The sequence below is a fragment of the Paramormyrops kingsleyae genome, chromosome 1 (genome assembly GCF_048594095.1).
Source record: "Paramormyrops kingsleyae isolate MSU_618 chromosome 1, PKINGS_0.4, whole genome shotgun sequence".
NCBI classification, from domain to species: Eukaryota; Metazoa; Chordata; class Actinopteri; order Osteoglossiformes; family Mormyridae; genus Paramormyrops; species Paramormyrops kingsleyae.
The window spans coordinates 9904210-10186443 of NC_132797.1; the positions used below are offsets into that span (position 1 = coordinate 9904210).

Consider the following 282234-nt stretch of genomic DNA (forward strand, 5'->3'; position numbering starts at 1 on the left):
CCAACTGTGGATGCACTTTGATAGCACATCCATGAAAATTACAGCCAGGAGACAAGACGCATCCTTGCGCCGCGGCCTGCAGCCACTCTCGACGACTTTAATCAGGATGCAGGCGTAACTCTTACCATCTTCACTCACATGACACTGAAATAAAGGAGATCATTGAGCACTGGCTAGCTGTGCTCTCGTTACCATGTATGACCAGCTTTGTGCTTGACCAAGTGCATATTGTGTTTCTTATGAACAATCCATGACTGGCTCAGAAGTCTCCCAGGTTTACATCATTAATCATTATGAAGAATTATGATAGTGACACAGTACACCCATTCATCCCTCCCTCTATCCCTCCATCCACTCAATCATCTTTCCATCCTTCCATCATCCACCTGCACCTGCAGTCTGTTCAGTATGATTTTTTTCCCTCTGTCTCGAGCTGCTCTCTTCCATACCTCTACTCTCCATCCACTAAACCAACAAAAACCAAGAGGCCAGACAAACATAGCCAATTCTCCTCCTCCTCTCCCCCAGCCCCCTCCTCATCCTCCACCCCATCCTCCTCCTCATCCTCCACCCCAGCCTCCTCCTCATCCTCCACCCCAGCCTCCTCCTCAGCCTCCTCCTCATCTTCCATCCCAGCCTCCTCCTCCTCTCCCCCAGCCCCCTCCTCATCCTCCACCCCAGCCTCCTCCTCATCCTCCACCCCAGCCTCCTCCTCATCTTCCATCCCAGCCTCCTCCTCCTCCTCTCCCCCAGCCCCCTCCTCATCCTCCACCCCAGCCTCCTCCTCATCTTCCATCCCAGCCCCCTCCTCGTCCTCCTCCCCAGCCCCCTCCTCGTCCTCCTCCCCACCCCACCTCTTGCTGAGAGGCAGAAAAACAGTGGTCAATGTTCGCTGGGCCAGCTGCATCCCACTGCACCAGGCCGCGACAAACTCGGGCTGGCCAGCCCCCACCACTACCCCCCGTCCCCCACGACGATCCTGTGCAGCCGTCTGCTTCGTCTCTCCTCTCCAGTGCAATGATCTCACGCCGGAAATGTGGCTCTCTTCCCCAGGAAGAAGGCCCTTTGTTCCAGAAACACAGAGCCCCTTTGCTGCCTGCCCTGAGTTTTCCTAACCCCTGGTCTTGGAGCCTCGGAGCAAAAGAAAGGCAAAGAGGAGAGCAGGGTGCGGGGGGGGGGGGGGTGCCTGAGTACACAGCTTGGACAAGGTCCCAGAAATGCCTCTGTCACCTTCCTGATGCAGGCACAGAGAGGCCCCTACGAGGTGCTCCTTGCCTCTCGCATATGGCATTTCATAACGGTGCAAATCCCACTGGCAGAGGCAGACAAAAAAACAGGCCGCTGGAGTCGTCGTGTCTGGCTTGGCCCATGAAGGAACAAGCGGCGATTCTGACCGGACGGGTCCGGCAGGGCGCGGAGTGAGAGGCCTCATCTGTCATGTCCTGCCCGCCTGGGACCCTCCCAACAAGATGGGGGCTGTTCCGAGCCCCCGCCGTCGACAATGTGCGGGCTGTTCCTTCTGCTGTTTTAAGGGCACTTTCACTAGGCTCTGTCTGAGGTAATAGAAAATATCGGCAGGTAAACAAGCCCCGAGTTATTGGAGCTGTCGGCTGTGTTTGCCTGAGGTTTGCAAGCAAATTCTGGCTATTCGATGGCCCCCCTGTCAACGTCAGTCCTTCGCCGTGCGCAACCCCACACCCCTCGGGACACAGTGGCCACATTCAGCCGTGATACAGCGATAAAGCTTGGGGTCAGCATGCCTCTGGAGGTTTCATGGTTGCCAGGTCTTGCGGGTCCCACGGAGGGCACAGCCTGGCAGTGTTTCCAGCTGAAATCTGGCACCGAAGGATATTTATGACACACTGCCAGTGAAACATCTGGGAGCGTGTCTCCCCCTCCACTGCCCACTCTGACCCCTAACCTATGACATGACCCCATCTGCCTCCCACAGCCTTATGGGGTGTGACCTTTAACCTCCAGTGATACGTTAGTAAGATTTGGTTAAGTAAGATTTCACACTCTTCCATTTTAATTAACATGCCTCCCCTGTTGATTCTGGTTTTATTTTTAGAACCCGAGACCCCGGGACAGCCGCCTTGTGGCGCTTTGGAGGTACCCCCAGCCAATGGGAACCCGACTGCTGGAGAAACAACATCCATGTGTGGCTCACTAGTGCAGATGTGCTGCTGATCCTCGCTGATTTCCATGCTTCTTCCAAATATAGCCCACAGGGAGACAGGAATGGAGAAAACAAGAATAACGATGGATTTAAAATGAATCCATTTAATAACCGTGGCAAAGCTTACTTAAAAATCTCGGGATGCTATTGGATCAGTAAGTAAACAAACCTTCTTGGTATCTCCTTATTCAGAGAGAGTGTATTCCGGGAAATGTGAAACTTAGACAGACCTTATTTAGATGTAAAGGATGCAGTACATGTCCAGTTACAACATTACGGCCTTCATATCCCTTTCTGGCAGCAGACACATAAGCGGCCTTCAGCAGGAGGGCAGAGGGAGCAGAAGCCACACCCCAAAGTGACCGTGTAATTGTACATTTGTGCTGTTTTGCTTTTACAACAGGAGGAGGAGGGATATCTCCCCCCCCACCCCCCCATGTAGATGCTATCGATGAAGGCATCTGCACAAACACAGTTAACTTCTTCGGAATCAAAGTACTGGTGTGAGCGCCTAGACCACGGCAGCCCGGGTAGCATCTTCTTGGGGGGGTGCCAGCCTGACCCCGCCTCACCCAGCCGGCCCTGGCGCAGCGCAGCACAGTGTAACACGACTCCGGCGGAGAAACCTGAGCCTCGGAGGCCGGCCCGGCCCTGGCGCACCGCACCCGGAACTGGGGACGCTCCGGATAGGATGGGAGGGAGAGAGCCTCTACTTTAAAGCATCTCTGGGTGGCTGTTACATGTGGTGGTCTGGCTGCGTGAAATGCTGCATTAACCCGCCACGGCGTTAACCACCCCCCCCCACACACACAGTTTTAACGCCCCCCCCCCCCCCCAACCCCTCATGAATTGTGATCAGGCTGCTGCTGAATTTGTCCAGAACAACAGTGTGCAGAGTAAACAGAGCAGTTTTCATAATGAAAGTATTGAGTTTGTGAACAGGGAGCCTGTGTGGCTTTAGAAGAGCCGCTCTGTTCATCACACAAGGAACTCATTGACCTGAATAAGGAGCCACACCCTCCCCTTCACAGCCCCCCGGGAGCCCTCTGCTGGCCAGGAGTAGAACTGTCCTTTTCAAAGCCCCCATGCCTCTCTGTCTCTCTCACCAGGACAGAGGTAAAGAGGTGACAGAGGGCCACAGTGGCACAATAAGACCGACATTCTCTTTCGTCAAAGTAACAAGTGCCATTTCAGAAATGGAGAAGAATTGCAAATACATGGACAATTTCATCTGGAAGGATCTGGAGTGTGTCGCAGGTGTGCAGACCCCCAGCTGTGTGACACACATCTGCCTGATGTCTTCTCACACGCCATGCGGGACCACGTAACCCAATGTAGCACTGTTTCCTCACAGATGCATGTTTAGGGACAAACATACCAAACAGTGTCATTATGCAGACCCCTCTGGGCCCCCGCTGTTCACCCCCCATTCCCCCTTCTTTTGCACTAGGTTCCTGTAGGCAATGACGAATATGGGTGGGAATCCCACCATCAAATTCTAGATTTGTAAAGCTAGATACTCATTTTTTAATTTTAGAAACGCAAGCAGCTGTGGGTTTTCAGACCCCCCCCCAAGGCGCACGGCGCACCTGGGCTCCGTTACAGGGTGTTGCTTTACTGGCTACCTGCCTCAGAATCCAAAATGAATGTGCCAGAAAACAGGGCCAGTCATGGGTTGGTCAGTGACACTCCGGATGGGACGCCGTGTCCTCTGTGTGCAGGCCTTGTTTGATGCAGTGTGTGTGGTCCGGGTAGCGGGGGGAAGGGGGCGTGTTGTTCTCACACCAGAGGACTCACCAGACGGCCATACCGGGTTTTTCCAGACATCTGACTTCTAGAACATGTGAAAGTCCTCGTATTTATCCACTTTCGGGAAAACTGACACAATAGCATGTTACTGTAGGAGCTTTTGGTCCCTGCAGCTGATGGGATTGGCCCTCAGCAGGCACACCCCCCTTACACACACACACACACACACACCCTTTGCTTAAAAACAAGGCAGAGTGGGAACACCAGCCAGCATCACCATGGCAACCGCACGATGCTCCCACGGCCCGCTGCCGGAATTCCGAGCAAATCCGGGAAATGGCACTCTGAAAAAAATTCACCATGAAAAAGCCCTTACTGAGATGTCACACACATTTTAATGCATACAAAAGGACACGGTGACCAGCCCTAAGGATTACCAGCCGTGTCTTATAATGCACCTGGTTTATGACATGTCTCATGCATAGCAGTGGCTGGACAAGCCTCAGGAGGAATCAGAGATGCTCGTCACAAAGCCCTCTGAGGTCGTCTGTTAGGACTAACCTGCCCATACTAATGTGGCTAATGCTCCATTAAGCAGATTAGCCCTGAACATCTGGATGGCCACGTGCCTTTGCACTCCAGTTAGCGTTAAAGCTAGCGTTCTTCTCACCCTCCTCTGAGTCGGCCCGTCACTATGGTGCTCAGCCGGATCAAACCGAATCTCTAGTTTCAGCTGGAGCAGCTTTCCACAGGTCTGTGGCGGGCAAGTAACAAAACCCCTGGTGACAGGAGAGGGGGGGGGGGGGGGGGTTGACAGGCAACCAGGGGAAATGAGGGCAATCAGAAGGCGTGACGCTAAGCGGGTAATAAAAGCAGAGAATGATGGGGGGAGGGGATGCCTGTCACTGCTGGCAGAATCTCTCACAGAGACAGCCGCAGCATGCCGAAAAGGGGGGAGGTGGGGCTAACAGGCTGACAGACAGCAGGACTAGCCAATAGACACTGGATGCCAGCAAACTGACAATCAGGGGGGCATGGCTGACAGTCTGGAACACGGGAGGGTGCTTGTACATGTACGTGTATCTCTGTGTTTAGGCGAGTCCAAGAACGAGCAGGAGGATGGACAGATGCAACAAAAGGCAGGTAGGAGTACTATACAGTCTGGTTGGTTTCTGCTCACGTCATCTGGTATACAGACTCCCTGATGTGTCAGGGTGAAATACAGACTGTAGATGGCAGACGATACTATAAAGTGGCCTATGAGAAAAGCAGGATCAAGGTGCAGACACAGACTGTCACCAACACACTGCCTAACAGAATCGTTACCATGACGCCACAAGATCCCTGGAAATGGCTGGAGGAGTCCTGGATGCTTACACATAAGTGTGTGTGTGTGTGTGTGTGCGTGTGTGTGTGTGTGTATGCGTGCTGGCAAGAAGTGCTCTGGGCTGGCCTCATCTGCAGCATGAGCGCCCCCTGCCTGCTCCCTGGAGGAGCTCTCGTTGGCCTCCGTTCTCTCCTTTGCCCGCCCAGATCTGCATACGCACTCCAATGTTTTGAGGAGGTCTGCTTTATTTGAGGAGCTGGGCATTCTGGTAAGTCACATGGCAGCCTGCTGGCTTCCAGGTTGAAATCTCTCCCCCCCCAAAAGGACCTTAAAGGACCCCCACCACCACCACCATCATGACCACTGACCAAATAGGGGTCTGGTGCAGTGAGGTGTCCCCGGACAGCAGAGATGGGATTTATCAGTCTGCTTCTGAAAAATATACATTCCTGCATCTGGAACATGACGCCGACTTGCATGGATTCAGCAGCAATAAGCAGATGCACTATGTAATGTGGAAAAAATCCCTTAGAAGCATGAGAGGGAGGATCTTCTGTCTGTGCAAAGGGGCAGTTAGAGGGGCAGTTAACAGAGTGGAGGGGATGATAACCCTGGAAGAGGGCAGTTAAATAACTGACTAAAAGCTCACTTGACTTTGTTACACTCACATTAGAGGGCATGTAGATAAAAAAAAAATCCAGCCGTCGGCAAAAATCTAGAGATATGTTAGTTGGTCTGGGAGGCACATTGTAGGGATGTAAGAGTAGAGAGCATGGGGGAGGGGGGGGGGGTTGTAGAAAAACAACATCACCAGCAGAGTGGACTGATGGACTGTGGCTAAATTTGCCCTCAGTGTAATATGGGGTGAATTATGTGAATTATGCTTTGTTATGTCATGCTTTTTTGTTATCTTAATTTAGGTTTCTGGGTTGTTCCTTCCTCTTGTCTGTCCTTATCTGTTTTGTCTTCAAGATAAGGAAGGTGCTCTGGTGCAGGCAGAGGACCCTCTGAGAGTCCTGAGCAGCAGTCGCCGTACCCATTGTGCTAATTAGATACACACTCATAAATGACGAATACTTACTGTAATACCCGTCAGATTTATTACCCCCAGCACCGCTCATTACTGGCTTTTGATGGTCGCTTGTGAGTTCTCAGGCTGCTTGTGGCTCATTTGGACACTCTGTGCCATCCCCACTGGCTTGCAAAGGATGATGGGGACACAGCCCTAGCCCTGGATTTCACATCAGACAACCTGCTCAGCATCTGCGGACGACCCAGCAGACACAGTCGTGTGAGGGTCATTCTGGTGACTAACATAAGCCTAGCCAGCTCAGATTTACATGCACGAGCCCTCACTCACACATCCACATGCATATCAATGGCCAAACATGAAACTTTGTGTTCATAGCTTCTAGTTTGGGACCCACTTTCTTCCATGGCACATGTAGGTATCGCTAATCCCCAGGTTCAGACTGTTAGGCCTCCCCGGTCTCTAAGGCCGAATGGCACACATGGGTATCGCTAATCCCCAGGTTCAGACTGTTAGGCCTCCCCGGTCTCTAAGGCCGAATGGCACGCATTGGTATCGCTAATCCCCAGGGTCAGACTGTTAGGCCTCCCCGGTCTCTAAGGCCGAATGGCACGCATTGGTATCGCTAATCCCCAGGTTCAGACTGTTAGACCTCCCCGGTCTCTAAGGCCGAATGGCACGCATTGGTATCGCTAATACCCAGGTTCAGACTGTTAGGCCTCCCTGGCTCTCAGTGTCTGCTGTATCATGACTGAAACACTTTCACAGCTGGCCTCAGTTAAATACAATGATGGCACTGCCCAGTACAGTGTAGGATTATGTGCCACAAAACAGGTAGAGCCAACAAGTTAATCGGGAACTAGCAGAACTAAGTTATGAAGTTTTACTCAGGTTTGTTTTAAGAGAAGTGTCTGTTTGCTGTCCCTGGCCTTGTACTTGTAATTTTTCAGTCTTAAGAAATCTGTAGGTCAATTCCATGGAGTATCATTGGAAAATTGGGCAGGATAGCAGAAACGTGGAGGAGCGGAGAAACAACTTAGGATTCCACTGACCCACCCAGTGGGGGTGCTAAGTGCATGTAAACTGCTGCATTATTCATGCTATTGACTGAGCAGGAACAGCATGTGCACTGCTAGGAGGGGTGGGGGGGTACCATGAGTGATTGACAGTAGAGCCAATGAACCAGCTATCAGATTTCTACTAAACATTTGCCCCTGCCATGCAAACACCACAGGCATAAACACAGCACATGTACATATATGTATAGATCTAAGTCAGTTGTCTTTTTTTTTGGGGGGGGAGGGGGGTTCTGTTTCAATCTTCTAACACTCAATGACCGCTTGGAGCCAACCAACTGTTACTCCATTTGCATAGTATCTCGTGAAAGTTCGTACCTATAGCAGGACAAACACGAAACAGACTTTACTATCAACTCAAATTGCAGAAAACTCTGAAACTAGATTCACCTTCGTTGACCCAAACTCAAACGCAAAAGAAACACCCACCAAAAAAACTGCCAAGTCCAAGTGGTTCCAAGCTGGGATCTGAATCTGCTGCAGCAGATTTTTTTTACGCAGATGCAGAGCAAACAAACTCGTGGACCTCTGGATTCTGGCATTGATCCACCTGCCAAAGCAGGCCTCACCTTAGAGGAACCATTCTCCTTGGGTGACCTTGGGCCTCACCAGCCACAGGAGACGGGCATCATAAGCTCCCTGGGGGTGGGGGGGGGGGTACACATCATGTCTGCCCCCCCAGCCTCAGCCTGCAGCCTGTCACATCAATCATTCGCTGTCCCAGCACCATCGATCCGGATATCGATTCCAGCATTTATATAAACAGCCCATCTTGGCCCAGACAGGCGGGCATAGGCCTCATTTATCTGTCCAAAATGAAACAGGAAATGGCACAGGGTAACAGATAGCATGCTGCCGCAGAATTGCTGAAAATGGGCAAAAGCGGCATATTGGAAGCTAGTTCGGGCAAAGTGTGTGTGTATGTGGGGTGATTTATTGACCCACAGCCCAGTTAGCTGAGCAGAGCGATCAACAACGAGCTTGGCTCATTCAAACATGTGAAGTGGTCCCGTAGCAAGCTGGTTATCAGCGGCTGCTAGCTGTGTGGCTTTTGGTTACCCCAGTGATCATCTGCACTGGCCCCTGGGTATTCCATGGCAATGATTCCATCCCAGTCACCTTCTAGAAGGCCGTCTTTCATGTAGGAATGTTTCACTGCATCCTGTTCAATCTGGGTATAAGGCTGGCATGGCAAACATGCATAATTACATATTTATATGATTCTATTGAAGATATGGGCACCCTAAGTCATACTGAATGGTTCCAGTACCCCAAGCCACATCTTGGTACTTGGTACTCCAATACTGGTAGTGTGGCAAAGGAGATCCATCACATCTTCATGACCAGATGTTAGAGGCTCCTACAGAACTGCAGGGTCTACAGAAGTGCCCAGTTTGTGAATTCTGACCACAGACTTGTTGTTGGTATTCTGAAGATTCTGCTTAGGTCCAGTAGGCTACCACCTACTAGGAGAATGAGGCTGGAAATGACCAGACTCCAAGATCAGCCTGTTTCTAATGAGTTTGCATGCAATTCGTGTGAGGAAATTGCAGGCTTGGGTGTGACTGGCGATTCTAATGTAATGTAGGAGACCTTCCGTGACAAGATCCTGAAGTTTGCTGTGGAGGGTTGTGTTGCTTTTGCTGGTGTTCCCAGAAGGAGGTGTTTCTTCTCGTAGGGCACGCTGGATATTATCGAGACGAGTCACAGTGCATGGCTTGATGGCAACTTTGGTTTATACCAGGAGCTGAGAAAGATGGCTGCAAGGGCTCTGAGGGCAAATAAGGAGGCATTTGTCAATGAAATCTGAGAGCAAGTGACACACAAATTATATTTTACTGACACGTATCCTGCTTACAGAGGAATCAAAGCATTTTGCATACCCAAATCTGTTCCTCAGAGAGTCGTGATCAGGGTCTTGGAACAGGATGACACTGTACTTGTGACTTGCTGGGTCAGATACTTTGAACAGCTGTTTAAGGCTGATCCTCCATCTAGGAAGTTGGTCATTTTTGGGTCTACAGCTCTTGAGGCTGATCCATTATGTGTGAACCATCCAATCTCACTGAGATTGCACAGGTGGTGAGTCAACTGGGGGTAGGGAAGGGCACAGGGATCTGTGGTATCCGGGGTGAATATCTCCAAGCAGGTGGTAAGGCTGTCTTACTGGCACTGCAATCAATATTTTCCTCCAATTGGGAGATAGGCATCATCCCAACTGACTGGAAAATAGGACTTGTCCCGATCTGGAAGGGGAAGGGTCATCACCTGGATTGCAGCAACTACAGGGGGATAACACTGCTCTCAGTGCCGGGTAATGTCAAGGCTAGGGTCATCCTCAACTAGATTTGTGATCACTTGCTCATCTACTAGTGACTGGAGCAATTTTATACCTAAGAAGTCTACCACTGACTGCATTTTGGCACTGAGGGCTGTCATTGAGCGCAAATGAAAATATCGACAGATTTTTTTTCATCCTTCGTCAGTTTTTGTAAAGTGTTCACCTTAGTTGATCGAGCTGCACTGTGGAACATCCTGAGACTTTGTGATATCCCCCCGAACTTGCTGGACATCATGGCCGGCCTATACAGTACTGTGAGTGCTGTACAGAGTGGAGGCAGAACCTCTGTGTTTTTCCCAGTTGATTCTGGGGATCATCAGGGGTGTGTTTTTGCTCCTACTCTGTTCAATGCTTACATGGACAGGATGTTGGGCAGGATTGAGTGGTCCAGCGGCTGTGGGGCATCTGTTGGATGTGTGGAGCTCCTGATATCTTTGCAAGAGGACAAAGGTCCAAGACTTTAGAGTCCTGGTGCTCCCTGTTTTGCTGTATGGCTATGAAATATCCAGTGACCTGAGATAAAGACTGGACTCCGCTGGTACTGTGTCTCTCCGGAGGATCCCTGACGACTTTGTGTTGAACAAGCAGTTGCTCAGGGAGTCCCGAATGAGGCACATTACCTGCATTGTGAGGGAGCATCAGTTACAGAACTACGGCCATGTGACGTGATTCCCTGAGTGGGATCTGGCTCATAGAATCCTTATAGCTGAAGACCCAAGTGACTGGAGCAGGCCAAGGGGATGTCCACGTAGCACCTAGATAGATGGCCATTTCTGGAGGGTGGGACTGGACTACATGTAGGCCTGGGGGGTAGCCAACCGGGATCCCAAGGTGTTTCATTATGTGGTGGGTGCCACAATGCCCTATACCAATGCATGCTCCCCAACCTGACCTGACATGTATGGGCAAACCCAGCCTTCAGCCACTGGCAGCTACAGAGCTGTAGTGGGTGTGGGGGATTATTTGTGTGTATTGAGGTTCGACTGAAAACTCTGAACCACAGTGATGAGTAAACGAAATGTGAAAAAGATATTCAGGCTGTTTTGATTGTGACTTTGCTGATCAGAGAAAAAGCAGTGTCTGTCTGGTACTCCGGCTTGGTGGGGGGGGGGGGTGATTAAAATCACCACATTCGCTTTTTATTCGCCTAGAGGACCCTGTTCCCCACGAATGTTTCAATTAGCAGTGGAGCCCAAACACAAAGGGTGAAAGAATGAATTGGAGAGGGTGATGGAGAACAACTGGATACAATCACAGGTAGGGAGTGGGGGGGGGGGGCAGTGCTGTTTCACACCAGCACATGAGTCTGTTTGGGGGATGTAAAATACTGCAAGGTTAGGGGCTACCTGGGGGGATATTTTGTCTGCCAAACACAATGTCCCTGAGACTCATGACACAGGATTCCAAAATCTCAGTATCTCTCTCTCTCTCTCTCTCTCTCTTTTACCGTCTTTCTCTTTTTACCTGTCCTTCTCTCCATTTCTCTGTCTGTCTGTCTGTCTGTCTATTGGTCTCTCTCTCTCACACCCCCTCTCTCTGTTGTTCTTCTGTCCATTCTCCCTCTATCTGTCTCTCTCTCTGTCTCCCTCTCTCATATACACACTCACCATAAAAAAAGGATGTATTTTCCTTCATCCTGGGCTGTGAGATGTGGCCTAAAACGGATACTTTATCACCATGCCGAGCTAACTCATTAAAGTCTGCAGAGGGAGTTGCCTGTGACAGCTGAAATCCCGTCTTCTCCTTCTCCTGGAGTGACGGGAGGTGTCCTTACGTACTCTACATGGCATCCTGGCTACACGGCGCACTGTGGGCCAAGACAGGGATACAAAACTGAAGAGGACCAAAGCATTGAGTGAGGTAACTGAACTCGGGAATGGTCCTCCTAATGAAGCTGGCACTCGGGTTTGCAGTAAATAATGATTAATTAGCATGAACAAGTTGGGAAGTATCTGAAGATGTAAATGTGACAAATTACCTCATTATGCTTCCTGTTTTAGAGGCGGGGCTTCTGTGACCCCCAACATGGTGCCCTGGTCGTTGGTGTAAAATGGACACCATTGAAATCCTCTGGAATGGGCAGGAGCAGTGGGGGGCAGAAATCTGTGTCATTAGATTCCTGGGGTTGAGCCAGAGGTCTCCCCTACTGCCCCTCAGTCACCGTGTGACAGGTGACAGGTCACCGCTACTGTAGAGATGAGGTGGCAAGGAAGCAGCACCGGGGTGACAGGTGACTTCCTGCACCTGTCTGCCGGGGCATAATTAAGCCCCTATGATGGTGGTACGAGCCCCCCCTCCCTCTCCAGGGACACATGATGGAGTGCCCCCCTTGTGATTCTTACCCCACACAACAGTAATTGCCCCGGCTCTCTTCCCCCACTCCTCAGCTGTCGAGGGGGGGCGGGGGGGGGAATTACTGCCTGCCATCTGTTCTGACCCCAACCCCCAGCGTCCCAGGAGAGTTGTCTTGGTAACAGGGATAGTGAGGATTGGCACATGACCATCCTGCTGTGGAGAGGATTCACCCCCCCCCCCAGGAAAGTCACATGGGCTCTCTGGTGATGGGGGATGGGATCACCCACATGCTCACAAACGCCCCCATAAGTGGAGTTTGATGTTTGCACACAACCTATTATTTTGTCTACCTATAGGGTACCAACAAACCACTGATAAAAACGTGCAAAGTCCCAGCCAAGAACATATGCAATGCTGGTCTTGCCAATTAATTGCAGTTGCAAATTCTGCCCATGATCACCCTGCAGGGACATGCCCACTGCCTCTGAGGGGGGGGCCCAGAGCAGCCATGAGGACACAAAATAACACGTCCATGTTGACAGAGACACCAGGCGATGCACTTCTGCAGCACAGGGAGTCACCGGCTCTCAGATGTCATCACATCACACAACGTCACCTCTGTCGCCATGGTGTCAGTCACAAATCAAGGCCGCTGCATCAGGGCCATGCACCTCCCTGGGTGAGGGCGCCCCCCCAAAGCCCACAGGCCAGCCTGGACATAGGGTTACGTGAGTGTTCGCTTTGACACACTCATAAATCTGTTCATAAAAACAGCAAAGACATAAGTGGCTTTTCCATAATCAGATTTTATGCAAAGGTCAAACAGTTTACTGTTATTCCCTGTTTTACTGACTTGATGAGCTTGCAAGGCTCATGCCCCTCAAACCAGAACCTTCTATAGCCATTTTGTCCATGTCCACATGTTCATCAATAAATAACCGCAGGGATTGATAACGTGGTGCTTTAACGGTGGCGTGCATATTCTTCTGTCCCTGACACATCACTGTGACCTGGCGATTGGTCTGCCGGCCCTGCCGCAAGGCATGCTGGGTAGCTGGTGCCATTGAGGCCCTGGCGCAGGCTTGCGTCTGATACCCTGCCAGGTGACGGGCGGCCGGAACGCTGCCACGTGCCACAGAGAGTGCCACCTGGGGGAGCGGCGCCTTACCCAGGCCCTGCCGGCCAGCTGCACTCGCAGTGCCAAGAGTCGTGTGCCAGCGCAGGGCGGCTGTGTAAATAAAGCAGCCGCCGGTCCCAATCCTGCCTCGCCCCCTCATCTGCAGTACTCCGCCATTCATCCTGCCGGACGTGCCTCTGGGGCCGCGGTCCTGCCACTGCTCACCCTGACCTGTCCGGCTGACCCTGAGGCCAAACGACCCCCAGACAGATGGTGAGGCTCAGCAGCAGGGTGTGTGGGGGGTGGGGTTGTTTGTTATTGTGCACTCGCGTGGTTAACGTGACAACAAGCACTGCTGGGGCGGGGGGGGGGTCATTGTTGGTGGCTGGGGCCATGTGCGGTCCCAAGGCGGCTGTAAAACTCCCCCCCAGGGAGTTCGGCGTTTGTGGAGGGAATGCCTTTTCCGAGTGATTTCCTCACAGCACGCCGACCACAATCGGCACAGAGCAGATGATGGATGGATGTTCGCCCCAGTAGAGGAGGATAGGGGTACAATCAATGTGACCGAAGAGACGTCCAGAGTGATCTTCAAGGTTTCCAGCCGTGAGGGTTGACATTTTGTTTTGAAAAATTCAGGAAGAGACTAACCATCCCTAGGCCACACGTGTGGGTTCTAGTTTGCAGTGGGTCGGTACAGACCACCTGCCCAGTCACGGATGCACCTGCATGGCTCCACGGCGCGGACAAGTCGCCGGTGTGACAGGAGAGCTTGATCAGCATAAGCCATCTCTCCCCACCTTCCCCGTGACGTCAGCATCCAAGCATGCCCCCCACCCCCTATCACCCCATCTGTTTGCTCAGCACCAGTCGGCCTTTTTCCCAGCCCAGAATAGCAATGCCCTGGAATTCTCCAGTCCGCTATGGCGGCACAGGGAATCCCGCCGGCCCCTCTCCCATCGGGGAAGACACCCTATCAGTCGTGCTGCATAGTGCTAGCACGTGAATCGGCATGTGAATCATGCAGAGAGTGTGTCACTGCAGAGCTGCGGGTAATTAACTGTCTGCTGCTATGGCCCTCTGTGGCTGCGTGTCACTCTCACAGTGTCACAGTGCTCGTTGTATTTTTAGCTCCTGGATTGAAATAGTGGCTGGATGGGGCTCACTATTGATCTCATAGATTTTTCCTGAAATATCATGTGCAGGAATGAGATGCTCTTTTGATGAATTGTGTTCCAGTGATCCATTGCTTTAATGCATAAAGCTTCACCGCCCCAAGCAGCAAAAATGAGAATTTCAGCAGGTTCTCTGTTCTCGCATATACACGCCTCCCAGAATGACATGGGTGGTCCTTGCCGGCTTCTCCACCGGCCAACACTGACACCTGCTGGTCATAATACGTTATGACAGCTAGACTCTATGCTACGTGGGCACAAGGTCACTGGTCCAGAAATATCAAGCGGGATTCTGAAAGCAGTAAAAATGTGACTTGCATGAGGTTTGAAAATGGTTTATAGCACACTGATACGGTGCGACAATGAGCAAGGTTTTTGAAAATATTAACTGGGAGTGGGTCTGTGGATTCACAATAGGAGCTCTGGCAATAATTGCAGCCCAGCTCGTGCTTAATTACTGTACCTATCTGACTGAGCGATTTATTAATGCTGCGGCTATAATTTTTAGAGCTGAGTGTTAAGGTTCTTTAGGAATGCTTGCATGGGTAAACTGACAGACACATGTTTCCACGGCACAAGTAAATGTAATACAAGTAATAGTGTGACTGTAGCATAATAGAGTTTTGATTTCAGACTTATCATATACAGTCTCAACACCATTTTCCAAAACACTTAACACATGCACCATATCAGTAAACTATGTGAAATAACTGCCTATACTTTTGTGTTGATTTGATACATAATGCATTCAATCACCACTTCTCCCAAAATTCATAAATGCCTCTCTCAGACAATGTTCAACACCAGCAAAATTCTGTATAACTACAGCAAATATTTCAGACATTTACACACTCTGTCTGAGCTTTCAGGTAAAAATGAACAAATTTTAGATCACTGTAGATAGAAATATGGTACATTTTCACAGAAAAGTACCTAAACTTACACTTGAAATAAAATAGTTGATTCTGATTTCAGCAAAAGGTTATTCAGTTTTTTAGTTTGCAGCTTTGTTACCATCTGTACAATTGAAATGTGCATGTATATAGGTCAAATATTCATGTTGTTGTTTTTACCATGTAGAGTAGGTTTTTTTCAGTATTATAGCTGTATGCCGATATATGTTTTCTTTTATTATGTTAAATATATTTTTATAATATTCAGATGTGCTCACAGTGTCCCCCCAAATATATATTGATATAATGGCCTCGGTGCTCCCCAGTGTTGACTCCACAGCCTTGACTGAAGTACAAATCATGAACAAATATAGTCACTACTTGAGATAAAATATGCATCACGATTCATTAATGATGAATTAAAATGAGATCAGGACTTTACTTGCGTTATTCACAACTTGGACCTTCAGTAGTTCCTTAATAGTTCCTTCAGTAGTTCAGAAAGGTTTACAGAATTAACAGATATAGTACCAAATATAGTAACTGCTTGAGATAAAATGTCACGATTCATTAATAATGAATTAACACGAGATCAGTATGTAATTAAGACTTAGTTTGTAGTTAATTAATACATAAATAATAGTATAATACTATATTATATGTGGCCTGTCAAGTAAAATGTTACCAAAAAAATATCAATGCTTAACGGGGCACTTTAAATGGGGGCCAGCAGGGGGCAACATTTCTCCACAGCATGTTGCAGGACCCTTGAGTTGCCAGCAGGTGGCGCTGTGCCTCTATTACCAGCAAATTTGTTGGGCATGTACAGCCTCATGCGTGGTCACGTCACTAAATCCACAAATCTGTAGACAGCTTGTCTGAAGATCTCTTGAGGAAACTTTAGGGCACTATGAACAGAACAGTCATAATGAAAATTTTCTTTATTCAGGTAACATTTAAGTTAAAGGTTTTCATTAATTTCATTCCAGTTCCGCAGACTGTGATCATAATCAGACAATTTGGGACGACTTCAGACGAAAATTGAATAGCTGTTTTTTTTCCCAAATGGTGAGTCGCTGAACATTATAGACCACAACTCTTAATTACATGGCAATTTTAACAGTCATGTCAGTATAATCGTCCCCCCCCCACATTCCTTGTTCATTAACCCCGGGTGTCGGGGCGACATCTCATCGCACGTCAGCGATCGCGTCGTCACATTAGTGACGTCTTTCTGTGAGTGCGTGCACCCCCGTCATCGAGTGCACCACGGCCGGCACCGTGACGTAGCACCCCCCCCCCCCCCAGGATCTTCAGCTCCTTCCTGTTTTGGCCGACGGTGTTCCACTGGCACTTCAGCTATTTATTAAGCCGAAAGAGAAAGCAGTTTCAATAATCCACCAATCAGCATGCAGGGTTATGGCAGCAAAGCTTGACTAGCAGGTGGGGGCAGGTGGATGCTAGTTTGATCTGCAGGCCAAATTTAATAAGCTGTTGCATTTTTCCCGAGCTGAGGTGAGGCGCGGCCCCTGTTGGTTGTTGGGGCCCCAGGCTATAGCCTGTGGTTACCTATGCATTAATCCCTTCTTGAATGGGACAAAGGACGACCGGACCCAGACACGCTGCTGGCGTCACGTTGATGTCACTGTCCTTGCGCTGACGTAGCATGACACAGTAGAGTCTGGCAGCACAGACATAGACATGCAAACACATGCAAAGCAGCCCCATTAGAGGAACAACGTGACAGGCTTCTGTGTGTTTAAGGAAATCAACACCGGCATGCAAAGTGAGGGCCTGCATCAGCTTTCAGGAACTGCACTGTCTTCCTCTCCCCATAACTCAAAACATCTCACACAGGGGTTAGATTTAAAAATACTTTTTATTTATTAATTTTTTTTTCAGGCCATGCCACACACCCCCGCCCCCGCCACACGCATGCACAATGCTTCCCACCATCCAGTAAAGTCATTAAGGGCCTCTGTTAATTCGCTCAGAGAAGTGGGTGATGCAGGTGTAACTGTGATTCTGCGGAACTGCTGTCTCTCGCTGGGTGTTTCTAAGGCTAAAGCGGAATCGGGCCTCAGTAGTAAAGTTTAAATACCAAGAACATAAGCAAGCTTAACTAACATTAAACCAAGGCAATGTATAAAATGTTGATGATACAGATAAAATATCACATAGTAACTTGAAATGGCTGCTTTTTCATCATGTGCAATCTTACATTCCAGTTCTTACTGTTTATTAGCGGAATGCTTATGTTCTTCCTGGGAATTGATCTGCCCATGATTAAAGGTGGAAGGGTGGTGCATCCCCAGCTCCAAGGTCACAATTTATCAGCACAAGGGTCATGCCATTCTGTTGTGGGTGTGACTGTCCCCCCGTGGCCTTGAGGAATCTGTCAAGCTCTCTCTCGCCTCCTACTGGCAGGTGGAGGATAGCGATGTCTCGTGACTCCTTCACCTGCCCATCTGCATCAGCCCTTTTCTTAGACAGACTCAAACTGGCAAGCAGCTTCTCCAAGACCCCGACTGGGTGGGGGATGTTAGGGTCAGCTCCATCTTCACTGCTGGAAAGGAGCTTCACCTTCGAAAAGAGTGCTGAGGGTGGAGAAGGTTGTATCAGTGGCGAGTGACCAGAGTCAGCATGGGGATGCAGTGGCCACCAGCTGACTTACCCGCTCCTTTCTGGAACGCCGGATCTGAGCCGGACGTCTCCCCCATGCGACACCTCTGAAACACTGAACCAGACAGAATGAGCAACATCCACAATGCGCCACCTGACACAGTCCCAGTCTGGTCCCACATGAGCGCCACAGGTACCTGTTAGCATGACGTTAGCTGCGAGGCATGCCAACACAGCTGCTGTAAAACATACGAGAGCAAGGACCAGTGTCTGCTCCACCTTCCAGTGGTTAGCCCTCATGCGGACCGACCCAGCACCTACTGTGGGAACAAGAGGTGAAAATGGGTGAGAAGATACTGCCGTGTGCAGACACAGGGCTGAGGCTAAATCATGCCACCGTGTGCGGACATAGACCTGAGACTAAATCATGCCGCCGTGTGCGGACATAGACCTGAGACTAAATCATGCCACTGTGTGCAGACACAGGGCTGAGGCTAAATCATGCCGCCGCATGCGGACACAGACCTGAGGCTAAATCATGCCGCCGTGTGTGGACACAGACCTGAGGCTAAATCATGCCGCCATGTGTGGACACAGACCTGAGGCTAAATCATGCCACCATGTGTGGACACAGACCTGAGGTTAAATCAGACCCCAGGTGGTCAAAAAGCTGAGCACAAATCACGCACCTCACGTATTACTTTAAAATAGCAAAACATCACCCCCATGCCACAATCAGCATTCACACATCTACTACGCCATTTTGGTGACTCTCTGCTGGGCTAGTCTGGGTGTTTTCACTATGTGTTTAGCAACATAATACCTTCGTTTCAACTGCTATCTGATGTTACTGTAAGTAGCACAAATATGTTCCATCCTGCATCCTGTAAACACCCACTTTGTGAGACAGAAATGCCATGGTTGTTGTTGACCTTACACAACACATACCTGGCAGATACCAAAAACGAAATGCTAATTTTGCCTCTTGTCTTTCATGATAATAATCTCGGAGTTGTTATACTGGTACGCTCTCATGTTTTGCCAGAGCTCCTGGTATTGTAAACACACAGCTTTATGTTTAAATAAGGTTCTATTGAGGAAACCACATGTGGAAGGAAAATGGGGATTCCCTCCATTGTTGAATCCTGTTATCGTGATTTTGCCCCGAGCATGATGTAGGTACAGGTAGTTGGACTCGTATGAGCACATCTGCAGTGGCTGGGGCTGGGAATGACAGGACCAGTGGAGCAGCACTCACCACACTGGATGTGGCACCGTAGGACAGGCACTGAGAAATGGGTGTCAACTCTTCTCACCTGCCAAAAGAGAAATATATACTATATAAATATATACCTCTGTGTCCACGAGTTCCCCCAAATCCCTGCACAGGTCTCTGGTGCTTTTGGACTTACCTGGATACAGACGGAGCCATTGCAGATGTCCGTGTTTAAAGTGAGGTTGACAACTGCTCGCTCTGGCTCCCCCTTATGGGAAAACAGAAGAGATACAGGCTTCATCTACAATCAGAAATTATCAAATGTCTTTGGTTGGTGAGCATGGAGGCCTTTTCCTAGAAATCACTTGTTTTCCTCCATCATGAGTCTCTGTAATTCATTTTATCACCCCATATGGGTTTGATTGGACAAAAGGCTCCATCTAGCTTAACAAAGGCAGTTACCACAGCAACAGACGCTAGCATGCTGCACGGGAAGAGGGGGCCCGTCCCACAGAGGCTGAGGGAAAGCTGAGTCCTCATCTGAGAAGTTAGGATGGCCTGGTGCCAACCCGCTGCAGATGTCACCTCCAAGTTCCAGGCTGAAAGGAACCAGAGCCGTTTATTTAGAGTGAATGTGTCACCTGAACCATGACAGGTCATCTGGTGTAACCCTCTGATTCATATTTTCCATTTTGTGGCTGCAAGACCAAATTGCGATATTGTGACATTTTGTGATACCTGTTCAGTTCCTCTAATTAAACGGCCATATCTGTAGGTCTATTTGAATAATACCTGTTATCTTTCCATCAGCAAAGGGACATTTAGTCCAAGATCCTTCTCTGGTGGTGAACTGCAGGACAACATGAGTGCTTATTATTTGGAGTTGGACTGAGTCTCCTTCTCAGAATCTCGTTAAAATGCTTTTTAATAAAGAGTGCATCATTTGTAACGGGTCAGACGGCACCCCAGGCAGGTCATTCTTCTTACCTTCATGCAGAGCTGTGGATTTGGGTCCACTCGGGTGTAGGTTACCTGGGGGAAAACAGAACCAAAAGCATGTTACTGAGAAATTACTGACAGGATTCAACACACTCTTGAAAGGCCTGCAGGAGGAAGAGATGAATTCACCACCTTGTTTCTGTTCACAACCTGCGTGGAGTTGACTAAATCCACGCAGGGGTGCCCGTCCAGTGTGTGGCACAAGGTCACCACTGCCTCCACAGCGCACAAGGACTCCCATGACAAAATCTCCCCCTCAGGGTCAAAGGTCACACCAGACCAGAGCTCCTCCGTACCTGTGATGGAATTCATGATGGAATTTTGTGTCACAGTGATCTACGACGGCATGTCAAACAAACGGAATGAACCGGGAATCCCAGCTGAGCCCGGCTGATGGATCACAGGTTAAAAATGTCTTTCCTTGAATCTCAGAGCTATAAGAGCTGCCTGAACTTCACCATGGAATTAAGAAATGGACTTACGGTTTCTGAACGGGCAGACTTGGACTCTGGGGGCATCTGTGACACGTGACCATCCCTGTGGAAGCAGACCATGAGAAAAGAGGAGGCTTGCCCGGTCATGAGACTGTTAGGGCTGACGCTGGGCTGACGTGCAGATAGAACGAGAACTGGTCTCACCTCGATACATAGACAGGGTAAAGGTCTGCTGTACCGGAATGTGGCGTTTTTAATAGGGTTCTCCTTTTTCAGCTGCAAAAGTCAAACAGACCAGATGAAGAATTTTAAAAACCTTGACCAGTGTAATACTGCAGTGCAGTATATATCTAAACGCCAGTGTTTCCCAACCTGGCCCTCAGGGACCCACAGACACTCCACATTTTTGCTCCCTCCGAGACACTCCACATTTTTGCTCCCTCTCAGTTCCCTGTGGTTCCCTCCAGAACTGGATTGGGAAACACTGCTATACCCACATCATATTTTCTACAATCTGAAGTGTTCATGTCCCCTTGTAAACTAATTGTTCTGTATTATATCTGTGCTTATGTTTGCCAGCTGAGATAAGCAGTAGAAACTCCATACTATAGAAAAATCCATGCTACACTCTGGGAAATCTATTCTATGAAGAGATGGTTGATTGCTAGTAGGTATTATTCTTCAGAGAAATGTTATCTGATAACACATCAAACTCTTAGAGTTTTTTCCCATCAAGGAGATGTTTTTCTTTCCATTATTCAAGTGATTTTGGAAAATGGCGAGTGAAAACCATGTTTCCTGTGCAAACATGTTTTACTCAAGCAGACTAATCCCCAATAATCTCAGACAACACCTTGCTGAGCACAGTATTGTGACAGTAAAGGTCACTGTACACCTGACACGAACAAATGACAAAGAGCACTTCTGAAGTTCCACACTGAAGTTTTGTGCGGAAACGCTTCTTTTTACACGGCAAACTCGGCAGAATGGTGACCAGCTCACCAGCACGTGGGGGCCGGCTCCTCTGCAGGCGAAACCCTGGTGACACAGCCGGAGGTTGTAGTCTTCATTCTCCAGCATCCCCGTGACCATCACGGACAGCTCCTTCCTGTCCGTGTCCACCATGTACGTGATTTTTCCAGCTGTGGAGACAAGGTGCATTAAGCCCATAGCAGACAAACTCCCCACATTCTATCACAAAGCCTCCTGCTGGCTGAGATGTATAACTACCCCCATAAAGCTTTCATTTACGTCAAGAGTTTAATTCACAGAATGACATGTGCTTCTGCTGCTTGCTGTTCCTCCATAAGGGAACATCTTCTTATGCAGGACTGAATGAACAGCTTTCACTAAAGACTTACTGATGCATTCTGGGACGTTGTTCCTCAGGTCCACATCATTACAATCTGCAATAAAACACACAGCAGATTTTTGTGACATAACGGATAACGCTGCACACAGAAGAATCATAAGAGGACTGGTTACTGCAATGCATCACACAGCACTGACAGAAATCAAGGGCAGACACCTGCCAACATTTCATGAGTGGGACAGATAACCAAGTAATAAGCTTTTTCTTCAAACACTTTTCAATGCTCAAAAACCAGTCTAGTGGAGAGATGGCTTTGACTGATTCTTTCGAGTGCGTTCATACACAGACAGCGATCACAGACTGTGTTCACACACAGACAGTGATCACAGACTGCGATCACAGACTGCGATCACACACAGACAGCGATCACAGACTGCGTTCACACAGTCACTGGGAGTCCCATGGATACCACAGGAGCAGCTCCGCTGTGTTTCTACCAGGAAACCACAGACCCGTGTTTCTTGCCTTGAACATGGTATCTTCTGGACCAGGTCAGGTCACAGTAGTTGGGCACCGTTTTCAGAGTAACCTCGACCTGCTGGCCCGGCAGCACCCTGTAGCAGCCACTCTGAATCTGCACCTGTGGTGTAAAGGTGAGTGGGAGCTAAGATCACAATCTTCCATGGAATTTTCCAGAAAGGGGTTCTGAAAGGGTAATCTCCTGCTCAAAAATGTGTGCAAATGAATACGGGTATAAACGTGCTTGCTGACTGATGATGCACTGCCGTGAAAAAGGTGCCCAGGTGTGCCGGCGTGTGGGCGTATCATGTGTGCTGGGGAGATAGCATGGGCGGCCCCAGTACCTGCTGTCCGGCCAGCTTCTTCCTGTCTGACTTGGGGAATATCAGCTCCGTGCAGGACTCCAGCATCCCCGCAGATGTGACGCAGAAAGACATGCCTTGAACACGGTCTGGAAAAAAAACAACTATTTCAAAGATGCGCCCTACTGGCAGGAAGGGGAAGCGTCTGGCACAGGTGACTGGGAGTGGGAAGTGAGCAATGGCGGAGCTAACGGGCAGACTCATACGGGCTAAACGCCACCGGGGTTTCCCCGCTCTGCCCCCTCCTATCTATAGCCTGGGGGGCCAAGAAACAAGGAAGCAGACACATTTAGCAGCAAAATGGGCTCTAACAATGCGTGTCCTGTCCGAAGGCACTGAGATCTGCCATGGCAGGCCTGAGGCAAGTTGTTTCACAGAGAGACATTGTTCCTCCCCATCCCGATAGCGCACCTGTCTGATGTTTCAACTTCTTTTTACAATAAAAATTGTTAAATATAAAAATGGAGTGCTTATGCAAATCCTGAATTTGTAAATGTATTCATGCTGATTTTAAGATCAGGTTTCAGAACAAAATACCATGCTTGAGCAAAATTATTATAATGTGTAGAGTATGTAACAGCCATGGACACAAGGCTGCGAGAGTTACAGACAGAGCTCCGAACCAAACACCCCTAAACCAAACCTTGAAGGCTAAGCCCCCCCTCCCCCGAGGCACTGGCACATGCTATCATACCGCTGATCTGCATGGCACTATGGACTTTGAGGTGCAGGGAACATCGCTGCTTCTGTTCACATTTCATCACTGTTGAGATGTTGGCCTCGCGGAAAATGGAACCTTGAAGAGACTCTGGTGTTTGTCTGCAGGGATCAAAGAATGCTGGAAGAGGAATGGGAACAGTGGAGTCTCGTTATAGCTTTGGGATGGGGTGAGGTGTCAATCCCTACAGCATGATGTGACACCTGTTACTACAGCATGATGCAGTACTGTGTACATAATCCATACAGCATGATGTGACACCTACTATGCAGTGTGATGCAGTTTTGTGTAAATAATTCCTACAACATGATGTGACACCTATTAGAATAGTGTAATGCAGTACTGTGTACATAATCCCTACAACATGTTGTGACACCCATTAGTACAGCATAGTACGTAACCTATACCTGCACCCTACTGCGTGATTCCTGGGAATGCACTAATACTACTGGCACAATGTAGCCTTGTTATCTAAAGCAATAAATCTGCTTGAAATGATTCAAGAGCACATGAATGAAAAGCTCAGCAGTTACACACAGACTGTCTGCTGTTTATCCCACAGCAAGTGCCGCATGGCAATGCTGCTCTGCTGACTGTTGACAGTCAGCAAAACCTTGATTGCCCCCATTTTCTTTGTTATTTTTCCCCAAAGTATCAGTGTAAAGTCTGGATATTTTTTTCTCCCAAAACCAAAGGAGGAAAGAGGAATTCAACACAAAGAGAAAACATGCACCTGTGTTCTTTGAAAAGTCTACTCTAGAAAAAAGGCTGCGTAGTAAATATGCAGCATAGGAAGACAAAAATAACATTATGCAAAGTCACATAAACTGGTTTTGTGATTGGGCAATTAAAGTTAATGTGGTGTAGGGGGTCAAGTATCTATGTATTCTTTGGTTGGTCTCCATGAGCATGTCCAGAATCTATCAGGTGAAACCCTCTTTTTACAGTGACCAGAGCGCGTTCCCTGTGAGTAATACTTACAGTAAGGCTTCTCTTTGCAGGGGAGTCCCTGTGAGTGAGAAATCGGAAAGGCAAACTTGTTAGAGCTAATCAGCCAAACTGCAATAAAGAACTTTGTTAAAAGGCGAATGACCTCTGAAACTACCAGCTAGAGGGAACAGCAACCCCAATCATAGTGTTTTCCTGGCTTTTAGTAAATTTATACTTCCTTTAAACTGAGCTTATTTTGCTTGTTGCATGTTTACTTGCACCTACTTTCATGCATTTTGGCAGGAGCAATCCGACAGTTAAATGTCTCTGCTGGTATTTCTTCTCTATCTCCATCCAATTTCTATACCCACTTGTCCTGTGCAGGGTCATGATGGGGTCCAGACCCTACACACAACACTCACACACACACATTCACCTCTAGTGACTCCAATTCACCTTAGTTTGTTTTGTACTGTAGGGGGAAACCTGAGTACCTGGAGGAAACTCTATACAGGGAGTAGTGTTCATTTTGGCAAGAATTTTTAATTTAGTTTTAGTCTTAGTTACTTATTGAAAATCGTAGTTGGATTAAAGTCACAGTCTTTTGTTTTTGTTTTGTTTTATTTAAGATTTAGTCAGTGGAACTTTAATTTTATTTAATTTAATGTTAGTCAATTTTTAGTCAGAATTTTCTCAAACAGATTCATGATACTGAAATTGATTATGCTGAGAGAATGTTACTGACTTTCCCATACTTCTTAATTAATGCCTAAAGTTAATTAGAAAAAGTGCAATACAGTCATATTTCCTTCACATGGCATATTAATTTTCTGCAAACTTGAACAACACATACTTACACTTTTCCCTGTGTCATTTTTGTTATTAGGGCATTAAAACACGCCTCAGTTTTAACTGTATGCCCAATTTATACTGTAATAATGTTTGTTACTAAAGCATAAAAACACCTATCAAACATCCATTTAACTGTGTGCAAACACAGTCTTCAGAATAACCCTCCTTCAAAAACAGAAAGTACATAATACAGTAAAATTGCTGAAATGACAAAAAAAAAGATTAATGAAATTTCTGAGATCCATGGCAATATTTCCTCAGTTCCTGTTTTTATTGTCATGTCTATATTTTTATTATTTATTTATAATTGTCTTTCATGTCTTTTGTCCCTTTATTTTACATAGTTTCGGTTAGGGTGGCAGTAGAGGTGGGTTGCACATTACATCCATCCATTATCTATTTATTTATTTCTTTATTTATATTATCCACATGCTTGACTCAGCATTGCACATCTCCTGTAAAAAATAAAATAAAAATCCTTGTATCTTCACCTGCACCAAAAGAAATTCCTTGCACTTCTCTGTACTTGCGAATAAAAGGATTCTGATTCTGATATTGTCTTTATTGTGTAAAGCACTTTGTTGTTGCATTGTGTTTGTAGGAAAAGTACAATATTAAAGTCTGATTGATTGATTGATTGATTGTGTGTTATTTTGGACTAAGCATTAATCTTATGTGTCTTTCCTTCTGTTTACTGGATACAGTTTACTTAATCTCGGTTTAGTTTCAGGAAGACACTTCTCTTCAAGGTGACCCTTGCACACACTTATCTGTGTGTGTATCCCTACACACTAAGATCATATTCCTAAATAAATTGAACTTTCTTCACCGTTTTAAATTCCTCCCTCAGGTTTTGCCTAACCCCGTGTCTTGCGCTCTCATTGGCTGTGGCTCATCGCAGCACTTTTCACACCTACAGGATTTGCAGTCATCGACAGGTTCAGGTGTTTAGCCTGCGAGATATCTGACGGGTGTCTGTGACGCATTGGAGAGTCGGGTCGCGTCTTCGATCAGTTCACACATATTGATCGAGTGCCGATGTATCAACACCGATAACAAACCGATTTGCCTCCGATCTGGGGATTTTGCCAGCAATTTCCAAACACTGTCAAATCAGGGCTAAAACCGTGTATTGCAGTGTGAACTTAGCATTAATTATTCTGGAAGCTGGCATTTGTGCAGACATGCAGCAAGTGGGAAAAACAAATCATCCAATGAGAAAGATGCATGAAGACAGTGGAGGTTGCAGAGTGAGAGCTGGGCTTATGTCACTTCTTATGAGACGTTCTTCCTCTCACCCACAGACCACAATGCATCTGTCATTTTTCTGATCTTTGCTTTGTATGATGGCGATAAGATCAGATCGTCTCTACACCAGCATCTACTGGGCGTCAATCATAAACACACATGCTACATCGCCATCTTTACAGGTGAGGTTCATCGCTTCTTGTTTTCTGACAGAAATTTCAGTTTCTAGTGAACTACAGTGCTCTGAAATAAACATGTTCAAAATTAAATATTAATAACAATAATAACACATTCATAACAAAGAGTAATGATTAAGCTTTTATCTGAGAAGAGACGTCCGTGACGAGAGAGCATGACAGGAATGATGATGTAGCAGAGAGGTGCGGTGTGGGGAACGGTACCTGGCCGCAGTGCGGTTCACAGAGCTGGATCCTCTCCATCAGGTCGGACTCGCTCAGATTCCCACAGAGTCCCAGGATGAAGAAGCTGACCAATTTCATGATCACCGTTCTCTGCAGTCTGAGTTAGTGGAAACTGGGACTGGTGTCTGTAACCCACGGAGTCCAAGCAGAGGCGCGGTTCTCATTTTAAATACGAGGTTCCCGCCCTCTGGTGGCGGGCGGGTCCTGACTCTGGTTTCTGTGAAAGAGACCTGTGTGTCACTCAATGCCGTGTCAGAGAAGGAAGTAAATGAGCAAAACCAGGGAAACCATTTGGGGGACATGGTTCCAATGCCCACCAGTAACTGATTAATGTTGGGGGGGGGGGGGGGGGGTCTCTCCAATCAGTGACATACAGTGATTGTCCAGCTGTCAGCTTTATGGAAACTTCTCCATTCACCTCACACGCTTACATCTTCCTGGGCTTTCTGACCATGGGGACAATGTGATGCTTTTCAATAGAAGAATGACCTTACCGTGCTGCCAACGGTTGAAAAGGTGAGTGAAGAATCATCTTCCACCCCTTTGCTGGGAAACATAATTGCAAATTTACATCTCAACCAAAAATCACAATTTTAGGCCATTTTCAGCATCAGAGATAAGATTAAAAATGATTTTCCAATCTGATGAAATCTGACCCAACACTGATGGTGTGGGACGCGTAACTGACCTCAGGGGGACACGCATGTCTGGCTTGTCTTCCTGTTCCTGTTCCTGTATAATTTTGTGTTTTGCTTTTACCGAAGATCAAAGTGGATCCATGAGGACGGTGGGTCATCAGCCACATGGAGGTCCTGCAGGAATCTTCAGCTCAGTCATGGGTCATTCCTGACCAAACTGTATGGTGTCTGTCCTTTGTGACTTTTGTGTCATTTAAACCAGCACCTGACACTGTAAATCTGGCCCCTTTTGTTACATTATCAGAAGAACATCTTCCTCTTTTCCATTAGATTTAAAAGACACCAATGGTCGGTAATTATTATTCTTAAACAAGTATGGAAGTATTTAAAAGTCTTTTGATGTGTCAAATAAAAAGTATTTTATGAAAAACATGTTTGACCCTTTTATTTTAGGCACCCAGTAAGTTGATATTGAGCCTGGAGTCTATCCCAGGATGAACAGGGAAACGACGCAGGTATCACCCTAGACCGGGTATGTACTATTCAGAGAAATCAGACCCTCTAAACCACATTTTCAGGATGAATGAGGAAACCAGTGTCCCACACAAAATCCACTCACGCAGAGCTGCGCAGTCTGGCCAGTGAGTCTCTTGCTGGCCTATTCACTTCTCTGATGCTCTTCACCATAATCAAACAGCACCTCCGGGAAAATATGAATGACATGAAATATGTAAATACCGCGGCTTGCAAAATCGCACAGGCTGACGTAGAACTTAAGAACCCTTCATTCATCTTCTGCCTTCGGAGTGAGATTGGGAATGAGGAAAAGCATGTGAATGTACTCTTTCATTCCACACAAAAAATCTGACTGACAGCCCAGGACGGGGCTTGTTCTGCTCTGACTATGACCGACTAATATACTTACAGGGCAACAAGGTCTCTGACACCTCATACTGCACAAACAGGTGGAATAAAGTAATTTAGACAATTCCCGATCAGTTGTTAGACTGCCACTCCCTGCCATTCTTCCCAATCCCACTCCAAGAAGAAAAATCCCAGTCCACTGCAACCCAGCATTAGCAACCTGAAGCTTATTTTAGCTGCTGTGTACCACACCTTGTACCATGTCAAAGATCGCCCTCTAATGTCCCTCTACGGTAGTACATGAAACACATCTAGAATTACTGCAGGCTGTCAGTTCACTCTGTTTAACTGAATTCCATGCAGTAAAATCCCGTTATAACGGACTTCAAGGTACTTGGCAAAGCAGTCCGTTATATCTAAAGTTTGTTATATCTAGGGTTGCTGTACGGCCAGAACAGAACTACAGGACACCATTTACTCATGCCACACCCCAGCAGACACACTTGTGGTATAGATTGTTATATTGTACATGTAGTAATCCAACTTTACCTGAGCAGATGTGTGACTATTAATAATCCCGACTACGTATCTGCGCTGGATATCACCGGCACGCCACACGCCTTGTAGGCGGAGCCTGTATGTCCGTTATAGCCGAACAAAACTACAGCTAAAAGCGGCCTTGGGGACCAAATTGTTTGTCCGTTATAAGTGAAATTCTATTATATGTGAGTCTGCTGTATCCAATGCTTTTTATGCATGTTCGAAAAGGCGCACAGCCGGGACCAGCGGATCTCGTCTCCTATAGACGATATTCCGTTATAAGCGAGTTCACTATAACGGGATTTTACTGTACATAAAGTCAGCATGATGCACTGCAAACATGTTTTTGAGAGGGGATCATATCCACCCCTGTCCACATGAAATTCTTCTGTTTCTAACAGACAGTTTTATCCAAAATGATATACAATTCATAGCAGAGTCAGACCGTCCCTGGAGCAATTAAAGGACCCTGCTCAGGGGCTCAACTTAGGTGCTTTCACACCGAAGTTTCGGGGTGATACCTGGCAGATAAAATTTAACGTAGATAAATGTAAGGTAATCCATGCAGGGAACAGAAATATAAATTACAGATATTTTATGGGTTCCACTGAAATCAAGGTAGCTGATTATGAGAAAGACCTTGGTGTGTATGTTGATGCTTTCATGCCCCACTCTCGCCAATGTGGGGAAGCAATTAAAAAGGCCAATAGGATGTTGGGTTACATCTCTAGGAGTGTGGAGTTTAAGTCAAGGGAGGTGATGCTACGATTATATAATTCTTTGGTAAGACCCCACCTAGAATATTGTGTGCAGGTTTGGTCTCCATACCTTAAAAAGGACATTGCTGCCTTGGAAAGGGTTCAATGTAGGGCTATGAGAATGATTCTTGGTCTTAGAGGAATGTCTTATGAGGAGAGGTTAGCTGAGCTGAATCTGTTCAGCCTCGAGCAAAGGAGACTAAGGGGGGACATGATCCAGGTGTACAAGATTCTAACAGGTCTGGATGCTATTCAGCCAAATGGCTACTTCAATATTAGTTTAAATATTAGAACTCATGGCCATAGGTGGAAATCAGCGTAAGAATATCTTAAAATAAATTTGAGAAAGCATTTCTTTACACAGCATGCAGTTAAAGTATGGAATAGTCTTCTTGTGAATGCAGTGCAAGCTAAAACCTTGGGTTCCTTTAAATCAGAGCTAGATAAAATTTTATCTAGCCCCCCCCCCCCCACAAACTGCTGTAACCCCCCTATCTCGGGAAGAGGCTGAAGGTGCTTCTTAGCTCTCCAAACCAGGGGTTCCTGCACAGTCCCAAACTATTCATAGGTCTGGCCACTCTGTCCAAAATTATCCTCCCGCCTGAAGGAGCCAGTAACATCCACCTCACTACAGTATTAATACTGTACAGCTGAATTACAGACACGGGCAGAGCATACCACCAGTTTTCTGGTCTGACTGTCCCTGGAAACTAGTGAGAGAAAAGGATTACAAATATCACGTCACAGTGGCACCTAGTGACCAAACGGTGCTAATGCAGCCACTACGTGATATTTACGTCGTATTTTCCAGCGGGATTTTCTTTATGCCCAAGGTTGTGGAGTTGGGGGCGTTACAACAATCATGGCAGAGGCAGTAGGTAGCTGCACTGCGAAAGGCAGGTTATTCTGAAAGCTAGTGATGGCAAAACGAAGCTTTTCAAAGCACTGAAGCTTCCTTTTCAAGTGTGTCGAAAAATGGTTCAGTACTCGAAGCCTTCCGAATTGCTGACCTTTAGTAACACCAAGTGGTCAAATAAGGAAATAACACTTAATTTTGAGTGAGTGCAGTGAATCTGAATATTTATAAATTGGCAAAATTTCTAATGGTCTGTAGTGCGTCATGAACATTAATGACCTGGTGAAATTGAATGTGACTTCTTGTGGACTGGGAAACCATTGACTTAACTGGGAAGGGGTGCTTGTGTAACGGAAGAGGGCCATTAGTCTACAGATTTTTATTCAGGAACAGTATTTGTTCAACAGTGTGGGGGCTAAGTTGGTTACGTTTTTTATTCACCATTTCTCCTGCTTTGGAGAATACCCGCTCACATGGAACGGAGGACGCTGGAGTGCATAAAAACTGTACTGCAAGTTCGTATAAGTGTGGATACACAGCCTGGTGCATATCCCAGAACCTCAAAGGGTCTTTAGTATGTGGTATATTGGGGTCACTGAGGTTTGCGCCTCATTTTCACGTTTCTGAAGTAGTCACGTGGTTGAGCGCAGAACGAAGCTTCGGATCACCATGGTCACGTGTTTAGGGTAGAACGGAAGAAGCATCAAAGTTCTGCTTCAGAACGCACTGTATCGTTTTTTTTGACACACGCCTCGGAGCTTTGGTGTCAAGCTTAACATCACTACTGAAAGCAGTACATTTTATGTAGCATATCATTGCAAAACTCGCAATTGTTCTGAACGTTGATGAGATTATTAAATGGTGTATGAGGGAAAAAACGATAGGTTTTTGTCTCAATATTTGATATGTAGCTCGTCAGCTACCTGCTGTTTCAGCAAGGGATTATAAAAAGTTCATTTTGCTTCGTTTTGGCGTCGGAAGAACGAAAAATACGGCACAAAAACAAAAAAAAGTAACTTTCTTATAACAGAACAGGCCGGTGGCTTGCGGCTTAATATAAGTAAATACATATGCAGTGATTTTCTGTCGTTAAGTCCAGTAAATTCGGTGGTTTAAGCCGGGGCGACGTTTTGTCTGAGATCAGCTTCTTAATCGCTTTTTATACGAAGTGCGATTTCTGTAATAACCGTGAAGCAGCAAACGTCGGTAACAGGTGGGTATAAAAATTAGCACGGGCTATACACACAGATATATATATATATATATATAGATATAGATAGATGTATATGGATAGTGAGTGTGTGTATACATGCACTCTAAGGTTCTTAGCAGTACCGAATACTGAGACTAAAACGATAAGAAAGGGATCTAATTAATCAAAATTAAAACGAAAATAAAAGCGCGAGACACGAAATCTAAACTGAAAAACACAAAAACTAACAAATAAGATGAAATGAGTAGAAACGAAAAATCGCGGTTTCTCCAACTCCTATTTTTGAGTTTGAAAGCCGGCGTTCACCCTACCCTTACCAGTCCTCCCTCCTCTAAATAATTAACATTCAAAGTAGCCAATACGATGATAAAAATTAACAAAAAGACGAATTTAAACCACGCTTCAGAGAAGATCAGACCGAAGGTGTGCGGGACGAGAAGGAGAAAGCGCAGCCTGACCGCTGTGGGAACGAGTCTCAGGTCAAGTCCTAAGCTACAAATCCTAACCGAGTCTGAATATACTATTGTTTTTTCTTGGAAGTCAATGACCAGTTTCCACTTATGCAACATGGAACCATTTTTTGGGTGTATTTGCATGTTTGGGGGTCCCCAGTTGGCTGCAAATTACAAATTAACATTAAACTAAATTATGAAGCTCAGTAAAAACAGACTAAAATAAATAATGGCCGAAATAAATAAAAATAAACTAAAAAGGAAACATTTGTGGGAAAAGTTTAAAAAATGTAAAATAAAACAATAAAAAGAAAAACTTTATGTACACACCCAAATCTCCACATTGTATTACAGCACTGCAGAAGTTACACATGCGTAGGTTAAGGTTAATATTTAACCCCCTGAGCCCACACATATCTTTGTGGACTTCAGACATGGGCTGATCCTTCCTCACTCCTGCTCTGTGGACACTCAGCTTACCGCGGTAAATATCCCCACAGAGACTCTATAATGGCTAAATCATTTATATTCCAGAGCTTTCCTCATGCATGCCCCCTTGACGCAGGTGACAGGGACCATGTCCAGACGGCAGCCATCCCCCTTGCTGTCTGTGCAGCCCTGCAGGGGTCTCTGGGATGAGAAGCTCTGCATCACTGTGCAGAAATTACCTCCAGGACAGGAGGTGACCCTGCACAGCCTGCTCCACTCCGAGGATGGGGACTTCTGGGAGGCTTTTGGCCACTATGTCAGCGATGCCACTGGAGCAGTCCGAGGTTTTATATTTAATACTTTCATTAAAGATTAACTATGTCCATATGAATTGCAGTGATTCAGATCTACTTCTCTTTACGTGCATGAATAAACGTGATTTTTTTTTTTTGTGTTTTGCTCAAATGTTATTGTAAGTAGAACTGTTTACTCTGGTCCCCCTCAGTTGCCGAGGATGCCAGCGTGGGAGGATCGTACACGGGTGTGGAGCCTATGGGGTTATTGTGGGGTCTGAGCCCAGCAGCAGGGAGCAGACCTGGTCTCAGGTGAGCACCTGCGCATGTGACAAGGAGCAGGAAGAACATAATGTCTGCTGAGTCATTTATGCCCTGAGACGAACCCTCGTGCTTCCAGGTTCAGGAAGAAGGACGTCTGCTCCCCAAGTACGATCCACATTTCCGTGTACGAAGGTCATGTTGTCCAGGGTTTCAAAGAGAGGAAAGCCCTGGCCCTGGTCGATGCCGAACGCTGGTACCTGGCTCCTGGCGTCCAAAGGATCGAGGTCAATGAGCATGGACTCACTGGGACCCTGTTTTTACCAGCTGGTAAATGTAATTCAGGAGATACTTTTGTAGGGTTTCAACATCAGTGGTTCATGCCAAGAGGGGTCACTCTGATTGGTCTCTCTCAGGTTTCGGACCCTTCCCTGCCATCCTGGACCTGTGGGGAGGGGGAGGTGGTTTGGTGGAATACCGCTCGGCCCTTTTGGCGGCTCATGGATATGCCGCGCTGGCACTGCAGTACCTATCACAGAAGGAAATGCCAAGCGTGGGCAATGAATACTTTGAGGTACACTTTTACTTTAAAAACCAGTCTTTGTCTAGTAACATCACAGAGGAAACGCCAAGCACCAAAATAAGGAGGCTGTTAATAATGACTATGCACCTCCTACTCCATGGGGTTGCCGAGTACCAATCAAGCAGAACTATTCTGTTGGGGTGTAGTAAGTTTACTGATACGATTGTCCAGTAGAGCTCTCAGTGCAAAAAGCGGTGGGTCACATCTGACCGTCTGCAGGAGATTCATGCTTCCTGTGATTGTAAACCCATGAGTAGCAGCCTTTTTACCCAGGGCTGAGGTTACTGCCTTCACCTTGCTAGAAGGTCCATTAAAACCTGGTTAAATGTGCAGCAGGACCAAAGAGATGAGAGGAACTGAACTGAACTAACGCTGTCCTTCTTGCATTGCGGCACCATAGGCTGCGTTCACCTTTCTGCAGAACCACCCCCGGGTGTGTGGGGACAGGGTGGCGCTGTTTGGGCTTTCCTTTGGCACCTCCGTGTCCCTGGGGCTGACTGCCTACTCCACAGTCATCCAGGTCAGGGACACTCTGCCGCAGATACGCTGTCACACGCGTGACACCAGCAGGGCTTGCTTGTGAGACCTGTGCTTGCTGTGACTGTCTCCCAGCCCAGGTGCCTGGTCTGTGTCAGCGGCAGCCATGTCCAGCCCGTCGGGGGGTCCCTGGCTGACATCTTTATACAGTTTGGAAAGTGAGTTTTGTTGTGGGAGAGGTACACAGGCAACTACCGTATTTTCTGCGCTATAAGGCGCACTAAAAAGCCTTTGATTTTCTTAAAAAATACCAGTGCGCCTTATAATCCAGTGCGCTTTAAACGTGGATTAATTTCTGTTGTGCATACTGAACTCGAAGCGATTTGAATGTTTTAGTATTGAAAAGTGAGTGTATTGTGTAGTGCTTCACGTGTTATAAATTAACAATTTCAAGAGTTATTATGAATACGCTGACTTTTGATTTAGCGGTATAGGACCGTATTATAAGTATTCAATTGTGAGTTATTGTTAATAGGCTGACTTTTGATTTAGCGGTATAAGACTCTTGTTTTTTTACGTGTTAAAGAGTAGTGAAGACGCTCATAAACATTTGAACAATGTTGACAGTCATTGTGAACACGTGATGTAAAATAAATTTTCGTTGACTGGCTTATCTGACTGTTTTGTTTTGCTTAAAGCGCCTTAAAGTCCGGTGCGCCTTGTATGTGGAAAAAGTTTGAAAATAGACCACTGATTGACGGTGCGCCTTATAATGCAGTGCGCGTTATAGTGCAGAAAATATATGTGAAAATATGTGAACTATTCCCCAGCTCTTGGGGAGGTGGTGAGCTGTAATCACAAAATGAGCTGCATGGCATTTTGGAATCAGTCCAACTTTCAATCTTCATTTATACCTCAAAAATCCCTATAGACACCTCAGGGGGGCACCCTCTAAAAACAGGAGCCTTATCTATCTCATGCATTCTGATTTTATTTAATTCCTCTGAGAAGAAATGCCCACAAGACCCGGTACGACGACCAGCAGCGAGTGATTTGGCGTGACCTCCTCCTGCCCATTCCAACAGACCCCAGCCAGAAAGTCGACGTGAGTCTGAGCTCCTCTCCAGTGACCTACTATCTGCCCATCCTGTGTTCAGCAGCTTAATGCTAATGATTTCTGTCATGTGTTCAGCTGTTGAACACTAAGGCATCCTGGCATGTGTTCAGTTCCTTAACATTAAGGCACTGTCACGTGTTCACTCACTTAACACTAAGCTGTCCTGGCACGTGTTCAGTCAGTTACTGAATGTATGTGTTGCACCAGGCACGTCATGTAACTGCAGGTCACACACAGTGTTGAGGGATGTAAGCAGTCGGTGCAGTAGACAGTGAGGAACTGGATTTCCACATCAGAAGGCCACTGGCTAAAATCCCAAAAGAGGAATTGTTGTTTTACCTTGAGAAAGGTACAGGTGTCGCTGGCCATCCTGTCCTTCCTTTTGTCAGTCTGTAGTGTTTCCCCTGCTCCCTGTCTGCCACATGGCTCAACGAGTTGAGCATGCGGATGCCTGTAAACCCCTCAGTCACGTGTTCAAATTCTAGTTTTGTTTTTTTGTAGATTTTGTTCCCTAGTGTTTCATTTGCATCAGTTTTCTAGCTCCTGTGATTTGTATTCGGTTTTGGTTTCCTGCTTTGTGCCTTGGTTGTGTTTTACCGGTCTTTGTTATTCCCCAGTGTTAGATTCTGTTTTTCTTGTTCATTGTCAGTTTTTAGCTTCCCTGTTTAGTTTCTGAGGTCCTTGAGTTAATTATTAGTTTCACCTGTTGCCTGTTGTTGTACCTGCCCTTGTTTGTTTACCTGATTGCTCATTGCCCTGCACCCTCCTGGATTGGTTAATTGTCTCACTCCTGCTCCGTCGTTACCCGGTTCAGTTTTGTATGTAAGTTCCTGCCTGAGTGCAGTTCCCCAGTGGGTCATTGTATTTCAAGCTGTGTTATTAGTTGCCCGCTTCATTCCTTTTGTAGTTAGTCTTTGTTATCACCCCTTTTTTTTTGACCCCTTGTGGTCTGTTTTTCTAAGTGTTTCTAGTGTTTTCTGTTTTGTTAATGTCCTGTGAGCTGCAAATGGGTTGTCCACTTTCCTTCCTGCCTGCACCATGCCCCACCCTCATGAGAAAATCTGCAAGTTCATGACATCATGACTGCGTTTTGGAGTAATTACCTAAATTATTACTGTCAGGTCGGGCGGATTCGGTGTCCTGTGCTGCTCATCGTGGGAGAAGATGATCAGAACTGGCCAGCATCCGAATCCGCAGAGGATGTGAGTGTCCATGCCCCTCCCGCCACTAACCGCGCTCACAGAGCATGATGCTGACCTCTGACCGCTTCCTGCTCAGATGGAGAGAATGATGGAGGAGGCCGGGAAGAGCCATCTGTTCACCAAGCTCTCCTACCCGGGGGCGGGGCACCTAATCGAGCCACCCTATGGCCCCCACGTACGAGCGAGCAACTTCATCACTCTGGGAACCAAAGGTGCGGGAATTGACCCCTCGCCAGCCGCTGGGTGGGGGACAGAGTACGGTGTTGGGCATTTCAATGAATGGCAGGATCATAGGGAACAGATGAGGATGAAGATACTTTAGGTCCCTATATTCCTACAGCTGTAGTGTGTTTTTAAAGCTGGCTTTTCTGTCTCAGTAGGATTCCCTCAGTCACAAATAAGTAGTATGTATAGAAAATGGATGGTTGTATGTTTTCAATGTTGGTGGCTTACATGACAGCTGACTGTTCTGTACTGTAATGGTCTCTATGTGGTAATAAACCTCATTTCTACGATTAAAATGCATCTATCTGTAAAAAAAAAATGCAGCCAGGCAGAATGAGAGCATGTGCAGTACCATGGGGGGGGGGGCTATCTGTGGTGCTGTGCTGTGCTTTGACTTGACATCCCCTCCTGGTGTTGCAGCTGTGGCGCTGTGGGGTGGGCAGGCACAGCCCCACTCTCACGCCCAGGAAGACTCCTGGCAGAAGACCCTGGCCTTCCTGGAGAGGCACCTGTATGGCGTAGGGGTGACAGCGGGTCTCTGAGGGCCGCAAGGTGTGGAGGGAGCCGACGGAGAAGATGCAGCAGGAGATGGCAACGATTCTCATCACGATTCAGCCACTGCTTCAGTATCTTCAGTTCAGCCTTGGCTGCACTATGGACTCATTGCTAAGTAGTAACTGAATGTAAAGGTTCCCATGATGATTATAAAGACAGCAGTCGTATTTCATTATTCAGATACCCCACAGTCACTGATTGTCAATCAGAACAATGTAAGAGAGCAATAATTCAAATTCCATTAAAGTCTGAATTATCTACTGACTTTACTTTTAAGTGTGGCTTATAAAATGTATGCCACAGATGGCAGTAGGCAGGTGAATTTTGAGCTGTCATCAGAGATTTCAAGTTCTCACAATAAACCTGTATCTAACAGCTAATGCAGCTTGTCTGTTTTAGAAGGTTGGTGCACATTCTGGCTGATTGTGGGCCTAGGAGCTTATCCAGAGCCTGCTGAAGGTGTCAGGGTCAGCACCCATCTGTCCCAGCCTGTCATGTCTCCTCTCTGTTTGGCCAGCAGATGTCACTGGCCATCCTGTTCTCCTCATTGCCCAAGTCATTAGTGTGTTTCCCCTGCTCCCCAGCCTGCCGCATGGCTCAATTAGCTGAGTGTGTGGTTACCTGAGTGTGTTGAAATCCCGCCTCCTCTGTTTTTGTATTTTGTAGACTTTGTTCCCTAGTGTTTCTTTTGTATCAGTTTTTCTAGTTCCTGTGTTTTGTGACATATTCTATTTTGGTTTTTTGCTTTGTACCTTGGTTTTGTTTTACCTGCATTTGTGATTTTCCCAGTGTTAGATTCTGTTTCCTTGTTTCTCTGTCAATTTCTTAGTCTCCCCTTTGATCTCATAGTTCTTTGATTTAATTATTAGTTTCTCCTGTTGCCTGTTTTCTTGCACCAGTCTTTGTGTGGTCTATCTGATTGGTTAGTTGTTTCATCTCTCACTCCTCCTGCGTCATTACCCTGTTTGGATTGTGTATTTATCTTCTTGCTTTAGTGCAGTGGTTCCCAAACTGGGGGGCGCAGAGGTATTGCGGAGGGGCGCACCAATGGGATAGCCTCAGGGGCATGTGCCACCATAAAAAAATCTCTTCACAGACTGGATGATTAAACAAGTAAAGCAGCACAACATTACAGTAACTAACAATAAATGAACAACTAACTTACGTGTAACCCAACTTTCTGGCTGGGTAGAACCCATCCATCCATCCATCCATTTACTTCCGCTTATCCGAGGTCGGGTCGCGGGGGCAGCAGTCTCAGCAGGGAAACCCAGACTTCCCTCTCCCCGGCCACTTCCTCCAGCTCCTCTGGGGGGATCCCGAGGCGTTCCCAGGCCAGCCGAGAGACATAGTCCCTCCAGCGTGTCCTGGGTCTTCCCCGGGGCCTCCTCTCAGTGGGACATGCCCGGAACACCTCACCAGGGAGGCGTCCAGGAGGCATCCTAAGCAGATGCCCGAGCCACCTCATCTGGCTCCTCTCAATGCGGAGGAGCAGCGGCTCTACTCTGAGTCTCTCCCGAATGACCGAGCTCCTCACCCTGTCTCTAAGGGAGAGCCCAGCCACCCTGCGGAGAAAACTCATTTCGGCCGCTTGCACTCGTGATCTCGTTCTTTCGGTCACTACCCACAGCTCATGACCATAGGTGAGGGTAGTAACGTAGATTGACCGGTAAATCGAGAGCTTTGCCTTTTGGCTCAGCTCCTTCTTCACCACGACAGACCGATGCAGCGCCCGCAACACTGCTGACGCCGCACCGATCCGCCTGTCGATCTCCCGCTCCATCCTTCCCTCACTCGTGAACAAGACCCCGAGATACTTAAACTCCTCCACTTGGGGAAGGACCTCCTCCCCGACCTGGAGAGAGCACTCCACCCTTTTCCGGCTGAGGACCATGGTCTCGGATTTGGAGGTGCTGATTTTCATTCCAGCCGCTTCACACTCGGCTGCGAACTGTTCCAGTGAGAGCCGAAGGTCACGGTCTGATGAGGCCAACAGAACCACATCATCTGCAAAAAGCACAGACCTAATCCTGAGGTCACCAAACCGGACACCCTCAACACCCTGGCTGCGCCTAGAAATTCTGTCCATAAAGGTTATGAACAGAATCGGTGATAAAGGGCAGCCCTGGCGGAGTCCAACCCTCACCGGGAACGAGTCCGACTTACTGCCGGCAATGCGGACCAAGCTCTGACACCGGTCGTACAGGGACCGAACAGCCCTTATAAGGCAGTCCGGCACCCCGTACTCCCGGAGCACTCCCCACAGGACTCCCCGAGGGACGCGGTCGAATGCCTTCTCCAAGTCCACAAAGCACATGTAGACTGATTGGGCAAACTCCCACGCACCCTCCAGGACCCTGCCGAGAGTATAGAGCTGGTCCACTGTTCCACGGCCAGGACGAAAACCACACTGCTCCTCCTGAATCCGAGGTTGGACTATCCGACGGACCCTCCTCTCTAGCACCCCAGAATAGACCTTACCAGGGAGGCTGAGGAGTGTGATCCCCCTATAGTTGGAGCACACCCTCCGGTCTCCCTTCTTAAAGATGGGGACCACCACCCCGGTCTGCCAATCCAGAGGCACCGCCCCCGATGTCCACGCGATGCCGCAGATGCGTGTCAACCAAGACAGCCCCGCAACATCCAGAGCCTTGAGGAACTCCGGGCGGATCTCATCCATCCCCGGGGCCTGGCCACCAAGGAGCTTTTTAACCACCTCAGCAACCTCTGCCCCAGAGATAGGTAAGTCCACCTCCAAGTCCCCAGAGTCTGCTTCCTGATTGGAAGGCGTGTCGGTGGGATTGAGGAGGTCTTCGAAGTATTCCTTCCACCGACCCACAACGTCCCGAGCTGAGGTCAGCAGCACACCATCCTCACCATAAACAGTGTTGATGCTGCACCGCTTTCCTGCCCTGAGACGCCGGATGGTGGACCAGAATCTCCTCGAAACCGTCTGGAAGTCATTCTCCATGGCCTCGCCAAACTCCTCCCATACCCGAGTTTTTGCCTCAGCGACCGCCGAAGCCGCGTTCCGCTTAGCCTGCCGGTACTCGTCAGCTGCTTCCGGAGTCCCACAGGCCAAAAAGGCCCGATAGGACTCCTTCTTCAGCTTGACGGCATCCCTCACCACCGGTGTCCACCAGCGGGTTCGGGGATTGCCGCCGCGACAAGCACCCGACCACCTTACGGCGACAGCTCCGGTCAGCCGCCTCCACAATGGAGGCGCGGAACATGGCCCATTCGGACTCTATGTCCCCCGCCTCCCCCAGAACATGGGAGAAGTTCTGCCGGAGGTAGGAGTTGAAACTCCCTCTGACAGGGGATTCCGCCAGACGTTCCCAACAGACCCTCACTATACGCTTGGGCCTGCCAGGCCTGGCCGGCTTCCTCCCCCACCAGTGGAGCCAACCCACCACCAGGTAGTGATCAGTTGACAGCTCTGCCCCTCTCTTCACCCGAGTGTCCAAGACATGCGGCCGCAAGTCCGATGACACGACTACAAAGTCGATCATCGAACTGCAGCCTAGGGTGTCCTGGTGCCAAGTGCACATATGAACACCCTTATGCCTGAACATGGTGTTCATTATGGACAATCCGTGACGAGCACAGAAGTCCAACAACAGAACACCACTCGGGTTCAAATCGGGGGGGCCGTTCCTCCCAATCACGCCACTCCAGGTCTCACTGTCATTGCCCACGTGGGCATTGAAGTCCCTCAGCAGAACAAGAGAGTCCCCGGGGGGAGCGCTCTCCAACACCCCTTCCAAGGACTCCAAAAAGGGTGGGTATTCTGAGCTGCCGTTTGGCGCATAAGCGCAAACAACAGTCAGGACCCGTCCCCCCACTCGAAGGCGAAGGGAGGCTACCCTCTCGTGCATCTGCTCTGGCAGATAAAAGTAAGCCTCCAACGGAGGCGGCTTCTCTCTGTGGAAGCCGGCCAGGCGGACAGCAGCGAAGTCGTCCCAGGGGAGCGGTGAGCCCTCGTGCTCCCTAGCTAACTCCCAGGCGGGGAGCAGAGAGCAGGCTCCCAGGAAGAGAGTCGGGGTCTCTTCCTGTAGTGTTTCAGCCCTCTTCTTTCCCCGCTTCTTCTTACCGCGGGCGGTGGAAGGCGGAGCCGTCGCGAACACGTCGCCCAGGCTCCGGGCAACGCGTTCGTCTCTCCGCTGCGTGAGACGCTCACGCAGGCGGCGTAGGCATTTGCGTACCCGCTCGAGCGGGTACTGCTGTCCGGGCGGGCGCTCCTCAGTGAGGAGGTCCGCACCCCGGGTGGCCAGTTCCAGGGCGATGGGACCCTCCATTACCTCTGGCTGGGAGCGCCAGTACACGGCTTCCTGCAGCAGCCTCTGGTGCTCGGTCTGCCGCGCTGTGCTTTCGTGGAGATCCGTCATTCTGTCACGTCTGCCGGCCAGGCAAGCCGGAAAGCAGGCGAATGGAGCCGTAAATACGGACAGATGGGGTTTATTCACGAGTAAACTAGCGGACAAGGAACAAAACATAACAATACAATGACGGATCTGGGGGATAGTGGGAGACGCGGACTAATATACACAGGACAGGTTGGAATTAACTAGACATACATAAATCCATCGACACAATAGGTCCATAGGTCCATAAATATTGGGACATCGACACAATGCTAACATTTTTGGCTCTATACTGTACACCACCACAATGGATATCAAATGAAACGAACAAGATGTGCTTTAACTGCAGACTGTCAGCTTTTATTTGAGGCTATTTACATCAAATTACATCGCCTGATTTGGATGTAAATACCCTCAAATAAAAGCTGACAGTCTGCAGTTAAAGCACATCTTGTTCGTTGTGGTGGTGTATAGAGCCAAAAATGGCGGGGAGGGGAGAGGGAAAAGGGAGGATAAGGGTGCAGAGGATAAAGAAATGGAATGACACAACGGGCTACAATTAAGGTAGGATGTATTTTGAAAATATGGGGGTTAGGGGACATGAACTATAGAGCCAAAAATGTTAGCATTGTGTCGATGTCCCAATATTTATGGACCTGACTGTAGGTGGGAACAATCAGGAGTCGGCATGAGGTAATGAGGGGGCGTGGCACACACGAGGATCGTTCGGAGCTGAACGTGACAGTTTCTGAGGTTTGAACGAATTACTTGTATTTTCATTATTTTAAATGGGAAAAATTGATACAGGTTGCAAACTTGTATGAAGATGTTTGTGAGCGAATGAAGTTTGTGAGCTGAGGTATGACTGTAATTGTGTTTTGTTTTCTCTTTTCACCCCCTCTGAGTTGCACGTTGTAAATTGCTTTTTCTTTGACATGGATGCGCGTGGCAGACTGACAATAGGTAATAAGGTAAGCTCCGTATTTCTGCTACCAGAAAAAAAATAACATTACAGACATCGTCAATTGTCACTATATTTTACCCATTTTAACCGTTTATGGTCACAGAATTGGATATATAAACAGGAAGAAAAAAGAATAGGTTTTCTTTAAAACTATGAAATTCTAAATTAGATGTACCTTTTCACAAAAAGCCTGGACAATTCATGTCCTGAGAAAGAATATAAATTTTCCGAGAGAGTTGCTAGAATAACAGAACAATATTGGGAAAATGTCAGTTAAAGTTAATATTTACCCCTATAAGTCGATGCATATCTTTGTGGACTTCAGACACTGGCTGGTCCTTCCTCACTCCTGCTCTGTGGACACTCAGCTTACCGCGGTAAATATCCCTACAGAGACTCTATAATGGCTAAATCATTTATATTCCAGAGCTTTCCTCATGCATGCCCTCTTGACGCAGGTGACAGGGACCATGTCCAGACGGCAGCCATCCCCCTTGCTGTCTGTGCAGCCCTGCAGGGGTCTCTGGGATGAGAAGCTCTGCATCACTGTGCAGAAATTACCTCCAGGACAGGAGGTGACCCTGCACAGCCTGCTCCACTCCGAGGATGGGGACTTCTGGGAGGCTTTTGGCCATTATGTCAGCGATGCCACTGGAGCAGTCCGAGGTTTTATATTTAATACTTTCATTAAAGATTAACTATGTCCATATGAATTGCTGTCATTCAGATCTGCTTCTCTTTATGTGCATGAATAAACGTGATTTTTTTTTTTTTGTGTTTTGCTCAAATGTTATTGTAAGTAGAACTGTTTACTCTGGTCCCCCTCAGTTGCCGAGGATGCCAGCGTGGGAGGATCGTACACGGGTGTGGAGCCTATGGGGTTATTGTGGGGTCTGAGCCCAGCAGCAGGGAGCAGACCTGGTCTCAGGTGAGCACCTGCGCATGTGACAAGGAGCAGGAAGAACATAATGTCTGCTGAGTCATTTATGCCTTGAGACGAACCCTCGTGCTTCCAGGCTCAGGAAGAAGGACGTCTGCACCCCGAGTGTGATCCACATTTCCGCATACGAAGGTCATGTCGTCCAGGGTTTCAAAGAGAGGAAAGCCCTGGCCCTGGTCGATGCCGAACGCTGGTACCTGGCTCCTGGCGTCCAAAGGATCGAGGTCAATGAGCATGGAATCACTGGGACCCTGTTTTTACCAGCTGGTAAATGTAATTCAGGAGATACTTTTGTAGGGTTTCAACATGCAAGCCAAACATCAGTGATTCATGCCAAGAGGGGTCACTCTGATTGGTCTCTCTCAGGTTTCGGACCCTTCCCTGCCATCCTGGACCTGTGGGGAGGGGGAGGTGGTTTGGTGGAATACCGCTCGGCCCTTTTGGCGGCTCATGGATATGCCGCGCTGGCACTGCAGTACCTATCACAGAAGGAAATGCCAAGCGTGGGCAATGAATACTTTGAGGTACACTTTTACTTTAAAAACCAGTCTTTGTCTATTAACATCACAGAAGAAACTCCAAATATCTAAATAGGGAAGCTGTCAGTAATGACTATGCACTTCCTCTTCCATATGGTTGCCGAGTATCAATCAGTGTAAGTTGAAGTACAAGTTTATTGATACTGTTCTAGGGTCGGGACGTAGGCAGCGATGAGAACGGGGGGTGCGGGGCGGGGAGGGGAGAGGGAAAAGGGAGGATAAGGGTGCAGAGGATAAAGAAATGGAATGACACAACGGGCTACAATTAAGGTAGGATGTATTTTGAAAATATGGGGGTAGGGGACGTGAACAAAGGCCAAAACAATAAACAAAACCCAGTGAACTACCTACACGCGTATCAATGAACACTTGCCTAATCCAAAAGAAAAATAAAACAAAAAGACAGTTACTAACCCAACCCTTTCTAACCACAAAACCTAGAAACCGCAGAAAACAATAGATTAGATAGAATAGTCGATAACCAAACAGTTGTCAAAACACGGGTAAACAAACACAAAAGCCGAATAAGCAAAACAAAAAAGGTATGAGATGGGGTAGTGAGGTGTCTTATATAGTCCATGACTGGAGAGGAGGGAAACAGGAACGTGGCAACGACAACCAGTTCATCCAGTTTTGGCACTGCTTTCATGGTGAGAAGGGGGAAACATGGAACTGGATCGGAAGACTTGTGGAACGGGGTCTGAAATGGAAAATTAATACACGCACATACACACGCGGACGTAACAATACAATTTCCCAGTAGAGCTCTCGGTGCAAAAAGCGGTGGGTCCCATCTGACCGTCTGCAGGAGATTCATGCTTCCTGTGATTGTAAACCCATGAGTAGCAGCCTTTTTGCCCAGGGCTGAGGTTACTGCCTTCACCTTGCTAGAAGGTCCATTAAAACCTGGTTAAATGTGCAGCAGGACCAAAGAGATCAGAGGAACTGAACTGTCTTACACCTCCAGCAGACTATGCCTGGACATACTGATCAAAAGACGGCTGCTGGGTCACGTTCTGCCCCTAACGCTGTCCTTCTTGCATTGCGGCACCATAGGCTGCGTTCACCTTTCTGCAGAACCATCCCCGGGTCTGTGGGAACAGGGTGGCGCTGTTTGGGCTTTCCTTTGGCACCTCCGTGTCCCTGGGGCTGGCTGCCTACTCCACAGTCATCCAGGTCAGGGACACTCTGCTGCAGATACGCTGTCACACGCGTGACACCAGCAGGGCTTGCTTGTGAGACCTGTGCTTGCTGTGACTGTCTCCCAGCCCAGGTGCCTGGTCTGTGTCAGTGGCAGCCATGTCCAGCCCGTCAGGGGGTCCCTGGCTGACACCTTTATACAGATTGGAAAGTGAGTCTTGCTGTGGGAGAGGTACACAGGCAACTATGTGAACTATTCCCCAGCCCTTGGGGAGGTGGTGAGCTGTAATCACAAAATGAGCTGCATGGCATTTTGGAATCAGTCCAACTTTCAATCTTCATTTATACCTCAAAAATCCTTGTAGACACCTCAGGGGGGGCACCCTCTAAAAACAGGAGCCTTATCTATCTCATGCATTCTGATTTTACTTAATTCCTCTGAGAAGAAATGCCCACAAGACCCGGTACGACGACCAGCAGCGAGTGATTTGGCGTGACCTCCTCCTGCCCATTCCAACAGACCCCAGTCAGAAAGTCGACGTGAGTCTGAGCTCCTCTCCAGTGACCTACTATCTGCCCATACTGTGTTCAGCAGCTTAATGCTAATGATTTCTGTCATGTGTTCAGCTGTATAACACTAAGGCATCCTGGCATGTGTTCAGTCCCTTAACATTAAGGCATCCTGTCACGTGTTCACTCACTTAACACTAAGCTGTCCTGCCTCATGTTCAGTCACTTAACACTAAGCTATCGTGGCACGTGTTCAGTCAGTTACTGAACGGATGTACCACACCTGGCACATCATGTAACTGCAGATTACACACAGTGTTGAGGGATGTAAGCATTCGGTGCAGTAGACAGTGAGGATCTGGATTTCCACATCAGAAGGCCACTGGCTAAAATCCCGAAAGAGAAAGGTACAGGTGTTAATCTGTGACATTGATGTGTTGTTTCAGATTTTAAAAGAAAGCCATTGGTTAAGCAAATAAATATAGTAGCCCAGTTGTTTGAAAGCTCGTCTTTTTGTGTTTTGGTGTCGTAAACATCGTAAAAATACACTGGCCATTTATGACTGCCTTTTGGAGTAATTACCTAAAATATTACTGTCAGGTCGGGCGGATTCGATGTCCTGTGCTGTTCATCGTGGGAGAAGATGATCAGAACTGGCCAGCATCCGAATCCGCAGAGGATGTGAGTGTCCACACCTCTCCTGGCAGTACAGCACTCACAGAGCATCATGCTGACCTCTGACCTCTTCCTGCTCAGATGGAGAGAATGATGGAGGAGGCCGGGAAGAGCCATCTGTTCACCAAGCTCTCCTACCCGGGGGCGGGGCACCTAATCGAGCCACCCTATGGCCCCCACGTACGAGCGGGTACCTTCATCTCTTTGGGAAGCAAAGGTGCGGGAATAGACCCCTCGCCAGCATTTCAATAAAGGGCAGGATCATGGGAAACTGATGAGGGAAAAGATACTTTAGGTCCCTGTATTCCTACAGCTGTAGTGTGTTTTTAAAGCTGGTGTTTCAGTCTCAGTTGGATTCCCTCAGTCACAAATAAGTAGTGGGTTTAAAATGGATTGATGGATGGATGGATGAATGGATGTGTGCCATGGCGGGGGGGGGGGGGGGGGGGGGCTGTCTGTGGTGCTGTGCTGTCCAGGGCTGGGATGGGATGACTTGACGTCCCCTCCTGGTGTTGCAGCTATGCTGCTTTGGGGTGGGCAGGCTCAGCCCCACTCTCACGCCCAGGAAGACTCCTGGCAGAAGACCTTGGCCTTCCTGGAGAGGCACCTGTATGGCGTAGGGGTGACGGCGGGTCTCTGAGGGCCGCAAGGTGTGGAGGGAGCCGACGGAGAAGATGCAGCCGGAGATGGCAACGATTCTCATCACGATTCAGCCACTGCTTCAGTATCTTCAGTTCAGCCTTGGCTGCACTATGGACTCATTGCTAAGTAGTAACTGAATGTAAAGGTTCCCATGATGATTATAAAGACAGCAGTCGTATTTCATTATTCAGATACCCCACAGTCACTGATTGTCAATCAGAACAATGTAAGAGAGCAATAATTCAAATTCCATTAAAGTCTGAATTATCTACTGACTTTATTTTTAAGTGTGGCTTATAAAATGTATGCCACAGATGGCAGTAGGCAGGTGAATTTTGAGCTGTGTAGGATCACACATGCACATATCACAGGGCCTGAATTCCAGGTGGCCTGAGACAAGGCCGAGCCTGGTACGAGAGGCACCAAAGGGGGGTTACACACACAAACACACACACACAGATAACCAGGGAGGCCAGCACTCCAACTTTTATTGCCCAAAGATTTAGGGACCTACAGACAAGCAGAGTGGACCTAATGGACAGGGGTCCCTCGACTTGGCACACAACCCCCTCCCCATACATTCTGCCTCACATATCACTCACCCAACAGACCAACACCCTAAAGGAAGTTTCATTTAAGTTTGGCTTTTGTATACCCTGTATATTGATTTACTCACGACTACTAGTCTCAATATACAGATAGGTTATGTTTGTATGTGTCCTTAGACAATCTTAGTGTTTTGTGTGCCACCCTTATAACCATGTTCACGGAGTATCACCTATTTTACCCCTTTGCACTTGAACACATATAAATTTAAATAAATAGATAGGTATAGCTACCATTGTATATATGTTCTCATGGTATACCAGAAGAATCTGGAAAATTAGGCCCCGTTTACACTGTCTGTTAAATGCGACCTAATTCCGATTTTTTGCTCATATGTGACACAGATCGGATCTGTTCTGTGACAGTGTAAATGGGAAAAAAACGCATGCATTCGGATATTTCGAGATCGGTTTCAGGCCTCATTCATATGTGGAAATAAATCAGATATAAATCAGATATGGGCCAATGCGACTGTAATGTAAACAGGCAAATCGGATTTTCTGAGGCATTGCGTTCTGTACGTCATTAAACTGCGTACGTGAAGCGTACGTGAAAAGTACGTGGGAAGTACGTGTGGAAGCGTAACATTCAAGAAACACACGAAACATGGGGGAGGAAAGTGTAGGGCAATGGTCGGCGCCTGAAATAGCTTACCTTCTCACCCTGTGGGGAGAAGAATCCGTTCAGGATAAAATTAAAGGTTCCTACAGAAACAAATCTGTTTTCGAGGATATTTCGGCTGCAATGATGGCCCTTTTCCTCCTCCTTCGCCTCAAAATCGTGATGTTGTTCGGCGAACTTCGCATACATCGCAAAGCTATCATAAAACAAATTTCGCGTTCGTCCGTCTTGGCTACGGTGTCGTGCAAAACCCCCCGTTGAGCATGCGTGAAATTATAACAAGTGTAAACACACGAATCGGATATGGGTCACAATTAAAAAGACCGTGTAAACAGACGGTCCAAAAAATCGGATATAGGCAACAAATCGGAATTAGGCATCAAGACCTGCAGTGTAAACGGGGCCTTAGTGTAACCAATGTGTCCTAACTTTTAGAGAGTCTTCTGTGTTAAACCCCCCCCCCCCCTTCTCTTCCAACATTCCTTTGTGGTCCTTATCTGATCTTGGTGGACCGTCACCAAGTTTCTTTGTTCTAACATGCTATGTTAAAAGAACTGAATTAAGGTGTATCTTATCCATTCTGGAGAAGATGAATTGCCATAAGCCACACCAAACAAAATATGTTGTTTCCAGATGTGCAACTTATATTGATATTACCACAAACTAACGGCCACGCCTATCTATGGATAAGATGTGCTGTTTGGAATATGAATATTTGATGTATGTTTTCTAAGTGTAACATCTGTTGAGGTGCAACCCAAAACACCTGTATTCCATACTGATGTGAATCAGTCAAATAGATAAAATAATTAATTGTTTAATCAATTAATGCAGATGGTAGGAGGTATGTACCTGTGAAGCTGGTATGGCATGTTTGGTGTCAAACTGATTGTTAATCACCCCTGATTCCAAATCTGGTCAGTGATTACCATAAAAGTGGATGTATCAAAAGTTATAACAGCTTAATGAAAATCATCAGTAAAGGGAGAATCAGTCGGGCCATAAATCCCAAAAGGACTGATACAGACCCCCTTCCGAAAGCCCGCCAAATGGATGGCGAGCCATTGGGTCAGGAGTCGAATTCCTGGTCATCCCTATTCATGAACTTTAGACCATAAAAACCTGGACCTCAGAACAAAGGTGGGCAGAGAACAACCATCAGCCCGAGGAAAGACCATCAGCCCGGGAGAAGAGAAGCCCACAAGAAGTCCTCCGGTGAAGGCCCAGCTGAACAGAGAACAGCACCCAAGACAAAGCTTCACCAGGAGAGAGAATCCAAAGGGGCTCACTCCACTGCTTCAAACGCCACGCCTTCCTGAGTGCCATCAGCTCAGCAGCTCTGCCATCAACTGCCAAGACCCCCCCCCCCCCCACTCTTCAACCAAGTAAACCAACTTCCTTTCATTCTAACAACTTAAGCTGTTCTGTTAACCTGCTATAAGACTTTAGGGTCGTGTTTCCACAAACTGTGCTTGCTTTGCAGAACAGTATTTCCCATTTAAGGTTACTCATTTAAATCCGGTCATTGCATTTTCATAATTACATCGTTTGTTTTATTCCGTTATTTCGTGTTTGTTGTTTGTATTAGGTGTAATGTCTGTCTTATGTTAGTTGTAGTGTTAGTTAGGAATAAATGCATGTCTTTTACACAACTTCAGCCTCCGTCATTGAGTACTCACACTAAGTTCCTGCCTCTGTGCGATCTTGCTACACGCTCTGAACCTCAAACTGGCCTGAAACATCGCGAGACTCTCTCATCGGCCGTGAGGGGAGCTTCGCTACCAATCGTTTACATTACCTGGTGATGCAGCTCGCTGGACGAGCCTTCTAACCCAGGTTACTAAGTGATACTGGTAATTAGTGAATCCCATTTAAGTCTCACATTAACAGACTCACAGGGATACCGCAATTGAGTTTGGAGGAGCCGACCATTCGGCATAACGATTGGTTAATAATCAGCATTAAATAACAATTAATTAAACTTTAATTAATTTCAAACATATTGGTGGAGATATTAAAATTACCTGAGCTAATAATTCCTACAGCTGTCATCAGAGATTTCAAGTTCTCGAATAAACCTGTATCTAACAGCTAATGCAGCTTGTCTGTTTTAGAAGGTTGGTGAACATTCTGGCTGATTGTGGGCCTAGGAGCTTATCCAGAGCCTGCTGAAGGTGTTAGGGTCAGCACCCATCTGTCCCAGCCTGTCATGTCTCCTCTCTGTTTGGCCAGCAGATGTCACTGGCCATCCTGTTCTCCTCATTGCCCAAGTCTTTAGTGTGTTTCCCCTGCTCCCCAGACTGCTGCATGGCTCAATGAGCTGAGTGTGTGGTTACCTATAAACTCCTCAATTGCGTGTTCAAACCCCACCTCCTCTGTTTTTGTATTTTGTAGACTTTGTTCCCTAGTGCTCCTTTTGTATCAGATTTCTAGTTCCTGTGTTTTGTGACTTATATTCTCTTTTGGTTTTTTGCTTTGTGCCTTGGTTTTGTTTTACCTGCCTTTGTGATTTTCCCAGTGTTAGATTCTGTTTTCTTATTTCTCTGTCAGTTTCTTAGTTTCCCTGATCATCTCATAGTTCCTTGATTAAATTTTGTTTCACCTGTTGCCTGTTTTCTTGCACCAGGCTTTGTGTGGTCTACCTGATTGGTTAGTTGTTTCATGTCTCACTCCTCCTGCGTCGTTACCCGGTTCTGTTTGTGTAATTATGTTCCCGCTTTCATTCACCTCCTTCGTGGGTCATTGTTTGTTTCAGAATGCTAGAAGTTACCCAGTGTTGCTTAATAATTATATTTTGTTCCCTGCCTGCTCCTTGGGTTGCCTTGTTCCTGGACCTTGTTCATTTGACATTTCTTCTTGTTAATCTTCGCTTTCCTTGTTTTTAGTTTTGACCCCTTATGATCTGTTTGTTCTGTAGTGTTCCCAGTGTTTTCTAATTCTGTTAATAAACCCCTTATGTTCCTGTGGAGCCACCAGTGGATCATCCACTTCTTTCCTGCCTGCACCATGCCTCACCCTCGTGAAAGAAACTCTCGAGTTTGTGACAGAAAGTCACCATTGCGTGTGAAACAGCAGTGACCCTGTGCAGCTTTACTACCGTGCTATACTGACAATACTGTCATGTGTCACTCATCCCCATGTCCTCCCTGTATAACCAATGGTTTCCATTTGCACCTGAACTTCTCCAGGTGATGCTGTCGTTCTCCGCTGGCTTGACACAAAACAGAGTGGCAGAGAATGGGGAGCGGGGTATTCCACCAAAGACATCTTTTTCCATTAGCTAGATTTCTTAATAATAAAATAATAATTGATTCTTTATTGATCCCTGTGGGGAAATTGTCTTTATGCCTTCCTCAGCTTGCTCTACTTTGTAGAGTAAGCTGTCCGTGAAAGGCAGCCACCTGTAGCAGTGCCCAGGGAGCTGGGGGTTAAGGGCCTTGCTCAAGGACTTGCAGACATGCTGAGGCTGGGTTTGATCTGGTGACCTTCTGAGTACAAGCACACAGGCTTAGCCTCCCCCTCCATTTCTTAAGTTAAATCTAAGGATTGTCCAAAAGGAATGTCGCTTACCTCTCATTCTTTTGGACATTTTTCACGTTTGGTTTAAGTTCTCCAGCTATCTGGGAAATTCTGCTTTGTGCAACGCCCTCAGACCACTTTGGTCTTTGGTTGTGCCTTATCCATTCAGAAAAGTTTTCTCTTTTTGCCCCCTCTGAGTTGCACATTGTAAATCACATTTTCTTTGACATGGACATGGATGGACGTGGCATACTAACAGCTTGTGCAGTTACTAGGTAATAAGGTAAGCTTCGTATTTCTGCTACCAAAAAAAAATAACATTACAGACATCGTCAATCGTCACTATATTTTACTAATTTTAACCGTTTATGGTCATAGAATTGGATATATAAACATATCCACGAAGAAAAAAGAATAGGTTTTATTTGAAAGTATGAAATTTTAAATTACATGTACATTTTCATAAAAAACCTGGACAATTCATGTCCCGAGAAAGAATATTAATTTTCCGGGACAGTTGCTCAAAGAACAGAACAATCTCTGGAAAACGTCAGTTAAAGTTAATATTTACCCCCCTAAGTCCATGCATATCTTTGTGGACTTGTGCTGCTCCTTCTTCACTCCTGCTCTGTGGACACTCAGCTTACCGCGGTAAATATCCCCACAGAGACTCTATAATGGCTAAATCATGTCTATTCCGGAGCTTTCCTCATGCATGCCGTCTTGACGCAGGTGACAGGGACCATGTCCAGACGGCAGCCATCCCCCTTGCTGTCTGTGCAGCCCTGCAGGGGTCTCTGGGATGAGAAGCTCTGCATCACTGTGCAGAAATTACCTCCAGGACAGGAGGTGACCCTGCACAGCCTGCTCCACTCCGAGGACGGGGACTTCTGGGAGGCTTTTGGCCACTATGTCAGCGATGCCACTGGAGCAGTCCGAGGTTTTATATTTAATACTTTCTTTAAAGATTAACTATGTCCATATGAATTGCTGTCATTCAGATCTGCTTCTCTTTACGTGCATGAATAAACGTGATTTTTTTTTTTTAGTGTTTTGCTCAAATGTTATTGTAAGTAGAGCTGTTTACTCTGGTTCCCCTCAGTTGCCGAGGATGCCAGCGTGGGAGGATCGTACACGGGTGTGGAGCCTATGGGGTTATTGTGGGGTCTGAGCCCAGCAGCAGGGAGCAGACCTGGTCTCAGGTGAGCACTTGTGCATGTGACAAGGAGCAGGAAGAACATAATGTCTGCTGAGTCATTTATGCCTTGAGACGAACCCTCGTGCTTCCAGGCTCAGGAAGAAGGACGTCTGCACCCCGAGTGTGATCCACATTTCCGCATACGAAGGTCATGTCGTCCAAGGTTTCAAAGAGAGGAAAGCCCTGGCCCTGGTCGATGCCGAACGCTGGTACCTGGCTCCTGGCGTCCAAAGGATCGAGGTCAATGAGCATGGACTCACTGGGACCCTGTTTTTACCAGCTGGTAAATGTAATTCAGGAGATACTTTTGTAGGGTTTCAACATGCAAGCCAAACATCAGTGGTTCATGCCAAGAGGGGTCACTCTGATTGGTCTCTCTCAGGTTTCGGACCCTTCCCTGCCATCCTGGACCTGTGGGGAGGGGGAGGTGGTTTGGTGGAATACCGCTCGGCCCTTTTGGCGGCTCATGGATATGCCGCGCTGGCACTGCAGTACCTATCACAGAAGGAAATGCCAAGCGTGGGCAATGAATACTTTGAGGTACACTTTTACTTTAAAAACCAGTCTTTGTCTATTAACATCACAGAAGAAACTCCAAATATCTAAATAGGGAAGCTGTCAGTAATGACTATGCACTTCCTCTTCCATATGGTTACCGAGTATCAATCAGTGTAAGTTGAAGTACAAGTTTATTGATACTGTTCTAGGGTCGGGACGTAGGCAGCGATGAGAACGGGGGGTGCGGGGCGGGGAGGGGAGAGGGAAAAGGGAGGATAAGGGTGCAGAGGATAAAGAAATGGAATGACACAATGGGCTACAATTAAGGTAGGATGTATTTTGAAAATATGGGGGTAGGGGACATGAACTTCTGGAGTGATAAAGGCCAAAACAATAAACAAAACCCAGTGAAGTACCTACACGCGTATCAATGAACACTTGCCTAATCCAAAAGAAAAATAAAACAAAAAGACAGTTACTAACCCAACCCTTTCTAACCACAAAACCTAGAAACCGCAGAAAACAATAGATTAGATAGAATAGTCGATAACCGAACAGTTGTCAAAACACGGGTAAACAAACACAAAAGCCGAATAACCAAAACAAAAAAGGTATGAGATGGGGTAGTGAGGTGACTTATATAGTCCATGACTGGAGAGGAGGGAAACGGGAACGTGGCAACGACAACCAGTTCATCCAGTTTTGGCACTGCTTTCATGGTGAGAAGGGGGAAACATGGAACTGGATCGGAAGACTTGTGGAACGGGGTCTGAAATGGAAAATTAATACACGCACATACACACGCGGACGTAACAATACAATTTCCCAGTAGAGCTCTCGGTGCAAAAAGCGGTGGGTCCCATCTGACCGTCTGCAGGAGATTCATGCTTCCTGTGATTGTAAACCCATGAGTAGCAGCCTTTTTGCCCAGGGCTGAGGTTACTGCCTTCACCTTGCTAGAAGGTCCATTAAAACCTGGTTAAATGTGCAGCAGGACCAAAGAGATGAGAGGAACTGAACTGTCTTACACCTCCAGCAGACTATGCTTGGACATACTGATCAAAAGACGGCTGCTGGGTCACGTTCTGCCCCTAACGCTGTCCTTCTTGCATTGCGGCACCATAGGCTGCGTTCACCTTTCTGCAGAACCATCCCCGGGTCTGTGGGAACAGGGTGGCGCTGTTTGGGCTTTCCTTTGGCACCTCCGTGTCCCTGGGGCTGACTGCCTACTCCACAGTCATCCAGGTCAGGGACACTCTGCCGCACATATGCTGTCACACGTGTGACACCAGCAGGGCTTGCTTGTGAGGCCTGTGCTTGCTGTGACTGTCTCCCAGCCCAGGTGCCTGGTCTGTGTCAGTGGCAGCCATGTCCAGCCCGTCAGGGGGTCCCTGGCTGACACCTTTATACAGATTGGAAAGTGAGTCTTGCTGTGGGAGAGGTACACAGGCAACTATGTGAACTATTCCCCAGCCCTTGGGGAGGTGGTGAGCTGTAATCACAAAATGAGCTGCATGGCATTTTGGAATCAGTCCAACTTTCAATCTTCATTTATACCTCAAAAATCCCTATAGACACCTCAGGGGGGGCACCCTCTAAAAACAGGAGCCTTATCTATCTCATGCATTCTGATTTTACTTAATTCCTCTGAGAAGAAATGCCCACAAGACCCGGTATGACGACCAGCAGCGAGTGATTTGGCGTGACCTCCTCCTGCCCATTCCAACAGACCCCAGTCAGAAAGTCGACGTGAGTCTGAGCTCCTCTCCAGTGACCTACTATCTGCCCATACTGTGTTCAGCAGCTTAATGCTAATGATTTCTGTCATGTGTTCAGCTGTATAACACTAAGGCATCCTGGCATGTGTTCAGTCCCTTAACATTAAGGCATCCTGTCACATATTCAGTCACTTAACACTAAGCTGTCCTGCCTCATGTTCAGTCACTTAACACTAAGCTATCCTGGCACGTGTTCAGTCAGTTACTGAACGGATGTACCACACCTGGCATACCATGTAACTGCAGATCACACAGTGTTGAGGGATGTAAGCATTCGGTGCAGCAGACAGTGAGTAACTGGATTTCCACATCAGAAGGCCACTGGCTAAAATCCCGAAAGAGAATGGTACAGGAGTTAATCTGTGACATTGATGTGTATTTTTTCAGATTTTAAAATAAAGTTTTCGGTTAAGTAAATAAATATAGTAGCCCAGTTGTTTGAAAGCTCATCTTTTTGTGTTTTGGTGTCGTAAACGTCGTAAAAATACACTGGCCATTTATGACTGCCTTTTGGAGTAATTACCTAAAATATTACCGTCAGGTCGGGCGGATTCGATGTCCTGTGCTGTTCATCGTGGGAGAAGATGATCAGAACTGGCCAGCATCCGAATCCGCAGAGGATGTGAGTGTCCACACCTCTCCTGGCCCTACAGCGCTCACAGAGCATCATGCTGACCTCTGACCTCTTCCTGCTCAGATGGAGAGAATGATGGAGGAGGCCGGGAAGAGCCATCTGTTCACCAAGCTCTCCTACCTGGGGGCGGGGCACCTAATCGAGCCACCCTATGGCCCCCATGTACGAGCGAGCAACTTCATCTCTTTGGGAAGCAAAGGTGCGGGAATAGACCCCTTGCTAGCATTTCAATAAAGGGCAGGATCATGGGAAACTGATGAGGGCAAAGATACTTTAGGTCCCTGTATTCCTACAGCTGTAGTGTGTTTTTAAAGCTGGTGTTTCAGTCTCAGTTGGATTCCCTCAGTCACAAATAAGTAGTGGGTTTAAAATGGATTGATGGATGGATGGATGAATGGATGTGTGCCATGGCGGGGGGGGGGCTGTCTGTGGTGCTGTGCTGTCCAGGGCTGGAATGGGATGACTTGACGTCCCCTCCTGGTGTTGCAGCTATGCTGCTTTGGGGTGGGCAGGCTCAGCCCCACTCTCACGCCCAGGAAGACTCCTGGCAGAAGACCCTGGCCTTCCTGGAGAGGCACCTGTATGGCGTAGGGGTGACGGCGGGTCTCTGAGGGCCGCAAGGTGTGGAGGGAGTCGACGGAGAAGATGCAGCAGGGGATGGCAACATTTCTCATCACGATTCAGCCACTGCTTCAGTATCTTCAGTTCAGCCTTGGCTGCACTATGGACTCATTGCTAAGTAAAAACTGAGTGTAATAAATGTTCCTATGATGATTATAAAGACAGCAGTCGTATTTCATTATTCAGATACCCCACAGTCACTGATTGTCAATCAGAACAATGTAAGAGAGCAATAATTCAAATTCCGTTAAAGTCTCAATTATCTACTGACTTTATTTTTAAGTGTGGCTTATAAAATGTATGCCACAGATGGCAGTAGGCAGGTGAATTTTGAGCTGTCATCAGAGATTTCAAGTTCTCGCAATAAACCTGTATCTAACAGCTAATGCAGCTTGTCTGTTTTAGAAGGTTGGTGAACATTCTGGCTGATTGTGGGCCTAGGAGCTTATCCAGAGCCTGCTGAAGGTGTTAGGGTCAGCACCCATCTGTCCCAGCCTGTCATGTGTCCTCCCCGTTTGGCCAGCAGATGTCACTGGCCATCCTGTTCTCCTCATTGCCCAAGTCATTAGTGTGTTTCCCCTGTTCCCCAGCCTGCTGCATGGCTCAATGTGTGTGGTTACCTATAAACTCCTCAATTGCATGTTCAAACCCCACCTCCTCTGATTTTATATTTTGTAGACTTTGTTCCCTAGTGTTCCTTTTGTATCAGTTTTTTTAGTTGCTGTGTTTTGTAACTTATATTCTCATTTGGCTTTTTGCTTTGTGCCTTGGTTTTGTTTTACCTGCCTTCGTTATTTTCCCAGTGTTAGATTCTGTTTCTTCGGTTTTCTGTCAGTTTCTTAGTTTCCCTGTTGATCACATAGTTCCTTGATTTAAGTATTAGTTTCACCTGTTGCCTGTTTTCTTGCACCAGTCCTTGTGTGGTCCACCTGATTGCTCGTTGTCCTGCACCCTCCCTGATTGGTTAATTTGTTTCATGTCTCACTCCTCCTGCGTTGTTACCCAGTTCAGTTTGTTATTCATCATCCTACTTTAGTTCACTTCCTTAGTGAGTCATTGTTTGTTTCAGAATGCTAGATTGATTAATAATTGATTAATTAAGAATGTTGATTAATAATTATATTTTGTTCCCTGCCTACTCCTTGGGTTGCCTTGTTCCTGGACCTTGTTCCCTTGACATTTCTTGTAGTCTTTGTTTTCCCTATTTGTAGTTTTGACCCCTTATGGTCTGTTTGTTCTGTAGTGTTCCCAGTGTTTTCTAATTCTGTTAATAAACCCCTTATGTTCCTGTGGAGCCACCAGTGGATCATCCACTTCTTTCCTGCCTGCACCATGCCTCACCCTCGTGAAAGAAACTCTCGAGTTTGTGACAGAAAGTCACCATTGCGTGTGAAACAGCAGTGACCCTGTGCAGCTTTACTACCGTGCTATACTGACAATACTGTCATGTGTCACTCATCCCCATGTCCTCCCTGTATAACCAACGGTTTCCATTTGCACCTGAACTTCTCCAGGTGATGCTGTCGTTCTCCGCTCTCCTGGCCACATGGAGCGGCTGTGCCATCCCCCGTGAGAGATGTTCATAAATCACACAGGGGAGAAACCCAATCCCCCAGCCCAGCACACGCCCCGGGGAGAACATTTCTCTGCTTTTCTTAAAAAAGCCCAGGTGTGTCTTTACATGCCAAAGCGCTTGGTGTCATTAAAGCTCAAACCGCAGCACTGCAAAGTCCACGTTTCATTTGTGAGGTTTCTCTGCTCTGCTCCTCCATGCTCCACGCTTCTGGAACATTGCAAGGTATTTTTCAGCTGGTTACACTTGAGAAATATGAGACCTGTGATTTTACTGATAATATCTATTTATTTAGCTTCCTTGACTAGCAATTTGCAAAGTGATTGCACTTTTGTTGTTTATGTGGGGTCATTTGGAGATAAATACACCTGTTGCTCAACACTGAAATTTTCCTTGAGATACAGTTTATCTATCCAATCTATGTATCCGTCTGATGAATGAGGTGAGATGTTGCCTGCTCGTGGTTTGCAGAATTCCCAAAACGTGTGAAGACCAGCCTTCCCAAGCTGCTGTCTAATATCTAACGGATCATCCTCCTTTGAGGTCTTGGTTACTGGCTCTAATTCACATAAGTAATATTTCATTTTTAGAATTAGCATTTGATCATTGCATTGTGTCTGATTTCAGGCCAAAATCTCTCCAACAGGAGCTAATAATTTTTTTGTTTAACTTGCTTTCTAAAAGGGTGTATTCATGCAGTTTCACCAAACGTAAGCGGAGAGTGATATTTAGTACTGCACTTTGTCTGGTTACAACCGCTACCACTGGATATCTGAGTGAACGGAAGCTGCATGTGGAAACAGGTTTGAGCCACACTGTACCATGTTGCTCTTCCTTCTATGAATGGCTGGTTAAGGCATCTTGACAGGATCGCATAGCATTAAGCTACGGAATACATGGCAGAATGCCTTAGTGTTAAGCGAGTAAACATGTCACAGGAATCATTAGTACTGAGCAGCTGAAACCATGACAGGACGCATTTGCATTAAGCGACTGGTCATGTGACAGGATCCCTTACTGTTATGCAGCTGAACACATGAGGGGATGCCTTAGAGTTAAGCAGTTGAACATGTGTCAGGATAGCTTAGTGTTAAGTGACTGAACATGTAACAGGATCCTGGGACTGATGAACGAGGGACGCAGATCTGAATCCCTCAGCAATATATTCGGATGCCGATTAAGAGTAGCAGCCTGACATCATTTTGAAAGAACTAGATGGCAGTGGTACATTATTCATCCCTGTAGGGAAATTGTCTTTTCGCCTGTCCCATCTCGTACTCTATGAGATTCACAGACAGGTGAGAGCAAGTTTTGGGGTCACAGTGCAGGGTGAGCCAGCGTCCAGCACCCTGGAGCAATTGGGGGTTAAGGGTCTTGCTGGAGGGCCCAAACCAGGATTCGAGTCCGAACCCGCTGAGCCGCACACAGAGAAACACTGACGGTTTAGCGAAAGCAGAGCGATGACCTTCTCTCACGCAGCAGACTCTGTGAATTGCCCTGGCTAGGGTTGCTAAAGGGTGGCGATTATTTGTCCTGGTACAGACGCAATTGCACTCACTCTGGACTCATTTGTTTGTTTAGATTTTGCGTTTTCTTATTACAAAACTCTGGTGCTACTTGATTTTCCAGCGCTGATTTTCCTTCATATTTAACTGAAATTTTGGCTGGACGCAAAACACGAGTGGCAGAGAACGGGGAGGGGGGTATTCCACCAAAGCAGTCTTTTTACATTAGCTAGATTTCTTAAGCCAAATATAAGGATTGTCGAAAACTAATGTCATTTAATTAGCTCTCTTTCTATTGGACAGTTTTAACGTTTGGCTTAAGTTATCCAGCTATCTGGGAAATTCTGCTTTGTGCAATGCCCCCAGACCTCTTTGGTTGTGCCTTATCCGTTGAGGAAAAGTTTCTCTTTTCGCCCCCTCTGATGCGCGCGGCAGACTGCATGGCAGCTCGTGCAGTTGCTAGGTAATAAGGTAAGCTTCGTACCAATCAAATAAAAGTACCGAAATCGCCAACCGTCACTATATTTTACCCGTTATAACCGTTTACGGGCACAGGATTGTATATATAAACATAACAAGGAAGCAAAAAGAATAGCGGTAAATGGAAACCAAGTGAGGTTTTATTTGAAACTGCGAAATTCTAAATTAGATGTATATTTTCACAAAAAAACGGAACAATTCTTATCCTGGGAAAAATATTAATATTCCGAGACAGTTGCTCGAAAAAAAGAAAAATCCAGAGAAAACCAGGACAGGTTTCAGGCCTAGCCCTGGCAATAAGAGACGAAGGGGCAGATCTCTCACCCCCCGCCCTCCCGAAACGCTGCCCCCCCGCCCCGAATCGTCTGCGGCCTTGCTGATCGTTGCACCCTCCTCTCTCCCCGCAGTTATGCCTGCGCTGACGCTCCTGCTCCGCACTCTCCTCCATCTCCTGGGTAAGCCGTCCTCGCTGTGATAGGCAGGGTGAGGGGTGGGGATGGAGACCTCTTTCTCTTTCACTCTGACGCATGCCTGCTTATTGTGTAAATGGAGGGCACCACGGGTGCAGCTCAGGCTTTGCTTTTGGTTAAGCACATGCATTTTCATCCTGAATTTACTGTTCATGCTCCTCTGCTTGGAGCGGTCCTTCTGGATGAGCCAGTCACTTTGCCATTTTATATGCAGACAGTTTGCAGATGGGGGTAGCATGTGGCTCAGTGGGCTAAGCCTGTGTGCTTGTAATCAGATGGTTACTAGTTCAAGCCCAGCCTTAGCATGTCTGCAGGTCCTTGAGCAAGGCTCTTAACCCCCGGTCAGCCTGTCAGCATCAGAAAGAGGTTCTCTCTGTAGCTAAAACCTTAAAAGTCTATGCCCTATGGTTCCATTATTAATATGATTATTTTACATTACAACTATATTAAGCTGTGGTTTATGTTTAATATTGCTTACATCAATATGGCTTAAGAATAGACTAAAGCCCTGTATGATTACCAGTCTTTGGGTCAGCCGTTGTTACTGGTCATGTGATGTGTCACATGGTCAGATGATGTCACTCTCCTGCTGCCTACCCCCTAGTACTGGTGGCGTCGCTCCATGCCCAGGATGACTGCTCTGCCAGTCCCTGTCACCCCCAGCTTGGCGACCTCATGGTGGGCAGGAGCGGGCAGCTCTCAGCCTCGTCCACATGCGGCTTGAAGGGACCCCAGAACTACTGCATTATTGGTCACCTGGAGGTGAGGCTCCCTGCTCAGTGTGATGAAGATATGACCGATGGAGAAACATAATCTTCCTGTTACCAACCTAAGATTCCAAAGTATAACAGCCACCCAGCCACAAGGACCCCTAATGTACTGAGAAATTGCTTCATTTCCAAAAGCTGGTAGGAGAGCTGTCTGGGAATTCCATACATTACAGTGAGAATGCTGATCCCAGAGCCAACCGGAGCTGTCAGATACCCCAGAGTGATCCCACGCAGCACATGGGCACGTCAAGGAGGAAGCAGCGTGTTTGGACACGAGGCCCAGGCCCATTTGCTGAGCCCTGGGGGCCAGCGACACGCTCCCACTTGCGGGGCTCGTTACTGCACCGTCCCTTTACCTCACAGCGCGATGCGATGCACCACTGGCTGATTCGCATGACTTCGTTTCTGTGGAATAAAAGCCGTTGTTTGCACAGCTGATTACAGCAAACCTCAAAAGGATTTCTGTTGTTATACATTTTTATGGCAATCTTCCCATCATTGTTACTTTTCCCTCCCTCACAGGATGAGCACAGGGTTTTCTATCACTTTCCATCAGTACTGGTGATCTTTCATGGTATCACTTAGCAATGAGACTGCCCTTATAAAGTGTTTATGAATGCTTTATAATCAGGTTATTGATTGGATTGACACATTTTGTAAATTATTAATAGACAATTATGAACAAGTTATGACAGCTCTTTTTTATTAATGAGTTATTACCATTTATAAGTGGCAAAGGGAACCTTATAGTAATGCAGGAGGAACAGTGTGCAGGAGGAACAGTGTGTAGCGTGGCCTCGGTGCCTATAATTGAAAGGTTGCTAGTTTAAATCTCATCTTCAGCAGAGCAGCCACATCTCCAGCAAGCCCCTTAACCCCCGAAATGGTCCAGGGCTGCCGGATGGACAGCTGACCCTGCACTCAGACCCCAGCTTTGCACTGACCTCTATATATGCGTGTGTCTTTAAAAACGAACAGCATGATGGGATATGTGACTGTGAATATTGCAGTATACTTGTACAAATTATAAATGAAGTTTAATTCCTTTTGAAATGTATTCTGCATTACGTTCAATATTTGCATTCGTTAAGTGTTTTTCTATCCTTTGACATCCCATATTCAGGATGAACAGAAATGCTTCATCTGCGACTCTAGGCATCTGTACAATCACTTTAACAACCGGAAGAGTCACCGCATTGAGAACGTGATCACGACCTTTGAACCCCAGCGCAAGACAAGGTGGTGGCAGTCAGAGAATGGTAATGGTTGTCCTCAGGGAGCAGTTTCTCTGTTTGGGGGACGGTGTCCATTTCCTCCTGATATCCGGACGCTGGTTCTGTGGCTTTGCAGGTGTGGATCACGTCAGCATACAGCTAGATTTGGAGACTCTTTTCCAGTTCAGCCACCTGGTCCTCACTTTTAAGGTAGGCCAGCAGGTTTGCTTCTGGGAGGGTCAAACACACTGCCCCATGTGATGTGACATCAATTGTTGTTTCCACTGACAGAGCTTCCGACCCGCTGCCATGCTGGTAGAAAGGTCAAAGGACAACGGGAAGACGTGGAAAGTGTTCCGTTACTTTGCGCAGGACTGCGCATCCTCATTCCCCGGCATCCCGACAGAGGCAGCAATGACTGTCAGTGATGTCATCTGTGAGAGCCGGTACTCAGGGGCAGAGCCCTCCACTGGAGGAGAGGTATGTCATGCGTGGTTTTAGTGAGGAAAGTGCGATGCTTACATTGACTGGAAATGACGTCTCAGCTATGCATGTCTTATAGGTGGTGTTGAAAGCTCTGGACCCGAACTTCCAGATAAGCAACCCACACGCACCCCACATACAGGGTTTGTATAATTTATCTAACAGTGTTTTTATAAGTGTTCTTATAGATAGATGCCCTGGGACATCTCCACCTGTTTAACTTTGTGGTTAATCACTATCATTGATGTCTCATTGATATCTCATCGCTGTCTCTCTTTAAACTGATTTTTAAACACATTCTAGATAATCTTGAAAATTAATAATCATTACTTTTGCAAAACTTGCTAGGTTAAAAATCTTTTAGTGAGACTCCCTGCACTATAATATCCGTACCAAACTGAAGGTAAGAAAAAGCCTGATCTTAATCTAGCTGACTAGCAATGTATGAATTGGACGTGCATAACATGCGGTATTAATATCGCAAGTTGTATAGTCCTACTACAGTCTTTTTTTTTACCTGTTTTTTTGCCAGTAGAAAACCAATACCTTTAAGTACCAGACTTTTGGTACCTTCTTGAAGTACCAAAAGTCCGGTACCTGGTATGGTGGAAAAGCACCCTGTAGTTCCTGTAGTTGAGCGGTGAATTGGGCAGCTTTCCAGTGCTGTATATTTCGTGTGTGCAGTACGTTCTCTGCTTTGCGCCAAGCTTCTTCTGTTACTTTCTGCTCAAAGCCCACGGGGGGATAACTGTGGAGCATGAACAGAGCGCCATTTTGAGTCCGAGCCATTTTGAGTCCGATTCAGCGTATACATGCAGGAGTAAATCAACTCCCAATCACATTATCTGAGTGTCTTAGTCCAGCTTTGAGAAATCGATTTAATATGATTTCAGTTGGACTAACATGTTTATATGTACAGTGGTACCTCAGCTCTCAAACTCATTTAAACTCGAATTTCTTAAAAGTCGAACCAACCAGTTAAAAAAAAAATTACCAAGAACTCGATCTGAATCTCAGAAGTCAAACCGTGAACGCCGACCTAAGATAACTTGTATGCGCAGGGAAATGAGTCACGCAGCACGTCTCTCAGTGGAAACAAAGGGTAACGCTTCAGTCTCAACCTCGCATTCACTGTGAGAGCATCGTGCATGTTTACACTAGCTGAATACATATATTTAGACAGTAAAAATACAGTGGTACCTCAGAACTCGAACTTAATCTGTTCAGAACTCCGGATCAAATCCCAAAAAGTTCGAGTTGTGATTGAATTTTCCTCATAAGAAATAATGGAAAACCAATTAATTGGTTCCCGGCCACAAAAAATTACACCTAAATATGTTTTTTTTTTAAGCATTTAAACACAAAATGAACCGGATAAAACAAGAAGAGCATATACTGTACTAAACACATCTAAGCACATTTATCAAAACAGTAATTTGTAAAGTAAGAAAATAAATGTATCCAAACAATATGTAAAGTTAAAAAAAACAATGTGTCCTGCCCTGATCGTCCGCTCCTTACGTGAGCCACGCCCCCTCGTTACCCCGTGTGGAATCCCCGTGTGATCAGCTGTTTCTGGTTGTTGTCATTAGTCCTCTGTATTTAGTCTGCATTTCAGTTTGTTACCCCAGTCCAGTCATTGTATTGTCCGTCTGCATTTTGCCTGCCTTACCTGTAATTAAACCCCGTATTCCTCGATATCCTGACATACTGTATGCGCCTTTGTCTCCGTTCCGACCCCGATCGGCACAATAATATTATTATAATTAAATGTATAAATGGTTCATTTTTAATATTAAAATAATTAATAAGAATTCGATCCGGAGTTCTGAATGGATTAAGTTCGAGTTCTGAGGTACCACTGTACTTTAAAAGTCCAGTTTTAGTCAGACTAACACATTAATTTGTTTTTCTTTGTCAGTATGTTTACATGCACACTGTCTCTTCAGTGACTCATCTCATCACTCAGTCATTTTCATCACTGTCTCATCTGTGACTCATCACTGTCTAATCAGTCGTTTCACATCCATCGCTGATTCATCATTGTCTCATCAGTGTTTCCTAACTGTCTCATCAGTGATTCATCACTGTTTCATCGATGACTCATCACTCTTACAGTCTCATCGCTGTCTCAGACAGTCTCATCACTGTCCAATCAGTGTCTCTTCACTGTCTCGTCGCTGACTCATCACTGTCTCATCAGTGTTTCCTAACTGTCTCATCAGTGATTCATCACTGTCTCTTCGATGACTCATCACTCTTACAGTCTCATCGCTGTCTCAGACAGTCTCATCACTGTCCAATCAGTCTCTTCACTCTCGTCGCTGACTCATCACTGTCTCATCAGTGTTTCCTAACTGTCTCATCAGTGATTCATCACTGTCTCTTCGATGACTCATCACTCTTACAGTCTCATCACTGTCCAATCAGTGTCTCTTCACTGTCCAATCAGTGTCTCTTCACTGTCCAATCAGTGTCTCTTCACTGTCTTGTCGCTGACTCATCACTGTCTCATCAGTGTTTTATCACTGTCTCATCAATGAATCATCACTCTCAGTTAGTCTCATCATTGTCTCAGTCTGTCACATCACTGTCTCAGTGTATTTATACTGTCTCACGGGTGACAAATCACTGTCTCAGTCAGTCTCATGTGCCTCTTCCAGCCATCTCCCACCTGTACGAAAAGCACATCATCCGTCGTGCGAACAACATAGTGAAGGACACTTTCCATCCCTCATATGCACTGTTCTCGCTCCTTCTGTCTGATAGACGGTTCCACAGCATCAAAACTGTAACTGCCAGAGACTGCAAAAGCTTCTTTCCTCAAGCAGTCAGAGCTCTCAACTCACTGCCACCAAAGGAATGTTAAACCCACAACACATATATATATACACTCACCTAAAGGATTATTAGGAACACCTGTTCAATTTCTCATTAATGCAATTATCTAATCAACCAATCACATGGCAGTTGCTTCAATGCATTTAGAGGTGTGGTCCTGGTCAAGACAATCTCCTGAACTCCAAACTGAATGTCAGAATGGGAAAGAAAGGTGATTTAAGCAATTTTGAGCGTGGCATGGTTGTTGGTGCCAGACGGGCCGGTCTGAGTATTTCACAATCTTCTCAGTTACTGGGATTTTCACGCACAACCATTTCTAGGGTTTACAAAGAATGGTGTGCAAAGGGAAAAACATCCAGTATGTGGCAGTCCTGTGGGCGAAAATGCCTTGTTGATGCTAGAGGTCAGAGGAGAATGGGCCGACTGATTCAAGCTGATAGAAAAGCAACTTTGACTGAAATAACCACTCATTACAACCGAGGTATGCAGCAAAGCATTTGTGAAGCCACAACACGCACAACCTTGAGGCGGATGGGCTACAACAGCAGAAGACCCCACCGGGTACCACTCATCTCCACTACAAATAGGAAAAAGAGGCTACAATTTGCACGAGCTCACCAAAATTGGACAGTTGAAGACTGTAAAAATGTTGCCTGGTCTGATGAGTCTCGATTTCTGTTGAGACATTCAAATGGTAGAGTCAGAATTTGGCGTAAACAGAATGAGAACATGGATCCATCATGCCTTGTTACCACTCTGCAGGCTGGTGGTGGTGGTGTAATGGTGTGGGGGATGTTTTCTTGGCACACTTTAGGCCCCTTAGTGCCAATTGGGCATCGTTTAAATGCCATGGCCTACCTGAGCATTGTTTCTGACCATGTCCATCCCTTTATGACCACCATGTACCCATCCACTGATGGCTACTTCCAGCAGGATAATGCACCATGTCACAAAGCTCGAATCATTTCAAATTGGTTTCTTGAACATGACAATGAGTTCACTGTACTAAAATGGCCCCCACAGTCACCAGATCTCAACCCAATAGAGCATCTTTGGGATGTGGTGGAACGGGAGCTTCGTGCCCTGCATGTGCATCCCGCAATTCTCCATCAACTGCAAGATGCTATCCTATCAATACGGGCCAATATTTCTAAATAATGCTTTCAGCACCTTGTTGAATCAATGCCACGTAGAATTAAGGCAGTTCTGAAGGCGAAAGGGGGTCAAACACCGTATTAGTATGGTGTTCCTAATAATCCTTTAGGTGAGTGTATATTTTATATCTTTATAATGCACCATGGAGAACCTGTGTGGAACAACATTTCAATACACTGTATACTCTGTATATTGTTGTATTGACAATAAACCAATCTTGAATCTTGGTGTCCCCTCACCCATCGCTCCTCCTCAGAGCTCATCACCATGACAAATCTCCGGGTGAACTTTACACGCCTCCTGACGCTTGGTGACACGCTGCTGAGCCGACACAGGAGAAACCCCCAGGACAAATACTACTACGCGTTGTATGAGATGGTGGTGCGGGGCAGCTGCTTCTGCAACGGACACGCCAGGGAGTGCATGCCAGTGGACGGCAGCCGCGGGGACGTCTTCCAAGAGGCTGGAATGGTGGGAAACAGCATTCTGCTGATACCTGGGTAGGGTTAGGGTTAGGGTTAGGGTTAGGGTTAGTAAGTGAATAGTGAGGGATAGATGCCAGCTGTGAAACATCAGCAATGTTTGCATTTGTATGAATATAGAAGATAATGGGGGCGTGGTGATGGACATGCAGTGATAAGGACAGCTCACCGCTGGCTGTCAACGCTGCTAAGGCAGTCTCACATCTGTAATGCCTCTTTCAGGTCCATGGACGCTGTGTCTGCCAGCACAACACAGAAGGAGAGAACTGCGAGCGCTGCTTGGACTTTTATAATGACGCCCCCTGGAGGCCATCTGACCCCCATGGCTGCAGAAGTAAGAATTTCCTACCGTGCACTGCAGGCAAACGAAACAAAAGTGGTCATCTCTGTGGTGTCGGTGTTGTGGGATGCTCATACAGATCCCAGCTGCAGCCAGTTTTGTGTAATAGTGGGAGTTAAGAAATACAGTATAAAAACTGATGCCTTCCTGTACTGGCAGAGTGTAACTGCAGTGGACATTCGGAGAGGTGTCACTTTGACGCGTGGCAGTACCTGGCCAGCAGGGGGCTCAGCGGCGGAGTCTGTGACGACTGTCAGAATAATCGAGCTGGAGTCCACTGCGAGCTGTGCAGGCCCTTCTATTACCGGGACCCTCGGCTATCCCATGACCACCCCGACGCATGCATCCGTGAGTCATGCTTGCAGTCACAGTGCCCAGCCTTTGGGGCACAACATGTGACCTCCATCTTCTGCCCCCAGCCTGTGACTGTGAACCTGCCGGGTCACTAGATAGGGGGCTTTGTGACCCCCACACTGGACGATGCGTCTGCAAGGCAAACGTGGAGGGGGAGAGATGTGACAGGTGTAAACACGGCTTCTACGGGCTAAGCCGGGACGACCCGGAAGGCTGCCAGAGTAAGGCCTCTGTGTCTTTTATACAAAGTCGCTGCTTCACACTGAGTTCTCCCCACTAACGCATATCTGGTGGCTCCCCTCAGTCTGCGCGTGTGACCGCTTGGGCAGCGTGCTGACCCCTGACCCCTGCGACCCTGTGACGGGTCATTGCCAGTGCCGTCCCTTCGCCACGGGGCCCCTGTGCGACCGCTGCGTGGTAAAAGCCATTTCCATGACAACCACAAGGATATGGTCACATGTAGCGCCGCTCCCGTGTGACACGTGTGTGTATTCAGCCAGGTTACTGGGGTCTGGGAAATACCGTGTATGCCTGCTCTCCGTGCGACTGTGATGTCGGCGGGGCGCTGCTTGCCACGTAAGTTTCTGGAAGCTTCTCTCTGCAGCGTCGCATAACTAGAAAAGGCTAAAATTCACATCTATTTATTCCATAACTATATAAGGCAAAGGGCTCTTTCCATAATGACTAAATATCCCAGCATGCCTCGGTTGTTAATTTGGCGTTTTTGTGTCCCCGGTCCCCAGGTGCAGCCCCGTGAACGGGCAGTGTCAGTGTCGTCCCAACATGGTGGGCCGCAGATGCAAGGACCCCGCGCCCGGCCACTTCCTGCCTCCTCTGGACGTGTACCTGTACGAGGCGGAGGGCGCCGCCCCCCAGCAGCCGAGCGCATTAAGCGAGGTAGTTTACTCTGTGTGCTCCTGATACACCGTCCACTTCAGCTTTCCTACCCCGTGTGGTTCCCCTGAGCTCTCTCACCCCGCTGCCTGTCCTGGTCCCCTGTCACAGTCCACCAGCCTGCCTACATGTGAGAAGTACTTCACAGACCAAGGCTACGACTTCACCTTCAGCAATGGGAGGTTCATCCTAAGGGAGAAGACCAGGCAGAAGAGACAGGAGCAAGTACTGGCAATCTGTCTCTCTGATATATTCCAGCAACGGCGTGGAGTTTTAAATCCCTGCATTTCCGGTAACCCCCTGTAACCCCAACACCGTGCTTCCAGAACTCCATCCCCATGGAGCCAGGCTTGGAGCACCAAATCACACCTCATGAACGCATGGTGGACCAGCCCAGCACCTGGACTGGTCAGGGGTTTGTCCACGTGCAGGATAGCACTGAGCTCAGGTTCACTGTGGACAACCTGCCTGCGGCTCTCCACTACTACCTGGTGATCCGCTACGAGCCTGAGGTAAATGCTGCAAGCCAGAGGAACACGAGTGTTTGCCAGCCACTCGTGATGCATGTAAGCTGTGTTTTGTAGTCCACAGAAGACTGGAAGGCAGGCTTGAAGATCACCGCCGCAAAATTACCAAGCACTGGGAACTGTGCCCACCACCACATGGAGGCGACACTGAGTCTACCTGGCTCTCAGAGGTGTGAGACCACGTATGAACACTCCTCAGGAACATTGTTGTGATGTAATGGCCTGATAGAGGTGGACGTGTGCTTCACTGATGCTCTCAGTCACATCAGTGTGTGTCTTCCAGGGTGGCCCTCTTAGAGCCGGCGCTCTGCCTGGGTGATGGAGGGGTGTATCACGTGGACATCACCTTCCAGAAGCAGACCAAGCAGGCCGATCGTTCCAGCTCACACATCCTCGTTGACTCTGTGAGATTGTAGTATCATCACTAATATTACATTGTTACTTTTTACTATGTTCTACTTTCTATCACTTATATACAAGATTAAGACTTTGTGAACCATTTTCTGTATTTTCTGGCACCACTAGAAGAAAAAAGGGCTCAAATTGTGCCCCAAAGTAAACCAAGAGCACCATCTAGTGGAATCAGAAAATACAGAAAATGGTGCGTTCAAGCTTCATTTGGCCATCTCTAGTTCAGTTCTTTGCTGAAGCATTTATCAAACAGACCAGTTTAAGGAGCTTACAAGAACTGGACACCTATTGTGACTTTGTAATTATTTCTAACTATTGTTTACGACAGATGGGCTTGATTCCAAAAATCGAATCCCTGCGGGATACCTGCTCCCAAAGCAAGTGGGACAAATTCCAGAGGTACCAGTGTGTGGAGATCTCCTCTGTGGTGGGACCCCGGGTCCTTCCAGAGGTCTGTAAGGAGCTGATTGGCAGCCTATCAGCCCGGATCCACAATGGTGCTGTGGGTAAGCAAGAATGTTACCTACGGGGCTGTGTACATAGTACGGGTGTCATATACAGGGTTGTGTACATAATATGGATGTCACAGACAGGGTTTTGTACATAGTAGGGATGTCACAGACAGGGCGGTGTACATAGTAGGGATGTCACAGACGGGGCTGTGTACATAGTAGGGATGTCACAGACGGGGCTGTGTACATAGTAGGGATGTCACAGACGGGGCTGTGTACATAGTAGGGATGTCACAGACGGGGCTGTGTACATAGTAGGGATGTCACAGACGGGGCTGTGTACATAGTATGGATGTCACATACGGGGCTGTGTACATAGTAGGGATGTCACATACGGGGCTGTGTACATAGTAGGGATGTCACAGACGGGGCTGTGTACATAGTAGGGATGTCACAGAGGGGGCTGTGTACATAGTAGGGATGTCACAGACGGGGCTGTGTACATAGTAGGGATGTCACAGACGGGGCTGTGTACATAGTAGGGATGTCACAGACGGGGCTGTGTACATAGTAGGGATGTCACAGACGGGGCTGTGTACATAGTAGGGATGTCACAGACGGGGCTGTGTACATAGTATGGATGTCACATACGGGGCTGTGTACATAGTAGGGATGTCACAGACAGGGTTTTGTACATAGTACGGATGTCACAGACGGGGCTGTGTACATAGTAGGGATGTCACAGACGGGGCTGTATACATAGTACGGATGTCACAGACGGGGCTGTGTACATAGTAGGGATGTCACAGACGGGGCTGTGTACATAGTAGGGATGTCACAGACGGGGCTGTGTACATAGTAGGGATGTCACAGACGGGGCTGTGTACATAGTAGGGATGTCACAGACAGGGCTGTGTACATAGTATGGATGTCACATACGGGGCTGTGTACATAGTAGGGATGTCACAGACAGGGTTTTGTACATAGTACGGATGTCACAGACGGGGCTGTGTACATAGTAGGGATGTCACAGACGGGGCTGTATACATAGTAGGGATGTCACAGACGGGGCTGTGTACATAGTAGGGATGTCACAGACAGGGCTATGTACATAGTAGGGATGTCACAGACGGGGCTGTATACATAGTAGGGATGTCACAGACGGGGCTGTGTACATAGTAGGTATGTCACAGACAGGGCTGTGTACATAGTAGGGATGTCACAGACGGGGCTGTGTACATAGTAGGGATGTCACAGACGGGGCTGTGTACATAGTAGGGATGTCACAGACGGGGCTGTGTACATAATACGGATGTCACATACGGGGCTGTGTACATAGTAGGGATGTCACAGACAGGGCTGTGTACATAGTAGGGATGTCTCAGACAGGGCTGTGTATATAGTATGAATGTCACGTATGGGGTTGAGTAGATAGTTCAGGTGTCACTAACATGGCTGTGTATATAGTATGAATGTCATACTGTATCCCTACTCTTTTGTTTATGTGCAGCCTGCAGCTGTGACCCACTGGGCTCTTTCAGCCGGGCCTGCAGTAAGTTTGGTGGCCAATGTTCCTGCAAGCCCAACGTCACCGGCCGCTGCTGCAATTCCTGCACCCCCCTCACGTTTGGGCTTGGCCCAGGTGGCTGCTCACGTAAGGCCCTCTCACATTAACCTTATAATGATGGCGGCCATCTTAAAACAGCATTTATTTTGCTACATTTCCCAGAGATCATCGCTCCCTTATCGCAGCTCAGCCCCCCCCCTCTCCCGTCTCACAGCGTGTGATTGTGACCCACACGGGTCCCTCCAGGAGGCATGTGACCCGCTGAGTGGGCAGTGCCCGTGCCACCAGGAGGTGTCAGGCCGAAGCTGCCAGCACTGCCGGCCTGGATATTTCGGCTTCCCGCACTGTCAGCCATGTCAGTGTCACGGCTTAGCAGACAGCTGCGACCCAGTGACAGGGACCTGCCTGGACTGCAGGGATCATGCCGCTGGACCCAGCTGTGACAGGCATGCAGAAGCGCCCCCTTCTGGAGATTCATCTGATAATGCATTGTTGTGGCCGCTTGATGGTGACCCCAGGATGTTATGTGTGTCTCAGGTGTGAGCAGGGTTACCACGGCAACCCAGCCTCTGGCGAGCCATGCCAGCCGTGCTTGTGTCCCGACACGGTAGCCAGCGGACGTTTCTTCGCCCGGTCATGCAACAGGGACCCCAATGCGCTGCATGCTGAGTGTGACTGTCACCCCGGCCACTCAGGTCAGCCCCAGCCTGCTGCGTTAACGAGGGCCGCTTACAGTCCTGCCCGGACACGTTCCTGACCCTACCCTCTCCCTCCCCAGGTCCCCGCTGCAACACCTGCTCCCCTGGTTACTATGGCAACCTCACAACTCCGGGGGCATGCTGCATGGCGTGTAACTGTAACGGAAACATCGACCCAAGAGACGCCAGTTCCTGCGACGCGGTGACGGGCGAGTGCCTGCGCTGCCTGCACAACACGCATGGGTCCCGCTGTGAGCGCTGTCAGCCTGGTTACTATGGCAATGCGCTAGCCCAAGACTGCAAAGGTACAGGGTCATGTGACCGTTCATCCCCAGGGGGGACATAGCGTCAGAGACAGCGTGGCACAGGCCTGCGTCTCCTCGCTTTGCTGTGACACCCTCTTAGTCTGCCCCCCCGCTCCTCGCACATCTTCTCCGCAGCATGCTCCTGTGAGCCCCATGGCACCAAGCTCAGCCTGTGTCCCGCCCGGGGCCCCTGTCTCTGCAACCCAACATCGGGGGAGTGTCCATGCCGGCTAGGTGTGGTGGGCCCCCGCTGTGACAGATGTGCCGATGGGTTCTGGGACCTGGGGGGTGAGACAGGGTGCCAGCCGTGCAACTGCGACCCCGAAAACTCTATCAGCAATCAGTGTGACAAGGTAGGTCACAGGTCAGCCAAGTGATGAGTTGGGCTTCTTGTCTCTGATCCACGTGTCCCTCCCATGTGCCCTAGGTCACTGGTCAGTGCCGTTGTCACCCTGAGTTTGGAGGGAGGGGCTGTAACGAGTGTGCAGATAATTTCTTCGGGAATCCGGAGCTGCAGTGTATCCGTAAGTGTGGCCCCGGAAGGTGCTTCTTGGTCACCATGGTGACGATGCAGTCTGTTCTGTTCATCCTCCCCCCCCCCCTGCTGCCCGGTCTTCAGCTTGCCACTGCAACCTGGATGGCACCGAGCACCCGGCGTGCAACCGTTACACCGGAGAGTGCATTTGCCAGCCTGGTGTGACCGGGACCTTCTGCGATGAGTGTGCTGTAGGGCACAAGGCCTCCTTCCCGGCCTGCCCAGCCTGCCATCCCTGCTGGTCCCTGAGGGCCCAGACCGTGAAGGACCTGCGGCTAGAGGCTGAGAGGCTGGCCGAGTTTGTGCACAAACATGGTACCCCGGGGCTGCCAGATTATAGCATCAAAATAGGGAAACTCCAGGATGAACTGGACAAGCTTACAAACTGGACCAGAGACGTCGAGACCATTGACATCGAGAAGACAGAGATGCTGTGCCAACAAATCTCGTAGGGTCAAAAATCTGGAGAAATGATGTTGCTAAAATGTTTAACCTTTAACTATTAAACAAAGACCAACTTTACAAAGGAAGATCTGTCCTCTCTTAGCTCACAGTAGGTATTACAAGGTAGCAGCTCTTACTCACCACTTGACGTATCTTTTCAGGATGTTGAAGGATACCATCAAACCTAAGGCAATAATAATTGACAAGACTCCCCTTTTGAATGCTGAGATTGATGATATCAGAAACGACCTCAACAGACAGTTGGAGATTTTGTCAAAAAAATTAAAGCCAGTAAAACTTCCAAGTCGCAAAGCCGTGGAAGGTAAGACCAACCAGGAGGCCTTGAAACAGAAAGTGAGAGGGTTATATGTGGACAGGGCTGGAGTAGTGCTACCAAAAACCCCCTACAGTCTCATGACCTGCTGAGGCTGATTTTGGGCTTGTCACATTGGTCTCGCTCTGCTGACCCATCAGAGGCTTTGCGGGAGATCAAGAAGCACTATGAGTCAGTCAGTGACACAGAACAGCAATGTGAAGATGCCAAGGCCATGCTGGAGATGTCCAGGAGAAGACGCCAGAAGGTCAAGGAGATGCTGACCAGCTGCTCAGAGAAAAACCTGGACTCACTGGAGAGGAGGGTCAGGAATCTCAACGTGGCCGATTTCAACGAGGCTGTAAGTATGAGTTCTACTGGTTTTCATGATGCGCGTGATGCGTCTATGTGATGTAAATTTAAAACAAAAATAAAAGACTCCTAAAATCATCCAGATGGTCAGTGTCGTCTCCATCTGCCATATTGTCAGTGCAGATAAGAGGAGAAATGATAACACATAGTTCTATGCTCATGAACCATAAATATTTATTTGATATTTAAAATTTCAGTCTTTCGTCCCTAAGCCTTTGATCTGGAGATCCGCTGCCTTCTCTGTCCCCCTCAGATCTGCGGGGAGCCGGGTGATGCCAAGTGCTCCGAGGCTCCATGTGGGGGGGCCTTGTGCAGGGACGCCTTGGGGGCCCGGAGGTGTGGGGGCCTTGGCTGTAGAGGTATCCTGCCACTCAGCCTGAATGCCACGGCTCTGGGAGAGCAGGCGAAAAAGCTCTTGGCCGACATGCCGGGCAAACTGACGGACTCGGAGACTAAGGTGCGTCACGTGGCCGGAGCGCCACCTGGAGGATGATTGTGAATAAATGACTTCCTCCTCTGTCCCCAGATTAGTGACACCAAACAAAAATCCCGCAATATCAAAGCGAAGGCAGAGGAAATGAAGAAAAAAATCACTGAGAAAAAGGAGAAGCTTGAAAAAAATAAAAATGAGACCATGGACCTGATCCAACAGGTCAAGAGATACCTCCAAGGTAAACATTGCTAATGCTAATCACCATGCTAACGTGATTTGGGTTAAATCATGTTAGATAACGTGATTTGGGTTAAATCGTGCTAAATCATGCTGTGAATTGGGTTAAGTTATGCTAAATGATGCAACATACTAGCATGCAAAACCCTACCACTCTACTCATGATGTCTGTCTATGTTTGTTATTCTGTGGTGGTTCTGCTGACAGATGAACTGGTGAGCCCAGAAGACATCGAGAAAGTGGCCGGTGCAGTCCTGGCCATCCAGCTTCCGCTGTCTCTTGAAGAGATCCAAGACATGATCGACACGATCCACTCCATTGTGGCCAACAGCCCTACGGTCAGAGAAGATTTGGACCACCTGACGAACCAAAACCAAACTGTCAAGGAGCTGCTCGAGGCGGCCGAGGACGTCCAGTAAGTGTCAAGCCCACACTGAACGGTTTGCTAACGGGCATCAGGACACAGTGCTTCCTGTCCTCCTGACAAAGGCTCTGTGTCATACCAGTGAATGGTCCCAGTAACATACAAACTGGTAACATCATAAGCTGTTTTGGATAAAAGCATAAACTAATATTCACTGCATAAGTGTATTTCTGAGAAATGGTAAATTAATGTGGACATGTTTTGCAGTGTCGTATTGGGACCAGAAAATGTACTGAGATGTAAAAATGTAACCCTGTTTTTCTAAGTAACAAAACAAGACAGATCAATGTCCGTCCCATTAAACAAGCATTAAAGGAAACAGGAGGGATACAGGACAAGGCTAAAGCGCTCTTGGATTCAGCAAGCAAGGACACCAACACTGCAGATGAGCAAACTTGGGAGGTGATGCTCCTATTTCACTTGTTATTGAGGTATTCCCGTGTTGTACTTCTCAACGTTTCACTCATTGCTGGGTTTTCCTGTTTTTTTGCCAAAAGATCGGGAGAAAGCTGGATAATATGGTGAGAAATTTACCCGACACAAAAATCAGCGACACACTGCAGCAAATTGAGGCTCTGAGGAACAAGATGGAGATGAACCGGCTACAAGCTCAGGAGGCTAAATCTGCGGCAGACGCCTCCCTGGACAACAGCATGGAAGCAAAGATGGTAATGCTGCAACCAAGCAGCCCGGGGATGCCATGATCTGGAGCGCATTGGCTTTTAGTCTTTTTGGCTGTTACACAAACCACCTGACATATAGCTGTGTGTCAGAGTTGTGCTTACCCCTTTAAGCCTGCCATGCTCTGACCAGCTAGTTGTTTCATTTTGTATGACAACACTTCAATGTTGTTTAACAGCTTCTTGAAGAAGTCAAGAGCTCATTCGAGAAGTTAAAGAAGAATGAGAACAAAAAGAACACTGATGACGAAGTGACGGAGAGGCTGAAAAACATAACGATGGAAGCGGAAAACCTCAGGGATGAAATTAAAGACAAAACAAGTCGGGTGGAAGGTATTTCATTTGTGTGGGGTTTTCATACACTCTTCCTGCAACACCGCTTATCAAGTACAGGGTCATGGTGGTCCCTGTAGATTATACTGGGAAGCACAAGGCAAAAGGTTAAGGACAACCTGGACAAAATGGGAGCCATTCCAAAGCAAACAGAGGCACATTTTAGGAGTTATCTATGCTCTTGGATTAAAAGATGAAATCAGAGGAATATTTGGAGAACATACAAGTTCCACACACCATGAAATCCACATCCCTGGAGATGTGAAACTAATTGTTTATTTGGCAAACCCGTCAGGCAGGTGGTGTATCACAAGCATACAGCTGTTAAGGAGCCAACACAGGTACAAGTGCTGCTAGGCTGAGCTTCCAGTGAGTGACCAGTAACAAGCACAAGAAGGCTGAGGGAACAACAATTAAACAAACAATCTACAGGGTTGCCAATTTTGCTCAGCTGGCTGGAGTGAGATTTTCACATGCACGCATGTTTACATGCATGTAAGAGTTTTATTACCTTGGAAATAGTCAGTAGGTTTTGCAAACTGCCCAAAACCTAGCTAAGTTTAAGTTTATAATGGAATAATATTGATTGGCGTAAGATTTCTTGCGTGAGTGTGAGCCTGAAAGCGTGTCACACCAGATATGAGATATGGCAACCTTGAACGTAGCATCTGAAAAGCTATACAAATAAGTAAGACAGTCTAGTAGGAAGTCTAAATGTGAAATATAAAAACATGTATGACGTACAACAAACAACTACTAATAAATTCAGTTGCATTATTGACCTGAAAGTTTTAAGACTGAATCCTGGTTTTATTTGTCTTAGCAACTATGCAACCTGCCGGAGGCAAAGCGTAGCTGGCCGTGGCCATTCATCCTGAGGCGGCCAGCGGTAATATTACTCTTGCTGTTTTCTCGAGCATCTGCTATTTTTATTGTTTCCTTCCTACAGAGCTGGAAAAGAGGATCCTAGATCTCGAAGAAAGAAAAGACAGGAAGGTGGAAGAAGTTGCGGAGCTAATGAATGAAGTGGCCGGCATTTGGGCGGAAATCGCCAGAAAAGCAGCAGAATACAGCAGCTGCACCTAGGGGTTGCAGTGTCGAATCCCAAAGCATTCCACATTTTAATAGTAATAAAATGCTTTCGATTTCGAGTAATTAAATTGCATTGCGAATTATTAAATTTCGATTTTGCTTTGTGTGTCTGTCGTTTCTGCGTATAAAAAAAACAATTTTTGTTGTTGATGACAGTATAAATATAAGCCACCACGTGGGGGCGTTAGACAAACATGAACTGGGGGAACTGTCACCAAAGTTTTTCATATTTTTCATGATGTTGGTATATTGAGATTAATTATAAAAACTGTCATAGAAACGGTAATTGGGCGTCTATTATTTAGGTTATTATTCAATGATTTTGTTTACCAAAGCATGTAGCGCTGATAAAATACAATTCCGCGTTATACTTTCTACTAAAAAAACAGAACCACGTATTTGAGGTGATAAAACCAGATCTATTGTGCAACACGTAAAAGTCACCGAATACAAAAACACAGTTATAGATTTCACCTACAGTTTTGCTTTGATTGTGAAACGCTCTTGGGGTCCCATCTGGGGCAGAGGCGGGCTGGGATGCGCTGGGACGGGGGCTTGGCCGAGGGACTCGGCGGAAATCGGCGCCCTCCCACCAGTTCGGGACGGGGAGCGGGACGGACGCTGAGGACGGCGCTCTGAGCGTTTGCTGAACATGCTGTTCCATATTGCGGCTGCGTTATGTAAGTATGAAAAATAACGTAGTACTGAAGATTATTCAGGCAGAGGCTAACTTGTGTACAGTATATGTGTAGTTATTTTGGAAGAAGCAGGGGACCGTTCAGAAAAGTGATGTTGAATGACTGATGTTTGTGTAAGTCGTTCGTTTTTAAATATCACTAACGTAAATGAAATTCAACAGAACAAAAGCAATTCCTGTCTGGGAGTTCAGTCATTCCTCAATCATCAGATCTTTTATACTGTACACATACACTGTAACTTAGCCTCCCCGGTTTCCTCGATACTAAGGGTCGAAATGCTGTTTTCTAGTTTCTTTCAGCTGGTTTCACGTCTGAAACGAAATTAAATGCATGTCATTAAATAACACAGAAACACTTAACAGATTTAACACTTAACATGAAAGTAACACTGTTGTAATGAAATATCAAATGTAAATTGCCCTTAGTCTTATTTTCAAACTTGCACCGTTATATAACTGATTAAAATTCACTAGGTCAGCAGACTGTTCACATGAATTAAATTAGGCCTAAAACATATACTGTCTCCTTCTACTATGTCAAGTGTCGGTCTCTTATTATTAAACTATTTATTGTATTAGTAGCATGACCATAACCAGGGTAGTTAGCCTAATGGCTATGGAAAAGGTCATGGGCTAAGTTAAAAGTTTTTTAAAAAAATACTCGGGGCTATTATTTAGGTTATTATTTAATGATTTTGCTTACCAAAGCATGTAGCACTGATAAAATACAATTCTGCTACAGCCCCGAGTGTTCGGACCTAACGATGCCCATTGACCCTAACCCATCTATAATCCGTGTAGGTTTTGCTGCGGTCACCCGCGCCCAGGTGCCCGACATGAGAGACCTATGCACGGAGAGCAGCTGCTACCCGGCGACGGGCGACCTGCTCATCGGCCGATCCCAGCGGCTCTCGGCAACCTCCACCTGCGGACTACAGGGTCCGGAGCACTTCTGCATCGTCAGCCACTTGCAGGTGAATGGGATGGCAAGTTCTTCGACAGGCTGGAAAATCCTTTGGTGCAAGTTCCCCTTTTAATGAGTTGATATCACATTAAATCTCTCCTAAAGATTTATCGTGCCGTCATTGCCAGTTTATCGTGTGAGTTGAATTTGTCAGGGAAAACGAATTAACATTGACTGTTAAATGAGACGTGCTCCTTCACGCGCATCACCACCCAAACGGCACGGGAAGGGACCACGGACAGTGTGAACCGTGACCCCCAACACCTGCTTATTTATTTTTCATATTTCGTGTGGAACAGTCTTTACAGGCCCATTATATTAAAAGTCACCATTATCCATTATCCTTCAATGCCATGCATTCTCTCCTTTAAAAAAAAAAAAAGTTGTGCAATCTAACTGCAAGCTTAGAGAATCATGTGAGGTCTGCATCTGGGGTACAGATTATGTTGGCTGGTCCTTAGCTGGTTCTGAACTGGCAAATGTGGACTTACAGATTTGCTTACATTAAGATAAAGAAGTACCGTTCATTAAACATAATTATTTGAGCAGTTGTGAACATCATGCCTTGAGATTTTCCTCGTGAGTTTAAAGGAGGCCAGACGGTTTTCTTTTGTTATGTCTTTTGAAGCCCTTGAATGTCATCTTTGTGTTCTCATTGGCTTTTGCATTCTTCAACCCCCCCAACCCACCCCGCCGCCTCCTTAGGATGAGAAAAAGTGCTTTGTGTGTGACTCCAGGGAAATGTACGACGAAGCCACACAACGCACAGAAAGCCACCGAATCGAGAATGTGGTGACAGCATTTGCCCCCAATCGCCTGAAGACTTGGTGGCAGGCTGAGAATGGTGAGCTCTAAAGTGGGATATAGCCTTTCCCATTTGACCATCTTAGTCAAGAGTGATTCTAACATCATAATTAATGGGTTGATCAGCCTATCGATGTTGGGAAGAATAGATTTGGTGGCTGATTAAATAAACATAAGAGCTCCTTTTGAGCTGATCTTGGCAGCCCTTAGAGGGTGGCCTTGCTTTTTTCCTGTTATTATAAATTACATACATAAATATGCCTCTCTGTTTTGTAATACTATGAAATGAGTTAAGATAAACAGAGGAAATCAGACCCCTGCAAACTGGAGCTGAAGGAGACATGGATACAATCGTTCTGTGGGAAAAGAATGAAACCGTTGTCTCATCAGACCAGGGGCTGCCAGCACCACAGATGGGCCTGGGAATCTGGAGGCCGCAGGCCGATTGACGGCATTTTGGGAATTACAGCCCACTCATGTAACAGCCATGCAAGCCTGATTTCTCCCTGACATGTGGCTTACGTGTAGCTCAGCCAGCCTCATCCTACACAAGCAAGGGAGGTTCTGGCTTCCTGGAAAGCTCAGTTCCCCAGCTGTCCAGCGGTCATTCAGATTGCACCAGACCCCACTTAGGGTGACTAAAATAAATCGATCCTACATGACAGGTCCCGCTAAGTGCTCTAAAGAAGGATTAGTAGAGAAGTGCCTTCTTCTGAAGCAGACACGAGGTGGTTACTATGGACTCATTAAGTGGTGCAGCTGTGTGTGGAATTAATGCTTAAGACTTTTTTTGGCTCGTTCCACAGGAAGTTAGCACTGATGCTGTGACTGTCCTGCAGATCCGGTTTGTGTTTAGCTTGGCAGCGTTAACTGCACTCACACAGATGTTTCTGTTTGCGCTACGCTTCCTCATCCCCTTAGGGTTGGAGAACGTTACCATCCAACTGGACCTAGAGGCTGAGTTCCACTTCACCCACCTCATCATGACCTTCAAGGTGATCCTGAATCCAAAAACATATCTAGTCACAATTTACTGAACAGAATCTCCTGCTTTGTGATGGTGGGAGAGACGAGCTTTTGATATCTGCAGTGGACGGGAGGGTAATGCTCTGTCCATCAACGTCAGCTATATGCCACTGGTCACTTCCTTGGTTCCTATTGGCTCACATTTTAAAGGCATGTTTCTCCCATGGCTTTTAAATGGCTCATAGCTTTATATGTTTTATAATGTTTAACACTATACTCATGTTGGTCATTATCACAATAGGCTATTGCAACATTGACTGTATGAGTGCGTTTTTTTGCAGACTTTCCGACCTGCTGCCATGGTAATAGAGAGGTCTATGGACTTTGGGAGAAAATGGCAAGTGTACCGCTATTTTGCCTACGACTGCGAGTTGTCCTTTCCCGGTATTTCTCGCGGCCCCATGAAGAAGGTGGATGACGTCATCTGTGACTCTCGTTACTCGGACATCGAGCCCTCAACAGAGGGGGAGGTATTTGCTGCAGTTTGACGGTCTGAGTACCTCAGGCTGATTCTTAGTTCCCTAGTTGTAACAGACATACTGTTTCTCCAAACCTGTCTCTGACTCTCATCTTTTTTAAAGGTTATCTTTCGTGTCTTGGATCCTGCATTTGAAATCGAAGATCCGTATAGCGTTAGGATCCAAAGTAAGTCACCCGGGGCCACTAATTTGCATGTGGGTTCGTTCCCTGGCGCCACCCCAGCGGCACTGCAAAGGATTATGAGCTCCATTTTGTTTGAGTCCATGCTTCCACCCACTGGTAGCTCACATGGAATTTAACACAGGAAATGGCCCCCATAAGACCTCTGCGCCACAGAGGTCCTTCTATACAGTAAGTGGCTGTTCACAGGCCTTTTATGTCAGTAAACAGGCCGCAGGGGAAAGATGTGAACATGCACTGGAGGCCTGGGAATGCAGGACCTCTCACTGCCCAAAGAGAGACTCTTTGGGTTGAGCTGAAAGTTGATGTGGCGAATACTGATAACACATTTTTACACATCTGCAAACAACTCATTAAGTCGTCACTTAAACGTGGCATTGATTTTCCTGTCCCCCCACACCCCCACCTCCTGAAATTTGCACCCAGGCTTGCTGAAGATCACAAACCTACGGATAAATTTTGTCAAGCTACACACGCTGGGGGACAACCTTCTGGACTCACGGATGGAGATAAGGGAGAAGTACTACTATGCCTTATACGACATGGTGGTCCGCGGGAACTGCTTCTGTTACGGACACGCCTCGCAGTGCGCTCCCATCACTGAGTCTGAGGTGGACATGGAGGGTATGGTGAGTGAACCACATGTGTGTGCATTCACTCCCACATAAAACCAGGGTTAACTCACGCCACTCAGTTCAAGAATCTGCACCTTCATGTTTATGTTGCCAGTCAAACACAAACCATCTAAATCTGGGATAAGACCTGTTAGCCTAACACTTATCCTATAAACCATTTTTATTTGTATTCATTACCCATCAGTCTATAATGCCAGCCATAAACTTGGTAACAGAGTCATATACAGTAGGACGTACTGTGAATGCTGTCCAACAGTAGATGCCTGGTTGAGCTGTCCACATGGTATGCTTTAAAATAGCATCATTCTATCACAAAACAATGAATGGAATCTCATGTGAAGCAGCCGCAATGGTATCGTGAGTAAAGAGCTACAGGCAAACTGCCGAACCCAAAGTATTTACAGCTGTTATGGTGAACCTGGAATCTCTTTGTGAGTTTTTAAGTGTGGCCTCTGTTCCCTCAAACCAGTTAAGCAGTTAAGTCCCCGATTCAGTCAATTCCCTCTCAGCCCCAAGCTTCATGTAGCCCTATGTGTGTGCATTCAGGTTCACGGACAATGCGTGTGCAAGCACAACACCATAGGTCTGAACTGCGAGAAGTGCCAGGATTTCTACCAGGATCTGCCCTGGCGGCCTGCAGAGGGACACAGCGCCAATGCATGCAAAAGTAGGTCTGCCTCTGGTCATGGTTGTGTACTGTGTTGACAGTGCATGCAGGAGAGGCACAGGGCATAAGAGAACAAGGCTGACGGTGCATTGTTATATTTCATGATTTGGACAGTTTCTGTGTAATTCACCTTGCAGAAGAAGCTGGCCCAAAAGGCTACACCGGGAAGCTGTTTGACTTCAGCTGGCGCTGGGCTGGTCCACTCTTTAAGTCATTAACTGCAGTTACTGTATCTTTGTCGCGTGTCATACCTGCCTAGAGTGTGACCAGTTCTGCTTCCTGGCTGACGGGTTCGCGAGAGTTCAGCCAACTGCCTGACCCGTCCCCTCTCTCCTACAGGATGCAATTGCAACCAGCACTCGGAGACATGCCACTTTGACATGGAGGTGTACATGTCCACGGGCAATGTGAGTGGCGGTGTGTGTGACCACTGCCACCACAACACCATGGGCCGTAATTGCGAGCAGTGCAAGCCGCTCTACTTCCTGAACCCCGAGAGAGACATCCGTGACCCGCTTGTCTGTGAACGTACGTCTCCCTCACAGTAGAGCTCCCTAACTTACTCCAGTCACCTTGAGGTTCAGACTAGACACGAATAAGGAGCTTCGTGGCCACATTCAGGGCTGAGAACCGCACCCACATTGTATTCCTTTGTGTCTATTCATCTGTCCTTCTGTACTTGTGTGTCTGTCTTCAGGCTGCAACTGCGACCCCATCGGCTCCCTGAATGGTGGCATCTGCGACAGCATGACAGATGTCTTGGCTGGCCTGATCTCGGGACAGTGTCGCTGCAAGCTAAACGTGGAGGGAGAGCGCTGTGACCAGTGCAGGCAGGGCCACTATGGGCTGAGCGAGCACCAACTTGGCTGCCTACGTGAGTGCCTATCCTCCACGCTCTCGTTCCGGCATTCTTAAGTGGCAGCCATTCCTCTCTGTTTCCTCTAACTTGAGCAAGAGACCAATCGATGCATAAATGGCTAAATGGGGGTTTCTTTCCACTTTCTTTCCCAGCATGCACCTGCAATCTACCTGGCACTATTCCAGGAGGGAGCCCCTGCGACACGGACACAGGGAACTGTTTCTGCAAGCGGCTGGTGACCGGCCGAAACTGCGACCAGTGTCTGGTTAGTGACCATAAGCTGGCCCGATTATGTTTAAGGACATCTGGCTCAAAACTAACACTTTAGCTAAGCTCAGGCTATAAAGGGATGTGCTCTTAATGTGGTCTTACCCGACAGCCGCAACACTGGGGACTCAGCAATGACATGGATGGCTGCAGGCCATGTGACTGTGATGAAGGAGGAGCCATTAACAACAGGTATGTTTGCCTTTGGCGCTTGGAGCCATCTGTCTTGTTGCAACATTCAAAGCCACAGAGGTGTTATGGCTGCCTAAGAAACACACACAATATAAGGGCAGAAGGATTTCAGCAGAAGTGGCAGGCTGTCAGTAATAGCTTGCTTCTGGCTGATACATTTCACATTGTAGGGGTTTCCTCTAGCAGTTTCTCTAATGTGGAGATCCTGTTGTGTAACTCCAACAGACAAGTGACTGTGGAATGAATATATTGTGGTATTAATGAAGGTTTTGAGGATTGTTCAGGAACTTTTGGTGAGATGCTGTAAGAATCCTCCATCTTGGGGCAGTGTTGGCCTAATGGTTAGGGAAGTGCAGCAAGGTACTGACTCCCCCCCCAGCACTGCTCCCTGGGTGTTGAATTAGCGGGCCCCTGCTATATCATGATGTCACATATGGGTTAAATGCAGAAGACACATTTTGTTGTTGTGCACTGTGTGTTGTGGTGTGTCAACACTCATCACTGATCACCAAATTCTAATTCCTCTCCAGCTGCTCTGCTGAAACAGGACAGTGTCCATGTCGGAAACACACCATTGGCCGCCAATGCAATCAGCCAGAATCTGGGTTCTACTCCATTGCCTTGGACCACTACATCTATGAAGCAGAGGAGGCCAAGCTGAAACCTGTGAGTTCCACCTAATGTTCTCATACCCTTACTTTTTAATCGACTATCCAGTCTTAGGTGCCCACTTGTGTGAATTGCGTGTGCTGTCAGGATATGACCGTGGTCCAGAGACTCCACCCCCAGGACAGGGACCCTACCTGGACTGGAACTGGACTTGTGAAAGTCTCAGAGGGGGGGGTCCTGGAATTCAGCATCGACAACATTCCCAGCTCCATGAAATACGACATCCTGGTCCGTTATGAGCCTCAGGTGAGAAATGGCACAGGGATGACCCTGCATTTCTTAATTATATGTTATGATGTTCCTTATGATCTGCATTCATTATGACTTTTCCTTTTGCCTTAGTTGCCCGACCAATGGGAGGAGGCACTTGTAACAGTGACTAGACCTGGCGTGATCACGGCAGACAGCCCCTGTGCTGACAGCCGGCTGGATGATGACAGCCAGATGATGTCCCTTCCATCTGGATCCAGGTAGAGTCTCAGGTTTTTCCACATGAGCACCACCATATGGTGGGATGGTGAGGGGTCTTGTTTGACATTTCTGTATTTACATTACAGATATGCTGTGTTTCAAAGACCTGTGTGTTTCGAGAAAGGGCTGAACTATACCCTCCGACTAAATTTGCCCATCTATTCACCCCTAACGGAAATCCAAGACCCCTATATTCTCATTGACTCTGTGAGTGTTTATCCCCAAACACCCTAGAGCTTACCTGCTGTGTTTTAAAGTTTTATACTGCTATACCAGCCATGTATGACACTTCTGTGGTCACATGACTGGTCCACTCTGTTTTGTGGTATTAATATTGAGCCATTTTCTTCTGGAGTGCCTTGGGTAGACTTGAGTCCTGTCTTCCACAGATCGTGCTCATGCCCCACTTGGAGAGCATGGAGATCTTTTCCAGGAATGAGGAATGGGAAACATTCAAGCGTTACCGCTGCCTGGAGAACAGCCAGAGTGTGGTGAAGACACCCATGACAGACATCTGCAAGAGTTTCATCTTCAGCATTTCAGAGCTGCTGCACCAGGGCTCCTTAGGTATGGGCATGCATGGCTTAGTGTGTCCACCTTGTCATGCACACTTTCAAGTTTCAGATTAGGCATAATTTGATTGATGGTAACTCCTCAATGAATGCTTGCCATATTGGTCATTTCATCAAGAGACTAGCATCTTCCTCATATTCCCCCTTCAGTGAGACTTAGGGCCTAACTGGCATAATGAACAAACATTGGAGTAGCAAAATGGTTCAAATGAATAAACCGGTCAGGAATAGGGCATAAATACAGTCGAACCTCGGTACAACGTACCCCGTTTATAACGTTTACACCAATACAACGTTCAAATTTCAATGTCCCGAATTCGCGTAATGCATTATTCCATTTGCCGGTATCGCTTAGAACGTACACCTTTACAGCGTAAACTTCGATATAATGTATGATTTTCAGAGGAAAATAGGCAAACTGACCTTCGTTACAACGTACAGCCTCATCTTCCGACCGCGCGCACAATTCAGAATCGGCTGTTGCCGGTCATCTACATCGCTTAGCAACGCCTAACTGTATGAACCTATCCTCACGAAGCATTCCACGCCGGCCGGACTCCTTGCATGCAGCCCCCGTTTTTCATGGTTTTGCATGCAGGTGTCATGGTATTGAAATTTATTTCAGCCAACTGAATCATACAGGTGCATAATTTCGGTTTGACATTAGGTTCCAGTAAGGTGATTTGAACGATAAGCCGGCAGTGGATTTTGCGTTATGTCGGCTGTCTATGAGTAACTGATATTAACCTAGTTTGAAGAATATAGTTCCTATTCAGAATAGGAACTATCTTCTTCAAACTACACAAGCTGTATGTCATAGTGTCAACTTGAGGGGTGTTTTATAAAGTTTTTTTATATACATTTTGTGTTCTATCATTCATTTTAAGGGACTTGGTTACAATGTACTATGGTTATAACGTACAAATTCTTAATGTCCCCCGAGGTACGTTGTAACGAAGTTTGACTGTACTAATGTTTCAATGTATGTTCTGAAGTATGTCTGTAAATGCCTTCTTCAACCCATTTCATTCCCCCTTTTCCCCCCAGCCTGTCAATGTGACCTCCAGGGATCCCTCAGCAGCTTCTGTGACCCCCACGGGGGACACTGTCTGTGTCACCCCAATGTGGTAGGCAAGAACTGTGACCAGTGCGCCCCCGGCACTTTCCAGTTTGGGCCCAATGGCTGCAGACGTGAGTCCCTTTTTTTTTACACTTGGTCTGAGCATGATGGACAATTCAACCCTGGCTGAAATTTATTTGCTCAAAAATCTGCAATCAGGGGCTAATCAGTCCTCCATATACTGATTCATCCTAATGTAACTATCTGACATAACAACAAATGGTTTTTACAGTCTGGCATCCTGCCTTAATACCACAATGCAGGGAGGAAGGAGGGAGGCTAAGTTCAGTTCCAGGACAAACTGTGGGGTTTCCAGCTGTACCACATCCAGTTCTGTTCAAAGCTGTATTCCTTAAGAGCCGAGAGCGGGCCGACATTTCAGATCAGATAACCTGTTTATCTGTTGTTTCTATAGTCATACAATGACTGAAACCAGCATTTAAGAAAGCATTGTGAGTGTGTGTGTGATACCCTGCAGACTGCGTATCTGCAGCATGTTTCTTCCTCTCCGCCTCCAGCATGCGACTGCCACTCCCTGGGCGCTGTGAATCCCTTCTGTGACAAGGTGACGGGGCAGTGCCACTGCATCCATGGTGCCGACGGCCACCGGTGTGACCACTGCCTCCCAGGCCACTGGGGTTTCCCCAGCTGTCGGCCCTGCACCTGCAATGGCCATGCAGAGTACTGCGATCCCAACACGGGGGAGTGTCTGGGCTGCCGGGACCACACAGCTGGGCACAGCTGCGAGAGGTCAGGGAGCCCCAGTCAGGCTATGAAAGGGAGGCTGGAGAGGAATTAGTCCAATTCTACACACCGTAACGATAACCGCAGAGGAATCCTGTGAGCTTGAATGAAACCAGTCCTTTGTGACCTACCAGATTGGAAAGAATCCAGTGGCCCAAAGTCCAGACTCGAACAGTGTGGTGACACCACATTTATCCACAGGTGTCTCAGCGGTTACCATGGTGACGCAGTGCTGGGTTCTGGTGATCACTGCCGGCCCTGCATGTGTCCCGATGGGCCGGGCAGCAGACGGCAGTTTGCCACGGGCTGTTATCACCACTCCTACCAGGTGTTCTGTTCCTGCAGTCCTGGATACAGAGGTAAAAATACTCACAGTTTGGTAACACTGTGTGAGTTTCAGCACGACATTTGACTTGAACATCTGTCTCACCTGTAGGGTCCAGGTGTGAGGACTGTGCTCCAGGTTACTATGGAAACCCCCATGAAGCGGGCGGGCATTGCTCACCATGCCAGTGCAGCAATAACATTGACATGTTGGACCCGGGGTCCTGTGATGCAAGTTTGGGTGTCTGCCTGAAGTGCTTGTACCACACGGAGGGTGAAGCTTGCCACCGCTGCAAAAAGGGTTACTATGGCGATGCACTCTCACAGAGCTGCAGGAGTGAGTGGACAGTTTGGGCCCAGTTAATGAGTTGAAAATTCCTGAAAGTATACACAGTGTTTATTACTGATTTTTTGTTACTAATAGGCTTCTCTGAATGTGCGCCTGTTCTATCCCCAGAATGTGCATGTAACTACCTGGGAACGGAGAATGGAACCTGTCTCTCAGAAGGAGAGTGTCACTGTGATCCAATCGCTGGGCAGTGCCCCTGCCTTCCCAATGTGGTGGGGCAGAATTGTGACCAGTGTGCCCCAGATACCTGGAATCTGTCCAGCGGTGCTGGCTGCCAGCCCTGTGACTGTGACCCTGAGAACTCTTTCAGGACGTCCTGCAGCAATGTGAGCTGTGGCTGCCCGGTTTGATCCCTGTCCCTACTGCACTTTAGGTCTTAGTCCTTACTCTACCTTAGGTCTCAGTCCTGATGTTTGAACTTGTTTCAAGTAAATAGACAATAACCCTAAGCTAAAACCCAAGCTATAATGTTAACCCTAGCCACTATCCTTGCATCTAAGCCCCCATGTTACTCTCAAAGACTTACTGGCCTTAGTACAGCCAGACCCCATTGACACAATGTGATGTCTCCAGGTTACAGGCCAGTGCTACTGCAAACCCGGGTTTGGGGGCAAAACCTGTCGTGAGTGCAGGGAGCTCTTCTGGGGTGAGCCCAATGTGAAATGTCAGGGTAAGTGAACCACCGGTTCAACGTTTTGTCATTTTAGTGAATTCTCTGGCCCACATTGCTTGTCCTAAGTGATCAACAACTGTCACCACGATGTCTGTGCCCCTGTGTCTGCTCCAAGTCGGTAACTTTTCCAGGAATGCACTTGGCTGCTGTCAGATATTCTCCACAGCACCTCCTATCTCAGAGGAGCCTGACAACAGGGCAAGGGTCACCAGCATGATAGAATATGGAGGTCCTTAAACAGAAGGTCACGAGTATTTTCGGTGCTGTACATGAATGGTGGAGGATTGAAAAAAAGCGTTTAATGTTGACAGCAGTAATAAACAGTGTTTTAAATGTGCACTGTCACTATTTTGTATAGACAGGGTTGTACGAATGTGGATTTTTACAGTAAATTACAGTAGTTACATAAATGTAATACAACAAATGTGCTTCTTTTCTGCTTAGAAGTTCTGTAATGTGGGAATAGTGGGGCACTGGTCATGGAGAAGCCGCCTCCCCCAATCCCATGTCAATGTGAATGGAAACCAGATGTGCTTAAATGTGGTGCATGTCAAAGCCTTGCAGTGAGATGAAGTGTAACAGTGCCGCCTGCCTTCACTGAGAGTGTACAGGCAGCCATCTGTGTCTTAACCAGTTATGGAAGAAATTGCTTCACCCAATTCCTGCTGGTTGTACCAGCACAAGGTCACTCTACCAAGGATAATTCTGCCAGTGGTTAGTTACAGAAATGAGCCCTGAATTGTCTGCCAGTCCTCAGTCACAGCAGACCTGCTCACTTTCAGCTGTATGTTTGCACTGCAAAATTGCAAAACTGGAAAGCTGTGCATGAGAAACTAGATCATTAGGCGAGTTTGTCATGTTCCCTTTCTCATGCACAGTGGCCGTTCCTGTGTTTAAATTGCAGTGCCAGGATGAGTAGTGAGTCTTTAGCGTTTCTGCATTTACATTCCATTTAGTCCCAAGATGAGTACATGGTGGAAGGGGTTCTTCTGTAAGTCAGGATGCATGGCGGTGATTCATCCGCTTTAACCCCCAGTCTGTTTACTGTGTGTTTCCCATTACTAGTGCTCTAGTGATTGAGATTCTCTGATTGCCACTTGCTATGATGGACTGGCATCCTGTCCATGGATGGCTTAACTAGATTTACATTTTGTAAACTGGATCATCATGAAAAATGATGGTATCAGAGCTGAAGTTTTGCATTTTATCTGTAGGGTCCAGCTGAAACGGAAGCGTGTTCTGAAAGAGCAGTGTCCTCCCGGGCCTGTTCTGTTTACAAGTTCTTGGTCATGTTCTCTTGCCCAGGCAAATAAGTTCTACACGCTTGAGGAGTGGAGAGTTCTCAGAAATGAGAACCATATGGGAAACCCCACCCACGTAACCATGGTGGCACGTGTACAATAACACAGCACAGATGTGCCGACAGGCATGGGAATCAGCTGCTGGTCCATTTCACGAAAAGGCTTCTGCACTGCATGGCTTAGTGTCCATACATCCTGTCACAGTGCTGCCCGTAATCACTCTACTCTTTCATGACATCATCCCAGCCCCACAGCTGTTCTGCCTCCCTCTGCCGTTTGGGGAGCCTGAGAGTGGGTGTGCAAACATCTGCGTCGCTTCCATAGAGTGTTCCCAACCTGCCTCTGATTCCTCACTTTTTCTAAATGTGGTGTTGTGTAAGGAACTGGAGCTTCACAATTATGATTTCTCTTTTTATAATATTATTTGCAGTATAAGATAAGAGTATGACATATTTAGTAATTAATGCCGTGTGCGTGCTTATGTGTGTTGACAGAAGACACTATGTTATCTCCGAAAGCCTTGGTGACAGAAGGTTCAGGTCAAAGGAGACAAAATTCTCTTTACCCCTAAAGGGAGATAAGATATAAATTTATAAAGATATAAAGGGAGATAGATATAAATAACGCTTCAGATTAATTTCTTCTCGCTTCTCCAGAATTTGCGCTAAAGTTTGTTGTTGCGGTCTTTCTCTGTTAGCATTAGCAGACTCCGTGTACATGTACTCTGCACTATGGTACGTCTTTAGATGTTTGATCAAACTGCTTGTGTTAAATGACGTGCTGTCCCCTCCTCTTGACACTTTAGCAGAACAGACCTTAGTCTGACAAAATGTCGCAGTTCTGAGTTTTAGCGTAATGTAGCAATTAAGTGGTATCGGCTCTTGGTATCGGACAATTTTTACGAGTATGAGTATATGAGCGCAGTATCGGCCCGATACCTGATGCTGATATCAGTATATTCCTAGTTACTGCTTAAATAATGCATTGATTTACAGAAGTGAACCCTGTCTGAAGCAGACTGTAACTCCACATCTGCAAGTAAAATGCATCTATCAAGTGAGAGGACTGCATTTTTATTCCAAATACAATGCACTTATAACCCAAACCCTATATCCAAGTCTCTGAGTTTGATGAACATGTGCTTGTGTGTAGGTCAACAGCTTTTTAACCAGTGCTTCAGCCTTTTTAAAGGATGTGTGTTCTTTTGCAGCTTGTGACTGTGACCCTAGGGGCATCTCCATGGAGCAGTGCCACAAGACCACAGGTCATTGCGTGTGTGTGGAGGGCGTGGCTGGTCCCCGGTGTGACACCTGTGCGCGAGGCTACACGGGCGAATTCCCTGACTGCGTCCGCTGCCACGAGTGCTTTGCTGTGTGGGACCAGGTCGTCAGTGATCTCACCAACAGGACACAGCAACTTTTGAAGAAGGTGGACACTCTCAAGGTCAGCGGCGTTATCGGGCCCTATCAGGACACCATCGACAACATGGAGCAGAGTGTTGGTGCCATCAGGGCCATCCTGGCCCAGAATCCAGCCACCCAGCCTCTCACAGAAATCCAGAAGCTTCTAGAGGAATCAAGGTTTGGTACCTACTGTATGAATTTGAGGGCAGCAATCAGTTTGTTACAGGCAGGAATCAGACAATGAGAAGGAAGTTGTTCATATACAGTAAGAACTTCACACAGTTCGGCACAGGGTTTTGATTAGGTCAGAGACGCAAGCTTGTAAATCTGAGTAACTAAAAGAATTCCTGCAGCATGCCTGATTTCTAATAGTAGTTTAAATCACATTTTGAACAATTACTCCTTGTCCCTCACTGTAAATCAATTACTCTTCATGCATAGGTTCTAACATGTAACAGAATGACTGCATTTTTTTCTAATATCCCTCTCTCAGAAACTTGCTAGCAAAAATGGACACCAAGCTGAACATTACAGAGGAGGCCCTCAGTCATGTCTGGTTAGATGCCAACAGCACTAGCATAAAGTTGGACTCACTCAGTGAGGAAGCTCTGATGCTACAGAAGACAGTCAAAGACCTGCAGGAGCAGGTGGATTTTGTGAAGAATTCAGATGTACAGGGTGGGTACCAAGGTGGATTGGGCAATGTCTGGCTTAATGCACTTTATAATATTGCAGTTTAAAAGGTTTCTGCTGGAAAATGTTTCTGGTCATTTAAAATTGCTGCTCTTCAATGTATTTTAAGGAGCAATGGACAGCATCACCAAGTACTACCAGCAGTCCATAGATTCAGAGGCACTCGTGAATGCCTCCACTACGGATGCCGACAGCATAGTGCAGCAGTCTACCTTGCTCCGGAAGATGGTGGAGGAGAAGATTAATGAAATCAAGGAAGACTTTGACCAAAACGAGGAGAATCACACAAGGACACTGGATGAGCTTGCTAATCAGCTAGAAACTCTTGACCTGAAAGATCTCAATGAAAAGGTGATGGTTTAGGAATTCCAAACGTCTTAATGGCTATATACAGTTTTGGGATTGGCATGATTTTTCTCTCTGTTGGTTCCAGCACGTAAGCAAAAAGAGAGTTTATTCTGAATAAGTGGCTGACTGAAAGTACACACACAGAACAAAAGATGAAGAGGTTGAGTTCCTTGATTAGTCCATATCTATATGCTTTCCTCTAGACATGCGGACGACCAGCAGGCTCCAAGAGCTGTGCTGAATCTCCCTGTGGGGGGCTGACCTGCCTCAACGATGATGGCACCAAGAAGTGTGGGGGTGATGGATGTGACGGCCTAGTCTCCATCGCCCACAATGCCTGGCAGAAAGCAAAAGACTTTGACAAGGAGATCCTCAGTGCTCTCAAGGAGGTGGACAAACTCTCCAGGATGGTAGGCTTCCATTGTCTTTACTATCAGCACAAAATGAAAAGGTTGATTAACATTTTATAAAACATAGTGTTTCTAAAGAAGAAATTGTGACTACCCTGTACATGTTGCCTGAGAAGTATTGCCGATCCACTTAACCACCGACGGGTGCTTAACTACACCCCCCCCCCCCAATACCACCACCAGGTTTCAGAGGCAAAGGTGAAGGCAGACAAAGCCAAAGCAAATGCTCAGGAGGTTCTTCTTAAAAGCAATGCAACCAAGCAGCGTGTGGACCAAAGCAATGAGGAACTGCTTAAATTGATCAAACAGATCAGGGACTTTCTCACCCGTAAGTGTCCATTCAGTTTGAATATCTCAGATGTTTAAAAATTACCTCAATATTTCATCTAGTGTTATGGTGGAGAACCCACTTCCTTTGGCAGGTAGATTATCTACATAATTTAGAGTTTCCATTAGGAACTCTAATAACTGTGTTATGCCTTAACAATTACTAAGTGAGTAAAAAGTAAGCGAGTGAATCATTGGAATTTCTTCGAGTGATGTTCTTTGGTCTCCCTATGACCACAGAAGATGGTGCAGACCCAGAGAGCATTGAAATCGTGGCTAACCAAGTGCTAGAGATGCAAATGCCCACGACACCAGCTCAGCTGCAGAATCTGACGGATGAGATCCGGGAACGTGTGAGCAACCTAACAGAGGTGGATGACGTTCTGAGCCAGAGTGCGGCAGACATTCAGAGAGCTGAAGCATTGCTGGCCCAAGCCCACAAGGCCAGGTGAGAGCAGGATAGTGAAACTAGGGGGTAGGGAGGAAGCAGGGCAGTCCCTGAAAACGGGGGGGGTGTAAGTACAGAAATATTCCTCACATTTACTCTCAGAACTCCTGATATAAACCGCTGACCCTCTGTTGTAGTGAGGAAGCTAATAATGTGAAGGACACAGCCATGATGGTAAAGGAGGCCTTGGAGAAGGCGGAACGTGCCCAGACTGCTGCCTCCAAAGCCATTAAACAGGCTAACAACAACATTAAGGGCACCCAGGACCTGCTGACAACAGTGAGTATCCCAGAATGCAACAGTAAGCCTAAACAGCAGCTAATCCCCAGAATTCTGTTCACGTGGCTGTCAGTGCTGGAAAGAAGAATTCAAAAGCTCCAGTGGGGGACACCTGTGCACTAGTGCTGGGCGGTATGACCAAAAATTTGTATCGCATTATTTTTTACGATTCTGGTGGTTTCATGAAATATCACAGTAATTTTTTCCCAGGTTCAACCTTACTGCAGCAGCAAGCGTTTACATCAATAAAATGTGTTTATGAATGTTTTTAAAAATGCATATTTTTATTAAATAGGCTATTATAAAAATAATTTACATTTAGCTTTATAGTATAACTGACATGTTTTATTATGTTAATAATGTATATTTAACTAGATAGCTATGTGTTTTATTGATGTTAACCGTATATTACAGTAGCTCCATGGAGACACATTTAATTGATTATTGCCATATATTTAGCTTGGTAACAACATGTTTGCTTAACTGGTATGATTTTTATAATTAGTACCGTGATAAATCGATTTTGTTTTGCCGATATGCATTGAAACGCATACCTAATTATATTACACGTAATCCAAATTTTCAGGCACATACTGGAGCAGTAGCTGTAAATACTATAATGCTGAAGTTACATTTATAATAGTTTTAACTGTTTCTGAGAAGGGTATGCAAAGTTAACAGGGGTCACTACTCAATACACTCTTTACAACAATACATAGTGCTTCTGTACAATACTATATCATTTGCTGTCTATTTAAACATTACAGCTGTTCTTTCAACAATGCTACAGTATGGTGGTCTATGAAAAATTCACACCACATGGCAAATGCCCAGCCAGGACTACTGTGCACTGGTGTAGAGTCTGTGTGCAGACAATTATTGGGAATTAGTTAGTAGCCTAACTGAAGTAGTTTGCCTTAAAGGGATTTTGTACCAAAAAGAACTTGATGTCCCTTCTACGCCATCTCAGGTGGAGTCTGAAACGGCAAACTCAGAGTTTAAACTGAACAACGCCACCCAGAGGCTGCTGCAACTGGAGAAAAACCTGGATATGATAAAGATGAAGGCCCAAACAAATACCCTGAGCGCTGAGCAAACGGAGAGCTTGGCGAAGAAGATCGGTCAAGAGGCCGAACAAGTCAGAATAGTGCGTACCAGAGATAAAACCGACTCCTGCTTTGCACTTCCTCTGCTTTTCAAAACCTAATGTTAATCTCTTGGCATACTGTTGCAACAGTTTCTATCTGATAGTTTTTTTTTTAAGCAAAGCAATTTAACCAACTTGTAAATTGACAGGAGCTGGACAAAGAGTTGCAGGAAAAGTACATCTCAGTGGAGAATCTGATAGGCCAGAAAGCCAATGGTGTGGCTGGTGCCAGGAGGAGGGCAGAGCAGCTGCAGCAGCAGGCAAAGGAGATGCTGTCCCAGGCCAGCAGCAGACTGCAGCTACTGGAAGGTGGGAGAGTCAATGTACATAATTAGTATATACACTTGAATATTTTCACAAGATCTCTGAGTAGGAATCCTTAGGGGATTCACACTAACTTCGATGAAAATTCGTTTTTAAACTCTTTTTCCAGATTTAGAAAAATCATATGAAGAGAATCAGAAGGTATTAGAGGACAAGGCAGGTGAGCTGGCAAAGTTGGAGAAAACCATTCAAGATCTGCTACAGGAAATCAGCAGCAAAGTCACGATGTACAGCACCTGTGTGTTTTAACTGTGCGACAGAGCCCAGCAAAGCTCCTGATTTCATAGACTCACCATGAAACTGAACACCCGGAGAGCCTAAGCAATGTGTTGATTCATAAAAACTTTTATAATGAGAACCAAATCACCTTTAACAATTCCTACACTATATCATGTTAAAACAAAGAACTGAATGCAATCACTTATTCAGTTTTTGACCATGTAGTTGAATTTTTTTTAAAAGAACAATTAAAATATTTACACCATGTGTTTAAAATGTTCATTCAAAATGTAGGACCAAAAGTGTGATATAAAAGCTGAAGCACTTTCTGTCCTAATGTTTATTTCCCATGAGATCTTGTGAAACCGACAGTTTCACAATATGTGTCTCACACAACTAAAACAGGACTTTATCTTCAGAATGTTACATTAAACCTCCAACTATCATGTTCTGCTCACAAAATTCCCCTTTACTCGCAGATATTCATACACACTTGGTTGCTAACGTAACACCTCCAGCAGGTCATCCTTTACATTCCTTAATGAAGTGCAGGGCTCTCAAACAGATAATGATTGGCTCACAACATGGGTACAAGATGAACATAGAGTCTCTCTGAAGCAGAAAAACAGCATACTTCACATAGTCAAACACCTTTATAAAACAATGAGAAAACAATGTTTTCAGTCCTGAAGATGTTTTACCTTACATTTGGAATTTGCAGTGTGCCTGTGGCATTTTCTAGTTTCCTAACACGGCATGTTGTTGAATGTGTCCAGTAGTTGTTTATTTATTCCTTTGCAAAAAAATATTAGTAAATAAACTTTATTTATATAACATTTTAAAAACAGCTTCTGCTGACCAAAGTGCTTCATATATGCAAAGGAATAATAATAAAGGAATATATACAAAAACAGGTCCCTAAGCCAATACACCTGAACCCCTCTTTGAAACAAATGATTAATACAATTGTCAAATGAATTTAAAATGTCTTCATCATCATCATTTAAACTGAGAATTGTTCATTTGCCCTCAAAACAGCTGTGATATCAGCAGTGTGTTGTGTTCATCGAAAAAGCAGCATAACTTTTTACAAACAGGGCAGCCCAGCCGACTTTGACAAATGCCTCAAATAATGTCTGAAAAGGAAGGGGTAGATGATGCCTTATGGATACATTGCTGGGTGGGCAGATGGACCAATGTGAAAGTGCAGTGAAATTCAACCTCTGATGGAGAACCCCTTCTATGATTTCAACATCTTAGCCATTGGAGGGTGCAGTTGCAGTTAATCCAATCAGATGTGCAGAATTGTCTGGACTTCACTGTGAAATGCTACAGTTTCACTCTGCTGAAGAGAGCTCAGAACCATCGTAGAGGCTGCCAAAGCCAGAGGACACAGCTGTAGCCTCTTGGGGCCATACCCACCACTTCGACAATCCCACATTCTTGACCTTGTGTGCTGTATCCCTAGTGGTGTAGTTTGTAGCACAAGACATCAACATACAGCACGTAATAATGTAATGTGTAGTCTTGATAGTATTCATATACTATGTGTCCCCTGATTAAATGGTACCCCATTCAGTGTGTCCCTTGTCCTTTGCCCTCTGCTTCCATACGCTCATGGCACAGTAAAGGCATGAGTAGCTGTACCAACACAGCTAATCAGTGTAGTAAAATAATGGTACATTTGCTCTAACTGCCTGCAATTCAGCTGGTTATTTAGTAGGACACAGCACATATATTGAGCGGCAACTAGTCCTTGTTTGAATAAATGCTTACACACCCTAAAGAGATAACACCTCTACACAGAATTAGATATAAATAGCCTTCCATTAAATGTAGTGTGCCAGAAACCAGAATTCTTCAACATTTTAAGTATTTACCTATACAGTAAAGAGACAGCCGTGCATTTTGACAGCCGAAATTACTCTGCAAGGACTTACATCGTCCGTGAAGGATTCGTTCATCTCCACGCACTTATGCCTTCCTTGAATTTATTGAATTATGTTGCTTGTTTACAGTTGTACAGCACTTCATAATCCCCGTTCCAAATGATACACCCCCGGTTTCATTACCCACCCCCTTTCATTAAAGTTTTTTAATAGCGGCTGTCGTCGGTAACGGGCAACCCTTATGCACGAGACAGAGAGAGAAAACCCGCTAAAAATCCCCCTTCAACAGCCTCCGTAGGTGACCCCCCATAAACCACAGCATTTGGGTCGTATAATCGCCACACTAAACGTTTACTATCCTGTAAGGAGACCCCACGGACAGAAAGAGGGGACGATTTACAGCTAAACTTAATAACGCAGTATGTAATTAAATAAAATGATGCGCTACCGTCCGTGTCAGCGAAAGAGGACTCAATAAAAGCGAAGATTCAGGTTTTGTTTTCGATACGTTAGAATTAGATGGACTCCGTTTTGGGTGTTATTTTTGACAATATGAATGTGAGAGCATAGACATTTGTAAAATCGCACAAACTGGTAATGATTTTATATTTTACAGCGCCCACGCTGTTTTCTGAGTTTTGTCTGAAGGAATATATGCTTCTTTTCAAACGTTAACAGAATAGCAGTAAATACCAGGCCGTCGCTTAGCCTGATGTTATACCACTGGGGGACGTGGTGTCCCCGGCGTTAAGATTAACGCGCTTTATATATAATGTAGATTTGAAATACGTTTCGATTTATTTGTCCTGTAGCCGATAAACATTCCGTTTCTACGGAACGATTTATTCATCGTTTTCTTCTGTAATTTATTTTGGGTGCCACTTTACAATAAAGCTACCAATATAAAGGGTTTATGAATGGTTTATAATCTGGTTATTAATTAGGTTGTAACACTTTGTAAATTATTAATAGATAATTTTAAACAAGTTATAACACAGTTTTCTTTTTATTAATGAGTTACTACCTTTTACAAGTGGCAAAAGGGAGCCTTATTGTAAAATGGTACCTTAATTATCTGCTCGTGGGTTTGCATTTACGTCATCGTAAGATGATCGGATATGGAGATGAACAAGAAAAGTCACTAGATGGCACTGTTCTCCGGTTTTATGCCCATTGATCATTGCCGGTTGGGGTGGCACTCTAATTTGGCTATAATATTCTAATAATGTGATTAGAGAATTGGTCTATAATGACTGACAAAATTATACTATTGTTATTTACAGCTGAGCAAGGTCGTAATTATAATATATATTGGGGGCACGTTTCCCCCCAATATTCAGATGTACTCACAATCCCCCCAAATATATATCAAGATTACGGCCTCGGTCGCCTCCAAGGTCACGTGACGTCTGCTATACACCGCAGGCGCCGCATCCTCTGCGCACCTGAGGAGTGTTTTAACGCTAAAATACTTACGTTTAGATTTACGTTTAGATACTGCGGTTTCTCATAACGGCTGTTCACTGAATAGGTGCCGAGTAAGTTGATTCCTTAAAGTCTAAGCAAATTAGGCTTTTATCAAACAATGGGCTAGGATTTCCACCATGCTTTACTGTCTAACTTATTCTACTTTATTACTTTGTTTTATCAATGAGATAATATGGGTAATTTTTCACAGAATTTAAAACAGATGTTATTGATTCACAGCGTAAGATGATCATGCTGATTTTTGCCCTCGTTGTTTTTTTCTTTAGAGTACTGGCACCTCGTAGTATCTGCTGGTAGCGATAGTGAATAACAAGAGGAGCACCAAGAGCTCTTTTTCCACACTTCAAGCACTGTTTCAACAGAAGTCAAAAGTTACAGTACAGACATGGTTGCGAATTCTTTCATCCTGGCAGTAGGATCTGTGTCATAAAAGATAACTTAATGAATGTAGAGCCTTATCTAGGAGGATATGTTGTCACACTGATACCTTGGCCAACATCAGAAATTTCACCCATAAAAGATGATGTAAGTGCAATGAAATTGGGAACTGTTCACATCATGGACACAACTGCAGATTTGGTCCCAATACAAGGCACTTAGACGGCGACTATGAAATAATTTAAAAAGAAACAAAAATTATTACTTTTCAGAGTATGTTATAGATATAGGAATTGAAATATACATATATAACGGTACGATCACGTGTGTGTATGCTACATATATATAATACCGATTTGTCACATTATAATTATTATTATTATCACTGATGTTGTTATAATTCTTGTTGTTTGATGAGTGTTATTTTCTTATGGTTGTTTGTATTCTGTATTCCCCTATACTTATTTTTTTTCCATCCCACCTACATTATCAGTGTTATTATTTCTGTATGCCTTCCCCCCTCTCCCCATGGTGATTGATGTCTGTTATTGTTACGCTTGTTGTTTCTGTATCCCCCCCCCCCTGTTTTTCTTTTTTTTTTCCTTTTTCCACGGGACGGGTGAGTTCGGAGCGGCCACACTCTTGGCTCTTGAATGTAAAATAAAGTTGTCCTCCGAAGAGGGGGGGTGGTGGTGGGCAATAAAAAAAAAAAAGAAAAGAAAAGAAACAAAGCGGCTCCATAATCAGCACTTCTACTACATCTCTGGTTTTAGCCCTTGATGTGAATTTGTTCAAAATCATGTCTTCCAGACAAAATCAAGCTACATCCACTTCGAACTGGATGCTTTTAAATGAACCGTCAGCTTTAACTTTGACATTTGATTGATTTTTTTTGGCATTTTATTTTGTTTATTTATTGTTTTTGTCTGGACATTTTGCAAATCATTACTTCTGAAAAGTGGAGGTAGAGTTTGAAAAAAAGCAAATATGAACGTCACAAAATAACTGGGACTCAGGCACTGCCATCCCAAATGATTATGCATGTCACCTGCCGCCTTCTAAGGATGTCTGCTTCTCCTTCTATCCTATAAATTTCATCTAGTGATATTTCTGCACAATGCTTTCTGGTACATGTGTGGCTTCTAGTTTTTTTAGCATGGGAAGTCAGGAGAGAGATTAGCCACATAGCAATAGCAAGGATCAGGGTGGAGGTATTTGTACAAATTAAAGCATTTCCTAAGTCCTTTCCTCTCTTAAATACAGCATGACACAAAGCAGTCCATGTTTCCTAACTCTAGCTGGCTCCTAAATCAGGAATCGCTTGGCTTCAAACCTTCTCTCCAGTGCACAGGCGCACACTAACTCACTTTCTCGCACAGACTACAGCACACAGTGTCATAGGTGTCGTAGCAGCTATGTTTAGATCTCAATGAATGGCATTAATTTGTGTCAGGGTCAGTGATCGTCCATCCCTGCCCTTCGTGTTGCTTCCCCGTTTGGCCAGCAGCTGTCGCTGGCCATCCTGTCTTGTCATTCCTTCTCTGATCATGATTGTGTGTTTTTCTTGCTCCTAAGACTGCAGGTTAGCTTACCCAGATGAGTGTGTGGCTCAGATTGTTAACCTTATAGTCATGGTTCAACGCTGGCCACATACCAGCCTTGTTTGTTACTTATTTGTTGGTTTTTCTGTTTTCCCAGTGTGTATTACTTCCTGTTTGTTTGTGTCATCAGTTTGCCCTTCTAGGGTTTTGTTGTGGTTTTTGTTTTGTACCTTTCTGTTCCACATTAATTAGCTTTGCATTGTAGTACTAGTATCTGGTTTAGGTCTCCTAGTTTTGATGTCTGATAAGCTTTCTAGTTCTGTTAATGAGCCTCACCTGTTGCATGTTGTCCTGTCCTTTCTTTGATTGGTTATTTGGGTATTGTTCTCACCTGTCCTGTGTTGTCTTGTTACCCTTGTGTGTATTTAAGTACCTGTTCCTGTGCTGTTTTCCAGTCAGTCATTGTATGTTGATCAGTGAAGGTTATGCTGTGTTGCTTTGTCTAGTTGCACTGTCCTGCGCTCTTCTTGTATTATTTTGTGGTGTCTTTAAGTTAGTTCTTGGTTTCCCCATTTGACCCCTTGCAGTCCCTTTTATTTTGTGCTTTCTGTAGTGCAGGGGTTTGAAGGAAGGGGTAAAAAATTAAAGATAATGTGCAACCCCCCCCCCCCACACACACACACACAAGTAACATGGTACACCAAGTATAGTAGGATACTATTTTATTTTATTTTTTTAGAAGGGCACCCATCAGAGATATTTTTCTCCATCACCAAAGTACTCCTAACTTGAAATGGCACTCTAGAGGGAACTTCACAAGTTTTTCTCCACTAGATGGTTCTATTCATTATGACCCTTTTTAAGACACATTTTCTCAGGCACAACATTATGCTGTCTCACATGAAGGCATCCTAGGCAACACTCTATTTTTTTTTTCCATGTGAAGGGCAGCCAATAGCACTTCAACGATGTTTTTTCAACCATGGTGTCACCTGGAGGGGGGATTGGGAGGGGTCATCCCCTGAGTCCAGCAGTGATTTTTGATGTGAGTATGGGTCAGACACAGTACTTGGGTGGATGTTGTATTATGGCCTGCCAGGTGTCTGCAGCCATTAGATTTTCTGTGTCACTACAGAGACCCAATTTAACGTAACTGAGTAACTCAAATAGATTCGCTGGTTCACTCTTTTTTTTCCTGCTGATAAGGAACAGAGGGACAAACGTTCTGGAAAGATTCTTATAGCTTGCTAACTTTTAATGAATGATATAGATTTGCACAATATACAGAGAAATACACTGTTTCATATCTTAAGGTGTTGTACCCATACCCACGTGCTGCAGAGCCTGGCTTATCCCTGCACACAAACATGAGTGACTCCTCCCCCTCACTGGGTCTGCTGGGCCCAGCAGCAGGTGCAGCTCGCTCCAGCTCCTGAAACATCAGGTCTCTCCCACGCCTCCCCCACCCTCCACCACTTAAAAGGCGAACCCCCAGCTCCCCCATCCCGTATGCTCCCACAGAAACTCAGCCCAAGTGGGAGAACACACAGGTGAAACAGGAGGAATCAGCCTTGAGTTTCTCCGCCGTCGTGCCTCGCTTTACAGAAGCAGGGGCAGAATTTCTTCGCATTGACGCAGGTAAGATTCTAGATGCCCTGATCTTTACATCCTTTTCAGGTGTGATGGACACTGCTTCAGATAGACGGCATACAGTTATGTCTGTTTACTCTCCAGCATCTTTTTTAACGTGCTGGAAATATAAAGCTATGAAATAAAAAAAGAAGTCCTACATTTAAAGACGGGCAGGCTGGTTTCTTAAGGACACTTTTAGAGAATGCCACGCGACATCATTTGCACATAACACCTTTGGTTGTACCGTCCTTCCCCAAATCACACCTTTGTAATACAAAGTTAGTTGGGGAATGACCCTGGGCTGCTTCAAACACAAATCCAGCCATTTATTGTGGGCTGTGGTGCTGCAAGTTTTTTTGATAACGTAGAATTTAGCAGGATAAAAGCAATAGAAACAGAGGGATCCTAAGAATGAGATATATGTCAGCTGAACTCCATGATGTTTCACCTGTTGGAGAAAGGGTGGCGTGTTCCTCCAGGTAACAATTAAACCTTTTTTATTTGAGATAGCCCACAGGGTCCTAAAAGCTGGTTTCGGGTTCCCCATCACTCTCCCTTTCATGGCCTTCCTGGAATATATTCAGGCCTTGGAAAACTAACTCCTGTAAACAAGGGGAGAGCTACGTAGACTGCACAGTGCATTCTGAGCCGGTGACCTTCTCTCAGGACCAGGAGCTTGGTTTCTGTTGCACTTTGTCTGTCTCCGGCTGAGCCTCTCACAGCAGAACACAAAGTGCTCTTCAAGCCCCCCAGTACAGAGCTCCCCAGGAATGACACAACAGCCTCCCCACAGCTGCCTCGCCGTACCTTTTATCGGAAATGTAACCTTTCCTTTTCATATCGGGAACAGCATGCTCCACTCCTGGACTGGCAGTGAACATGGGCTGGTGCACGAGGGCCCAAAGTGGGGGTGTGTAGCACCTTACGCTCCTCTCGGGGGGGGGGAGCTGTTAACGCTATCTATGGCACTAGGGAGATTTCACAGATCTCTGTGGCACCCTCTGTATCAGTACCCAACAGACATCCTCTTTAGTGCTTGAATTTCACATTATGTGTTTCACTTTAATTTCCTCTAATCAGTCTCCATTAAGAATGAACCCATACTTGCCCAGATGACCTCTTGACCCCTCATCCTGCTTAGTGCAAGCTCCTATTGGCTCTTCCTTTTCTCAGTAACGTCCTGGCCCCTGTTCTTGTCATTACCGTTTGCACGCCATGCCTTCCGTTCTCGCGTCCTATCGGGAGTTCCCCACCTCTCACGAGAAATTCCACATGCTTTCCGACATGGAAACGCGTGTCTCCTACTCCGCACTTCCGCCCCCCCTACACCCCCCTAGTCCTTTTCAGCCGACCCCTCCCCAACCCTTTTCCCAGAGCGCACACATCAGCTGCTCCTTACTTAACCTGCATATGTGTCTCCTGTCTCATATTCAGCATGAACCCTTCGGCCAACCGTTACCTGGTGTCCCGGCCCATCTATTCCAACCAGGAGTTTGAGCAGGACAACGAGCGTAACGTACAGGAGAGTGCTACCTGGTGGGAGCGGCTTGGTAGGTCCTGCGGGTGAGTCCACCGGTTGCCCATAGCATCCCCAGAAAGGGAGCATGTTACTTCATGTGTTTCTTTGCTGTCGGGAGTGATTCTCTGACTGCAGCATATGTGTTTTACAGTGAGGTATGTTGGGTTTTACCCACAGATGCACAGATAAGACAGCTCTGAGACTGCTTAAGCGAATCTTCCCAGTCGTGGATTGGATCTCCAGATACCCAGTCAGGGAGTGGCTGCTCAGTGATGTCATCTCTGGAGTCAGCACAGGGCTGGTGTGTAGCTTGCAGGGTGAGTATTACCGGCTGCTAACAGATGAATAGTTAGGTACTGTGTGGGGGGTCATTTTTTTCCAGCATTACTGTGTTGTAAACATGTGTCTGATATACAGTACAGGTATCAGCACTATATGTTTTATACATGTGTAAAATATGGATATGATTTGATTTAGAGTCACACTTGAATGTTACAGTATGGTGGTCTGAGTGTAAGCCGAAGGTTGTTTTTAATGACTAATGATGTAGGGGGGCGCTGCTCTGTGGCTATTTATACTGCATCAATAGTGATGTGACCCCCCCAAATGCTGACCCTGCCTGTGTCCCTCAGGCTTGGCCTATGCTCTGCTGGTGTCTGTGGTCCCTATCTACGGGCTCTACTCCGCCTTCTTCCCCATCCTCACCTACTTCCTGCTAGGAACTTCCAAGCACATCTCAGTTGGTGAGCCCCCTCCGCCTTCTCCCACCCCAAAATACTGCAACAGTCAACAGCCATCAGCCAAACCTTTATGCTTTACCTCAGTAATGTTACTTCTTGCTGGATGCTATCAGTACACCCAGGTGCCTCTGTGATTACTGATGGCAGAGTGATTTTGTGTTTGTTCTAATAATTGTTGATGTTACATTTTTGAATTACTACATGTGTTGTGACAATCAGAGCCTTTGATTCATAACAACAAGGTCAGTGAACCTCATATATACCTATAAGATTACAGTTCACCCACATTCAACCTGTCCACCCCACCCTCAGGACCATTTCCAGTAACCTGCCTAATGGTGGGCTCCATGGTATTGACTCTTGCCCCTGATGACGACTTCCTGCTTCCTCTGAATGACACCAATATGAACCGGACGACTGTAGACGTGGAGGCCAGGGAAGCACAAAGAATTTTGGTAGCCAGTTCCATGACAGTACTGATTGGTTTGTTTCAGGTAAAACCATTTCCACACTGAAAAGCAAACTGTAAACACAAACTAAGTCTGTCATTTTTCATTAATCATTTAATTGTTTAAATAATGGTAAGCTTTAAGGCAGGGGTGTCAAACTGCAGTCCTGGGGGGCCGGAGCCCTGTGTAGCTTAGTTCTTTCCCTGTTCCACCACACAAGATTCAGGGTCAAAATAATTTTCAAATGCACTGAAACTTTACGTCAAAGAATCATTATGAAAAAACAATAAATCAAAGAGATTTTGGCTACTTCTGTGATCTATGTTTCATGCATTTGATGGGAAAATGAGACACCTCCGTGGAAACAAAGCTGGCTTAGTTCTCTGAAGGGACTGTCTCTGCAACATGGTCCATGTTGGTCTTTCCAGGTGGTAATGGGGCTTCTGCAGGTGGGCTTCCTGGTGCGATACCTGTCAGACCCTCTTGTTGGGGGATTCACCACAGCTGCTGCCCTCCATGTGCTCGTCTCCCAGATGAAGACCATCCTTTCTGTGCAAACCGGTAACCACAATGGAGTCTTCTCCATTGCATATGTGAGTCCTCTGACCAGCCAGGGGGATGTTTCTTGATGTTCCTCATGCATGTGGAATTGTTGCATTTTTTGCCCATATTACCACAATAATTAAAAATAGGAATAACTTTTGTCTACGTATATATCATCATCAGACTTCTGAAGCTGAATAAAACAGGATTCTGGACCCCTCCTTTTCTATTTGTTTCTCACCATCACTGGTCTAGATACTGACTGATGTATTTAGAAACATCAGGCAAACCAACGTGGCTGACCTTGTGGCAGGCCTGTTGACCATCGTCATAGTGATGGTGGTGAAGGAAGTCAACACCAAATTCCAGCACAAGATCCCGGTATCCATTCCTATTGAAGTCATTGTGGTGAGTATCTCATGGTGCAATACAGCTGTTGTAGTGCTGGTTGACTGGTGACATTACAAGACAGAGATCCTACTATTGTCCTCATCGCCACCTCTTACTCTTAGTCTTACTGGCATATGAGTTTGTAGAAATCGTAAAAATGAACTTCTGCTATATTATGGCCCCTTTGTAATATTTTTCCTCTTCCATGACATGCTCCACCTGGCCCCACCCCTTCTGGCGGCCCTGTAAGACCGTGATTGCCACTGGGATCTCCTATGGAGTAAACCTGGACTCACGTTATGGCGCCAGCATTGTGCGCAGCATCCCCACGGGGTAGGAGGACTTCCTGTTACCCTTCCTGTCACCCTTCCAGTTACATTCTTCCTGTTACTGCTCTCTGTCCATGATGGAATAGAAGCTTGTGGTCTTTCTGAACATTTTCAGTCAAACCAGATTTATTCAACAATTCCTGCTTTTATACAACTAACTGACATGCCTTAAGTACTGTAGTACAGAAACACCCCCTTCCGTCATTTGATTTGGTCAGCGACTTAAACAGCCCAGTACAGCAAGTGAAAGGTGAGGTCAACCAGTATTGCGTGTGTTTCTCTGAGATGTGGTTGATGTGTGCCTCTATCACCTACATTGTCAGGTTCACTGCTCCTCGTCCCCCTGATCAGAGGCTCTTCTGGCAGATGCTGGAATCAAGTTTCTCCACGGCTGTGGTGAGCTACGCTCTGGCCGTGTCGGTGGCCAAAGTCTATGCTGCCAAACATGACTACATCATCGATGGCAACCAGGTGGGCAAGGCCCCAGACTTCTTCTAATCATTACAGCAGGGTTTGATCATTACAGCAGGGTTTAACTGTAAGATATTTGACATATAGGGTTTGGTCATTTTAGTATGGCTTGACTGTGAGACATGATCTTTATAGCTTGTTCAATCTTCTCCTTCTCTCAGGAGCTGATAGCATTTGGCATCAGCAATATCTTCAGCGGCTGCTTCTCCAGTTTTGTGGCCAGTACGGCCCTGTCTCGCACTGCAGTGCAGGAGAGCACTGGGGGAAAGAGCCAGGTATGCCTTGACCACAAATCCACATACAATTACTCGAGCAATTAATGATTTTGGGTAGGTTGGAAGCCATCCTATAATTCATTAACTCATTATGTTCTTGCAGGTTGCCAGTGTAAGCATGAAGATTAAAATGACGGTCATGGGTCATTATGGTACTCACTGCCCATGTTGCAGTTTGTTGGCATGATTACCATGTAACTGATTAACTTTGCTACAGGTTGCTGGCATGATCTCGGCTGTCGTGGTTATGATAGTGATTTTGGCACTCGGTCACCTCTTGGAACCTCTGCAGAAGGTGGGCTGAGCTTCTGGAGACATGTAAAATGAGATTCCACCTGCATCCTCACGCTGATCCCAGACCCTGCTTGTTCCTTAGTCGGTTCTGGCTGCCATCGTCATCGCTAACCTCAAAGGAATGTTCAAGCAGGTTCTGGACGTTCCGGTTCTGTGGCGGCAGAACAGAGCCGACTGTGTGAGTCCCTGGCAAATTGGAGCAGGACCCAGCATAACACAGTTGATTCCTGTAAACAGTACCAGTTCATATCTAGCTCTGCCATATATCCAACTGTATGAGTTATATGCAGTAAAAGCAAACCTGCACTATGATAACAAAGATTAAAAAGAGAAAATGTCATCACACCCAGTCATTTACAGGCTTTTTTAAAGGTTTATTATCAGAATCATGTTTCATTGTTTTGGTGTTCAGGTCTAACTAGCGTCAACCTTGATCCTTAATGATATCCTTTACCATGATGTTGTTGCTCCAGCTGATCTGGATTGCTACCTGCCTGGCCTCTGTTGCTTTGGGGCTCGATGTTGGTCTGCTGACTGGCCTGGTCTTTGAGATGGGCACCGTTGTCGTCAGGACTCAGTTGTAAGTCATAAATGATTTGTGTTACATTTATCGGGTGCTATAGGAAGTTGATCTATATGCATTATATTTATAAACATAGGTTTTTACATATATACGGTATGTATATTCAGGAGTAGTTTTTATATATTAGTTTTTGTTAAGTAAATATTGTTCTTTCATTGGTGATGAAGTTTATCATACTAGTTACAGTCAATGACACACTGGTTGAGGCAAGAACAGGACCCGTGAGTGTTTGCTGCACGGTTTGAAGTAAACATGCTTAGAAATGGAAACAAATTCTGCAAATTGGTTTTAGGCGGGGCCCTGTGTCATTATGTTCGGATTGTGCCCATATCAAATAGCTGATAAGTGGTTGTAAATCTCCAACAGTGAAACAAACAAAAATTCTCCATAGTCTAAATCTTCGACACTTTTTGTACAAGTGCACACTTTGAAACCACACACTTTTTTGTACACCATTTGTACATGAGTGCACACTTTTCAACCCCTACACAAGGGAGCAACACATGGCAGATGGGTGAGGGAGGGCCTCACACTATGTTAACAGCCTGAAGTGTTTTATGTCCTTTCAGCTTATTTGCACAGACTGTGATGATGATGGCAGTGGAAACGCAGTACAGAAAAAGACAATCAGATATTCCTGTCATTTCCAAACATAACCATAAAACTTTCCCTTCTGTCATCGAAGCCCCACGTGTTCAACTCTTGGGAGTGTTCGTGGTACCGACATCTACAGAAACATGAAGGACTACAAGAGTGTGAGTCCCGCTGCCATGCTGGTCTGTGAGGTCCACTCTTAACCCTACGATGGCCCGTGTCCTCCTGGGGCTCTCTTTTTCTGAGCAAGCGAAATTCCAGCGCCCGTAGAGTACGTTCCCGTGGGTCGGATCATGTAGAGGCGCTGAGCAGGAATCCCAGACTGATGAGGAATGCCTCTTACTCCTAGGTTGTGGAGGTGGCTGGAGTGAAGATCTTTAAGTGCAATGCGCCCATCTACTTTGCCAACATCGACTACTTTAAAGAGCAGCTCAGAACAGCGGTAGGTGTCTACTGAGTAGCTAGTGGGGAGGTTAGCAGGTTCTAGAAGTTATGCTACCTTCAACGTAGTAAAAATGGCCTTAAAGAAACTTTAAGCTATGTGATAGCTTCTTAAAGGGCCCATTGACTAAGTGGGATCTGTATAAAACATTCACGAGACCAAGGTGTGGATTTATCGTTCTACATAGGTTGGCTTTGACGCTGTCCGTGTGTTCAAGAAGAGGAACAAGGCGCTGTACAAGATCCAAAAACTGATTAAGAAGGGCCAGCTGAAGCCCACTGAGGTGGGATTAAACCAGAGTCCTCATTATTCACTTTATCTCCTCTTAATGATCAACTTGTCTGCTTGGATCTTAGTGCAGTGGAAAATTTTCACATGAGGCTTTATCGATTCTTCTCTTATCAAGTGTTATGGACAGTTTTCCGTTGTCATACAGTATAAAATTTTCCATTCTTATCAAGGACTAATAATAGCTATTTCCAGCCCATCTTGTCTGCCTAACCCTCCTGTCTCCTTCCTCACGTGGCCCTGAGGAGCTACTTGTTACCCCTCAGTAGTCTTTGTAGTTAAATACCTATTTGTCTTGTCAGCCCCAGTCCGGTTATTGACATTGCTCCTCCTGCCTGTGTCGATCCCCATATTCGGCTTACAGCTCTGACCCCTCACAGTCTCGTTCATTTCCCTGCTCTTGCTCAGTTCAATAAACCCATTTTATGTTTGTCAAAACGCCTGCCTTTGGCTCATTCGTCTCACATCTTGTGACAATAGTTTCCATGAGCATAATCACGTGATGTGCTATGTGCTCTGCCTGTACATCAACTTGGACAAAATTAAATAAAATTAAATTTAAGTACATTAAATTAAAAAATTTTTTTTACATAAACATATGTCCTGTACCAGAGGTGTTCTTCATTTTGACTTCTTTCTTGCTGGCTTCTTCCACCTCCATCCCAGAATGGGGTCATATCTGTGAACACACTAGGCCAGGACAACCAGGGCTTTGAGGGTGAGCCAGTGACAGCACCCCAACACGGAGAAGTGGAAGAGGGTTTCCGTGTGGACTGGGCCTCGGAGCTACCAGTGCCAGTGACGGTGCCTAGGGTCCACATCCACAGCCTGGTGCTCGACTTCTCTGCCGTCTCCTTTCTGGATGTGGTGGCTGTCAAGGCCCTCAGAATGGTGCGTCCACATCCTGACCAATCATGTTCATCACAGCACTTTCACAGCAGTCCAAGGTCCAGGAGGAGGCACTGTTTTGAGTCTCTTCAAAAACTGAACACCTTCATACACTGAGCTTTTGGATAAAATCTGCAAACGGCACAACAAACATCCACCTCTGCTATGCTGTACACACATGGCTTCTCTTTGCTTTTGCAAGTTTTTTCAAAGTTTTAGTTTACCAGTTAGAATGAACTATTTTTCACTTTTGGTCATTTAAAGGTCAGGTCATTTACAGGAGGGATAACCTGTGGTGCAATTCTGTGGTTTCTTATTGCTCCGTAATGCATGAGAATGTAATTGATGTGTTATCTATGCGCATTGCGACATCATAAAAGTTTTATTTGCTCATATCAGTCCGGCTCTAAGGTGCTGTATCTCTCCTCTGCCACACAGGTAATTAAAGAGTTCATTAGGATCAAAGTCAATGTCTTCATTGCAGGCTGTGACGGTACGGTGACGCACCCCTTCCTCACCACAGACACATACACAGCCCAGCCCTTACACTCATGAACGGTGAAGATTAACTTAGTGATGCTGCTTGGCAGGTGGTCATTTTTATGTCTTGAACATGTGTGAGACACAGACAAATACATTAGATTTGGTAACACACAAGTCTTTGCCCCAGATCAGTTGACTTCCAAAGCAGTAACAGAGGCATAGTTTTTAATGTGGTAAATATCTGGACGTCTTGTTGAATTGGAAAAACGCTTGTTTTGTAGATGAAATGGTCCGGAATTTGGACTCGCTGGCCTTCTTTGATGAGGTGGTGACAAGAGACCTCCTCTTCCTGTCCATTCATGATGCAGTCCTCTTCATCAGACTACGAAGGCTAAGTCATGGTCTGCAGAATCCCATTCTGGAGAAGGTAAGTAGCATGTCTGGTGTTCTGATAGTGCTGGGTGTATGGCAGGAAGCTTTCATGCAAGATTCTGGGTGTGTCCCCACCCAAACACTGTCCATTGTCCAATGAGAGCAGCAAATGTTTACCCTACATTTCAGAACTATAAAGAAATTGACTATTTCACCAAAGCAGAGGACCTGACTGAGACCTATGATGCCCAGAACAGAGTAAGTCTTCCTTTGCATTCTTTCCATTCACTTCTTTCACTTTCATCTTTTTTTCTTGTTTTTTTTTTCTTGAGAATTAGCACCGAGATGTATGCAGCCTGTCAGTCAAGAAAAATCTGAGTGTCCAAAAAAGTATACGATGCAGAAATAAGATTGTGCCAGTATGTCTGACCAGTAGTGAGCTTACAGTCTTTGTCTGCATAACGTATATTCTCATCATGTGGTCAGGCTCTCTTAAGAAATCCAGTCCTCTCCATTGTTTTCTACTTATACAACCCAGTTCTTACATTTCTAGGTTCCCAGCTTGCCTCCACCTGTGTTTTATAACCAAAAAATTGACACTGAATCCCAAGTGCCTCCTGTGACTCCAGGTTCTCCAGCCCAGTAAGATACCTGTTAGCTTTTCTCTCTTGTTCCTAGGTAATCTACGGGCTGTCCTAGTGAGGACTAGATGGACAAGACATTCTTTGGAACAGCGCCGCAGTCTGTGCATTGTCCTTTTTGATAACTACAGACACCTTTCTCATCTTAAATGTCCCATCTGGAAAAAGTGTGTCCTACTGATCCGGAGAGGAAAGGGCAGGAACATAGAAGCCTGCTCTTTCGCCCAGGATGATGGGAAGTTCTCAAAAGCCAAGTGTGAACTCTGAAACTGCAGTTCATTGAAGTAAAAAAGCAGTGGATGTGTCTTTTAGACAGATGAGCTGTTAACAAGAAGCACTTTAGACTGTCTGTATAAACAGCCCATTTCCTACAGCAAGGTCTTTCTCTTGCTCTGTTTTAAGCCTGTACAGAGAAGTGTAAAAAGACTTTCTGATTTGCGAAAAATTGGCAAATCTAGTCCAGATATTAGCCCAAAGAAGGGCATTTTCTGCCGAGGGGTGATTTGGTGACAGTGAGGGAGAGTTTATCCTGTTTACATGCAGGTCCACATTTCATGCCCTTGCAAAATGTCTAGCAGAACTACGTCCTCTTTTCTGTAACAATTTCTCTTAAACGGTCCTACCAAAGCAGCCTCTGTTTCTGTCCTGGGATCCCCTGGAATCTGCAGGATTTCCACAATATACAGTAACACACTTCGTGCACCACTGACTTCTGTGGGAAACATGCTGGCAAGAAGTTGAGCCTAATACCACAGAAGTCTCATTGGATTGCGTTTGGGATCTGTAAACACTGTCACATTCCTTTAGATGCAGAAACTTCCACTTCACAGTTTGTCTGTTTCTTAAGGTCATGAGATAACTGCTTTTGTCCAGTCAGATAACACTGAATGTGAGATCACGTGGGAAGATATTAAGCTGTTAAATAATGTAATATAATGGACAGTGTATGATGTAAGGATGTGCAGAGATGGTTTGTCTAATGGCAAAGGCATTATGTCTGAAATTTGCCTGATTTTTGTATTTTCAACCTAGCTGTAGTGAATCACTCATTAAAAGGCCGGTAGTATGAACTTCCTCAGATCACTTTAAATGTTTACCTTTGAAGGTGACTAATGTTTATTTATTTATTTATCTGACTGGTCCTATGAAAGGTCTTGAGTCATATTAAAATATGCTGAGCTACACAGAGACATGCTGAAACACACCGAGACACTGAAATATGCTGAGATACACCAAAACACGCTTGAAACACTCTTAATAATGCAGTGATTCACCAGAAAATACATGGATCACAAACATGTCAAAACAAAAAAAGCACCATGAAACAAAACATATTGATTAGGAGAGTATGTGTATTTTCCGAGCACAGTGATTATGTGTTCTATATATTACTTAGAAACTAGGTTGACTGTAAAAGCAGGCATACTTAAAAAAAATCGCGGACCATATCTGTGACGTTCTATCTGAAGGTTAACAAGTTAATTTAGGTAATCTTCGTTGCAATGAAATTAAGCAACAAACTCACAAAATAGGCGTTTTTCCGACTTTCTAAGAACAAAACCAATTAACACACCTTTATCTAGTGACCCGGAACTGTCTGGCAGATAGCGGCTCCTCTCCATCTGGTATTAGCGCATGTGTATAAAAGCTAATTGTCATCTAGGTTTAAAGTTTGTGTCATAAAATCACCTTTTACTGTACGTGTACAGCACCTTCTGTCCCTGCGCAGACCCTCTCGGAACTCTCAGGTTGCGCATAAATATCATAACGTTTTCAGTGTTAGTGCAAGGCGGGGTTAACATATCACTGGATAGGTGTTAGAAACAAAAATTCGGGTGTGGCTCGGAAGAAACAAACGCTTCATAGTGTCGATATTTCTTATCAAACACACCTCCAAAAGAAATTTAATAAACAACACAAGCCAATATATATATCATGCCACCATGATAAATTATATACTGGGGAAATGATTTATAATAGGAAAATACACGTTTTTATCTGACTAATACGGCCGTTATCACTTCCATAATTACTAGTCATAGATAGTGAAGAATGAACTTTTAGGCAGTGGGGGAAAAAAAAACTATCAGTATATGTGTAACGTTTTTAGATGTGATGTAACTGAAATAATAGTGTTAGGAACATGCGAAGCACTAAAAAGTCAACTGCATTTTCAACTGTTTCTGCTCACATCACAGTACAATAACATACAATTTGCATCCAGTGATGGACTGGAAATAGGTTCACTGCATCTTCTCACTGGATTAGCGGTACTGCATATTGGATGGAAATATAAAGGTCTTTGCGTAAAGTAATGTAACCAAATAGCGGGAATTAGCTAGAAGGTCAGCCGAATCGGTACAATCCGGTCGTGAATGGCATGGTTGGTGTCGTTTGGCTATTTGCTGTCCACTGGGTAGCGTCATGGATGCATGCTCCGCTCGTCACCCCTGGATCAGCTCGGACCCATGCTCCGCTCGTCACCCCTGGATCAGCTCGGACCCTTGCTCCGCTCGTCACCCCTGGATCAGCTCGGACCCTTGCTCCGCTCGTCACCCCTGGATCAGCTCGGACCCATGCTCCGCTCGTCACCCCTGGATCAGCTCGGACCCATGCTCCGCTCGTCACCCCTGGATCAGCTCGGACCCTTGCTCCGCTCGTCACCCCTGGATCAGCTCGGACCCTTGCTCCGCTCGTCACCCCTGGATCAGCTCGGACACATGCTCCGCTCGTCACCCCTGGATCACCTCGGACCCATGCTCCGCTCGTCACCCCTGGATCAGCTCGGACCCTTGCTCCGCTCGTCACCCCTGGATCAGCTCGGACCCATGCTCCGCTCGTCACCCCTGGATCACCTCGGACCCATGCTCCGCTCGTCACCCCTGGATCAACTCGGACACATGCTCTGCCCATTATTCTCTGTTTTCCTTGCCACCCTCATTTATTCTCTCGGAGTTTCTACAGCTCGCCATCTGTGTGCATTACAGCCGGTGAGGAGCGGCATTACTGACCCGGCACATGAGATATCCGGCCCTGGGCTGAAAAGGCCCGAGAATAAATGAGATACAGCACATGTTCTAATATTTACGGCACACATTTCAGCTGCGGAGATAAAGGGGAGCCGGAGTGATATGATGATCAACCCAGCTTGGTATAATCCACATCCCACTGCCAGCTTCACGGCAGAGTGACAGATTCAGGGAAAGCAGCACCCTTTTCTTCTTCAGCTTCCTCCCCCACTCATTTTCACAAAGGAAGGTCCTGTTCTTGGTCACAGACTAGTATGGTATTTTATATTTAAAATATATTAAAATGGATATAATATTAAAAACATGAAGGGGTGATTGGACAAAAGAGGAGGTGTATCCATGTATGTTTAGCTTGTTTTAATACGCAAACATCTTCAGATCATTTTAATTGCAAGCCTGACCTGTCAAAAGAAGCCAAAACATTAAGAGGCGTTCAGTGTAGATGCCATTTCATGCTATTAACTCTGGAAGATTTTTCAAATGTCAACAACAACCAGTTGCTTAACGGAAATGTATACAGGCAATAGTGGAAAAAAAATGAATTTGGATGCAAACAACTGAGTAATCGCCTCACACCACTGCCAAACTATAAAATGGTAAGAGATCATCGGGGGGGGGGGGGGGGGGGGAGTTGTGTGACATTAGAAATTCTCCATTAAGTGTCAGGCAATTTGCCAGTATTGTTATCTGTTAGAACAATGGTCAAGGATAAGGGGGGGGTAAAGAACCTTCCTAAAAGGAGAGCAATACAGCGCCTGTTAATAATTATAGATGCGATAAGTTATAATATCGAGCTCTCCATGTATAGGACCACACAGATTCTAGGCTTCCCTCGGAGAGGACCTGGCTAACACTGGAACGACACAGAGGAAGACAACCTGACGACCGTTTGCTTTATTACCATTGAAGTACCAGGTATCCAAACAAGCGCCAGCATTCCGATATGCAGCTATGTGTTTAATCTGCAGACTCAAATCAACTCAATATGCTTTTATATACTGAGTTGTTTTGTCTTGGGCTTCTTGCTAGTCAAGTATTACCATTTGGAAATCAGCTTGTAGCAAACTGTCACACCAATCTGAACTGGTGGCAATTAGAGCCTAACCTTAAAGCAGAGCAGCGAGCAATTGGGCTCAATTGGCTCTCAATCAAAGGATTCAGTCAGTAGCCCCTTGGTTCCCTGTTTCCAGCAGTGTTGGGGCTGTTGGTCTCAGGGGTCAGGGGTGGACGGCCAAGGTTGAGGTGCTTTGTCACAGACCTTGTTTATAAAGACAAATAAATTTTGCTAACATGTAAACGGTGAGTTTGACTGGTAAGACAAATGATAACTCTAGATGTAAAAGAACTAAAAGATATCTTTTCATGTAGGAGGACCTTATGGTGCAAGTGGCCTGTCTGCTGGTTTGGGTTCAGCTTAAACGCCAGCTGAGGTGTAGGATGGCTGCAGACGTTCTATTGAGGTGTGGTGGATCTACTGATTCCTGCTTCCATCCTCCCTACACAGGATCTTTCTAGCACCAACGGGAGATCGAGCTGAAATAATGCGCCGGCCAGCACATCCTTACTCAGTCAACAGGCCGGTGTACTCTGAGGATTCATTTTCTGAAGAGCACCAGAACATTTGCAGGAAACACAAGACCCTGCAGGACCACGTAAAGGCGTACCTCAGGTAGGTGCTCTCCTTACCTCTCTCTGAAGACCTAGAAACCTCAGAATATCTCACCTTTTCACTTCGCCAAATGCCTTTGTACAAATGTGCCCCTTTTACACTTAAAAATGCAACAAATTCTGTAGCATGATGGTAGAAACCTCTTGAGCCTTCCCAAGAATATTTTTAAGCTTCTCTGTTGCAGTCAAATAAATAGACACAGGATTTAGTTACATCTCCACAGTACAACAGGATATCTTCAGGGACAGCTTGTGTTCTTTTCCCTGTTAGATACACTTAGATACAGACTTATGGGCTTTGCAGGTGTGATGCCACACGGGTGAAGAGGGTAGCCTGCTCCCTGCTTCCTATCATCCAGTGGGTGCGACTTTACAATGTGAAAAAGTGGCTGGTTGGGGACCTCGTGTCAGGAGTCAGTACCGGACTGGTTTCTGTGCTGCAAGGTAGCCTTGACCTCTTCATTCCATCCTTGCAAAGTGTCGACCTTGTATAAGGATGCAATCATAACATGAATGGCTATAAAATGGCAAAATTTAGCATTGATATACTTAATGACAGTAGTAAGTAAAACAGATGATATTGTATCCAACAAATAAACTGGAGAGAGGAGCTGCTGTTTGGCCACCTGATTCAGCAACTCGTCTTGTATTTGTCTCTTCAGGATTCTATTGTTTGTACACGTTCATTTATCAAACAGATGTGGGTGTGTATTGGTTAGAAGAACATGCAGCTAAAGTTCTGTTCATCTATGACTCATCAATGGTTAACAGTTTGTTCAATGACAGATGAGATATTAGTCAGCTTACTAACTAAGGAACAGAGGTTGTCTAACCCCAGACCTTATTTGCTGAATAACTCTGGATAAATGTGGTTATTCTACACTTTACTGCATGTTCTGTGGTTCTGTCTGAAGGCTTGTTTACACTGAACACCATCTTCTCCCAAACCTCTGACTTCCAGGTCTGGCCTACTGCCTTCTTGCGTCTCTCCCACCTTGGTACGGGCTCTACACAGCCTTTTTCCCAGTCATTATTTACTTCTTTCTGGGTACCTCCAGACATATCTCTGTGGGTAAGGATGGCGATCGCTTGCATGCTGATCCTCACACTAACCCTCATGCCCATCACGTCAGCGCATTACTGAGCATATATGTGTGTCGGTCCCTCTACAGGTGCATTTCCAGTTCTGAGTCTGATGGTGGGGTCGGTTGTGACCCGTCTAGTACCGGATGAAGGTCCCATAGCCAACATTACCGGCTTTGAAGGGCTCACCAAGGACGAGCAGAGGGTCATGGTGGCAGCATCTGTTACCTTCCTCATGGGGATTATCCAGGTCAGACACATAAACACATGAACATTGATAATTTGGTGTGAAATGGATAAATTCCCCAGTTGATGGATATAATATATATAAACTTTTTTTGGTATTCTTGTCAACTTTGCTCGCTGCTAACTGGCTCCTCCTATCTCCTAGCTGGCCTTTGGACTGGTGCAGGCTGGGTTCATAGTAACATATTTGTCCGACGTTCTGATCTCTGGCTACACCACAGCGGCCGCCATTCACATCCTGGTGTCACAGCTGAAGTTTGTTCTGGGACTGAACATAAAAAATTACACCGGACCCCTGGCCCTAATCTATGTGAGTAAGCATAGGTACATCAGACTACTCAGGACCATAAAGTGTCCAACGTATTTCCTGAGGAATCATGTACCTCGGGGCTACACACATTCTTTTTGCCTCAAATTCATTGCTGATGTCTCAAACTTTGTCTGCAGACCCTGGAAGAGATCTTTGCTCAAATTGAGAATAGCAACATAGCTAGCCTGGTGATGTCCGCCATCATCATAGTGGTGGTGTTCATCGTGAAGGAGCTCAATGAACGATTCAAGGCTAAGCTCCCTGTGCCCCTGCCCATTGAGGTCGCCATAGTGAGTATCCTCCCACCCAGATATTCTTAAGAACATAAGAACATAAGAAATTTACAAACGAGAGGAGGCCATTCGGCCCATCAAGCTCGTTTGGGGAGAACTTAGCTAATAGCTCAGAGTTGTTAAAATCTTATCTAGCTCTGATTTAAAGGAACCCATGGTTTTAGCTTCCACTACAATAGCAGGAAGACTCTTACATTTGTTTTGTAATTGATCCAATCTGTGGTTTTCATTTCAATTAGAAAACTAGCATTCCTATTTCTGATCTGTTCTTCTTTACAGACTGTTATAGCCTGTGGTGTTTCCTATGCATGCAAATTTGTGGAAAAGTATGATGTGGATGTGGTGGGGAAGATCCCTGTTGGGTAAGCATAAAGCTAACATCAAACGATGATGCAGTTACATGCAATGTACAATAATCCCCACTATTTATAAATAGTAAAATGAACGGCAGTGTAGTTTGTAAGATGCCTCATTTCCTTTCCCAGGTATGAGCCTCCAATGGCCCCCAGTGTGGAGATCTTCAAGCTGACAGTGATGGACGCCTTCCCCATGGCCATCGTGGCTTTTGCCGTGGCGTACTCCGTGGCTAAAGTCTATGCCATCAAACACGAATACACGATCGACGGTAACCAGGTGAGTCCCCACAGTCTGTAGTTCGTGCTCTCCTTTCAGTCCAAGTCTTTTGGTTGATCATGGAAGGCAGAGTCATTTCTGCAGGAGTGCTTCGGCGTTTCAGCATTTGTTCTGTGTCAAAGCTTTCGTCTGATTTATGGATCTTTGCAGGAGCTCATCGCCTTTGGCGTCAGTAACATTTTCGGCGCCACCTTCAGGTCATTTGCTGCGAGTACAGCTCTATCGAGGACCGCTGTTCAGGAGAGCACAGGAGGGAAAACGCAGGTGAAGTGGACCTCCGCAGAGCAAAAGCACATTTTACTGCAGCTCCACGGTGGTGCCCTTTGTGACAACGGGGCATGATCCCCAATTTGTGGGAACACTGTCTCTGACCTAAAATAAATACATTAATGATTTGCAAAGGATAGAAAAATCCAGTCTGACTGCAAATAATATGGTTTGGTAGATAAGGACAATTGTTATAATATTAACATCACAATAAACTTTCAGGTTGCTGGTCTGCTCTCAGCGATTATAGTGATGATTGTGACCATATCCATTGGGTTCCTCTTGGAACCACTCCCAAAGGTAAGCTTCTGCCCTCGGGGAAAAGCACTCTGTGATAACCTGAGAAAGGGAAGGGCGTGAGTAGACCCTTCACTGATGTAATGAGGTTTGCTCTGCAGGCGGTCCTGGGGGCAATAGTGATCATCAATCTGAAGGGGATGTTGATGCAGATGCGGGTGGTAGGCTTCCTGTGGAAGAAGGACCGGCCCGACTGTGTGAGTGCTCAGACCTACTCGCTGCACCTCCAGGCTCTGCATAATGCACTTGAGAATTCCTTTAAACCCGTCATCATTCTTTGACCTTCAATAACCACTATGAGTTATAGATCATAGGCTACATGTTGTTGCTCAACACAGCAGTTTCGGTATTTGTTACAAATTGGCCTTGTAGCAGGGTACCGCACCTCATCCTGCTAACATGGACCACCCCTTTCCCATTGCTAGATGGTTTGGCTGATGACTTTTGGGGGTTCCCTCCTTCTGGGCATGGACCTGGGCATTCCTGTCGGCCTGGCAGCAGAACTCCTCGCTCTGGTCTTCCGGACTCAGTTGTGAGTAGAGACGCACTTGGGGAACCTGCAGAGAAATTTCAGTGAAGCGATTTAGGTTTTATGGAACACCTTCAAACACCTAGTTAGTGTGTAGTTTGATGGGTCATGGATCTGTGTCTTTGAAGGTTGTGGGTTCATATCTCATAACTGGAAGAGTACCCATATCACTGTCAGACCCCTGAGCAAGGTCCTTAACTCCTTAGCTTCTGGGGTGCTGGATGCTGAGTAGCCTTGCTGTCTGATCTCAATCTATGCTTACTCGTGTGTCACTTTCGACAAAAGCGTCTAGTAAATATAAACCTCCAGATTGCTGTGTTTGGGGGAAAAATATTTAGTGTCATTACAAGCTAAAGCTCAACGAGACATTTAGTTTCAGCCTGCAAGGAAGCCAGAAGACTATACGACATACATATAATGGTGTTATATAACCATGTCACATGTCATATAACCATATCATCTGCCTGTGGTGCTTTTTCTAGCCCCCGATGTTCTCTCCTGGCTAACATCAGTGGCACTGACATCTACAGGGACTGCAAGGACTACCGTAATGTAAGCAGAGACATTGATAGCTTTCACCTCTCACATTGTTTGTCGATGTAGTAATTTAAGTACCTCACAGTCGCTCATAAACCTCACAAGACATGCCTTGGATCTGTCTTGCTTTGGGACACCCACAAACACTCTCTTCTCCCTCATCTTCTCTCAGATCTTTGCACCAAGTGGCGTGAAGATCTTCAGAATCTCCACACCGATCTACTTCGCCAATGTTGAATTCTTCAGAAACAAGCTAAATGAATATGTATGTATATCGCTTGGTGTGATCAGCTGTCAGAGAAACTTTAACTCATGTCATCTGTCAGTACAATTATTACATTTCGGAGAATCGCTCAAATTGGACAAAAGATGTAGCGCAGCCTTATAGTCATAAAAAGTGTTGCTCAATAATTGAGTTTACTTCATCTTTACTATCTACCCCTACTTGATAGAACTTGACCTTATCATTTGGATTACAACACTAATATAAAGGTACTTCTCAGATAAAGAGCAATCAAAGGATAATGGTTGTTCAAATATGATTCTGGAATCAGTTATCACATTTATCTTTATATCACACTTTTTTTGTCTGTCTTTTACTGGAATCGATATTCTTGACATCATAAAACATCAGTTCATGCAGGTTGGCTCTGTACTGTGTTTGTAGCTGGGGTTTAACCCTCTGAGAGTCTTACGTAAGAGGAACAAAGCCTTGCAGAAGATCAAGAAATTGCTGAAAAGCGGTGAATTGCAAATAACAGAGGTGAGTCATGTTCCTTGTCAAACAGCTACAAGCCTCAGTTTCTGAGTAGAGATGATAGCAGCAGTACATACATGACCTCTGCATGACCTCTATATGACCTCTGTCTTTCTCCTATGTCAGAAAGGGCTGTTATACATGACCTCCAATTCAAATGAGGACTCAGATGATGAGGGTAACACAGAGGATCTAGACCAGCCCAGCGACTACAAGGACCTGCCCCTTCAGGTCAACTGGAACGCTGAATTACCAGCCAACATGCGAGTGCCCAAGGTCGACGTCCACAGCGTGATCCTGGACTTTGCAGCCGTCTCATTCTTAGACATCTCTGCCATTAAAGGACTCAAATCGGTAATAAGCAGTTAAAACCGTCTGTGTAACTACAGCAGAAAAAGCAACCAACTGAGATGTTATTTAGATAAGCAAAAGTGTGATACCTGACTTTTCACAGGCCCTGAAGGAACTTATCCGAGTGGAAGTGGATGTTTACATCGTAGCGTGTGACAGTGAGTATTCCCCACAGAGAGTGATGTGCGATGGATAGAAATGTTGCACCACACTAACCGGGATGGTTCTTGTTTGCAGGGTACGTCCTGGAGAAACTTCACAGCTGCAGCTTCTTTGACGACGAGATCAAAACATCCATGTTTTTCCTGTCACTTCATGACGCCATGCTTCACGTCATGGAGAATCATCCAATCATCTTGGAGTACAACACCTTAAACGAAAAGGTATCGTGCGTCTCACCAGCACGCCTATATGGGTTTTGCACATTTCTGATTGAGGCCTGTTTCCATCACAAGGTCAAACCGCCTGCTAACAGCTGCAATTAACATGTAAACACAACAAAACGGTACCGTTCATGACTATATGACACTTATGGAATCTAAACCTATGCTGCCGATAATGAAATCAATACAGTAGTAAGTACACATCCGTGGGAAATCTAAGAGTACAGACCAATACAAAGTAAAAAGCATGAAGAAGATGATAGTGTACAATTCACTTCTTCCATGGAGGTCAGAATTGCCAATAGCATCAACACCATTGTGTTTAAGCACATACAATCCCAGAACAGTTCAAATACAGACCCCACAGTCCACTATGGAACACCAGTGTCCGCATCACAGTAACGTACAGTCTGCAGTTTCAATGAGTGCCCGCATGCAGTGACGAGTGACTCATTTTCTTTCCAGGTTTTATGGCCAGAAACCAAACTGTAGACAAGATGCCGGCAGTGTTTGTGATCAGATCCCAAGTGGACCGCCTTTGCTGCTCTATCAGCAGGAAATGGATGATATTAGATCACCTGCTGGAATGAGATGCTTGCAGCCCCTCCATCCGGGTGCCATAGCTAATGCAGCGTGATGCCAAGGCAGACACACTCTGGACAGGATGCCAGTGCATCAGCGGTCACACACACTGTCTTCATACTGGAGCAAACTGACGTGGACATGGAGGAAACAAACATATGATCAACTTTGCACATATTAGACATTTGGTATCTCAGCCACAGTTCTGTCTTTTTATATTGTAAACTTTGGCTTTTTTTTAAGAAGTAATTGTACTTTAAACAAGAATGAGTTTATAAATATTGGTAAACTGTTGGTTTTATGTTGTATGCTTTTATATTTTTTGTAGAATATGTATATTGTGTATTTTATCCGTCATCCATACCAAGGTGCAGTGGATATTTCATGGTTTTTTTTCCATCATGTTTATTAAATGCAGCTAACATTTTCCAGTGGCACTCGTTTACTGGTATTTAGCTTCTATGCTTGACAATTTTAAGTCTTAAAAATCCAGCTACATAGAAATTCTCCCAGTTAGATACAATGGCAAAGGGTGGGTCATTGTGACTCCGAGATGCTGTAGAACTGAAAATGTAAATAATAAATGCTTTATAACAAATCTGTGCCTTTTCTTATAATTCTGACAACAGTTCTGCAATTATTACCCATGAAATCAGACAAAACTGATCAAGCTGTTTTAATATGTCCTCACCCATAAACATTATCAGAAAATATGCATTTATACAAAAATATTTGTATCACTATATCAGACTATGTCAATAAATACACTAATATTTTTAAGGCATAAGCACAAAAAATATATTACTGTAACTGAATAAGTGAAAAGTATCATGTTTGTATTTTGAGTTCTTCATTATCAGAGAATATATCTGTATATAATGTGTGGATGTATGTACATTGTACGGGTGTGTATATGTACATGCCAATACCCACTACCTGGATAGTAAATGCAGCTGTAAGAACATAAGAACTATACAAACGAGAGGAGGCCATTCGGCCAATTGAGCTCGCTTGGTGAGAACTTAACTAATAGCTCAGAGTTGTTAAAATCTTATCTAGCTCTGATTTAAAGGAACCCAAGGATTCAGCTTGCACTATGTTATCAGGAAGACTATTCCATACTCTGACTACACGCTGTGTAAAGAAGTGCTTCCTTAAATCCAGTTTGAAATGTTCTCCCGCTAATTTCCACCTATGGCCACGAGTTCTTGTATTTGAACTAATGCTGAAGTAACTATTCGGTTGAACAGCATCCAAACCTGTTAGACCTGGATCATGTCCCCTCTCAGTCTCCTTTGCTTGAGGCTGAACAGATTTAGCTCAACTAACCTTTCCTTGTATGACATTCCTCTAAGACCAGGAATCATTCTTGTGGCCCTACGCTGCACCTTTTCTAAGGCCGCAATGTCCTTTTTAAGATATGGTGACCAAACCTGCACACAATATTCTAGGTGAGGTCTCACCAAGGAATTGTATAATCTTAGCATTACCTCCCTTGACTTAAACTCCACACACCTGGAGATATACCCCAACATCCTATTGGCCTTTTTTATTGCTTCCCCGCACTGGCGAGAATGAGACATGGAAGCATCAACATACACACCAAGGTCTTTCTCATAATCAGCTACCTTTATTTCAGTAGGTCCCATAAAATACCTGTACTTTATATTTCTGCTCCCTACATGGAGTACCTTACATTTGTCTATGTTAAATTTCATCTGCCAGGTATCGGCCCAGTCACTAATTAAATCACGATCCCGCTGTAGCTGCTGAGCCGCTAGTTCAGTATCTGCTACACCACCCACCTTGGTGTCATCTGCAAATTTCACCAGTTTACTGTATATATTGGTGTCTATATCATTTATGTAAATTAGGAACAATAGTGGTCCTAAAATTGAACCCTGCGGTACCCCACTATGAACGCAGGCCCACTGTGACATTGTGCCTCTTATAACTACTCGCTGCTTCCTATCTGTTAACCAGTTATCAATCCAGGTCGCTTTGAGTTTAAGTAAGAGCCTCTTGTGGGGGACAACATCAAAAGCCTTTTGGAAATCTAAGTAGATGACATCATAGGCCTTCTTATCATCAACTTCCTGAGTAGCTTCCTCAAAAAAACTCCAACAGATTTGTTAAACAGGATCTACCTCTCCTAAATCCATGCTGGCTATCCCTCAAAATGTTATTTGAGTCCAGGTAATCTACAATTTTCTCTTTAATTATAGCCTCCATAACTTTACCAGTTATACACGTTTCACTGTAGTTTCACTGTAGTAGTGAAATAGTTGATATTTATTATTACTTGCACTTTTTCCCACACCCCACTATCCATATTACATACTGTGTATGGGTGTACATAGGCACTACTGTTGTATTTAGTGTTTTATCTTATTTTTTATTTTTTTCTTGTATTCTTATTCTTGTATTTTTATATTCTTGGATTACTCTTGTACTCTTTTCAGGCTATCTGTCTAGAGCTGTGGTAACGCACAAATTTCCCCACTGTGGGATCAATAAAGTCCTATCCTATCCTATTGGAGTATTGAAATGTCACCCTCTAGTGGTCAATATATAGCAAGGCAGCCACACAGGAACTTCACTTTCACAGCCAAGGGCAGCTTTAGGCCTGGTAGCGCCAAGACGTAGGTGATGGCTCTGGAATGCCTGTGCCGCCCACTCAGCCTATAAAATATGTCATTTAGGGCCACCCACGTCACCAATGGCCTTCTGTAGGTGAATGTGTCAGTATGGAATGTCACGGTCTGTAGCTCCGTGCTTAATCTGTGTTGTAATGTTCCGATTGCAAATTTGCCTTCCATACATTTATTGGCCAAGGGAATTTTAAAAATCTTTCTAATGTCATGCAGTTTGTCTAGAATTCCTGCAAACCCCGGAAATTCACTACGGAGGCAGCAGGATTGCAAAACCACCGGCTTCCCCTGGTCTCCATGGGCACCGGGCGTCGCCATCCTGACGGGTCAGTACCAGGCACCCACTGCACTCACAGGTTCTCCCTGAATGTCACACACGGCGAGTGCAGCTTCTCCAAACCCCCCGTGACCAAGGATGGATTACTGCACGGGCCTACCGGGCCCGGGCCCAGAGGCCCAAGGCGGCCCTGAAGCCCAAACCTCCGTGCTGCCATTTCACTATTGTTTTTACATATTATGCATCTCGATATTATATTGGGGCCCTGAAGCCATATAACACTGGTTATATAATTTAATATGCCACAAGTTTTGTAATTCATCCCTGATATGCGAAAGGGGCCCCTCAATCAAATAGCATGGTGTGTGATATGTCATATAGGGCCCCTGAACCACAGGTTGTGTATGTTATTCATCCTTGGTATCGGAAAAGGGCCCCTCAATTAGGTTATATGTCATATGGGGCCCTGAAACACGGGTTATGTTAGTCATCCCTGGTATCTGGAAGGGCCCTTCGATTAAATAGCATGGGGTATGATATGTCATATGTCTTCATAGGGCCCCTGAACCACAGGTTGTTATTCATCCTTTATATCTACAAGGGGCCTCTCAGTCAAATAACGTGGGGTATTAGATGTAAATGTCACATGTAGGCTACCCCTCTATCTGCTTCATTAGTGCGCAGGTCCAGGGCCGGTTCTGGAGGGGTATCAATGGGGGCGATTGCTCCCGGGCCCAGTCTGGAGGGCCCGGGGGGGCCAGAAAAGAATAAAGATTTCTCTCTGATCCTGCATTAAATGCATCGCTGAGTGCATGGCTTCCACACCATAGGCTAATTTGCCCTGCCATTGTCTAAATATGGAACGTAAAAAATATTTCCGCCAATGCAACACATACTGAAGTTCAAGTCAGTCTCTTCTGTTTGAATTACTTTTAATTGCTTCAGTATGTTAATACCAGAGGCAGCTACAAGGGAAGCTCTGCACCCCTAAAATGTCATCAAAAAGTTTGTGAACAGGTTAAAACGTGTGTAGTCGCTTGAACTGTCACTTAACATCTATATCGTTTGATAAAATGTTTTGTGTTGGACACTGAGCCTCTGTATGGTGATTGGACGAGCTACCAGTAAGGTGGACCTCTGATTGACAGCGTTCTGTTTCACGCATTGTTCCGGTTTGGTGCGGCTGGGCTATTAGCTCGGCGATAACGAACAACAGTGGGACAGCGTGTAGAGAATGACAAATTTACTTTCCGTGTTGTTAATATAACTAAAAAAAACAACGCGCACACGCACACAAATCAGCAGGGGTACAAAAGTGGCGATAGAAACTATACATTTTTATTCAAAGATGAAACAAGAAAGTTTCTGCTGGCTTTCTCTGATGGCCATCGAGAGTGAGCTGACAGTCGTTGGACTTCAATGACATTATACATGAATTTGCGCAGCGCAAAGTCCGGAACAGATGCATTTAATATGTGGATAGAAATGAGCGATTTCTTGGTTGACAGTTATTCGTATGTTATACGTTATATATAAGTTTCATATCAGATTCTGTGAGTTATTTGTTCAAAAAATTATGTTTTCTGAATAAAAATGTAGTATAGCTTTTAGTGCAACCTTTGTACCACTGCTGATTTGAGTGCGTGCGTTGTTTTATTTATTTTTTGGCGGGGGGGGGGGGGCTTTCTCATCCTCTGGCCCAGGGGCCCACGGACTCATAATCCGCCCCTGCCCGTGACCTGCACATGGTCTCATTCCCACCATCAGGAAGCTGTTCCTCGGATAATCCAAATTCATTAGGTACACAATAAGGACCTTGCTTTGTAAATTTACCATCACAGTGGTAACGATCCCACTCCCAAACCCAGCTAACATGTAACCCTTGCTGCTCACATGTCAGATGCAGCACTTTCCAATGACTCTGACTAAAGGCTTTCTGACCTGGAGCGCCCCCAGCTGGTCAAAGGTGGCAGAGCAAGCTGTCCCTGTAAGTTTCCAGCATGGAGGACAGATACATCAACCGGCCATTTTTCCATGAGAAACCCAACACAAACACACAGGACAAGGTGTCAGGTCAGCCGCAGAAATGAACAAAGACATCATGTGGCTGAGAGATCTGAACCGATGCCCGAGTGCTCACACCCATACACTGAATTAGCGCTAGGCGTTAGGAAACAGTTTGAAAAATTTATTTTCAGAAATACAAAACTGATTCGAAAGCAGTCCTATCCCAAAGTCAGGATGCACTGAAAACCCAATTCTAGATGCAGATCTTCACGGAAAATAAGCTACCTGTGGACAGAACAATAATTTTCACACATTACAAAAATAACACCCTCCTCATTTTTAGGGTTTTACAAGTCTACACAAGCAGAGCTGGTTGAGCTCCGTCAGTCACGCCTGAACCCACGCGCTGCCGCTGGGTGTAGCTGGTTATCCCGGTTAGGGTTTAGCTGGGTGTAGCTGGTTATCCCGGTTAGGGTTTAGTCTAACCATGGATCTCTCCATGCCTGACACCAGACAGCATCCTCCTGGTTTTACTGGTAGTATGGCCGATACCGAGACTGATCCGGATGGTGGGGTCCAGGCATCTGGCCCTGAGGCGGGGGGCCCTGCATCCGTGGGGGTGGGGGCCCGCGGGGGGCTGGCCACATGCCGGGACTGAGCCTGCCGGGCTGGCTGAAGGGGGGGCTCAGTGTGCCCGGCTCGTCAGGGAACTGCTGCATGGAACCGGGGTTGTAGTGGAGGGGGGGAGGCACGTTTATTCGGGGGCCCCCATGCTGGGGAGGAGGCCCTGGGGGTGGGGCATTCATGTAGGGTGGCATCGAACCGATGATGTGTCCAGGCGGTGGGGTGAGGGGGGGCGGGCCTGATGACATGGGCGGAGGTGGGGCTTGGCCATACACCATGTGGGCCGTCCCTGACCCCTGGGGGGGGTGCTGCATGGGGTGGCTAATCGGTGGCGGGGGAGGGGGCGGCCCATAATGCTGCTGCGGGGGCATCATAGGTCGGGGGTGGGGCACAACTTGCTGCCCAGGGTAGTCACCAGGGTGGTGATGAGGGGGCGGGGCCAGCGGAGTGGAGGGGGGGCCAGGGTGAGGAAGGGGGTCCCGGGAAGAGGAGCTACCGCCAGAGTCGTCCTGGATGGGGACAGTGATGAGGTTGCTGTGCTTGCGCGTGGTCACCGTTGTGATGCGGAACGTCTCCTGAGCCAGGGAGCGTGGCGGGTGTAGGTCAGGCGCAGCGGGGGAGGGGGCCTGAACAGGCCGGACATCATCGTGCCCTGGAGGCTGGCCATAGGCGTCGCGGCCGGGGTGCTGCAGTGCCATCAGTAGGTGTGGCTTGGCCAGGTGTGGCGGCGGCGGGGGCAGCATGAAGCGCTCGCTCAGCTCGGGGGCAGAGTGCAGCGGCTCGCCCCCTCCCAGGCCGGCACGGCCCCCCGCCGGCTTGGCTGCCCGCACGTGCCGGTGGTTGATGTGCGCCTGCAGGTCGCGCTGCGACAGGTAGGTGCGCTTGCAGCCCTGCACGATGCTGCACATGAAGAGGGAGCCGCGCAGGCACTGCTCGATGCGCTGGACCGGGTCTGTGCAGCTGTACAGGGACACACTGTCCGCGGAAGTTAATACGGGAAGCAGGGTGGGGGACACTCGCACACACAAGGCACCCCCTGCTGGCCACCTTAGGTACGACAGTGACAGCACAAACAATCCACTCAAAGAAACACCTACTTGAAGAGACATGCGATTTCTGCATGATTGAGCAAATTCTGGCTCGGGCAGGGGTCCTGTACTGGTCTAATTCCCCAATTCCAGTCCTCGGGGACCATAGTCAGTCCATGTTTCCGCTCCCTCTGAGCTCCCTGCCAGACAGCCCACATTTTTGCTCCCAGAACCACCTAAGCCTACATTAGCAGTGTGTCACTGTTGCCCTGAGCTGTTATTTTTGCACCTGCGGTCTTCCTGTTGGCTTTAACGAGCTTCCCTCTGATCTCGCTCATTAACAGGACGTTTTTCCCACCAAAATGCCTCCAACTAGATGTTTTTTGCTCCAGTTCACCACACCATCCTCCATACAGTCCTGGCTGATGCTAAGGACACTTACCCCGGACACATCTTGTCAGACTTCTTCTCGTGGAGCACAGCACAGTCATAGCAGAACACGTGTTTGCAGGGAATCTGCAGGGAGGGGTCGTACACAACAAAGATCACCAACAGCTGCACGTCGATCAGATAAAATGCATACGCAGCCTGCCGGAACCCGACTCCAGGCCAGGGCTGATCCTACCATGCGTCCGTAAATGCGTATGGGCAGGCCGCATTTATCACAGAAGTGAACGGGGATGTCGTCCTTCTCACCAATCAAATTCACCTGAGGAGGTCAAAGGTCACATTGAGTGTGTCATAGAAACAGACGGAAGTGGCAGCGTCACCACGCCCCCTTGTGGAGGTCCTGCCCTTTCCGCCACACACTTTTAACCCTCAAACATACTCCTGATCTCAGACATTCAGCCTCTGAAACATAATCTGGCAGCACATCCCACTCCTACATCAAAAGAGAGGTTGATACTTTCAGACTCGGGGCTGAGAGGTCGAGGGCAGAGGAGGACACACCTACCTTATGGTCCCAGAACATGTGCTGGGGAAACTTTGCCTGGCTACCAAAGGGGTCCCCCGACCTTTCCTCTGCAAGACACAGGCCAGTCGCGGTCAGACACAGGCCAGTCGCGGTCAGACACAGGCCAGTCGCGGTCAGACACAGGCCAGTCGTGAGAGCACAGAGACACACTGACCCACAACCAGACACACACACACACACACACCTGCATTCATATCTTTGTGGGGACTCCCACATTCCTTTGGACATAAGCCTAATCCCAACAATGACACCCTTAACCCCAACCCAGCCCTAACATTAACCATAAGCAACCAAGACTTAACATAAGTAAGCAACAAGACTTTTGGCTATTTTAATTTTTTCACTGCACTCACAGATTTCTATAAAATTCAGGTTTATTCTGTGGGGACCTGACAATGTACCAAGCAGTGCCAAATTTTCAGGGGTGGATCTAAAGAGTGGCCAAGACCCCCCCAGTAGATACATGGCCACCCCATTTCCCACTCCACACAAAAAAACATAATCTGGAACATTTAATTCTGTGAATCTGAGCTGTCCTTTTTTTGTACTGTCTTTTTTCATTATTGCTGCTGTTTCTCAAAGAATTTCCCCATTGTGGGATTAATAAAGTCTAATCTAATCTAATCTAATCTACCAATCGGCAAAATACACTGACGGCAGCCCGCCCAGGTGCCAAATTATTACTCAATTGCCACCCCAGTATAATCACTGGGTCTAGTCTGGCAACTCCATTGTACAAGATCTAGTTACATCCCTGCAAGTTTTACCCACAGTGTAGTAAATATAAACCTAGAAACGCTATTTTCATGTTCACACCCACTCACACAGACAAACACACAAACTGACGCCCACACACAGACATAAACACACACACTGACGCAGACACACCCCCTCCTACCGTCGCCCTTGGCCGGTGGCCTCCCGGTGGGCCGCAGAGTCCGGGCGGCAGCGGGCTTCGTGCGAATGGTCTGCTTGGACAGCAGCTTGATGGGGATCCGTCTGCGGACGTCGATCCCCCCCAGACCCCCGGAGGCCTCCGTGCCCTGCAAGTCGCCGTCTGGACGGAAGGGGGCGTCCCGAAATTAATCAAACGGGAAAGCATGCGATCTGACATCCATCCTAAACCCATTACCATAATCATTTTGCTCCAAAAAGAGAGGCACCGCGAATGGAGCAGAAGTGGGTTACAAAAGGCCAAATTCATATACACTGCAAAAAAAAATAAATGAAGGAGACTAATGCTACTATTACTAATTATTGTAACACCTGACATTTTCCCTGTATTTTTATTAAGGAAGCGATAGAGTTAGGGACAGCGGTCCCGGCGAACCGCCCGTCTTTCTTAATCCTTAAACCCGCTTTATTCGTGAGGGATCCCGCGGTGCGGCTCCGTTACTGTGCCGGACGCGGGCCGATCCGCGCTCACAGGGCCGCTAACCGGATAAAAAGCGGCCTCGGTGGTGCAACGGAGCTCCGCGGGGAGACAACCCGCGGCGCCGGGGAAGCGAGCAGCGCACCGGCGGCGGCCAGGACGCGCTGTGCAGCCGAGCTACAAGCGCGAAAAACAGAAAGGGAGATACGGCTTACGGCCACCCCAAAGCCCGCTTACCAGCCTGGTCCATGATTCCGGCGCGATGCACCACGGGAGCGGAACTTACGCCGGCGGAGGCGCGGCTTGCGGGACCGCGGAAGAGCGCGCCTAGTGCTCCGCCGTATAATATTATATACAAAACAAATAAACTAACTTAATGAAGTAATAATTTGCGGAACTCCCGGGCTCTCCGCCTTATAATATCAGATCGATATATTAATAAAACAAATAAAGCAACATCGCCTCCGTATTATAATGTTCAGAACGACAACGTAAGTATTTTAGTATAACACTGGGCTGCGGAAGTGCGTATCCACGGCGCTAAACATTATAACTTCCGTGATATAGCCTAGTATTATGCCTAAATATTACAAATAAATAAACAAACATAGGTACCGAGATACATTATAAACCAAGAAGTTATGATACACTGTTTCGTATCTATAAGAACGGTAACACAAGTACATCAATAAAATGGTATGGAGAGATTGTAACGAGCGGCTGTTCCTACACAGTTCCTGGATAAGCGCCATCTGGTGGCCACATTTATTACAACCAAGGCGAGCATGAACTTAAGCGTGACTCTGCGACGCCTCCTACTGGAGTGGCACACCGCCTCCGTCTATCCCCTCTGCACGACCCGTGGAAACAGAATGAGGTCGCTGTTGTCTCATTGTTTTTTTGTTGTTGTAATGAAATCGAGATTAACGAATTCGTGTATTTAATTTTGCAAATACACTAACTTATTATTATATTAAAATGATATATTTTATATAGGATGATATATTTTTAAAACCATCATATGTATAATAATTATAGGCAGGGGCGTAGTTAGAGATGAATGAAAAGGTGGGGTGAGTCTTTACTGGGGGGGCACTGATCGAGAACTATTTATGACAAGAAAATAAACACATTTATTTGCGTGGGAGGGGGGTAAAAAACATTTTAGGGGGGCTTTATAGACCTGACAACAGCTCTGATTATAGGGCAAAGAGAAGGACTGAGCAGATTGCTGCTGATTCCACCATCCCAAGCAGCCACCTCTACTCACCAGCTCCACAGCTTCATCCCCACAGCTGGCCAGCCGCCACGCTAACGGAAAAAAGGCGCCACCCTGGTAGTTTTGTTCCCCGAGGTACAAACAAGGTACCCTCAGTGGTGCAAAAACATTCCCCAGAGTCCATTTCTGTACCTTAAATTATACTAAAAGGTACATTTACCTCATTTACCTACAGCTAGGGTACAAACGGCAGACCCTTGAGGGTACAGCCCCAGTGACAAGTAATTGTACCCAAAGGTACAAATCGGCCCCTTTTTCTTGATAGTGTAAATAAACTCGCATGTCTCAAACAGTAATCCATCACATCCCAGGGACAATGCCCCTCTTTCCTTCATAGTAGTATATACATGAAACACCATTTCAACTTGCACTGTAAAGGCATAGTTAGAGATGAATGGATAGGGGGGCAATGGCAAACATATATAATACAAAAAGCTATTCATGCCTTAAGCCAGTAACTACACATTTATTTGAGGGGGTTAAAAATCATTTTAAGGGTGGCTACAGCCCCCTAAAATAGGCCAATGGCCGCTCTTGGTTCTTGAACTAGTTCTAATGTTAACTAACTCTTCATAGAACACTACGTGCAAAAAAAAAACATGAATACAAAGAGCAGTACAAAATTTACAGATGACGATTAGATAGACAATAAATTTAAATTCATCATCTGTAAATTTTTGTACTCCTCTTTGTATTCATGTTTTTTTGCACGTAGTGTTCTATGAAGAGTGCCTTGTTAGATTGTTATGTAATTCATGTTTGACACTGGACCACAAACAATGGTATGTTCGTACACAATAGCAATAAAGTGAGTTCTGATTCCGCTAACAGAGAAAAATCAGTCCATGAATTCGAGCTTGCAATATACTGTAGCTTGCCCTTTGTCACTTGTAAGTACCGGTGTCGGTTTTTTATTTATTTATTATTTATCTATTTATTGTTGGCTTTTCTAGCTGATTTGCGGAAGGCAAACGGCTGTGTCAGTTAAAGTACAGCCGCCCGCAGAGGGGGGCGGGAGCGTGGGTGTGTATATCGCCCTTACAGCATATGGGTCTCCTCCACCCCCTCCCGAGCCACTCAGTTAAGACGCCTCACTCGCTCTCTCTCTGAAAACCAGACTCATCTCCACATACCTCCATCAGGATGACGCCGAGCTTATTGGTCCTGTTTGGGTTGATGCTCCTTTATGCTGCAGGCGGCCTTGGAGGGTCGCGCCAAGCGCACGGGAGATCGGCGACTTTCAGCAGGAGCCAGCAAGAGCCGAGCCGGAGCCGGAACCGGCCCAGAAGGGATGTCGGATTAAAGAGCGCAGGGGCCAGTGCGTGTCAGCTAACACTTGCTGAAAATGACAGGAGGACGCTGGACCAGAATACCCATGAGGTAAAGTGGCTTTATTATTTCTTGATTGATGACACTTAATATAGAGAGGATTAATATGCTCTGAGAGATCGAGTAATTTTTAGATGACATTTTTAGTTATATTGTAAGCTTTGTTTCATTCCCTAGACTCCTTTCCACGGCGATGACGGTTCCACTTTCACGCTGTCCTGGGTGGGAGATGGCACGGGGGTAAGGCGCCTATCCTCATCCCGTCTCTTTTATAAATGTTCGGAAACTTACAACTGTGCGTTAACCAGTAGCGCCAGTGCAGGTGTCGCCTAGTTCCCACTTGACGCATTTGTATGTGTAGATAGTGCAGAAAACGTAGCTTTGATAGAATTTCACACTTTCCCGGGTGTTATGTAATGCTGTTATTTTTAATGAAACAGATAATTCTTCAGTAAGTTGAAATGCGCACCTGCTCCAACTTTAAAGGAGAAATGAAAGTCGTTGGTTCCCACGTGAAGTGACCCCACAACAACAAATCTATCAGGTCCCTACCCAGTACCCTTCGCCCTGTCACTCCTGCCGATTTTTATTCCTCAGTCGGCCACCTGTATAATTTGTGTTGCGACTAGTGTGATTTTTTTGCATCTGTTCAGAAGCGTCGCCGCATCACGTAGGAGACATACAGGTATACCTACCAAAACGAAGATTATGCAAACATAAAGCGTGTTCGTAGGGTGATCTCTGGCGACATGAGGCAGCGTTCTTAACATGCTCGTTCCGGCATTTGCCGTTGTGTTGATGGTGGTGGAAACTGCTGCGTCAAGCATTATAAAAGAATCTCCCACAGCCGGCCAGGCAGGTGGGAATCTGGGGGCTGGGCAGGCCAGTGATTATGGCTCATTTTATTGTAATCAATCTGTGTGCTGATCACTTGTGTCCTGCAGATGGCAGATTATCAGACTTGTGATTCACCATAAAATGACCATGGTGACTTTGAAAAGTCTTTTGTTTAAACCAGGGGTGGCCAATCTTATCGGCAAAGGGACGGTGTGTATGCAGGTTTTTGGGATAACCTGTAGGTCAGCTGTTCAAACCCAGGTATGAGGACTCTTCAGCCAATCAGTCCTCTAATTAGTAATCTAATTAGGGAGCTGCAGCAAAAACCCGCATACACACTGGCCCTTTGCGGACAAGATTGGCTACCCCTGGTTTAAATGCTTAAGGTGACCTGAACCATGACGGGAAAAGACATGCCCATTACTACTAGAACGCTCCACTGAGGGGAACAAACCCTCCAAGCTGTAGGCTTCTTCTGACATGTATCGTGTGCTGTTTTCCAGTTGAAATAAGGGGAAGTCTGACTCATCTGCTGTTCACTTAACCGCTAGCTGTGTTCTTCACACCAGTGAAGCAGCAGTAACCAAAAGCTTCCCTCTGAGAAGTTGCCCTTGTGCCAAACCTGCCAAGAAGTTTTACTAAGCCTCACATTGAGGTCTGCAGTCATTTCCAGAGCTTCCTGTCTGTCTGGCCTTGCTGAGTTGTGCAGAGGTCATGGTTGCAGAGTGTTCACTGACCTCTACCGTTGTACTGAGCTGATAATTTCTTTGCCTTATCTTGGGGACAGTTTCTTGTGAAAGATTAGCAGCAGCATCTCTCACTAGAGCTCTTCCTGAGCATGTCTCAATCAAGCATCCTCTCTCTCTGAGTCACTGAGATCTCTTCTTCTAGTCATCCAGTCTACTGGGCAATGTTTTAGGCTCCAAAGAAAGTTATGCTTGAATTATGTTTATGCTGGTGTGAGATTTTATGTCTGTGACAGAGTGTCCGTTTATGCAGCTCTTCCCCCAAGGAGAGGTTTGGGAACCACAGCTTTGTCCGTCTAGCCATCCAAGAAGACACCAGTAACTTTGTTGAAAGATGGAAGAAATTCTGATTGTGTTTTATTGTATTTCTGTTTATTTGTTTACATCCTAAGGTGCTGTGTTTTTCAGCAAATGTTTACTTACTGCCCAGACACACAGCTTTAAGCTTGGTCTTCTTGCCTGGCTTTTGCACTGTTACCATAAGATGTATCCTGATGTTTACAAATGGATGACATTTACACTGGGGTTACCATCTGATGGGTAAAATCTTTCAGAAAGGGCATTTCTTCCTCCTGGAAACCTCCTACATACATGGTAGTGTTGATGGCCACTATCATTTGCTAGACCTTAGTCTAGAGCAGTGTTTCTCAACCCAGTCCTCAGCGAACCCCAGCCAGTCCACGTTTTTGCTTCCTCTCAGCTCCCAGCGCACCTGTACCAGCTATTCGGTGTTCCTGATTGGCTGGGAGCTGGGAAGGAGCAAAAACGTGGACTGGCTGGGGTTCGCTGAGGACTGGGTTGAGAAACACTGGTCTAGAGTATGGCCAAGGGCTCTGTTGAATGTCGTTTGTCAGGTGACTTAGAGTTGCCCCAATGGAGATTTCAGAGAGGGATAGTACCAGCATTCACCCCTAACTCAGATAACCCTCTTCCAGGTCATCTTGGTGCTGTCCACCTTTGGCATAGTCTACGAGGGAGGCTCCTCAAGGCTGTACAGAAGGTAAGAGGTTTCTGATGGAGGTGGAGATGTTGTTGTCATCAGCACCAGCCTTTAAAAAGCTCCAACAGGCATAATACAGTCCAGCACAGTCCCAATCAATGTTCATATAGCATGGTTGTCTTTTTGCAGTTCAAAGTAATTTCTGCTATTGATTAGTAACATCTAAGAGACACACAGACCGTAATGAAGGCTGACCACACTAACTAGCCCAGGGGTGGACTGAAAGTGTGCTGCTCCTTTAATTTGCCTAGATGGTGTGTCCTTGTGGCGGCACATTGCTCGCACATCCTATAATAAAGTCTGATTCTAACTTTTGTTTTTAATCTCTGGCAGTGTGGATTATGGGAAGACCTTCCATGACATCTCTAATGTCATAAACAACACGTTCATTCAGAAAGACTTTGGCATTGGCACAGGACCTGTGACCTCCAACCAGGTAATGCTACTGTATATTTATTATAAGAGCCTCGGGCATCCAGATAGGTGATATTTTAAAAAGACGATCTTTTGTAACTGTTATTTTTAGAGTACTAAAGCTTCCTGTATATGAATTTGTATTGATGTGGGTCCTGCTTTGAGAGCCTTTATCATAAATACCATGAGGTAAACTACGCAGGAGGAAAGATTACTAGTAACTGATTCATATTAAGCATTTATATTATAGGTTATACACCTGCTCAATACAGAGTAAGCAATCATTCATTAAAAATGAATTGAATACTATCGATAATTTAACATGATGATGTTTGATTTGACAATTTTAGGTTATTTTTAATGTTCCATCAAGATCTCGGTAAAAAATGGTTAGTTAATGACTCAGCTGGAGGATACAAGCTGTCCAGTGTACTCCTCAGAAGAGGAAGGGCTTTGCACCCATTGACCTCAGAGCTGAGTTTTATGCACCCCCACATAACGATCCTTGGCTGGGGAGCGTGAAAGATGTTTTCGAGATAGACTCCAGCTACGTGGTGCATTGGAAGCCTCTGTGGCCGGACCCAGCCCCCTGGCGTGGTCACCCGCTGTCTCAGTCATTTCACCCTGACCACAGATAACAGTCTCAGAGTGCTGAAACTCTCCAACACCATCACAATTCTGCCACGAAGGAAAGCACTACTTCTGCACTTTAGCACACTTCGTTTTTTTACCTGGATTATTATTCTGAAATGTTGCCTAGAAATGGCAATATAAAGTTTACTCGGAGCCTTGTGCTGAAGCCCTTCGATTCCTGTTTGTTGTGGTAGATCTTCTTAGGTCATGGAAGATCTTAGTTCTCCTAAGAGTTCACCTAAGAAGAACTCTTTCGCAAGACAGTCTCATTAATGTCAGAATGAGGATTGTCGTTACGAAATGTCATCGGTAGCTCTTTTGAAGTGTCTTACATGAACTGAAATGGGGCCCTTCTGATGTTGTAATTGCGACTTCTGCCCTGTCTTCTTATAGCATTCTAATTGCAATGCCCTTTCCCCACAAAAACCCTGCAGGTGATCCTCACGGTGGACGTCCCTGTCACCGATGTACCTGGAGGTATCGTTTTTACTTCCATGGATGCGGGCGAGTCCTTCAAACAGATACAGCTCCCCTTCCACCCCAGCCAGTCGTTCACCTTCCACCTTCAAGACCCCAACTGCCTTCTTGTCGTCGGTAATGATGTGAGTCTGACCCATGCGGTGACGTAAGAGCTTATGTTTACGTGAGGATGGCCATCCACTCTTATGCATGCATAGTTAGGGGTGATCATTCAATTCTATCAGCTATATGACATGGTATGTTGGAGAATTCACAGTCAGAAAAGATCTGACTGGTCAAAAGTGCCAGTGGTTTTTTGATCTGCGGTGGTACACAGGAGAATCAGCAAGCTGTGGGGCCACCATCAGTTAACTGAAAGTACCCTTCATGCAATAGTGTGATGATGACTATGCGCTGTGTGATCCTTTGATGACTGTGTGTGTCCTGTGCCCCTCTGATGACTGTGTTGTGTGCCCCTTTGATGACCATGTCATCACTGTGTCGTGTGCCCCATTGACGGTGTGACAATTCTTTCGTGTGTCCCTCTGATGACCATGTGATAACTGTCATGTGCTTCTCTGATGACCATGTGATAACTGTCATGTGCTTCTCTGATGACCGTGTGATAACTGCATCGGGTGTCCTTTTGATGACTGTGTCTTATGCCCCTTTGATGACTGTGTGTTGACTGTGTTCCGTGCCCCTTTGATGACTGTGTGTTGACTGTGTTCCGTGCCCCTTTGATGACTGTGTGTTGACTGTGTTCCGTGCCCCTTTGATGACTGTGTGTTGACTGTGTTCCGTGCCCCTTTGATGACTGTGTGTTGACTGTGTTCCGTGCCCCTTTGATGACTGTGTGTTGACTGTGTTCCGTGCCTATTTGATGACTGTGTGTTGATTGTGTTCTGTGCCCCTTTGATGACTGTGTGTTGACTGTGTTCCGTGCCCCTTTGATGACTGTGTGTTGACTGTGTTCCGTGCCCCTTTGATGAACGTGTGATGACTGCGTTTTGTGCCTCCCTTGACTTTGCAGGCTGCCCTCTGGCTGTCTGTGGACTTTGCTGAACACTGGACTAAAATCCATGAAGGTGTTCATTCATTCATGTGGTAAGACCCAGTGTTTCAGAAATACCAAAGGTACTTTTTAGTCGTGATCCTAACTCGACTGAGTGTTTTTACAATTCTCGTAGAATAAATAATTTAGCTGGCCAAACATATGCTGACAGATTCAGGTGTGCCACTACTTCACAATCATTTTCATTTCTCTTAACATGCCTGAATGACCAAGAACATCTTGCCAAACTCTGTCTTTCTCTTTGTTTCTCTCCTTGTCCCTTCTCTCCTTCAGGGGTCCTGGCGTCACTCTCTTCTTTAGTGCCAGCCTTGAGGGAACAGGTGAGCTCCTACCTTTCTTGTGGCACTTTCCATTCCCTGAGAAATAGGCTGTGGCTTCTCACCTTTTCCCTCTGTCAACCCATTGAAGCAAGAAGATCAGGCCAGGATGTGCTGGGCTAAATAGTTTTGGACACCGTGACCTTCCTAGATCTGGGGCCTGATAAAATCTCACTTTACCATAATGTGCGTTTTTATTGTGCTTGCTTAGTGGATGCACTTATCTGATGTGGCACATCTTGACTGCAGTTTAACATTGAATATGCAGCTAGTTAAAGGGTAAATATTGTGCTACAAAATCGAAAAGCAACACTTTACTCACCAGACCGTAAGCACTGCATCCCTTTACTGTGAAAAGCAGCACTGCTGGCTTCTGTCAGACAGTGTCGGCTCTGGTTTACAGTGGACGCAGGCAGACGGGGAGAGCTGCTTCTGAAAAGGACGACAGACCTGGGCAAGACATTCACCACCGTCCATGAAAGCATCTTCTCCTTTGGCTATATAGGGGGTTTCTTATTCACCTCTGTCATGGAGAAACTGGTAGGAAACACAGAAGGAGCTGGAAGGACAGAAATGTCACCCAAGCATGACTGTTAGTAGAATGCTGTTTTATGGTCTTTCCACCAGGGGGAGCCACGTGTCATCTATGTGTCCTCCAATCGGGGGGAGACCTTCAAAAAAGCTGAACTTCCTTCGGCTACCAAGGAGCAGGTATGACCCCACCCATCACCCCACAGACTCTAAACTCTGAAGCAGTCTGTTGGGAAGCTTGCACAACAACATAAAATTGCAACAAAACTGTTCAAATGTGTTGACACTTGGATAACTTCCCCAATTCTGTGTCAGGGAAGACTGTATATGTATTGCACCCCTGCGAATATGACACACGAAAACAGCAATAATAATTTCCACAAGATAATAAGCAGTAAAACTTGCAAATCAAAAGTATTATTCTTCAACAATGTAGTTTTTGAGTTAAAAATGCTTTGATGGGCTGTTTGCTTAGAAGCCTGATCCATTTAGTGTTCATTGGATTCACAGAGCTGTGTGTGGACTAGCGGGGCAGTCTGTGGACCACTGGGGCAATCGGGGCATTGATGGGGCAGTCTGCGGACTAATTGGGCAGTCAGGACACTGAAGGGCCAGTCTGTGGGCTGATGGGGCAATCGGGGCATTGATGGGGCAGTCTGCGGACTAATTGGGCAGTCAGGACACTGACGGGACGGTCTGTGGACTGATTGGGCAGTCAGGACACTGAAGGGCCAGTCTGTGGGCTAATGGGGCAGTCTGTGGGCTGATTGGGCTGTCAGGACACTGACGGGATGGTCTGTGGACTGATTGGGCAGTCAAGACACTGAAGGGCCAGTCTGAGGGCTGATGGGGCAGTCTGTGGGTTGATGGGGCAGTCTGTGGGCTGATGGAGACTAAGGGCCAAGCAAGGCATTTTCAAACACAGAGGATATTCAAAGTTCTTTAAATAAAATAAGATCTAGTATTAGCAATAATTACATGGAAAATTAAATACTACAAGTAAATTACAATTAAAATAAGAGTAATTAAAAACTGCAAGTGTAGCACCGCCCTCCTGTAACCACGTAAGCATAAGATAGATTGGGTTTGTCCTGGACTGCTGAATTTTGAAATGCAGTACCCCCAAGTCCTAACACAAACCCCAATTTATTAATTGTAAAAGTTAACAACAGAAAGTTAAATGTGTTTTTCCTGTGAATCACAATACACCATGACAAAGTAGTCAACATAAATCATTGGTAATAATACCTGCGCTCAAAAACACACAGTTACTGTAGCGTTAGACTAATATGTACATGTGTTTAAGAAACAGCAGTCTATTATATTCTGTATATAATCTGTATATTACATATTAACTACCTCTACCAATCCGTGTCACATACTAAGCCAATACATTCAAGTTCCAATGACAGATAACACAATTTTAGCATGTAACACAACAGGCCCAGTCTTCCCTTACGGATTTCAATTAAAAGACTGATAAATGACCATATGCTACACACAGCACTTCTCCAGCAAAATAAATAAAAAGACATTCAATAACATTCAAGAAATATCCTTCAATACTCAAGAGTATTCTCTAGAGTTGAGCCGGATACTCGGCTGAAACGAGTATCCGGTACGGATAAAGCACTTTTGACGAGTACGAGTATCATACGAGTAATATGAGTCAATATCTGTGCTCGGATTGAATAAAAATTCTCATTGGGTAGCTGACTGTGTCTGCGTTCTGTGATAGACTAGTCACAGCGCCCCTCCCCTACACACATACAGATTTATTGTGTTGCTGTGTCCCGCTCTGCTCACTCACACACAGAACACTGAGAAGAGAAGAGAATAGCGCGCTCTCTCTCTCTGTCTCTCCCTCAGTCACTAAGGTTTGCGGGTTTTTTCCGTTAACGTTTAGGGTTTCTTCAGCTTCAGGTTTGTTTTTTACTTTGGTTTGTAGTACTTACTTATTAACCAGTAGAGTTTTGGTAAACGTGGGGTTTGTTCAGACGTGGTGCTTGGTAGAATGCGACTTGCGTCTCTGCCTGTCGGAGATTTTTTTTTCTTTTTTAAACCGTCAGCTGGCTCTAACCAGTTTTTTTTACTTCACGCACTGAGTGTCTGACACTTTCTTGCTGTATTTCATAAAAAAATTTTTAAAAAGCAAGTAGTGGTATAAAACTATATTACAAATTAATTAGCTACACACACACATACACACACTCACACATACCTGGTGTGGAAATAAAAAAAAGAAAAAAGAACCAAAAATCACACTGATCATAAAAAAATTAAAAGTTAAAAAAAGAAAGTTATGTTGAGATGAAAACTCTTGTTCATTACATTTTACTTCATAATTGCACAAAATTATGTGCAAATCGCACGTGTTGTCTTCATTGTTGCAAAACTTGTTCTATATATAGTTCGTTTGTTATCGTGATCAAAACCACTGATCTGAAGCTCAATGCTGATGCTGTCATGTAAATAGTTTTCTAATCAACAATAAATATAACAATTTCTGATCAACCCATATCAATTGCATGCTTAAAATAACATACCGGTTAAAGCCCCGCCCATTTCAAGACAACCCGACCCACTTCCAGGTTAAATCCCGCCCACATCCGGGTTAGGTCCCGCCCAGTCCGAGTACAGATACAGATACAGATAATTCATATGGTTTACAGATACAGATACAGATACAGATAATGCTGTACTCGCTCATCCCTAGTATTCTCAGATGAAAAAGACTTATTCAAAGCTTTTTTGCATTGTGACCAAAACAGTAATGGCTGTTTCGCTTAAAAAATAGAAAAAAAGAACCACGAGTTTCCTCCAGTCCGTCTTGGTGTCAGGCCAGTACATCCAGGGCCATCCACCAAGCATTCTATGGCTCGTCCACAAACTCCCACGAAGGTCTGAGGAGCTTTGTGTGTTGCTCGTAACACAAAGCGTTACAGGGTACCTCTTAGTGCGTGACTGTGCAGCCTGTAAAACTGACCCGTTCATGAAACATGGTCAATCAATAAAATGCTTTACACAGAATGCACAAGTCACACTCTCATTCCAAATATAATATTACATGTTAAGGCTAAGTCGTTATTCAACCGAGTAAACCAAAAACACCACTTTCCTCAGCGTTCTGCAAAGCCGGGTTCCTAAGTCTCGCCAGACTTCTCCCCCCTCTTCCTCACGCTCTCCTCTCTTCCTCACGCTCTCCTCTCTCCTGCATGCTCCCTTTTCTCCCATGCACTCCCATCTTTCCCTCACTCTCCTTTCTCCTGCGCACTCCCCTCTTCCTCACGCTCTCCTCTCTCCTGCACGCTCCCCTCTTCCTCGCGCTCCCCTCTCTCCCTCGCACTCTCCTCTTCCCTGCGTGTTCTGCTCTCTCCTGTGCACTTTTCTTCTCCTCTCTGTGCGCTCTCCTCTCTCCCTCCCTCCGCTCTCTCCTATGTGCTCTTTTTTCTCCCGCATTCTCTGCTCAATGTGTCAGAATGTGCTAAGGAATTAGAGTCACGACTCTCAGGCTCGTAAATGGCTCCAACCTGAGAGCACACTGTGGCTTTACTGTGGTGAGTAACAGCTAAAGTCATTGCTGTTACTTTTTTGTATCACTTGTATTTTAGAGATAGAGTCCTACAGGACTTTTATATGGAAGAAAATAGGCCAGTCCTGCTGTCTGGGTTTCAAACGTTGCGTGACCCTCCCAGGGCATGGAAACGTGAACTGGGACAGCAGTCACAGCTGACAAGCATGCCATGCGACTGTGTGCGTGTGCTTGCATGCCTGCTGGCTCATGCATCAGGTGGCTGCCGGGGCCGGGTTTGAGCGAGAAGCATGCGGCCTCTCGCACTGTTCCATCTGGACTGGTGTGCTGCTGAGGTATCATCATGTGATCAGTGTGCGTTCCTTACCTCCCCCTCCTCCACGTGGCCTCTAACCCGGCAGCCCTGGGCGCCGTGCTGGGAGAGCCGGTTTGAGGTTGCCGGGCTCCCAGGCACTGCTGTGGCTTTTTCCTTTGTTTTTACTGCCATTGTCTTTCGTTTCTGGTATTACCACCTGTGCAGGTTTAACACAGAACTTTAAATTGGCCCCTACCAGTAAACTCTACTGTTAATTATTAAATAATAATAACAATAATAATAACAGAATATAACTAGGAACTAAACAAATAAAACACAAAAAAAAAAAAAAAAAGAGTAAAAGGGTAGGTGGGGGGGCAGTCTGTGGAATGAGGAGGCAGTCTGTGCCAGCATGTGACTTAGCGAGCCAAGACAATGGAGGAGCATGTTAATAACTAACCCTAACCCTAACCTTAACCCTAAGATAGCCTAACTATCCAAACTCTAACCATTACTTCGGGACGCCTGTCTCCTCCCAGGTGAGGTATATGAAACGGGAGACATGTATAGGCAACACACACAGAAACAAATACTTACAGACATAGACACAAGTACACACAGATGCACACAGATATACACAGATATATACAAATATACACACATGCTGACAGATGCGTACAGATACAAATATACATACAGATGCGTACAAATACAAATATACACACACACACATACACAAATACAAGTACACACACCAAGACACACACACACACCACAGGCAGGCACACACACACACTGACAGGGAAACTCACACTGTGTGTGTGTGTGTGTACCTGTGTCTGTTTGTGTCTTTGTGTGTGTCTGTGTCTGTTTGTGTCTGTACTCATCTGCTCTTTGTCTCTGATTCCAGTTCTACTCTGTTCTTGATGGGGATGAGGACATGATCTTCATGCATGTCGATGACCTTGGAGGTATTGGGATGCCCGCCCACCTGTCTGCCCCCCCCCCCCCCCCCCCCACATCACATGACGCCTCAATGACACTTCCAGACACACAGCTCTCCCTGACACCCTATGCCCAGTTTAACTCGCTCCCCAGCCCACGATGAGGGGGTGGGGGGTGGGGGCAGAGGCTCGACAGGCTGGTTCTTCTCGACCCGCCTGCCAGCCCGCACCGAGGGTGCCAGAGTGGCACTAACAGATCAGACTGGGCAGCCCTGACCCTGAAGGACCGGTTCGCAGAGGGAGGACTCACATGGCTGCTCACATCGCCTATGTCAGCACACCCCCTCCCAGTTTTAATAGAAAGCAGAAACCCATCACACCATCATAACCCGCTGTGCAGATAAGGAGGCTGGGCAGGCTCAGGTGGCACCTCAGGGGGGTGTGCCCCTTGGTAGATTTCGCCAGTCGGGCGGGGGGTAGCCCTATGGTATATTGTTTTGGGCATAGCCCCCTTCTGCCAGTCTGGGATCCCCTCTAGCTTGCCTATGCCTAAACCTAGTCCTGACCTCCGCCCCAGTGCCTGTGACCCCACCATCCCCCACCCCCCACCGAAACCACACTCTCCATCACTCTGAGCTGCTGTCATTCTGACCACCGTCAGGCAGAGGGCGCTGACTCCACTTGGGTTCCTTTGTTTAACTGCAGACACAAACTTCGGGACCGTCTACACCTCTGACGGCCAGGGTGTTATCTACTCCAAGTCACTAGAGCGCCACCTATTTGGAGTGGAGGGGAAGAGCGACTTCACGAACGTCACGTCCTTGCGTGGTGTCTACCTCACCAACGTTTTGGAGAAGGGTATGAGCCATAATATAGCTAACGGCGTCGACGGTAACGTGAAACTTTAACTTTTCATGTGACGAATGGTGGTCGATCAGTACGTTAGCAATGATTATCGGTCAGGTATGCTGGGACGGTGAAGGTGGATGTGTACTGAGAGTGGTGGATGAATGGGTGTGGAGTAGATGGGGCAAAGGAGGGGGTAATGTTTGCTGAGGAGCTTTGTGTGGGGGTGGAGGAAGGGGTGCAACAGTTGGAGGGAAGGGTGAAGCAGTCTGAGGTTGCAGCATTTATGTCGTTCCTGGTTTGCAGACGGACACATCCGGACCGTGATCTCCTTCAACAAGGGTGGAGAATGGAGTCTGCTGGCCAAGCCAGGCAACGCAAACTGCGGACAGGGTGTGAAGAACGTGAGTGACCGATGCGTGTCTGTTTTTATTGGTTACTGTGTAATTATGGGACAGCGACGTGTGCGTGTCTGAGCTGTGCTGCTCCCCCCGCAGTGTAACCTGCACATCCACGTGGAGTACAGCCACAGCAGGGGTATGGCCCCCATGCTGCCACTCTCCGAAGCCACTGCCCTCGGCATCATCATCGCTCACGGTACCGCAACCGAACACCCCGCAGATCACATGATGTGGGTGTGCAGTAAGAATAGCTATAGAGAGTAAGCCTAATTTTGACTGACGTACAGAAGTTATGGGGGAGTGGGACCTGCTCTTTTGCAGTGGGGCTTTCTGTTTATTCAAATATGCCCACTGCGGGGGAAGGGCCTTCTGTTCATTTAAATACAGCCTTAGTGACCAGAGGTGGACGTTTCAGGTCCAGGAAGTTAAAATCCAAAACAGGATTTTGTTTCAACCAACCTGTTGAGCATAAAGAGTCAGAGTTACAGAGTACTCAACTGGTTGGTTGAAACAAAACCGTGGTCTGGATTTTTACTTTCCGGACCCAATATGTCCACCTGTGTTAGTGATTCAACTTTCAGGGAAAATCTGGGGGTTAGTGACAGTACTGACACTCCAGCCAACAGAAGAAACTTCACACTGATCCATTCCATTCGAACTAGCGTGGTGCTGAGGTAGGGCTGGGCAGTACACCGGTGTCATTACTGGTGTGATTGTGCGCCACGATGTGGATTTCCACTATACTGGTAACACCTCAAGAAGTCTACAGCCTAATTATACAATAGCCTATTTATAAAAAACAAAGCATTTCATTTTCTTCAAAGCAGTTGTAATTTAATTGAAAAGATGCACCGTTTTTGGCTTGTCATTCCGTTTCCGTTGTTATACCAACAATTATAAAACAAATATGAGAAAACATTACCTAGGTCACTTTTTGCATCTTTTCTAAACGAAAGCACCCATACCCAACTGTAGGTGAAGTATAAGCTAGCAACTGAAGTGCACTTAATATATTATAAAACATTTCTTTTTACTTATATAAAGGGACAGGACATACTACTCCTCCCAAAACCTGGAAAAGTAATACCGTAATATAATACCGCCACCGTCCAAAAGGTGAAAAATACTGTGATAATTTTAGCCCATATCGCCCAGCCACCTCTATGCTGAGGTGTCACCCGCTGCACCTGGAACTCGGGTTCCCATCCCTCTAGGGATGGCCGATTCGCGAAAGAATCGTTCTTTTTAACTCTGTTTTGTCGATTCTTTAAATTATTTTTAAACGTTTTTAAAACTGATCTTTGGCTATTCAACATCCAAAAGCATCCCCCCGCGATTTCGGATTGATTTTTCATATCTCGTCGTCGTGAGACACGGTTGCTGTATAAGTGAAGGGAGATACGGTCTCTAACTCGGTGACTCCAAAAAACCCGAGAACCCGTTCGATGAACGAATCGAACTTACGGTTTTCTGACACTCGGTCGGTGACCCAAACGACCGGTTTGCGAATCGATCCCAAGAGCCCTCGCGGCGTTTACTGCGGAAATGCAGTTACGCTGTTAAAAGGAATAAAATAAACGCAGCTGTTCATCATTTATCACAATAGTAAATTATTGCATTTCTGTTTAATAAAACTATATGTCTTTCATCAAAAAACAAAGATATATATTAACTTTGACGTTTACACAGCAACGTATGCAAGTTTACTCATGCTCATTGTATATGTATGTGTGATTGTATTGGTAATATTGCAGTTGTTAACCGTGATGTAGTCCTTGATACTCATGCACATGAATTTGGCTTAAGTAAAGAAAACTATATATACACGCCAGGGCCGCTTTTAACACAGGTGCAATCGGTGCAATGCACCGCGGGCCCCTGTTTGGGCGCAGCAATTTTTATTGGTAATTTTTAACTGGAGAAATCACAATGCCAGCTACTGTTTTAATTTACGTTCAGTATCACTTATTTTTACTTACTCCGCCACTGCTTACTTGCAACCCCAGTGCTCACAACGCCAAGTTAACATTTATCTTTCCTGCGATGAATAAGGTGTTTTATCCACATTTTTCCTATAATAATTCCAAATCAGTCTTTCCTGTATGCTCCCATTTCTGCGCGTTTCCCAAAATGTCAATGATCGCACATAAAACAGTTAAGTTAAAGACCTCCTGGTATCAACAATGCGAACATTCTGAGCTTCGACCCCTCACGATCTCGCACATTAAAATTACTCCGAAAAAATGAGTACCACTGTATATATAATCCAAGTTTGTGTCAGAATTGTAAGCAAAAAGTCAGGGAGCGCAAGCGAAAAAGCTGGCAGCGTAACCGCAAAGTCAAGCAGCGCAAGCGAGAAAGCTGGCAGCGTAAACAAAGGAAAACATTATCAAAAGACCAATCGTGTTTGCAAGTTATAAATTTTACTTTTCAGATGACATTTCTTTTGCTTCAGTTAGTTTTTTTTTTCTTCTCGAAGCCTTGTCATTGCTTAATGTCAAAAAAGTTTTGCTTGATAATATTGGCATATTCAGTACAAGTAGGCCTATCTGTTTTACGCGGAGTAGCTTCCTCTTTATTTTATTTAACGCAGCAGAAGAACGCACCGGGAGCGATCGTGGGCACGTGCTTTTCCTACAACTTGCTTTTTTGGCAATTGAGAACGAAGTCGTCGTACAGTTGGAATTAGATCAGTTTGTGGATGAATTTCTTGCACAGAAATCAAGACGTGGACTCTGGGCACCGTCGTAGTTAGGATTACAGTTACTGTTAGTACATTACCGATACTATACTTTAAGTCGCTAAAATGTCTTTGCTAATTTGAATTTTCAGGATTTTAAAATTTTTTCATCGATAAGAATGATGAATGAACATTTTTTTTCTTTCTTTATTCAATATAATTACATTGAATAACATGCATTAAAACTAGTCTTTAAGACTAACCATTAATTTGATTCTAAATTCTTATCTAAATAATAAAGAGTATATATTTTATCCAATGATATTCTATATTTATTTATTTATTTATTTATTTATTTATTTAATAATTTATTTTATTTTATTACAATTTATTTTATTAATTACAATTTATGCTAATTTCGCCATTTCAATAAGGTGAACGCAAACACAACCGCTTTCGTCGAAAGCAAGACGACGACTCAATGAGCATGAATGAACATGGCCGAAAATAATTTAGGTTCACGAATTACGATCACATATTAAATTAAAGCCATCGGTTCGAAAGAGTCGAATCAGTTAATTGAGTCGAACTTCCCATCACTACATCCCTCAGGTGGCTCTTCGCGTGATGAGTGTATCAGGGAGTGCTCCTTAGCGGGGGTGGGGCCTGCTGTTTTGTCCCTTATGGGGGGTGGGGCCTGCTGTTTTTTTTAAATACACCCTCTGAATCACTTGTGACACTCCAATGAGTGTGTCCCACAGGCACAAAAACGTGTGCCCCCCTACCACAGGCAGCCTGGGAGATTCCATCACCTCATCGCAGGTGGACGTGTTTGTGTCGAGCGATGGGGGCTACTCATGGACACGGGCGCTGAGGGGTCCCCATCACTACGCCATACTGGACTCTGGTGGGCTACTGGTGGCGATACCTGCAAACAAGGAGCATCTCATCAGCACAGTCAAGTAATCGCATAGTTCGTGTGTCTGTTTCTCAGCAAGAATGTTTATCTGACTGTGTGTCTGCCTGTGTCCCTGTATCACCTGCTGCCTCCCCCCAACCCCAACCGTATCCCTAATTGTAACCCTAACCTCACTCTTCCCCAGGTTCTCCACAGACGAGGGTCAGTGCTGGCAGTCCTACACCTTCACAGAGCAGCCCATTTACCTGGCCGGCCTGACATCAGAACCCGGCACCAAGACCTTGAACATCAGCATCTGGGGATACCGGACCGAGGAGGACTTCAAGACGACATGGGTCGCCATCACCATCGACTTTGAGCATCTGCTCACCAGAGAGTGTGAGTCAGCTCTGGGAAACACAGGCTTCAGCCAACGGCAAAGTCAGAGGGACAGACACTTCCTCAAAGTCTCACTCCATCTGCCAGTGTTCAAAAAGGTCTCCAAAGCCAACCCAAATGGAAGATCACCCGGAATATTCTTAATTAATAATGTGCGTGTGTGAATCCCCTCAGGTGGAGATGAGGATTATGAGAGATGGCTGGCTCACTCCAGCATCAGGCAGGACTCGGACACTCGAGGCTGCATCCTGGGGTTTCGTGAGACCTTCCGGAGGCTGAAGAAGATGGCAGTGTGCAGAAACGGCCGGGACTACGTGGTTAGCCGGGAGCAGACCCCGTGCAACTGCACCGAGGAGGATTACCTGTGGTAAAGACACGTTGGTAAAGGCTTGGAGATTGTGATCATGCTTTCCGGGCATTTTGCATACACCAGTGGCGGAGTCAAAAATCAAAACATGGGCTGGCCGACAGAAAATCAGGTGGGCCGGTCCCATAACAATTTACTTGGTGACAAAATCACACTACAGACTCAACTGCATTTTTTTTTCATCAGTTTTTAAATGACCCATGGCATTACTAAGACCAAATGATCAAAGAGAAAGAAAAATCTATTTGCCTCTCAACAGCATATTTCCTCCAATTGATCTAACCACACCTGTCACACACAATCATTTTATTGTACTGTATCACTCGCTGTGAATGCAGAATGGGTGAATGAGTCCAGGACAACCCAGGCACACCCATGCGGCCACATTGTCATTAAACTGACCTTGCGACTCTATGGGGAGGTTAGCGTCTGTTCTGAGAGGTAACCCCAACTGGTCACACAGGGCCGAACCACATAAACAGAGTAAAAATGTTGTACTTTTATTCGTCAGTTTTTCAGGTAGCCTGAGGCAACAATACACATAACGGACAATCAAGAACCAGAATGAAAAATTAGATGTAGTGATCTACTGATGGGCAGCATATGCATGTGTCCCATGCACATTTTTCTCTTGCAACTACCCTGTCGACAGCGACTATGGCTACTTTCGTCATGAGAACACCTCTGAGTGTGTGGAAGAGCCCATCTTCAGGAACCAATCCATGAGCGTGTGTCAGACCGGAGATGACCGGGAGATTCAGACCTCTGGGTAAGACTTCCTCACCCATCTGTTAGGAACTTACCATCACGCACTGGTGGCGGTTTGCTTTTGACGTGGTCTTCCCCGACGCAGGTATCGGAAGGTCCCCGGGGACAGATGTGAAGGTGGTTTTAATCCACCACCTCGACCGAGCTCAGCCAGCAGGCGCTGTGGATCAGGACCCTCATCAGGATACGTGAGTCTCATTGGCACACCCATCTTCTCGCGTGAAGGCAGGTGATCTCATCCTGGTGTTGTACTCCGTTTTCAGGAGACCATAATGCTGACGATGGTGTGTGTCGGTGTTGCCGTCATCGTGCTGACCGTCTCCCTCTTCTTTATCATGAAGAAGTTGTTTTGTGTAGAGAGGTAAGGGGGGGGGGGGGCGCAGATGGGGTGAACAATTGCAGAAGTTAGTTAATGGGTACTAAAGCATAAAAAGAATGCTTGGGGGCGACCCGCAGTCAGTAAGAGGACTGACTGCCACCCTTGGGGTCACACCGATATTCATGTCAGGAACCTTACTGAGGAATGTAGCAGTACAGGAAACACAGGTTATTTCAGCAAATTGTTGAGAGTATCATGATGAGCTGCGCCCCCTACAGGACGCCGGCATACCGCTTCTCTGCCCTGCAGCTGCAGGATGATGATGCATGTGTGGTAATAAACCCACAGAATGCCTCCACAGGCAATGGAGGCATCTATCCCAGCGATTCAGACGAGGTGAGCGCCTCCTTCAAACGCCAGTCCTGTTCATGTATTTGTATGCAGAATTCGATGTAAAAATAACTCCTGTGTTAGGAAGGAAACATGTTTGATCATGTACTGTCAGTTTTATATAAAGATCCCGAACTTGCTGTTTTTTAGGACCTCATTGAATAAACGAGGGCCGAACTGGAACCATCACAAAACTCACAAATCACAAAATTGTTCGTAAAAGTCATGCATGGCAGACGTGCGAGCTCAGTGTTGTTGTCAGTTCAGGTAAATCCAGGTATAATGTTTGCCATAGGTGTCACCCATGTATCCATTTCCTGTTCTCATTCAAGATCTTGCTTGTCCTACAATCACTGCTGGTTTTTACGGTTTAGCTAATCTGTAAGCAATTAGGGAACTCCAGGAAATGCCACGGAATGCCTATGAAATCCCAGGAATTCTTTAAGGTTGTTTAATGGAGGTTATTATTATGTTTGTGGATTAAATGTATATTCTTTTGACATGTTTTGAGCTGAAAATTGTGTAAAACATATTTATTTGAGGAAGGGTGGCCTTACATCTTTAAAAAAATCTTGTGTGATAGGATTTTAACTGTATTCTTTTGAATGGATTCTTAAAACAACATCAAACTGTATTTGTCAGTTTATGAAGCTTTCCTGCTGCTGTGAATTACTGTGTTAAATTCACGCATCTTCTTGCTAAAATGGAGACTTCACTGTGAAAAGCAATAAAATGCACCTTTTACACATATCAGTAGTAAATCTCATGGTGTTAAGCTGATTTTATTAAGCAGACGGTGGTCACATATTTTCCGTGTGAATTTTACAAGAATCAGAATTCATATAATTCATGGAATTGTTACACCTGCCAGTACAGACCTCTTGGTGTGTGTGTGTGTGTGCGTGCGTGTATGTGTTTGTGCAATCAAAACACTGAAAATCCCAAAAGTCTTGTATTTTGTTTTGTTACTTATGGTTGAGTAACCAAGTATGGATATGGCCTTCATAGACATTAAAATTGTCATAGCTGGGATTAGGGTTATACCAAAATACCAAAAGATATGAATCTGTGTGTGTGTGTGTGTGTGTGTGTGTGTGTGCGTGCGCATTCTTGATAATCATCACAGTGACACATCCTTTAGAAAACATTCTCATAGTGAGAAAGTCTTATAGGGTTTGGCCTAAGTCTCTTTACAGTCTTAACCCACCTGCTAAACAGGTGAGTAAAACAGGAAGTAGTGACGATAATCACTGAAGGAATGGCCATTTGATTCCCTGGGACAGAAGACATCGCAGGTAACTTTACCGAAATAAAATAATAATAGTATTAATTAAAAACGCTCGTTTAAGAAAATAGCGAGTGAAAAAGCATTTTGTCGTACTTTTATGCAATATGCCTCTGTCGCTGCGTCTCCGTTTCTTCCCGGGTCCCAAATGGGCTGATCCCGCTCACCTATTCCTCTCTGTCCTAATGCATTACTTGCCAGTGTGAAAAACGCTGTAATCTTGCGTGCTGTGTCGGCATTAGGATAAAGGCACCGGCCCGTCGCGTCTTTCGCGGAGGTCGCTAAACACATTTAGTGCATGAATAGTGTCACGGTGGCAACCGTTTGCGTTTCTGACATTGCATTTTCTGCGACTTTTTGCCATCGATATCCGTGTCCGTCTGAAGCGGTGACACGTTGATGAAGGTAGGTTGGTGTCCTCCAGCTGTCGCCGGGTGTCTGGGTCTCCATCTCGTTCATTTTTTAATGTGTCATTATAATATGCCATGTACATACAGTACATACCGGCCGATTTAAGACCGGCTGTGATTTATCATGATTGCTTTAACCCAGAAGATCAGATTCAGTGTCTCCGGAAGAGTTGCGAACTTTGGTCACGGCTGTTGTGAGATTTTAAATTTGCATGTTTGTAACAATTTTACTGCCTTGTAAATAGACTGTAGGGTTTGCAAACTACGCCAACGCCTTTGATGTGGCTTATTTCAAGTTGACGTAAGATTTCTTGCATGAGAGTCAGGAAGCGTGAATGTCACGTCAGACACCTGAGAGTCATCAACACTGCGATGCACAGACCGGGACCGTGCGGTACCATTTCTGTGAGCAGATAGAAATGTTTAGCTTATCTGATCGCAATTTTACTTTTCACGATACTCTGAATGATAGTATGAATGCATATGATGGACGAGTTCACAGTTACTCTTACAGCCACAGTTACAGAAAAAGGGGTATAAATTTGTACCTTTGCTTGTCACTGGTGCTGAACCCTTTTCTCTGAGAGTGTAGGACCAGCCATTTTAATTACACTTTGTGATTTTAAGCAGATTCTGGCACTTACACTTAGCGTTAAGTAAAATTACTAATGTATCTGTTGCCTGTACTACGATTCGGGATTACTGGTTTATCGGGGTAACTTGTCGGATTTAAGGTAGTCTGGGCAAAACATAAGTGAACAAATATGAAGTCCATGTAAACTGTGGTACCTTAAATCTGACAAGTTACCCAGATAAGCCAGTAACCCTGCTTCGTAGTACAGGCCCCTGTTCAGTTATCCTGAACATCGAGTTAGATCAATAAATGGCAACTAGTAATGTTAGAATGCCGGATATGTGTCTTTCTTGAAGCCAGCACACTCTCCGCGCCATTGTCCAGCCCTACAGAGCTAGAAATGTAATGAAATTGAAAGAAATGCTCATTTAAACATATTGCAGAGGGTCATGCAATACTTCAATATCTGCTATGCCCATTCAAACGATATGATGCACATCATATAATTTTCAGTTTATGTATTTATTAATAATTGGACTACATCACATCAATTGTACTGTGTACATTTACCACCAGTGACTGTAAGTGTATGACAGCTATTGAATGCAAAGTGCATGGCTTCTCTTTGCCTGTCTCCATGAGACCCATAGACACACATGCAGGCGAGAGGCAGGTTAGGGGGCTGCAATGTGGGGTCAACCAGCATGCGGTGCCCCTGAAGCTGGGGATTAGGGAAGGTGGGACTTTTCTTCTGAGGCCATGGATAAACTGGTGACCTTCCAGTCACAGATACAGAGGCTTAGCCCACTGAGTCATTTCCGCATTCCCATTCAAATGTTAATGAAGATTCACCTGTAAAGAAAGCTAGAAAACCAAGGGTGTCGTTAAGGATTAAACCAGTTGTACCCGTACAGCTCATTATAGCAGTGCTTCATTTCTCCGGAAAAGTGATTCAATTAAAAGAAATTGTCTCATGTATACCTGCATGCCTTTAGTATATGATAGAGTAAACCAATAAAATTGTGAAAAGAGATGATTTGTTGTTTATTTTACAAAGATATGCTAAAATAGTATGGACAGATTTGTTGGTACCCCTAAGGAGAAGGTTAACCTAAATTAGTATCACAGGTGCCTTTAAACTTTTCATCAGCCATTCAGCCTGTTTAAAGGGAAAGAACATGCTGCTGTGATCTTTGGTATCGTTGCATGCATTACATTGACCAGAGAAAGCAGAGGAGAGAGCTGTCTGAGGAGCTCAGAAAGAAGATTATAGATAACCATGTTAAAGGTAAAGGCTATAAGACCATCTGCAAGCAGCTTCATGTTCCTGTGACCACAGTTGCCAATATTATTAAAATGTATAAGGTTCATGGGACTGTAACCAACCTCCCAGGATGTGGACGCAAGAGGAAATGCAACCCCAGGTTGATCAGAAGGATAGTGTGGATGGTAGAAAAAGAGCCAAGGAAACCATCCAAAACCATTCAAGCTGAGCTCCAAGGTCAAGGTATGTCATCTTCTGATCACACCATATGTCGTATTTTGAACAATAATGAGCTCCATGGAAGGAAGAGCCAGAAGGGTTCCACTATTGACAGAAAAACATAGAAAAGTGAGAAGAGTGGAATTTGCTGAAAGGCATGTTGATAAGCTCCGGAGTTTCCTTTGTACTGATGAGACAAAACTGGAGCTTTTTAGCCAGTCACATCAGCTCTATGTTTACAGAAGGAAAAATGAAGCTTTAAAAGAAAAGATCACCATACCTACTGTGAAACATGGAGGGGCTTGGATTTGTTTTGGGGCTGCTTTGCTGCATCTTGCACAGGGAACCTTGAATCTGTGCAGGGCACAATGAAGCCTCAAGACTACCAAGGCATCCTGGAGTGAAACATACTGCCCAGTGTCAGAAAGCTCAGCCTCAGTCGCAGGTAATCGGACCTCCAACAGGAAAATGACCCAAAACATTACAGATAAAAGCACTCAAGATTGGCTGAGAAAAAAACACTGGACTATTCTTAAATGGCCCATGAGCCCACATCCTATTGAACATCTATGGAAAGATCTGACAATTGCAGTGTGGAGACGCCACCCTTCAAGCCTGGGACAGCTTGAGCAGTTTGCTCAGGAAGTGGGGGCCAAACTACCTGTTGGCAAATGCAAACGTCTCATTGTGAAATACAGAGATCACTTGTTGGCAGTGATTACTGCAAAAGGTGGTGCCACAAAACACTAAATTAAGGGTACCACCTTTTTTTGTCTGTGCCATTTTCATTTGTTTAATTATATAAAATATTCAACTGAATCAATAATCAAAAGCAAAGTCTGATTTGTGTTAAATATGGAACAAGCAATAAGGGTTACCATTAAACTTTTGTCAGTTTCATGTTATTTCAGAGATAGTTGTTTTTTTGTGGAAGGGTACCAACAAATTTGTCCGTGTGTGTGTGTGTGTGTGTGTGTTTGTGTAATATATAATAAAACACACACACACACGCACACACACAGTGACAAAAAAAATTAAGCACCGGGAAGTAATTGTCTGATTTGGATATAATTTGGTACATGTGCAGACCAGTTATGGGTGTGTAAATTATTCTATTTGCAAGGAGCTGACATGTCTAGTCACCAGACACAGAAGATGCCTCGTACACGCATTAGGCAGCATTACCAGCACCTGACGGAGATTGATAGGGGTCATATTTTGGGTTTGCATGAGGCCTGGTGGTCATATCGTGTAATTGCTCGGTATGTGAGGCATGCAGATGTCTCAGTCGCCCGATGTTAGAACCAATAGACACGTGAGGGCACCTACGCACGCCGCGAAGGTTCCGGTCACCCGAGAGAGATCACACCAGGGGTGGATTATCATAATTGTGCGGCAAGCATTACAGAACCCCATGACATCTGCACCTGCCATCCGGACCCAGGTATCGGACTTTCTATAACACCCCGTGTCATCCTGCACTGTGTCTCGACAACTGGCATCAGCCGGACTATGGGTTCACCATCCCATGCGTAGGCAGCCGTTAACACCAGCGCAGAGACGGCCGTGTTTGGAGTGGAGCCGTAACCAGGAGGCATGGACTGGTGACGAGTGGCATTGTACCATGTTCAGAGATGAATCTCGGTTCTGCGTTACCACGGATGATCGTCATGTGCGTGTACGGCGGCACCGAGGGGAGAGGACAAATCCTGCCAATGTCGTGGAGAGACACCGGCATCACAAGAGTTACTTGTCTAATATTGTTGATTATCAATAATATCGTCATATTGCACAGGCCTAGTGCTGACCTCCAGCTCTGTTACCAATGTTACGCGGCTTATGATTGGTTAGTTTGGCACATGAGGGTGTAGCCCTGACCCCCAACTCTTTTAGCAATGCCACGCTACTTTTGATTGGTTAATACAGCAATTGAGGGCGGACTGCCCTGGTTTTCTTACTAATGTCACGTGGCTTACAATTGGTTACTTTGGCATATAAGGGTGTGGTGCTGACCCCCAACCTCCTCTGATGCAGGTCTGTCTGGGGCAGTCCGATTATCCAGTCCAAAATGGTCAAAGTGAAGGGTAAGTCTCTGTGTCCATATATATACTCAGCAAAAAAAGAAACGTCCCTTTTTCAGGACTGTGTATTTCAACAATAATGTTGTAAAAATCCAAATAATTTTACAGATCTTCATTGTAAAGGGTTTAAACAATGTTTTCCATGCATGTTCAATTAACCATAATCAATTAATTAACATGCACCTGTGGAATGGTCGTTAAGACCTTAACAGCTTACAGAAAGTAGGCATTTAAGGTCACAGTTCTAAAAACACAGGACACTAAACAGACTTGTCTACCGACTGTGAAAAACACCCAAAGAAAGATGCCCAGGGTCCCTGCTCATCTGCGTGAACGTGCATTAGGCATGTTGCAGGGAGGCATGAGGACTGCTGATGTGGCTAGGGCAATAAATTGCCATGTCCGCACTGTGAGACGCCTAAGACAGTGCTACAGGGAGACAGGAAGGACAGCTGATCATCCTCGCAGTGGAAGACCACGTGTAACAACACCTGCACAGGATCGGTACATCCGAATATCACACCTGCGTGACAGGTACAGGATGGCCACAACAACTGCCCGAGTCACACCAGGAACACACAATCCCTCCATCAGTGCTCAGACTGTCCGCAATAGGCTGAGAGAGGCTGGACTGAGGGCTTGTGTGTTCCTGGTGTGACTCGGGCAGTTGTTGTGGCCATCCTGTACCTGTCACGTAGGTGTGATATTCGGATGTGCATGTTAATTAATTGATTATGGTTAATTGAACATGCATGGAAAACATTGTTTAGACCCTTTACAATGAAGATCTGTAAAGTTATTTGGATTTTTACAACATTATTGTTGAAATACACAGTCCTGAAAAAGGGACGTTTCTTTTTTTGCTGAGTATATATATCAATGTGTCTTTGGGTGACTGAAACCTGAACTGATTTACTCACATTTCACACTTTATGCAGTTCGATCAGGTGTGATTCTCATCATTGATATCAAATATTTGACCTAGCACATCCTATGAAAGTACTAATTACATTTCTATCACTTATGAAATGTCATTATTTTAACTTTCAATCCAGTTTTGTTGTCAAGTTTATGAATGCTTTAGGGCTAAAACACTGTACTGTAATTATAACTTGATAATTGCTGTGTGTTTATCTGCTCTAGCGATCCTCAAACTGGGACTCCTGATATCCCTGCTATTAGTTGCTCTGTTCACCTTCCAAAGGCTTACCTTTACAGATTTAAACTTGTTTGGTAAGTTCAAAGCTTAACGCTAACACCGACCCTTTCTTGGTAAGCCCAAAGCCTACCAAGCGTAACATCTTTGCCATTTACCTTCAGCTATATGTAGGTGACATTCACCTGTGATGACAAACACACCTTTTTCCCTGAAAAATATTTGTTGTCACTAGGAGTGGTGAGCTGTGATCAGGTGTGAATTTTTTCTTGCTTAGGTCAGCCACCAGAGGGCAGTATGTGCCTCCCTTTTGTACATCAGCTTTTTGAAGCATTGTGCGTCTTACACAATGAATCTCTGTTTTCAGCGGTGCCGCTCCCAAGTGTTGGCACTGACTGCCTGAAAATTAGTTTACACGAAAATGGCTACAAACAAAAGATGACAGAACTGCAGTTAAGTCACTGAATTAACTGGGGCATTGTGCCCCAACCAGAAATAACCAGAACATGCAAACGAATGAACTTGAAGGATCTGAAGCTGAGCAGAGCTGAGGGTGAAGTGCTTCCAGATGAAGATGTGGCTTTAACTGATGGGTGGGGGAAATGTCTGCGTGAAGCCATTCCTGGTGACAGGCTGTTGATCGCCAAATCCCCAGGGTCACATACACAAAATAGCAAATCTAGATTAAAGAAATGAAAAAGGGAATCTGTGTGTTTTCAGGATATAGTGTACTGCTTGTGTGTCATTAGCTTATGCCATCAACTTGTGGCTTTACACACCCAACTTATGAGGTGCATTTATGCATTGTTGCTAATTCAAGTCTGAAAATTTGCTCTCTCTCTACCCCTATAGTCAGGTCTATGTCATCACAGCAACCTAGTAAGTAAGCTCTTTTTCAGTGCTGGAAAATATTTCCTATAAATAAGCTTTAAGGTTAGTAGTTTGTCAGTTAACAAAAAAAAGTTCAGGCTTCAGATTTAAAAAAAAAAAGACGTCTGCAAATTCTCACAGATATTAAAACCTGTTTAACTGGATGTGATCATTTAAAATCTGACAGTTGTTGCATTTTTTTCCATTTTTATAAACAATCCATTCTGTCTCATGTACTGTAGATGTGAAGGGACACTGCTGATGATTGTGTGTATCCGTGTGTGAACTTTGTTCCCATCAGCTGCAAAACCCATCAATTTGAAATGTGGCCTGTCCAGGCCTTGTCCTGCAAAACACTTTGCCTTTAAGATGAACAGTGGAGCTGCCAGTATAGTGGGGCCTAAAATCTGTGTGGAGGACAACATGTAAGGCCCGCCCCTTCCTGTTCCTGCTACTTGCACTTCCTGTCTGGGCGTCTCACTCTATATGTCTTTCAGCCTCATGAGTGGCGTGAAGAACAATGTGGGACGAGGACTGAACATTGCCTTAGTGAACGGTAACCTAATATCTCAGCCTAATAATATTATTAATGCTCATGCTCACATATTGGCCTGTATTATCTTAATTAAATTAAAGCACCCCAAGCAGATTTTAATGCATGTACATAGGTGTGATGCCTCCATAATGTGGGTATGTGTTCACAGGAAGTACTGGAATACTCATCAAGACGGCTTACTTCGATATGTGGGCGGGAGGTGAGTTTATTCGCAAGTTTATCACATAACTTTATAGGTGTAGCTGTCAGACACTGAATTTGATAGCCTGACTAGTTACATGAATGAAATGTAGACTTGTGATTGGAAATCTACCATTTGTAGACATCAAGCTCCTAATAAAGTTCCTGAAGAGCATTGAACAAGGGACACTAGTCATGATGGCTACGTTTGATGACTCTTCTACAAAGTAAGTGTGTCGTTCAGTGCGTGGACATTTTGTTTAATGAGCCGCACCCTGTGTGTTTGACGGTCTGGTCACATGGCTGTGGACTCGGGATCACTAGTGAGGGGTGGAACATTTCCGGAAACTATCCATTAGAAGTTAACTTGGGGAATTTTGGAAATATTGAACTCCAAGGATCTCCACGCAAGCTGTCAGACATGGCAAAGAAAGCAAACTGTATGAATAATACAACATAGAATATGACTTAAGCAGTGTGTTTTGATGCAGATGCTTATTTTGAGGTATTTTTATGCACAGATAATTACTCACAAGCACTTGGTTACACAATAATATCACTATTACTGCTGTCAAGGTGTTTTTTTCAACTACATTTAAGTTCCCTGTTACAGGCTAATCTGCAATTTGGCAAATTTCCAGTTTATTATCTTGAATTCCCATACATTCCTGTTAATTCCCACGAAAAGTTTCCAACTTTGAGAATTCCCAGAATTTTGCAACCCTGCTAGTGATTGATTTTACAGTGACAGAAAAAGGTGACCAGGGAACAGTGCAGCATGGTGCTGAAGTGAAGGTTCAGCAGCTGGTCAGATGTCCCATGCAATGTCTTTATTATCCAACTGATGCTTGATGAATCACCTGCTTCACAGACTCAATGAGGAAGCAAGGAAGCTGATCGGTGATTTGGGGAGCTCGAGTATTAGTGCTGTAAAATTCAGGGATAACTGGATCTTTGTGGGAGGTAAAGGGATCAAAAGGAAGAGTCCCTTTGAGCAGGTATGTAGCCCTACAGCTGATCTTAACAAAGGAGGCCACCTTTAAGCTACTGCTAATTGATAGATGCTGCTCTGTCCCATGTTTCCAGCACATAAAGAACAAGGCAGATACCAACAAATATGAGGGCTGGCCTGAAGTTCTGGAGATGGAGGGCTGCATCCCAATGAAACAAAGCTAGCTTACCTAGCCACCTTGTCCTGGGACGTGGAGGTGTTCATCCTGACCTGGATTGCTGGGGTGTGTGCAAGTGTCTTAGGTCTCCTATAACCAGCAATGGCCTCAGTTCTTGGGATAACCACCTTAGTACTGGGAGTAACAGCCTCAGCACATAGGGTGAGGGACTGTAGTGTGGCACAGCTCATCTGCAATCAGAACTTGCACGTACAGCAGCTGTTTAGATCTAGGGTAGGGTTCACCAAGAGCCAGGATCTCAGGTCCAGGAATGTCAGGGGTGTGGTTTGCTCAATTGGATACTGCTGTCAGTCTGAGTGGGTAATGCTGACGGCGGGGAAAAAAACACAAAATTAACAGCTGCTCTTTAAGACCCCAGTGACAGAGATTCAAATCGTTTAATATTGTGTATTGTACAGATCAATGCATATGACAAATGTTTCATAGTCCTTTTTTTTGTAGAAAAAAAAGGCTTGCATAAAACTCTTTTCAATCTAAAAATGACATTGCTGTAGCTAGTTTGTGGTTTGATAGGTGTCACTGTTGCCTCACAACTCCAGGGTTATGAGTTTGAATCCTGACTCTGCTCTCTGTGTGATTTTTGCATGTTCTTCTCATGTTGGAATAGAATATCTTAATTGTCATTGTACATGTAAAACAAACCCTGTGCTTGTTATAAACAATGAAATAAAAATAAGAAAATAAAATGGATAAATGAAAAAATATACCCATCTAGTTGTATAGTATGAAGCTAAGTGTTGAATCAATCTGCAGTAGTGCAGTCACATCTACTGTAGCAGCATTAAAGAGTGTATTTTTTATTAGAAATGATCATGTGGATAAGAATTGGCAGCAGTCTGTATGGGGGAGGGGGGGGCAGGTGACTGCAGCTCATAGGGGTGTGGTGGGGTTACTTGAGTTTGCTGCTTCATGTTTGGTTAAGATGATCAGTGACTTTGGGGTAAAAGCTACTCCTCAGTGTGGATGTGTGGGGCTAAATTGTCCTGTAGCGCCATCCAAAGGGCAGGGTGGTGAACCAGTGGCAGCAGGGGTGTGTTGGGTCACTGGCGATAATGGCTGCTTTCCTGAGGCATCGAGTGTTGTAAGTGTCCTCCAGAGTAAGCAGCTGGGTCCTGAGAACCCTCTGCAGTGCCGGGATAACCCTCTGCAGTGCCGGGATAACCCTCTGCAGTGCCGGGATAACCCTCTGCAGTGCCGGGATAACCCTCTGCAGTGCCGGGATAACCCTCTGCAGTGCTGGGATAACCCTCTGCAGTGCCGGGTGTAGGATCACACATACACATATCACAGGGCTTAAATTCCAGGTGGCCTGAGACAAGGCCGAGCCTGGTACGAGAGATAGACATTGGCCTAGGCACCAAAGGGGGGTTAGTAACCCCACACACACACACACACACAGATAACAAGGGAGGCCAGCACTCCAAGTTTTTTGCCCAAAGATTTAGGGACCTACAGACAGCAGAGTGGACCTCACAGACAGGGGTCCCTCGACTTGGCACACAACCCCCTCCTCAGACATCCTGCCTTACATACCACTCACCCAACAGACCAACACCCTAAAGGAAGTTTCTTTTACGTTTGGCTTTTGTATATCCTGTATATTGATTTACTCACGACTACTAGTCTCAATATACAGATAGGTTATGTTTGTATGTGTCCTTAGACAATCTTAGTGTTTTGTGTGCCACCCTTATAACCATGTTCACGGAGTATCACCTATTTTACCCCTTTACACTTGAACACTTATATAAAGTTGAATAAATAAATAGGTATTAGCTACCATTGTATACTGTACATGTTCTCATGGTTATACCAGAAGAATCTGGAAAATTAGTGTAACCAGTGTGTCCTAACTTTCAGAGAGTCTTTTTCCATTGTTTAACAACCCCCCCCCTTTTCTTCCTCCATATTCCTTTGGGGTCCTTATCTGATCTTGGTACCTTAGCAGGCTTCCTTTGTTCTACCGTGCTATATTAAAAAGAACTGAATTAAGGTGTACATTATCCATTCAGTGATTACCAAGAAAGTGGATGTATCAAAAGTTATAACAGCTTAATGAAAATCATCAGTAAAGGGAGAATCAGTCTGGTCATAAATCCCAAAAGGACTGATACAGACCCCCTTCCGAAAGCCCGGCAAATGGATGGCCAGCCATTGGGTCAGGAGTCGAATTCCTGGTCATCCCTATTCATGAACTTTAGACCATAAAACCCTGGCACCTCAGAACAAAGGGGCGCAAGAAAGACCATCAGCCGAAGGAGCAGAAAAAGATCATCAAGGAGCAGAGAAGCCCACAAGAAGCCCTCAAGTGAAGGCCCAGCTGAACAGAGAACTGCAACCAAGACAAAGCTTCACCAGGAGAGAGAATCCAAGGGGCTCCACTCCACTGCTCCAAACGCCGCGCCTTCCTGAGTGCCATCATCCCATCAGCTCATCAGCTCTGCAACCAACTGCCAAGACCACCCCCTCCCTGCTCTGCAACCAAGTAAACCAGCTTCCTTTCATTCTAACAACCTAAGCTGTGCTGTTAACCCTGCTATAAGACTTTAGGGTCGTGTTTCCACAAACTGGGCTTGCTTTGCAGAACAGTATTTCCTTTTTAAAGTTACTCACTTAAATCCGGTCATTGCATTTCCATAATTACATTGTTTGTTTCTATTCCGTTATTTCGTGTTTGTTGTTTGTCTTAAGTGTAATGTCTGTAATGTCTGTCTTATGTTAGTTGTAGTGTTAGTTAGGAATAAATGCATGTCTTTTACACAACTTCAGCCTCCGTTCATTGAGTGCTCACAATAGTTCCTGCCTCTGTGCGATCTTGCTACACGCTCTGAAACCTCAAACTCGCCTGAAATATCGCGAGACTTTCTCTCATCGGCCGTGAGGGGAGCTTCGCTACCGATCATTTACACTACCTGGTGATGCAGCTCGGTGGACGAGCCTTCTAACCCAGGTTACTAAGTGATACTGGTAATTAGTGAATCCCATTTAAGTCTCACATTAACAGACTCACGGGGATACCGCAATTGAGTTTGGAGGAGCTGACCATTCGGCATAACAATTGTTTAATAATTAGCAGTAAATTATAATTAATTAAACTTTAATTAATTTCAAACATATTGGTGGGTTAGGGTTAGGGTTAGGGTTAGGGTTAGGGTTAGGGTTAGGGCTGAGCTATTACCTGAGCTAATAATTCCTACACGGGATAACCCTCTGTATGCTGGGATAACCCTCTGTATGCTGGGATAACCCTCAGTATGCTGGGATAACCCTCAGTATGCTGGGATAACCCTCTGTATGCTGGGATAACCCTCAGTATGCTGGGATAACCCTCTGTATGATGGGATAACCCTCAGTATGCTGGGATAACCCTCAGTATGCTGGGATAACCCTCTGTATGCTGGGATAACCCTCAGTGTGCTGGGATAACCCTCAGTGTGCTGGGATAACCCTCAGTATGCTGGGATAACCCTCAGTATGCTGGGATAACCCTCAGTATGCTGGGATAACCCTCAGTATGCTGGGATAACCCTCAGTATGCTGGGATAACCCTCAGTATGCTGGGATAACCCTCTGTATGCTGGGATAACCCTCAGTATGCTGGGATAACCCTCAGTATGCTGGGATAACCCTCAGTATGCTGGGATAACCCTCTGTATGCTGGGATAACCCTCTGTATGCTGGGATAACCCTCAGTATGCTGGGATAACCCTCAGTATGCTGGGATAACCCTCTGTATGCTGGGATAACCCTCTGTATGCTGGGATAACCCTCAGTATGCTGGGATAACCCTCTGTATGCTGGGATAACCCTCAGTATGCTGGGATAACCCTCAGTATGCTGGGATAACCCTCAGTATGCTGGGATAACCCTCTGTATGCTGGGATAACCCTCAGTATGCTGGGATAACCCTCAGTATGCTGGGATAACCCTCAGTATGCTGGGATAACCCTCTGTATGCTGGGATAACCATCAGTATGCTGGGATAACCCTCAGTATGCTGGGATAACCCTCAGTATGCTGGGATAACCCTCTGAATGCTGGGATAACCCTCTGTATGCTGGGATAACCCTCTGTATGCTGGGATAACCCTCAGTATGCTGGGATAATCCTCTGTATGCTGGGATAACCCTCTGTATGCTGGGATAACCCTCTGTATGCTGGGATAACCCTCAGTATGCTGGGATAACCCTCAGTATGCTGGGATAACCCTCTGTATGCTGGGATAACCCTCAGTATGCTGGGATAACCCTCTGTATGCTGGGATAACCCTCAGTATGCTGGGATAACCCTCAGTATGCTGGGATAACCCTCTGTATGCTGGGATAACCCTCAGTATGCTGGGATAACCCTCAGTATGCTGGGATAACCCTCTGAATGCTGGGATAACCCTCTGTATGCTGGGATAACCCTCTGTATGCTGGGATAACCCTCTGTATGCTGGGATAACCCTCAGTATGCTGGGATAACCCTCTGTATGCTGGGATAACCCTCTGTATGCTGGGATAACCCTCTGTATGCTGGGATAACCCTCAGTATGCTGGGATAACCCTCTGTATGCTGGGATAACCCTCAGTATGCTGGGATAACCCTCAGTATGCTGGGATAACCCTCTGTATGCTGGGATAACCCTCTGTATGCTGGGATAACCCTCTGTATGCTGGGATAACCCTCAGTATGCTGGGATAACCCTCAGTATGCTGGGATAACCCTCAGTATGCTGGGATAACCCTCTGTATGCTGGGATAACCCTCAGTATGCTGGGATAACCCTCAGTATGCTGGGATAACCCTCAGTATGCTGGGATAACCCTCTGTATGCTGGGATAACCCTCAGTATGCTGGGATAACCCTCTGTATGCTGGGATAACCCTCAGTATGCTGGGATAACCCTCTGTATGCTGGGATAACCCTCAGTATGCTGGGATAACCCTCTGTATGCTGGAATAACCCTCAGTATGCTGGGATAACCCTCTGTATGCTGGGATAACCCTCAGTATGCTGGGATAACCCTCAGTATGCTGGGATAACCCTCTGAATGCTGGGATAACCCTCTGTATGCTGGGATAACCCTCTGTATGCTTGGATAACCCTCAGTATGCTGGGATAACCCTCTGTATGCTGGGATAACCCTCTGTATGCTGGGATAACCCTCTGTATGCTGGGATAACCCTCTGTATGCTGGGATAACCCTCAGTATGCTGGGATAACCCTCAGTATGCTGGGATAACCCTCTGTATGCTGGGATAACCCTCAGTATGCTGGGATAACCCTCAGTATGCTGGGATAACCCTCTGTATGCTGGGATAACCCTCTGTATGCTGGGATAACCCTCAGTATGCTGGGATAACCCTCAGTATGCTGGGATAACCCTCAGTATGCTGGGATAACCCTCAGTATGCTGGGATAACCCTCTGTATGCTGGGATAACCCTCTGTATGCTGGGATAACCCTCAGTATGCTGGGATAACCCTCAGTATGCTGGGATAACCCTCAGTATGCTGGGATAACCCTCTGTATGCTGGGATAACCCTCAGTATGCTGGGATAACCCTCTGTATGCTGGGATAACCCTCTGTATGCTGGGATAACCCTCAGTATGCTGGGATAACCCTCTGTATGCTGGGATAACCCTCAGTATGCTGGGATAACCCTCTGTATGCTGGGATAACCCTCTGTATGCTGGGATAACCCTCAGTATGCTGGGATAACCCTCTGTATGCTGGGATAACCCTCAGTATGCTGGGATAACCCTCAGTATGCTGGGATAACCCTCTGTATGCTGGGATAACCCTCTGTATGCTGGGATAACCCTCAGTATGCTGGGATAACCCTCAGTATGCTGGGATAACCCTCTGTATGCTGGGATAACCCTCTGTATGCTGGGATAACCCTCAGTATGCTGGGATAACCCTCAGTATGCTGGGATAACCCTCTGTATGCTGGGATAACCCTCAGTATGCTGGGATAACCCTCAGTATGCTGGGATAACCCTCAGTATGCTGGGATAACCCTCTGTATGCTGGGATAACCCTCAGTATGCTGGGATAACCCTCTGTATGCTGGGATAACCCTCAGTATGCTGGGATAACCCTCTGTATGCTGGGATAACCCTCAGTATGCTGGGATAACCCTCTGTATGCTGGGATAACCCTCTGTATGCTGGGATAACCCTCAGTATGCTGGGATAACCCTCTGTATGCTGTCAATGCTGCAACAGTGCAGTGAGTTTCCTTCCACAGTCAAAAGAAAATCAATATACTGTGGAACACTGGCTTAATAATGTAAAAATATTACAAATGTATTGGTTCTAGAACAAAAATCATTACTTTATTCATGTGTTTAGAACATATATATATATATATATATATATATATATATATATATATTTAGGCCTATATACATATACAGTGGTACCTTGGTTCTCGAACTTAATCCGCTACGGACTCCGGATCGAATCCTAAAAAGTTCGAGTTCTGATCGAATTTTTCCCATAAGAAATAATGGAAAACCAATTAATTGGTTCCCGACCCCCCAAAATTACACCTAAATATGTTTTTTTGTATTTTAGCATTTAAACACAAAATGAACAGGATAAAACAAGAAGAGCATTTTTTTCTTAATGGCTTCCAAAACGATAAAGATCTTATCCCAACATTACCCCTCTCCTGCCCCAATAGTCTGATCCTTCCGTGTGCCACGCCCCCTCGTTAACCTCGTGTGGGATCCCCATGTGATCAGCTGTTTCTGCTTGTTGTCATTAGTGCTCTGTATTAAGTCCGCGTTTCAGTTTGTTTCTCCAGTTCAGTCATTGGGTGCGTTCCACTCGCTTACAGCGCTGGCTTAAAGCTCCAAGAGTGTCCAGCTGCAGACGCCTGTAGAGCGGAGCTCCACCGGAAATTCGCTAACAGAGTGGTAGTTTCCGGTAGAGGTCACATGTTTCCTGTGGAGCTCCACTTTACGTCCGTAAAGATCATGAGATCCACTTTCCGCCCCTTAAAATCAAGTGTTTCCTGTGGAGGTGACGTATTTCCGGTGGAGCTCCACTCTACAGGCGTCTGCAGCTGGACCCTTCTCTAAAGCAACGCATTCTGATCCTGACGCAATGCATTATGGTTAGATGCATTGCAACCTCTCACCCGGCTGCACAAACTGGAACCGCCTCCATGACGACACACCTTTGCCCTTATTGGCTGAAGAGTTTAGTTACATGCATGACGTTTGTATCCCAGGCAGTTCCGATGCGTAATCTGCTATTTCTCCCGAATATCACGTAAAGCAGTGATTACTGGTTTTCAATTAATTTACCTGGTAAAATAAAGTTTAAATAAATGACATAAATGCTCTAATAGTAAGTTAGTGGTTTATTTATTGTTAGTTACTGTAATCTTGTGCTGCTTTATTTGGTTAATCATCCAGTCTGTGAAGAAGGCATTCAAGTAAGAATTGCATTGTAGTGTGACTCATTTCCTGGCGCATACAATTTATATTAGGTCAGCGTTCACGGTTCGACTTCTGATATTCAGATCGAGTTCTAGGTCAAACTGGTTTGTTCAACTTTCAAGAAATTCGAGTTCTAGTAAGTTCTAGAACCGAGGTACCATTGTATATATAATAGATGTAAAAGTTGTTCTGGGTTAAAATGTTCATTGACAAGCAGTTTAGTTGTGAGCTTTTTTTATTAGTAACAATTTCATAAAACACCAAACATTTATGTTTAGCGTCCGTTTGGGAGCAAATGACTACAGTCGGCAAGAATAGAAAAAAGTACGACATTTTGAAAAGAAAATGTCTGTGTGGAAGATATGTGCAGATATGTTATTGCTTGTCAATGGGAACCAATACATTTGCAACATTTTTGCAGAATTAAGCAAATGTCCCAAGACTTTCTTTGAGCACTATATATACAGAATAAGTAGGTTTATGAATGGATGGTTTAAAGTGTTAAACCATTTACAAAGTATAAATGAATGGGAATGTGTAGAGTATGTACAAACTGAAGTGGCACAGTGCTCCTGCACGGTAGTAAAACCTCATTCAATAGCTAAAACCCGTCACTTTGTCTGCAACTCAGGATAAACTTTTATCTGTGTAAGAAATGTTTGTGGTGAGAAGCCCCTGTGTTCTGATGTTCAGCATAAACACTACACTCTGCATTTTCCAAACCGGCCGGTTATGTTTATAGCATCCTATCATACAGTGTCCGATGTCAAGTTCAAAAAAACAAGTTTCCAATACTACTACAAGGGTTGTGATGTACTTTTCAGGCAAACTTTTGTTGCACAATCCAGTGAACTGTGTTTTTTAAATACTTACAGATTGATTTTTATTTGTTTTATTTTTATATCATGAAGGAAATCTTAAGAGTCTTTCATAAAACTAATGCTTGATGGTTGGTCATGATGATCTTCCTGGTCATGACCTCTTGTGGCATTTTATATATTTTTTTTTGGGGGGGGGGGGCGTTGAGTTTATTCTCCACAGAACAGGCCTGTGTCACGCCCCGCTCCGTCCGCTCCTAGTGTGTGCCACGCCCCCTCATTATCCACGTGTGTTTCCCCGATCGTGCCCAGCTGTTTCCTGTTTCTTTTGCCTTGTCCTCTGTATATGAGTCCGCGTCTCCCCATGTATGCCAGATCCGTCATTGTATTGTTACGTGTTGTCCGTCAGCGTCTGAATAAACCCCGTTTCCCTGACATTTTGGCTGCACGTCGCCTGCTTCCCGGCTCGCCGTCTCCGATCGTGACAGCCTGTGACTTAGTGTAGAGTAGCGCTCGTAGTGGATCCCATAACCCCATGGCCTCATTATGGTTCTTTTCTTAATGTTTCCTCCTTCCTTCTACACATTTTAATTAATTTTCTTTTCTTACAATATGCTAATGACATCTGTCGTCTAGGCATCTACCCTAGAAATATGGCAGAAATGAGAAAGATTGTCTAAGGATAAACAGGAAATATAATGTCTGGCCTGAATTAATGTGCTGGTTTCACTTCTTTCTTCCAAATACAGTTCAGAGAGAGGCATTTGGTGTCTTTGTCTTGTTTCCTCTTTGTCACATTTTCCTTCGTTGTCACAAAGCATGAATACATAGCTCTTTGGTTTTCGGAGGGGGCCAGTTCTCAAGGGTCAGATTTCACCAGGAATGTAGGGATGAGTATAACCGAAGTAATGTTATCTTTTTATTGGCTGAGGGGATCGAGGATGGATGGAGGGAAATGAGATGTTATGTAGGCAGGGTGCAGCCTGCAAAGATAGAGGGGGAAGCTCACACTGGCAGAGGCTGCTGCTCAACAGAGCAAGAGGAGCTGTACCACCAGTAGAAGTGAAACAAAACTGCTCTTCATATGGGTGCCAGAGTAGCATGACGAAACTGCAGAACAACTAAAATAATCATTCCCAGAGGTCACACGTGTGCCACAGCCTGGAAGCTGTGAGGCATGCAAAACACCTGACAGATACAAATCGTAGGTATATAAATAAAGAGCAGCGAGTCCTTTGGAAAAATGGCTTTGCGGTACCAACAGTCAGCAAGGAATGTACATTGATTCACAATGATGAAATTTGCTGAGGAGGGGGACTGTCCACCCATGGGTCTCCTTTATGTATTTCAACACTAGAAACATAAAAAAAGCTGCAGTCAAAATGGTACATCAGGGAAAGCCACACCTACTTCAGAGATAATGTGCGGCCTGGGACAGCCATCATGAAATGTAATAACTTACACAAAGTTGAGGCTCACTAACAGATGAGGAATGTAAGTTGTACAAAGTGCTTTTCACTCCCAGCTGGGAGGAGGTTGTTTTGGAGAATGAGACCCTGCTGTGTGTGGACCTAATAACCAGGAATCGGGTAAAAGTCCATGGTTTCAAACATGAGAAGCACTTCATATTCTCCAGAAGAGGTAAACACAGTTTAAGCTGCTAGGTTTTTCACAACTGCTGCCTCATAGCTGCATTTCTGCATCGTGCCGCAATGACCGTGTTCTAAATTTGCCTGTATTTGACGAACGAAAGAAAGACCTTGTAGATGCGAGGATCAAATGCCTGGTATTGAGTTTCATCCTTGTTATGGCAGGGCATGGTGCAAATGAGAAAAAAAGTGTTCTACTGAGTGGTTCTGAGACAAAAGGGTTTATTGAACAAACTGAACACTGAACTGGGGAAAAAACACAAAATAAAGGGACCACAAGCAGTCAAAAATACAGGAATAAACAACAATGGACTACAAGAAACCATAAATTGTCACAACTGGGAACCAGGTAGCACAATGAACAGGGCTAGAAACTAGCAGACCAGCAAGCATCAACATAGGACAATGACTGACTCAGGAACAGAAACACTTAAATCTACAACTAACGAGCCACGAGGCAAGATAGGTGGGAATCATAACTCAATTAACCGATCACAAAAGGCATGGGATAACAAGCAACAGGTGGAATACTTGCAATTAACAAGCGGAGGGAACTAAAAAACATTAACCAGCTCTGGGGCAACTACACAAGGAAAGACTAGAAATAAATACAAGGAAAATGTAAACCAACAACACAGGGTAGGGTAGACTATAGACAGGGATACAAATCAAAGACGGAGCAAAACTACACCAAAAGATTAGGATAATATAAACCCAACAAAAATAAACAAATCTGAGACTGGCCTCAGGCTAGCTTCAAACCCACAACCACAAAAGATGGCCGACTGCTTAGCCATGTGGTGGCCCAGGGAGCAGGCAAATACCCTATGGACTGAGGGGCAACAAGACAGAGGAGGGAACAGGATGACCAGCAACACCTGCTGGCCAAATGGGGAAAAAAACACATGGGACAGTGCTAGATGGGCACCGATCTTGACACATCCTAAAGTTTGGCAATCTGTATGAAACTGGATTATAGCTGGTTAACATCCCTTCAGTCTCAGGATTATGGAACAGGAAATGAGATGTCACCGAAGCACTGGGTGTCCTTTATAAAGGCTCCAGGCCACACAGTGTAGCGATGGTGACTGACTCCACGTTTGCTGAGCAGAAGCCCTTTGGAAATCCACACCTGACCAACACCTTTGTTCATTCAGTCAAACGAACCAGACAGACGTGACAAACCAAACTCAAAGGCACACAAACAAGCGGGTCAAAGGCCAGTGCAACTTTTCTCCTAGATTTGGAGACCCCCGAGGCCAGAGGGAGGGTTTCGACATTCACAAAATACAGATAAACATGGTGTGGGGAGTAACGTACACTGAAACGACAGCACCTAGGAGCACAGATACTGCGCGGGCTTCACTGCATGTGCCAAAAGTCAGTGGGATGGAAACAACAAGCTTTAATATACACTGTGTGCTTTGGCGGTCACTGCCAAAGCAAACCTAACTCTGGCAGTTTTCACAAGGCAGCCTGTTTACCTTCAGATGTAGAAAGTAAAACTAGAGGATTTATACATATTTGAGATCAGACCAGTCTGGTGACATTCCGCAGACCAGGCAGCTATTCATAAAAGAGATGCTTCTGCACAAAAGATGATGGTACTTGAAATTTGATTATCTGAACAATGTGAGTTATGGAAATGCCACCATCAATAATGCATGGAGCCATAGTGCTTGGGGATTCCTTAGTGGAGTCAGCTACCAAGGCTGACAGAGAATGCTGAAACGTGTCGACCCGGAACCTTTGGGAACAGTGACTTGGCCTGCTGGGTCACTCACCACCCCTTTAGTGATGATGGCTCTCATTCTTTCTTTTGTTCCACCCTGAAGAAGTGGAACCTGATGAGATAATTATGGTTGTGAACAGCATTGCACATCATCATCTATATTCACAACTCCCTCCACCTCCAGGCCAAAATACCTGATTCAGTGACTCCTTTGCAAGTGTGCCAAGGACTCTGAAGGCCGGCTCTCCTCGTGGTGGATAGCAGTTCTCCACGTTGCTGGCGTTCTTCAGTAACACTTTTTATGAATGCCATGTACATAAGAATCTATTAACACATTCATAACACATTATATTGCATTTATAAAGCATTATAAATATGGGTAAAAATATTTATATAAAGGCATAACACATTATAGCCGTGTTTATTATGCATTATGAATGCTTTATGAAGCTCTCATCTATAATGCTCTATAGATACGTTCATAATGCAGTACAAAGCATCCTTCATGCTTATACCAACTATTATAATGCATTATGAAGGTATCTATAGTGTATTATAGCTGAGAGCATCATTGGAGCTTATGAAGTATTATAATCAACACTATAATGCTTTATAACTATAAATAGGAGATGCTGTAATGCTTTATTAATTCTTATACCTACCATTATAATGCATTATAAAGACATCTATGATGCATTATTAATGACAGCTTCAAGTAAAGTGTTACCCTTTCCTCTCCCCCTTCTGCTTTGGCCCTGTTATGACACCCTCCCATCCCCTTAAGGGCCCAAGAAGATTCCGCTGGTGGGGCCCCATTCACTTTCTCTATCACAACACACCCTCTTACCAGAAAATGCCTTTAAATGGTTGCCATGGGGGAGATCTGCATCTGATGTAATATTTGTATTCAGATATTTTCGGTCCCTTTTGCCCTTTCATCTTCTTTCATTTCCAAAGTTAAATCTTGCTTTACTGCTCAGCAGGATGAGATTCTGCAGCTACCATTACAGCCACACACACATCAGCAAGCAGACAATAGCGAAGACCCAAGGAGGCAGCCAGCATTAGCCGTGCACATATTGATTTTCCAATCAGCCATGTGTCAGGGTCAACGCCTGTCCACCCCTGCCCTCCGTGTCTCTACCCCGTTTGCCCAGCAGGTGTCGATAGCCATCCCGCCTATTCACTCCCTGTCTTTCCCTTGTGTGTTTGCCCTGCTCCCTGGACTGCCACATGGCTCAGTGGGTTGAGTGTGTGGCTTAGAGGCTGCATTCCCTCTGTCCGTCAGGGTCTGTACTGTCCAACCCTGCCCTTCATGTCGCCTCTCAGTTTCCTAGTTACCCTGTTAGTCTCCCTGTTAGTTGCATGATTAAGTTTATTAGATCCACCTGCTTCTCTGTGCCTCATGATTGTTGATTGTTCTGCCTGATTGCTCATTGACCTGTGCCCTCTCTTATAGGTTGTTTCGTGTTTTGCTCCTGCCTCTTCGATACCCAGTTTAATTTGTGTATTTAAGTTCCTGCCTGTACTCATTTCTTCAGTGGGTCATTGTGTTACAATGTGTGTGTGGTTAGTTGCTCCGTTCCCCTTTCCTGTTATCTGTTTCTTGTAGTTATTTGTTGATTTCCATTCTGCTTTTTTTGACCCGTCGTGGTCCCTTTATTTTGTGCCCTCCTGATTTTGTTCAGTTTCCTCAATAAACCCCTTTGTCGTCTTGGAGCTGCAGAGTGGATTATCACATACTGTATGCCTCACCTTGCCATGCTGCCATAACAATAATATGGATTTGTGGCTGGCTAATGAGCCTCATGTGATTCTTTGTATTTATGAGTTTATATTCCCCAGGATTTTGTTTCCTTTTGAGTTTTCGGTTCTAGGTTTGCCCTCTTTGTGTTCTGGCCCGCTCTGTTGTCTAATCAGTCATTGTGCCCATGTCACTCTTTGTTATTTTGCTCTGTTCCTAATCGAGCTCCCTTGTCGTGTTGTTTTGTGATTTCATCTTTCATGTTCAGTTCTGTTTATTAATAAACTCCTCTGTCTTGGAACCGCAAACGGATCGTCACTTTTTTTGTCTGTACCATGCCGCGTCATGACACCATGAAGATTTTCAGACACTATAAACAAAAAAAAAAAAGCACATATCATGGTCTGGGAGGCTCAGGCCGATCAAGGCAGTGTGCAAAATATGCAAAAAAAACATGCAGCAGAGGCAAGGATGCAAAGCATTTCTCAATCACTTTGTATTTTGAACAGATTCATTTCACTAAACAAACCACCAGGAATGGTTAAGCCATCACACGTATGCTGCTCCTCTGCCTCTGAATGGCTAGTACTTACACCCACCGACTCACCCCACTGCAAAGGAAATCGACAGTGTCACAGCAGAGAAGAAGGACCCCCCCTTCCCCAGGCTGCTCGGTGCTGCTGCACTAAACTACAGGTACCCCTCAGCCTCGCACTTCTCCTGTCTTGTGGTCCATCGATCAACGATAGCAGCAGATTAAGCCAAAGGGCAAGGAAGCAATTTCAAACATAGAAGGGAATTGTGTGCATTTGCGCACCAGATATTTGAGCTTGTAGAAAGCAAATTGCAGTGAGCTATATTTGCATGATACCAATTCGTAGCAGACCACACATTTTCAGATAATGTTGAGAGGCTGGCAAAGTGAGGTTTGTAGCTAAATATTTGGTGACAGATAACACTTCTAACACAGTAAGCTCAGTGCTTGACAGCAGCGATGTGCATATTAGATTCAGTACTTGGCTCACATTTTGCATTTGGTAGACACAGGCTCACTGAAAGAGCATCATGGAAATATCTGATGCCATTACAATGGCTCACAAAACTAGTGCTTATGTTCATCACTCTATACTAAAGACTCCACAAGATCCTGGAACAATTTGTGAATGCATTGGTGAATGACTAGGGTTTCCACCTTTGCATGGTTGCCAACTCTCATGCATCTGGCGTGACAACTCACGCTTTCAAGCTCCCACGCTCACGTAGGAAATCTTTCAGGAAATCTATATTATTCCATTATATACCTAAAATTAGCTACATCAAAAGCGTTGAGGCAGCTCGCAAACCCTGCAGACTACTTATAAGGTAATAAAACTGCATGCATATACAGAAAATCTCATTCCAGCCAGCTGACCAGTTTGCAACACTGTCATACTGACAACTGACAGACCGCTTTGCCCACAAGCAAAAATACATGTCCATCAGAGCAACATCATAGCAGAGAAGCTATTTTGTGCTACATAACATAGATAGGAACAGAAAGCTAACGTAGGACAAAGGTTAAACATCTTCAGTATTTTCATGAGAAGAAACAGCTGCTTATCTCACTGCTTAGATACTGGTGAGTGCTTATCTTGTCCTTCACTCCCTCTTGATTAAAAAAATACGTAGGGATTAGAGTGATTTTCCATTGCAGCAAGTACTTTACTTTTTGCACTTCAAAGTGTTGGTTTTCCATTGGCGCAAAAACTGGTACTGGTACTGAATTACATCACAATGTGAGGCAGGGTATTTTGTACTGAATTAAAATAACAGCTTTGGTAAATGATAGGGCTGGACAATTTGCAATATCTAAAACTAACACTGCATTTTATGCACATGCAGTTCTCACATTGCTAGTCAGCTAGATTAATATTAGGCTTTTTCATACCTTCATACTACATGGGCTACACAGCGCAGGTTAAAGTTTTGCTAAAACATTTTCACTCTGTCATAGGAAAAAAAACTTAGCAATTTTAATGATTTAATGACCAAATGTCCTCTGTGTGACTGAACAAAAACCACTATAGTAACACTTTACTTGAAGGGGCACAAGTAACTTAACTTAGTTATTACTCAAGTCGAACTTATGAACAAATATAGTAACTGCATGAAATATATGAACCTTTACGACTGATTAATGATGAACAAACATGGTAACAAACATGACCCACTGAAGAAATGAAGTAGAGGGAGATACAGAACGGGAAAGAGGGAGGGAAAAAAATTGAATAAAGAAAGAAGAAAGCCAGAAGACACCGGAGGAGAGGAACCAAAAACTCCCAAGGAGGGAGAAAAAACCTCTGGCGGTCCAAGGTAAACTGGCCGCTCAACCCCCCTGGACATACTAACGTCACTGAAAACAGAAAAGAGTGGAATTTGCTAAAAGGTCTATAACTAACATTTTGTTTTTGGTTAATTAATGCGTAAAGTAAGAGTGTACTACTACATTATCTGTGCTCCCCTTAAGTAAAGTGTTACCACAACTACTTTCAACAGTTCAGTGGATTCAGTTGCCTTGGTGAAACAGAGGCCCACTTTCTGTCTGGGGTAAGGTTTTTTGGAATGGTGTCAAATACTTCTTTCAGGATAACTGCATCACCATAGAGATTGTCTTTATCCAGGGCTAGTTTGTCCTACACGATCCAAGACTGGAATGATTGTCTTTCATCAAGGCAGAGACCGCCAATGTATGCAATAACCTAGTCCTTGAAGTAAATTTTTTCCTTAACATATAGTATCACTTTCTCAAAAAATCTGTCTACGGGCTTGTGAACTGTTCCTGTTTAAAAGGTTTGTTATTATTTGTCTTGCTTTGCTACCATAGAATTTGTCTGTGTGCCTTGTGATCAATTGACTGCACAAATGTTTCATAACTGAGTAAACGCTGATCACAATAACACTACTACTCTCTAGCTTCCTGATAGAGGAATCGAGTTCTTGTATCACATTGTGCATGAATGCCAGGATGCATTAAGCAGTACTAGGGTCTCCATTTTCTGCATCAGTAGCACCACACTCATATGTCCAGACAATACTCCGGCAGTCATCCTTTCCTAAGGATACAAAATAAGACTTTATGGCTGGCTGACACTCTATAATCCTCTGGATTGCTGATAACAATTCTGGGACATGCCTCAGAACCTCGCTGTATTCTGTAGAAGTGATCCATATAGCTCCTTAAGTGTTTCCACTTTTTTAGCAGAACAACAAAATTCACAATTCACGTTAAGCATAATAGCTTCCGCATCACACTCTACAGATCTAAAGATGCGATTAAACGTTTTCACAGTGTTATTTACGATGTGACACTTGCAATTGCCATTCGGAACGTAGGGGCTAATTCCTTAGAGTTTCTGAAACACCTAATAAGCATAATTAATTGATGCGTTATCTGTACCAAAGGCACTAACCTAGTTGATTGATAGTCCATTGTTTTCAGAGATGGACACTTGTGTCAGTGAGGAGTAATTGCACTTTCCACATGTTCCCGCACGTACCAGACCACTAACAATCACTTAGTGCTACGAGCACAGAGGTGGATTCAGGGAGCCATACTCTCATTTTCATAAATGGTATATCACCCCCGATTTCTTCACACTTCTGCAAGCATTTAAGGGGAATATAGGAGCCCATGGGGGGGGGGGGGGGGGAGAGGGGGTATGGATGCAATTCATTATATGGATATTAAGGGGAAAAAAATGAGCAAAACTATAAAGTGTACTTCGGCCGCAATCAAACATATCACCGTCACACTGAAAAAATAAAGCTAACAGATAATGTGAGATAAGTGTCCATAAAGGTTACAGCAGATTCCTCTGCTTTCTCCTGTTTATCTGCTCAATAAACATACATATAAAAACTTCTTGTATGGAGCATTATGCTTGATTATTTAACTGTTTAAAACAAAGAGTTGCATAGTAACCTAAAGGTACAGCTGCTAGTTTGATAATGTTAATGTGACTTATCTGTTTACTACTGTATACACTGTGTGCAGAATTATTAGGCAAGTTCTATACCTGGGGAGCATTTTCAGAGAAATTTGGGCAGACTTATAAAAATGAATTCAGAAGCTTTCTTGTGCACAAAGTAAATTTATTTAGAGAGAAAATGTTGCATTTGACTTTCATAAACAAAAATAAAAGAAAAACGTTTGATTATCAGTGTGCAGAATTATTAGGCAATCAGAAACTAAGTGGATTTTCTCTCTTCACCATCAACAGAAATGATAATAAGAAACAATTTTTGTTATTCAGTGTATATAAGGAATAACAAGCTATCAGCCGTTCCATACAGCCCACCCAGTTTAATGCCCAGTACAGCCAACTTTCTTCTCTATGACCATCATGAGCCTATTGCCCACTGGACCAATCAGGTTTTTGATTTGATCCTGTCCTATATTAGCTGAGCCAGCTAGGACCACCAACTAGAGGCTGCTCTGAGAAGGGTACTGCTTGCTACTTTGGTGAGGCCCAGTAGTTCTCAATGGGGTTGAGTCAGGCGATGAAGGGGGGCAGGCCATAATTCAATCACGTTTGAAGCCTTTCTAGGCCAATCTATGAAATACTTAGATGCATAGGGAAGGGCATTGTTTTATAGGAATATCATAAACTTTTAGAAAGCTGCTGACTTCTTCTTGTGCCAGTGTTTGAAGAACGTATCTTCTAGAAATTGGCAGTAGACCTTGTGGTTAATTTTTACAGTCTGCAAGTCAGAAAGGTATGACAAATTCATCACTGATAATTGCAGTCCACGTCATCTCTCCTCCACCACCTTATTGGTGCTTGAAGAGGACGTCCATCCACTGGCCCATCCATCTGCTCCATCAAGAGTCACTTTCATCTCATCTGTCCCCAAAACCTTTGTACCATCAGTCTTGAGATGTATCCGTGGCCATTATTAATGTTTTACCTTACATGCCTTACTGAGTGGAGGCCATGTTTCAGCGTTTATGACCTTAGGGATGTCACGCAGCACACTGCACCTAGAACGTCTGGAGATTCTGTTCAGATTGCAGTTTTGAAAAATGATGGCATTTGATGCTCAAGAGTTTCTGGAAGCCAGTTTCGATTATTTTGCATCCCTCTGACTGGTACTTTACTATTTTGTTTTTTTCCTGCTCTCTGTAAGGTCCTCTTTGGCTCATTTCAATAGTAATAGCAATTTGCTTAAAAATTCTGCATAGGAAGGTATCTATGTTTTCCTGTTTTTATCCAAAAAGAAAGTATTCAGACCACATACTGAACATTTTGCTGTTTTTAAACAGTTGATTTTTAATTAGAGATTCATCTGGACTTAAAGTATTAGTCGGTTGAGAAGTTACAAGTGAAATACACACTTGCCTAATAATTCTGCACACAGTGTATAAGATCTTTGTCCTGCCCCAATCGTTCGCTCCTTCCATGTGCCACGCCCCCCTCATTAACCCCGTGTGGATTCCCCGTGTTTACCAGCTGTTACACCTGTGTTTCTGTCTGTTCCCTTTGTTTCTACTTCAATTAAACCCCGTATTTGTCCCCCAACTCCTGGCGTCCTGCGATTTTGTCCGGGCGCTCTCCGTTGTGACAATCCTGCTGTATTATATTGACACTATATGTGTTTTAATGTGTCAGGTCACTATCCCAGAGAAAGTGATACTTTTGTATGTCTGCGTCTTTAACAAATGAAATATTGTGTTTTTGATAGCTTTCATCCATCATCCATCCATCCATCCATTTTCTGCCACTTACCCAGTCTAAGCAGGGATGCCCAGACCTCCCTCTCACTAGCCACCTCCTCCAGCTCCACCGGGGGAATACGAAGGTGCTGCCAGGTCAGCCGAGAGATATAATCTCTCCAGCATGTCCTGGGTCTACTCCAGGGCCTCCTCCTATTTGGACATGCCTGAAACATCTCCCCAGGGAGCCGTCCAAGAGGCATCCTAGATAGATGCCTGAACCACTTCCATTGGCTCCTTTCGATACAGAGGAGCAGCGGCTCTCTTTTGAGCCCCTCCCGAATGTCCGAGCTCCTCACCCTATATCTGGGCTGAGCCCAGACACCCTGTGCAAATTGGAAATTGCAAATGGTGCATCTCTAGTGCTAATTTCCACTAGCACTTTTGATGAGAATTGCCGTGTTATGCAAGTATCAAACACTAGGGGAAGTAGTATTTGCTTGCGTAATTCAGGGACTCCTGAACTGCATTATGAATCCATTTTGTTCCACTGTTGTATAATTCTTTTTAAGTAGGGGGTTGGAAATGTTCAAGTTCCGAGTTTTCAAGAATGCATGCATTGCAATGTGCAATACTACTAAAAATGAATAACATAAATTATATACACTTTTTCCTTCAGATAATTCATGTGCAGAACACCAGTATCTCCGTGCATTTCGACCAATCAGATGCTGGTGATGCCACCAGCTTGGTTTGGTCATGTTTTCAGCTCTGCTAGCAAGTAGGGCCATGTCAACGTAGTCACGGCCCAGATATGGCTTGGGTACCGCTCGCATACGGAAAAGCGGCAGTTTCTGTTACAGGTCAGGTACAGCTCAGTTTTTGGTGGCAGTGGAAAAGCAACAATAGTCACAACATGGACAGGAACATGGTCAGTAGTCATGAACAGAATCTCGTTTGTAACTTGATGCCTTTCGTCACTTTGCCTTTTGCTCACTGCCACTCCTCTCACCGCCTCTCACCACCTCGGCCCTTGTGCCTCAGTTCCTTTGCCAAATGCTCCATTTCACCAAGCACAGAGATCACTGAAGTGCCTTCTATATGTTTGAATTTATGCAGTTTCTCTTTGCTTGGCTGTACCTTTAATCCAATGTGTGTTAATCTGTGACAGCTGCAAGATGAGACAGTTTCGTACAGTAGGCACTGCTTTCTGCATGACAGTGTGGGGTTAATTCTGCTTTTCGAGGGCGTAGATTTTGGGTATAGACATGCCCCTATCAATATTGTGGGAGTACCATGCGTGGTTAGGGGGGTGGGGGGTTCAGGACTGGTTGGGTCCCTAGCAATGTTGACCAAAGGTATGCCCTTGCTGCTTTTTGATGACAATCAGCGTTATGCAAAAGTTCTTAGATCATAAGCAAACACATGCGGTTTTTGGCCAAGGTTCTGTCAAAAGAATTATTCTTTAGGCAGCTGAAGAAAATGTTTGACCAACTGTGTCAAAGCTTAAAAAATGACACAGTTTACAGACTGAAAGAAGAACATAAGACCAAACTACTGAAACCTGAAACCATGTCACAGATGTTTAAGTCAGCAAAAGCACAAACACATTCTGCTTTGATATTTTTGTAGTTTTATTATTTTTTTTTGCAAAACAGTACACCCAGTTAGACACAACCCTAAAAAATAAAAATAAACAAAATAAAATATCTTATGATTATGAAAACTCTCATTCAAATTGCCACAACTACAGGGGTTGGTCAATGAAACTGAAACACTGGCCTGCATAGTGTTTGAGGTTTCACGCCAATATATGCATGACCTGGTAGCCAATCAGCAGAGAGTGTCGGTTAAATTAGCAGAGCAATAGCACAGCTGTACATAAAACATTGCAATCCACGCAATTTAATGAGAGACATATCAGAGTCCAAAAGAGGGCAAATTATTGGTGCACCTCAACTCTCCAGTTTCCACCTAAACTGTTTGTCAGGAGCTCAACAGGGTCAGTATTCATGCTCGGGCTATTATAGCCAAACCTTTAGTCACTCGTGCCGATGCCAAACGTCGGTTTCAATGGTGCCAGCAGCACAAATCCTGGGCTGTGGACAGAGTGAAGCATGTATTGTTCTCTGATGAGTCCACCTTCACTGTCTTTCCCATATACGGAGAGTTACAGTGTGGAGAAGCCCCAAAGAGGCTTTCCCCCAGGACTGTGTACCCAGATTGTCCAACCCCTGTATGTATACACGAGGAACACATGGACAATTTGTACCTTTGATGGGACAATTACTTGTCACTAGGGCTATGCCATCAAGGGTCTGCCAATTGTACCTTAGGGGTGAGCGGTACACTGGTATTATAGTAATTACCGGTCTGATTGTCTGCCATGATGTGGATTTACACTATACCTTAACACTGCAATAATTCAACATTTTAATTATACTTATAAAAAAATATTTCAATTAATTTAAATTAATTTATAAAAAATAAAGCATTTCAATTTCTTCAAAGCTTCATTTGTAATCAAAATACTTGTCTTTAAATAGTATCTGTAACTGGTTTTCTGCGTTGTGTGAATTTACTATTAAACACACTCAGACGCAGTGACGCGATAGCAAATTAAGATTTTTTTTTTTTTTAAAGTATGTAATTATACACATGAAATAAAATAACCTGGTTACATATATAGTAGCAAATTCAAAAGTAAAACATATTCGCAAAATCAGCATATACATATATGCGCTGAAGCCATAATGCAAGTTGCGTGGTAAAAGGCACAACTACCCAATAAACACTAGAACTGCCTGTTTCCCATGCTAATGAACATCAAACACCAAGCAAAGATGTACTTCGGCGTATGTAGCCCTTTTGCCTGTGCTGGACAACAGCAGCGAATATAGCCGTAATGTTCCTAATAGAGTGGCTGATCTTGTCTGAAATTGTAAAGCTTAAAAGTTTTCAAATGCAGTATTTTATAAAATGTTGGATAAACATAGTTTATTGGTGATTTCGTGTTCGTCAAAGTTTATATTTTTAACAACTGTATAAAGTTATTTTTATACAAATAATCTCAGGTGAAACAAATTAAAAACCGTAAGTTTTCAGGGTTGCCAACTCACTGTCAGGTCCAGTGCACGAGCAAGGAGTGGGGAAGCAGATTCTGGACATGAGTATCACAAAAACGGGGTTTATTAAGGAAGCAGGGAGCAGCACAGGACAAACGTCAATGACAGACCTGGGGAAACAGACTTGAACGCGGACTAAATACTGGACATGACATCAGAATAAATGCAAGACAGCTGGTGCGCTGGGAATTCACATGAGGGTAACGAGGTGGGCGTGGCACACACGAGGACTGGACACGCAGGTCAAGACAGAACCCCCCCCCCTCCCAAGGCACGCACTCCGGGTGTGCCCCAAGGGGAATGGTGGACAGGAAGAGACCAGCAAAACAGGACCTGAAAAACAAGACAAAAGCATCCGGAGCACAGGGAACAGAACCGAGACACAAAACAATTACGAGGGCAAAAGCCAAGACAACACCTGACACAAGATGGGAAACGCAGCCAGGCAGACCAGGAAGGGAGACACAGGGGAAACACCAATGGAAGGGACAAAAGGACCAGAAGTGAATGGAGGAACCACAGGGGGACGAGCAGCCAAGACAAGAGGGACAGAGGGACAAGGAGCAAACATGGGAGGCACAGAGGGACGAAGAGCAACCATGGGAGGCCAGACGGGAAAGGTCGGGGGACAATGGGGAGCCCAAGGGAACCACAGTGGGCGACGGGCGGCAGCCGGAGGGCACCCCCCGAGCCCCATCCAAGGCGAACGAGGGTGAGCCAGGGGGCAGGGTGGGTGAGACCCAACCTCTGCGTAGGTGTCCCCTCCCCTTTCGGGACACCAACAGGCGGAGACCTGGCTGGGATCCACCGCACTGGGGCGAAGGTGGAGGGGTCAGTCCCCTAAAGGGGCCCAGTGGGGCCATTAGGGAGGTCCCTGAGGGGTCCCACTAGAGCTCCTCCTCCTCCAAGGGGGAAGGAGCAGTGGTCTGACAGTCCGCGACCTCCTCGGGGACTGGGACTGGTGCCGGGGGGACTGGAGCAGGAGAGACAGTGGGCAGAGCCGGGGCCAGAGTGTCAGGTGTGGCCGGAGCCGGAGCGTCGGTGGAGCCGGGACCTCGGGCAGAGCAGCAGGCAGAGCCGGGACCTCGGGCGGAGCAGCAGGCGGCACTGGGACCTCGGGCGGAGCAGCAGGCGGCACTGGGACCTCGGACGGAGCAGCAGGCGGGGCCGCGGCAGGAGCCTTGGCCACAGCAGGAGGCGGGGCCATGGCAGGAGCCTCGCTGGGTGGCGCAACAGTCGCCGGGACAAGCAGGTCGGGAACAGGCGGGTCTTCTGCCGGTCTCTTCTCCTTTCGCTTCTTCTTTCTCCGGCTTGGGGTTGTCAGCAGAGGTGGGGTTCCACCAGAGGGAACCAGCGACTCTGAGCCCCGCTTGCTAGAGCGTTATCGGCTGGAGCCGTCTCTCCGTTACCCGCTCTACCAACTCCCAGAGATTTTCACGCACCTCCGCTATTATGTGCACGTTCCCGGGTGGAGACATCTCTCCTAGGAGGGTCCCGCTCCGGCCGGCTAGATCAAGGGCAACGGGGTCCTCTCGGACCTCGGGTAGATTCAGCCAGTAAATAACTTCCTGTAGCAGACCGAGGTGCTGATCCTCGGTCCGCGGAAGCGTTTCTTATGCGAGGTCTGTCATTCTGTCAGATCCGGTGCACGTGCAGGGAGTGGGGAAGCAGATTCCGGACACGAGTATCATAAAAACAGGGTTTATTAGGGAAGCAGGGAGCAGCACAGGACAAACGTCAATGACAGACCTGGGGAAACAGACTTGAACGCGGACTAAATACCGGACATAACATCAGAATAAATGCAAGACAGCTGGTACACTGGGAATTCACACGAGGGTAACGAGGTGGGCGTGGCACACACGAGGACTGGACGTGCAGGTCATGACACTCACACGCATCAGGCGTGACATTCAAGCTTTCAGACTCACACTCACGCAAGAAATCTTATGGCAAATGTATGTTTTTCCATTATAAGCCTAAAATTAGCGGCATCAAAAGTGTTGGGGTAGTTTGCAAACCCTTGTCTCGAATTGAAAATCTCACTCCAGACAGCTGACCAAAGTTGGCAACCCTGCGTTATATTTGAAATGAACTGTAAAATTCGCAGTTTTTTCGGCTGAAGCAGCTTGTTGCTCCGACAATTCTAAAACAAATATGAGAAAACATAACCTATGTGTCACGCCCACAGGGGCGGGGCATCGCAGTGGCGAGTAATTGCCACTTTACCACACCGTTATTTAAAGCAAAAGCAAACTACCTGACCTAGCAAAGTATTGTTGCCATACCTTTGACCATTACTGAGCATTTCTTTGTCTCATGTCTTCCCCGATTGCCCTGCCTGCCTTGCCGTACCCTGCTGTCTCGCGTGTCCTGCTTCCCTGGTCGTTCCTGCCTCCCTGCTTGTTCCTGCCTGCCTTCCCTGCCTTGTCTTCCCAGTTTGTCTGCAACCTCCGTTCCATCCCATCGTCTCCTCATCCCGTCACTACTCGTAGGACTGATCTCCCCGGCTTTGGACCTCCCGTGATCTTCTGGATTTCCCTTTTGGTTTTGGTTGCACCTGGCATTTGCTCCAATAAACCCTTCTCCTGCATTATGGGGTCTGGCTCTTCCCTGGTTTCGCGATACAACAGTATGACACTTTTTATGTCTTTTTGAAATACGACCATCCATACCCATCTGTAATAGCAATTAAAGTGCTCTTAATATATTATAAAATGTTTTTTAATTTTAAATTTATATAAAGGGACAGGACATGCTGCTCCTCCCAAAACTTGCAAAAATGTAATAACATTATATAATACTGTCGCTGTCCAAAAAGTGAAAAATATCATGGATAATAATTTTAGGTCATATCGCCTACCCTTACCCTAGCTGTAGGTAGATGTGGGTTTTAGTCTAATTTAAAGTACGGAAATGGATTCTGAGGGATATTTTTGTACCACTGGAGGTAAATAATTGTTGCCTGTCCCTTGGGAAACAAAACTGTATTTGTCAGGATCTGTTCCAGCCTTGTCTGTCACGTGCCTGTTGGCCAGTTTGTCACGCCCGATCGTCCGATCCTTCCGTGTGCCATGCCCCCCTCATAAGCCTTATGTGAAATCCCGATATTAACAGGTTGGTGGGAGGGAGTGATAAAGGAGGGGTTTGCCCAGGACGCTACAACCACCACTGGTGGATCGTCTTTTTCATCATGCCCCCCCAAAGCAGTATTCCTGCTTCCATTAGCCATGGAGAACATAGCCTGTGACACTGATGAAGTGCTGTGGCCTGAGGTGATGCAGCCTAATATCCACCCCAACAACCACCCACCACACACACACACACTCCACACCTGCTATTTTTCATGATTTTGGCCTGCTGTTCCAATTGTGCATTAATGGCTATTTGAGCAAGTAGACTTTCACAACAGACTACTTTTCATTCTGTAAGCTTAACACTGAAAAGACAAAATGCAGCAGTAAAGGCAGTGCTGAAAGATTCATTCATATGGTGCATGTGCGCATAATCTTGACAAAATACTGTTCTGAGTCGAATTACAAAGCTTCATTTTCATGTCTTTGCAAGAGGTGTGACTGCCTTTTGCTCTTTGTATTGTGTCAGTTTGTGTGTGTGGAGTTTTGAGACAACGACTTTCAAAAAATGTATGTAAACAATTGTAAAATCGGTAAACATTTGATCAAACTTACGAAACATTACCTGGAGGGTAATTTGGATCATTACTCAACTTTTAAACAAACATGTTTAAACAATCATAATCCAAATATTGTATGGAAATAAAAGTTTAAAATTCATCATAATCATCAACATTATTATTATTATTATTAACAGAGAGAAAACGACTAAACGTACTAAACAAAAGAATGCTTCAGCAAAGCTCTGCATAAACACTTTGGATAAGAAGTGCTATTATTTATTGTTAACAATAAATTCCGTGTTGGGGAGCTGTTCACGTAGGCGTGGGCTCCTGGAGTCAGCGAAATTATAATCATAAATTCGAATGACGGGGCGGAGATACCTCCATCTGCCGGAGTCTTTATGAAGGAGCTGAAACCATCTAGGTCGAGCAGATAGTCGAGAAAAAGCGCCGCCGTGCCGAGGGACCACGAGCCGCGGTGCGCTACCCGGCGCGACGCTAAAAGGTACGTCGGATACCTCCATACAGCAAGCAGAGGATGCATTTACAGTAGGTGGGAATCAAAAAGGCAGTTAAAATAACAACGCTATGCAACGCGGTACTGAAAGGAAACGCGCGACCAATCATCAATTAACAGGTACCGTGCAATCCTATTCGTAACTTTAACTGTTACTAGCAACGTTTCCGAAAAATTACACTTTAGTTTTAACAGAGTAGCCTAAATACAAACATGATCAACAGCCTATCTTCTGTTTCATCAAGTACTGACTTGGAAATATTAAGTTTTCAATAAAAATAAGCTACCCAAAATAATGGTAAATATTGTGTCTAAGGCAGACTTCATCACATTTTTCTAATGTCGAATGTAACTTGGTATACTTTCTGAATGGTATTGTTGTATGCTAAGTGATTTTAATATCGTGGCTCTCTGCCTAACTGCTTCATCCTGGGGTTGGTGTGGCTGGAGGAGGGGTGTCTGAGCGGGGGGAGTTGGGTGTGGTTTAGCCTAATGTTTGTTTTTATGTCCTGGAACATCCTGGAGGAAAGTTGCAGTGCTCAGGGCCTAATTCAGACCAGTGGTTCTCAACCTTTTTGATCCAAGAACCCTCTATGTCCAGGAAAACATGTTTGAGCTCCCCTACACAGGTTATGATACTGTTCCTCTTGTATGTGTTCTGCAGTGATGACAGTTGCTAATTTTTAATAATTTAAATACATTATCCACCAAAACTTTGTTTCTCAGTTTATGACACTACTCTCAAAACAGAAGGTAAATGTTTATTAAAAAAAACAAAAAAAACAATCTAAAACCTGTCCCATATGTACGGAAGAGGATTAGGGCCACCATGAAAATATTAAAGTGGTACCTCAGTTCTCAAAATCATTAGAATTCGAATTTCATGGTTGAACCAACCAGTTCGAAAAAAATCACCTAGAGCTCGATCTGAATATCAGAAGTCAAACCGTGAACGCCGACCTATGATAACTTGTACGCACGGGGAAATGAGTCACGCGGCACATCTCTCAGTGGAAACAAAGGGTAAAGCTTCAGTCTCAGCCTCGCATTAGCTGTGATAGCACCGTCCATGTTTACACTAACTGAATACATACACTCACCTAAAGGATTATTAGGAACACCATACTAATACGGTGTTTGACCATGGGCGTAAATCCCGGGGGGGACAGAGGGGACATGTCCCCCCTATCCGAGGGTTGTCCCCCTCAAAAAAATTATTAAAAAAAAAATCGCACTCTCTATTGTGAAAAATATATGTACTTTACAAATTACTGTTTTGATAAATGTGCTTAGATGTGTTTAGTACAGTATCTGCTCTTCATTTTGTGTTTAAATTAGGACTGTCAAAATTAACGAGTTAACGCGGATTAATCCATCATCATGATTAATCTGATTTAAAAAAATTATGCAAATTACCCATCTGCAGCGCAGTCCCTGAAATATCTCTGTCAACTCATTTCGGGTAGTTTTGGTGCGCTCCATTTGTCCTGGGAACTCGTATTCCAAGTCAGATTCCTGTTTTGAAGCCGAAAGTGACAACATGCGCGGTCCCGTTTCTCGGAGATCCGAGAAATATCTCGGAGCACCACAGAAGATCCCGAGTTCAGAATCTGAGATGGCTGCGCCTTTTATCAACAGAAGGGAAAGTTGTAGTTTTATACTGTTTAAACACTACTTCTCATTTGTGGCTCATTAAATCGGTCGCACACACTGTACCGTCCAACTTATCTGTGGACGTGTTGCTACGGAGTTTTATAGGTAAAGCACCACGTGTAATATGTTATCAGCTGATATTGCTAACAATGGCAATTAACTGGGACAGAATTGGATTTCATAATTATTCGGATTATTTGTCGTATTTACGGTAGTTCGGGCTAATTGTAAGTGAACGCAGATAAAGACCATTTAAACTGAGGTACCTTAAATACGACAAGTTGTCCAGCTAAGCAAAAAATCTTGCTTTTTGATATGGGTCCATTGTATTGCACTAATGTGGCAGATGGAATGCGTGTTCAAGATGTTCAGTAAACATGTTAAGTGCATATATATTCCCTTTTTTCTTGAGTCTGTTTGCTCATGCAAAATGAAATGCGATTAATATAGATTAAAAATGAATGATATTTAATCGTGATTAATCAAAATTAATCCCCAGCAACCCTGTGATTATTCTGATCAAAAATTTTAATCGTTTAAATGCTAAAAAAAAAAAATCATATTTAGGTGTAATTTTGAAAATTGGTTTTTCCATTATTTCTAATGGGGAAAATTCTTTTTAGGATTTGATCTCGAGTTCTAAACGGATTAAATTCGAGTTCTGAAGTACCACTGTATTTGAATTCTGACTTTAAGTGCAGAATTCTGACTTTTTTTCTAAGCTCCGAATTCTGAGATTAAAGTCAGAATTCTGAGCTTAAAGTCAGAATTCTGAGAAAAAAGTCAGAATTTTGACATTAAAGTCAGAATTCAAATAATATTTTCATGGTGGCCCTAATCCTCTTCCGTACATATGTCTTGTCTCCATTTGGCCAGCAGGTGTTGCTGACCATCCTGTTCCCTCCTCTGTCTCAATCCTAAATCCCTGGTGTGTTTTCCATGTACCTCAGACCACCGCATAGCTCAATGTGTTGAGTGTGCAGCTCACAGGCTGAAGCCCTCTGGTCATGTGTTCAAGATTGGCCTGATGCCAACCTTACCTTTTGTTTATTTTCTTGGGTTTATTTTATCTTTAGCATTTGTTTGTGTAGGTCTTTGCTTTGTATCCCTGTGTATAGTCTACCCTACCCTGTGTTGTTGGTTTACATTTTGCTTGTACTTGTTTCTAGTCTTTCCTTGTGTAGTTGCCCCAGTGCTGGTTAATGTTCTTTAGTTTCCTCTGCTTGTAGATTCTAAGTATTCCACCTGTCACTTGTTGTTCCATGTCTTTCAGTCTCTGGGATTCTGTGTAATGTCACGACCGAATCTCTCACTTCTTACAACCAGGAAGGAGTACTATTCATTTCATTAAGAATCTTTAATAAAGCCCTAATTTTATTGCATACTGTATATCAATATAAACGGTATCGTTTCATCCTATTTCGTATTTTGTACTTTTTTCTATGCTTTTCAAGGAAATTGCATGGACCCCCTCAGTCCTCGCTGAGCCCCCCCCCCCCTCCGGTTGAGAACCACTGATACAGATGACTGGTGTGCTGTCAGCATTTGATAAAATACCCCCAAAGTGGGAGGAATACAGAAACTGGGGGTCACTTCTTGGACTCTGGCAGCACTGAAGATTGTGGCCCACAGGTGAGGACGTACCACTTAATGCACATTAATGCTGCATAACTCACTGCACATCCTCTTGACTTACACTGCCTTATGTGAATACAGATACAGTGTTGCCAACTCACACGCATCTGGCGTGACACTCACGCTTTCAAACTTTCACACTCATGCAAGAAATTATAAAAATGAAAGCAGCTGCATTACAAGCTGTGGGCTGTAAATATGAGTCCGTGTGTGTGGACATGTCTCGAAGTGATTATCCCACTCCAGCCTGCTGACCAAAGTAAATGTTTTTCAGCACAATCCAGATAGTGGGTTGAAAAGTGTGTATAGCTTTTGTCTGTGTATGTGACATGTTAAACTCAAAGCTTAGACTCTTAAGAGGGAAGAGGACGTGGCACTGGAAAGCACAAGGAAGTTTCCCTGGATAGGAAGTGCTCTGCAGAGCTTAATCACTCAAGTTCCCAAGGCTTCTGACCTTCTGGATTTCCTCCATCAATGTCTGTTCCTTACAGCACATGGATAAGGAGATACAAGTGGACAGGGAGATAAACAGACTGGAAAAAGTGAGAATGATCATGTGGTCCCCATACCATCTCCAGGTGGCCCTGTGGTGTCTGCAGACTTACAGTGATCAGAGTACCTTGCCATTCAGCCTCACCCATTAGCACAGCTGTAGTAGAGAACCATGTTTCTGACTGAGCATTCAGAGGAGAATGTCCACATGCAGGTGATTAGTAATGTACAAACATGCAGCTGCCTTGTTCTTTTATAGCTTTTCTAAGTAAGTCTTTGCTACCGTGTGCTTGTTTGCTTTTTGCGGACCGCCCATCAGTCACAGATGACTGGAGCTGTGAGGAGCAGTTGATGTCCGCCAACACGTAATGGAACCTGACAGACCTGCGAGCCAAACCCGTGTGGCATCGCCGGGCAAAAGGAGTCGGGACAAAGGGGGGTAAGGCTCAGACCTTACCTGCCTTCTGTCATCATGACAAATTCTCCAGCTCTGGAAGATATTTTGGAGGTTCCACTGCCAAGGGTTGAGCACTCCAACATGTTTAAAGAACGTTAAAGAACCAGTTGCTCACACTTCTATCTTCATGAAGACCTTTGAGAAGCTGGTACTGAAGCATCTTCGATTCCTGGTCACAGACCACCTGGATCCGCTGCAGTTTGCTTATCAGGTACATTTAGGTACAGGTGATGCTCTGATCTGCATGCTCCATGGACCCTAATCCCACCTGGACAAATAACCCAACACAGTCAGGATCATGCTCACAACTCTGGAAATGCCTGCCATCCCACCTCTCAGTACATCTCAAGCTCAAGACATGATGGATGATGGACTGCCTGAGCAACAGACAGACGGCAGTTTGTGAAGCTGTCAGAGCAACACTTGAGCTCCTCAGAAAATCACCCTGTCTCACTTCCTGTTCAGTGTCTGTATGGCAGACTTCCAGTTAATCATGCCATCTGCAGATGTTCTCCGATGATATGTTGAGAAAACGAAATGTCGATTTGGCTTTTTGGGAGTTTACAGCATACTCACAGGCTATTATTGATATCTTGAAGTGTTGTTTTTTTTTAGCAGTGATTTATGTCTAAAGCGATGTGCAAGGGAGCATCAGAAAGCAGGGTCAAGCAATCTCTCTAGCGATTGGGGTTAAGGGCCTTGCTCAAGGGCGTAATAGTGAAATCACTCAGTCAATCACTGCAATGGGATTTGAACTGGTGACTTTCTGATCGTGGACATTGGGTCCGGACCTACAGAGGCACACCCCATCCTGTGGGGACATTACAGAAGTGATTATAATTCTGGCCTTAGGGCTCTCAGTCTTTCATTAGCAAGGAGTAATTGGAGCCTGTGGACAAAGTGCTCAAAGAGGGCTGCGAGAACAAACAGTTCCGGGAGGCTCTCATTAGCCGGTGAAAGTAACGTGAAATTGCATTTGTGTAATTAGCTTTGAATTTGTTTTTAAACTTGTGTTCTGCACATGGATGTGTTTACCTGAAGTGATATTTTCATGTCAGGTTTTTTGGATAATTGCCATTCACGTTTTAAAGCTGAAATGACAGTGACTCGTATATAATTATGTTGAGCAATTATATATTGTGTTTTTTGTGTGTACTGCAAAAAAATATTGTCAGGAACTTCGAGTCAAATCTTGACAGGCCTAGTAGTTTGCGGAATTCTTCTGGATGTTCTGTTTATTCGCTCGTCGCATTCATCATTCACTTTATGGTACAAATTTTACTAGGCATCCTAATATCCATGACATCGCACATCAGTGATGATGAGCGCCCTTGTACTTTGTGTTGTGGGTGGGTGTGCTGGACAATAAATCATGTTACACACCCCTGCCGATTCAGAGTGTTATTATTCCTTTAAATCAGAGCTAGATAAGATTTTAACAACTCTGAGTTATTAGTTAAGTTCTCCCCAAACGAGCTTGATGGGCCGAATGGCCTCCTCTCGTTTGTAAATTTCTTATGTTCTTATGTTCTTATGTTCTAATCCCGATGGAGCAGCTCTGCATCTGCACTCCTTTGAGTCATGAGCTGTCCTGGAAAATTTGGATTAGAGTTTTCCCCATAGAAATGAATGGAGAGTCTTCACAAAGATAATAATTACAAACCTGTGTGTGTCTGTGTGTAAACAGGCTGTCTCTGCTACAGGTCACCCTAAAAACTGAAGGACATCCGGAAAGCTGCCTTATTCTGGCCCAACGTCTTTAAAATCCAGACAAGCTCTAGTGCAGCAGTGAGCAGATCCAGGATCCAACCTACCGTTCGGGCAAAGGCAGGAGAGTTCAGCAACAGTCTTAGGAGAAGCCTGTCCAGTCTGTGCGATGGGAGTAGGTGAGCACAGTTCAAAGTTTGCAGTGTTCAGTATAAAGGTTTGGTGGGACCTTGATGCCTGGCAGCTTTGTGTGTTTGAATTTCTCTTCCATGTGAAATGCATGTTACTCCTGTAGAGACACAACACCTGCTTTTTGTGCCAGGATTCTGATTGGGCAAACAGTTCATTAAAGATGCTTTTACTAATCATCCTGATGATCTCACTTGTCTCCTGTAGGGATCCTGAAGCAGGTGCTCGCAGCCATCCTGATGGTCCTCATCACGTTCTTGGCCTTCAGAAAAACCATGGATTGGAGCACTACTGGTTAGCCCTGAGAAGCGTCTAACTCCACATGGTCATCGTTAATTTCCAAATGACTTTCTCATAAAATGTGCTGCTCTGATTGTGTCCCAATTGAGGTAAAACTGGGTCATGGGCTCACATTAGCTGCAACTGTACTGTTGTGTTTACATTTATAATTATATTCCAGGGAGAGTCCTGGGTATGATGTTAAACTGCATCCAGCCCTGCAAGCAGTCCTCCAACTTGCAGGGAAACAATTTTTGGGGGTTGGTGCCGGGATTGGCACTCCAGCCACCGTAAAACAACTCACAACTGCTCGATTTAAACAAGCACAATATCCTTCTGCACTCCATGGGATTATGCTGGGGCAGAATGCACCATGAAGGGGATGGGGGAAAACCCTCGGGAGCCTCATCCTGGATGAGTCGAAACTGTTGGAGAGCTAATAGGGTCAGGCCTGTTGGGGATCGAGGCTGGTGTGGTGCTGAGGCGTCACCTGCTGCATGGCGGCATTTGGGTCCCAGTTTGAGGCGATCCCTTCCGGGTAGGTGTGTGGAACATCTTGTATCTCCGGCAAGATGACCATTTTCCTCTGTTGTCGGGGGAGCTTCATAAACGTTCCGGTGGCAGCACTCTCTGAAGTACGCAGACCGGGAAGTGGTTAGATTTCTGTAGGTGGGTATATCTACTTTTGGTCTGGTCGGTCTGATGGCTGCCAAACTCACGGAGTAGCTGTTGCTGTAGCGGATTGGCTTCTCCCGATGGTGGCTGATGTCACGCCTTTCAACGAGAGTATTATGAGACTTAGGCTAAGGCACTCCTTGGGTGTCTTGTCTGTTGTCTCAGTGTATGCTCCGACCACGGTGAGTGATGTATCGCTCTCAATGTGACCACTTGTATTGTATTGGTCCCCATGCGTCTGGAGACTGTGAAAAGTGGCTCCATGTTCCTTGACTTTGCGAAAGGTCAGGGGCTGCGGGTCACTGGATCCTGGTTCCAAAACCCTGAGCAGCATCATTGGACTTGGTATGGTGAAGGAGATCGACCACATCCTCATGAGCAGACGCTGGAGGCTCCTGCAGAACTGCAGGGTCTACAGAAGTGCCCAGTTTGTGAATTCTGGCCACAGACTTTTTGTTGCTAATCTGAATACAGAATGCTAGTCTGTCATCTACTAAGGGAATGAAGTTGGACTTAGCCAGACTTCAAGATCAAGCTGTTTCTGATGAGTTTGCATGCAGTTTGTGTGAGGAACTTGCAGGCTTGGGTGCAACTGCTGACTCTAATGTGATATGGGAGACCTTCCATGACAAGACCCTGAAGGTTGCTGAAGGTTGTGTTGGTGTTGCCAGTGTCCCCAGAAGGAGGTGTTTCATCTTGCAGGGCACTCTGGATATTATCAAGAGGAGTCACTGCGCACGACTTGGTGGCAACTCCAGTCTGTACCAAGAAGTGAGAAGGACGGCTGTGAGGGCCCTGAGGGCAGATAAGGAGGTGTTTCTTAGACGAATCTGTGAGCAGGTATCACACTATCTGTGGTCTAGTGACCCACGTCCTGCTTACAGAGGAATCGAAGCATTACGCACATCTGAATCTGTTCGTTGGAGACTTGCAGTCAGGGTGATGGAACAGTCCTAATGGATTACACTGCAGTTGTGACCCGCTGGGCCGGCTACTTTGAGCAGTTATTTAAAGCTGACCCTCCTGCTAGGATGTTGGACATCTCTGGGTCTACGGTTCTTGAAGCTGATCCTCCGATCAGCTGTGAACCACTCAATCTTACTGAGATTGCACAAGTGGTGAATCAGCTGAGGGTAGGGAAGGCCGCAGGGTTCTGTGGTATTCAGGGTGATCTTCTCCAGGCTGGTGGTAAGGCTGTCCTCCTGGCATTGCAGGCAATCTTTGCTTCCATTTGGAGGCGTCATCCCAACTGACTGGAAAACGGGACTTATAGTCCCTATCTGGAAAGGGAAGGGTGATCGCCTGGATTGTGGCAACTACAGGGGGATAACACTGCTTTCAGTGCCGGGTAAGGTCCTTGCTAGAGTCATCCTTAACAGGATCACTTGCTTGCTTGTCAGTGGCCGGAGCAGTCTGGAGGTACGCCTAAGAGGTCTACCATCGACCGTATCCTTGCACTGAGGGTTCTCATTGAGCGCAAGTGTGAATATTGGCAGAGGTTCTTTGCAGCCTTTGTCGATTTTTCATAAAGTTGCCCTGTGGGACATCATGAGACCTCGCGGGATCCCCCCCAAGTTGCTGGATGTCATGGCTGGCCTGTACACTAGTACTGTGAGTTGAGGGAGAACCTCTGCGTTCTTCCCAGTTGATTCTGGGGTTCGCCAGGGGTGTGTTCTTGCTCCTACTCTGTTCAGTATTTGTATGGACTGGGTGTTGGGCAGGGTCATGGGTCCAGCAGCTGTGGGGCATTCTTTGGTGAAGAAAGATTTACTGATCTTGACTTTGCCGACGAGTCAATGGAGGCTCTGATCAGGGCTCTTGAGAGACTGAGTGAGGAGTCAAAGTGTCTGGGATTGTGGGTGTCCTGGATAAAGACCCATATCCAGGCATTTAATGACTTCTTAGGCACAGACATCAGTAGTGTGTCTATCTGCGGGAGCAGTGTCGACTTTGTTGAGAGATATACCTATCTCGGCAGCGACATACATGTCTCTGGAGACTCTTCCTATGAAGTCTGCAGACGGATTGGAAGAGCATAGGGGGTCATGAGGTCGCTGGAAAGGGGTGTGTGGCGCTCCTGATATCTTTGCAAGAGGACGAAGGTCCAAGTCTTTAGAGTCCTGGTGCTCCCTGTCTTGCTGTATGGCTGTGAGACATGGAGACTGTCCAGTGAGCTGAGGTGAAGACTGGACTCCTTCAGTACTGTGTCTCTTTGGAGAATCCTTGGGTACCACTGGTTTGACTTTGTGTTGAATGAGCGGTTGCTAGATGACTCCCAAATGAGGCAAATTACCTGCATTTTCAGGGAGTGTCAGTTATGGCACTACGGCTATGTGGCTTGTTTCCCTGAGGATGATCCAGCTCACAGGATCTTCAGTGATGAGGACCCAAGAGGCTGGACCAGGCCAAGGGGATGCCCTCGTAATACCTGGCTGCGGCAGATAGATAGCCATTTCAGGAGGGTAGGACTGGACCATGTATCTGCCTTGGGGATCACCGGCTGGGAACCAAAGGAGTTTCGCCATGGTGGGTGCGGCAACGCGTTGCATCAGCGCATGCTCCCCAACCTGACCTGACCTGAGAGTTTGGATTGTCCAAGTTTGACTAATTGGCATTTTCAAATTGCCCATAGTGTGAGTGCTCTATGATGCTGGCATCGAGAGTGTCCCCTTGATGTATTAACGAGTTCAGGGCCTCCCCTCATCTGCCCCCAATCCCCAAAATGATACAATAATTAACTAAAAAACTGTTAGTAACTGTAAAATAATTTCTGCACAGACACCAAGCTAGAAGGCCAAGATGAGCTTGAAGACCAAATAGCACAGTCACCTTAAATGATATTTATTTTACTACATATCTGATCCTCTGTATAACGAGAGGGATACTGCTTATGGCTAAGGTGACTTTTTGTAATAAACCTGTCTTTCTCACATTACCCATTATAGATTCCACCAGGTTCCATCATAAAATATGTTGGGGCAGATAAAAATGACACCAGGAGACACAATGGAAGAGATTTTGATGGGATTTTGCAGTAGATTTCAAAGGATCCATATTTAATACACAAAACAAGCAAAACATTCAGCGTGAGTTGAATGATAGAGGTCTAAGTTGAATTTGCTGTGTGTGTGTGTGTGTGTGTGTTTCTGCATGTGTTTCTCTCTCAGATCCCGAAGGCCCCTCATATAAATGTGACCTGTCCAGGCCTTGTCCTCCAGAATCCTTTGCCTTTAAGATGAAGAGTGGTATTGCCAATGTGCTGGGGCCCAAAATCTGCCTGGAGGACAACATGTAAGACCCGCCCCTTCCTGTTCCTGCTACCTGCACTTCCTGTCTGGGTATCTCACTCTCTGTGTTTTTCTTTCAGCCTCATGAGTGGCGTGAGGAACAATGTGGGACGAGGACTGAACATCGCTTTAGTGAACAGTAATCCAATATCTCAGCTTAATATCATTAATGCTCATGATCACTGAGTGGTCTGTGTTATGTCCCAGTTTACCCACCCAGACTCGTGGATGTTTAGTAAACATTTGAAGTGAAATTATCAATGCAGGAGTGTAATAGAAAGAATTATCTCACATGCAATTTTTAGTTAGTATAGCTAATACAGTTAGCCCAATTTTAATCCATCCGTCCATCCATCTATCCATCCTCCAGCATTTATCAAGTGCAGTGACATGGGTGGGGGTGGCCATCCACATATAAGGCACGAGTCAGGAGTACACACTAGAGGGGGTGCCAGTCCATCACAGGGTGCACACAGGCCAGTTACCATCACCCACAAACCATGAGCAATTTTTAGATGCCAGGACACCTACCTGCCCAGCATGGGGAGAACTTGCAAACCCCACAGCCTGGTTAGAGTTATAAGAGAATGGAAGGACTCCAGCAGACTGTTTGTGTGTGTCCACAGGAAGTACTGGAATACCCATCAAGACGGCTTACTTCGATATGTGGGCGGGAGGTAAGTTTATTCACAAGTTTATCGTATAACTTTATAGGTGTAAGTGTCAGACACTGTATTTAATAGGCTGACTGTAGTTACATGAAATTAATTGTATGCTTATGATTGGGAATGTACTATTTTTAGATGTCAAGCTCCTAATAAATTTCCTGAAAAGCATTGAAGAAGGGACACTAGTCATGATGGCTACGTTTGATGAGTCTTCTACAAAGTAAGTGTGTCGTTCGGTGAGTGGACATTTTGTTTAATGAGCCGCACCCTGTGTGTTTGACGGTCTGGTCACATGGCTGTGGTTCAGCAGCTGGTCAAATCTCCCAAACAATGTCTTTATTACCTGACTGATGTTTGATGAACCACCTGCTTCACAGACTCAATGAGGAAGCGAGGAAGCTGATCAGTGATTTGGGGAGTTTGAGTATAAACAAGTTGGGGCTCAGGGATAACTGGATCTTTGTGGGAGCTAAAGGAATCAAAAGGAAGAGACCCTTTGAGCAGGTATGTAGCCCTACAGCTGTTCCTAACCCCATCATACATTGGATGACGTAGGCCGTCTTTTAGCCAGAGAAAACTGAACCACTCTTTTACATGTTTGCAGCACCTGGTGAATAATGCGGACACCAATAAGTATGAAGCTTGGCCAGACTTTGTGGAGATGGAGGGTTGCATTCAAATAAGAACAGACCAGGATGCCTAATTTCAGAAACCTTAGTCATGAGTTTGGCCAATGGCATGGACAGGAGAACAACGAGACCGCTTCCAACAGACTGTGATGCTCACCATCCCTTTTGTCTCATTTGTATAAGGTTGTGCTGCCAGACCGCTATAGGTGATTCAAAACATGGTAGCATGTGTGATTATCCATCAGCACAAGCACTCTCATGTTTCACCCTTCCATGTGTCTCTTCACTGGCTCCCTATTGGTGCTTGCATCAAGCTCAAGTCCTACAGTAGGTGTTGGCTTAAAGGTCCATCAATGGACAGGCACCCATCTCCATTAAAAGGCTCCTCAAGACCTATGTCCCTTCTCACAAACCATTTGGAGCTCCCTCTACCACAAGGAAAGCGTCACTCAAGACGGTCCCCTTGTGTGGTTCCTCGATGGTGGAATGAGCTGCCAGACCACGTCCAGTCATCAGACTCCCTCTTCACCTCAAGACTCAAGACCCATCAGATCCATGAATTCCTCAACTATCCCGATGCCTCTTTATGTTCTTTAAATGCTCTTATGTTGCAGTTTCTGGCCCTTGAATAGTCTTATTAGGGTCTAACTTTGTTAATAATTATTATGTAGCTGTTATGTAGTTCCTGCTCCAGTACTGCTCCCACTTATACCTGGACACTTATTGTAAGCGTGGCCAAGCTGCACTTATGTCTAGTTCAGTGATTCTCAACTCGTGGGTCGCGACCCAAATTTGGGAGATGGCAAGTTCTGAAAGGGTCATGAGGCAGAGTTGGAAATGTAAGCATTTTGAAACCAGCAAGCTCCTATACTGAGCCACAATCAGATTTCCCAGCCCCAATCCTAGAATTAATCTATATAAACAGGTCTTGGGTCAGCAAATGCTTAGCGCAAAACTAGTGAACACATAGCAAATTCAAGAAGCCAATTCGTGGATGCCTAATTTAAAATTCACTGGCACATCCAATCAGATTTGTTCAATAGGCTTTGATTGGTGTAAATTGCAGAGTGTACTGTGTGCTTGATCATAGCATACGATATATAGGGTCGCGACTGAGCTGGCATGGTAACACTTGGGTCACGGTGCAAAAAAGGTTGAGAAGCACTGGTGTAGGTGACTCCTTAACAGCATGTACTGTATATTTGCACTGTTTACCTCACTTGTACTTTGCTTTGGAGAAAAGCTTCTCCTGAATACCCTACCAGTCAAAAGTTTTGCATGCACTGAGATTTTCTACATTTGCATTTTACTTTTACAGCAAGGAAATGTCATATCTTTGATTCATCAAAGTAACCTCCTCTAGCAGTTATACCAGCAGAGAAAATTCGAGGCATTCTTTTCTAGAAGGGACATTAAATCCTGCTCTGTTTCCTGGGATGAAACATTTAACTAGTGCATTTTAAATTAAAGCACAGCCTAGGGTTTGACTATGTCATCATCACACAATCAGTTAGTAGGATGTCAATCCTGCACATACTCTTTCCATGTCATAAAGGAAACTTGTTTCATTTTCATGTATAGTTGTCCACTCTAATTTTCTAACTTTCTAATACTTAACAGGAATAAAACATTTGCAGTTTATGAAATAAATGCAAAAGTGGTAAAAACCTGTGCTGTACAAAAACTTTTGACTGGTAGTGTATGCAAATATAAATGTACTCAGCTCTGTGATGGGGGGCGATGTGGGTGTTTTGGGGAGGGGTTCATCGCCTCCCCTTTACTCCCCCATACACAGTTACTGTTCAAAATAGCATAAAGAAGAGTTTTCTGTGGCTCACAGAATGGATGTAGGAGTCACCAGAAAAACAGAGAGTGATTGTGCCTGTTGGTCCTTTCTTAGAGTCCATATGTCAGTATCTGTTGTTTTTTCCTCCAAGACTGTTAACTGCCAAGATCTGTAATTATGTTGCTCGCTCAGCTCTCTGACCCTCTGGGTGCTTCTCAACATGCATACTTGACTGTACTTGTATTCTTGTGTACCCATTGTACGTCATCTTCCGTTGCCAAAGACTAGTTCCAATACTCAAGAACAGAAGTACCGAGAACGGTAAAAATTCCCGGATGGCTTTCTTGCCCTTCCTCAAATAACAAGAATGCATCGTTTGCATCCTCGCCAAATGAGACCAATCCCATGATTCATTGCCTCCCAAGTTGGGAGGCAAGTTAGCAAGATTGGTCTTGCCAAGATCACAAGCATGATCTTTGCATTCTTGGTATTGAGAAACACTGTATGTGTTTCAATGTGTCAGGTCGCTGTCACAGAGAAAGTGATGCTTTTGTATATTTGTGTCTTTAGCAAATGAAATATTGTACTTTTGATAGCTTTCATCCATCATCCATCCATCCATTCATCCATTTCCTGAAACTGCTAATCACATTCAGGGTCGTGAAGCTTTCAAGAATCAAATACATTTTTTCTGTAACATTAAGGCCATGTTTTTAGTAATTTATAAACACATTCATAATGCATTATAATGCATTCATAAAGCATTGTAAACATTATAAACATGGCTATACATTTATAAAAAGGCATAACACATTATTGTGGTGGCTGGTCGCGACAGAGGAGACAGACCCCGGAATGCAGTGTGCAACTGATTTAATATTCCAGCTGTTACGATCCCCAGTCTAGGGTTGTGGATCGCCAGAAAGGTAGAGGAGAGGGAGAGGGGAAGACGGGACAAGCAGGGAATGGGAAAGGGGAACACAGGAAACACAGGGATCTTTTTTTGTATTTTTTTATATTTATTCACAGACACGGTTACAAACACGAGGTGCAACAAACTTGGGGAGTGACCGACGCCAAAATAACAACCAAAACAGCTAACGAACACGTCCCAAACTAAGCTAACTCTAAAGGTAACGAAAACAAGAGGAAACAAAATGACAAAGACTAAGTGTAACTCCCTAACCAAAACAACAGTAAACACCACGTTCGCAAAAACAAAAAGGCAGTCACTCCTTACGCACCTAACAGACATGTACAGAAAACACACAGGCTGAAACACGGTATCCTAAAGGGCGAGGCAAAGAGAGTAGTCAGGAGCTAAGCAAGAGTTCAAACCAGAAGACAAACAAACCGAAGGCAAAGGTACCAATAGGGCAAAGCAGAAAGTCAGAAACCTGGAAACCAAAACAGTCATATACAGGAGTCAATCAGAAACAGCAAACCAACACAGCGATAGCAAAAGACAAAGCTTGAGCAAGAGCTCGAGCTAGCTGTGACCAGCAGGCTTTATCCGGAACACAGGGCCAGGGTCAGAGGTCAGAGGGCGGAAGGGGCGTGGCCGAACACTGGGAGGCAGCGATTGGCGAGTTGAGCTTGGGGCAGAAGACTGAGGTGTCCTGTAGACATATCCAAACACTTACGGCACATAACACAACAAGCAGCGATCAAAGTTAAGGGGATCAGGCGAAGTCGTCGTCGTAAAGCAGGCAAAGGGTCGATGTCCAGGGAAGTCAGTCCTACACGGAGTGACGGGACAAGGCGACGAGGGGAAGGGACCCACGGAGCCGATGGAGGGGCAGGGCAGGACGGAGCAGGCAGGTAGCAGAAGGCGGGTGGATGGAACAGACGAGGCAGGCAGGGCAGTTGGAACAGCAGGGCAGGACACCGCAGGCAGGGCGATCGGGGAAGACAATAGACAGAAAACCGCTCAGTATGGCACATTAGAACAATGGCAACAATACTTCGCACTGAACCTGGGTCATAGACAGCTTTAAGAAGTGGGGCAATTGCCTGACGAATGCCTGCCGGGGCTTGGCCCCGCCCTCGTGGGCGTGACAATTATAGCCATGTGTACTATGCATTGTGGCTGCATTATGAAGCTCTCATCTATAATGCACTATAGATACTTTTATAATGTAGTACAAAGTATCCATAATGCATATTCCGGCCATTATAATGCATTACAAACGTAGTGCATTATAGATTAGAGCTTCATTAACATTCATAATGTATAATACACATGGTTATAATGTGTTATGCCTTTTGATAAATATTCCATTTTCATAATGCTTTATGAATCCCTTGTTATTTGTAAAGAATGTGTTCTTTTTTTCTACATATCCTGCAATAATCATCTTGAGATTCAATGATGTTCATCATCTTTGTGTGATTCTCTTTAGCTGATCCAGGTCTTGTTTGCCTTACTTATGTAAACACATAAATGGGTCAAGCTTTTCACTCCTAATATATTTGCCTGATATTCCGCACACAGTGAGTTGTGTTCTTTTATCTTATCAATCAGTCATAGGAAGGCACAGAAGCCTTGAATGTTTCCCCAGGCCTAAGCCTATATTTAAATTATGCAACTGTACAGATGGGTAAAAGTGTAAAATTATTTGGTGAAAAAAATAATGTTCAACAAAATAAATTATAAATGAAATTGTTTGGTCCCCGATCATAAGCAATAAATTAAGAATAGATAAGGCAAAAAAATATTTATCTTGAGGGATATTGTGGGAAGAAAAGTATTCCTCAGGCTGGACTAATAAATATTTTTTGTACCGAAGAAGCATGCCGAAGTGTTTGCTATCCTCCCTGTGCCCACTCTGCTATTAATCACCATTAATCACTTAATATGAACATATTATATATTCCTATTATACCTCATAGTATATCATGCAAATGTCAGATTTAAGTTGCAAATATGCATGTGGTGATTTTTCTAAATTTGCACCTGGAATGAAGTTGTAAACTGTTGTAAATAACCTGTTTACCACATTTTCCTCCGGGTGCCATTCAAAGGTTTTTTTCCCCCTCTAAAAATATGCCTCCCTATATTACATTTATTAATTTAGCAGACTTTATACAAAGTGACTACTCTCAGAGTGGATTTCAAGATGTCTTACTGTCCTGAAATGTGTCCGGAAACCTCAGTGCTTCATTATACAGGTGATGTTTAAATAAGTGTATGGAGAATAAGATTACCAGCCTGCACCTAAATTTGTAGAGAAACAAAATCTTCTCGCAGCCACACGCCCTTGTTCAGCTTCAGCACCCTGTACTTTGTAACTGAACAAAACTAGGATATTTATGTGAAGTTACATTTCAGGCATCCGGTTGTCCATTAGTGTTGTTTTGCACAGAAGTCAACAGCACCCTACAAAAATGAGAATACTTTATTCCTTTAATGTTTGTTAAAATCAGTGTAGGAAAGTGCTTGGATTGAAACATGAATAAATCCACGGTAATTATTGACTCTTTGTTCACTATTTTTAATGCACAAATCCAAACACCAGAGGGCGACATTGCTCCACGCAGGGTCAGAAATTCAGCGCAATGACATCACTGAGGATGCTAATTCTGTCCAGCCTTTCTAATCTGGCCTCAAGAATAGCCATCCTACAAAGACCGAGCCAGTTTATTTCTGTCTCTGCATCTAAATGGGAAATGTATTGCAAAGTTTAGTGCCCTAGATGTGTGACGTGTGAACAAGAACATAATATAGAGACGCTCACGGCTGACAGTCTGAGAGCATATTTCAGCCTGAGGGGCATTTCACTGATAAGAGCACAGCCACAAAATGAATAGAGGGGTTTGGGCCATATGAGCAAGGGCTAGCCTCTCTTCCAGCGGCGGTCTCTAACTAGTGGTGTCTAATGAGTGACAGAGTCCCATTGGTCACTAAATTAAGAGCGGCCCAGCATGCTGTCAGTGGCTATCTGAGAGAGGTGCAGCTCCCTCAACACTGACTACATGATTGCCTTCATGCTTTTCCTCATCGCCTTGCTTCTCAGGCGTGCTTTCTGGCTGTGACTCACCCCGAGCCCTGCCTGCCCTATGCAGATTCGGTTTTTACACTTCAATGTCCAATCCGGAGCGCTGAAGAGAGGGTCAGGGGTCACATGATGTCACACAGCATGAATGGGTTCCCGTCTAGATGTTGCAAAATAATGCAAGTGATGACATGAAGGATAGTGTGTGCTTATGAGACTGGAAGGCTGCTGTCATTGTCGTGGGTCTTGTCCAAATTCTAAGGACCACCCCCCCCTCTGCCTGCATGGGCCACCTCATGGGGGTGGCAACCACATGACCTCCATTCACCATCCCCAGTGTACAAAGCGTCCCTGTTCTCCGGTCAAGTTTCTCTTATGAACAGAAGAGCTGAGATGTAGGGAGATTTCATACAGCAATAATGAGTTTGAAGGAGGTTGATCGTCACATGAACACGTGCATGTTAAATGGCGCCTTGAAGGTTCAGCTGGTCCACAACTAGATGTGCTGTTCATTTCCATAGCAGAGGTCTGGCTACCATGCGTTTTGTAAGTCAGCCATGTCCTTTGATCCTATTCATGCATGTAGCATCCCGTATCGCTTTATTTATAACGCATGTCGACATTACAGCTTTGCTGTGTCTTTTCTTCACTTCTTCTGAGGTTTCGAAGATAGCATTTCCTGCTTCTCTGCTTGCAGTTCCAGTACAGCTGCCATTCTTGTCTGTGTCTTCTCTGCGTCCTGCACTGTCTGATCGTAAGACGTTCTGTGCTCTCCAGGGCTGCCCCCCCCACTCTTTTTTTGGTGTTCAGCAAGACAGTTTGTCCCATGACGGCAAATACAACCCCAGAATCCTAACTCTCGGGATAGATCCGGCCCTTGGGACATTCCCGACTTTCCATTCACATGCCACAGTGGCTGTTTTTGTAAGACTTGCAGATCTGTCAGAGTCCTTGGGCCTCCACCTCTCACACCCCTAACCCTTCCCAAAATAAATCCCAGGGTGCCCGCAAAGATTTTCATTTGGGAGTGACTGCAAGCCAGCCCTACTGACCCTCGACCTCAGGGCCATGCTCCCCAGCTGTGTTTACAGCCCGCCCCCCCCGCGGGAATGTGCTGACCTCTATTTACGTTCTGAAGGCTGTTGGTAGAGGTGACCGGGAGGTGATTCAGCCAGGGTCTTCGCCATTGGCTGGGAGATTTAGCCACAGTCACACACGTTTGCAGGACCAGGAACATAAATAGGTCTCTTCTCTGGTAACACACCTATTTACCTTTCGCACAACCAGAATTACCAGAATGCAAGGGGCCCACCTGCATTCTTCTGAATTTCAGAAGCTTCTGAAATGCAATAAAATCTGGTCTGTTAGCAGAGGTGGAAAGTTCAGGTCCAGAAAGTAAAAATCCAGACCAAGATTTTCTTTCAACGAACCAGTTGAGTACTCTGTGACTGTGACTCTATATGCAACTGGTTGGTTGAAACAAAATCTTGGTCTGGATTTTTGCTTTCTGAACCTGAACTATCCAGCTCTGTTAGTTTTGTTTGTCTGTGGTTCATTTTTCATTTTTAATCCTGTATCTGGCATGCCCCCCCACCCCCAGTGGCTTCCCTGCTCAGCCTGAGACTTAAATCTCCGGCGCTTTGTGGTCGTGTCTCCCTGTGGATAAATGCAGACCTGGCCACTGCACTCCATGTAGCGGTTGACCTGCCAAACAAAAGTTTTGGAAGAAAAAGCAACAATTCTTTCTTTTACTTTGTTCGTTGCCTGGATCTTCTGCCAGGAAGCAGCCAAGATTAGACTGGGTGACAATGTCTCACTTATGTAAACTGTGTCATGCATTTTGCTTCCTAAGAATTAAATTTTACTGTAATTTAACTGTCTTTTGCGGGCTTGTAAATGTATTTAATGAACCTTGAGTGACAGGAACTGACATTAATAATATTCAGAGGTGCAGGTGGTTAAAATGTCCAAAAATGTATCTGTAATGCTCAAGCCTGACCACACCCCCCCCCCCCCCCCCCCCGCAAATTAGGCCCCATGAAATGCACTGTTCATATACTTTAATGAATTTCAAGGCTACTTAATAAAGATACTCAACTATTATAGTTATGGTTGGCACTTTTTAATGGACACAGCTAGTTCATTATCTCAGCCTCTTCTGTTATTGAAATAACAGAGCCCTAAGCCCTCAGCCCTAAGCCCTAAGCCCTTAGTCTAACCATAACCCCTACTCCTACCCATACTCATTAGCTGCAGTGTTGGGAGACTGACTGTAGCTGTGAATGTTGGTAAAAGTAGCTGGTTTATGCATTTCAGAAGGTATTTAGCCACAGAATGGCTTTGCTGACTCAAACAGAAATCTGTTCTGCCGTGGGGCAGGGGGAGAATAACGGGGTCTTATGCACAGACACACACACAGACTCATATACACAAACACACAGACACACACACACAGACGGACACACACAGACACACGAATACACAGACACACACACACAGACTCGTATACACAGACACAGACACACAGACAAGTATACACAGACACACACAGACTCGTATACAAAGACACACACAGACGGGGACACACACACACGAATACACAGACACACACACACACAGACTCGTATACACAGACACACACACACACAGACTCGTATACACAGACACAGACACACAGACAAGTATACACAGACACACACACACACACACACACGAATACACAGACACAGACACACACAGACTCGTATACACAGACACACACACACAGACGGACACACACACACACACACACACACACGAATACACAGACACACACACACACACACGAATACACAGACACACACACACACACTCGTATACACAGACACACACACACAGACAAGTATACACAGACACACACACACAGACAAGTATACACAGACACACACACACAGACTCGTATACACAGACACACACACACACACAAGTATACACAGACACACACACACAGACTCGTATACACAGACACACACACACAGACAAGTATACACAGACACACACAGACTCGTATACACAGACACACACACACAGACGGACACATGGACACACACACGAATACACAGACACACACACACAGACTCGTATACACAGACACACACACACAGACTCGTATACACAGACACACACACACAGACTCGTATACACAGACACACACACACACACACAGACACACACACACACACACACAAATACACAGACACACACACACAGATGGACACACACACACACACGAATACACAGACACAGACACACACACACTCGTATACACATACACACACACACACACCTGGGACACCCTGGACCCCCACCCCCCACAGAGATGGTGGACCCAGTAGGGCAGGGTGAGGAGGGGGGGGGGTTCCACCTCTCCAGTTTCATTAATGGCACTCCAGCTCGTCCTGCATTAGGGCTGTCAGAGGGCCACCAGGGGGTAAGGTGACCCCCCCCCCCCCCCCCAGAGAAAAGCACAAAGGACACTTTGATACTTTGATAAACTCATTGCAGCACCCCAATGTGTGACCTCACCTTCGGTTCTGACTCTCATGCATTTCCTGGGGGCTGTTGTGGGAAAGTCCTGGTGGAGGGGCGCTCAGGGGGAGGGGCACTTAGCACAGATCCCTGTGGGGGGGGGGGGGGGGGGGGGATGGAACGGTCGCGGCATTGTGGGGGCTGCACACAGCTGGCACTCCTATCCCCGAAACCTCATGCGGGGGCGTAACTCCATGTTTCTCCATTATCAAGCTCCCGACTACGCTGAAATCCTGCCCCCCGCCGTACCTGGGAGGGATACTTTACAGGCAGCCACACCCCCCTAAACTATTGTTTTTCTCCTTTGACTGTCAGCCAGTCTCTTGGGTGAAGGAGTCAGCATGCGACAGTGCAGGAATGTGACCGCAGCGAGTGCAGGGGCTGCGGACTGCATTACTGCAGGTGGGAATGTCGCCGCGGACCCTTGGGGAGGGGAGAGCCGGGGCCGCCCCATTCCGACAGCCCACATGTGCATCACTCAGAGATTCCCACGTAACAACATCACCAAGTGGTTAATAAGTGTAAACAGTGTCACCTGACAGCGAAGGAGGGGATGCGCTGCCCCCACAGGCCCATGCATGTAAACGCAGCCAGCATGCAGCTCACCTACACACAGTTGTAGCCTGAAGTGCTGTGCAGATGAAAAACATGTAAAGGGAAGCAAATATGAAGAAGCATAATTAAAAAGTAAAACTAAATACGATAAAACATGGTACAGCACATTGGATGCGATGACGCTGGCTGCTGCAGGTGATGCGCTTCTCGCAGCTCTGACTGGCTCTTTCAGCTGGGGTGGGGACTTTTGCAGGGGCTGGTGCCTGAGCGGGGGGTAGGGCCCCCTTGGTAAATTTTGCCTGATCAAAAAGGGGCACTGAGAACCTCAGAAGTGAGCCAGGTTCAATCGTTTGGGCAAAAGGAGCAGGTGCCCAAGCCAAGCACCCCCCGCCCCCCAAAGCCCCCCCGCATGTGAGATGGTGGCTAATCCCCACTCCGATTAGTCACCTGCTGCTGAGACCCCCGTCTCGCACAAGATTAGTCCAAGCTGGACCAAGGCATGAAATTATAACAGAGATTCTTATACATGCTGCCGCTGGGGGGGGGGGGGGATTGACACTTCCCAGACCCTGTGCAATTCAGTGTAACACATCACCATAAAAATATCCATCCATCCATCCATCCACTCAGAGACCGCTGCTTTTAAATGGAGTGCTGCATACTTCCGTTTTGTCTTCTGACGCTAACATGCAGACCAGATCGATGAAGTGTCTAGGTCTACTTTCATGTGTGTGTGTCGGGGGGGCCGGGGGGTTGGGGGGGTCGGGGTTGCGTTCAGCAAACGGGTGTGTTAAAGAGCTCCTGGCTCCTCTGTGAAATCACCACAAGACGCCGACTTGCGGGTGAAGGTCACACGCGCAGGGAGAGGACAAGGATGTCGTCTGGGGAGGCCGAGACCAACGCCAGCTGGGGGGACAGGGTCTTACAGGTGGGATCGGTCTGGCAAAGCCGCCAGAGGCTTCGCAGCTGTCTCCTTCACTCATTTATATTTGTCAAACTCTGGAATTCTGGGAATCTTCTCCACAGCGGAGGAGGCAGACACTGTAGATCTGTGGATCTTCTGTGACAAATTTGGAATTGTATTCGAAAAAGGTGACTTGGGGTCAGACCCTACCCCAGCAGTCATCCCCAGCGTTCGTCATGAGCAAAGACCTCCTCGTCGTCACTGATGTAGTCACGCTCAGACACGTCAGACTGGACTATGGGGTTATAGTTTCCGCTGTATTTCTACCGTTATTATCGCTGAATTCTTGGTCTCTGTGTAATTACAGATACTGGATTTACTGGTTAGACTAGACCGGGGTTTCTCAACCTTTCCAGCCCCTCCGCCTGGCTATTCGTCATTTATCATTTATCACAATATAATTCTTGTCATTATTTATTTAGATCAAGGCTCCACTCTTAAAATGTGCTTAGAATTGCCCTGAAACAGATTCAGAACACGAAGAAGGCACGAAATTGAATGCAAAATGAAATCTGATTTAAACAAACAAACAAATAAATGAACTTTTTTTGTCGTAGGGTGTAACACTAGAAAATGCTGACGGTATGGTTTGTTGCCGAGTTTTTTCTCTGACTGCCTTGCTGCTCGTTCCAGGGAACTGGTTTGACATTGCTGGTAGAATTGCCATCCGTCTGGTAATGAAAAATAAAATGCTGTGTCCCGTTTTTAACCAATACGGGACACAATTTGTCCTGATTTTCTTCAGACTGAAAGTGGGAAGCCCTCATTGTTGGGGTCTGTTTTCCAGTTTTAGCGGCACAAGCTTTCAGTAGAATTTACAGTTCACAGCAGCAGTCTGTTGCACGTTGTATCACTACATCACCGACATCATTTTACCTTGTTTATCCACCAATGCCTCCTTTTGTAGAAGATGTTGTGGCTGCTGATCTGTCGTTTTCTTCACCGACACTTGACAGTTCCTCCAAGGGTGGGCTTATCTCTTCCATGATATTACCAAAACAGCAGGACGTGGCGTGTTCCGCTAACTCTGCCAACCTTGCGGTGCATTTGTTGAGCGTAGGTTGTCTGTTATTAAAAGACCATCATATGATTGGTTGGAATTGCGCTCGTTTCTGTGATTTCATAGGCTGATCAGCGTTCTTCATTGGCAGTTTTTCGTTTTCTTACCATTTAAAATTTAGATGATGATGAGTAGATGTATGTCTGTATCGCCCAGCCCTATCCCCTAGGTAAATTCCCTATGTGCCGATCGGGTTTGCGTCTGCGTGCCGGTGCGTTATGGACTGACTGCGTTTACCTGACACAGACCCACAGCCCAATAGGGAAATACTGGCTTAGACAGTCTAGGTGTGGTCTTGGTCACACATTATACCTGAACATCTGCAGGGAATGCCCCCCCCGCCTCCTTGGTGATGTACTCCAGGTCATGCTGGTATGACCAGCAGAGCCAGCCAGACTCTTTTGACTGAGTCCAGGGATCCTGTTGTGCCTTCAGCTCTCAGTGGCGCTCTTTAACCCGCCTTCCCATCACTCACCGGCACATAGACGGCTCCTGCGTGGTGACGGGTTCCGTGACAGACCTGTGTTACAGTTCGACAGTGACATCGCATGTGAAACCCGTATGTGACCGACAGGAGTCCTTAACGGATTGCGTTGCAGCCTGCCATGGTCCCCGGCCAGCCGTCCTGTTATCCGTGACCTTCTCTGCCAGCCTGTGGCTGCCCATCCCTGGCTTGAGTTCAGTGTGCAAACGCGAGTGACATTTGGGGTTCGTTGGGTAAACTCAGGTTAACTCACGGTTACCTTGAGTGTTTTGGAAAAGTGTGGCAAGAATGCGGTGAGGGTGGAGTGGGGGGGGGGGGTGTCTGCGTGTCGTCACCTGCTGATCCCCGTCTCCGCCTGACAGCTGTCATCTCTGTTTGTTTTTTATTGCGAGTAACTAGATCAGAGGCTTTTGTAGTTTAGACTGGGGCTGTCTCACCGATTCAGTCAAACCAGTATTTGTGTGTGTGCGTGTGTGTGTGTGTGTGCGTGCGTGCATGTGTGTTTTTATCTCTCACGCTTGATTCAGTCCGTTACCCACAGTGCATCTGTGTGTCAGCCTGTCCAAGTTTTCCCAAAAACACCTCAGACTCCTTGCATTTCTGACCTGTGATGTCAAAGAAACTAAATCGAGCTGATTTTCTCAGAAGGTGCCCTTCCCAACATAACCATAATGCCTGTAACAAAATGTCAGTAAACATTCAGGGCTTACAAGGTCTCAAGGCTATGCTGGGCCCCTGGGCAGAAATCCTGGCTACTGATTGGCTAAGCCTTGTCAGGTGATTTCAATGCCCTTTCTGCAATACAATTCTTTGTTTTTCATGCCCACATGGAGCTCTGTGTTTTTTCTGATTGTGTTATTGTTTCCCAGGAAGAGGATGAGCATGTGCGTGGGTGTGTAAGGTATGTGTAAGGTATGTGTAAGGTATGTGTAAGGTATCTCGTTACTGCCCCATGTGGGTGGCCACACCAGTGCCCCCCCCCCCCGCCCGTGCTGTCATTCTTGTCCCTTTGTGTTGTTTCCTGACACCATCCTAAACAGAAACACCGTCCTAATTGCTCATACAGAGCTCAACACTGCCATCTCTTCCTTTCAAAAGAATCCAGACAGTCATGGCGTCAACCAGCAGGTGTCGCTCTGCTGTGCCAGCTGCTCAGATGCCAGACTATTAAAGGGGGACCGAGGACCAGCATGTGCACAATTGGGCACTGTCAGGCTTAATGGACTCCTTCGGTTGGGACCAGAGTGCCTGTTGTAGTGTGTCAGCTGCTCCTACCCGGCGTGGGGGGTGGGGGGGGGGGGTGATGTCACCGCCGTCCATGTTGCTGGCACGGTGTGACAGAGTCACATGCTTGTCCGGAGCCCCTGTCCACTGTCACCAGCAGCAGTGGTTAGACCATTGGCAAGAGGCTTTTATTACTGTCCATCCCCCCCCCACCAGAGGTCTGGTCTGACTCTCATGAATAATACAGGCCATTTACACACCATGTCACTGGGCACAAGGCGGGCGGCACCCCAGTACAGACACGGGGGGTCATACTGAGAGTGAGCACGAGCTGTCCGCAATGCAGTGAGGGACCCAGGCAGAGCCAGCCTACCTGTCCTCCTCACCTGACATAGTGCCAGCATCCCTCACAAATGACAGCTCCTGCATTTATTTTCTGCAACAAATAGCTCTGGTGGGAGTCATGTCAGTCTTACATTATTTGGAGCAGCTCAAGTCAACAGCGATACATTCCAATAAACATGATGCACACAGAATTGTTTTTAAATCCTAATATATTCACGCAGAAGTGCTGCAAAAAATTTCCAGTCCTTTTTCCAGTGTGCACATGTTTTGGCTTCAAGGTCAGTCGTTCTGAGAGGGCAGATGCTGGTTCCAGGGTCTGATTCGAGGTGCATTTCATGCAAACAGAGCACGGCTGATCGCAGACTAAACAAAGAGGCCATCTTGTGCCTATACAAACTCCCAGTGATGACTTTGGATCTGGGAAATGGGAATAGATAGCCTGGCTGCTCATGCTCCTGGGGGAGGGGGTTGCATGATTCTGAAAGGTTTCTGACCCCCCCCCCCCCCCCCCAGATTAATACAGTTACACAGCTCCCAACCCAAGGTCCCAGCTGCATTAGGGGGAGGGCTCCATCCTATTGATCCATGGCATGACATCACCGGCAGTCCATGGGGGGGGGGGGGGGGCACGAGGTTTCATTTTATCCTTTCCTGGAAACTGGGATTCTACACACGCGCTGGGGACGGGAAAGACACTGAGTCCTACACAAACCCAGACCCACAGGGTGGAATTCGGTGAGATGTTTGGCCACAAATGCATGTCTCAACAAAAGGGGAACTGGGAATGAAGGGGCCTTCTTCAGTGTATTTGGTGTTGCCCAGGATGTTCAGTATCTCCTGACCATGGTCGTTTTCCTCTTTTCAATCAGAAAGTATTAGCAGCGCGGAACATCGCTGCTTGGCTTGTGGGCATGAGGCGGCCATATTGGAAAGACTGGTGTGACTGGTTAGGGGCCTTACAAGTCGGCTCCGTCGGCGTCACTCCTGGGGTGGTGTGTGGAGGGGAATCCCGTCGGGTTGGGGAAGCTCCCTGTGCAGGGGGTAACGCAGCTGATTTAACAGGCAAACAAGGCAACGAAAGCAGCTGGTAATTTCTGCAGTTACTGAGTCACGGCGATTGTGGCTACAGGACAGAGGTGGCTGAAAGGCCTGGTGAAAGCGGTGTTTTCCAGACACGAAAGGTGAACTTTTCTTTTCTGGAATGAATTGGTGTTTTGATGAGTCCTGGAACTGGTGGTGCTCTTAGCATGCGAGGCCCCCCAAGCATGTGCGTTTCTTCAGCTTCCCCCCCACCTCCACGAGGCAGTTCATCACGGAGCTCACGCTCGACGGGCAACAGCTGTGGATGCACCAGTCGGCTTGGGGGGGGGCATGGGTGGTGAATGTGAACCCAGTCGGGGTGGGGGAGATGGGGGGGTGCTTCTGCTCAGACAGGCGAGACACAAAGAGCCATGTGTGCCTGGCACAGGGGCTCATTGTCCGTACTGGTGCCAGTGATGATGTCGGCCTGTCTGCCTCTGTCTGCCTCTGTCTGCCTCTGTCTGCCTCTGTCTGCCTCTGTCTGCCTCTGTCTGCCTGACTGTAACACGTGCGGCTTTAAAATGCTCCAAGCATTAAAATGCAGTCATATCCAAATCCATAAAAGTAGGCATGGCTGCTTATCAATGTCCTTGGCGGCGTGCTGATGGTCACCACGTGTGTTTGCTGCTGTGTTTTCCCAGGGTTTACGTTAAAATGAAATCGCGCTGCATGGTGCGTGAAATCAGCCGTGCGCTGGTGACATCACAAGCGCATGTTGTGCAATGCTGCAGGCAGCCGAGCAGGCTTCAGAGTGGGGGTGTGGGTCTCTCATGCTGTTCTATGGGCTGGTTCTGTAGTGTAATGGTTATCATGTCTGCTTTACACGCAGAAGGTCCTGGGTTCAAACCCCAGTAGAACCAACCAAATTTCCTGTGTTGTATTGCATGCTGTTGTTGACATTTATCTTCTGTACTTACGACTTTCTCCTTATTTACACATCCTTCCCCTTCACATCACCTGTTTATTACTTTCTCCTTATTTGCACATCCTCCCCCTACACATCCTCTGTTTCTTACTTATTTATTGTCCAGTTGCTCTTATATAGCTCTTATTGCACGTTTGTCCTGTTGCACCTGTATCCTAACAAGAATTTCACTGTGTTCTTCCAAACACACGACAGTAAATTCACTTCTTTGTCATTTCACGTGTGAAATGAAATTGCCTTTCCATGCAGCAGTATAAAGCTAGAACAACAAACAGCTGAGAACAAAGACCGAACAATAAATACCGTGGGGCAAATTAAAATGGGAATTTAAAATGATTAAAATGAAAATATAATGAAAAACAGTACACAACAATACACAAAACTTGAACAGAGAGACTGAGATCCGGGACCAAAGGGGGATTTTATGCTGTAGAAGATGGTAAATTCTGCCTGAAACTACCAAGAAGGCTGGCATACCCACACACACCCACACACACACACACCCACACCCACACACACACACACACACACACACACGCAGACCTCGCTTCGGGTGTGTGCAGGTGTCAGGCAGGTGGTTAGGATCATGGTCTCGTTTTGGTGAGATGCCATGCCAGCCTCTTCCTGCATGTGCCAGAAAAAGGTCACACGGTTCAGAAGGACACTGAAACCTCTCTGCCTTCCACCAGATCTGCCCTGTAGGGGAGGAAGCAGGCTGCAGAGCTCCATAAGGTCTCCAATACTGAGAAACTCTCTGTTTGTGCTCTTTGCTTAACTGAAGCACGAAACATGGCTCACGAATCTCTATTAATTACCCCAAGCAGTAAACAGCCAACCGAAATCTTCTACTTGGAAAGTGAATGAACAATTAAGGAAGCATCATTTTTTTCATTCTTTAGGGTGTCTCCATGTTCTGAGCCTCTGATTGGCTGTCAAAAAAGATACTGCTGGGACATTATGATTCCCGTGTCTGAGGTGCAAAGAGAGGGAGTCAGATCGCACACATTTGCCATGGAGTGTTTTTCATGCGTGTGCATGAATTACAAAGTATACCTGAGGCAACAGTATTAACTAGCATGAAATTATCATGATGAGAAAAGAAAAGAAGGCAGGGAATAATGAAGCAGAGGATTTTGGGAAGTGGCAACAGGCCCCATGGCCAGCAGCATTCAGGTGTGAAAAAATGGCCGCCACCCGCCACGCAGTGATTGGACGCCTGCAGGCAGGCTGCTCACTCGTCAATCCCCCGGAGGCAGAAGCTCTGCCCAGTTTTGTCTCGTTTTTTTAAACACCTCTCTCTGAAAATCAGACGACTTGCTGGTTTGGCATCTGGACCTGCTGATTCCACCAGAGCCCCACCATCCCCTGCACAGGTAAGCACATGCACCATAACGTGGCCCGGAGCAAACGCAGAGCATGCTGGGTAGTGATTCCACAGAGGAGGAGGTGTCAGCAGATTCAGGTCACATGGGTGGGCGGTGGAGTCAGGACCCCAGGTGGCAGTGTCGGGGGAGGCATGCCCAGCCGGACCAGACCCCCCCTAAAGCTAGATCCACATGGGGCACATGGAGGGAGGTGTGCAGGTCTGGGACGCAAACTGTGAGAGCAGATTCAGCTCTGCTGTGGTCTCCTGGTAGCCTGGGTATACAAGTAGGTAAACTGTGCATTAAATCATCAAACTAATATTTAAAAATTGAGGTTTGAAAAAGGCAGACATTATTAATCAATGGCAGCACGAGTGCAGAGACATAGCGAGAGCGTCCAGCTCTCTCATTCTCACTCCCTCCACCTGACTCTCGGCTGCTTCGCACTGCAGCAGGTGGTGTTTACCTTTGGAAAAATTTGCATGCTCCTCTGGTGCCACAGCACCCAGCTGTAGGCTGAACATTAACCCCTCTGGCCCCCAAGGTTAGACTTCACTCTGCTCTGTATGTCCCTCCTACACAGTCATTGCTGGCACACACACAAGGACTTTAGTGGCAATATAGTGGGTCAGAATCAGGAATCTGCATTTAACCTCTGTCAGCGACTGGGGTTAGGGGGCTTGAAGAGGAGGGGTCTTGGGTGGCTCTCATTCCCTGTACATTTTTTTTTGGGGGGGGGGGGGGGAGCGAGAGGTGAGGGTGTCCGATTCAGCTGCTCCAACAGCAATGCTGAAATTTCAGATAATCACACTCTTATAATGAATATTAATAATGAATCTTGAGCATCTGGCTCAGGATTAATGGCCCTGGGGTGTTTTGGGGTGCTCCAGGGTGCTTTGTGGTGCTTTGGGGTGCTTCGTCTAGTTAGGCACACAAGCCGGATTAATCTTGAGAGCATTTTGAGTGATGAATCTGCGTTCATGCCAGAAGTTGCAGACTAATGATGTCATCACATTTGAAGGCTACTCGTAACTTTTCTCAGGCCCTTCAAGAAGCTGAAATGTCACACCTAACCTCGACGGGTAAGAGCCGAAAAGAGATAAAATGGTAGGCAGAGGGCAGCTTTTTTCTCAGTAACAAACTCTGACATTGCAGGACTAGGTGTAAAGATCATGTGATCAGAATGCAACTGAGCGAAGTGGACAGAGCCGATCAAAACAGGCCATCATGTGTTTTCACTGAGCAGAGGAACCATTCGTTGCTGCATTATATGTTACTTCTTTTATGTTATACATCCGAATGAACTTTTTCGTGTATTTAGGTAATGGGTGTGATTTCAGGGCGTGTCATCATGGACGAGACGTCCAAGAACTGAGAAGGAGAAGCATCAGGAAGCTGCCTTGTTTCCAGCAAACAAAACCAGCTGCTATTTTAAATTTATAGAGACTGAAAATGGACAAAAGATTCTGTGATGAGCCTTTCAAGGATGCTTCCAAGGGAAAAAAATGCAAAAAAAAAATTAATAAAACAGTATTTGAAGCTTGTGAGTAAAGCAGAGTGTGAGGAACAGGCATGGCAGCTGACCGCAGAGCATGAAAAATTAGTTTTTTTCCAAGAGAGCCAGTGCGCATGATTCATGTGACTCCTGGGTCAGCCCCCACCCCTGCCCCCGCCTAGGCTCTCTGTCACTCAGGACGGCCCTGTGAGGGTCCGGTCGGACTGCGAACATGTTCCCTCCCAGGAGAGGCACAACTCTGTCTTAATCCTAGAAAGCTCTATGTTGACAGCCTTGTGTCAGCTCCGTGACTACCATGGTAGCAGAGCTTATTCTCCTGCCTATTCTGCAGCTCCTTTTCCAGAGAGCTTGTCTCTGAGGCGCAGAGAGACTGACGGCCTGATCAAATGAGGTGCTGTGTCTTCTGGAATCAAACGGCCCCAGTGTGGGCGACGGCATCCCATCCAGGAAGGCCTGGCACCTGAGGGGGACAACCAGAGGTGTTGTTCAGGGTTGCCCAGAGAGGGGATCCCAGGAGAGAGAATGATCCCCATCTTGCAGGCGGGGCGTTGAAATAATTTTGTCCTGGGCCCAGGAATTATGCATACCGGCCCTGCATCCCGGAATACCCGGATTACCCAGACACATATTCCCAATACTCCCCAGCCAAAAGTGTGGGCTGGGCTTGACAGACACAACAACTGAGGGTGACCCACACAGCCGCTCTGTGTTTCATTGTTCGATGCTAAAAAGAGCTTCTGTCCTTCAGATTTGGAAACTCTTCATTCGCCTGTTTTTTTTTCCAGCTCCTGTCCAGCCTCTGTTTTGTCGTCTGTCCTTAAAGGAGCGTAGTGATTGTGAGAACAGTCAGAACCACCCAGCCCTGACCCCTACAAGACAGAAGTATGCAGAGCCTCTCCTAGAAGCTGTAGATAATGCGGCAGGGAACATGCCGGCCCCCCCGTGTGCCGTTTCAGCCATCTCCTTCACCCCGTCACCCACAGAACAATCCTTCTAAAAAAAGTGAACAATAAAATGTAAGCTGCTAGCTTATGAGTAGACTTGACAGGTTGTTGATCATTAGTGTCCATATGCAACAGTTCAGTAAGTAAAACAATCAGAGTTTCATCACAGATGAATTTAGAAAGACAAGAGTAAATGGTCATAACTCGTTAGTATATGATGTCACCAGTTTAACCGAATGGTTCAGAAAATTAATTCTACAGTCATTGTACCATCATATAGACCTTGTAGACCTTGTTTCACACCTCCAGGGTCCAGAGTCAGAGTAGGAGATGAAGAGCTTTGCATGGGCTTCCTGCTGGTTGCTCTGGTGGTCTCCTGCTAGTTTAGGCTCTACAACATTTCAGAAAGGTTCGGGTTTGTATGAAGAGGTGAAAAATTCAGGTCCAGAAAGTACAAATCCAGACCAAGATTTCGTTTCAACCAACCAGTTGAATATAAAGAATCACAGTCACAGAGTACTGAACTGGTTGGTTGAAACAAAATCTTGGTCTGGATTTGTACTTTCTGAACCTCAACTTTCCACCTCTGTTGGTATAATTGCCCTGGAGTTGACCGGCATCCCATCCAGGAAGTTCTGGGTGCTGTGCTTCCTAGGATGGGCATCGCCTCGGCCTTGCACCGGCTGAGCAGATATGAAAAATAAGTGGATTGTAAAACATGCTGGAATATCACCGAATAAGGGGAAAAACAAGATTAAAAATCTGGAACAGTCGGTACTGTCGGAGACATTTGGGTTCCGTTCCCACAGCACCGATATACACCAAAGATTCCACTTCAGTGTGTTTCACGCTCTGCATAGTTGCTGCCCCCCCCCATACATCATTAGTCATCTGTCTGTTAATCACATAATCATATCATAATTACCATGAACATTACTCACGGAGATATTTCTATATTGGCAACATCCTGGCTGCTAAATCCAGATACTCCTCAATACAGCCGTGATAAATTTTATAAACTTCTTCTCAAAAAGATCTGACTGTATAGTAAACTAGCCTAAAAATGCAACTTTATGATGCGTTAGAGAATATCCTTCCAGCATCTAATTGGTTTGTGATCTTGACTTTAATAACCACTCAGTTCTAATGAAAACACGACATCTAGGCTGCGTGTTTAAATCCCATCTCCAGCTGGTGATGTGGAGCCTGTATTTGTTGCCTGGGTTTCCTCCTACAGTCCACAGGCATGCAGTAATGCTGACCTTTGATGCACTGGCATACCATCCAGGGTGTCCCCCAGTCTTGTACTCTGCGCTGCCTGCGGCAGGCTCCAGACTTCCCTACGGATGTTCGGAGGGTAGAAGGAATAATGACTGGGTACAGAGCAATAACCAATAATATTGTGGAGTAGGTGGGTCCAAGCAACTAGAGGAGGGGGGACCAAGACATCTGATTGGTTGGTCCAACCTCCTCTAGTTGCTTGGACCCACCTCTTCTACAATCTGATTGGCTATCTCTCTGAATCAATCATTTTTCCTTACGTACTCAGAACATTTTTACGTAAGTATAACTGTCATGAGTGAATAGAACTCTATTGTACAACAAAATCCATTCAGATGAACAAGTAGGTAAATGAACAAAGTCTCTATAGTTCATAGAGTGTTCTCTGCATGGACAGTAAAAGTGTTGAAATTGTTTTAAAAATCCATTGTATTTCCTACTCTGACAGTTTGGTGGAGAATCAATAAAACTGCAAATTACACCCCAGTCCAATAAACTCAAAGCAATTGTGTGCTTGCCTGACAGACATGAAATCTTCCAAGGTGAAGTCATGGAAAGTAGATAGGAAAAGGAATCAGCCACCTGAAGCAAATATTTGAAAAGATTCACTATTGGCCTTTTCCAAAGCATTTCCGAAGTATTGTGCTAGTGTAAGGTTTCCTGAAATACCTCCAACAAGAAAAATAAAACAACACTTCAGTGCAATTCAACATGGAGACAAATCCCCATGGCAACCACCCCTGAGAGCAACTCATACTCTTACACAGTGTAGTACTGACCGAGTACAGACTGTTTCCCTCGAACTCTGGGTGTGAGTCCTATTACTCACTATGCACTTTGCTGAGTGCGAGCATCTCTATACCAAAGACTCTACTCCAGCAGGAATCCCATCTTTCAATTCACGAATGTTGCGTGAAAAGTGCAGAAAGAACCTTTAAAAACAACAGAATCTGCTGTGCATGTTTCTCTTCCTGTATGTCTTTATTCATGTTTCCTCATGTCGCACACAGTAATCTGCCTCAGCTCTGACGCCTCATCTACAAAAGGACAGAAACAGCCACCCGCTGGCTCCATAATGGCAGCTGAGGGCTCACTGGCACGGAGCTAATTTCTCAGCCGGTCACAGATCAGACGCCTGTGGACGGCAGCTGCATGTGCTGGGGAGTAGATTTACAGGAGCTGTGGAGGGTGTCGCAGGGGAACAGGAGAGAGCGAAGCACTTCCAGACATGAGTCAAAGCAGTAAAGCTGCATTAAAAAGTTAAAAGGCATATGGCAATACCACATTAAGGGGTTACGCAGCCGTTCTGGATCAAGGCACTTGATAGATACGGGATGGAGCTCTGTGACACAGGTGGGCGTGGGAGGCAGGCCGGTCATGTTCCTGCAAGGCTGGCTGTGGGAAAATAGGCGTCATAACCCACTCGGAGTGGGGAGAGGGCTGCACTCTAGGCCGCTCTCGCTGTGCCTGGGACCGATGTGACAGCATTCGTAGCCACGCCAGATGGCTTGTGAGTTTAAGGGCATTTACATCTAATGGAGGGAGATCTCAGATTGGGATCAACTCAGAACAAGACATGGGGTTTTCCCACAATGCCGAGGGAGCTTTGAGCCACCTACGTGGCAGATTCAGCAGTTTAACATTCCTGAAGCTATCAGTCAACCTCACTGCTGGGGGTATTTTTCCAAGGCCGAGTCCGACTCGCGACCCCGTTCATCTGGAACATTCCTCTCACAGCCTGGCCTGTCACACGGTGGCTTTTCTGACTCTGACTGAATCAAGGTGATCTGTGATATTGGAGTCCACGCTGGCTGAGTCTCAGCTGAGTCAGCAGTGGCAGATCCTTCCAATATTAGAGCATCTGTTGGTCTCTGCTTCTAGTGAGAAGGAAGTCATTTATATGATGCAAACCTCGTATCGGCAGAAGGAAAGCAAAACAGAAGCAAAATTGATGTTATAGGTGGATTCCTGGCCTTATATTCCAATAATGAGATAATTATCTCGTTTTACAGGTTTCTGCCAAAATGCAGCCAAGATTGAATCCATCTTTGCAGGGCTGCTGTCACTCTCCCGCCTCCCGTTGGCCAGAAGATGTCTTGCGTTCAGGGCATGTCAGCGAGGGACCCTGTGGCCTCATAAACACACCGAACCCGAGATTATTTGTTTGCTGTTGGCCTCTGTGCCACGGCTAGTGTCCCCATCGCAGTGACCAAAACATGTCGTTTTTGGATGCAGGATGGGCTGTGGCGGCCAGCAAGGGGCATCGGGGTAAATATGGGGGGGGGGGGGGGCAGGTGTCGTGGCATCAAGCCAAAGTTGGGGCGTGCAGACAGCAGAGTCCCCTGCCGGGGTGCAGAACCTGGCTCACCCCCCCCCCCCCCCAACACACACCTGTAACCTCATGCTGCTTATGCAAAATCACCCCGCAGACCCAGTCACCTGCTACATTTGCTTAACAAAGAGCATTCATCGTGTTCAGGACTGCGTGTTCAGGACTGCGTGTTCAGGACTGCGTGTTCAGGACTGCATGTCCAGAGCCGTGTGTTCGGAGCTCTGCCTTCCCCTGACACTATTTTCAGAGGCTCTTTAAGAAGAGGGAGGAAGAGGAGATGAACCAGGAAGGGAGGACATGAGCAGAGCTGGGATGTAACCACAGAGAGCATGGTGACACAGGGCCTACTCAGACACACACAGACACACACACTGAGTTGGAGTGGCTTCACTTAATGTACTGATCTGTTCTTCAGCAAATTAAAAATATAGTTGTGCTCCGAAGGGACACACACATGCACACAGATACACACATACAGACACAAACATGCACACAGATACACACATACAGACACACACATGCACACAGATACACACATACAGACACACACATGCATACAGATACACACATACAGACACAAACATGCACACAGATACACACATACAGACACACACATGCACACAGATACACACATACAGACACACACATGCACACAGATACACACATACAGACACACACATGCACACAGATAGATGATGTTCCCTCCCTTAGTGTCGCTGACAGTTTAATGTGCTGGCACTGAATCACTCTTTTTAGCATTGAACACTATCAGATTACTACGAATAAACACTTCATTCTGGATGCTGTTTGCTTTCACAAAAAACCACCTGAGCTCATTCCGCCTCTGTTGGCCAGTCACAGAACAGAATATCATTATACTGGTAGCAGGTACAGCTGAGAGTGGAGGGTCAGTCAATTTTCAAGCAGTGGTGAGTTAACCACCAGCCATGGGATTCAAACCAGCGACCTTCCGGGCATGGGCACAAACACTGGCTGAGGTACACAATGCCCCCCCCCCCCCAGGGCTGCTGCTGGAACCATGAACACATGTTGGTGGTGAAGCCAAGTCAGTGGTTGGCTGCCGCAAAGCAAACCCAAACCCAAATGCAGCTGCTCACACTCGATGGATGGTGCGAATCCCATGTGCGGATGCATCTCCATGGCGATTTATAGCCAGCTGCTTGTTTCCAGAGGCGTTCAGGTGACTCACCGCTGCACTTGTTCAAATGTTTAATGACTGTGACAGCAGATGAGCCGGTGGCCCCCCGGAAGCCTCTGCCGTCTGCTGCTGTGCGCCTAGGTCCAGTCGGTCTGCCAAATGACTATGACGGGGAGACGACCGGACCTGGGAAGGGGGTCCACCTCCTGTAACGGAGCAGACGTGCCCCCCGAAGCCTGTTATCAAGGAATGACAAACGCAGCTTCAGAGCCGGATACTGATCCACGTTCGCACATGTGCCCCATCAGGTCGGCGCAAAGCACATGCCGCTTAATCCTACGACATGGCAGCAGAGTCGTGATGTTCTCTGTCTCTCATCACCAAGATGCCGCCGCATAGCATCTGCTGGACAGCAAAGTCAGCACAGTCTTAGTTTGATGCGGGGGGGGGACTGTCTCATTCACTATTACAGCCTGCTGCAGCCCCTGTTTCAAATATCATCTATCTATGGTAAAGTGCAGCCTGTCAACAGACAACAGGCAATTATGATAACCCATAGAAATAAATCCAAATTCTTAGAAATATAACGGTGGCTGAAGGGGCAGCCCCCTGTGCTTCCAAACAAAGCCTTTATACAGAAGTTCACAAGGAAATCCCCGGAAAGTGAACAATGGCAATTGTGAGGAAGCAGAAACAGGTTCTTGGCAAATCCCGGCCGTTTTATTTAATCTTGTGCTACAGTTCCTCATTAAAGTCAAAAAGTCAAAAGTGAACTTTATTGTCATCTTTCCATATACAAGTATACGGAAAAACAAGATGGCAAAGCTCAGAATCCACAGAATATGCATATAATTGAACTTTACATTATTACAACTCGCGAGGATCACGTGGTGACAAGATACTCATAACAAATAAAGAGACAAATAAACATAAACATTGTCATGATGAAATATTAGCCCACTCAACGAACACCCTTAATTAATCAATTAGGCCTAACTGTTCATTTGCTGCACTATGGTAACTTATAAAGGATAAGATGGCCTTATTAGCATATTGGTCACGCACAGTCGGCCACGGGAGCTGACAGCAGACCAGCTCTCCAGGAAGCTGCTGGCCCTGGGCTCGGAACCCGGCGCTCCACAACACTGCACTTGTACCAACACAAAAGACGGCCACACCTTTTAAGCTTCCAGTTTCATGCTGTTTGCTTGATCAAGTTACAGCAGTAGCCAAAGACAATGTCCTGAAGGAACTTGCCCCCTCTCCACTCTGCTCTCACTGACATACAGCTGACGGAAAGACTGTGTTTTCTTCAAAGTGCTTAATCAATGAAATCGTGAAATATGTCCTCAGCAGATGGCCTGCGATGGCTGGGGGGGGGGGGGGCTCCAGTGTCATGTTGGACCAAGCAGGGGGGGCTCCAGTGTCATGTTGGACCAAGCAGGAGTTACTTTACTTAGAGGAGCGCCGATTCTCCACTTGGCTTCCAAACACGGTCTCTCCATCTGATCCAAGCACACATGGCAGAGCGCAAGTTCTGCAAAGAGCGAGCAGCCTCGCGAAGGAAACCGGATCCAGAACAAACATTGGACATGGGAAATACGGTCGTCAGTCAGCAAGCCTTAAATCCCGTCACTACGTGCTATCGTTAAGCATGTATCTGAAGCAAGTCGTCACTCGACACTAATGGGTTATTTATTTGTTTTTCTGACTCATCGTTAACAGGCGATGGTGTTTATGGGGGATTTAACACTATTTTAAATGATTTAAAACAAGCTGTTTTTCAGAAATATTTAATTCACAGATGCATTTCCACAATACATTGAATAGATAAATTTATAGGCTGTAAAGATGAAGTGGGATCTTGGGATTAGATATTACAGTCCATTTTTTCAGATTAATTAATAAACCGCATTTAGTAATAAACGTCATTCACGTTAAACATGCAGTAATTATGTTCTTTGCCCAGATTAGTGCCGTGATCATTACTGTGTTATTTAAAGGGAATCGTAATACGCAGCCGATAAACTCTAATACTGAACTTAAACCTCTTCTCTTTTCCTTTAAATCTTATTTGCTGTAAAACAAACGAGATATAAATTATACATATAAACGACTTGGCGAAGCACTTTTTGTTTCAAAAATACCTTCCGTGATTCTACTGAAATACCGCAGAGCCCTATTGGCAACCGCGCAAACCCTTGGACGCACAGAGACATCATGATAATGTCAGTGGGCTCTGTACTTAATCACGCCAGAGACGGCGCTGTAATCCGTACGGCTGCGTTATTAACTTCCTGGTGGTGTCCTTTCATCCTTGCGATCGGAGAGTACAAGGTGTCCGAGCTAACGGGAAGCTGCCGATCGCTCCCCCTCGCCAGCGTGTTTATTTCCCGGGGGTGACGTGGGAGACTCCGCCCCTGTAGCTTTTCGATTGGTCCATCGCCGCTGCCCACCGTCGCGAGCAGTCGGGGCCGTATAAAAGCGCAGTTTGCCGTTTGGGCAGATCACTTAGGTGGAAGAGAATCTGCGGATGTAGTGTGGTTGTGCGGCACATGCACCCCTCATTTAACATTAAAAAAACAACCAAAAAAACAGCCAACTACCCCGCGCCGCACCACCCTGGCGCACTTATCGCCCGAAACCTTCCCACCTCGGAAAATAAATGACCAGAAAAGGTCTCCAAGAAATCAAACATCGCAAAGACAAGAAAACGCGCAGCACGACCGGACGCCCGCCTCGGACGGGAGACACAGATCCAGACCCGGCTCCAACAGGACACACAGATCCAGACCCGCCTCGGACGGGACGCGCAGATCCAGACCCGGCTCGGACACACAGATAGGGCGCCGCCGCCTCCCCCTCCATGCGTACGCTCACTATGAAACCGGAGATCACCGCCGCCGTCGGGTTCCTCTCCAGATTCCTGCGTATTAAGGGACATGTGAACGACAGGCAGCTGCAAACTTTCAGTCAGTGCCTCCAGGACATCCTGGCCGGTAAGGCTCCGTCGATGGGCTGGGGACACGTCGTATCACGGTTCATCCGCTGCACCCCACGTAGCTCACGTGTAACCGTGTTTAATAAAACGTTTGTTATCTTTTGTTTAGGCTATTTATCCATTTAGATTGTATCCAACCTTATTGTCATTGCGCAAAGCAAGCTACTCAGAGAACTAAGACATGTAATTCGAAAGTATTAAATACAAAATGAATCTAATAGAAAAGTATTAGAAACAAATGTACAAGACCTACATACATGTGTGATTATTAAAAAGTAGTGAATGTACATCTGTGTAGTGGTATACATTTGTACATGCTGTGACATAAACAAACAACGGAGGCCACTTTATTTATCTTAGACATTTCCCCAACCAGGAAATAGAGCGTAGTTTCCTGTACCACAGTTGTACGTGTATACAGCCCCAGATGGTCTACTGAATTACGCGATTATTACGTAAAAACGTGGTTCGAGTCAAATCCTTGGTTCTGCTTTTTTCACTGTTACCAGTTAATCGCAAACAGCCGCTTATAATGATCTAAGCTATGAACCGGGGTGGCGCGTCTTTGCACCGACCTGCAAATGATAAACATGACGGAACTTATTCAAAATCACCCTTTTACTAATTACAAAAACCAGGATTATAAATGGAAAGTAATTTGGGGGTAGAATCGGCTTTCATGTCATGGCAACGGGTAAATTAATCTAGATCAGATCGGCAAAGGGGAATTTAATTTATAGATACATTATTCAGGTTGGATATAGTCTGCTATGGAAATATTCGGATAGATTTGACGCCCAGTTTACAAACATTACGATGCTTTCGTTTTTGCACCAGATGAAGATTCGATCGTAACCGTCTAAACTTCACCAAAATGCCAATTTATATTAAATTCTTATCAGTCATAGGTTCAACTAGGCCTATGTGTTTTATAGCAACTGTTACGCGGAAGAGAATTAGACCCAAATGGTGTGATTTTTCCGAGGAAGAGAAACAAAAATGACCATCATGTTGGAAATGGAGCAGAAGATAACCCGACTGAGCATGTGGGGGCTGGAGCTGCCTTTTCTGCTCTAACTCTGTGTAATTCGCTATTTATGGCTGCCACTGGTGATTTTCCATCCTGAAAGTGAACACACATCATAAACAGATAAATATACATATTCATTATACATTATGGCTCAGTGTGTTTTATGTTCCGGATTCCTCCAGCGTAGGAAAATCCTTCAATACACTTAATAAAACCATTGTCCCGCGTTGTTAATTATTTTTATTTACTCCAGCCATCTCTAATCGCACCTAGAAGGTAATAGACAGATCATGGAGGTTTATTGATTTATTTTTCTTTCAACTTGATAACAAAAACGCTGACCAAGGAAGCGGTTAAAGTTATGCTCTTACCAATTTAAAAAAATTAATGGAAAATCGCTGCTGGTTTTACGTTCAGTCGAGTGATAGTTTAATATTTTTCGGTTAAATGGATCATAAGACATCCCATTCTCGGCAAGTTATCTCACAGGGTCATTAAATATTTGTATTTGTAGGCCTATTAGTCCTTTACACTTCACGATATACGTTTTTGTATTTTCACACGATTTTACATTCCGCTTTGCAGTGAAGTGTTAAACAGGGATTTCCCGTACTGACGTTTAAAATAAATACACGCCCTCATTACAGCCTGTAATTAGCGGGCACATCAACAAGTTCGTTTGTTCCCCAGGGTGGTAAATCTGCGATAAGTGACACAGCCGTCACAGTGTGTTATACTTACGGCAGAATATATTGACACCCAGTGTGTCTAGAAAACTGTGTGTGCCGTTCCTCTCAATACGGATTGCAGGAAGTTTTGTGAGTGAGAAATGATGTCCCAAATATGCATACACGGCGTATGGTGACATTTGGATGGCTGGGATTGATCGTTTTTGTCTAGAAACAAAGTACTGTAACGTTCGTAGTTTGGAAGTTGGATTTGAGTGGTAATTTATATGGGAGCCTTGGTCAAGGCTGACGAACAGATTGCTTGTGTAGGTAAGGCCAGATAGCATTTTGCTTTGCTAATATGATCTCAGCAGATAAACATGCTGTGACATGACCTGCTATCCGCAGCTATGGAAAGTACCGGAATCTCAGGCTGGCGGCCTGATTGGCGAATCAGCCAGGTGAGCGGTGGGGGCGTTGTGTAAGGGGCCCGCACGTGGGACGCAGGAACGCTGTTTTTTTAATTACATTCTTCCCATTTACTGTTTCACTGGAAGAGCGCCAGCGTGGCCCCTGCCACAGTGCGGCTGTCTCGGGTTTGAGACAGAGCTGGGTTTACGGCCGGTTGTTAGTCTGGCGGTGGCCTGTGATGCACTCTGATAACGGGAAATAGAAACGAGCTGTTTTTCAGTGCTGGAGGTGCGGGATGGACCTTGACCTGGACAGGCAGCGTGTGTGTGCATGTGCCTTAAATGAAACGCGTCTGCAGTGGCGTTTGCCTCAGGTGCCCCGCGGGTCGGGGTCCTCGTGTCCCTCACGTCCGCAGCTAATCAGCCCATTCCAGACAGTTATTTATACAGTGTGACCCAGATCGGGCCGGCGGGTCCTGCCCTTTTAAGTCCACGGCGCAAGTCGCGGTAAACATAGCCCAGCACCGCCATGTTAGGCCTGCGTGTTCAGATGCTTAGGAAAATGAAATTTGTTTCCTGATCTGCTTAGAAGCCTTAATGACTTGCTGTTTGATTCTGGAGATTTCTGGGAGCTGCAAATACTTTGACATGATGTGACTAACATGCCTGTGATAATTTTGATAACATTTTTTCATCTCTGCGCTGCATGAATCACTGCTCTGTGCTTTTTGTGATCGTTTTAATTGTAGTTTAAAGATGATTTAGAGGTAATTGTCAAATCCCCCTGATCGCCATAGTAACGGGAGGCATTTCTCGTCTTCCCACAGAGCAGTACCAGCACCACTGGTTCCCGGATAGGCCCTGCAAAGGCTCCGCCTACCGCTGCATCCGCATCAACCACAAGATGGACCCGCTGGTGATCCGGGCGGGTCAGCTCATCGGGCTTTCCATCCAGCAGCTGTACTGCCTCCTGCCCAGTGAGCTCACGCTGTGGGTGGACCCCTTCGAGGTGTCCTACCGCATCGGCGAGGACGGCTCCATCTGTGTACTCTACGAGTCTCAGCCATCCCCGGCGGGGGGGCCCGCCCCCGACTCCGCCCCATCCTCCCCGGCTGTCCCGCCGGGCGCCGGGGTCCTGCCCGGATTGGTCGATGGCCGGATCAGCTGCAAGGAGGAGCTGCTGCTGGGAAGGACCAGCCCTTCCAAAGCCTACAGCATGATGACCGTGTCCAGCTAAGGGCCTCTCTGCCCTTCCGGGACATGCTGAGAAGAAAGTGAAGAAAAGCTAAGGATCTGGACTATCACCCTGGGCATGGGAACCTTCTCCTTCGTTATCGTTTCTCCCCTCCTTTCATTCTGTCATTTTTGGTTACAGACTGGTGAGTGGGACGTCTCTCTGTGGAGGGCGGAGAGCGTCGGGGCCAGTGTGTTGAATGCGTGCACTTTCCAATGAGCCACCTTCTGGATACACCCCAGCTCTTTGTTACAACTGAAGAACCATTTGGCTTGTGTGTGGGTGGGGGGGATCATTAGGGTATCTTCTGAAGTTCAGGCCCTGAGAGCCTCTGCTCTAACAGATCAGTTTTGTGGACCAGAACATCATTTATTTGCTGCTGGTACAGTCTGTGCCACACCCTCCACGTCAAAATGGCCAATTTGATGTCCCTGAACGTGTTGGGGTGTGCAGCTGAAATCTCAGGCTGCATCTAGTGCCCTGTCTCCAGTCTTGCCCATCAGCTTTGACCCGCCTGTGGTCAGCTCCCTCCATTTGCTGAATGTCTTGAGGATGATCCAGAGTTTGTTTGGCTTGACCTCATCTCCCCGATGTTCTGGATCCACGGAGGAGCTCGATGCTCTGAGGGACCCTGTTTCGCTTGAACCTAAATGCACTTCGACATTTAGATTGTGTGGGATGTACATTTCAGAGATGATATTTTTATTAACGACCGCATTCCATTTTCTACGATGTCGTGTTTTATGGCAGATTTGTGCCCCTTGTTCTGGCTGAGTACATTGTGACTCCTCTGTTTACCTGATGAGCTTCTGAGATCTTACGAGTTCCTGCAGTGCTGGAGACGCATATGAGCTGGATGTTGGCCTTCCTGAGGTTCTGGATCTTTTATATGGATTTTTTTTGTCATCACTGCCAAAGGGGTTTTTTTCACCACAATTTGAGTTCTCGCCCAGCACTTGGTGGTCCCCCCCCCACCAAGCCTACCTGTGGCTTACAGCTTAAATGTTGAATTCTTCCGTTGCTATCAGTAGTCAGTTTGCATTATGAATTTCATTTATTTGGTTAGTGCTCTGTGTGTGTGTGTGTGTCTGTGTGTGTGTGTGTGTGTGTGTGTGTGTGTGTGTGGGTGGAGGGGGGGGTTTGCAGCTCGATCTCTTCTCCTGTCCCGACTCCCCCCTCCCCACCAGCCACTGGTATTCGCTAGCCCTCTCTGATCAGACCATAATAACGTGGCTGTTTACTGATCACAGGGCACTGGGGGGAGGGGGGTATTATCTCGTCCTTCTACTCATTGGGTAAGAACCTGAGCCATTTCTTTTATGGAAACAGCCAAGTCCCCCACCCCGCACTCCTCTTTCCTGCCCCCAGAGTGCGCTGTTACATATCAGTAGCCCGCGCCCTGCGTTCTGGTGCCCGGGACCTCGATCAATCTATGGCAGCTATGAAAGCACCCGACCTGGGCCACCATCGAGCCTGGCAGCGGCGGGTCGAGCCAGCATGTGCACCGGTCGCGCTCCGGGGGCGAGAAGGAGAAGGCAGGATTCAGTTCATTGTAAACGCCCCATCTGCTGGATAGTTTGTAACGGAATTTTTAAACGGCCCCTAAAGCTGTTTTCGTGGATCATACAGTGATGTTGCCCCAGGTACCAGCCGCCATGCATGGTTTTTATGGCCCATTCCTCCATAAAATTCTGTCCTCTGGCCATAATTCCCACACCCCCACGCTCAGTTCCAGTTTCCTGTTTCACACAAGTTGTGGAGAAGGTGTTTGGCACATAAAATGCACTAATCTTTAACGTTAGGGTATGGTGAAGTTTTTCCCAGGAGTCCAAGAATACATCTCCAAACTCAGCCTTAGGAAACGTGAAATCCCTGCCCAAGCATGAAACCAGAAGGAAAGTTCCATCCATTATTTCACACATCACTTGTGTGTAATGCGTGCGTCACCCGGCAAGGACCAAGGGTTAGCGTGTCACGTGTCGCGATCCGACGGCAGAAATGCCTGATTTTATAATAACCAATGTTGTGACATAAAAAAAAGCTGATATTTCTGTTAGATTGGTGTATCGCAAGGAAGGCCAAGTCATTCTCCAAACTCTGCTCATAGACTATTATCCTTTGTTTTATTCAGTTCTTACACAAAGCATAAGATAAATTCAAAAAAATAAAACAATCTAAGCGGCACTCTTGCCCCATGTCCTGCTGTCAGTACACTCAGCTTCCCCGGCTCGTATCACGATGAACTGCTGTAAATTTGTACAGTTCATGTAAATTGATTGTGAGAAGGTTGTACAGATTTCTATATTTTGGAAATTTTTTTTTCCTCTCTGTAATAAAAGATTTCCTATCTTGGCAATTACCTTTGTGGAAGCAGTCTTTATTTGTAGCTCAAGACAAACACATCACCACTGCACCACAAATCAGAAGTCTTGCATTTAGTCACTGCTGAAGTTTCATCGACTGTTTATGTGTGTGGGGGGGTGGGTTAAAGGGGATGTCTTTATGGGCTTATTGCCTGTTAAAGCAAGGTGGCATCATAGGAGCAAATAGGCTAAATAACCCAGACTGGTTCTGTGCCTCCTGTCATCTGATTACAGTGACGCTGCCGTTGAGTCATCGAGGCCTGATCACGCTCCACATTTATCACGGGAGCTGGACATCGTGTTCCTTACTTCCCCATGAAAGTGAAAGCGTGCGCTTTTCCCCCAGCGGGGGCTGTTCACGGGTCATATAGAACCTGCCTCCCTTCTGGGACGAGGCTGAATTGTTTTAATAATTTGTGACACCTAGGTGAGAAAATCCCCATCTCCTTTAAGTTCTCCCTGAAGTCCTTGTCTCCTCCCTCAACAGCAGGGGTGGCCAATCTTATCCGCAAAGGGCCGGTGTATATGCAGGTCTTTGGGATAACCTGTAGGTCAGCTGTTCAAACCCAGGTGTGAGGACTCTTCAACCAATCAGTCCTCTAATTAGTAGTAATCTAATTAGGGAGTTGCAGCGAAAAACCACATACACACCGGCCCTTTGCGGATAAGATTGGCCACCCCTGTTCTACAATACTGTAATCTCAAATACACATGTAGAGAATTAGGAGAAACATCATGTGCTCCTTGCAGTTTTTATCATCAGATTCCTGCTTCATCCTGCTAAACACAAAACCGACAGGTTCCAATGAGCTAAGGTTTTCCTGGGGCTATGTTAAATGAGCAGATCCCAAAGAATTAACTTACTTTGGGTAGTAAAGATGCTTTGATTAGGGAGGCTAAACTGGGTTGTTTTCTTTTTGTTTTGTTTGAAGGTTCCTGTGTTATTGTTAGAGGCAGGCAGTGGCATTTAGCTGTGTTTCTATGGCAACAATGATTGACATGGGGCCAGGGTATGTGGGCGGTACATGTGGAAGAGTGCTGTTCCAGTTGGAGCAGGCAGACAGGAGGTTGTGGAAGTGGGCAATACGTATAGGAACCAGCGGGATTGCTGGAAAGGGAGAGTCACCAGTAGAAGTGGTTGGTACTTGTAGAAGTGGACTAGTCAACTAGTCTTAATGGACAGTAGAAACGATTAATTGGGGACGCCACTAAAAGTGGCGTTCAAGTATAACATGGTAACTGTGGAAGAGGAGGATATTTAAAGAATTCCGCAGTAATTTTGGTAGCACCAGTGGATAGTGTGAAGTGCAGGTGGACAGCAGTCTGAAGCAGTGCAGTAAGACCTTCAGCCATGCAAATGTAGATGTTAGCTTCTTTGCATGGGCGTGTCGATGAAACAAGTGAATATTATTCATTTAAATGTGAAAACAAATGTCCACATAGAAGTCATGTTAAGGAATGGGGATGTCCTCTGTCACTGTCTGATGTCTACAAATTGCACATCAAAGATTTACATGTTCTATTTGCAGCATACCTTTGCAGCTCTGCACCTTCGTATATAAACAGTTCTGCGATGTCGGAGACCACAACGTGCTCTCTTTCCGTTGGTATTTGGTTCCCCGATTTGCATGTGTTCTTTCTTTGTGGTTTTTTGCAGCCATTTCAGGCTGTTGCACAAAGCCGCTTCTGTGTTGTGCAACCTGGTCAGGCGAGCTTCTTTTCCCAGCGTTACGGTTTTAGGGGTCGGATGCTCCTGGCGGTGAGGATCGTGTCCGTGTCTCGTTCACGGCCACCATGTAGACAGTGACGGATGACGTCGCTCCACCTGTCGCTCTGTGTTGTTTTTTCCAGGCTCAGTTCTATAGAAATATTTGTTGTGGGGGTGTGTGAATAGCCGCTCTCACTTGGGTGGAGTACAGGCACACAAGAGAAGCTTCCGGACACCGTTTTCATTGCCGTTCCTCTCCAGGGCATCTGCCAAAGGTTTATTTTCGTTCCGCCAGTGTCGGGCTGACCTTGAAGGGCGTGAGCCTCCTCTGAGGTACCACAAAATAAACCAAAATGAAACTCGAGCTGAAATGAAACTTCATGTGGCGCTCATGTGGCAATGGACGCATACGCAGCCCCGTTCTCTGTGGGATTCACCCGGCTCACCAGGGATTCACCAGTACCAGGACATGCCTCACTTTGTTTTCCCACGGTTTGAAGGTTAAGGATCGGCCTGGCCTGTTTTCCCAATCACCTGTTTCTTTGGAAAGCAGAGGGCGTGACACAGGCCTTTATACAAGCAGCACAAACACATACACACACACACACACAGTGACATGCAGGCGTGGCAGGTTGTTATGGTGACTCATGTTACCTGCCCGCCACGTGTGACTGGGGGTTTGGTCTTTGCTCACTTCCCATCCCACATGGTGGACATGTTGTTTAGTTTTTAGCCCTCAAACTCCTTTTGGATAGGTTTTGAGGACCACCCCCACCCCGCCCTTATCAAAGCACTCTCTGTGTGGCTTTAATGGGCTCTCTGTGCAACAAGCGCCCAGACCAGAGCATGGTATCCAGGCGGGAAGCATGAGCCCAGATGGTGAACACGTGTGTCGTGTGTTGGCATGTGAGATGGAAATTTGGGGGGAGGGGGCATCCCATCACTGTAGGGCTTGGTTAGCCCATAAACCAGGTGAATGTTCTTCTATAATTCACTTTGGAGACGGTATAGATCCTTTTCTGTATCTCTTCATGAAGCCTCGCTTTGGTACGCAGGTGTTGTATTCTCTGGGACCACATTTTGCTTTTTTTGGGTAGAAGTTCAACGAGATTTACACAAACACATCTTGGATGTCCAGCCGGGTGGGGCAGAGGGGAGGTGGGGGTTGTTCTAGCAGCTGTTGGGGGTGTGCCACCCATGCAGGACTTTGGTGGAATCCTATGTGCGCCTGGCATTTCCTTTGTGTGCCCGAGTGGGAGATTCAGGCGCACGGCCTGGCTTCCATAAGCAGACAGGGCCACTTCCTGATGACTCAACTCTGCGTTGCCACATGTCCATGAACACAGTAACCCTATCCACACTGCGCCACTCAGACCTAAACCGCTCAAGGTTAGTCATTAAAAACAACAGCCGTCCGCCCAATGTGGGGCGGCTCCTCTCCACCCGCCCTCTCGTGGCTTGTGGCTTAGCGCTGACCATCAGAGTTACACAGTTGTGGTTTTTCCCAAATGAGGTGAAACCCAAGGTTTGAAGATCATCTTTGGCCACAATCGTACTACTATAGTAAAACACTGAAGCGTTACCACACACCTTAAAACGAAGTGTAGCGATAAACATGGGTGATGTGCAAAACTAAGGCTGGAAATCACTCCAGCGATGGAATATTCCGGATTCCTGCGGCTTCTTTGTGTTCTGATGATGTTTCGCTCCGTTGCATAAGGTTTTGTACAGGTATTTTTCCATTCGGGGTGGAGCTGACAGCACAAAGTACCGGTTTGGCAGCCAGATGCAGGAGGTGTGTGGTTCACTATACACATCAGTCCAGTGTAGACGTTCCCCCACCCCCCCAAAAGTTGCCCCACCTTTGAGTAGGTTACTGGGGTTCAGCTTGGAGCTCTGCAGGACATCGTGGAAAAGAGGCTGCTGTGGAAGGATGCAGGTGGCCAAAGTCCCAGAATGCACCTTGGTGCCTTGCTATTGACCAAAGTGTTTAAATCAGTTTGTCTCAGTAATAAATACTGCTTGGTAGAAAGATAAATAAAAAAAACAGCTCACTTCCTGAATTATAGGAATATGAATGAATATAGTAACCAGGAAAAATAACCTGCTACTAATGAGAACTGGGTCGTTCTTCTCCCGCCTTGCCTACTACACCGGCTGGGGTTTGCTGGATTGTTCCTCAGCAAGGGGAGGGTTTGTTTCTTAACTCACCCAAGTGTGTTTGGTAGGAAGGCATGGAAGCCCTTGATAAGAGCAGAGTATGGCAACAGATCATAGACAAAACAGAGGAGCAGGCCGCAAATGGCCGTTTATGCAACCCCGAGGCAGAAAATCTTTGTGATCGGGCAGTTAGTCATTTCATGGCAGCTGTGGTCATATCAGCCCATTTTTCAGTAGAAATGCTTGCAGCGAGTATTTCGAGTTTTGATAGACGTCTGCAATAACAATCAACAAGTGGAATGTGTAGCATCAGCGATATCTGTTTTTGGCACCAAAAAATCAGACTGCCAAAGAGATGAAAACACAGACACAGACCATACACATCCACATTCACCAGTAAACACCACCACAAGGCAGATACTCGCATGCTCGTTTGGCGATTATTGTCGATGTCACTCAGTTCCATGAAATGAAGAAAAACAAAAACCCAGAACATGTACAGAACGTGTCAGCTGTTTCCTGTTTTCTGCCTCAGTGGAGACCGCAGAGGCACGTGCCCAGTGCCAGCAAGAGATGCTCTAACAGGAAATGAGCATCGTGAGGAACGGCAACAAAGACTTTCTCTAACAGGAAGTGAGCAACATGAGGGACAGCAACAGAGACATTTTCGAGCTGGAAGTGAGTCCTGTGAGGGACAGCAACAGGGACATTCTCTATCAGGAAGTGAGCACCATGAGGAACAGCAATAGCGACTTTCTCTAATGGAAAGTGAGTGCTTTGAGGGACATTCTCTATCAGGAAGTTAGTGCTGTTAGGGAGGTTCGGCCTGGGCGGAGGGCTCCGCAGCCTTCCCAATTAAATTAACACCCTCATTGCGCGCTGCATGCACAGGTGGGAGCCAGCGTGGAAACTGTGGTTTCCGCACACAGAGGAGCACAGCTGGGCGGTGCTTCAGTAAAAATTACCTCACAGGAGAACTTAATGAGCCACTGCTGTAACTTCCACCAATTTTCCACATTATTTTCCAGTAAGACCAGACTTCAAACATCCAGATTTATGTTCTGTGTATATTATTTTGAGGAGGCCCTGTTTCAGATGACTAGCTTGACTGAGCTGCTGATGGATTAAGGAGGGCCTCTTCCCAGCACCAGATATGTCAGGTTTCACGACACTGGCTCTTCAGTCATTCCTGTACCATGGTGCCCACTAAACATCTGCCTTCTGATTGGCCGGATTGTGCCAGCACTGTATACCTGTCGAAATGAAAGCCGATCACACCAGGAGGACCACAACATGGAGTGATGTAGTATTCCAGGACTGGTGAAATGCATTCTGGGAACAGGAAAGAAATCTTAAATCATCATAGGACATGTGGCACTTAGCCTGAAAATGTCATCATGAATGGCTCCAGCTCTGCTTTAAACCCAAACTGCCGAATTAAAGGTTTGTGTGTAATTAGTGTGTTTCTTCTCCGTGGGAACATTTTACTCTTGTGTTGGTGCATGAACACTCAAGCAGGAGACGTGTTTGGACCATGTTCACCCCGTGTTCAGGATGAGCTGAGTGCTCGATGGGGTTCCAGAGCTGCCAGCCATCTGGCCTACCTTCAGCTGGGGCGGCTCCTGCTGAATCCGGTAGGACCGGGTCTGAATGAAAGGACTCTTGTCCCAGAGAAATAGACGAGAGGTTTCTGTGCTGTCCGAAGCTGATCTGGCCATTCAGGAATCTGCCCCCGTGTCCCCACAGGGGTGCACAGATGCACAGAAACAGCCACCAAAAATCTTTGAATGTATACACACATCATCTAATATAGGCGAACATACAGACGAGGGCAGACCCTATTTGTACCTTGCTCAGGGCAATGAGACTGAAGCAAACATCATCAGGATTTACACCAATGCAAGCATCTGCCTGCTTTCGTCGTATTTAAGCATATATGTTAATAGATGCTATTTTCAGCTAGTAGTGCTAGAAGATCCCGGGTCTTTAAATGTGACAATGACAGGTTTGTCCTCTATGGATCGGCAAACTGTGTCTGCAGAGAGGAAGAGGACATTTTCTCTCCAGCTGAAGTTTACAGCATTTTGGGGTTGGAAGCTAAAAGAGGAGAAGCAGCTACGCTAGTGATGGGGTGACGAGCTTAAATGGCAGAGGGCTCTCGGATTGCAATAGAGGAAAGCAGAAAGGTAGCTGAAGGGAGCCCAAGGGGCAGAAGATGTATAATCGTTTGCAGAAATTGAAGTTAATCACTCCACCGTATCACCACAGCATTCGAACCCCCAGCCTTCCAAGGCACAGATGTGTAACCTACTGATCTCCAGCCCCCTCCGGTCACTCAGTACCACCTTTCAGCTACATTGCTGTCGTGTGTGTGCCTTACCGACTCTCTCCCCCCACCCCACTGGCCCCCAGCCAGCCTGAGGGGAGGGGCAGTGCAAATTACAAAGGAGGGTGTGTCTGACACGCCCTTTGAAGTGAGCTGGGAGAAAACATGGTGGCTCTGGTTATCCAGATGGCACAGGCAGGTAAACAAGCCATCGGCATGTACACCTCTACCTGCAGGAGAGCTTCACGGCCCCTCGATTCTCCCACCCTGGGGAGTTCATAACTCTTTGATCAGCTCATGGAGCAGGGGCAATTCAGAGGCTGCTGTGTGTGGGGAGGGGGTGCACTCAGAGAGGGTGGCGATGACCCCTGCTCCCCCCCGCCTCTGCCCCCCTTGCTCTTTCCCTCACCTCGTCTGCTCAGATGTCAGGTTAATTTCGTTAGTTTTGAGGCCTGGACATTCACCAGCGTATGATCCAGTGACGGAATGACTTCCATTTGCGTGTTTTGTGCCTGGGAGCCGAGGTGCTTCACTGCGGTAAATCTCTGCTCTGGGTAGACATGCTGCAGTGCGTCTGGCTGCCCCGGAGGCATGATCTTTGCATCATTCCGTGGCATTTCTGCCTTCTATTAGGACAAAGACCAGAAAAAAACAGAATAGGAATGCCCATCTCTCTGCAGCTTCTGTTAACCCAGAATGTTGCAATTGTCTCTCCATTGTCCATGGGTATGGGTTTAAGAACCAGGATGACATGGTTGCAAGAGAATGGTCATGCCATAGGTTCTAGAGCACTTGGAGCCCCAGCTAGGACGCCGCAGGTTCTTGAGTGCTTGGAGCCTCAGCTGGGATGCTGCAGATTCTAGAGCATTTAGAGCCTCAGCTGGGATGCTGCAGGTTCTAGAGCACTTGGAATCTCAGCTGGGATGCCACAAGTTCTAGAGCATTTGGAGCATCAGCTGGGATGCCGCAGGTTCTAGATCGCTTGGAGCCTCAGCAGGGACACCACAGGTTCTAGAGCACTCTGAACCTCAGCTGGGATACTACACTGTCCTAGCCTGAGAGGGAAGTAATCAGGAGTGTTTTTCAGGTAAGACAACCTGGACCTAAATCCAACAGGTTGTCACCTGCCCTCGTTCTAGTCCTGCTTCAGCTCCCCTGCCCCCACTCCCTCTCCCCTGCTCCAACTCTCCTGCCCCCGCTCCAACTCTCCTGCCCCCGTTCCAGCTTTCCTGCCCCCGCTCCAGCTCCCTGCTCCAGCTCCCTTGCCCCCACTCTAGCTCTCCTGCCCCCGCTTCAGCCCCAGGCCTGACCGCAGAGATAATGACCTGTTTTTCTAAGATGTAAATGACAGAACTGGGACAGCAGTGGTAAGGTATTATTTCCTAGCAGTATGAACACCTGTAGCAGACCGATCAAAGGCTCCTTTACTCACACACACAGGGTATTCATTTGTGCTTTTCTCTGGGATTTTGTTTGTCCTTTACTCTGGCTTTCGTTTGTGTTTTACTTTGGGCTTTCGTTTGTCCTTTACTCTGGCTTTCGTTTGCGTTTTACTTTGGGCTTTCGTTTGTCATTTACTCTGGGCTTATGTTTGTGCTTTGCTAGTTTTACTATGTCTGTAGCTTTACTCTCTCTGTCTGTGTCTGCATGTGTCTATGTTTTTGTGCCTGTGTGTATGTATATCTCCTGATGTCACAGGTCCCTCCTGCAATAGACACCATGGGCCTGTCTGTCAGGTCTGTCTCCTTTGTTACAATGTACAAACACACACCCACACACACACACACGTGCACATACACCCACACAGACACACCCTCCTGTTGTGGAAATGTCACTAGCTAATACTGCCATTGTGTTCTGGAATAGGTGAGGGAGGTAAAGTCCTCCAGAACAAATACACCAACTCCAGCTTCAAATCAGAGAAACTGAGAAATGTTATATTAAACACTGAAGCTCCAGCTGTGACCGAAATGCATAAAACACTCCGACAGGCGGCACGGTGACCCCCCAGGCTGAGAGAGCGGCCTCACCTTCCCACGGCAGGAATGCTGTGTTTGTGCTCCGTCTTACATCACCCAAGGCCTTGAAAGGGAGAGATAAAGCCACTTTTGCTCTCAGGGAGAGCGATGGCCTCATTTCGGTGGGGGAATTCTGCAGCAAAAAGACAAAACAAGAAGAGAATAAACCACAAACACAAAGCAAATCGAAAGTGCTCGGGATGGCAGGCTCTGCGGGGGCTTTTCGTAAGCTGGGGCCTTCTTCCTGAACATCCCACCACCGCACTTAGAGCCAGAGGGAGGTCTCCTAGGCAACATGAGACCAGCCAGAGCGTGAGCCCGGCACGCCGGGTGCCTGTGACTGGAGACAAGTCAGCCGTCTTTGACCTGCAGGCCCGAAAAGCCCTGCGGGCACCATGACATTCTCACGTGTGTATGTCTGTGGCCCTGTTCATACCTGGTATTAACATGCGTCCTGGGTGATCCGATCACAAGTGGACAGTGCTAAATACAGGTGTGAACGCACCCAAAACTAATTGAAGACGCATCGAGATCTGATCACTCAAACCACATTCTGAGGTGGTCTGGGATACGTATGGTGTCATTCTTATAGCAGTGTGAACGTGAATGTGTCCTGGGCCGCATTGAAGGACCGTCTACTCAGCTGACATCCTCCTGTGGGCAAAAATACGTACGTACTCACGACGCACGAACAGTATTTAACATGATTTATGTCAAAACGTATCTCAGTGCAGAGTGGGACACTGGGTATTAAACTGCTTTGTGTAACAGCTCATCTTTTCCCTGCAGCACCAAAAAATAAGTTTGAATCTACTGGGAAGTTGGTTTAATATTGGACTGTTGGGATCTATTCGCATGTCAAAAGTGCACATCATTAATATTGCAAATTCGGTAAATTGTGTTAGAAGTGATTTATTAAAGATGCTTTGGAATTTGCACAGATCATATTTGAAGATTATACTAGGAAGACAAACATAATGAAATATATCTTTATGGAATTATTTAAAAATAACAGGACACATTAATTATTGAAATATTTATTAATGTATTTCTAGATATTTTTATGTATTTCGTTTTAAGTATTATGGTGTTCCACACAAACATTTTAGGCAGTTTGGTTACCCTGAAATTCACAAATAGCTTTTGATTTCTTGTTCTCCTATATTTAATGTTCGGAAAATTTTGCATACGGACGTGATTTACATGCTTATTTAAATAAGTTGTGGAAAAGCTTAATCCAATTACAAGCGACAATCTCAGACCCCCTAACTGAACTATCAGGGAGTGCAGGCTCTGGGAGGTGGGGTCAGAAGTGTCATTGATGTCATGGAGACACTACCCTGGTGTCCCCTGATAGGTAGGTGATCTGTCCTTCCACCCTGGCAACTGGGGCTGGGGGGAGGGGGACATCTTTACAGCCCCCAGACCGAATGGACAGCGAGACAAATGACAGCCCAGGATTCCTCTCTACCTCCTGGTGTGTCCAGATGACTGGTCCCTGAACTTACCTCAGGTGCTGAAAAAAACAGAGCTTAGCTAACCAGCAGACTGGAGCGAGGCATCAGTGAGAGCAGCTGATTGGCCGGTTTGTCCGCATTGTGTCAGCCACCCCTTTGTTTCTGTAATTACACTGACCTTTGTCATTTGTTAACCAACGTGTTACATAAGCACAGACAGCCGAGATAATGAACAAACATGCTGTTTACAGAGCGACGCTGATAGACTATGTTTGTAGACTTCATTTTGAGTGTTATGCCACTGGGAAAATTTTAACTCGGGTTGCTTTCTGTCCTAAGTTTCCATTTTTTATATTGTTTCGTTTCATGCAATTGAAAGTGATATTTATAGCATCTGCCCATCCACAACAGCTCTGCCATAAATGCACTTTTACTGAGCTCCCTGTGTTAGTGTCCCCATTTTTCTATTGCCACACTGTTGCCTCTCCTATTCAAACACTGCTGATAGTTGCCCCCGACAGACGGTCTTCTCCCAGCCAATGGCAGATGGCCCTCATCATCTCCAACCAATGCCAGAGAACCTGCTTTTTTTCTAACCAATGAGGGAACACTCTCTGTACCTTCTGGAACTGATGGACAGCCATCTTGCAGAGACCCCTTTCCTAAAAGGGTTTAACAACTAAAGAAGCCACTTTGCCAGACAGCTTGTCCTTAAATAGAAATGCGTCACTCACACAGACACACACACACACACACACACACACACACACACACTGTCCTGACCTAGAAACTCTTTCAGCTCACATTCTCTTTTGTAAATAGCTTCAGTTTTCCTCTCTCACTTGTTTTCTTTCTTTCCTCATTCCCTCCTTTCTCGTTTTCCATTATGAGGTATAATTGCTGGTGCTGAGAGTGGGAAGGGGTTTACTCCGGCTGGAGCCATTGGGGTAATTACCAACCCCCACACACGTTTAGGGACAAGCTTAGGTGTGTGTGTGTGTGTGTGTGTGTGTGTGTGTCTATGTCTGTGTGTGAGTGGATTATCCTTATATTACATTGTGGGGACCAAATGTTCCCCTACTATTTAGTAAAAACCTGTTATTTTGACATTTTCAGGTCCCCACAAAATCTGTGAATGCAATAAAAAATCTAAAAAATGCCTAAAGTCTCGTATTTTGTTTGGTTATTTATGGATACAGTTAGGGCTGGGTAGGGGTTAAGGTCATCATGCTGGGATTAGGGTTTTCCCCATAGAAATGAATAAATAGTCCCCACAAAGATATAATTACAAACCAATGTGTGTGTGTCTGTGTATGAGTGTGTGTGTGTGTGTGTGTGTGTGTGTGTGTGAGGCATCACCACGTAACCCAAAGCTTCACCGATCACACAGTTTGGCTCAGGTTACCGAGCTCTGTGTGTCGCTGCGACAGCAGATGTCACGACAGCATGTGCACAGTGAGACACACATGCACACACACACACACACACACACACACATACACACACACAGACTCATTCACAAACAAATACCCCTATAAACAAATGCAAAATCCTGAACTGATACAGAAATGCTCTGACATACATATAAACTCTCAGAGACATGAGGACCTGGAGACACAAACATCTAGTGGGTGTCTTCACACCAATAAACACTTTTTTAACGTTTCCACGGTGATCCATATCCCTTGACAAACATCTTCTTTCCTGTGTGACTTCACTTATTTCCTTGCTAGATTTTGAATTCTCGTAGGAATCTGTGTCCATCTACAGTATGAGGCAATCAGATATGGGGTCATATTAAAAGGACATCAGTGCAGTAACACACCCGTCTTCGATTAAGCACTTCATCGCATAACGGAAGCCTCAATTATTCACAGAATTCACAGTAAAAGGTCCTCAAGTGCAGAGTCAGCCATCTCTTCACATGGAACGCCTGGTTGTCTGGTCGGGTATTTGCGCAGCTCAGAGTTTCTGCTAATCGCTGGAATGAGCTTATAATGATTTTCCATCGCAACCTTAAACCTTTAACCCCGTATTTTTGCAACACCTATTTTAATGCAATCTGACCATTTCCCGGCCAAGGTAACGTCACGCACAACTGTAAGGAACGTTCCAGAACTGGCAGTTATGTTCTGAAAGCTGGAGGAACACTAACACCGTGGATGTCATACCTTATGTAGGATGAAGAAATGTTCAATCTAACGCCTTAAATTTCTTTGGTATTTCTGGCTTTTAATGGCAGATCAAACTATAATCTCACTGTGGCATAAAGCTTTCATAAAGTTCCCTGAATATGCCCAGCTACACAGTGAGTGAGATCCAACCTGTCTCTCTCCAGGGCAATTTCTCCATCACCCCATCCCTTTAACCAACATCCACATCTATGCAACATCCACATCTATGCAACATCCACATCTCTAGCCTGCTATTCTGCCCCCCTCCCCGCCACCCACCGCCAACCTACTGCTGGTACATCATCACCAAGGAAACCATGACCTGAGCCGATGTTCAGTATCCTTTCACTCTCCCGCAATGGCAGAGAAACAAAGGTTCTAACCTTTTGTAAATGCCATTTCATGGCTGCACATTGGTCGACTGACTCAAAGACATGTGCTGGAAAGAATAATTCTCAAATATGCACAATCAAGGTGATTTCTGCCAACCGTTTTGCAGTGTACTGTTCACTCATTGTGCAAACGTATCCAAGAGGGATGTGATTCTTAGCTGAATTGGAAGGTTCCCCTCCCTCAAGCTGAAACTCCTTCACTAAAAGCTTGAAGGTCCTCCTTCCAGCTCTTACGGGAGGCAGCTTTTGTGGTTTCTGTGCTGACTGTATGAACATCAGTCAAGTGGGTGGTACGGCTTTGATGTTAGTCTTTATGAAACAACCCCACCCTTCTCAAAATGACTCCTTAGCCGCTACCCCCCACCCCCTCCCCAGAGCAGGCCCTGGGCTCCTTGTTATCCAGGTGTTCTACCAGCCAGGAATGAGGAAACTGTGAGAATCATCCTCTCTGTGTTATAATCACAGGGCACCGGGTCCTGATATTTTCCATTCCGCTGCGTGTGTGAGGTCATGGCTGTGCATGTGCAATGGAGCGGTTCGCCGGTGGGTGTAGACAAGCGGGACGCCCACACACTCACCCACACGCACAGAATGGCTCCCACACACACTTACGTAAGGATCCCGGGTCTGAGAGCCGATGGCTGACTCAGCCCATTAGCAGCTATCTTATCAGCCCTTCCAGGAGGACGCAAATCTCTTGCTTTGGTTACTCTTGACCTTATCTTACCAGAACGGTCAGCTGAAATATTGACTGCACTCTCAGGACAGGCCTGATGGTCACACCTAATAACCATCTGCTATACACCCTGGTGACAGACACAGGAGTGGTGAGGTGGACCGACCCTGCTGTCCCCTGCTGTCCCCTGCCGTCCCCTGCCGTCCCCTGGTGTCCCCTGCCATCCCAGCATCCCTTCACCTTTGTCACATGACCGCAGGTTGGGTGGCAGCAGATACACAACTCATGTTTTTTCATAATTCTATTATTTTCACATTTATTCATTTAGCAGAGACTACAGTGACGTACATTTTTGAGAAAGCAGGATCAGTCAGTCCCTGAAGCAATTGGGGGTTAAGGGCCTCGCTCAGGGCTCAAACGGTGACATCACTCTGCCGACCCTGGGAGCCGCCACGACCCAGAGCCGCCGCTATGCCTCTATTTTTACTCCGCTGCGCTGGGGGGTCTATTTATAGGGTGCGTGTTCACATTCCCCCTGCGTCTGGCAGGGCTCCACGCGGCTGCGTGCTGTGTAAGCGCCCGCACGGTAAATGGTGAGCGTATGGAGCGATCAAACAGGAAACAGGAAGGAGGGAACGAGGGAAGGAATGCGAGAGGGAGGGAGAAGAGAGAGAGACAGAGAGAGAGAGATAGAGTTCACTGTATGTCCTGTACCAGCTGGATAGAGAGTCACAGGAGTCTTCATAACAACCAAATCACAGCTTTACTGTGAATACTGGCCATTTTTGTTCAGAAATACGATGTGTTATGGCACTGTATATAATTTTAGTACTGGGGAGGGTTTTGGGGGAGTATTGTTTTTCTGTAAAGTGGTGTGTGTGTGGCTTGTCCCCGGCCGTTTAGGAGCTGGACTTCAGCCGACCTGTCCTACCAGCTGACAGACCGCGCGTCACTGCCTGCGGGGGCAGACTGTCAGGTCATGTGACGGAGGCCACGCCCACGCCCGTTATGGCAGAGATAGAGCGCTGATGGCAGCTGACGTGTTATCTGCTGGGTGAGAGCGCTGCTTTCTCTGTGTTTCTATGGGTGGGGGCTTCGATACTCAATCGTTCTCTGTAACGCATGTATACAGGCTGGTCCTCTGGCCTGCTGTTGGTGGCACGTGCCGTGCAGAAAGCAATGAGGGGCCGGACACTCAGGTCTCAGGGCACCGCTTTGGAAAATGACCGGTGACACAAACATGCTTTATTTGCCATTTGCGCAAGTATAGGTACATTGGAATGCGTCTCTTCATCAGCCCCATCTTGATCTCCATAGCTTGGGGGGGTGGGGGGGGGGGTCACAGCAAAGGGTCACCTAATGTGCAGCACCCCTGGAGCTGGGGGTTATTAAGGGCCTTGATCAGGGGCCCATAGACATGTGAGTATTCTGTTGAGACTGGGGTTCAAACTGCTGATTTTCTGATCACGGGCACTTAGTCACTCGCAGTCCCTGGTAAATGGATGCCTACAACTGCTATGCATTCATATCTGAGCTTCGAACCTCGTACCGGCAGCTACAGTACTGGGCCCGTTGATAGAGTTTTGGTATAGATCTGGAGTTATGCAGAACACAGTGGCTCTGTTCCCCCAGATCATTCTGAGTCTTTGAGTGTGGAACCCCAGTAAAGATCACCTAAGCTGGTGTTTTTACCTGAGCTTGTCCGTGTGTCTGCTTGAGTGACAGCATTTGCAGACATGGGAGGCAGTTTGGGACGGAGAGATGGGGGTGAGACTGCATCCATGTCCAGGGTAAAGAGCATATAGCGCGTAGAATGAGATTGAGGCCTGTACGGCCTTATCATCCTTCATTCTTCATTCTGCCCAGCAAAATACCCATAATGCATTTCCGATTAAACAGATGAATACAGTTTTCCACTCAAACCAGCAGGGAAGCGCAAAAAGTAAGCAAGCATTTAATAATCCAGTTATTCTATTATTCTATTATTCACAAGCTCACAGGCAGCTCACAGGCAGCTCACAGGCAGCTCACAGGCAGCTCACAGGCAGCTCACAGGCAGCTCACAGGCAGCTCACAGGCTGGATGAGGAAGCCAGCTGCTGGGGCGTTTGCCGGTGGGCCGCCATGCCGCCTCCGCTCGCGTGTGGGGGCATGTTTCCAAACCGGCCCGCGGTGCCGGTGGGCCTGCCAGCTGGCCGCCGGATTCTCCACGTCACCAGAACGAGCCGCTGATGGAAGGAGCATCTCGGATGGATGGAGGCGTCTGCTGTGGACGAAAGATGCAGCTTGGAGAGGGAATTTGGGCCTTCTGGCTGATGCGTGCGTGTGCATGTGCGAGAGGAGCGTTTGCTCTGCCTCTGTATGTTTGTTTCAAACAGGGGTGGGGTGGGACAGGGTGGGGGCTGATTTGTTGATAGCGCTGAGCCAGGACGTGTCACTGAAAGGCCGATTATGGGCTGACATTCGAGGCCACCCCCTCAGCGGGCTCCATCCCGCCAGCCCCACGTCCCCCACCCTCTGGCTCGGTGATCGGCATCACCCTCGCTCTGGGTACTGTGACTGCAGTTTCCCCTGAAATGCAGAGGTTATCAGAATCATCTCGCGGCTTCCTGTCTGCCCATATCCTCCTGCCTGCAGACCTGCTCGTACTCGGAGCTTCCCAGGCAGTATCTGCCACTCTGGGTCTCCTGCACAGACATACTCTGACATCATTACGTCTCCAGGGTTTCAGGTTTGATCCCTGCCCCTGGCTCCTTCCAACTGAGCTGTTGTCTCCAATGTGTGACCAGTGTGTCCCACCTGGGGTGTCCCCTGCCCTGTCTTCAGGCTCACTGCCACCCTACTTTGGATAATGGATGGATTCATTCCTGCTACATAAACATCCCTAATCAGAGGAGGGAAAAACCCTGTTCTTTCTTTGACCTCCTTGGTACCTGATTATTTATTTGTTTGTTTGTTTATTAATTATTATTATTATTATCAAGACAATAAGCGCCAAAATATGAAACATACAAAACGCAGGAGCGGATCTAAAGCTCTAGTTTGATCGTTGGTACCGGGTAACCATTACTGAACACGGAGCAGCTCTGTCAGAAACACTAAAAGAGCTGCGGGTGTCCATGCCTGAAGCGCTCATGGTGTTGCTGGTCACCTGGCACCTTGGAACGCAGGCAGGACGTGCCTCAGACTATCCATCAAAATCACGATGAGCAGCAGGCTGAGGCAGCATCAAAGCAGCAGCCCTCGCTGAGACCTTCCAGTCATGGGACCCGGCACCCGACAGGAGGGTCAGCTTTAATCTCAGTGCTCTTCATTGGTTGGCTGCTTCTGAACCTCTGTTCGGTTTCCTGGCTCTATCGGTGACATCGCAGAGGCGTGCTGATGTCACTGACCCCCATCTCCCGCTGTCCGTCGACCTTCTGAAGCCCCGTCGCTCTCCAACCCACCTGGCGGCTTAAAAAAAGGTTCAGGCGCCTGTGTTCAGGCTCCTTTCATCCTCCCTCGGCTCGGCAGGAAGCTGATGTGCCAGGATGTGCCAGCGATCCGCCCGCTGCAAAGGAGAAGAAAGGAGGGTGTGTGACTAGTCCTCAGAAGGTCATTGTGACATCACGGGCCTGCCCCAAGGCTTCCGGCCATTGTGACCATTGTGTGATCACTGCTCAGGCTCCCAGAACACCAGTTAGGCTGAACTTGCCCCTCCCAATCTCCCCAATGGTCCCCACAATGGGGTAAAACCTGCTGCTTTTTAGCTAGCGGGGACATTTTTCAGGCCCTCACAATATAAACCTCAAATTCTATTAAAAACATCTGTGAAAATCTGTGACTGCAATCAAGAAACTAAAAGCATCAAATATATGTCATTTTGTGTGGTTACTTATGGTTAAGGTTAGTGCTGGGTAGGGGTTAGGGTTATCATGGTAGGGATTAGTATTATATCCATAGAAATTAATGTAAGGTGTCCACAAAGATATGAATACAAACATGTGTGTGTTTGTGTGTGTGATTTTATCCTAATAGGCCATTTCTCTGGATCCATAATCTATTTATAAATTACACTCAGTTCATTTTAATGAAATGCATTTAAGTAAAAATCAGCCGGAGAAAATCAATATCCATAGATCAGCAGGCTGTGGTATGAAAGTGCACGATAAATGACACGTGTGTGGAAGTCCCTGCCGCACACACATGTGTGTGAAGGGCAGCTGAAGGTCAATCCCAACACTGCACTGTCTGCTTCGGCCCCTAAATACACACAGCAGCCGGACATCGATACTCTCCCCACACCAACCTCCTGATAAAAGCAAGGAACAAAGGAGGAGGCAGATGGGCAGCGCAGGTTCCCACAGGAACAGCCCTCTGGAGGCGGGTTCAAGGTTTGCACGCTGCTTGGGGGGGGGGGGGGCTGGTGGGCAGGCGCATTGTGCCAGGCTGGACTTTTGGATTGTTAATTTCTTGGACATAACCGTGTCTCTACCAAGAACGGAGGATTATGTCATGGAACGATGCAAGAACAGGCCCAGTGTTTACCAAAAAGCCCAGTTTAACCTCGCGAGCTTTTGCGAGAGCGGCCACGCGTGAAGAGTGACTGATTTATCGGGCCGCCGTTCCCCTGGTTGTCCGTCAGCAGAGTTAATCATTCTCAGCCGCTTCCCGCTTTCGCCTGCATCACTGTGGCCTAATTACATCCTCAGCGGAGCATCGGCAGAGGACGGAGTGGGTCGGGTGCGGCCCGTGGGTCCCGCTGTAGATCTCGGACCAGATCGCTGGCGAGGGCGTGACATTAGTGTGCAGTTGACAGAACCAAACGGTGACGCTCTGCAGTCATAGTGATAGCAGTTCTACGAGCAGAAGCTGCACCTTTCAGGGGCAGATGCGTAAGTGACCTGGGTGTGACTTAGTGAGGTATTCCAAGGAACTGTGAAGTTCTATGAGCGTGCAGACACACATACATGCATGCATACACACATGCATACACACACCGCGTGCATATGAATGCTGAGGAGGTGGAGCAGTACTGTGAGGGTGGTGACCTACGGTCACTGATTAGTGAGTCAAAACAAAGGGTGATAAATCTAAAGAGTGCAGCAAACGAGGCATGCGGGACTCATGTGACACAACGGCTGCGAATCCCATATCCTGCTTCAGTGAGCCGCAGGCGGTATGGGGAGCTCAATGGGAGGCGGTTTGCTGTGACGGCCGTCCTCCTACGAGCGCCATGCGCTTCCTCCTCAGCGACACGCCGCTGCAGTCATGCGACACTTTGGGCTGAATGTCACCATCAAGTGATAGCACCACGGCGTGTACCGAACAGGCCGCATTCGCACTGGAGTGACGGGCGACGCACATGAGCGACTCCTTGTACACGGAAGTTGACGAGGACACCGGAGGTGTGTCCTGCTGCACCGCTGTGCTGCCCCTAGTGGAAGGAGGAAGCTTAGCTGTAATTGTCCTGAACCCAGAGAGGGATCAGGCAGGCTGGGAGTGGGGAGGACACACTGTCATACACACTGTCATACACACTGTTTCAGACACACAAGCAAACACAAACACAGTCAGTGACACACACACACACACATTGGTCCCCCGAAAGGAACCAACCTCTTTGTGTGGTTGTACAGCTTTCAGAGTCTGTTTAACAAGATAAAGCACAACATTCCGTCCCATCCATCTATCCATCCATCTTCTGCTGATCCTGTACAAGTTCATGTTACTGTCCATATTTTTAATTACAACAAAAGATGTTAACTTTTAAATATTTCTGGCCTGGAACAGGCAGCCTATTACCACAGAAGTAGTATCACCAGTACTGACAGGGACTTCCAGAACAAGAAACAATGTGTTTGTGAGGACGGACACGTCTGCGGCCCGCTCGGCTCTTCCTGTACCGTTCAGGACTGTGGACTGAAGAGACCTGTGGGACCTCATCATGTTCAAGCTGTTTATGTGATCTGAGCGTAGAGCTTCACTTCACGGTGAAATGAAATGGTAGATGGTGAAGTTTCCTTTCTTTTTTTAAATGTAAAGGGTCAATAAAATCTCATGGTGACAGATTAAATCTGAGGAGACTGAGGAGAAGATGGCAGCAAGGCAGGGGACCTGAAGGTCGTTCTAATCATCTGCAGTGCATTATGGGGGAAGAAAATGTACAAGACGCCCCGCCCAGGACTGCTGAGACGCGGCGTGGTGGATGAATGGCCCTGTTTACCCCGCGCACAGCTGGGGGGGGGGGGTGTGTTTCTCTGGGCAGCATGTGACAGCTGCTCGACATGCCATTCCAGGGCCGCCGCTCGTAACGGGGACGCGGCGGGATCAGTGTGAGCATCGGGCCGCTAACAGCTGCCTGGATGGCGCAGCGGATGACAGCTGGATGGCGGCTGGCCTGGGAAACAAATCAGGACCCCAGGGGGTGGGGGGGGGGGGGGGCGTCCATCTCCCAGTGACCCTGCAGAGAGGCAAAGTCCCTCACAAGCTCAGAAGAAACATCTTGAGGTGCATCTCTTCTGAGAAGACCTCAGCTAAGCTCGTCCTAGCACTAACCCCCCCCCTGCCGACTGACATCGTCAGCTCGTCCAGTGGAATGACATAGACTAAAAGAAAAGAAAAAAAATGACATGACATAGACTTAGTTTGGTTCACTTGGTGTCATTCATTTTAATTTATTTTCTGGTTCTACAGTGTTTTGTTCCCATAACCATCCTGCACTTGTCACTCAGTCTACTGCTCTTGCACCTGCGCTGGCCTGTCTGCTTGGGTAAATGTATCTGTGGAAAAGTTAACAGCAAATGTAGTTAACAGTAATGCTTCTTCCCTTCAAAAGACAATGTGGAATCAATGACCCACCCCCCCCCCACCCCCCACCACGTTCCACTCTTATCTTCACTCACAGTTCATTCTCTCCCAAACATCAGAAAGCATATGGCCGCCGGCCACACACAGTCTGCTTGCCTGACTCTCTGACTGGTCACTGGGTGATGATACCTCAACTGGTTTCGTTCTGATTCCAATCTGCTTTCTCTTCATGTCCATGGTTTGCAAATTCAGCGTCTAGGAGCCTGGCATAAGGATCAGAGGCAGAAGGAACTCCTGAAGACTGAGAACATAGCTGTAGGAACATCATAACTATGTAAGCTCTTCTGGAGGGGGGTGCTGACTGATTTAGACACCTACAGAGAAGCAGAGTTTGAGAGTGCAGCTGTCTGCAGGTGGAGATGCCCAGTCAGCTACAGGCCAGCAGTGTTTAGAGAATTTGAGGTTCTCTCTAAGGTCCAAATTAGTGCCTTTCTGCTCAGGTTCTGTTTTGAAGGGTGTTCAGCTCAGGGTTCCATCCGTGATGTTCTTTTTAAGGTTCTGTTCAGTTAGATTCACCTCGCATTTCAGACAGCAACATTGTCTCTGCAAGTCGAGTAAATGCCTGCCTTCCCAAACAGGACAGGTACTAGTGGATGCTTTCAAATGGCTTCTTCAAAAAAAAACTACCATGAACAGAGAACCTGGGAAAACCATTGATTTTTGGTACTGATGAGTATAACCATTTTAATGATATGAGCATGAAATGGAGGTCAGAGGAGAAGGAGAAGCAAGCAGACATTTCACAGCAGTTAAAGATGATCTTCACATCAATAAAGACACAAACCGATGATCAGGTGAAGACCAGCTGGAAACAAAGAACAGATCAAACGCATGAAAGGCTGTGGATGTTCCCCTCGAGAGGAAAAGTGCGTCTCCAGCCCTGGCCGAACACCAGGCAGAAACCACAAGGAAGCTGTCGCACCTCAAACGCAGAAGAGAATGGGAGGTTCCAGGTAGAAGTGAAGGAGGCAGAGCCAACTCTCAGGCAGACGCCAATCAGACGCCTTTCACTGTGTTTGGGTTGGTTTGTCACTTCGTTTGCTTCCCCCAACTTTACTGCCAAGGGAGACCGTTAAGAGCTGTCTGGTTCTTCCAGTTATTATATAAACATGTGTAACACGTGCACTGATGCACTGGGGATTTAGTGTTACCATTACAATATGCTATCTGGTATTAGTACTCAAAGCTGGCTACACAAGAAGGGCTTTGTTGTGTAGTATATCGAATATTTTGAGCATTTCAGTATCTGAGTTTTGCGTGATTACTTACTAAATGGAAGGCATTCTGAGATTCTGCTCCTATACTAAAGTTCTGACCGGGTTGTGGACGTCTCAAGCTTCTGTAACATCACTGTCAATTGTTTATACCACACTGGTCATCAGGAATTAAAAATATGTTCTCAATCCATCTGTTGCAGATACATGGTGAACTAAATTCCCTTTCTGCTGTATGATGTTAAAAATATCCTTTTTTGTTTTTCAAACCTGTTATTTGAAGCAAGCCATCACTCCATAAAAAAGGTCATGACTCTACTGAGACATAAATACTCAGCTGAGCGAAGCCATCAATGGTTTGGAGGGAATTTCACAAAAGTCTAGAAGCTTCTGTGCTCTTTCGAGTCATAAAAACGTCATCTGTAGGGCCTTGAGCCGGGGTTGGGTTGCTCTGGATGTGCAGTGACACGCCTCACTGTGAAAACACTCTATAATTCTGACTCACGTGGCAGCTGGCCTGTGCTTGGAATGGCCTGATAGCTTAATGAGGAAGACAGTGTTTCAGGAACAGATACAGGAAGGAGACATGATATTAATACAACCAGTATTCAACATATACATCAGATGAACAGATGGATCATAGATCTTCAGTCAGAGACTGCCTTGATGTGTATCTGCTTTCACTGCTCCGAAAACACCTTTCACACTCTCTGGGTGAGTCACTGCTGAGGTTCCTGGAACCACTGTTGCACCGAAGCATTCACCTGACCTCCTGTCCTACAAAAAGTGAGTGTTTTACACCTATAAAGAGTTCCTTGGGGAACGAAACAAAAAGCTCATACAAGCATCATTATGGTGCTGCGGAGGGTCTAAACAGGGAACCTCGTATCCCATAATAAACAAATCTGTCAGCACAATACAGCTTGAGATTAGTTCGATGAATTTTTAGGATGGAATTCCAGAAGGATGGTGCCTCCTTGTCTCTGACATGTTCCTAAAAATGGACAGATGACTAAATCCATCACATCCACTCTTCAGCCTGAGAGGTGATGGTGATGACCGTGTCATTTCTCGTAGTGTTTGACAGAAGTCTCTCCAGAAAGACGCCTCCGCTGGCCTCGCCGGGTCCGTGTGCTTGAAGACGCCGTAGCTGAACACACTGAATGTCGGACTCATGGGCTCAAATGCACACTCGCACCCAGCAGCTGTGTGGGCCCAGTGTCCTGCTCGTCTAGCTTGCGGTGGAAACTCCGGAGCACAAGTCATGGGTCATGCCTTTGCCGGCAGTTGCAGGTCTTGGTGAGTACACCTCCACACAGTGCCTGCTGCCAGCCTAATAGAGCCTGCTCTCCTCACACTCTGCAGAGCTTTTATTCTGGGACTGTCGGACATGGATGAGGGAGCAGCCGGACACGTAGGGCTCGGTGTTTATCCTCCAGCTTCCTCACGCTGGACTTGTCCTCCAGTTCTTTCTTCATCCTTCAATCGGCCGCTTGGTTCCCCCGCTTTTCACCGGGCTTGGCAGCATGACCCCGATGAGATGGACCCAGTCCTCCGTACATCGGTGTCCTTCACCCAACGCGTACGTTGTGGGCACTCTTTTCCCACTGGGGGTCACCCTGCTGCGTGCGTTGCCTTTTTCCAACAACCTCAGTTAAATAAAAGTTCTTTATCAACAAAAAAAGGTGTTAAGATAAGTGGTCTATCTTCCAAGGCCGTTCCTTTGAGATCCACTGCCCGGCTCGACTGGGAAAGGTCAGGTTGGTCCAGTTTCCGATTTGGGGACCGGATGCCCTTTGCTTCCAAGGCCCTGGTCACCTTACCTCACCCCAGCACCCCACCCTCCCCCGTTGTCTGCATGTTTCCGCTTTTTCCTCTCCTGGCAAACACCCCCTACAGGTATTGCTGGCAGCTGCACTTTGAAAGTCCGCGCGGATCAAACGGCGTCCTGCTCCTAACTGCTTTACAGCCTCTCGACTAAACCCTCTGCAGGGTCATGCTGGCTTAATCTGACCCTCAACATCTCAGGTAAAACGCAGCCTTTCCCAGCCATGCTGACCTGGGCAAATAGGGCTCCCTCTCCGTGTGGCGCCACCCGCAGGTGCACCAGCATATTACGCCATGTCCGTTTACCAAGACTCTGGAACTTTCCACATGTCGTAGCCATAAAGCAGCTTTTCATTTTTGCTTGTATCCGTTTCAGAACACTTGATCGACACTGGTAATTATCTAACGTGACTCAGTGGTGTTTTGTGTTTTTTTTTTGCCAAGACTGATGTGTGCACTAAAGCTGTCGACATTTATAAGCACAATATTTAAGTTTATTTGGTTATTTTTTTGCTGTCCAGCCTGGGATAATTATTAAAACCAAAATGTTTTTGCCCTGAAGCACCAAGCATGAGCGAAAATTATAGGGATGATGATCTCATCTAAGCATTTTTTTATAAACCCTGCTCTGCTTACAGTTCTGCATATCCCACTTGAGTAATGGGTTCTGGGCTGTCTGGCAAAGACAGTATAGATACTGACAGCTGACATATTCCTGTGTTTAATCTGTCTCCTGCCCGCTGGCCTGGCTCTGCTGGCCCCATCTTTGCCAGGGAGACAGACGCTGGTCAGCTGGAGCTGCAATGGTGACATTGTTCCTGGAATAAATTTCCCAGAATGCTCTCTCCGAGTCACAACATCCCTGCAGCTGTCAGGATGCTCCGGCTCGGATCTCCACTTGCACGCGAGAGTCAAGACGTGGCTCCTACTGTACCAAGGGGTCGATTCAGAGGACCAGTAGTTGATGGTTGCTCATCACATATTTTTTCCGCAGACCCGTTTCAGCACCTTGGACCTGTGGCTAAAACACCAGCTTATGCTTTAAGTACATGTCACAAGGCAATTCTGTTCGAATATGTAAGGCTCTCCAATGTAGTCTGTTTTTGTTCTCTCTTTAGGTATGTACACATGTGCCCAGTGTCCAGGCAGTCTGTGAGGAGAGCAAAGAGCCCAGTCTCCATGCAGTCTGTGAGGAGAGCAAAGGGCCCAGTCTCCAGGCAGTCTGTGAGGAGAGCAAAGGGCCCAGTCTCCAGGCAGTCTGTGAGGAGAGCAAAGGGCCCAGTCTCCAGGCAGTCTGTGAGGAGAGCAAAGGGCCCAGTCTCCAGGCAGTCTGTGAGGAGAGCAAAGGGCCCAGTCGCCAGGCAGTCTGTGAGGAGAGCAAAGGGCCCAGTCTCCAGGCAGTCTGTGAGGAGAGCAAAGGGCCCAGTCTCCAGGCAGTCTGTGAGGAGAGCAAAGGGTCCAGTCTCCAGGCAGTCTGTGAGGAGAGCAAAGGGCCCAGTCTCCAGGAAGTATGTGAGGAGAGCAAAGGACCCAGTCTCCAGGCAGTCTGTGAGGAGAGCAAAGGGCCCAGTCTCCAGGCAGTCTGTGAGGAGAGCAAAGGGTCCAGTGTCCAGGCAGTCTGTGAGGAGAGCAAAGGGCCCAGTCTCCAGGAAGTCTGTGAGGAGAGCAAAGGGCCCAGTCTCCAGGCAGTCTGTGAGGAGAGCAAAGGGCCCAGTCTCCAGGAAGTCTGTGAGGAGAGCAAAGGGCCCAGTCTCCAGGCAGTCTGTGAGGAGAGCAAAGGGCCCAGTCTCCAGGCAGTCTGTGAGGAGAGCAAAGGGCCCAGTCTCCAGGCAGTCTGTGAGGAGAGCAAAGGGCCCAGTCTCCAGGCAGTCTGTGAGGAGAGCAAAGGGCCCAGTCTCCAGGCAGTCTGTGAGGAGGGCAAAGGGCCCAGTCTCCAGGCAGTCTGTGAGGAGAGCAAAGGGCCCAGTCTACGTCAGCATATCTCAGCTGTGGGGAGTGAGGTGGCTGATTCTTAATAATAGTGGATTGATCATCCTAGAGGCAGGATTATTCACCGCTGACTGACGTTAATCTTCTTACCCAGACTGTACTTGTTCTCCTTCACACCGTTGGGCCTGCTGCGTGTCAGCCATGATTAGTCTACTGTACAGTTATACAGTGACACCCCCCCCCCCAACCCCCCACCCAGTCATGTGACCGGGCTGTCTGTCGGTGCAGAGGCTGGATCAGACTGGGTCATGCCCTTCTTAGACACCTCCTGGAGCTCCTCTGTCTGGCCCAGATGGTTGCTTGTGCGGGCTCCATTCCTCTCACCTTTTCTGCTCCATCAAAAAGCTGCCTGGCCTTTGTCTAGTTATGATTATGATTTTTTTTGTGCTGCAGAGGATATCTGAATCCCAGGATGTGTCTTAGTGAGGGACTGTGCTTTGAGGCGGGACCAAACCCTTCTGACTCTTTCAGGAGTTTATTTGGACTTCCGCATCCAGGGTCAGTGGAAGGTAGAATTCTAGGTCATTAAGCCTCCACGTTAAAATTTGATGTTTTCGTTGCATTTTAAAACCTTAAAAACACCCGCCATCCTAACCACAGCTTTGCAATGATGAAAAAACATCTTGTTTTGTTTTGGTTCATGGTCGACTGTGAGCTGCAGGAAACGGCGGCTATACGGAGCCCCTGGGAGGACTCACCTCTCCCGCCACGATTGATGGAGGACCTTGGATAAAGGGGCTCTTGTACAGCCTGGCTGCTCTGCTGCGTTACTGCTGAATGGCCATGTGTGTAGGGAGGGCGATGTCACATCCTGTTTTCGTTGCACACTGTGGCAGGGTGGGCCGTGTGACCAGAGTGGAGGAGGTGGCAGCCCTCCAGAGCCGTTACTCTGTCTGAAGGCAAAGCTGAGGCATGATTCTGCTGGTCCAGGTGGGGTGGGTTCAGGCGCCGGGCACAGGGTGGGCGCTGGATCGGCAGCCGGCTCCGGGCCTGATGGTGAAATGTGCCCATGGGGAAGACGTGTCGGGGGGGGGGGGGGGGGGGGGGTTGTCTCCTTCAACCTTTGTAGGTGAACGCATCTGCCAATGCCCCCCTCCCGCAAGAGATGACATTTCGAGCCTGAGCAATATCCCGGAAATATTGTAATTGTGCTATTGAAAGTGCAGCACACTGAACCAAATAAACGCACATAGCCCATTCATTATTACAAACATGGCGCGATTAGCTAATTAGTGTAGCAGAGTGTAGTCTTTATTGGTCTCTGCGGGGGGCAGTGACAGAGCCAGGCCAGTCGGCCGTCAGCGAGCCCTTAATGAAAAGTGTGTTTAAACAGTGGTAAGTTAAACTCACTGGACGTGTCGCCACGCTCGAAGGCCCAAGCCAACTGCGGCTCCGAGCGAGGGCACATGGGGGGAGCTGAAATAGCTGAAGCGTCGAGGAGATGAGGTAGGAGGCTCCTGTTTGGAATGGTGATAGTGGATCTCAGTCATGCTGGGGGCAGCAGGGCTGGGGGCTTGCTGTGCCTCGATCGGGTTCGTTTGTCTGTGACGGACTGCTGGTTTATCTCTCACTGGATGTTTCTCTACGTTGTGTCCAGGTGTGTTTTCAGAGCAAAAGCATACGGACGCTCGCACAAATGCAAACATGCCCTGCTCAGACACCTCCTGCACCTCATGTTCCATGTTGTGACCCACAGATGGGACAGGCTACTTCACAAACTTGTTATTCTCTGAGGGATTCCACTGCCACTTATTTGAATCTTTCATCCATCATGCATACCTCTTCCAACCCTAACCCTGCAACCCTCTTCCAGTCTCCCGTATACTTCGCCTCCCCACAACATCTCCCAGACATAAAATCGTTGTTTGTCTCTGTATTGTCCAGTAGAAACATGCATTTGGGTCCCAACTTTGGCCATAAGTGCTGAGAACAAACAGCTTGATTTTGCTGACGGGGTACTTTTAAATGGGCGTCATTCTCATTGCAGAATCGCGCTGACACTTCTGCAGACAGTCTGCTTGAATCAGCATGCAGGGGGCAAACATCCAGGAATGCAGCACAAACATGTGTTTGTTTATCAGGCGTTTCTCAGAGTATTCATGCACAGCGGAGCAGCAGAAATGCAGAGGAAGGGACGCAGGAAAGGTCGTCTGCATTTATACATTTAGTTGCAGCTGAGCCACGGCAGTGTGGTGATGCAGTGGTTAGCATGGTGACTGCAGCCTCACACCCCCGGGGGCTGTGCTCCTTTTCACACTGTATCTTCCCTCTGAAAATGTAGAGCTCGGTCAACTGAGCCTATGGCGTCAGCATATGTGCTCTGAAATGCACCAGCATCCCATCCAGGCCGCCCCCTGCCCTGCTATGATCTCTTCTGATCCGTGCTCCAGGGCCTGTGTAAAGTGTAAAGCTTTGCCCTCTGGTTTTTTAAGCAATGTTTACCTCCATCAAATAGGCATAATTGCTATCCATGTCGTCATCAGTGTGACAGGCTGCTCACGTACTCGTTCTTGCTTCATGGCAGGGTGTACTTGGGCAAGGATTTTGAGAATTTTCTAGCCCATAACTGCCATTTGGGCCAATCAGAGTAAACCTCACGTAGGTCACACGTACCTGGTCATGTGACCGCTGCCTGTAATGGCCTCATTAATGATTATGCTCCAGTGTGCTGCAGGGTCCACGATGAAGCTCCTAAATGTCACTAGTGTGAATGAGGGGTGGAGGAAGAAAAACAGCAGTGACATGTTTAAGAGCAGCTGTCTCTCTGAGAAGAATAGTAGATGGCCGCCCAGCCCAGGTACCAAATAATGCCAGGTTAGGGCGTCTCAGTTGACATGCCATGGGATTGGGTGCGGCTTGCTCTCCATCACAGGACGGGTGAGAGCCCGTTTCCATTGGACCAAAGCCCAGAACTCTTAAACGCAGCACCGTGATTGGCTGTCATTTACAGCAACACAGGTCTCTGGGAAATGCTCTGTGAGACAGGCAGGTCAGTGCCGGTTAGGCGAGCTCTGATAAGGAGTGTATCACTCACATGGAAGGACGTCCACACACACACCTGCATGAGCACCAACTGATTGCACCGCCAGTCACAGGATTCGCCAGCGTTCAGTCAGTCAGCCTTTAATAGATCATCGCTGCTCTACTCAACAGCTAAAAATGATCACTACTCTGGCTCAAGGTGTTTGCTAAGAAAGCACACAGTACAACACTGTGTGCTAAAATCCATCCATCCATCCTTCTTCCATAACTACCAGTACAGTACCAGGATATGCAAGCCTGGAAGCTGTTGATGGAAGCCAATGAAAATGCATCTCTAATCAGCTAGGAAAGCAGTTTGATTCCTTGCATAAACTTAAACGTAACATCCAATAAGAGGCTCAGCATGCCGGACCCACTGGGAGATTTAGTGTAATGAAACACAGTGTAATGTTAGGTTAAAGTTTTCACTGTGAGCATTCCAGTGAACCTGGCCCAGCTCCCGAGGGTTCTGGCTCTGGTGTCAGCACACCTCCTTCTGCTGGGTCACCATCGTCCCCCACGCTGCCCACGCTGACCCAGCCCAGTCCTGCGGGGCACAGACAGAAAGGTCAGGCTGAAGCTGAGCCCACTCAGGACAAAGGGAGCTTTTATAAAGGGAATATTCAGACTGGTAACTATCTGACTTTTACATTCATTACTGCTGTAATCCTTTGCCCTTCATAGGCGATCTGGCTTTGGAACGCAAATGCAGGATTCACATGCAAAACGTGCAGTGGCTGAGAGTGAGGGGCGACTTCCTCATAAAGTGGGTTAAGGGGCTTTTTAAAGCTCATCCTGGATCGTTCACATTTACCATGCACCTTCTCGCTCATCTGCACTTTCACTACCACGAGCGTCACTTTCATTGGCTAAGGGGTGCGCAGTGTCGGCCAATCGGAGGCCAGTTGCCGGGTAGCTTGGCCTTTGCTTCTGGTGTGTGTACGGTTGAACCCTCTGCTCTCACTTGTGACATTGCGTCTCCCAGAGCACGGCCCCTATTGTAGGCAAAGAGGTACGGTCCCGCTTTGGGCGGTGGGTGTACCCAGGAGCCGTAAATCTTTCCAAGGCTGAACACGCTCTGTCTAACACGACTTTCTTGACGTGCCTGTAGTAGCAGCTATGTGTTAGCTGGTGATTATTTGAAGCAGCGGGCTTGTTTTTGCCTGGTTAAATGCTTCAGTGTGAGTCCTCAGAGCTGTTTGGATGTTTCTATGTGGATAGATTATTGCCCTTATCTGGAAAGGAGTCTTTATATCTGTTGTTCATAACATTCCAGCTCCTGGGGGCAATTGCAAAAACTGAACAGTGCTGAATTTGCATATTTTTCTTTCTGAAATGTTTGTACAGTAAAAATATTGGGACACTGCAACACATACAAGGACACAACTGCAAATCCTATTAGGGATCTTGTAGAACATAGTGTGAGACACATTTCAGGACATACCATAGTAACTGCTGTTAAACTGACTTTTTAAAAGAAGCGATAAGGGATCGTGCAGTGAAATGGCTCCCTCCAGCCCCATAATATATAGAAAATGCTAAAGTCCTCCAGCGCTAGCCGTCTCAGCCAGCTTTCGGTGAGAACTAATATTCCTTAATTTGTTCAAATATTTGCTCTGCAGAGTTAAGAAAATAAGGCCTTGCTCTTTATGGGAGGGCTGTGGTTCTGTTATTGGTCACTCATGCTACTCAAACAAGGCTTCTTTTGGGTCCGCACTGGGCTGAACCATCAGGCAAGAAAAACATTTATGCACTGAAGGAGCAGCACATTTTGTGAATGGCTTGATGTGGTGGCCATTCCGGGGCTTTCCAGGCTTCCAGGGGTGAATGAGGTGGAAACTCCAGGAGCAAAGTCTTCCTTTCAGCAGGGAGAGCAATGCCAACCCATCCAACATGCTGACTTTAACATCGCTGCTCCTCACCTGCTGCAGATTTTTCCCTGTGACCTCTGAGCTGATGCGACTCTGCTGTTTTATGGTGGCACTGCTTCCAATCTTCAGCTTGGACCCTCCAGTTTACATGAGTTGGTAGGGGGGGGAGGGGAGGTGCGCCCCCTGCAGGAGGCGTGGAGCAGGAAATGGCCAACAGAGGCATGCTTGAATGAAACCCACACGCTTGGTGGAGTCCAGAACCTTCTGTGTGGGATTAGTGCAGCTTAAGCACACAGCTTGGAGGTAAAATGAACCTTTGCATGGTGCATTTAAAATGCGTGTCTGAGTTTGTGCTGAAATGCATCTGCTGTGTTGTGTCATTCAGGCATGCCGTTGAAGGCAGCTTCCAAGGACACAGAGGCTGATATGAGCAGTTATTCTGGGACCTAACTAAATACCCTAACCATATACCCTAAACTTAACCCCATACCCTTTCCATATACCCTAAACCTAACCTCATACCCTAACTGTATACCCATACCATAACCATATACTCTAAACATAACCACATACCATAACCCCATACCCCAACCATATATCCTCTATCTAACCCAATACCATAGCCATATACCCTAACCCCGTACCCTAAACCCATACCCTAACCATATACCCTACACCTAACCAAAATACCCTAGCCATATACCCTAAACCTAACCCCATACCCTAGCCATATACCCTAAACCTAACCCCATACCCTAACCATATACCCTAAACCTAACCCCATACCCTAACCCCATACCCAAACCATATACCCTATATCTAACCCAATACCCTAGCCATATACCCTAACCCTGTACCCTCACCCCAAACCCATATCCTAACATATACCGCAAACCTAACCCCATACTCTAACCATATACCCTAAACCTTATCCCAAACCATAACCATATACCAACACCGTAACCCTATACTCTTACCCAATCCCCATTTTCTCCCCCCTTCAAACCCATATCTAACATATCAGGTTTAAAATCCCTACAACCCCAGGGCAATGCATGGTGGGTATTGGAGTATGATAAACATGCAATGTTTTGAAGCAGAAATGTTTCCATGTTCATAAATATAATTTAATATTTCTATTCACTTAAGACAATTAAAGGATTAAATTTATTAGCCTAATTATACATTGGCCTGGTATACATGGCCTACAAAATAAGTTATGGCCCTCAGGCCTACGCAGCAAGCCTTTGTATTTGTGTGTGATTTTGCTGCCCTCTTCTGATCACTTTTAAACTTACACATCTTTTTAAGTTTACTTGTCAGAGAACCAATTTGATTGGATGCATGAGAAAGAAAAAGACGCTTTATTTGCGCAAGTAAATTGGAATACTTATTGTTACGCACCACATCTTGCTCTCCTTTGAGACACACATACACACACCCATATATAGTATTGAATAGTGATATTTTATTAATCCCAGTGGGGAAAATCTCTTTTTGCCTACCCCATCATGTTTTCCATGAGGCACATGTACAGGTACGAACAAATCTGGAGGGTCACAGCACCCGGTCAGCCAGTTCCCCACGAGCTGCGGGCGGGCATGGACTTGTGACTATTCTGCTGGGGCTTGAACCCATGACCCTGCTATCACAGGCATAGAGGCCTAACCTGCTTAGGCACACATCAGCGCCCACAGAAGCGGAATAACAGAACATAACATCAAAGACAATGAAAACTGCCAACAGCCATCTTACATCAGCTCATGTTTCAGGCAATAGTCTCACTGACTGTTATGGTAGCTGGTTTATTTGAACACAGCCAAAGACTATTTACCACTGAGAGACACCACTGGGTGTCATCTTCTGCCAGTGCTTTAATATTATTGGAGCAAAACACAATTCTGATTGGTTACTGAAGGATGCTCAGAACCGTAGAGCAAAGTCTACATTCGGTCACATTTAGCATCATTCCCTCTTACATCTGTTGGATCACACACAGCTACTGATTCTGGAGAGCCTTTCTTTAGTCCTTTAGATGAACCAAAAATAGGATGCTCCATCAAGTTTGCAACAACACATTAATGAGGAGAAGTTCAGTTGGAAAGGGCCATCTAGGTATAGCATTCCAGGATTAAGTGCAGGGGAACTCTTTCCTTCCACAGCAATCTGAACACTGACAGATGCCAGAACATACGCATGAGACATGCTATTGACAGGATTCCTCATCTGATTGGGCGATTGCTTCCAAGATTATCCCCTTTAGAATGTTTAAGGGTCACATCCCAGAATTGGGCCTCTCCCTTTATCCCTGAATTATTGAACTTTGCACAGTGACTGCCTGTATAAATCTGTATAAATAGGTACAATTATATATTAAGTGGATCAACATAAATACAGACACTAGACAGCATGTATTTATGGAAAAGACTCAAATCGCCAGCCAGGGGGTGCCACTCAGCTGATACAGATGATGCTAGCAGGTGTCGCTAAGCACCGCTTTGCTACCTGGGACTTTGTGGCTTCAGGTATTACTAAGCATTGCTTTGCGATCCAGGTTTTCGTAATTTAAGGTGTTCCTAAGCTCTGCTTTACCAACTGGGACTCCGTGGCTTCAAATGTTGCAAAGCACCGCTTTGCTATCTGGGACTCCTTGGCTTCAGATGTTTCGGAGCACCACTTTGCTATCTGGGACTCCTTGGCTTCAGATGTTTCGGAGCACCGCTTTGCTATCTGGGACTCCTTGGCTTCAGATGTTGCGAAGCACCGCTTTGCTATCTGGGATTCCTTGGCTTCAGATGTTGCGAAGCACCGCTTTGCTATCTGGGACTCCTTGGCTTCAGATGTTGCTAAGCACTGGTTCGTTATCCAGGTTTTCATGGCTGCAGGTGTTAATAAGCACCGCTTCGCTATCTAGGTTTTCTTGGCTTCCGGTGTTGGCGATGGGCATCGGAAGCACATTCACATACAAACTGTTAATATGGGGGGTCTGTCTGGATATACAGCCTTAAAAGTAACATGGGGGTGTCAAAATGCATTAACACATATTTGCAGGATTTCTTGTTCAGCCTATTTAATCTTAAGCAGCAGATCCAGTTTGCTCACAACCCGGTCTAAACATTCCTACATACTGTACAACTTCTAATTCTGCATTTAATGACAAAAGTATTATAGAAACATAGTTCAGTCAATAACTCATGACATATGTATATAAATTAATGTGAGAATTGCGGCAAAATATTAAGTAATAACTATCCAAACTAGTCAGTAGAACTATTGACTTGTACAGTTTCTTCACATAGTAAATATTTGAAAACTGGGTTGTTTATTTTAGCAGTGCTGGGATCATGTAGATATGGCAGAATGAACATTACAACTAGTAAGGTGCTGTCTTCTGAGCTTGCATTCAAACTGTAGAAGACATAGAACTGTTCGGATATATAAAGTGTGTAGACGTGTGTGAAATCTTTAAAGACAGGTGGAGGAGTTTCATCATGCAGACTGTAATAATCTGCCTATTTGAGGAAGCCATGTGTTCAGATCTCTTCAAATCATATGTAGACCACATTGGCCTGAATCGTGTCACTACGTCCAGTGAGCAAAGCAGTGAAAACAGGCTGACCCATTGTATCAGAAACATAAAAACTGAGCAGTGCTTCCCTTGAACATCCAAAGGAGACCAGTTACATGCCTTCTGCCTATGCCATGATGGGAAGGTTCACCGCTATGACTCCCAGCATTCCCAAAGGGCCTCATTCACATGACCCATGCAAAATGAGGAGCTTGTATGGTTCTCCAACCAGCTTGGTCCAGTTTCTGAAGCACTTGTCACCTGCACACCAGTGCTCCTAATGACCTGAGAAGGTAAACAGAAGGCCCACTAGTGGGACACATGACCCCTTCTGGTGCTCTATCATCGATCCCGAAGATTCTGTTGTCCTGGAGAGTAAATGTGAACATTCCACTAGAGGAATGGTTCTTTAAAAGGCTATTGGATGACCTTTGGCCCTGTAGGTTATCTGTGTGAATGTGTGAGAAATTCAAGCCCATATTTAAAGCCCACAGGGTGGGCTCCTCAGCCCCCTGCTAGACGTCTGAGCACCGCCATGCCGTGCACATTTATACAGTGAAGACGGAGGGAGCATCACTGATTGATCAACAGGACCTAACTCTTTATGTCGGTAAGAGCTGATATCTGAGCAATAAAAATGACCTGCTGGTCACCTGCAGCCATAGGAGCACCTGTATAGATACATTCTATATATAGAGGTGATGATGAACTAAAAAGTCTGGACTGTAACCCCCACCCACCCATATCCAGCTCTTGCCACTCTACTTATCTTGCTTTGCTAACTTACCTACAACATAGACTGCAAAACTAAAAACGGCTGCTTGTCTACATTTGTGATGTGAATCCACCATTTTTGCACTGCTTAAATCTTTTTGCATGGAATATTTAATTTAGTTTATTTTTATTTTTGCATACATGTATATACTTGACTACTTCTATCTGTTTTGCTTGTCTTGCATGTACAGTATGTCTTGCTTGTCGCTGTTAGTGCACTCACAGTGGGGTCTGAGAGTAATGTAATTTCGGTCCTCAGTGTGTGCTCTATATGGCAGAATTGACAATAAAAAAATTTGACTTTGACTTTGAAAATGTGGTCTTCCAGCAATTTACTACCAGCAGATTGTCTGAACAGCAATGCATTTTAAGTTATGCTTAAAATATGATAACTGTATTGATTTATTTGCTAGGGTTTTTGTTTGACGTTTTAATCAGACAGCTGAGAGATGGAGGCTTTTGTCTTGATGTTGTGGACCCTTGCAGTGCCTCTCCAAGGATACGTGCTTCAGCCCAGTAAGTATCTACCTTGCACAAGCCTTCGATGGAGGTACTGTCCTTTGAGCTTAGAGCTCTTTGTATGCGATAAATGAGAACGTCACATGGATGAGAGCTGAATGCCTTGCGTGCGCCGTGTGCTTCTCCTTCACTGTAGGCCTCAGCGTCTCTGTGATGGCACAGAACCAGCAGAACCCCTGGTTCAGCTTCAGGGCAGTGAAGGAGTCTCGCCCAGTGACAGGAAATCGGGACACCTTTGCAGAGGAGGAGACAGAGCAGGGTGAATGGTTCGTGGGTGAAAGTCTGGGGTACAAAGCAACATCTGTGGACAGTGATGTCATGGAGGATCATCTAGAAGATGCAGGTCCAGGGATAGGAGAAGAAGCCAGCAGGGTGGGTACTGGAATGGAGGTGAGCAAGCAGCATGAAGGTGGGATTCAGAGTCTGGATGGTGAAGCACTGGAGTCTCAGCAGTTCGTGTTAGGTGATATGGACCTCCTTCCAGTGGTCACTAAAGCAGTAACTGAAACTGTTGACAACACCCACTCATTCTATGTAGGCAACCAGACTGCTAGTCAAAATGGAGATACCGCCCACTCACTCCTGGTAGGCAAACAGACTGTCAATCAAACTGTGGGCACCACCCACATCCCATTAGTATATCAGAATGTTTCTCAGGCTGTTACAGTAAAAGGAGATGAATCCGGGCCAGTTTCCTTGGTTAGAACCCAAAGCACAGCCAGCAAGCTCACCTGGACTAGGACTGTGACAGATCGTCCGCTCTCTGGGGAACAGAAGGGGCCTGTTACCATGGCAATGAATAAAAAGGTCCATCCTCTAGTCACTGTGCCCATCAAGTTCACCAGCAAGCCGCTGGATCAGGGGTCAAGACCCCCCAAGAAAGAGTCTATGACCACCAAGGAGTCCGATCGAAAGGAAGGCAAGCAGAAGAAAGTGGAGAAAAAAGAGAAAAAGAAGCCAGCAAAGAAAGATGACAAGAAGCAAAAGAAGAAAGTCTATTTCCCGTACTTCAAAGATGACTACTGCCCTGCAGAGTGTGCTTGCTATGGGAGGTGCGGCTGCTTCAAAATATAAAGACTATTTGATAATGTGTGTAAACTTTACTCTTACTCAGTAATATATATCAGCTGTATACAGTTATTCTGTTAGTAATTTCTTCTTTCAGAATTAAAAATAACCTCTGTGTTTTCCAGAGTTGTGCAGTGCTCCGATAAGGGTGTGGAAACAGTCCCGTATGGAATCCCCTTCAATGTCCGCTACATGCTCCTCATGAACAACCGAATCGAGAGCGTCCCTTTGGATCTCCTCAAGGAGTACCTGGCCCTGGAGTTCCTGGTGCTCAGCAACAACCGGCTGACTGACGGCTCCGTGGAGGGCGCCTTCGAGGGAATGGCCCTGCTCAAGCGGCTCTTCCTGGACCGAAACCGACTGGCCAGCGTGCCCAGCGACCTTCCCGCATCTCTGGAGGAGCTACGCCTTGATGCCAATGCTGTGAGCGTGATGTCGGAAGCAGCCTGGTCCCGCTGTCCTGGCCTGCAGATCCTCAGCCTGGCCAATAACAGCCTTGGGGTGGGCTCTGTCCCCCCGGGGGTCTTTGCCCCTTTAGCTAACCTGCGTATTCTCAGCCTCAACCACAATCACTTGCCAACGGTGCCGTTACGCCTCCCATCACGGCTCAGGGAGCTGTATCTCCATGGCAACCGCATCGAGCAGGTTGCTGGGGGCGTGTTCTCCGCAGGGTCTGCGCTGCTCTCTCTGGACCTCAGCTCCAACCGCCTGGTGGATAAGAGCCTGCAGAAGGACTCCTTCCAGCATGCCCTGTCTCTGGAGAGCCTCAACCTGGAGGGAAACCTCCTGAGCCAGGTCCCTCGCCACCTGCCCCAGGCCCTCAGGACCCTCAACCTGGAGGGAAATGCCATCACCTCCATCAGCAAAGGGGCCGTTTTCAGGCTGCCAAACCTCGAGAACCTGGGCCTGTCCCGAAATAGGATTGTCCAGGTGGCCCCTAGGGCGTTTGGCAGCCTTGCCAACCTCCATCAACTGGACCTAAGCCACAACAGGCTGCAGCAAGTGCCCCGGAACATTCCACCTACCCTCCATTCTGTCTCACTGAGCCATAACAGAATACGCTCCGTGCCCCGTGATGCATTCTGCTCTCGGGGCAAAACTGCTGCCCCCAGCATGCTTGTGAGGGTGCAGCTGGAGCACAACCCCATCAATATGGGGGAGCTGGACAGCCGGGCCTTCTGGTGTCTGAGGGGCTTCCAGGTTGTCCATTTCTACTAAAAAACTTGGTCCCCAGGTGACATGATCCCTTTATACTGAACATGATTGGATCTGCAGGTCATGTGATCAGTTGCTCTTGAATGTGACCAGCCGTACAGGTCACATGGTTCTCCCTACGGAAGGTGATTGGCTGTTTTATTTGTGCTGTCCTGTAAAACAGCGAGGAACTGTATAGTATTCATAACTGCTTGTTTTTTTTAATGAAATATTTATAATGAGAGCAATTCTGTCTTAGTCAAATTTCTGTAGGAGTTATTAATACACATGATGCAATCTGGGTGAGTACGATGTCATTAGGATCCTGAAAATCTCCTCATCGTAAGGTAATAACTCTCAGAAAACCCTCATAAATGTAAAGTCACGTCAAGTGGGCTTTACTGTCACGCCAGGTGTACAGTGACACAAAATAACATTTCACCATGTCCACCATGCGCAACATACAGGCAGACAGCAAGTAGAAGGGATTCAAAACAGTTTGTGACAAACTATTGTCATACTATATAACAAGATACAACAAAGCCAACAAGACGGAATTTAGAACTTAGAAACTCTCAAACTCGGGGCACATTGTGCAAGAATTTTATTTTTCAGAATAAATGTTCATTTTCGGGGTTCTGGCTCTGCTCCTTCGCCTGTAAAACTTCATTTGGCCGACATGATTTTATCGTAAAAATTAAGACAATGACAAAGTGCAAGAAGCTGGCAGTTATTAGCTTGTTAATGCCAAGATTATTCCAGGGGGGGGGGGGGTGTGAAACTCCTAAGCCCTTCGAAAGGTTTAGCATAAATGCCCCCACACTGAGTCATTAGTGTAACATCTTGTAAACAAAGTGCTTTAATGCTCTTTCCATGCACTAAGCCAGTGTTTCCCAACCCGGTCCTCAGCGACCGCCAGACAGTCCACGTTCTTGCAAAAATCTGGACCATATGAGGCTTCCTGAGGGCCTGGTTGGGAAACGCTGCACTAAGCATTATCTGCTAGAAAAATGCGTAATCGTTTTTGACATTACGCTAAATTCTATTATATTGAACGACTTTAATTACTCAAATCTTAATAGCGCACAATGTTTATAAATATTAATATATGTTTAAAAATGGTGTTTTGGTAACATCAACACTTTCAGTGGAAACAAATTTATCTCTCGCATTCAGGTTTGTCAACTTAAATTACAGGCAAATAGAAAATGTCAAGCGGAATTTTAAATGTTCCGTGATGTAGTGCAGGGCCGTGCACAAGGGGGGAGAGGGTGCAAGGCCTTCATGGGCTCATAATAACAGCTAATGGATATGACAGCTTCAATTTGGGGGGTGGGGCATCCGGTACAGTGTCTCAGGGGACCAGCCATGTCTTCGTGTCCTCCCCGATCTCGTCTCCTGCGCGACACCTCATGTTTTCTGGAATAGGCTCTAGTCTTGCCTTCATTTGAATTAATGATTATGAAATATGGATGGGAGGCTGCATAGATAGATGTGTGCATAAATGAGTGTTGATATTATCAGATTTTTCATTTTAAAAGCAGCTTCTTGCTGTCTCCACTAGAGGGCAGTAATGTGCAGGGAACCAGCTAAGTTCTGAAAACTGTAGTTGTGTCCATTTTCTGACATTGTAACTAGTCAGTTGAAATTTAGTGAATATTTAATACAAGCTCAATGTATTAGCTTATCATGATGTAAGGAAATGCACACAGATGCAGTCCTACAGACAATAAAGTTGTGTGTACTGACATGTTTGGTATTTAGAGATCCAAGCTCCCTAAAGAGCGAGTGCAGAGTTGCATCTGTTGGACGAGAGAGACCTCCAGTTTACTGTGTGAACAACAGTGAATGTGCTTCTTTTGACAAACACACACACACACACACACACACACACACAGACACACAGGGTGAGTGGTGTTTGTGTGCAAATTCATACAAACCTACAATTCCAGGACATATTCCAGCACACAAAAACCCACATCTACACAATTTAATCCATATTAACCAACAGCGTATGCTGTGCAAAGAGGTTTAACTCTCACATGAAGAATGCGGGCTATAGCCCACTAGGGGACGCTATCTTACAGAGGGCCATGGAGGAAGGACTGCTTGCGTCCAAATGGTGGACGGAGAGTGTGCGTGTGTGTGAGCGCGTGTGTCTCTAATAGCGCCTCTCCGCCACGTGGCACCAGCGGCTGTGGGTGGAGCAGCAAGAGGTTGAGCTCAGCTGGCTTTGCTCCCCCAGCCTGTCCACCGGAGCTCCCTGACAATCCAACAGGACCCTGCCCCCCCACACCCTTCATTCTCACTACCTGTTGCTTTATTCCTTGGTTTCTCACTCTTTATCCCTCCTTTTATTCTGTCTATCTTTGAACATCTGAGGACTTCTTGCTGTGTGTTATTCCAGCTATGCCCCCCCCCCCCTCCCCTCCCAGGCTGAATGCCAAGTTTCTCAGAGGTGACTCTCCTTCTCTCTCTCTTTCTCTCCGTCATTCATTGCATTGCATATAGGTGGTGTGTGGAGTCCGGTGCATAGCAGGAACTAGCCAAGGGTGGGGCAGTTACATGGATGGAGTGGGAGGTTTGAGTGTGTGAGCTAAAGCACCTCATCATGCCAGTAGGGGGCAATCAAATATCATCTTAAGACTTGAATGCTTGGCCCGGCCTCTCCTTTCTCCTCCACTGGGATTGTGCGTTTCTGTCACGACTGACAAAGCAACACAAATCAAATGGCAGGGACAGTTACCTTGGCTACACTTGCTGAAGATGCATCATTGTGGTCCTTGGTAGGTATAAATATCCCACACACATTTTAAAGCCACCATTTGCTCTGATTTAGTCAATGGAGTACCCAGAATACATGACACAAGACACAGGTCGACTAACATGCACACAAACAGGCAGAGTAACACACAGACAAACACATGCAGAGTAACACACAAACACATGTAGAGGAATACACAGAGAAACACAAGCAGAGTAACATACAGACACACATGGACAGATTAACATCCACACAAACACAGGCAAAGTAATACACAGACAAGCACATGCAGAGTAATATACAAACAAACACAGGCAGTGTAACACACAAACACAGGAAGAGTAACATACAGACAAATATGGACAGAGTAACATCCACGCAAACACAGGCAGAGTAATACACAGACAAACATGCACATACAAAAACAGGCAGAGTAACATACAGACAAATATGGACAGAGTAACATCCACGCAAACACAGGCAGAGTAATACACAGACAAACATGCACATACAAACACAGGCAGAGTACCATACAGACAAATATGGACAGAGTAACATCCACGCAAACACAGGCAGAGTAATACACAGACAAACATGCACATACAAACACAGACAGAGTAACATACAGACAAATATGGGCAGAGTAATACACAGACAAACTAGCACAGAGTAAGATACAGAGAAACATGCAGAAGAAAACAGGAGTAACACAAACAATGACATGCAGAGCATCTGCTGAGGGGTATGACAGACTCTTTCTCTGTCTACGTTACATAAATGCAGAGGATTAAGGGCTGGAATGGAGAGGACAGATGTCACTGTTATCTGTCATTCACCCCTCACCTGAGAAAGGCCCCAGTGAACAGGCAGAAAGCCCACGGCATCAATGAGATAGATCCTTCTTCAAAATATGGGAAACCTGCTGGAGAAGGAGGGAAACAGGAAATGAGGCCGTTTACTGAAAGTGTGGCAGAAAACAGATGGGAGGATGTGTATCTGGGAAAAATGAGTGCTGCCTGATATCACCTTTATGAGAAAAGTACCGTATATCCAAGGAGTAACCATGCTCTCCCAGGAGTAACAATACTGTCTTTCAAGGGGAACGTACAAATTTCCGGTTGCTCAACTCTGGGGTGAGTGCAGAGTAACTGGAATATACCATTTTACAAGCCCAGTATGTGGTCACTGCTACAGGGGCTTTCCTGCCCTGCTAAGAGGACTTGAGAAAACTCATTAGGCTCTTTAGGAGAAAACAGTCACTGCTTTTCCCCCTGGCCAATTTCCTGCTGTTTTTCTGACCCATTTTATAAACCTTCATTTCAATCCAGTACTTAGATATGTTCACTGAAATATAAATATGACCTGTTAGAAATACCCAGGTGTGTATTTCATTTATGACGTTTTATTCCACAGCTTTCAATTTCTGCAACTTTAGTGCACCTTAAGAACACCCTGACAGGCATGAGACAGAAAGTGTGACATTCTGTGAAATGCACATGTACACATGGGGCAAAGAGAGAGACAGGAATGGAGAGAGAGAGGGAGAGAAAGTAAGGGGGAGTGTGTGTGTGTGTGTGTGTTTGTGTGAGTGTGTGTGTGAGAGAGAGAGAGAGAGAGAGAGAGAGCGAGAGACAGAGAGCCAGGGGAGCCAGACGGACCTCCACAGTGTTTCTGACTCTTCAGTACATTCCAACACACACACACATGCACAGACACAGTCACATACTCAGACACACACACACATACACAGTCACATACACACACACACACTCAGACACACATACACATACAGTCACATACAGTCACATACAGTCACATACTCAGACACACACATACACAGACACAGTCACATACACAGTCACATACTCAGACACACACATACACAGACACAGTCACATACACAGTCACATACTCAGACACACACAAACAGACACAGACACAGTCACATATACAGACACACACACACAAACACACACACAGACACACAAACATACACGCACTACTGGTCTGGATGCCCCAGGGCTGGGATCTGGATTGGAGGTGTGTGTGTATGTGTGTGAATCAGTGTATACGCTGTTTTTTGGGGGGGGGGGTGGTGGTGGTATAAGACTCGAGAGTGGACCCCCCTCCCCCCCCCAGTCATTAAATGAGTAATGAATAAACAAGTGTTTTGGTTTTTAAATACCCCAGGGCACATCTGTGCAGGCACACTGCAGGAAGCTGGCAGGCCGGGAATGACACCCATGCCACGTCTAACATCTCTACATGCTTATCACATTACCAACAGGCTACACAGCATCGCAAGCCTTTAAAAGCCAGCGCTGGCCATGATACCCATGACCACGATAGCCAAATCGTCACTGTGTTCATGTGCACACTCTACAGTGCGTGTTCATGCAAGCAAAAAGCTATAAATCGCTGGGCTAATAATATGACCGTCACATGCACCCACGTCTCTCAGGCGCCCAGAAGGTGAGAGTGTGGAATTCTGATGGAGAAAGGCCAGGAATGAAGCCATTATCCCGTTGGCCCAACCCCCACTGCCCTCTGACTCCATAATTGGTCCTTAGGGCCTCAGGGACCCCTTCACAATCTCACCCAGGTCGTGCGCTAGCATATGCATATACCTGCTCTCCTACCTAATCACTCACAACATGGCCTTAGTGTTTTCACACTCCTTATTTTCACTCCGAATCGGAGCTGCATTTCAAGGTGTTGTTGCTGGTTATGAAAAGTGAGAGCTGGCTTGAGTGGTGCCAAAACAAGCCTTCCTCATCCGTCGTCCAGGATGCAGTGAGAATCACGTGCCGGGTGGCTGCACTGCACGGCCCCGTTTGAGTAGTCGGCGTCTAAATTGGCTTGGAGTAACGGGGACGCGCAGTGTTTTCCGATGCAGTTTCCATTACTGGGGAAAACCTGCATTGCCTCAGTGTCTGCAGAAGCAGCAGGTGGTTCAGCTGCTGCCACAACCGCCAGCCAAAACAACTCTGCAAGCTCGATCCCTCCTGGGCGAGTCTAGGGTTCAGCCTCCCTGTTGCCATGGTACTGGCCCCTCATCAAGCGTCTAGACGTGCCACTTTAAAACAATGAGGTGCCGTGAACCAAGGTGGAAAATATTCACCATGTAACAGCCAGTCTAATTAAAGCCCAGTTTACACGCATGTGTCCAGGAAGTGCCTCTGGACTCAGCACTTTCCAGCTGGAATGGAAAGAAAATGCCCCAGAACACTGTGTTTCAGCACCGGGAGACGTTACCTAAGGCCAGGAAATGACGTCATTGGGAATCGATTATGGTCAAGTCCTTCCAAGGGAACAGTGACGCCGCAGAAGTCCTGCCAGGTGTCGAGATTGACTGAATGCTGGAGAGTCCAGATAAAATCCAGCATCGCTGTGACCTTTTTGGAAATGGCGTCCTAACATCCTTTAAGCCCCACCCAACCCCCACTGCCACCATTCTCAAAATTAGTGTAGTGTCTGACTGCAATCTGACGTGGTGCTGCTCGGCACTCAGGCCGCAGGTTTCCGCAGCAACGCTGCCCCCCCCCCCCCCCCCCCCCCCCCCTTCGCTCAAGCACCTTTCAGGTCTTGGTTCTCCTAGAGCCCAATTACAATCCTGTCAACAGATGTCAGCACTATAACAAATGTCCTGCCTCAGCTATGAATTTGCCATAGAGTACATACTCTTGGTGCTTAATAAGAGGGATTCTCTCACATCTTAAAGCAGATGGAAGATGGATCCAGGGCTTTTGAGCCGTCTGCAGTTTTATAGACGGAGGCTGCAACCAGCTGGCAAGGATCCCTAGCGGCTGGGCTTTTATGGAATCATCCAAAAATATGAAAGATGTCAAAAGAATCATAAATCTCCTGTGAGGACACATTTCTGTTTCTAACATAACCAATAACTTGATGTTTCAGTTCCTGTTTTTCATTTTTTTTTGGGGGGGGGTGGGGTGCGATGGATTGAAAACTTTAAGGAGAAGAGAAACACCGTTTACCTGGACACATCGCAAGGGTACCAGCTGTTTCCCAAATTTGACTTATTTATTAACGTATTTAAACAGTGGAGTGACCAACTTGCCTTAACTCAGGGATGAAGATATAAAGGTGTTTTTGAAGGTATTTCTGATAAATTCCAGCAGCATATTTACAGCTGAAATAATTTACCAGATCAAAATGAGCAGATCAGAAGTGTAATGTCACAGTGCAGGAAAAGCCACCAGAGAAGATGTGAATCAATCAATCCCTCTTTCCTGTCCTCCAGAGCACCAGGACCCTGTAAGGCGGGCCGGTCCCGGAGGCATGCATGGAAACAGCACCCTGCCCCACCAAGGCTGAGGCCGTTTCTGGGAGCCACGCGGGCATTTTCCGCACCCAGGCTAATCACTGCGGCCTGCCGCTGTCCTGCTGCGCTCCACGAGCTCCTCGTAAAGGCCGGCAGAGACGCAGCCCTTTCTGTAATGACACTGTAAAATGTGCCTGTAGGATTGCAAACTGCAATGTCAGCATCCATACAGGACTGCTGAGATGCTATCATTAAGCATGTTCAGGATTCTTAGCTTAAGATCCCACATGCTCTATTGAACATAGAATTCATTCTCACGCTGTTGTTTGTAGCTTTATCTGTATGTCCTGTGTGTGTGGATCTCATATCTTTTCTGTACTGTATGTGTGTGTGGATCCTGCATTGCAAAATGAAATATCTGAATGACTGTAAGTACCACACTGCCTGGAAAGTCATCACCATGCCAAGCTGAGTCTTAATTTCACGGTGACGATGCAAACCACTGGATCCTGGCCCCGGTAAATGCGAAGACCTCTAGGTTTCAGTGGTGGCAGGAACTGGGGACAGAGGAATGAGCAGCAGCTCACCACGGGCTGAGCTCGGTGCCAGGAGCAGCCTGTGGCAGAGCCTCCTCCCGGCTGTGGCTACACAAACCCACCAGGAGCAGAAGGAAGCTGGAACAGAAATCGTGAACATGGCAGACCTGGTGCTTGCTGAGGTGAGATTCTGGTGGAGTCAGTAGTTTTTTCTTAGAGCAGGACTGATTAATATTGTACAACTATAGTTATCCAAGCACAGTCAGACACAGTCAGACACACTAATGCATGCAAACACATATTAACAGTCTGGCTGATTGACAGGCTGGGGGACCAGACTCTGTGCCCAGAGTGAATTGTAAGCTAGACTCAATGCTGTTCTCAGAAAAAAAAAGAGAAAAACAATTCATACGTCATCTAAGACATGCGAGTGCTTCTAAGGATATAACTTATGCAATGATCTTATTTTACTGTGTTTTTTTCTTTGTTCCATATAATATAAAAACCACCATTGTTGTCTCGGGAACATCAGTGCATGCTAAAAACAAATAAAAGCAATTTTAAAACCAAGATGTGAAAGATGTAAACCTCATTATAGCCTTAAATCACAGCCAAAACCAGGAGTAAAGTTTAATAGGCTTGTTTCCCTTCCTGTGAAATCTCTATAAAAGAATGGCTGAGATCACAGTCACCTCTGTGCGTCCAGGTCTTTTCTCATGTCCTGATATGAAGGCACAACACAAACAGAAGTCTTAATGTGTGAGGTTGCTTTAGTTAAAGGCTCCTAGTGTTGTGTTTACATCTCTGTCTGTGTGTGAGATTATGCACATTATGTGTGTGGTTTTATTTGTTCTAAGCATCAGTATGTTCCACTGTAGAAGAACAAAGCACTTCTGATAAAATCAGCAGCAACCCAGAATCTAGAGGCAGCCATCTTTACTGCCAATCGCGCTCCACGTAAATCATCCAAAGCCTTGAAGCATTAGTCTGCGCTTTGAAATATAAGGCATGAAACTTGTGTGCTTTGGAGTCCAGTCTCAAGAAAGAACATGGAGTCAAACGAGATGCAAAGGGAGGAAATGTCTTTTAAAGGTGAAGGCAGCCTGCATGTGAGCCCTCAGAGACCGGGCGAGCAGATGTGGTGGGGAATGCAGACTCCACATCTGGGAATCCAGAGTCAAGTCCAGACACAGGAGCCCGGTGTCGACACTGGCACGTGTCACTGGCCATGTGACACGGTGAGATGCAGCTGAACAATGCTTTTCCTTTTTAGGACAAAAAAAAAAGACATCACACCAACACCCACCCACAGATTCACTGTTGATTAACATTTGACCACTTAAAGGCCTTTGTGCAAATTTCCATTGATATAACCAAGGACCTCAGAGTCCAATCAACCTGCAGAGTGATCAGCTCCTGCTGATAGTCCCAGCTGCCCTCCCTTTACCCCCAGATTACTGCTGATTACTCTCCATCCTGTATGTTTTACTCCTTATTTGCAGATTGCTCCATGCTCAACACAAATAAATCACGCCTGCTCCAAAAATGGAGTCTGTGTAATAATCACCTAGGTGCTGACAGGGAGCCAATTGATGGAGGCTAGAGATGTAGATACCTGTGAAGACAGAGCCGAAGAATGACCTCCAAAATGCTGAGCCCTAAAGCTTTAAATCTGGAGCTCAAAGAGCTGGAGTCTCCTGGCCCCTGCCTTGGACTTCAGCCCCTGCAGCGTCTCACTGGCCCCAGGCTTTAGCTAATCACTGCTCCGAGATTTTGATTGACCAATGAATTCCCTGTTCTGGGAGTCTGCATGTGGTACATAGATAAGGGGAAATGGTGTGTGTGTGTTTGTGTGTGTTTGTGTGTGTTTGTGTGTGTTCCATATGCTCATTTCTGTTATGATTCGAAGTTCTTAAAGAATGCATGAGATCTGTCTGTTTAGGTAGTTAGTATAAGAAATACAACCCCCCCCCCCATAGAGATAAAAAATTAATGGAACATGGAAAGACTCCATGGGAAAGTATGGGAGTCCTTCAATATAGTTCTAGGACCTTCCCATATATCAATAATAGAGCCCAATGTACTTTGCCATTTACAATCCAAGTTGCATAGAATTGTGATATCATGTTATTGTGTGTTGTCATGACAACAGGGGTCCCCTGGGGTCCTGAGGCTGGGGAGTTGAGCTGATATTTAATTGCTTTAGTTGCGTGAATCTATACATTTTGTTGTTTGTGTGCTAAGCCCCCTCCTGTTTACGCTGCTTACATATGACTGCTCAACTAACCTTCCAGGCTGTCATATTGTAAAGTTTGCGGACGACACAGCTGTGGTTGGGTGCATCACAAACAATGATGAGTCTGGCTACAGGCGGGAGGTGGAACACTTGGAGGACTGGTGCAGGAAAGACAATCTCTGCATAAATGGGAAGAAGACGAAGGAGATGATCGTGGACTTCAGGAAGGGCAGATAATCACACCTCCCCCCTGCATGTCGGAGGATCTGCGATGGAAGTAGTACCCAGCTACAGGTACCTAGGCATGCACCTAAGTAACAACCTCTCCTGGAACAACAATACTTCCAGTTTGGTCAGGAAGGCACATCAGAGGCTCTACTTCCTGAAGTGGCCGAGGCGTGCAGGTCTGGGGAGCTCAGTCCTCATCTCCTTTTATAGATACCCAGCACAGGATATCCCAAAAAATCTGAAAGCTGAATGCGGGGAAGGCTGAATGCGGGGAAGAGTGAACGCAGGAAAAGCTGAATGCGGGGTAGGCTGAATGCGGGGAAGGGTGAACGCAGGAAAAGCTGAATGCGGGGAAGGGTGAACGCAGGAAAAGCTGAATGTGGGGAAGGGTGAACGCAGGAAAAGCTGAATGCGGGGAAGTGTGAACGCAGGAAAAGCTGAATGCGGGGAAGGCTGAATGCGGGGAAGGGTGAACGCAGGAAAAGCTGAATGCGGGGAAGTGTGAACGCAGGAAAAGCTGAATGCGGGGAAGGGTGAACGCAGGAAAAGCTGAATGCGGGGAAGTGTGAACGCAGGAAAAGCTGAATGCGGGGAAGTGTGAACGCAGGAAAAGCTGAATGCGGGGAAGGCTGAATGCGGGGAAGGGTGAACGCAGGAAAAGCTGAATGTGGGGAAGGGTGAACGCAGGAAAAGCTGAATGCGGGGAAGTGTGAAAGCAGGAAAAGCTGAATGCGGGGAAGGCTGAATGCGGGGAAGGGTGAACGCAGGAAAAGCTGAATGCGGGGAAGTGTGAACGCAGGAAAAGCTGAATGCGGGGAAGTGTGAACGCAGGAAAAGCTGAATGCGGGGAAGGCTGAATGCGGGGAAGGGTGAACGCAGGAAAAGCTGAATGCGGGGAAGGCTGAATGCGGGGAAGGGTGAACGCAGGAAAAGCTGAATGCGGGGAAGTGTGAACGCAGGAAAAGCTGAATGCGGGGAAGTGTGAACGCAGGAAAAGCTGAATGCGGGGAAGGCTGAATGCGGGGAAGGGTGAACGCAGGAAAAGCTGAATGTGGGGAAGTGTGAATGTGGGGAAGGGTGAATGTGGGGAAGGCTGAATGTGGGGAAGGGTGAATGTGGGGAAGGCTGAATGTGGGGAAGGGTGAATGTGGGGAAGGGTGAATATGGGGAAGGGTGAATGTGGGGATCTATCCAACTCAC

General features: G+C 46.3%; 14 protein-coding genes, 3 long non-coding RNA genes and 1 other non-coding gene across 32 annotated transcripts; 14 read left to right on the top strand and 4 right to left on the bottom strand.

Moving 5' to 3' along the window:
• Positions 1-17134: 17134 nt before the first annotated feature.
• Positions 17135-26939, bottom strand: LOC111853407 (interleukin-17 receptor E-like protein). Its single transcript, XM_023830238.2, has 18 exons — positions 26793-26939; positions 24343-24370; positions 23338-23481; positions 22626-22732; positions 22288-22402; positions 21812-21856; positions 21453-21592; positions 20655-20726; positions 20499-20553; positions 20149-20312; positions 20005-20049; positions 19810-19867; positions 19480-19616; positions 19214-19285; positions 19060-19117; positions 17999-18121; positions 17854-17916; positions 17135-17776 (listed from the first exon to the last, which is right to left on the bottom strand). Exons 1-18 carry the CDS (start codon positions 26889-26891, stop codon positions 17466-17468), a joined length of 1836 nt encoding a protein of 611 aa, XP_023686006.2. The 5' UTR covers positions 26892-26939; the 3' UTR covers positions 17135-17465.
• Positions 26940-31170: 4231 nt separating this feature from the next.
• LOC111853378 (peroxisomal succinyl-coenzyme A thioesterase-like) lies at positions 31171-37656 on the top strand. 3 transcript variants are annotated; one of them, XM_072709134.1, is made up of 12 exons: positions 31171-32161; positions 32567-32618; positions 32700-32907; positions 33069-33168; positions 33257-33447; positions 33534-33691; positions 34101-34220; positions 34313-34395; positions 35189-35282; positions 36416-36496; positions 36573-36708; positions 37142-37656. In XM_072709134.1, the coding sequence occupies exons 1-12, from the start codon at positions 32046-32048 to the stop codon at positions 37261-37263; spliced, it is 1461 nt and encodes a 486-aa protein (XP_072565235.1). In that variant the 5' UTR covers positions 31171-32045; the 3' UTR covers positions 37264-37656. The 3 variants fall into 3 exon arrangements, with proteins under 3 accessions (XP_072565235.1, XP_072565240.1, XP_072565244.1); XM_072709143.1 differs by having other exon boundaries at positions 31173-31682; XM_072709139.1 differs by lacking the exon at positions 32567-32618 and having other exon boundaries at positions 32669-32907.
• A 4710-nt stretch (positions 37657-42366) lies between these two features.
• Positions 42367-47326, top strand: LOC140578621 (acyl-coenzyme A thioesterase 1-like). The gene is made up of 13 exons (XM_072700228.1): positions 42367-42393; positions 42593-42611; positions 42930-42981; positions 43063-43270; positions 43433-43532; positions 43621-43811; positions 43911-44068; positions 45140-45259; positions 45352-45434; positions 45670-45763; positions 46334-46414; positions 46490-46625; positions 46927-47326. The coding sequence occupies exons 4-13, from the start codon at positions 43075-43077 to the stop codon at positions 47046-47048; spliced, it is 1281 nt and encodes a 426-aa protein (XP_072556329.1). The 5' UTR covers positions 42367-42393; positions 42593-42611; positions 42930-42981; positions 43063-43074; the 3' UTR covers positions 47049-47326.
• Positions 47327-51958: 4632 nt separating this feature from the next.
• On the top strand, positions 51959-57819 carry LOC140587654 (acyl-coenzyme A thioesterase 1-like). 2 transcript variants are annotated; one of them, XM_072709177.1, is made up of 11 exons: positions 51959-52079; positions 52529-52736; positions 52899-52998; positions 53087-53277; positions 53377-53534; positions 54618-54737; positions 54830-54912; positions 55148-55241; positions 55812-55892; positions 55968-56103; positions 56394-57819. In XM_072709177.1, the coding sequence occupies exons 2-11, from the start codon at positions 52541-52543 to the stop codon at positions 56513-56515; spliced, it is 1281 nt and encodes a 426-aa protein (XP_072565278.1). In that variant the 5' UTR covers positions 51959-52079; positions 52529-52540; the 3' UTR covers positions 56516-57819. The 2 variants fall into 2 exon arrangements, with proteins under 2 accessions (XP_072565278.1, XP_072565274.1); XM_072709173.1 differs by lacking the exon at positions 51959-52079 and adding an exon at positions 52332-52447.
• A 419-nt stretch (positions 57820-58238) lies between these two features.
• lamb4 (laminin, beta 4) lies at positions 58239-77929 on the top strand. Its single transcript, XM_023830215.2, has 35 exons — positions 58239-58323; positions 60491-60538; positions 61158-61315; positions 62447-62582; positions 62674-62747; positions 62829-63017; positions 63100-63163; positions 67273-67487; positions 67721-67832; positions 67998-68186; positions 68258-68413; positions 68497-68609; positions 68689-68768; positions 68936-69089; positions 69198-69311; positions 69413-69598; positions 69671-69783; positions 69897-70017; positions 70353-70530; positions 71987-72130; positions 72258-72489; positions 72581-72738; positions 72822-73046; positions 73182-73399; positions 73474-73570; positions 73666-74029; positions 74187-74347; positions 74500-74699; positions 74964-75167; positions 75237-75381; positions 75588-75795; positions 76071-76206; positions 76302-76472; positions 76664-76817; positions 77767-77929. The coding sequence occupies exons 1-35, from the start codon at positions 58296-58298 to the stop codon at positions 77901-77903; spliced, it is 5382 nt and encodes a 1793-aa protein (XP_023685983.2). The 5' UTR covers positions 58239-58295; the 3' UTR covers positions 77904-77929.
• A 510-nt stretch (positions 77930-78439) lies between these two features.
• Positions 78440-96830, top strand: LOC111853394 (laminin subunit beta-1-like). Of its 2 annotated transcripts, none has more exons than XM_023830216.2 (33): positions 78440-78589; positions 79408-79580; positions 80276-80414; positions 81296-81369; positions 81682-81870; positions 81982-82045; positions 82487-82689; positions 83242-83362; positions 83702-83890; positions 84060-84236; positions 84374-84486; positions 84601-84680; positions 85211-85346; positions 85437-85595; positions 85692-85819; positions 85907-86027; positions 86210-86387; positions 87440-87583; positions 88031-88262; positions 88458-88615; positions 88693-88917; positions 89038-89255; positions 89503-89599; positions 92114-92483; positions 92800-92984; positions 93109-93350; positions 93551-93757; positions 93941-94085; positions 94325-94532; positions 94670-94811; positions 95782-95958; positions 96108-96267; positions 96392-96830. In XM_023830216.2, exons 1-33 carry the CDS (start codon positions 78562-78564, stop codon positions 96529-96531), a joined length of 5322 nt encoding a protein of 1773 aa, XP_023685984.2. In that variant the 5' UTR covers positions 78440-78561; the 3' UTR covers positions 96532-96830. The 2 variants fall into 2 exon arrangements, with proteins under 2 accessions (XP_023685984.2, XP_023685985.2); XM_023830217.2 differs by having other exon boundaries at positions 94328-94532.
• On the bottom strand, positions 87623-88525 carry LOC140587655 (uncharacterized). The gene is made up of 2 exons (XR_011989351.1): positions 88388-88525; positions 87623-88296 (listed from the first exon to the last, which is right to left on the bottom strand). It is a non-coding gene; the product is annotated as an uncharacterized lncRNA (long non-coding RNA).
• Positions 96831-98682: 1852 nt separating the features above from the next.
• LOC140578622 (uncharacterized) lies at positions 98683-100641 on the top strand. The gene is made up of 2 exons (XR_011982875.1): positions 98683-98809; positions 100145-100641. It is a non-coding gene; the product is annotated as an uncharacterized lncRNA (long non-coding RNA).
• Positions 100642-101415: 774 nt separating this feature from the next.
• Positions 101416-113800, top strand: slc26a4 (solute carrier family 26 member 4). Of its 2 annotated transcripts, XM_072709185.1 has the most exons (22): positions 101416-102842; positions 103208-103435; positions 104864-104992; positions 105126-105265; positions 105581-105691; positions 106001-106182; positions 106566-106730; positions 106936-107088; positions 107321-107403; positions 107723-107870; positions 108032-108145; positions 108363-108440; positions 108522-108617; positions 108913-109019; positions 109708-109777; positions 109966-110058; positions 110246-110341; positions 111013-111237; positions 111673-111727; positions 111999-112144; positions 112279-112347; positions 112768-113800. In XM_072709185.1, the coding sequence occupies exons 3-22, from the start codon at positions 104865-104867 to the stop codon at positions 112786-112788; spliced, it is 2280 nt and encodes a 759-aa protein (XP_072565286.1). In that variant the 5' UTR covers positions 101416-102842; positions 103208-103435; position 104864; the 3' UTR covers positions 112789-113800. The 2 variants fall into 2 exon arrangements, 1 of the variants encoding a protein (XP_072565286.1); XR_011989356.1 differs by lacking the exons at positions 101416-102842; positions 111673-111727; positions 112768-113800 and having other exon boundaries at positions 103038-103435.
• A 2782-nt stretch (positions 113801-116582) lies between these two features.
• LOC111853406 (chloride anion exchanger-like) lies at positions 116583-124244 on the top strand. Its single transcript, XM_023830236.2, has 20 exons — positions 116583-116674; positions 117264-117428; positions 117732-117871; positions 118389-118499; positions 118600-118760; positions 118902-119066; positions 119204-119356; positions 119639-119721; positions 119845-119992; positions 120143-120256; positions 120482-120559; positions 120658-120753; positions 120982-121088; positions 121568-121637; positions 121795-121887; positions 122290-122385; positions 122506-122733; positions 122834-122888; positions 122968-123113; positions 123579-124244. Exons 2-20 carry the CDS (start codon positions 117301-117303, stop codon positions 123603-123605), a joined length of 2199 nt encoding a protein of 732 aa, XP_023686004.2. The 5' UTR covers positions 116583-116674; positions 117264-117300; the 3' UTR covers positions 123606-124244.
• Positions 124245-128796: 4552 nt separating this feature from the next.
• On the bottom strand, positions 128797-133446 carry LOC111853404 (E3 ubiquitin-protein ligase Hakai-like). Of its 2 annotated transcripts, none has more exons than XM_023830234.2 (6): positions 133361-133446; positions 132157-132315; positions 131238-131305; positions 130908-130991; positions 130725-130798; positions 128797-130229 (listed from the first exon to the last, which is right to left on the bottom strand). In XM_023830234.2, the coding sequence occupies exons 1-6, from the start codon at positions 133380-133382 to the stop codon at positions 129161-129163; spliced, it is 1476 nt and encodes a 491-aa protein (XP_023686002.1). In that variant the 5' UTR covers positions 133383-133446; the 3' UTR covers positions 128797-129160. The 2 variants fall into 2 exon arrangements, with proteins under 2 accessions (XP_023686002.1, XP_023686003.1); XM_023830235.2 differs by lacking the exon at positions 133361-133446 and adding an exon at positions 132868-132998.
• LOC111853402 (sortilin) lies at positions 133384-153837 on the top strand. Of its 2 annotated transcripts, XM_023830233.2 has the most exons (23): positions 133384-133507; positions 133836-133984; positions 135105-135289; positions 135416-135478; positions 137757-137821; positions 138155-138257; positions 139303-139470; positions 140361-140434; positions 140676-140722; positions 141123-141259; positions 141347-141430; positions 145988-146048; positions 146727-146879; positions 147174-147271; positions 147365-147464; positions 150739-150910; positions 151052-151245; positions 151420-151612; positions 152265-152381; positions 152466-152568; positions 152644-152741; positions 152978-153095; positions 153240-153837. In XM_023830233.2, exons 1-23 carry the CDS (start codon positions 133416-133418, stop codon positions 153252-153254), a joined length of 2589 nt encoding a protein of 862 aa, XP_023686001.2. In that variant the 5' UTR covers positions 133384-133415; the 3' UTR covers positions 153255-153837. The 2 variants fall into 2 exon arrangements, with proteins under 2 accessions (XP_023686001.2, XP_023686000.2); XM_023830232.2 differs by lacking the exon at positions 153240-153837 and having other exon boundaries at positions 152978-153233.
• LOC111853405 (uncharacterized) lies at positions 140585-148926 on the bottom strand. The gene is made up of 3 exons (XR_002840451.2): positions 148733-148926; positions 141042-141151; positions 140585-140793 (listed from the first exon to the last, which is right to left on the bottom strand). It is a non-coding gene; the product is annotated as an uncharacterized lncRNA (long non-coding RNA).
• Positions 153838-154236: 399 nt separating the features above from the next.
• On the top strand, positions 154237-165637 carry LOC111853412 (protein FAM3C-like). 3 transcript variants are annotated; one of them, XM_072709225.1, is made up of 11 exons: positions 154244-154384; positions 156752-156865; positions 158876-158925; positions 160066-160155; positions 160931-160957; positions 161250-161373; positions 161446-161504; positions 161653-161703; positions 161827-161911; positions 162556-162682; positions 162771-165637. In XM_072709225.1, the coding sequence occupies exons 3-11, from the start codon at positions 158910-158912 to the stop codon at positions 162858-162860; spliced, it is 669 nt and encodes a 222-aa protein (XP_072565326.1). In that variant the 5' UTR covers positions 154244-154384; positions 156752-156865; positions 158876-158909; the 3' UTR covers positions 162861-165637. The 3 variants fall into 3 exon arrangements, with proteins under 3 accessions (XP_023686010.1, XP_072565326.1, XP_023686011.1); XM_023830242.2 differs by lacking the exon at positions 156752-156865 and having other exon boundaries at positions 154237-154384; XM_023830243.2 differs by lacking the exons at positions 154244-154384; positions 156752-156865 and adding an exon at positions 154556-154779.
• A 23447-nt stretch (positions 165638-189084) lies between these two features.
• LOC111853812 (protein FAM3C-like) lies at positions 189085-205172 on the top strand. 5 transcript variants are annotated; one of them, XM_023831152.2, is made up of 10 exons: positions 189085-189214; positions 192334-192511; positions 195167-195349; positions 195567-195653; positions 199481-199604; positions 199681-199739; positions 200206-200277; positions 200404-200488; positions 200646-200772; positions 200873-205172. In XM_023831152.2, exons 3-10 carry the CDS (start codon positions 195340-195342, stop codon positions 200969-200971), a joined length of 663 nt encoding a protein of 220 aa, XP_023686920.1. In that variant the 5' UTR covers positions 189085-189214; positions 192334-192511; positions 195167-195339; the 3' UTR covers positions 200972-205172. The 5 variants fall into 5 exon arrangements, with proteins under 5 accessions (XP_023686920.1, XP_072565334.1, XP_023686919.1 ...); XM_072709233.1 differs by having other exon boundaries at positions 189090-189346; positions 195151-195349; XM_023831151.2 differs by having other exon boundaries at positions 189090-189346.
• Positions 205173-216744: 11572 nt separating this feature from the next.
• On the top strand, positions 216745-216817 carry trnav-uac (transfer RNA valine (anticodon UAC)). Its single transcript has one exon. It is a non-coding gene; the product is annotated as a tRNA-Val (tRNA).
• An 11148-nt stretch (positions 216818-227965) lies between these two features.
• btg1 (B-cell translocation gene 1, anti-proliferative) lies at positions 227966-234177 on the top strand. Its single transcript, XM_023831153.2, has 2 exons — positions 227966-228477; positions 231415-234177. Exons 1-2 carry the CDS (start codon positions 228345-228347, stop codon positions 231822-231824), a joined length of 543 nt encoding a protein of 180 aa, XP_023686921.1. The 5' UTR covers positions 227966-228344; the 3' UTR covers positions 231825-234177.
• A 33787-nt stretch (positions 234178-267964) lies between these two features.
• LOC111853796 (uncharacterized) lies at positions 267965-271019 on the top strand. Of its 2 annotated transcripts, XM_023831109.2 has the most exons (4): positions 267965-268043; positions 268621-268723; positions 268863-269778; positions 269920-271019. In XM_023831109.2, exons 2-4 carry the CDS (start codon positions 268657-268659, stop codon positions 271010-271012), a joined length of 2076 nt encoding a protein of 691 aa, XP_023686877.1. In that variant the 5' UTR covers positions 267965-268043; positions 268621-268656; the 3' UTR covers positions 271013-271019. The 2 variants fall into 2 exon arrangements, with proteins under 2 accessions (XP_023686877.1, XP_072565337.1); XM_072709236.1 differs by lacking the exon at positions 267965-268043 and having other exon boundaries at positions 268501-268723.
• The last annotated feature ends 11215 nt before the right edge of the window (positions 271020-282234 follow it).

What these genes read in the sequence shown, in the direction of transcription:
- LOC111853407 (XM_023830238.2), bottom strand. Translation starts at nt 26,891, where the DNA reads ATGAAATTGGTCAGCTTCTTCATCCTGGGACTCTGTGGGAATCTGAGC. An exon ending in TACCCTGTCTATGTATCGAG is followed by an intron (nt 20,554 to 20,654) that starts GTGAGACCAGTT and finishes CTGCTTCCACAG; the next exon opens with GGATGGTCACGTGTCACAGA. An exon ending in ATGGCTCCGTCTGTATCCAG is followed by an intron (nt 19,118 to 19,213) that starts GTAAGTCCAAAA and finishes CTCTTTTGGCAG; the next exon opens with GTGAGAAGAGTTGACACCCA.
- LOC111853378 (XM_072709134.1), top strand. Translation starts at nt 32,046, where the DNA reads ATGATAAAAATTAACAAAAAGACGAATTTAAACCACGCTTCAGAGAAG. An exon ending in TGGACACTCAGCTTACCGCG is followed by an intron (nt 32,619 to 32,699) that starts GTAAATATCCCC and finishes CCCTTGACGCAG; the next exon opens with GTGACAGGGACCATGTCCAG. An exon ending in TGGGCAATGAATACTTTGAG is followed by an intron (nt 33,692 to 34,100) that starts GTACACTTTTAC and finishes GCGGCACCATAG; the next exon opens with GCTGCGTTCACCTTTCTGCA.
- LOC140578621 (XM_072700228.1), top strand. Translation starts at nt 43,075, where the DNA reads ATGTCCAGACGGCAGCCATCCCCCTTGCTGTCTGTGCAGCCCTGCAGG. An exon ending in GGGAGCAGACCTGGTCTCAG is followed by an intron (nt 43,533 to 43,620) that starts GTGAGCACCTGC and finishes TCGTGCTTCCAG; the next exon opens with GCTCAGGAAGAAGGACGTCT. An exon ending in TGGGCAATGAATACTTTGAG is followed by an intron (nt 44,069 to 45,139) that starts GTACACTTTTAC and finishes GCGGCACCATAG; the next exon opens with GCTGCGTTCACCTTTCTGCA.
- LOC140587654 (XM_072709177.1), top strand. Translation starts at nt 52,541, where the DNA reads ATGTCCAGACGGCAGCCATCCCCCTTGCTGTCTGTGCAGCCCTGCAGG. An exon ending in CCTACTCCACAGTCATCCAG is followed by an intron (nt 54,738 to 54,829) that starts GTCAGGGACACT and finishes ACTGTCTCCCAG; the next exon opens with CCCAGGTGCCTGGTCTGTGT. An exon ending in CATCCGAATCCGCAGAGGAT is followed by an intron (nt 55,893 to 55,967) that starts GTGAGTGTCCAC and finishes CTTCCTGCTCAG; the next exon opens with ATGGAGAGAATGATGGAGGA.
- lamb4 (XM_023830215.2), top strand. Translation starts at nt 58,296, where the DNA reads ATGCTCCACGCTTCTGGAACATTGCAAG. An exon ending in CACACATCCTCGTTGACTCT is followed by an intron (nt 70,018 to 70,352) that starts GTGAGATTGTAG and finishes TGTTTACGACAG; the next exon opens with ATGGGCTTGATTCCAAAAAT. An exon ending in GCTGGACCCAGCTGTGACAG is followed by an intron (nt 72,490 to 72,580) that starts GCATGCAGAAGC and finishes TGTGTGTCTCAG; the next exon opens with GTGTGAGCAGGGTTACCACG.
- LOC111853394 (XM_023830216.2), top strand. Translation starts at nt 78,562, where the DNA reads ATGCTGTTCCATATTGCGGCTGCGTTAT. An exon ending in ACCTCATCATGACCTTCAAG is followed by an intron (nt 81,370 to 81,681) that starts GTGATCCTGAAT and finishes GTTTTTTTGCAG; the next exon opens with ACTTTCCGACCTGCTGCCAT. An exon ending in AGCCCTCAACAGAGGGGGAG is followed by an intron (nt 81,871 to 81,981) that starts GTATTTGCTGCA and finishes TCTTTTTTAAAG; the next exon opens with GTTATCTTTCGTGTCTTGGA.
- slc26a4 (XM_072709185.1), top strand. Translation starts at nt 104,865, where the DNA reads ATGAACCCTTCGGCCAACCGTTACCTGGTGTCCCGGCCCATCTATTCC. An exon ending in TCTTGGAACCTCTGCAGAAG is followed by an intron (nt 108,441 to 108,521) that starts GTGGGCTGAGCT and finishes CTTGTTCCTTAG; the next exon opens with TCGGTTCTGGCTGCCATCGT. An exon ending in GCCAGCTGAAGCCCACTGAG is followed by an intron (nt 110,342 to 111,012) that starts GTGGGATTAAAC and finishes CCTCCATCCCAG; the next exon opens with AATGGGGTCATATCTGTGAA.
- LOC111853406 (XM_023830236.2), top strand. Translation starts at nt 117,301, where the DNA reads ATGCGCCGGCCAGCACATCCTTACTCAGTCAACAGGCCGGTGTACTCT. An exon ending in CTGGTCTTCCGGACTCAGTT is followed by an intron (nt 121,089 to 121,567) that starts GTGAGTAGAGAC and finishes TGCTTTTTCTAG; the next exon opens with CCCCCGATGTTCTCTCCTGG. An exon ending in ACTGCAAGGACTACCGTAAT is followed by an intron (nt 121,638 to 121,794) that starts GTAAGCAGAGAC and finishes ATCTTCTCTCAG; the next exon opens with ATCTTTGCACCAAGTGGCGT.
- LOC111853404 (XM_023830234.2), bottom strand. Translation starts at nt 133,382, where the DNA reads ATGGCGCTTATCCAGGAACTGT. An exon ending in ACATGTTCTGGGACCATAAG is followed by an intron (nt 130,992 to 131,237) that starts GTAGGTGTGTCC and finishes TGACCTCCTCAG; the next exon opens with GTGAATTTGATTGGTGAGAA. An exon ending in TCTGACAAGATGTGTCCGGG is followed by an intron (nt 130,230 to 130,724) that starts GTAAGTGTCCTT and finishes TTCCGCGGACAG; the next exon opens with TGTGTCCCTGTACAGCTGCA.
- LOC111853402 (XM_023830232.2), top strand. Translation starts at nt 133,416, where the DNA reads ATGAACTTAAGCGTGACTCTGCGACGCCTCCTACTGGAGTGGCACACC. An exon ending in GGTGTTCATTCATTCATGTG is followed by an intron (nt 140,435 to 140,675) that starts GTAAGACCCAGT and finishes TCTCTCCTTCAG; the next exon opens with GGGTCCTGGCGTCACTCTCT. An exon ending in GCATCTGCTCACCAGAGAGT is followed by an intron (nt 151,246 to 151,419) that starts GTGAGTCAGCTC and finishes GAATCCCCTCAG; the next exon opens with GTGGAGATGAGGATTATGAG.
- LOC111853412 (XM_023830242.2), top strand. An exon ending in GAACATTGCCTTAGTGAACG is followed by an intron (nt 161,505 to 161,652) that starts GTAACCTAATAT and finishes ATGTGTTCACAG; the next exon opens with GAAGTACTGGAATACTCATC. An exon ending in TTTGATGACTCTTCTACAAA is followed by an intron (nt 161,912 to 162,555) that starts GTAAGTGTGTCG and finishes CCTGCTTCACAG; the next exon opens with ACTCAATGAGGAAGCAAGGA.
- LOC111853812 (XM_023831149.2), top strand. Translation starts at nt 198,593, where the DNA reads ATGAGGCAAATTACCTGCATTTTCAGGGAGTGTCAGTTATGGCACTAC. An exon ending in CTTCGATATGTGGGCGGGAG is followed by an intron (nt 200,278 to 200,403) that starts GTAAGTTTATTC and finishes TACTATTTTTAG; the next exon opens with ATGTCAAGCTCCTAATAAAT. An exon ending in TTTGATGAGTCTTCTACAAA is followed by an intron (nt 200,489 to 200,645) that starts GTAAGTGTGTCG and finishes CCTGCTTCACAG; the next exon opens with ACTCAATGAGGAAGCGAGGA.
- btg1 (XM_023831153.2), top strand. Translation starts at nt 228,345, where the DNA reads ATGCGTACGCTCACTATGAAACCGGAGATCACCGCCGCCGTCGGGTTC. An exon ending in CCTCCAGGACATCCTGGCCG is followed by an intron (nt 228,478 to 231,414) that starts GTAAGGCTCCGT and finishes GTCTTCCCACAG; the next exon opens with AGCAGTACCAGCACCACTGG.
- LOC111853796 (XM_023831109.2), top strand. Translation starts at nt 268,657, where the DNA reads ATGGAGGCTTTTGTCTTGATGTTGTGGACCCTTGCAGTGCCTCTCCAA. An exon ending in AGGATACGTGCTTCAGCCCA is followed by an intron (nt 268,724 to 268,862) that starts GTAAGTATCTAC and finishes CCTTCACTGTAG; the next exon opens with GCCTCAGCGTCTCTGTGATG. An exon ending in GAGTGTGCTTGCTATGGGAG is followed by an intron (nt 269,779 to 269,919) that starts GTGCGGCTGCTT and finishes TGTGTTTTCCAG; the next exon opens with AGTTGTGCAGTGCTCCGATA.